The 288,358-nt window shown below is 33.0% G+C and overlaps 2 protein-coding genes and 1 long non-coding RNA gene across 7 annotated transcripts; 2 read left to right on the top strand and 1 right to left on the bottom strand.

Moving 5' to 3' along the window:
• Positions 1-56,435: 56,435 nt before the first annotated feature.
• Positions 56,436-62,658, top strand: LOC118201186 (uncharacterized). Its single transcript, XR_015041909.1, has 5 exons — positions 56,436-56,627; positions 56,726-56,804; positions 59,275-59,352; positions 59,599-59,664; positions 62,452-62,658. It is a non-coding gene; the product is annotated as an uncharacterized LOC118201186 (long non-coding RNA).
• An 8,334-nt stretch (positions 62,659-70,992) lies between these two features.
• LOC118201187 (rRNA N(6)-adenosine-methyltransferase ZCCHC4) lies at positions 70,993-137,416 on the bottom strand. 4 transcript variants are annotated; one of them, XM_035373236.2, is made up of 10 exons: positions 137,173-137,416; positions 132,322-132,523; positions 124,443-124,620; positions 102,969-103,060; positions 100,087-100,165; positions 95,090-95,407; positions 85,482-85,600; positions 75,658-75,733; positions 72,593-72,819; positions 70,993-71,245 (listed from the first exon to the last, which is right to left on the bottom strand). In XM_035373236.2, the coding sequence occupies exons 1-10, from the start codon at positions 137,219-137,221 to the stop codon at positions 71,128-71,130; spliced, it is 1,458 nt and encodes a 485-aa protein (XP_035229127.1). In that variant the 5' UTR covers positions 137,222-137,416; the 3' UTR covers positions 70,993-71,127. The 4 variants fall into 4 exon arrangements, 3 of the variants coding, with proteins under 3 accessions (XP_035229127.1, XP_035229129.1, XP_035229128.1); XM_035373238.2 differs by having other exon boundaries at positions 70,993-71,076; XM_035373237.2 differs by having other exon boundaries at positions 102,969-103,057.
• A 17,553-nt stretch (positions 137,417-154,969) lies between these two features.
• Positions 154,970-245,792, top strand: LOC118179338 (uncharacterized). Of its 2 annotated transcripts, XM_085820834.1 has the most exons (15): positions 154,970-155,126; positions 160,691-160,966; positions 172,117-172,232; positions 173,819-173,924; positions 175,539-175,790; positions 186,012-186,126; positions 191,960-192,075; positions 194,470-194,540; positions 211,390-211,520; positions 228,063-228,172; positions 228,836-228,955; positions 232,552-232,657; positions 232,788-232,876; positions 235,704-235,799; positions 245,333-245,792. In XM_085820834.1, the coding sequence occupies exons 2-15, from the start codon at positions 160,700-160,702 to the stop codon at positions 245,408-245,410; spliced, it is 1,773 nt and encodes a 590-aa protein (XP_085676960.1). In that variant the 5' UTR covers positions 154,970-155,126; positions 160,691-160,699; the 3' UTR covers positions 245,411-245,792. The 2 variants fall into 2 exon arrangements, with proteins under 2 accessions (XP_085676960.1, XP_085676961.1); XM_085820835.1 differs by lacking the exon at positions 160,691-160,966 and having other exon boundaries at positions 154,987-155,126.
• Positions 245,793-288,358: the final 42,566 nt, after the last annotated feature.

Raw genomic sequence — 288,358 nt, 5'->3', positions numbered from 1 at the left:
ATATGTTCTTCTATGATTTGCTCTTTCTGTTTATCATAGCGGTAAGATTTAGTCCTACAGGGTTTGTCGGCAGTTAACTGTATCTCATGACAGTTAACTAACTCTATTTGACAACTACCAGGCCGTTCTCAAAACAAGTTTGAAAAAGTACTCACCACTTGCTGGATGGCTTGGCTTTCATGGTCATTTAAATGGCTAAGGCGACTTGCGGTTGTTCCACTGGTTCCACCACCCTCCGATCCATCTCCAGCACGATAGAACTTTCCTGAAAATTCAGTTTGGCCTTCGCGGCTTTTAACCAGTTCGCCGTTAGGAAAATCGTAAACATTTCGTGCCATTTTTCGCATCCAAAGGTAAACTTTTTGTGTCTAAAACTGGGTTCAGAATATTTCTTTCCCCCTTTCACCACCTGTGAAAGCCTATTTAGAAGTTCTGTTCAAATCAGATTGAACAGCGTACCTGTCACACTGAAGGATGGTGAATAACGACCCCCTAAGGAGCAACATATAACACAAAGACTGGTGTAATCCTTAGAGCAGATATTTTTCCCTTTGCACCCACCCCACTTCCATTTCCTGCACCTAACCCCAAATCTATTGCAATGTAAATGTAATTTTTAATTGTCAAGAAAAAGCTTTATATAACGTAAAAATAAGGGCATTAGCTAGTATTTGAAATATCCTTGAATTTTGTTTTATTATTTTCTTGATGGCCTGTAACAAAAGAGAAGAATTGAATCGTTAAGAATTGAAAGGATAGCATTCAAATCCCTTTGTCCGTTAATAGAAAAGGAGAAAGCTGTTGTGGATCCCATAACATATGTTGAGGGGGTAGCTAGTCGAAGAAAGTGTCCCCATCCTTTACTTTCCTGAAACAGCCCCGCTGTGATCCTAATGCAACACCGCTGAGAAGATAAGTAACCCATCAATCACCCCTTTTGATTTTCGACTCATTCTGTGGGGGTTGGAAAAACGTCGCTGCGTCGTATGTGTCTCGGGGGTTACGGTTCAGACCAAATTTCACCCCGACGAGAGTCTGCCGACGCTAACGGATGACGATGCCTTTTCTGTGAACGTATTTCTCTCGGGGCAAACGGTGAACTGGTTAAAAACTCGATACCTAAAATAAGTGGACTTTGCAAATTTTTTACTACAAAAATTAATACTTTATCAGGTTCAATGTTCCGTCTTACTTTCTTCGGGAACATGCAAGGACCTGACTCGGAACAGAGAGCTTACTAAAGCTATGTTCAATAACTGTGGGAAGTAGACAGGATACACAAGAAGGGTATACAAAACCCTTTATTTTTCTCTATTTACAATAACTTCCGTACTTCGGAATACAAAGACCCACTACTTGTGGTCTAAACGTAAAAATATAAAAATAAAACTAAACTCTAATTTAACTTTAAAATAATAAACGTGGAAGATTGGCCTTATATTAACAGGAAGCCGTATGTAGTACAGAGAACTGTGAACTCTACAATACGTTTAAAATTATCAAGAGGATTAAAACCTCTGGCCTGGAAGGCAACCAGCAACTGAGTAAAACTTCTGAGTTAAACGGCCTGCTTCGACTAACTGCTTCCTCTCTCTCGCTTGGCAAAAAGCCACAACTTAAATACTTGGCGTTCGCCAGACAAACTTTGCATAAATGCGTTAACGCTTATAATTCTGGCCGGAAGTAGAAAATAAGAAGTGATAGTAAAGATTTAAAATAAAATAAACGTTAGTAAAACTTAAGATCCTTACAACTTTAAGGCTTTCGTTTTGAACCTGTATCTTTAAAGGGAGTTTTCCGATACATTAACAAGTTTGTACTTGCGCTGCTATGATTTCTGTGTTTTTATTTTTAAATAATCGTAACCTATTAAAGTTCTTCTTAAAAAAAAATATCACTCATAAAATTACCTTCTGCTCCTGTATCGATGAGGGCTTCTACTGGTACATCGCCAACCAGGACTTGTATAATTGGTAACTGTGAGTTCTTTACGATGACCGTATTTAGTCTTCTTGAGGGTTGTTTCAAAACTTCCGGGACCTGGACCCTCGCTTTCACAGGCCCCTCTACTCGTTTAAAGCTTTCCTTTCAACTTCTGCCTTCTGGGTACGCGGACGGTTGTTTTCAAATTTCCATTTTGGGCCTTCACCTTCGAGCTTCGATGAGTTAGATTGATAGCTCTTTCCCCCATAAGAGCGGTTTGCATTTCTGGTCTGCTCATTTGAAGATTGCCTTCGGATACTTTGAGAATACGATGTCCCTCTAGCTTTTTCCGCTATTCTGCGATTTTGGAACTTGACCGCCAATTCGAAGAGCTCCTGCAATGTGCTTGGGTTTCTAATTTCTAAGTAATCTTGAACCGCAGGTAGCAATCTTGGTAAGATTATTTCAATAATCTTCGCCTCGGGTTTCTTCCCATACAGCATATCCGTCAGCTTAATTTTTCGCAGAATAAAGTCTGTCAACTCTTCTATATCCCGTTTATAAAAACTATATAGTTCGGCTTCTAGCCTTGCTCGATCTTTCACTATGGGGAAGGCCTTTAATAACGATTTTTTGAAATTTTCAAATGTATATGTCTGGCCTCCGAATTCCCCTAATAAAAATTTGCCTATATTCTTCCACCGTAGCGAGGCCTGTCCTCTTAGTGCAAATGTGGCGATGGCAACTTTTTCTCTTTCAGGCACAGGTTAGAGCTGGAAGTGAATTCAAGGCCTTCTAGAAATATCGCCACCGAATTTTTTCCGTCGAAATTGACGTTTGGCTTGATTGACGCTCTCATCATCTTACCAGGTATCCAAATTCTTCCAATTGGTTTGCCATTTCTTGTTGTTGTCCAGCAGCTTCCATCCAATTTTCGGCCATTTCAGTTCGACAAGTGTTCGGGCGCCAATGTAATGTTGCGCGCTTCCAACCTGCACGCAACAATAGTGGTGACTGCTGAGAACTGGAAAGTAGACAAAGTCTTGAGAAGGGCTTAAATCCCTTTTTATTCAACTTTAGAAATTACAAATGCGTGCTCTTGACGCTCACAAACTACGCCGACTCGGCGGTAAAATAAAAATAAGAAACTAAAAAGAGAATAATAACAAGTGACTAACTACGAGGCTATCTACAAGTAACTAACCTAACCGCGTTCTGAGATAACGCTGACAATTCAGCAAACTTCTGAATATTACGTTGAAAGATTCAATAATCTGCCGAGGCAAGCACACAGGCCGAAACGTGTGGTTCTTCAATTTCTAACTAGCCACCTCCACGCTCGTGAAGCAAGAAAGCACACTTTTGAACTCGTTCCCCTTCTATTTAACTCAGAATACTTCCGCTGACAATTTGAATCCTTGCGCGTTCTACTAAAATTTACAGACTCTGGCACTGGCAATTCCAGGGGGAAGTAAGGCTTGACAGGAAAGATAGTTTAAACTTAAAATAAATATAAACCCTACAGAATAAAGACGTTTTTGAGGATTTGTCGGATTGATGATAACATTACAGATTTTGAGTTTTAAGTGAGTCTGCATTTAAAGATAAAATGGATGTTGATATGTTGAAGAAAAGCGTGCAACGGCACGCAAGCTAAGGACGGCTAAGATTCTAAAAACCGAACTTTGTAAAGATGTTCAAGCGGATAGAGATGTATTGAAAGACAAAATTTTGAAGTTGCAGATGATAATTGCTGAGTTGAGATCTTGCGATTCAGAAATACTAGATTCAATGATTAAGGGAAAGCCGCTGAAGATGATCTGGAAACAGAGGTCATAGGCTGCGAAGAATATTCAGATGAGTTTATCACGCTTAATCGTCGGGTGAAAGAGAATATAGATAATGCGGTTGACCGTAGCGTTAATACGAGTTCTAACACGGATAATAGCATAAGTGCTTCTAATGAAAAACGGTACAAGTTGCCGAAAATTCAAATTAAAAAATTCGATGGACAGTTATTAAGTTACCTTACATTTTGGGGTCAATTTAAAAAGATCCATGAGAATAAGGAGCTTAATGACATTGACAAATTCCATATTTAGCTCAATCAATGTTACCCGAAACTCGGGCTAGTGAGTTGATAGATAGTTATCCTTTAACGGCTGAAAATTACCCGAAAGCCATTTCTGCGTTTCAGGAGCATTTTGGAAACAAGGAAATTTTAACTGAGATATATGTGAGGGAATTGTTAAAATTAATTTTTCAAAATGTACGCTCACAAGGGAAGGATCGGTTGCCGCTAGTGTCACTGTTTGACAAAATTGAATCCCATCTCAGATCTCTAGAGTCTTTAGGCTTAGCCCTGGATACTAATCTTTCCTGGTTATATCCCATGGTCGAGTCTTGTCTGTCTGCTGAGATGCTTCGAGTATGGCAGAGAAGCGTTTTGTTCAGTAAAGAAGGATCACGTCTCACAAATCTCCTGGAATTTTTGCGTAAAGAGGTCGAAGGAGAGCAGAGAGTTAAACTAGCCAGGTCTGGATTTGAAATTTCTTCTACTTCGCGCAATGAACATTCTAAAGATGTAAAAGTTAAGATCAAAAAACCAATCGCTAGCGCAGCAAGTCTAGTTGCTGCCAAAGACCAAAAATGTGTTTTTTTTTTTTTTTTTTTGCGGAAAATCTCACGAAAGGAAAGAATGTTTTACAGCTCGATCGATGAGCTTAAAAGAAAGATTAGACAAATTAAGAGAATTAAAATGCTGCCTCCGCTGTCTTAAACCAGGGCATTTTGCGAAGAAGTGTCCAAAGTTTATTCAATGCTATTTGTGTAGGCGATCTCACCCTATAATTTTATGCCCTGAGGTATCAAAAAACAATGCTGACAATAAGGAAAAACGAAACGAGTCAGTAATGGTACAAAGTACAATGTCCTCTCCTTTATGTATGAATGAAGTCACTCTTATGACTTTAATGGTTGAAATAGTTGTAGGCACTGTAAAGAAGGTGGTCAGGTGCCTCTTGGATTGTGAATCCCAACGATCTTACGTTTTACAATCCACAGTTGAAGCTTTAAATCTGAAAAGCACTTCCTCTGAGACTTTAACTCACGCGTTATTTGGCGGAACAAGGACTAAGTCAAAATTTCACAAGAGATATTCTATAGGTCTAAGCCCGGTTGGGAAAAACAAAGTGTACCAATTTAGTTTTATGGATCAAAATACCATTTGTGGAGGCATACCACGCATACCTAAAGGACCGTTATTGAAGGAATTAAAAAGACACAGAATTTGGATTTCAGATGTCGGTGAGGGTCACCCGGAAATAGAAATCCTCATAGGGAGTGATATTTATGGTCAAATACTTACTGGTGAAGTAATTCAGCTTGAGGGTGGTTTGACAGCCATAAATACTAAACTGGGATGGACGCTGTGCGGGGAATCGAAAAGAATGATTATCCAAAATTTTGAGGGTACCCTATCTATGTTAGTAACTAATCTTCTTATTCAAGACATGGAACCTTCCTTTATGTGGAAGTTAGAAACTATCGGCATTGCAGATAATGCGCAAAGCATTTCCAGGGTCGCAGAAGATCAAGCAGCGAAAGAGCAGTTTCTTAGGGGCCTTCGCAGAAACGGAGATGGTAGATATTGCGTGAGTTTAGCTTGGGCTCTAAAATTCCCTCCTGATATTCCCTCTAACTGGCATATTGCAGAAAAGAGGCTCTTTGCTACTACGAGAAAATTGAGAAAATTAAATAAATTTGATGAGTATAGTACAGTATTTAACGAATGGCTAGCGGAAGATGTCATAGAAATTGTCCCAAAATCAGTAAAGAATGACGGAGGGCATTATTTACCACACCATCCAATAATAAAATTAGGTAGCCTCACTGCCAAGATTAGGCCTGTATTCGATGCGTCGAGCAAAGTCGTTGGTTCGCTTTCGCTAAATGATTGCTTGATAAAAGGTCCAAACCTTGTAGAAGAAATCTCAGCCATTCTAATGCGGTTTAGGGAAAAGGCAATTGGTGTAACATCCGATATCAGGCGGGCCTTTTTACAGATTGACGTAGAGCGTGAGGATCAAAATTACTTAAAGTTTTTGTGGTGGGTAAATAATAGTATTGAAGTGTTTCGTCACAAGAGGGTTGTTTTTGGGTTAACTAGTAGCCCCTATTTATTGGCAGCTGTGATTTCATTTCATTTGTCCCACGTTTTACCTGAATTCAAAGCTGTTGCGAAAAAACTTGCCAAATCATTTTATGTTGACAATTGTGTCACGTCAGTCGATGATAACGAAGAGCTAAAGGTTTTTATGAGCCAGTCGATTACTATTATGGCAGAAGCCAAAATGGATCTTCGAATGTGGACTTTTAATCAATATGGTGATCAAGAGCTAGCAGCTGAAGATAGTGATCCAGTCTCCGCATTTCTAGGCTTGCAGTGGGACCGACGAGATGACAGCCTTACAATATTCGTCCAAAGAGAAATCGTTAAAAGAGACTTATCAAAAAGGAGACTATTGTCTGTAATCCATGCTGTTTTCGACCCGCTAGGTTTCTTTGTGCCCGTCATATTACCTGCGAAATTAATTCTTCAAGAGGCTTGAGCAACAAAATCGACCTGGGATAAGCCATTACCAGATGAACTTCAAACAAGATTTGAGAGATGGTACGAAAGGTTGCCTAGTCTTTCCAACCTTAAATTACCTCGTCGCATGGGTCATGGAATTAAGGATTCATGGACTCTACACGTCTTTTGCGATGCCAGTCAAGTCGCTTATGCAACTGTCATTTACTTGCGAAGTAAGGAAGAAGACAAAGTTTTCGTGAAATTCGTCATAGCAAAATCACGCGTATCGCCCTTAAAGAAAATAACAATTCCGCGTTTGGAGTTGCTAGCCTGTGTTCTAGGTGCACGCTTGGCAAGGTATACTGTTGAAACCCTGTCCTTAGTCGATGTCCCGATATATTACTGAACAGATGCTACTGTGGCTCTTATCTGAATAATACAGTAAAGGAGATTCGGAAACTCTCGAAGCAGGAATGTTGGAGACATATCCCTGGGAAATTGAATCCGTCAGATGTGGCATCTCGTGGCTGTATGCCTGAACGTTTTCAGCAATGAAATTGGTGAGGGCCCCGAATTTCTGAAAAGCTCTCCGAAAGAATGGCCAGACTTTGAGTTTACTCCAGACGAAAATTCTGTTGCAGCAGAAATTAAGAAGTGAGTTATTGTCAATTTGAGTATAAATTTAGAAGATTCTGAGTGGTACAAACGTTTTTCGAGTTTTTTTTAAATAGTTCGAATATTCTGCTGGGTTCTACGCTTTAATAATAAACTCCTAAAGAAGCCATCGTATTCTTCGGATACCTTAACAGTAGAAGAAAAAACTAACGCCGAAACATTTTTGTGGAGTTTAGAGCAAAGGAAGCACTTTCAAGAGAAAGGAGATTCCGTACATGGATTGTTGGTAGTGAGAGACAACGACGGAGTCCTCAGAGTTAAAACTAAAATTATTGAACGTGATGATGAATTCTGCTACCTTTATCCCCTGTTGCTTCCGTCCAAGCATTATTTAACTGAATGCCTCGTAAGAGAGTATCATGAAAAGAACTGTCGTGCGATAGTGCAGATATTAGCTGCTAAGTTAAGAGAGCGATACTGGATCATTTCGTTGACACGTAATATTAGATCTTGCGTAAGTCGATGTGTAGTATGTAGGAGATTTACCGCTAAGGCTTTATCTACCCCTCCGATCCAGTTACCCCTTGACAGAATAAGAGATTCGACAGTCTTTGAAACAACTGAAGTCGATCTTTGTGGATACTTCTGAGACCAAAGAGTAAAGCTTGGATCGTCTTGTTCACCTGCGCCGTATACCGGGCAATTCACCTGGAGCCTATCATTTCTCTGAGTACCGAAACGTTTCTACAGGCTCTGAGACGGTTTATTGCCAGACGAGGCCGTCCTGCGACAGTGTATTCAGATAACGGAACCAATTTTACCGGAGCAGACAATGCTCTGAGATGCCTGGATTGGAGAAAAATCAAAGAAAACGAGTGCTTTCTAATAAAATGGAAATTCACCCCCCTACGGCTACGTGGTGGGGGGATGGTGGGAGCGCTTAGTTCGTTCGTTCCACCAAGACTCTTCTCGTGCGAATTCTAGGGAGATCGTCGGTGAATTTCGAGGAGATACTGACCGTCCTGTGTGATGTTGAATGCACATTAAACAACCGTCCTTTAACGTACATCTATGATGATTCGGAAGAGCTCGTACCTCTGACACCTTCACTGTTTTTGCAAGACATAAAACAAGTGGGGGTACCAGATCTGGATTACATCGATTCTCAGAAACTGAATGTGCGTGTAAATTACTGCAATACGTTTAGACATGAACTGAGAAGTCGCTTCCGCAAGGAATATCTGGCTCAACTGGTGCAGAAGGCAAGCGTTTCATGTCAAAACCTAAAGGTGGGGGACGTAGTCCTCATAGAACTAGACAATAAAAAACGTGTAATGTGGCCAATGGGCAAAATTGTAAAAATATTCAGTAGTAGAGATGGGGCTACCAGAGTGGTACAGGTAAAAACAAGCACTGGATATTTGGTAAGACCAATCAAAAAACTGTATCCACTAGAAGTTTCAACTACCAGTGATCCTGTGCTAACTCCGGCAACTGAAAACAGATCTAGATACGGTAGACTCTTAAGACCAAGGACATGCTCTTAGACATAATGTACAATATAGAAGTTTTGGACTTATATCTTCTTTTCTTTAGCAATAACTTTAATTAGAAGTTTATTCTTTATTGATCTCATTTTAGTATGATCTGTCATATATATTGTATGTTAACCGAGTTTCTTTTATGTGTTTTCTAAACTAATACGTAGTACTGTTTTGTTTTATTCGTAATGTTAGAAAATTTTGTGCAGTGTCTGATTTTGAGAAAATCAGGATGGGAGGATGGATGTTGTACCTCTCACATACGGCGAGGATAAGTCTGGCAACAGCTGCAGGAAGAAAAAACTTGGTAGTGCTGGAATGGCAACAGCGAATGATATTCTATAGATTTTTAATATTTTGATTTTGAGTCGATGTTTTTTGCGTCTTTTGCGATACTATTGCGTTATAACATTTGAGTTTTGGGTGAATGAAATGGAATCCGCTGTCCTGCTGCGGATATTAGTAAAATATATTTAGAAAATTAGCTGCGTTGGAAAGGATGAAACCTTGTGTTTGAATTTGCGGTATTTTTCCTCCTAAATTTGCGTCGAGTTCAGAATATTATGCCAGGCTTATTCACGCTGGTGCAGATACGTTCAAATTTTGTTATTGTGTTTATACTGTATAACTTGCAAATATATGAATAGAATTCTATTAAATAAACATTTAAAATTCTGGAATGGTGTTTAAATTTTTAGATGTAGAGTATTCACATTGCTATGTCGGAGCCAGTGGCAGTCAGGTGTAAAGTAAAATTGTTTTTGCTCCTAGACATAACAATAGGTGTTATGTTATTGTTACAATAATTGATATTTGTTCGCTTAAATTGATTCATCAGCGATATAATTGTTGTAGTCGTTGTCAGCTGTATTTTTAAGTCGGTCACGTAGATTTGTTCTTAAGATTTTAGAAAGATGAAATAATTTCAACAAGTCCGTCATGTCTTTTCTCTTTTTTTTCTTGTTACACCAAGTCCATCATGTCTTATGAGCTATTATGAGCTCACAAGACATGTCTCCTTATGAGCTCACAAGACATGTCCATCATGTCATCGGACCTAGTGGTCTACTTCTACATTCTAGAAATTTTCTTATAATTTTATCCATTGTAATTAAACCATTTTTCTAACCATGTAAGTACTACTTTCCAGTTTATGAGAGAAATTTTGGGTTTTCTTCCGCAGCGGATCCGTTGGCGCCGATGCGTATTTACTCGCCAAGGTCACCAACGGCTAATTGGCCATGATTTTAGCGGTGTATGGTCAAAGAATATGTATTGTTAGAGACATTCTTTGGTATAGTTAAGTTGCAAGAAAATAATCATATGGAAGCCATGATTTTAGCTGTGTACAAGTCAAGTTATAAGATATTTAGCATATAGAAGTAAAATGAATAGGTTGATAATGACATTTAGCGGTATATAGTTAACCCGGAAGGACGCAAGATGTATTATTTAACACGAAAACGCGCGTCGCAATTAAATGACATACAAATGAAACATATTATTACAATTCGGTAAAATAATGCATTCTATATTAGTTGCAACATTTATTATATAAAATAACTTAAAAATAATGTTATTTTTAAAATTAACATTATATAAAATAACTTAAAAATAATGTTAATTTAAAATTAATAACAAATAAAAGTTCTTACATTTTCTTCAGATGACTAAGGAATCATTGATTTCTATGAGAAATTTGTGTTTTTTATTTTTGAATGCAATTATAATCCAAATTATGCAGAATTATTACATGGATAATGAGTTATATAATTAATTTTCAAATCAATTAGGCTCAAGAAAAATTAGATATTTTGTAGTTTATACATGAAGCTTCTATTTCACAGTGTTCTTGACATATTTTTTTTTTACGCTTCACACATACAGTTTTTGATTTTCTGTCTTTTTTTCTTGAGCACATGTAACATCTCCGGTAACATAATTTTCTTTTCTTTGTTTGCGAATCTTCAAGAGAATCTTCCAATATATTCCTACTGTTTCTGTTAAGATTTCAAATGAGGATCTAAACGTGCAAAGGCCAAATCAGACGTACCTCCTATTCCTGAAATTCTCTGGTGGAGTTTTAGTAGATGAAAGCAAGATCCTTGATTTTATGCCGGCAATATTTAATAGCGAAAATAATATGCCTATCAGTTTGATATTCTGATCACAGAATAAGTGCCACCCATTTCGTCGACTATATCAACTGCTCCTTTTGTCATGTTATAAAACGTAATTACTTCTTCAAATCTCCCGTGCTTTCATCAATATGGTCATCATTGTGCATAGTTGACAAAAGGTTAACACATTTGTTCTTTTCAGCCATATAAGAAAGTAGCATTATATCCTTTTGAAACCCCAAGGGAGTTGAATGCTGTTCTCTATTCTTATTCGACACAAATTCAGGTGGGATAATCTTATCCTTGCATATTGTTCCCATGTTCAAAGTATAGAAGGATCTAAAATCAACCACAATAAATATCTTTATACTATATCTTGCAGGTTTCTTAGGTATATACTGCCAAAAGGAGCATCGTCCTCGAAAAGGCTCTAGCTTTTCGTCCAAAGTCATGTATTCCCCTACATGATATAATTTCTGACAATTCTTGACAAAATTTTCAAACAAATCTCTTATTGGATCTAATTTATCACTCTTTCTTCTGTCATTTTGTGTTCCGACATTATCGAATCGTAAGGCACGAAGAATGAAAAGAAAATATATAGTTCATTTGTTTTATGAAAAATATCCAATCTTGTTCCATTAGTCGCCCATAATTCTCTAGCATTTACATGGGAGGATTTGTGCAATCCCTCTATGTATGATTCCTAAAAAAGCAAGAAACTCTTCTTTCTCCATAGGTTTTGCGTCTCTTTTAAAATTTCCCGAAATATTTTTTTACATAAATATTAGAGCATCTCGCAATCATTTCAATGATTGTGTCATCAATATTAGCTTCCATGCATCGATGGGTGAAGCCCATATCTTTAGATATATGTGTATTGCCAGGCAATTTTTTTATGATATTATGGGAATCTTTGAATTTGAAAGTGTTCTTTCTTCCATTTTGTTGTTTTATCTTTTCCTACAAAATAGTCGGTTTAATCACAAGGAATGTCTTCTATAGAGTCGCATTCTTTTTCTGATTCAGACTGATAATCACTAAATATATTGTAAAGTATTTTGCAGTAATTGACAAAATAACAGATGATCTTCTTAATAAAACATAAATTTTATTTTTAGTTTAGGGAGATAGATAATTTGAATAAAATTCTTTAGTGGCAAAATTTTCATACAACTACTAGCTGATAAAACTTCAGAATTCTCATTTTAAACAATTTCTTACGTTGCTGAGCAATGGTTACATCATACAAATATGGAATTGCCACTTCAATAATAAATATATATTTGTTAAATAACAAAATATTACATCTTCATTATCTGAATCTTGTAAGAAGGTCCACACCTCTGAAAAGATGTTTGGAAACTTATAAGAAATGATGTTCTGCAAATTTATCTTAAAATAGACCTAATTCAATGCTATATACATTAGTGCAATTTAGAATATCCAAAGTGAGAATGGTAAAAGCAATATTCTCATTTCCATTTATGAAATAACCAATGCTGTTGACAAATTAATATGTACCCTATGATAATTCCAGTTCCAGGATATCATTGAAATTATTTCTGCTTATAACAGATGAGGGAAAACCCCTGATGAAATTAAACATGACAACATCATTTTCTTCTGAATGATGCAGCCATATGTATGAAAAAGGCAGATGAAACACTTCTTAAAATGTTCTATCTGAAATGAGTCGTAAATGCTTTGCGTGAAAAGTTCATGAATTGTTGCCAGACGTTGACAAACCTATTTTTATTCTAAGAAAGATATTTTTAAATTTCTGTTATAGTGAGAGTCTTTGGAGAGACTGCAGCTGATATAGTATTAGTTTTGACAAAGTGGGTAACATGGTGAAGTGAGATTGTTATTATGCCAAGCAGTAATAACTTTAGGGGGCATGACAGTGTGATGGCCCAAGATACTGAATACTGAAGATTCAAACTTGTGTCAAACTACCAGTATTCAGCAATTTTATTGCTCAACTGCTTGTGAACTTGAACAAAAGTATGAATATCTTGTTAGTGAAACCCATGACTTAAGAAAATCGGGAAAATTTATAAAGTTTTCAAGATTAAAACGTGGTCGATTTCGTTATGAATCCCACGATTTTGACATGTTTTAAATGCACTCCTGCTACACGGATAGAGGCGGATAGATCACTGTCCTGCTTACAACAGATACATCATGTTAATGTAGAATCTAAAGGAAAGTTTAGGTTATTCGAATATGGCAAAGAATATCGGCTATGGACCTGAAGAAAGATGCCGTTTTGAACAACTTTCTAAGGAAAACTGGCTTGTATTTGCATTACATATGAGTTAAACTAGAAAAATCAACCATGCAGCCAGCCTTTTAACCATGATATGAAACCAGATCAAACTACCAGTATTCAATATCAGTTGTAGGAAAAATCTGAAGAAAATGCTTGCAATATCATGTAATCAGAAATTAACTATGTGTTGCATAGCAGGATTACTTTTGCAAGTTTCGAGGTAGAGAATACTACTTTTTTTTTATATAGGTATTTGGCCATCGCATTCATTATATATATTCTCTGTCATTCATACGGAATACTAATATTTTTAGTAAAAAGGGTCTTTTTCATTAAGTGCTTTGCTTGTTGATATTCCCAAAATTATGTTTAATAATTAGTGCTACTGTACACTGCTTTAAAAAAAAAAAAAAAAAAAAAAAGGGACAGTTCTATATCTCCCGTTCTACTGGGCCGATTGACAAAATTCAAATTGCGTTCTTCATGTCTCGAAAGCGCGACTTAGGATATATATTAGATTTATATATAGCACTATTCTAACATAGGTATTTTGACACAAAATCGGACTTTTTCTGAAATAACATACCAATGTTTTTACATATTTCCATTCTACAACTCAAATTACGCCTAAATACGAAATTTTGTAAAATTTGGAGCGAAATTTACGGAGAAATTCACAAATTTATGTTGGCACTTTTGTTTTCATTTTGCGCCAAGAATAGTTCACTTGGCGAACTTCTTAATATATGGCAACCTAGTTTCCTTTCCCGTGAGAGGGAAAAAAGTCACCATCGTTCCTTTTTTCCAAATAATATTCTTTATATTATATTTTTAATTGTAACTTATTATTTTAAGTAATTTTTTCTTTTTCGAATTTCATTTTGATTGTTTAAGTTGGAAGTTTTTTTTTTTTTTTTTCGAATAACTGTTTTAAAAATTTCTACTTACCTATTCGAACTGCGTAAATAAAGGTGCAGCGTTTATTTTTATTTCAAATAGTTTTCTTTATATATATTTTTGTCATAATTATTATTTTAGGTAACTTTTAAATTTTTAGACTTTTATTTTAATTGTTTGTGTTGCATTGTCTCTTCAGATAATTGTTTTAAAATTTTCTATTTATTCCTTCGAACTGAGCATTTTAAATATATTTATTAATATATATTTTCCCAAATTTGATTTTATTTATTTGAATTGCGTTTCTTTCGGAAGAATACTTTGTAACCCAGACTACGATGCGTTTGAAAACTGCGTATATTAAAAGATAAAATACAGTAAAGCACAGTTAAGACGCCTTTCAGTTTCAGACGTTCAGAAAAGATATATATATAAAAAAGAGAGATGTATAACCGACATTTTAACTTAGGATGACTTGCATACACTGCTTTAAACAGTTTTATCATTGTGCCCATTGCTTTACACAATTTTATCCTACATTTGGTTTCTTAAAATGTTATTCATATTTTAGTCAAATATTTTATTTTTGAAATCGCAAGAATCAAATATCATAAGATTAAAAGGTTTTAAATTAAAAAAAAAAAAATACTAATACTAAATTTTACGCAAAAATTTATTTTTCTTCTCTTTTTCTTTAGGCATCCTACTTTATTCTTGCTCTTTTTCTTTAGGCATTCTGCAAGTATATTAAAAAGCATCCAACTTTTCGAAATATCTTGATATTTCTGACAATCATTTTAAATAAAGTTATCGCTTTCCATTTCATAAAAGCCCACAAACGGCCGAGCAGTAAAGTCGCTGAACACTGGTAGTTCACTCCGGGGTTCGAATCCCGGTAAACGGGCTGGTTGCATGGGCGTTTTCGTGGATTTTCTCATGTGTACCGTGTATGACAGCTGGTTTCCCTTATACAGTTCTTCGCGAAGTATTTCGTCAGAGCCTTTATCGGTCTTTAGATGTTAAACATTTTGAAGGTTATGAGATGAAAGGAAAGACTGGTTTCATCAAGAGGTTTTGGTTTATTTAATTATGACAAAGCACACTAGGGCTCTCTGCCTAAGGGGAGGGATACCTTCGTGGAGGACTTTCTAAGGGAAACTGGCTCGCATACACGTTACACATGGGGAAAACCACGAAAACGCCCATGCAGCCAGCCCGTTCGCGGGATTCGAACCTCGGACCGAACTACCAGTCTTAGCGACTTTACCGCTCGGCCGCTGTTTCATCAGGAGGGAAAAAAAACGCCTTTAGGTGACATTCACATACAATACTGAATAAACTCCTGAATCTTCAAATAATTCGATTGAGAAAATCATGGGATTCTCCATTTATGATACGATATGATGTTCTATAACGTAATTTAAATTTATACAACCATATAGTCTAAACCCGGTCGCTCTTCACTTTAATCTGCAATGATATCATTTTTGTCTTTTCTGCTAACAAAAGCTCTATTGGTGGTATTTGCTGGTGTACACGTCCAAATGTTTTCTCTTTGAACGCCTAAATTCTTTGAAGTATCCTGAAAGTATATTCAAAAGCGTCCAACCTTTTGAAACATCTTGGTATGTCTGACAGACAAATTTCCCTCCAAATGTTTGCTTACCCTAATTTTCTCCTTTCCTTCTACAGTTATTTTCAGTGCTCACACAAGAAAATTAAGATTTTTCGATTGCTAGACTTCCATAAATTTTGCATTCTTGTCAATTTTTTAAAATATCAGTTACATGAATTGCGTTTCAGCTGAAGACAGCTTTTCATTTTCTAGTCATTTTAACTATAAATAAAGTTTAAAGCGAAGTCCAAAGAATAAATATCTTAATTAAAAGATTTTTGCTAAATAACTGTTGGTTGTGCATTAGCACTGAAGGCGTAATGAGTACGTTTCCTCAAGCACAGAATTAAAGAATCATAAGTCAAAAGATTAACTACGAAATCTTTATTTTAATAAAATAGGACAATTCTGCTTAACTTAAGCATAACAAAAAGTAATAATGTTCAAGGACATGAAAATTGAAGCATTCAAAAGAATAACTTACATAGAATCCTCATCAGTACTAAATATCATCAGACTTACCTATATTAGGCAATAAGAAAAATAAACAGGAATATACTTTGCCATCGTACCTGAAAGAGAAGAAAGTACTACTGGATTAGACCTTTGGCCAGGTACAAGTAGCTAGGGTGAAAATCAAATATACTGCATTGCACACGAGCTTTACTTTCTCTCGCCAATATATACCTTGGCGCACGTTCGTTTCGTATGCCTTTCGAGTTTCATTATGCAAAATAACTAAATTTATGCTAACATTGCCCCTGTTTTGCTAATGAAACTCATACCAATTGTAATTCATTCCTGCAAAACTGAAATTTAGCTTTAGGAATTGGTTTAGTCATAATATCAGCAACCATTTCCTCTGTTGAAAGATAAGCAAGTTTTACTATTCCTTTGTTATTCAAGTCGCGTATATGATGAACTTTTGCATCAATATGTTTTGTGCGTGAACTGAATTTTTCAGATTCTACAAGTCTTATAGTAGACTGATTATCTTCAAATACCTTTATCGGTAGAGTTTGGGGTAGATTGAAATCTTCTGTTAATTTTAATAGCCATAATAGTTCTTGCGTAGCTTGCGATAGTGCAACATATTCAGCTTCTGCTGAGGGTAAAGAAACACAAGTTTGTTTTCTTGAAAACCATGAAATACAGTTCCTTCGTAATAAAATAACACTTCCTGATGTAGATTTTCTATCTTCAATATCTTGTCCCCAATCAGCATCTGAATAAACTGTAATATTAGGTTCTTCACTCGACGAAATTTGTAAGGATAGGTTCTTTGTCGTGTTTAAGTATCTAATGATTCTTTTAACAGCATTCCAGTCCTTTTGACGTGGATTATTACACCTTCTGCTGAGTATGTGAGTTGAAGCTGTGATATCTGGTCTTGTAATAGACGATATATACAAAAGACTTCCAATAGCTTGGCGAAATTTATCATTTGAAGTTAGGAGATTTTCTTCCTTGTTTAGGTTATAATAGTTCGTTTCCATTGATGTGCGCCCACCAGCGGCCGAGCGGTAAAGACGCTGAACACTGGTAGTTCGGTCTGAGGTTCGAATCCCGCGAACGGGCTGGCTGCATGGGCGTTTTCGTGGTTTTCCCCATGTGTAACGTGTATACGAGCCAGTTTCCCTTAGAAAGTCCTCCACGAAAGGCATCCCTCCCTTTAGGCAGATAGCCCTCGTGTGCTTTGCCATAATTAAATACACCATACACCAACACCATTGATGTGCTAGCAGGTTTCGCTTATTCAAGTTGAAATTGCTTCACAAGTTGATTTATTTTATTTTTCTGTGATAAGAGATAACTTCCATCTTCCTTGCGATTTATTTCCATGCCTAAGAAATATTTAGCTTCACCAAGATGCGTTATTTGGTAACGTTTCTTTAAATCATTAATTGTTTGAAGAATTAGTCCTTCTTCTGTAGAACTTATTAGGATGTCATCAACATACACTATTAAATTAATTCTTTTATCACGAACCACTTTTGTGAAAAGACACGGATCTGCTTTGCTTTGATTGAACGCAAGATTCTTCAATGTATTTTCAATTTCTGCATTCCAGCACCTAGCTGCTTGTTTGAGACCATAAATCGACTTCTGTAATGTACAAACTTTATGTCTTTCTTTCGGAACCACGAATCCTTCTGGTTGTTCCATATATATTTCTTCATTTAAGTTGCCGTACAAAAAAGCTGTTTTAACATCTAGTTGATGTACCTTGGCATTATTATACGCTGCCCATGCTAAGAAAACTCTTATCGTAGTGTGTTTCACTACTGGTGAAAATGTTTCATCATAATCACTGCCGTATTTTTGAGTAAATCCTTTAGCTACTAAGCGTGCTTTGTATTTTATATTTTTACCAGTTTCATCATATTTTGTCTTAAACACCCATTTGCTGCCTACTGCATGTTTTCCTGGTGGTAATTCTGTAAGTTTATAGGTTTCATTTTCTTTTAGAGAATGTATTTCTTCTTGCATAGCCTTGATCCAAGCTTCTTGTTCACGTTTTGGTAAGTTTAGAATTTCTTCAAAGCTTTCTGGATCTTTAATTCTATGTAAGATTGATTCTTCGTCTTCTGCTTTATAAGAGAATCTTTCCGGTGGGACCCCTTTGGTTGATCTGCTAGAAACCCTTCTTTCTACATTTTCTTCACATTTAATTAACTCTTCGGAACTTTTTGAGTCTTCTGTAAAATCATCGCCAAGAGATGTTTCTTCATTATTTTCTTCATCATCTTGCGAGTTATTGAAGTGAATTAATTCTAAATCTTCAGCATTATTTTCTGCAAGTTTGTCAGGTAAAGACGAGTTTTCTGAAAATTTAACAGTTCTACTTACTATTATATTCCTTCCACCTACATAAATCCTGTATCCCTTACTTCATAAATCGTATCCTACGAATATTCCTTCTTCGGCTCTGTTGTCGAATTTACGCCGTTTTTGTTTGCTCACGTAATAAAATGTGTGTGTGTGTGTGTGTGTGTGTGTGATTATGGCAAAGCCTCGAGGGCTATCTGCCTAAGAGGAGGGATGCCTTCGTGGAGGACTTTCTAAGGGAAACTGGCTCGTATACACGTTACACATGGGGAAAACCACGAAAACACCCATGCAGCCAGCCCGTTCGCGGGATTCGAACCTCGTACCGAACTACCAGTGTTCAGCGACTTTACCGCTCGGCCGCTGGTGGGCTCGTAATAAAATGCTGTACAGCCAAATACTCGTAAGTGACTTAAGTTTGATTTTCTACCATTCCACAATTCATATGGTGTTCTATCTGTGGCTTTAGTTGGTAACCTATTTTGAAGATATGCAGCAGTAGCTGCTGCTTCAGCCCAGAATCCTTTCGGTAATTTAGAGTTTATTAGCATAGCTTTTGTCATTTCTATTAAAGAGCGAGTTTTCCTATCTGCGAAGCCGTTCTGTGCCGGACAATAAGGAACCGAAGTTTGGTGAAAAATGCCGAGTTTCTTTAAATAATTTTCAGTACTTTCGTTACAGTATTCTGTACCGTTGTCGGATCTGAGAACCTTTATTTTCTTTCTAAATTTATTTGTTGTCGATGCAACATACTGTTTAAGTTTGTCGAATACTTCATCTTTTGAAGTAATAAAATAAATTTGAGTATAACGCGAATAGTCATCAATGAAAGTTACGAAATATCTTTTCCCTCCTAAGCTGTTGACTTCAATTGACCCACACACATCTGTGTGCACTAAATCCAGTGGATTTTTAGATCTAAAACTAGTTTTGGGATAAGGTGTTTCAGTTAGTTTCGCTTTTACACAAGTAGAACATTCCATACTATGAGTGCATTTGCCAAGTTTAATGCCGTCTGCCAAATCATTTTTCTCAAGTGTTTTTATGGCATCTATATTTCTGTGGCCTAATCTTTGATGCCATTTTAGTATACAGTTCGTATTTGAACATGAAACATTATTAGCTAAGTATGCTTTCTCATCAATTGGGTTTACGATCAATTTATATAAACCTTGCTGAGCGTTGCCGTCGGCTACGAGTATATTGTTACGCTTTATTATTACTTATTACTTATTCACTTATTACTATTACTATCAAATGTAACAATGTATCAAATGTTCACTTATTACTATCAAATGTAACAATGCAACCTTTATTGGTAACAGATTGAACAGAAAGTAAATTACTATCTAAACCTGGTACATACAATACATTTTCCAATTTTATTTGTGTAACCTGACCCTTTAAGTTTTGAACTTTAAAATAACCTTCACCAATACCATAAGAATTTAATTTAGCACCATTGGCTACAGTTACTATTTGTTTATTAGAGTCATTTAACGGAGAGAAAAATTTTTTATCACTCATCATATGAGTTGAGGCTCCCGAGTCGATAACCCATTCTTGCGTTTGAGTGTTTTCATGTTTATTTTCCACTTTTTAGAACTTGATTAAACTGAATCTGTGTATTTTCAGTTTCAATACTTTTAAAATACTTATTTTCTTTAAGTTTTGTTATGTTTTCTACACTTTGCGTATTTGCTATTTGGCATGCATTACTTTTATAATTTTGAGAATAATTTCTTACTTTACTATTATTTACATCTGTTTTCGGGGAAGTTCTAGCGTTGCGTTTTAAATGAAAAGTCATTTATCGTATGGTTATTTCTCTTACAATAAGTGCAAAATTGTGTAACATACTTTGGTTTATTTTCGCTTTTACTTTTTAAAGCAAATGAATCGTACTTTTGAACTTTCTTAGTTTCCACACGTCTACAATACTCATCTATTAGTTTGGTTTTAACATATTCCAGCGACAATTCAGCTTCCGATTTACTTTCTATTGCAGTTATTAAGGAGTTGTATGAATTTGGTAAAGAACATAGTAGTATTGCTATTAAGTTATTTTCTTTAATTTCTTCACCTATACTACGCAGCTTTTCAGCCAACTCTAGTACTCCTTTGATATGTTCCTGCATTTTAGAACTTTCATTATATCTAATGGAATATAGTTTTCTAAGAAGAAATAACTTATTTGTTAAATTTACACGTTCATGGACACATTTTAACTTCTGCCAAACTTCTTTTGCAGATTTACTATGTAAAACATGGATAATTTGCGAATCCGAAATGTTTAGACATATTAAAGCTTTAGCTTTACGATCATTCTTTAACCAAATATCAGTATCAGTTTCCGGTTTTTCTTCGAATACAACATCATCTAAACCTTCTTTTATTAGAATTTGTTCTATTTTAAATTTCCACACTGAATAATTTTCATCTGTTAATTTTTCTATACAAATTGATTCTTTTAGAATAGACATTATTACTTGTTACAATTATTCTTATAAACTTTGTAACTAGTTTTTTTTTTTTTTTTTTTTTTTTTTTTTTTCAACAAAGAGTTTTAACACTTTATGCCCCTGGAATCTTACAACACTACAAAATTTCAATTTCTTAGTCTCATAATCTTTTGTTGGTTGTGCATTAGCACTGAAGGCGTAATGAGTACGTTTCCTCAAGCACAGAATTAAAGAATCATAAGTCAAAAGATTAACTACGAAATCTTTATTTTAATAAAATAGGATAATTCTGCTTAACTTAAGCATAACAAAAAGTAATAATGTTCAAGGACATGAAAATTGAAGCATTCAAAAGAATAACTTACATAGAATCCTCATCAGTACTAAATATCATCAGGCTTACCTATATTAGGCAATAAGAAAAATAAACAGGAATTACTTTGCCATCGTACCTGAAAGAGAAGAAAGTACTGCTGGATTGGACCTTTGGCCAGGTACAAGTAGCTAGGGTGAAAATCAAATATACTGCATTGCACACGAGCTTTACTTTCTCTCGCCAATATATACCTTGGCGCACGTTCGTTTCGTATGCCTTTCGAGTTTCATTATGCAAAATAACTAAATTTATGCTAACAATAACAAAGAAATGAAACAGTCCAGCAGGGTTTATTCTGTACCACCGAGTGACCCGATTCTTATATCGGCTGAAACAACCTAAATCATACTAAAGATGATGTTTTTTTTTTTATATACAATCTATAACGCGAGAGAAAAATTAGCTTCTTAAAACATTCTTTCTAAGAGGATTAATATAAAAGCGTTATTATATATTTTTAAAGCTGGGACTTGAACCAAACTGTCAAACTTTTAAAGTTTAATTTACATGGTGGTTATAATTAAAGTTTCAATTTGAAATGGTCATAAAAGAAAAACTACCGGACCAAATGTTATCAAACTTGGGAATCGTGTAAAGGAAGTTATGGGAATTTATTTTCCGCGAAAAAAAACAGTTCAAAAACTCACCACCAGGGGGAAAATGGCGCTGTATACAATATTGTTAAATGAAATAAGACACGAAAACATCTGTTTAAAATGTGTTTAATATTTTCCGAAACGTGTTACAAAGCATGTTCAATGTAGCGTCCAGCATTTTCCGAAAGCAAGTTAAATCCTGATACTGCATTCTCAACAGCAGGTCTTAGCATATCAGGAGGAATGTTACGGACATGTCAGTGTATCACATTTTTCATTTTTGCCAAATTGTTTAGATTATCACCATAAACAGTACTTTTGAGATAACTCCATAGCCAAAAGTCACGGAGGTTGAGGTCTGGTGGGAAGAGGGGAAGTGTTGGCCTATAAGATGTTCATTCGTGAAATGTTGCCTAAGTAATTGTGCGACACACGTCAGGTGGGGGCCAGCCCTGCATAAAAATCTTAGTATCTAAAATGCCACGTTACTGCAGTTCATGTATCACGAAACATTTTAACATTGACTCTAAGTGAGCTGCAATCACAGTGGTCCAGCTGTCGTCTGCTCTTCAGAGAAAAATGGTTCAGTTATAAAACTAGCTGTCATTCAATACTAAACGGTGTGGAATGACTGCTATGCAATCGAATGCAGTAGAAGAATGCAATGGAACTAGATAGATAACATGAGGCATTTCTTTGCCCAAATCGATTAAAAGCGTTTTGAATCAGTATCTTCATGTTTTAGTGCCGAATTCAGGCTTTAAAAATTACAAATTAGCGATCTGTAAGAAAACGATTTCCAGATTGTACGCACTTGTGCGAGTGATTTGCGATCTCACATTTTCTAATCGCTAATTCGTGGTTTTCACGGACGAATTTCTCCCTTACACGGATGGCACACTCGACTTTTTATCGAATTTAACGCCTTTTAATTTGCTTATTTCAGTTTCTTTAGGGTATACAACATAATAAACTCATGTAACAAAAGATTAAGTTAGATTCCGACCCATATTTTGTTTAACAATACTGCATACAGCCCCATTTCCGCCCTGGTGGTGAGGTTTCGAACTTTCTTTTTTTCGCGGAAAATAAATTCCCATGATCTCCTTTACACAGTTACCAAGCTTGATAACATTTGAACCAGTAGTTTTCCTTTTATCACCGTTTCAAAGTGGAACTTTATCTATAATTACCCTGTATATTATTAAATTTTAATTTGAAGCTATGCGTTATATGTATACCATGCGTAAGATTTTCGCTTTTATGCAAAAATAAAGACTCGAAGCAAATATACTTAGGATAATGGACCAAAACTGAAAAAACTTCCCCTCCCTCCGAAAATAAAATATTGAAACTTCCACCTTGAATTTATTGGATTATTGAAATATTTAATTTGACTTATCTTCTAAGTCCTAGTTCCGACAACAATTCCGTCAGAAATTCCGAATTACTTAAGCTGAAGTAAAAGATTTAGTATATATTCATTGTATGTTAATAAAGTAATCAGAGTAATAAAAATAGATTATAAAATGTACGCTGATGCAACTTTTTGTCTGACTGCACAACATGTAATGGAAGAGAAGGCTTGTAGAGATCTGTTTTTGACATGACTCTAAAAGTAGATGTCATACTCCTTTTGTCTCTTCAATGTAAAAAAAAACATTCCTTTGAGAGGCTACTTTAGTTTTTGGGAAAGAAAAAAAAATCACAAGAAGACAAATTTGAAGAACATGCAGGACGACTGAGTACACATACTTCTTTTCGGAACACAAGCAGTTCTCCGACTGGTTACTGAATAATGAAAAGATTCATTATCATGCAATACAAAACATTTGGAATACGTTTTCTGACTGAAAACATAAGATTAAAAGTCATCTGCTTAATTCACAGCCATTTACAAGTCAACTACTCGGGCAATTGCAGAATTGTTTTGATCCTGAGCTTGTAAGACAAACCTAATATCACTGGATTTAAAAACTTCTTTAATCTTCCGAGAACATTCCTTAGCTCATATTCCAAGAATATTAAGTGAATACAATTATTGCAAATGAAATTGAATATTCATTTACACTATGGCTTGGTAGTTTACTAACGAGTTAACAAAACTTAAATTCTGCTTTTTGTGTCTTAGAATACAACAATATTTTAAATATTTACAAATAAAATATTAAATTGGAGCCTCACAAGTTGCCTAGCATTTGAAGATTGTTAAATACTAATTGTTTGTTGTGAAGTCTAACCCAGGCTGCATGGTTGGTTTTCGTAGTTTTCTAGGTTCTCTATGAAAGCATCTTAACCAAATAGCTGCCATGTTCTTTTAATGTTCAAATAGCCAACTAACCTAGTTTAAGCGCGATTTCCAAGTGAAGTTACTAGCAAAACCCGAATACTCATTAAAAATCATGTAGCTTGCCAATCGGGAGTAACATGACAGATACGGCGCCAATAATTGAATTGCTGTTACGGTACGCTGTTTCTAAACTTAGATGGTCATTCCTTAATTAAATAGCCCACCAGCGGCCGAGCGGCAAAGACGCTGAACACTGGTAGTTCGATCCGAGGTTCGAATCCCGCGAACAGGCTGGTCGCATGGGTGTTTTAGTGGTTTTCCACATGTGTAACATGTATACGAGCCAGTTTCCCTTAGAAAGTCCTCCACGAAGGCATCCCTCCCTTTAGGGAGATAGCCCTCGCGTGCTTTGCCATAATTAAATAATCCAATCCAATCCTTAATTAAATATAATTTATTTGTAACTTCTACTAGAACTGACGGTAAGTGCAAATAAATAATATCGTGTGCAATCTTGATTAATATAAAATTTAAAATATTTGCATTCAGACAGAAAGTTTTTTGAAATATTTGCAATTACTTTATAAGAAGGATTTATTAATAACCGTAATAATTACTTATGATATTACTGATGATTAGGATTCAGTTCTTGACAATTACATTCTAAATTAGAATTTTAAGAATATAATGAAAATACGCTACGAACAAAAATACATTTTAGAATAAAAAATGAGTTGATTTTTATGTTTTAAAACTTCTTAAATTCACTTAATAAACATCGTATCCTCGTTGTTAATTGAATCCAGAATGTTGATTGTCGTTTATATAATTATTCTTACTTGTCCACAGAATCTGCTGACTTTACCAGCCATTAAGTAGCTGCAGATCATTTCTACATAACCATTGAACTTCCATTAATTCAGTCTCTAGAAGGTTATATATTTATATCATAATTTGACTTTTATAAAAATGATTATTCTAAATCTTATATTTCTATAAAAATATACTATGCTTTAAAAATATGGATGATAGTATCAGCTGCTCTTTCAGCCACTTCAAAAACAACAGTTTGTTTAGAAATAAATTACGCAGTTAATGTCATAAAATTCAAATAAACATCAAACGAAAATTCTCAGTTTTAGACAATTTGATTTAAGCGAAGTAAAGAAGCAGACGATAAAACGCCGAAGGTAAAAATTTACTCTTATTAAAAAAAAAAAAAAAAAAAAAAAAAAAGAAGATAGAGAGAAATTTAAAAAAAAAAGTTAAAAATTTGAATAATATCATCTATAATTTAAAAAAATAGCTTTTCATATAGTATTAATAAATATTTATTACGCATCATTGAGGGAAAATATGTCATATAATTAATTCTCCGTAAAACTTTACTTGAAATTTAAGGTTAAAAATAGCTGTGGGAATTCACTGTAACAAAAATCCATAGACCACATTTGGCGTTATTATCGCTCAAAAAAAAAAAAAAAAAAAAGATGCCAAATTTCAAAACGCAAAAATATGTAAATTCGTCTATATCTTAGAAAATTTTGAATAAAAAAGTCTAATTTTTTGCAGATATGCTTAAAAATACACCTACTTTAAGATGATGGTAAAAATTTTATAGGTTATAGTTCAAAATGTTTTTCGAAAAATTTATAAAAATTATTTAAAAATAGAAATTTACAAAATAAAACACAAAAAATAGGTAAATTTTATTTGGAATGAATCTAAATTTCAAAATGTGAGAGAAAAAATCAAAAAGTTTAATAAAAAAAGATATATTAATAAATATTTGCATTAATTCAATTAACATTGAGGAGCTAAAATTTTGAAAGCTAATATTTTAAAATCTACTCGTACGAATTTTACAAAACTTGGCATTCTAGCATAATTTGAGTCGTAGAATCGAAATATGTAAAAAAATTGGTATGTTATTTCAGAAAAAGTCCGATTTTGTGTCAAAATATCTATGTTAGAATAGTGCTATATATAAATCTAATATATATCCTAAGTCGCGCTTTCGAAACATGGAAAACCCAGTTTGAATTTTGTCAATGGGCTCAGTAGAACGGGAGATATAGCACTGTCCCATTTTTTATTTTTATTTTATTTTATTTTATTTTTTTATTTTTTTTTTTTTGAAGCAGTGTACATTTAATAGATTCATTACTAAATAATACATTTAAAACATTCATTTTACACTTTTTCAAAGTTGTTTTTTGAATTCACTTGCTGATAGCTTAAAATATATTTTATTTTGAAACAACTGTCTTTTTCATAATAAATTTGACAATGCCAAGTGTCTTCAATAATATTCAAATCCTTTAAAGTAGATTGTAAATAAAACTAGAATAAACATTATACACCTTGTTATCTTTCAAGATTCCTTCAAACTTTGATTAATTTCTCAAAAGCAGTGGTTTACTAACTTTGATGACCCTGGAAAGACATAAAAGTATTTTGTCATCTCAGAGAACCAATAATATTTTTTTTTTTTTTCATTCTAATCATCTATTGTATATAAACACCTAGAATCCTCTGAAAAGTAATTTGGTAAAAGTTTACAATTGGGTGCCCCTTGTTTATTGGCGATTCTTTTTTGACGTCAAGATCGGCGCCAGGTAGACACAATTTCAAGATGGCCGCTACACAAAACCAAAATAAGAAGTCAAAGAATTGCACAAGATCTGTGTCCATGTACACATCGATCTGTTTTTACTTAAAAAAAAATCTTAGAATTGCACAAATTAGGCTTTGTGCACTGCCTTAAATATGTCCATGTACACATTATTTTTATTTAAATAAAATCGGGAAGCTAAAAAAAAGTTAAAACTAACGTGGTAACCAGAAGTGAGGTTTCATTGCAGAATTTTAAAACAATTGTCGCCAATTGAAGGGGCACCCAATTCTACACTAGAACCAGTAATTTTTAAAAATGCATTAAAAATATATCAAATTTTTAAGCATAAAAACTGATTTAATTCTTATTATTTTAGGTAAAAATAACAGTAATAAAAATAAAAACTTAATTATTTAAAACGTGTATATTATTGCGGCTCACGTTAATCATAATATTTTAGGAGCCGCGTGTTTAAAGTCTGTTAAAATTACCTAAAAACACTGTCATACTTTTCTAAAAAGCCGTGTTATATTCACCCCCCCCCCCACCAATTTTCACCACCTCACCCGGTAGTGACGCACCGCTAGCCAGCGGCAAAACGGAGCTCCGAACAGACGAGAAATATTCTCTATAAGAGCGAATCGGATTGCTACCTCCGACAAACCAATTCGCCGGGTTACCAACTTTGAACTTTTATCGCCATTTTTGGCGATATTTACATTTAACGGATCCTTTGCGGAAGTGCTTCTGAAATTTTTAAACGTTTTATACCGAAAAAATCCAGATGAGTCCAGATACATTAAATAGTGCTTTCGTTTTTCTGATTTTGATTACATTGTATCAATCATCTGGTGAAAAAAAAATGAAATTTTTTCCGCATGAGCTTTGATAATGGCACAGTGTGCATCGTAACTATATCCACTTATCAAAAATTTCACTTCAACTTGTAAGGATTATGTTAATTTTATTAACAGTTAAATTTTGAGTTAAACTTCTTTCCTGACAAGTTCTTAACTTCAACTTACTGCTTCCGGTCAGAACGTAGTTTTAGATTCAAGTCAGAATATACATAAATACAAAAAGAAACATAATAACAGGCCAAAATTAAAAGCAAATCTTTATACCTGTCTTGCGCTATAGCTGCAGGATTGATGTTAAATAGACTTGAAGATTCTAAAGTCAAAAGCAGGTTATTCTAAAGTAGAAGTGCCGGAGCCCTATGGAACACTGTCAGGAAAGAGTAACAAGAGTAAATAAATAAATAAAATGACTATTAAAATTATTAACAATTAAAAAAATAAATAGTCAATGAGTATCAAACTAATTAATAGTTATTTAATTGGTATTAAAAATCAATATTTATTAATTATTATTTAGTTCATAATTATTATTTAATTAATGCATGCCTAATTTATTATTACTTATTAAAATTATTAAACTATTAAAATTAAGTAAAATGTAAAAATATAAATAAAAATTTAATAAGCGGCTTTTTATATAATTTTATTGCTAAAAGTAAAATTTTTTAGATCAAATTTCTACTGAAATGTTCAGTTACATAAAAAAAGTGCCGGGCCTTCTAATTTAGAGCTCCGACTATAATTAGAATATGTCCCAAACACTAAGAAGTACGGAGTCGCGCGCCGGTGGGCTCCGGCGCAATTTAAGCTCTGAATTAGAGGTCTCTGAAGTTAAAAAAGATACATTTATTTCGACTGAGATTAGAGTTTCTACGAGTATATTGGTAACATTCATAGCGCCTGGTTAGAGAAAGTTGGTTGAGCTTTGTAGATCTTGCATTCTTCTGTGTTCCGTATTTAAAATCAGTATGTCGAGAAAAATAAATCTATTGAGATGGGAGCTGATGTAAGTACGCTTTTCGGTGTGACTTTTATTTAAAATCGGTACTTTTGTTTTGCGTTGCAGAATAGCGGCTCCGAAAAGTGAATACACACAAACCTGTTTTTGTGCGACTTTTTTTTTTTTTTTTTTTTTGATGCGACTTTAAAAAAAAAAAATTATTTATATTTTTATTTTATTTGCGCGTGAAAATTTCAATCAAATTAGAGCATAATTATACGATTATATGACAGCAGATAAAATCTATGCAGGACTCCAACTTTGCCATAAATTAGAATGTCATTTTCTTGCAATCGATGCCAATTCTGAAAGAACTTCAAAATTCCAAAAGAAGTTTCAATCTTGTATATCTGGCTACCGAGACATATACGAGCGTCTAGTAAAACAACAATCGTCGCCAAAACTGATCATCGACTACATGGTAACTGAAAAACTCTAAACGAATGCGACGTTACAGGGCTTAATTTCTAAGATTAGAAGTGCCGGAGCCCTATGGAAGACCGTCAGAAAAGAGGAACAAGAGTAAATAAATAAATAAAATGACTATTAAACTCATTAATAATTTTTAAATTAAATAGTTAATTATTAAATTAATTAATAGCTATTTAATTAATGTTTATAGACTGTTATTTAATCAATAATTATTGTATAATTAATTAATTATAATTTAATTGATAATTAATTATTCTTTATTGAAATAATTAAAGATTGAAGTAATTAAATAATTAAAATTAACTAAAATGTACATAGGTAAATTGAAATTTAATAAGCGATTTTCAATATAATTTTATTGTTAAAATAAAATTTTCGAGATAACATTTCTGCTGAAATTGTTATTCAATTACATAAGTGCCACAGCCTTCTTATTCAAGGCTCCAGTGCGTTCCGGCTAGAATTATGATTTATTACAAAAACTAAGAAGCACCGGAGCCGAGATCCGGTGGGCGCTAGCCCAATTTAAGCTCTGATCTTAGCGGGAAAATAGTTCTCTTATCATCACAAAAATTAAGTATAGCTGATGAAAATTCCAGGGCGAAACAGAATGAGTGTATGAGTGGGTGGAAACAAAAAATAAGAGAAATCTTGGTGAGAGAGAACGTTCTCTTTGACTGCGGCTTTCTGCTCATATAATTATAGCCACCAAGCAGGTGTGTGTCAGGGGTAAAATGAGTCCTGAATCAAACTCCTAAGGATGAATGCAAAGTTGTTGGTTACGCTCTCCTCCCCATTAGTGGGAACTGTGGGAAGACGATGTATAGGACGTTCTTGAGCAGTTTATCTCAGTGTTTCACTCTTATTGTATAGCATGGCGAGAAATTTACGTGTTCCTAAACAAACTCCCCCAAATTCATTGCCCTTCTTAAAAGCAAAGGTTTCCGCATGTGAGTGAGGGGACTTTACTTGAACGTCTCATGTTCTCATGAGTTCGTATTTCTAGGGAAATAGAGTATTGCAAGGTTTGCTTATTGTTAAACTTAAACGTTAGGCATTCTAATTTTTCCCCTTTAAATTGTGGTTCAGTTTTATAAAAAGAAGTACCAGAGCTCATCTTATTTAGGGCTCCGGTGCGCTCCGGCTAAAATTGTAATTTCTCTTAAAAATTGAGAAGTATCGGAGCCAGGCTCCGGCGCAATTTAAGCACTGGTTAAACGTAAATTGGAGTTAAAGCAAGGTTATTCTTCAACAATAATAATATTAACAATCGTGTATAACAGTTTAACACAAAATCCGAACATATCAAAATTAAAAAAAGAATACATAGTAGTACAAACTCTAAAAATAAAAATGCAAAAGGGAAGAAATATGTTCTTTTTACACAATGTACGGTTTTGTGGTCCTATTTGAGTAGTCAATTTAGCCCAATGTTATGTTTTAATTCGTTTTACCAAGTGCTTCGAAGGCGTGTAGGGAAAATCCTGGTACATTTGAGATTCGGGTATTCGATTTTATATGAATTTTAGAGTCTTAAATGAAAATTTAATAGATTCTTTTTTTCGGTTTTTGATCTCAAATGAACCAGGAGAACGAAACACGTTTTCGAAACATATTGATTGACTTTTGTGATGCTTTAATTCAATTTCCCCTGATGAGTTCTGGAGTTTCAGTAAAAGGAGTTAATTATTATTGTTACGGATTTTATTTTTAGTAGAATTTGTAATTAAAATTGTTTTATATTCCTGTGCGATGTAGCACGTGACTTATTTGAAGAGAAATCTACGCCGGAAAAATTGTAATACAGGAGCACGCGCATTTAACATTTTAATAAATAGATATCTCGTAATTGTACTCTTTTGCTATCCAGAGAAAACCAGAATGTTCTCCTGCACATTTAAAAAGCTGGAGGAAAACATCTCAATTCAGTTGTTTACATATTGTCGTTATTTACTGTAGCGAATTCGCGGTGAGATCGGATTAGCTTTCTCTGTTTTTTTTTTTTTTTTTTTTTTTTTTTTTTTTTTTTTTTTTATTGAGTTCTATTAAACGTTTTAGTAGTTTAAAATATAACTACATTGAGATATTCAATATTGTACGATATTCAATATTGTATCTCTCAGGAAATTTAAACATTTTGTTTTATTTGTTGTGAAGAGAATTAATTTTATTTAATTTTCATCGGATTTTGGATTCAATTTATTACGAACCTGTACGCACGCACCATTATTTTCCTATTTTTATTTTCTAGTATCCTTTTTTCTCTTTTGCATTTTCATTTTTTATTTTTAAGAGTTTGTACTACTATGAATTCTTATTTTAATTTTGATATGTTTTGATTTTGTGTTAAACTTCTTGCTTATATTGATTGCTAATATTTATATAGTTGAGGTATAACCTTGCTTTGACTCCAATTTACTTTTAACTTTAGAATCCTTACGTCTATAAAATATACATATATATAATTTTTTTACATTTTCCCTTTCGCATTTACATTTTTTCGAGTTTGTTCTACTATGAATTCTTATTTTAATTTTGTTTTGTTTAGATATCGTATTATACCTCTTATACACGGTTGCAATTATTAATATTGTTGAGGAATTTCTTTACTCTGTTTCCAATTTAATATTAACTTTAGATACTTTATATATAATATATATTAGATAAGTTTATATATAGTATATATATATATACACGTACAGACACACACATCTCTCTCTATGTATATATATATACACGTACAGACACACACATCTCTCTCTCTCTCTATGTAATATATAGTATATACACATATAAGGTAACTTTTAATGCGTTAAACGTTTTCCTGCAATATCCCTTTTCGGTATTCAGTTTCGAGGGCCATAAAAAATCGCCAAACTATTGTTGATGCCAATGCTGCCAAAAATAATTGCGGCAACCCTAATAATTGCGGTAAGAAAGGAAGTATAATAGTAAATAACTATTTAAGATTGATGTGTTAATTTAGATGAAAGGTTAATTTCATATAATACTTTTTTAATATTATAATTTATATGAAAAAGGCTAAACATGACTGAATGGAAGCATAAGAGTAAATAACTATTTCAGATCATTATTATAATTTATATAAAAATTGCTAAACATAACTGAATGGATGCCTGCATCGCTATTTCGCTACCGACTTATCGCTAAAGCATAATTTCCTCTCGTTGGTTGTTCAAACGTAATTTTCTATAATGAATGAAGCCTTTTCTTTGAAAATATTCTCGGTCAAGTGCAGAATCGCTCACTTATTTGTTTGCCGCTTTTTACAATGGTAGGTAAGTAGGTAGGTAGGTAGGTTACGGAGGACTGGAACGCCTGGTGTCTAACAGATTTTTACAAGGGTAAAAACAATTGGATTTTTGTCAATTTTCTTTTACTTTTTAAGTGAAAATAGGTCGATGTGTACATAGATAAAGTCAAGGGTGTGCGCAGTGCCATTTTTGGGCAATTCTAGGATTTTTTTTTTTTTTTAAAGTGAAAATAGATCGATGTGCACATGGATACCGAGTATGTGTAATTCTTAAAAACGCGTCAAGCAGTAGGTGATTCTGCACTTTACCCAAAATTCGATTGCCGACTTTTCGTCATGGACAATTCCGAAATTGTTAAATCCATAGGATATCAAAAAAGGATTTAAAAATTAAACTAGTATTTTAATGGCGTCTTAAGAAATATAGAACTAACGCAATCTGAAATCAGTGCGTAAGCTAGATTTGGCGCGCTGTTATATGACGCGCTTGCTAGATTTGGCGCTTTTGTGCGTACATTTTCGCTGCAATTTTTTTACGGCCCTCGAAACCGAATAGTACCCCCTTTTCTTACAGCTGATAATTCATATGAAATTTTTAAATAAATTGCTTATTTTATATTTTTGATTTTCAGTTATATAATTCATCAGGTACATCAAAGTTGATTGGAAGATGAGATTCACATTTTAATAAACAAATATTTTTAGACGTAAGCTAGATCAGAGCTTAAATTGCTCCTGAGACCAGTGGAGCTCAGTTCCGGTACTTCTCGAATTTGAGATAAATCCAAGTTTAGCCGGAGCGCACCACAGTCCTAAATGCAAGGGTGCCAGCACTTGCTTTATGTAAGTTAACCATAATTTCAGGAAAAAATAAATAAATATACCTTAAATATCGATTCTAACTTCTAAATGCAGGCCTGTCTTTCCCTCGGACAGAGGTTGACGCTTTTGAGGAAAGAAAAGTCCCCACCAACATGCCAAAGACTTATTTTCTCGGAAGTGCAACGCATTTATGAGAGCAGGTGAATTTTTTGTTCCTGAAAGGGTTAAAAGGTCCCTGGTCATGCACGTGCCATGCTAGCAATTTCCTACTGCAGACCGAGCCCACCAGCGGCCGAGCGGTAAAGTCGCTGAACACTGGTAGTTCGGTCCGAGGTTCGAATCCCGCGAACGGGCTGGCTGCATGGGCGTTTTCGTGGTTTTCCCCATGTGTAACTTGTATACGAGCCAGTTTCCCTTAGAAAGTCCTCCACGAAGGCATCCCTCCCCTTAAGGCAGATAGCCCTCGTGTGCTTTGCCATAATTAAATACACCTACTGCAGACCTCCCGTAAACGTTTTGAACAATATAACCAAACGCGAGGAATCACTACTGTTACTTGTATAGAGGAGTCTTAGGCATGGGCGTAGCCAGGATACGAGTTAGGGAGATGCAAACGATCTTAGACCGAGAAAACGAAATTATGACATGACACGAATTCATCAGTAGTAGAGTAGATAAAATTGCTGAGCGCAGATTTGAAAGCAAATTAATTGGTTAACAGCATGAGTGTTTTTTTCTTTTTCTCATGTATTATAAATTGAATAAGAACGAGTTTACCTCAGAAAACTCTCCTCTAAGACAGCCTTCCTTCAGGATAGCACTCACATGCTTTGCTACAGTCGAACAAACGAGCAAATAAGTAACGGAAATGGAATACATAAGTTTAAATAGATCGTTGAAATATGGAAAGGGGGTAGGAATAAAGAGACTTCTGAGCATTTTTTACTTGGTCTTTAATTTATATTACAATTTTTCTACTATCTGAACTAAAATTGTTCTAAAAGTTCTTTTTCTATTTCTATTCTTGTTTCTTGAAGAAACTTTCGATGCACACGTAACATACACAATCCATTTAAACGATCCCCTGTTACTGTAGAGTGCAATAAAGTTTTTATACTGCGCAAGGTATTAAATGAGCGCTCATTAGTACACGTAGTACATGGTTGAGACAAAGATACAAGAAGAGCACGTTTCGTTTCTGGGAAAAATATTGTGGCTTCTTTTACCAAAACTTTCATAGTTTACTCCTTCATGTTGTCGATCCCTAGTTTCTGCGTTTCCCAGAAATTATACTAGAGTTCTCTCTCGCTGTCAAAATTTTTCAAATTATAAAAGTTGCAAAAGCGCTCCGCTTTTTCGGTAAATTCTTCCATTGGCATCTTTAGCAAAGCCACAGGACATAAAAACAACAAAGAAAGTGCTGGAAAATCTTTCTTCCAGTGATAGTATTCAGGAATTTAAGTAAGAGATAATAAGAGACCTTTTCCAGAATTCATAGATTGTAGATGCTGGAGGATTTGAGCGATGTTTTTGCAGTTTTACAATTCTCGTTGCTTGCAATTCAGTGCCAATACTTTCAGCTATATGTATGATCACATAACTTACGATATATATTTCGAATCTAACATTTTCAAAATCAAAGGAAGGGAAGCACTGAGATAAGAAGATACAGATTCATTGTAATATTTCCAATTTTCTCAGCTCAATAAAAAAATTGTACATTTGAATTCTTTTAATTCACAACTCCTAGTAAATGCATAATATTCGAGGCTAATTCTATATTGAGTTATTTTCTCGATTAAAGAGCGTTAATATACCACGAACATTAATTCGAATATAAGTGCGTGATAAGTTTCATAAAAGTGAAAAACTGACGATTAAATAAACTTAAAAAATGAAAGCACAACAAGATTTTCCACTAACATTTTAGCAGCATTTATATGCCGTACGTACATAACTGCGAAACAAATGCAAAATAAAACGTAAACGACAACATGCGCTCATATTCACAGTTTCAATGTTTCAGCATCACAAAAGCAACAGAAGCCCATTTTTGAAACCCCTTCCTCAGTGGAGATACTGATATGCACTTGTGAATTATGCTTCCCGACACTAGGTGGTTCTTATTTGTATGACCGCTGTGAAAAGTTTCAAGTCGTTCGGCTAAGAGATTCTGCAGAAGGGACCTTAAAGAATAAATATAAGAAACAAAGAAAACTTTTCGTTAACTTGCTAGTTGAAATAATAATAATAAATAAAAAAAAAAAAAGAGTTTCATTCATTTAGCGCAGTGTTTCTCAAACTTATTTCTTCTACCACCCCCTTTGAAAATCAATTATTTTTCATCGCCCCCCCCCATTTTTTATACACTCTTAAAACTTAAAAACCACAATTTCATTACTTTAATTAATTTAGTTATAGTGTGCTATATTAGTCGGTTCTGGTGTTTAAACTTACATTCTAAACTAGAAATTTTTACCAGTGAGAGCAATTAAAACGCAACTTTATAATATTAATAATATATTTTAATCAAATTAAAAGAAACAATATAGATAGGTAATCAATTTTAGTTTTTAAACTAATCTAATTAATCTAATGGGATGGATGAATTTGATGATTTTTAACAAGTTTGTTGATATCAGTTTCGATTTTACTCAAAAACAGTCTAAGTCGCCGCGTTTGGTAACTTGCAAACCATTTCTCTTTTTAGTAAGCAGCGTTGTCACAGCGCTAAATCCACGTTCACACAAATATGACGATGGGACTGATATCAAAAATTGTTGAACGATCGACTACAATCCAGTGTACAACTGCGGAATTGACTTTTGTAGACAAAATTGTTAGTAGCTATTTTTAAATTTGCTTTTTATTTCCTCGTTCGTTGTCAGTTCTATAAGTTCTTCTTCCAGCTGGGGTGATATTGCTATGTTGACTTTTGAAAAAGGATCTAACACCCAGTCTGGTATTTCCAATTTTAAAATGTCCTGGAATCTTTCAATGAAATCACTGTGAAGATTTTCCAAATGTTGGCAGTAGACGAGCAAGTCGTCGTTGTTGCAGGATACTGATAAATTGGGAAAATTATGGAACTCACGTCTGCTGATATTCTTCTTGTGTAAGAGCAGCTTGGCTACGAAAGCAGCGACGATATTTTTTGTTTTTATTAAGTTCAAGTCATCGCCTTGAAGGTGGAGATTCATATCATTAAACAATGTATAAAGGTCTGTCAGGTATGGGATATCATTCTTTGATGTGATGAGGTTTTTCGTGCAATGCTGTGTCTTTGTTTTCCAAGAACTCTATGACAGAGTCAAACAGATTGTAAAAACGAGTCAGACAATTTCTTTTTGATAGCCAACGCACTTCTGTGTGAAAGATCAATCTGTTGACATCTTCATCATTAGTAACACAAAGCTGATTAAATAATCTGTCATTTAAAGAGTTGTTTCGGATTTTATTGACTGCTCTGATGACATGTTGCAATGATTGAAACAGTCGTTCACTTAAATTTCTAGCCTAAATGCTGTCGATGTATAACGCAATGTACAGCAATCACATCAGGAATTTTGTTTTTTAAGTAAGACGTGAAGCCTGTCATAGCTGGAGCACCATCTGTAGCAGCTGATATAATATTCTTCAAGGAATTCCTTTTTCATCACAAAACTTTTCCAGTGTTTTAAATATGGTTTCTCCTTTTGTGTCTGTCTCTAAATTTCTAGCAAATAAAAGTTCTTGACATATTTTTTCATCTTTAATGAATCTCACGTAAGACAACAACAATGCTTCATTAGTTGGTAAAGTGGACTCATCCAAATGAATTGAAAATTGACTAGTCTTCAGATGATTGCACAATGACTCTTCAGTGTTTTCAGCCGTTTCATCAATTCGTCTTTGCACAGAATTATTGCTCAAAGGAATTTTTCGAATTATATCTGCCGCCGGTTTATGGAGCACAGTAGTTATAACTTCATTTATCGCCGGCAAAATTAACGTTTCTCCGATGGTGTGTGGTTTACCTGTTTGAGCAATTAACAGAGAGATATTGTATGAAGCTTGAAGTCCGTCATCGTCTTGCTTAGCAGCCATCGAAAAAAGTTTCGATACACTTGGCTGAGCATTATGCTTCTTTTCCAAGATCTTGAAAATAGGCTACATTTTTGTCCTTCTTATCTGGATGCATTTTATTTAAATGATCTTGAAGTCTTGAAGGCTTCGTTTGAAAATGTTTTTGAACAAAGAAAGCACAAAGGCAAAGATGGGTTTGTCGAATTTTCTATTAATCCATATTTAATATATTCTGCACTGTATTGCCGTTTCTTCTTTTTTGCTTGCGACATGGCCTTTTTTTTTTTTTTTTTTTTTTTTTTTTTTAAATATGTAAATAAAGTGTTGAACTTAAATACTCGTTTAAAGATAGCGCGCGAAACCACTAATGAAAATATAAGAAAAATTACGAGCTTTTATATAGGATTTAAATACAGCAAGCACCGACAGGAATAAGACAAACACGCACAAACTCGTTTATTTCTTTCGACGCTCAATCGTACTGTGCAAGTTAGGAGAAGTATCTATGAACCAGCCTGTAGTGTCACTTCAGTTCCGTTACATTTCTAATTAAATTTAGTTAAAGCGGAATGGCAACACCTTCTAGTCTCCGCGAAGAACGAAGTAAACAAACTCCGAGTTTTTGTCACGCGATGCTACGTGCATGTAAAATGTAAATAAATCTTATGAATAAGAATCTATAACATCGTATGGAATAAAATATTGGTTCCATAGGAGTCAGAGAAGTGTTATTTTTCTATATTTGTACACCAGACACTTCACTGGTGTATCCCGGCGTGATCGAATTCTACAATGGCTGACGAAGACGAAACCGAAATTAAAGCAACAACTGCATCTGTCGCCAAGGTAAGCGTTAAAGTTCCTCCTTTTTGGAAGCCAGATCCTAAAATATGGTTTATTCAACTAGAAGCACAATTTAGAAATGCAAAAATTAGTGCAGATCAAACAAAATATGATTATGTTATAAGTTCCATTGAACCTGATATTTTGTCACAGGTATCTGATATTCTGCTAAGTCCACCACAAGATAATAAATATGAGGCAATTAAAAATAGACTAATTTCATTATATGCTGATTCAGAGACTCAAAAAACCCAAAAATTACTGAGTGAGTTAGAACTGGGTGACAAAAAGCCATCTCAATTACTGTGTGAGATGCGTAATTTGGCTGGCGATAAAGTAACAGATACTTTCCTAAAAACATTGTGGCTACAACGTTTTCCCGTTAATATGCGTAGCATTATATCTGTTAGTAGTGAAGATTTGTCAAAAGTGGCTACAATGGCCGATAAGATTTGGGAATTAAACCCTGTTACTCCCCAAATAGCTGCTGCATCATCCATAACGGTAAAAACGGAAGTGATTGAAAGTTTACAAAAACAGGTTAGTGAACTTAGCTTACAAGTTTCTGCTTTAAGCAAGCAACGTCATAGTCGTCCCTATTGTCGTAACCGTTCCAAATCAAGAGATAGGAGTTACAGTGGTAACAGATCTAGTGATATTTGTTACTATCATAAAAAATTCGGTGATAAGTCATTTAAGTGTAAACAACCCTGCAACTACTCATCAACATCACAGACAAATAGTCCGGAAAACCAGCTCCCCGTCTCTCATTGACGACGGAGGGACAAGGGGTGCAGCTGAGTCGTCTTTTCATCAGCGACAAAGAATCGGCTACCCAATTTTTAATAGATACTGGGGCAGAAATTTCTGTCATTCCTCCCTTGCCTGCAGATAAAAAAAACATCTCAAAATTAGAACTCTTTGCTGCAAATGGTACGAAAATTAAAACATATGGCCAAAAATTACACAAGCTTGATCTTGGACTCAGACGATCATTCACATGGCCTTTTGTAATTGCGGACGTAAACAAACCGATAATAGGCATGGATTTTCTTGCAAATTTTAACCTTTTGGTAGATTCTAAAAATCGCAAGTTGATTGATGGTACTACATTCTTAACAACCAATGGAACTCCTTGTTTTCAAAATAACAATAATAATATTCCGATTTTAAATGCCGTAAATGATCCATATAAACGTATCATTAACGATTTTCCGGATTTGTTAAAACTCAATGTAGTTAATAATAAAGTTAAAAATCATAACATCGAACATTATATCGAAACCAGAGGTCCACCAGTTTTCGCTAAAGCCAGGAGACTATCAGCTGAGAAACTTAAAGCGGCTAAAAAGGAGTTTGAGTTTATGCTCCAAATGGGTTTATGCAGGCCATCCAAAAGTAACTGGTCGAGCCCACTACATCTGGCTATGAAGAAATCAGGTGATTGGAGACCTTGTGGAGACTATCGAGCGTTAAACAACGTCACGATTCCTGATAGATACCCTCTACCATTTTTAACAGATTGCAGTTCCATTTTAGCTGGAAAAAGAGTTTTCTCATCCATAGACCTCATTAGAGCGTACCAACAAATTCCTGTTCGCGAAGAAGATATACCGAAAACGGCCATTCTCACTCCCTTTGGCTTATTCGAGTTCCCATTCATGACGTTCGGCCTACGAAATGCGGCCCAAACGTTCCAACGTTTCATGAACAGTGTGTTGAATGGACTAGAATTCGTGTTTTGCTATTTGGATGACATTCTAATAGCCTCCCCAGATGAAGAAACTCACCAAAAACATCTACGAGCAGTCCTTGAGAGACTAAACGAATATGGCCTGTGTATTAATGCGGCAAAGTGTAAATTTGGTCAAGCAAAACTTGCATTCCTGGGATACGAAGTGTCAGCTGAAGGACTTAAACCTCTCTCAACGAAAGTTGATGCCATCAAAAATTTCCCAGAACCAAAGTCATTTACTAGTTTAAGACGATTTTTAGGTATGGTGAATTTTTATCACAGATTCATACCAAATTGTGCGAAATTGCAACAACCTTTAACAACATTGCTCAGTGGTATTAAAAAGAACTGCAGAAAAGAAATAACCTGGACGGCAGAAACAAGAAACGCCTTCCAGATCTTAAAAGATGCACTTATTCATGCCACAAACTTAACTCACCCATCCGAAAAGGCTGAAATATCGCTAACAACTGATGCTTCCGATACTGCCATTGGAGCCGTTTTACATCAGATTGTGAATAATGAAAAACAACCTTTAAGTTTCTTTTCCCGAAATTTGACATCAGCACAACAAAAATATAGTGCCTACGACAGAGAACTCTTAGCCATCTATACAGCAGTAAAACATTTCAAATACATCTTAGAAGGGCGAACGTTTGCAATATACACGGATCACAAACCACTAACATTTGCCTTCCAACAAAATTTGGAAAAAGCTTCCCCACGACAAGCTCGACAACTGTCATATATTGGCCAGTTCTCAACCGATATCCGATTCATACAAGGGCATGAAAATACCGTCGCTGACGCTCTCTCTCGCATAGACACCATTTCTGTACCATCTGCAATAGACTTACAAACTATAGTAGACTGTCAAGAAGATGACGACTTGGAGATACTTAAAAACAACCCAAACTTAAAAATCCTACAGATCCCTATACCGGACAGCGACAAGAAAATTTACTGTGATACTTCTACAAATTATAATCGACCATACATCCCTGCAAAGTTTCGGCAGAAAATATTTTCTTCAATCCATAATTTATCTCATCCTGGAATAAGATCCACGATAAAATTGATAACACGACGTTTCATATGGCCCAATATGAATAAAGACTGCCAACTATGGACTAGAGCATGTTTATCTTGCCAAAGATCTAAAGTTCACAGACATACACATTCATCTTTGGGAGAATTCAAAGTACCTCCACACAGATTCCAGCATTTAAACGTAGATCTGGTGGGTCCGCTACCTCCTTGCAAAGGATTCAAATACCTTCTAACCATCATCGATCGTTATACACGATGGATCGAAGCGGTACCGTTAGAAGATCAATCAGCAGAATCTATTGCTAAAGCTTTGATTTATACTTGGTTTTCACGCTTTGGAATTCCGAATCGCATAACATCTGACCAAGGTCGGCAATTTGATAGCCAACTTTTTCAAGCTTTAGGAAAATATCTTGGTTTTCATACAAACACTACAACTGCGTACCATCCACAGGCAAATGGCCTGATCGAAAGACAACACCGAACTTTAAAAGCAAGTCTCAAATGTCATCTACTCGAATCAAAATCATGGCTGGAAGCATTGCCTTTCGTTCTATTAGGCATAAGATCTGCCATCAAGGAAGACTTAGGTTGCTCATCCGCAGAACTTGTATACGGAACTCCTTTAGCATTACCTGGTGAATTCTTTTCAACAGTACCTCATATGAAACAGTCTGAATTTTCTCAAAACCTTCAGAAAATAATAAGAGCTATGAAGCCAAGTTCTACCACCACCCATGGAAATAGAACAGTCTTTGTTTCTAAACATCTTTCCAACTGTTCTCACGTATTCCTATACAACAACATTAATAATTCGTCGCTACAGCCTGTCTATCTTGGACCGTATCCTGTAAGAGCAAGAAAGGATAAGTACTTCGATATTGAAATCCAAGGAAAAGTTAAAAGAGTTTCAATAGACAGACTAAAGCCATGTTTCCTAGTGCAAGATTCTGATATTCCTTTCCAAAACTCCCATTCCAAGAAAGCGGAACTTTGGGAAACACCTTCACTCAAGAACACTGAAGGAACTTCAGAAAATCATCATGAAACTAAGACTACTAGAACCGGCAGACATGTGAAGTTCCCCAGTCACTTTAAAGACTATTTTCCATAATCGCTGTCACTAGGAAGGGGGTGTGTAGTGTCGCTTCAGTTCCGTTACATTTCTAATTAAATTTAGTTAAAGCGGAATGGCAACACCTTCTAGTCTCCGCGAAGAACGAAGTAAACAAACTCCGAGTTTTTGTCACGCGATGCTACGTGCATGTAAAATGTAAATAAATCTTATGAATAAGAATCTATAACATCGTATGGAATAAAATATTGGTTCCATAGGAGTCAGAGAAGTGTTATTTTTCTATATTTGTACACCAGACACTTCACAGCCGATTGCTACCACGTACAGTCCGTTTTCCTATTGCAAAACCGCCACCTGTCGACGATTCTATTCTGAAAAGGGGCGATACGCTGAGATGGACTTTTTTCGTTTTTCAGAAGCACGGAAGCACGCATGTTAAGTAAACATTTCTCTTTTGTCTCAACCCTATTTTGATGAACTCGAAGCAGACCTGATGCATGCGTAAAAGCGCTGAAGGTTTCTCCAAACGAAAACGGACAGTACGTCTACGGAGCACAACATCATAAGTGCACCGGCTCCCGCAGTTAGTCTTTTCCCCCGGAATGTTTGCCACATTTGGCGATTCATGCATTTACACAGCTGTATGCTTTTCGTCATTTTACAACTTACGCGCATACGGCATGCGGGCTATCCTACGAAATCTATGTTAAGTATTTTAAGTTTTTATACCATCATACAGGGTAGAAATACAAACTAAGTATTCGTTATTGTGTAGTAGGTAGGTTTTAATTCTAGTGAAATTTAAAATATAAAGTAAATCAAATTACAAATCTACCATCCACCCCCTAACCCACGTCAACGCCCCCTCTAAGTCTCAAACGCCCACAAGGGGGCGTTATCGCCCACTTTGGGAAAGACTGATTTAGGGGGATGCAAGGGCACCTTCCTGGCTACGTCCATGGTCTTAGGTTTATTCTCACATTGTTATCGGATCGTATTCAGGGAACATGTCTGCTTGACGGTTTAGAATTATATTGAAAGAGCATAATGAGAAAGTCTTGGACTCTTTATTTTCAAAGCTTAACTTTTCCATTACAATTTCGTTCCATATTCTGATACTGTTTCTAGAATTCTCATTATTCTCCTTTAATCGTTTTATCATTTTTAAAATCTTGGACCACTTCGGCTGAGGTACTTCTTAGCTTTTGAGCGGAATTTTAATTTCAATCAGAGCCTAAAATAAAATGAGGACCGATAATTTATTTAAGTATTTATAATTAATTTAATAAATTTCTATTTGTCTCTTTACATTTCCGTTAATTTTTTATTGCTTCCTTCCCTTGTGACAATCTTCCATAGGGCCCCGGCGTGTCTAATTTTAGAAACTGAGCCCTGAGCTAAGTAAGTAATATCTGTTCTTCATGGGATATGCTTTAGATACATATAAATACATTCAAACTGATTTTCAGGGTTCGTACACATTTCTGCACACGGAAATTAAGTACTTTTAAGGACCTATGAGCAAACAGGAACTGAATAAATTCAATTAAAAATGTTATCTATGCCTGAACTTCACTCTTTATTACCATCCCAAAAATAAATAGATCCATAAGTAGGATGCATTATTATTAAACATAACTTAATTAACATAATTATTAATAAGTGTGAGGATAAAATAAACTTTTTGAAATTTATGAAGTAACATTAAATATTTTATACTTATGATAGTTGGACATATTTGAAAGAAGATTGAGTTAGAATGAATTTTTACATTTTTGTGTTTTATCTCATGACCATGGTAAGGATTAATGACCGGCAATAACTCACTTTTATATGCAGAGATAATTTTTAAGGGTAGGCAATAAATAATTAAATTATTCAGTTAGATAACCTTAGTCATTATGGATTTACATGGCCACTATTCAATTTTATTTATTTTTTAACAATATTTGTTAAAAAAAAAAAAAAGACCGATTAAAAATGAGAATCTAATAGAATTTCACAGTTTAAAATACATGCAATTTATGACATTGATTCTTAAATGACGTTAGGATAATTACACATTAAAAGGTACCAAAAAATTGTGTTTGGAACAACACTCAACAAAATATTTAAGAGCCTTTTTAATGTGAAGCCTCCCAGATATTTTGGCTAATTTATATCGATTTCCTTCTCTTTAGGCATATTTTCTAACAATTAGAAATTTGTCTCAATATGCAAACGAATGTTCTCACTAGTTTCTGCGTGCTTTATCTCCTAACTGTTCAACCTTTCCACAATGCACCTATAAGGGTTTACTTGATCTGGTAAAAGTTAAATAGCCCCCCTCCCCCCCAAAAAAAAACAGTCGTGAAGCAAATTATATGTCTGAAAGTAACTACAAAGTCAGACAAAGGTTTAAATAAGTCTCTTATTTAAAAAGGACTTAGAACATAAAGGCATGTTCTTATGCTAACAAAGTCAACAGCTCATGGTGATGTACTTAAACAAGAAGAGTCAAATTCAAACTAAAAATGTGGACTAGTGGTCAAATACTATACAATTTAATTTTAATTTAAGTTGGCTCAGTAACTCTATCATATGAGGAAATAGAAATGGGAAATTATAGTAAAGGCTGAAATCATAAACAATTGGGTAATTTAGATAATAATAACTGCACATTTTCTTTGTTTTTATTATTTTCTTTCTTCAACACGTTTCCTTTTCATTTTAGAATTTTTGGATTTAATTAAAGATTTCCGTTATTCTAAAAAACATGAAATGCATTTAGAATGTATAGAAAATGGCTAATTTTATTTCTTTAGTAATATGAACATTCAGAAGAAATATATATGGTAAAGGCCGGTTACAGAGCCGTTGCGGCAGAATTTTTAGAATTTAGCGACGTACCGAACAACAAAATCTAGATAATAAATTCAAATGTCGGCAGCAATAATACAGAGACGAATAATTACAAATTATCCAGCAAGGAAGTGAAGGTCAGAAACACACTCCATCTAACATTCCAAAAACCTCAGTTTCGAAACTGTCTAAGTGATTAGCATTCTGGTGAGAAAACAGAAATGGGAAATTTTAGTAAAGGCTGAAATTATAAAGAACTGGGAAATTTACTTAACAACATATATAAGATATGTACAGTTATGTACATATCTTTGAGGAATAATTTTCTTTCTGTTTATGTATTCAGTTTCTTCAACATGTTTCCTTTTCATTTTAGAATTTTTGGATTTAATTAAAGATTTCTGTTATTATTAAAAAAAAAAAAAAAAGAATTTAGAATGTACAGAAAAAGCTGCTAATTTTATTTCTTTAATATGAACATTCAGAAGAAATATGATATATATATATATATATGGTACGGGCCAGTTACAGAGCTAGTGTGGTAGAATTTTTACAATTTAGTGACCGCCCAAGCAACAAAATCTAAAAATGGCAAAACTTTTAGAATTTAGGATCCACAGAGATTACGTCAAGTGAGAAAACACCTAGCACCAGCCCTGTATATGAAGCATTAAGACATATTAGATGAACATTTTAAATGGTCAATTTTCAATTTCTTTATAAATAAAAAAATCCTTTCTTTAATGCCTATTCGTGTGATAAGATTAGAAGCATTTTTGATATTTTCCCTGCTTGTGTCTAGCACAAAGTAGAGAAAATAATGGGAAGATAAACAAGTTAAGAAAAAAGATTCTAGTATCAGAAGTAAAACATTCAGATAATACGGTTTCATTATTCTTCCAGATGTTCTCCAAAAAGTAAGAAATTCATCACAAACTTTCTGCAAAATACATTCATTATGTGTTAATATCATGAAGACATTTTTCATTTCGTCAAGTTTTTTTTGGAATCTTCTAGAATCGCGGGTCTATAAATCTTGCCTTCAAATCCTTCTAAACTCTCCAAGCTGCAATGTCTAAAATCCTAAAGAAAAATTACCCCTACCAATTCTGTAAAAGCAAAAAGGCAGAAATATTTTGGGAAAAAAAAAAAAAAGAGGCATTAAGTGTGAAATTAATTTTATAGAGAAAACTGATGCATATTCTGAGACAATTGCATGGCAAAAACTCTTAACATCAAAAAATTTAAAAAAAATTTCGATTAATTACATAGCTATTTTGCTTTTGCTAAAAACTGTTTCATAAATTGTGCTTTATAACATTATACCTTGTTTATTTTTCAGATTCAAAATATTGTATAATAAGTGGCCAAAATGGAACTTTATAATATGACAGCGAAAATTTAAAATGTTTTATTTTTATGTTATTTTTTAAATATAACTTTACATATTGCCATTATTTTAATGAAGTTTAGCAATGTTACAATGTTTTAAATAAAATCGTCGATACATTCCCAGAAATCTCGGAATTAAAAATTTTCTATAGAAACTGATCTTAAAATCGCCAAAATGTTAATAAACCGCAGAATTTAGAACCGTTTAATAAAAGAATTCAAATCCTCAAAAGGGAAAAGCTGTTTACCAGCTCTTCATTAGAAAAAATGAAATAATTTTGAAATGCTTTATGTTTACTGTTTCATTATTCTTCCAGATGTTCTCCAAAAAGTAAGAAATTCATCACAAACTTTCTGCAAAATACATTCATTACGTGTTAATATAATGAAGACATTTTTCATTTTGTCAAGTTTTTTTGGAATCTTCTAGAATCGTGGGTCTATAAATCTTGCCTTCAAATCCTTCTAAACTCTCCAAGCTGCAATGTCTAAAATCCTAAAGAAAAATTACCCCTACCAATTCTGTAAATGCAAAAAGGCAGAAATATTTTGAAAAAAAAAAAAAAAAAAAAGAGGCATTAAGTGTGAAATTAATTTTATAGAGAAAACTGATGCATATTCTGAGACAATTACATGGCAAAAACTCTTACCATCAAAAAATTTTTAAAAAATTTCGATTAATTACATAGCTATTTTGCTTTTGCTAAAAACTGTTTCGTAAATTGTGCTTTATAACATTATACCTTGTTTATTTTTCAGATTCAAAATATTGTATAATAAGTGGCCAAAATGGAACTTTAAATATGACAGCGAAAATTTAAAATGTTTTATCTTAATGTTATTTTTTAAATATAACTTTACATATTACCATTATTTTAATGAAGTTTATCAATGATACATTGTTTTAAATAAAATCATCGAAACATTCCCAGAAATCTCAGAATTAAAAATTTTCTATAGATACTAATCTTAAAATCGCCAAAACGTTAATAAGTCGCCGGATTTAGAACCATTTAATAAAAGAATTCTCATCCTCAAAAGGAAAAAGCTGTTTACTAGCTCTTCATTAGAAAAAAATGAAATAATTTTGAAACGCTTTATGTTTCACTTCTTTCACTATGAAACTCTAGTATCCCACCATTTATATAAGAAATAGGAACTAATTATAACTCATGAACCCATTCAAAATATAATCATATTTGCCAGTGAATCGTCAAAAATATTCCTCCAAAATGCTAATTCACACTCGAAATGGCAGTTGTGAAAACAGGCAGAAATTTCAGATGATTAAAATTAAGGACCTTCTGCCGATATTGGCCGAAATTAAGGACTTTTAAAGACTAAAAATTAATTCAAGAAAACATAAGGACTTTTAACTACTTTTGAGGACCATACAATTCCTGATTTTTTCTTTGTAATACTGCTAGAGGATAGTAATAAATTTAGTCCAAATATTTTAATGGCATACTGATGCTCGAAATATTATTGTTTTGCATATTACTGATATCAACAGCTAATGTAAAAATTAAAACTAAAAATTAGTGTGCTTTTCCTCCATGGAATAAAAACAATGTTTTTTAAATAAATTATTATATGTAATTTCCCTTTTAATAATAATTAAAAAGTAAAGTTGAATACTTCCCCCATATTTTGTATGTGCCTCAGACAAATTCCATTGTCCATACATTTGTGGCAACTCATTTTATCTGATACCTTAGAAACTTTACCCAGCTCTTGCAAGAAACATTGCAAATGTCGTGAAGGAGTACAAAGACACAAATCACTGAAAGATCTCTGAGTGAATATATCCCCTCTACAATCATTATTCCACTTACATGCACATGTACACTTATGTATTCACCTCTGAATATTTGCATAATTCTTTGGTGACATAACTGGTACCTTCAGTTCAATACTTTTTGTAAAAAAGAGGAACAATTTGCAAATTCTCTTAATTTTTCACAAAAGTTCGTTTCCTAAATTAAACGTATGTATGTACTAATCACTTTTTTTATATAGGTATCCAAGCATTTTTTTCTGGTTTCAAATTTTTATTTTTGATTATAATTTTCAATTGATATTAATAAAAATATATTCAAAAGGAAAAAAGATACAGTGGTTTTTACACTAATCTAAAAACCTTTTCAATGGAGTAAAAAATAATGCAGTATTTTTTTTTTATGAGGGGACAGTGATTTTAATTTTCCTTTAACACATCTGCATTCCTCTGGAAAGAATAAAATGAGTGAAATTGACTAAATGTGCATTCTGGAGACATTCTAATTTGACATCTGAAAATTATTTTAAAATAAAATTAATATATCTCCCGATCTAACCGACCGATTTTTTTCAAATTTTGAATTTTCCACTTCCCGGATGCTCAAATGAATGTTAGCGTTGATTGTAAACTGTTTTGCTAATTAGGAGCCTAATTAGAAGGTTCATTAAAAAAGCGCTACTACCTTTATCTCCCTTTCCTAACTCTTCGTTGACGGCCTTCGACTCGGAAAGCGACGGGTGTCCGGGGGGAGAGATTGTATCCGTTTGACTGTTGGAATCGTCAAGGCCATTCGCCAGGGTTGAAATTAGCGTAGTGGCGCTTTTTTATTCATTATGCTAATTAATCATCTAATTTGCCAATCCATCTAGAACAAAGAGCATCCTTCATCTGACCATCCATCGGTTGTAAATTTCTAAATTTGGAGCCGATCGCATGATTGGTTCCGGAGATACGAATATTTAGTGCATTTTTCTTAATTAGTGTTATGTTACGTAAGGCGTTGCGTTCGAACAATGGCTAGCTCAGAAGGGATTCGTAAGTCATCTACCCGATGAATTAACAGCTATCTCGTCATAAATGGAGTACTTCATTTAAACTTAAGCAAAAAGATTTATTTACACATAAAGACAAGTTAAAAGAATATAAAATATTTATCTAGCTACAATATCTACCTAGCCACATCATGCAAACATCGTTCTTAGCTAACTAAACCGGAACTGTTCGTTTTCCTCTGGCGTCCCATGACGTCAGTCTCTACCTGGCTTTTGATTCGTTGGCTTAGTGATGCCATTCCCAACATCCTCCCCCCTTTGAGTTGCTGGATAGCTACTCAAAACATTTAAGTCTATCAAGTTCAGTCTTAGTGGCATCTTAACAGTTCTACCAGCTCGTGTCTTTATAGTCTTAGAACTGTCACATACATCGGAAACATCAGTGGGGTCCGGAGATCGGGGTGACCCAGAAATTTCTGAATGATGAGAGGTACTCATGTCGTCTCCACAATGAGAATCTGAAGACTTTACAGCAGACTGATGTTTTTGAGGATCACTTGGATGACATGAACCTGACAAATCATCATCTTGGATTTCTAGGGGAAACACTCGTTGTATCGGACGTACTAAATTGTTAGTTTGCGTTCTTAATCTAACTGTTCTCACTTTACCGTCCTTTCCTGGAATCAGTTCCGTAACCCTGGCTAAAGGCCAATTCAATCTCTTTTTGATATCATCTCCTATCAACACAACGTCATTCACTCGAATATTTGGAAAGTGTGAATTTTGCTGTCGTTTCTGAATAAGTAGTCCTAAATATTCCTTTCGAAAACGTACTCGGAGATCTTCCATTAATTTTGCACGAAATCTGATTCTTTTCCTGAGATGATTGGTGTCTACTGTGTCTATATCAGTTACATCTAAATTGGATCTATCGGTCAGAAACATGGCAGATGTAAGTGGAACTAAGTCTTCTGTATCTTCGGATACATACGTCAGGGGTCGCGAATTTACTACCCTTTCACATTCGCACATAACTGTTTCCAGTTCTTCATAGGTAAGAACAGCTCTTCCCAATGTTCTCCTAAGGAGTTCTTTGACTACTCGAACAAGTCTTTCCCACCAACCGCCCCACCAGGCAGCAGTGGGGGGAATGAATTTCCATTCGATCTTCTGTATTTCTGTTTGTCGAGTTATTTTACTCCAATCAATTTCTAAAAAATTATTATAAGGTCCCCTAAAGTTTGTACCGTTGTCTGTATAAACCACTCTAGGTCTTCCTCTTCTAGCAACAAAACGTCTAAATGATAACAAAAAAGCATCAGTGGAAAGCGACGTTATTAACTCTAAATGAATTGCTCTATAAAGAGCACACGTGTAGAGAACCATCCATACTTTGTCCCCACGTTTTACAAATAGGGGACCTGCTAAGTCAATACCAACTACTTCGAAAGCTGCCGCATTTTCCACTCTATCGGCAGGTAAGGAAACTGGTTCAGTAATGAGAGATTTAGTTTTGTATCGTCGACATTTAATACAGTCCTTCAGAACACTACGTATCGCTCTTCTTCCTCTTGTAATCCAGTACTTTTCACGCAATATGCTTAATAATATCTGGGTTCCAGCATGACAGTTTTCTCGGTGAAAATATTCAATCAGTCTTTGAGTAAAGATACATTTATCAGGAAGAAGAATAGGTGAAATGAAGAAAGGCTTATCTATGCGTTCAGTAATTCGAGTTTTAACTCTGATAATTCCGTTCACATCTTTGAAAACACACAAGTTCCGAAAAGAGGTTTCATTAGGAAAAAATTGAGCTTGCACATTACGAATAAGCAGAATTTCAGCATTTTCAATCTCCTGCGTTAGAAGTTCTCCCCCCCCCGTCTAGTATCATGATGCGATCTTACATTACTGATAAATCTCAATATCCATGCAACCATTCTAACTATTGAATGGAAATTTGAGAATTTAATGGCATACCACGGGACTCTCTCTTCTGACAAATTAATATTACATAACCTAACCTTTCTCCTTTCAAGTGTTATTTCGGGTGTTTCCGTTATCAATATTTCGGTGTCAGGCCAGTTGTCTCTTGCTTGCAACAACCATGCCGGGCCTTTCCACCAGCAGGATTCTAACAATTTCTTAGGGGAACACCCTCGCGAAATCAGATCAGCGGGATTCATTTTCCCTGGCACATGTCGCCATTCAGTATTAGGAAACAGATTATTTATTTCTTTTACTCTGTTCGAGACAAAAACTGTCCAATCACCACGCTCTTTTAACCAGTATAAAGCTACCCTAGAGTCGCTCCAAAATATTGTTTTAATCTCATGGGCATTTAAAGCTTGCTTCACTGAATATGCCAACCTGGCACCAATGCAGCAAGCCATTAACTCTAACCTAGGGATCGTTACTTTCTTCAAAGGTGCAACTCTAGTTTTTGCTCTAACAAAGTAAATTTTTACCCCTTGAGAGGTTCTCGTTCTAAAAAAAATACAGGTGGCATATGCCTCTTTGCACGCGTCTACGAAAACATGCATCTCAGTGGAATCATTTATTTCAATATAACGTGAGATTTCGATATCTCTTAATGCATCTATTTCTCTAAACCATCTTTTAAAAGACATTTGAATACTATCTGGTAAGGGAGTATCCCACTTTAGATTTAAATTCCACGTTTCCTGCAGTAAAAGCTTAGGTGGTAAGATTGCAGGACTCAACAGACCTATTGGATCATATATTTTGTGAACTGTAGCTAAAATGATTCTCTTAGTAAAATTTTGATCTTCACTTACAAGATTAAAGTTTAAATTACACTTAAGAGTGTCCTTATCAAGATCCCACAAAATTCCCAATATTTTCGTGACACCAGTACTATTAGAAACATACTTACATTTTACATTACTCTCCCAGTTTCTTAAGTTAAAGCAACCCCGTGACAAAATATCTTTTGCATTTACAATAAAATCTTCCTGCTCCTCAATATTTACAACACCACAAACACAATTATCTACGTAAAAAGAATGTTTCAGTTTTTGTGCTATAGCATCAAATTCAGATGGTACATTATCTAATAAATGTGTAATTGAGGCTGCCAATAAAAATGGACTCGACTTTAACCCAAATACTACTCTGCGATGTTGGTAAACAATCTGTTCACTCTCGGACGGATAAAAAAACCGCAAGAAATCTCTATGTTGAGGGGTTATACTTAACATCAGAAATGCTTTCTCAATATCTGAAGATAATCCTATTGGATGAATTCGAAACCTATCAAGTATCTCTGGAATTATTTCTAGTAAGTTCGGACCCTTATACAAAAGGTCATTCAAAGAGCATTTACCGCTTTCTCGGGCTGACGCGTCAAAGACAGGTCTGATTTTTGTAGTGGTACTGTCCTTAATTACTGGCCGATGAGGTAAAAAATGTCCCGTCTCAATATTATCAGTTACCTTTTCAATTATATTCAATTTTTCCCATTCCCGGAAAATCGTAGTATATTCTTCTAAAAATGCTTTATCTTGTGCTCGCTGGCACATCCTTTTATGCCACTTCCAAGTTAAATCTTTATTTGTCGGCAAATCGGCCACATCAGATTTAAAAGGTAAACAAAGTTCATATCTACCGTCTGAAAGAATTTTCACATTATTTTTAAACTCTTCCAAAACTCTAGAATGTTCTAAATTCTTTCTATTATTTTCAATGGGATCTGAAATACCTATGGATTCTAAAGACCACAAATCTTTTATCGAATAATTACTAACATACAACGAAATTGCATTCAAAACAGTATCATCATTGCTATCTCCAAATGACTCATGCTTCCCAGTTAACACATGTCCCAAACAAGTGTCAATCAAAAATGACTCCAACCGAACAGATTTATTAGTAAATAAACTGCCCACAATATCTGCTCCCAAAAGCAGACCGATCTCACGATCAGAAGAACCCAAATCAGACAAACTGACGCCTCTATCTTTCAGTTCATTAAGAATTTTACTATCGTTCACTTTTGGCACTGTGCCACAAATTTTGCTCTCGGAAAGTGCTTCGATTTGAAAGGAGAAAGTTTCATCTAATGCCGAAATCAACAAATTATAAACATCGTGAATCTGCGTTCGCGTTTCTCTTCCACCGAATAACGAATGCTTCAATTTAATTTGCCTTAATGGTTTTAAATTTAAATTCTCTACTAATTTTTTACTGACATACGAATGCTGAGAACCTGTATCCAGTAATGTGCGTACTTTAAGCTCAACATTCTTAAATTTAACTATTAGAGTCATTAAATAAACATTTTCTATTTTACAGTTATTAGTTAATGTACTGGTTTCAGTTACGTCCCTTTTAGACTTTTCATTTGCTCTTTTTTCTTGGCGATTGGGACACATTAAAGAATGGTGATTTTTATTACAGTACATGCAAGAATTTTTTACTCGACATGTTTTAAAAGTGTGTCCAAATCTGAAACATCCAAAACAGGCCCCTCTTTTAATTAATATATTTTTCTTAGCTTCTAATGTCATATTTCTAGCAGAAAAACATTCTTTAGTTGGGTGCCGTTTTTCACAAAAGAGACAGTTAAAATTGCGCTTACCTGGGCTCTCAGAATTTGATGTACTTACTAACGCAGCTGCGGTGGCGAAATCTAAATTTTTATTTAGTGTATCCTTTTTCTTAGAAATATGATTAGAACCAAACCCAGTGCGGGCTAACACGACCATCTCTTCTCCTTTCACTTCTTGTTTCAGAAAATTCATCAAATTTTCAAGGCATCGGTCATCAGGCTGAGGTGCTTCTTTTAAATTTCTGTTTCTCTCCCAAGCAATTAATACTTCTTCGGGCAGGCAGGATTCAACTAAAGGCGTTAAGAAATCACCATACTTCTCTTGCGTTCTTCCAAGACTTTCTAAAGCTCTAATCTTGGTTTCTAAATCATCGTAGAGAGTGGGAAGATCCGTCTTCACACGTCCACTGCTTGCATTACGCATAACCATGCTTAGAAGATCTCTGACGTATATCTGCACAAGTAAGTCTTCTCTTCCAAACCTCTCTCGAAGCTGAGCGATTGCTTTCGGATAATTCGAGGCCGTTGCCGGAAAGCTCTCCACTACCCGTGCGGCTTTGGACTGAGGAACAACTGCTTGCAGGAGGTACTGGAATTTATCTTCATCTGGAATCGTCGGATCTTCGAAAACTGGCTCCAAAACGTCAAAAATTCTTTTGCTTCGCCGTTGAATTTCTTTAGTTCGATCTTCGGCAGTTTAAATTTCCGCTTCTCTGGTAATTCAGTAGCTAAAGGATTCTTCGACAGCTTTTCGATTTGAGAACACAGTTCAAAATATTTATCTCTATAAGGCTCAGACGAAATAAAATCTTCTTCATATAGCTTTTCAGCTTCTTTAGATTGTAGAATTAGCGACGTTACTTCCTTTTGGCAAATTTCAAGTCGATTAAACTTGTCTCTAAGCTGTTGTTCCAGAATCGAAAGTAGCTTCAAATCAGGATTTCAGTTCTGCATCAATTTTGTTTGCACATGTGGTAAAGGAAGTTCTTAGACATTTTCTTTCAGTTTTCAGCTGTGTAAGCTCCATTTTCAATTTATTTTAGCTGTTATCGCGCCCCACGTCTTGGCGCCACAATGTTATGTTACGTAAGGCGTTGCGTTCGAACAATGGCTAGCTCAGAAGGGATTCGTAAGTCATCTACCCGATGAATTAACAGCTATCTCGTCATAAATGGAGTACTTCATTTAAACTTAAGCAAAAAGATTTATTTACACATAAAGACAAGTTAAAAGAATATAAAATATTTATCTAGCTACAATATCTACCTAGCCACATCATGCAAACATCGTTCTTAGCTAACTAAACCGGAACTGTTCGTTTTCCTCTGGCGTCCCATGACGTCAGTCTCTACCTGGCTTTTGATTCGTTGGCTTAGTGATGCCATTCCCAACAATTAGAGAAATTGAGCCGGAAAAATGCACAAAAATACGTATCTCCTGATCTTACCAACCGATTTCGTTCAAATTTTGAATTTTGCTTTTCCCGGATGCTCAAATGAACGTTAGCGTTGATTGTAAACTGTTTTGCTAATTAGGAGCCTAATTAGCAGGTTCATTAAAAAAGCGCTACTACCTCATCTCCCCTTCCTAACTCTTCGTTGATGGCCTTCGACTCGGAAAGCGACGGGTGTCGGAGGGGGGAAATGGTATCCGCTCGACTGTTGGAATCGTCAAGGCCATTCGCCGGGGTTGAAATTAGCGTAGTGGCGCTTTTTTATTCATTATGCTAATTAATCATCTAATTTGCCAATCCATTTAGAACAAAGAGCATCCTTCATCTGACCATCCATCGGTTGTAAATTTCTAAATTTGGAGCCGATCACATGATTAGTTCCCGAGATACGAAGGTTTAGTGCATTTTTCTTAATTAGAGAAATTGAGCCGGAAAAATGCACAAAAATACGTAACTTTTGAAAGAATTAACCGATATCATTCAAATTTTGAATTTTGCACTTCCCGGATGATCAAATAAAGGTTAGCGTTCATTGTAAACTGTTTTGCTAATTAGGAGCCTAATTAGCAGGTTCATTAAAAAAGCGCTACTACCTTTATCTCCTCTTCGTAACTCTTGGTTGACGGCCTTTGATTCGAAAGCGACGGGTGTCGGGGAGGGGAAGATGTTTTCCGCACGACTTTTGGAAACGTCAGGCCATTCCACAGGGATGAAATTAAAGTAGTGGACGATTTTTATTCATTATGCTAATTAATCTTCTAATTTGCCAATCTGTCTGGAACAAAGACCAAACCTCTTTTCAAAATCTGGCAATTATAAGATTGTCGAGCCGGTCAGACTGTTAGTTGCCGAGATACGTTTTTTTTGTGCATTTTTCGAACAATTCGTGATTTTTGAATCTGAATAAGAAAAGCAACTCCGAATAATACAAATTAATATTTCTAAAAGCTTAAATCAGCGTGCTCATTTGTGTTCCTGAGCTACGTAATCATCCACTGCTTTTGTTATTATATATAAGTTCATTAATATATATATATACTGTCGTATTTTTGGTAACAAAGATTTCTGTTCGCTTAAGGTGGTCTACTACAGCAGCATTACAATACTAAAAATTTGTTTACACGCAGAATCGCTAATTAAGAAACTATGTTGCGTGAAATTTGGCAGAAATATAAAGCAATAGGTCAATTTTGGAATCAAAATGTTACAATCAGGTTTGGAATGAAATTTACTTAAATATTATATTTAAAAAAAATTAGTTTGAAATACGTAATTTTAATGTGTAGTTTGGAAAGCCATCAATAGATGGCGCTACGAGTTAAAATTTAGCATTGTAATCTTATTTCTGCAAAAATTCACGAAGTAATTGATTTTGATATCAGTTATAAACCATGTTTTTTTCTAAATAATATTTAGAAGCGTTTCATATACTCCTTTATACACAGTTTTCACTAAACAGTGTCAGCTGTCAGCGGAATGACGTTTACGGCAACCCTATTGCATTGCTATTCCGCACTCGGTTTGTTTACATTTATTTGTACTGTGGTCAGTTAGCAAAAAATATGCGAAAATATCAAGGACGACCGAAAAAACATCCTGGTGTTAATAAAAGATCCAGAATTCAGCGAAAGCGTCAAGCTCAAGAAAAAAATATGAAATTAAATTCCCGAGATGTGGAAGATTCCGAACAAGCGGATGTTTTCGAAAGGTGAGAAATATTTTATTCTTTATATCGACTACCTCGTGTTTATGATTTCGTAGTAAGTTAATTCCGAAGTAAAATATGCGTATTTTTTTTTATTGAAGGTCAGAAATTATTGATACAACTGCATCTGTGTCATGTGTCAAAGAAGAATCATTGCCCGGATGATTTTTTTTTTACAAAGTAAGTTTTTTTTTTTTTTTTTTTTTTTTGTATGTGTGTGTATGAGGGGATGCTAATAATTGTTCAATTCTGTTATAACAATTTATTCCTCCATTCACACTTTGTTGGGAAATATTGAAAGGGTAAATTCCAATTCACAAGGAATTGCTGAAATAATTGAATCTTTTCAAAAGTATGAGCATGTTCTTGCGATCTAAATTGAATTCACCATCATTACATTCTATTATTGGAAATTTTATAGTCATATGTTTGCTACGAAATGCTTTGTCAGTTACCTATGGTATATTTTTACAGGTGTATGCACATTTCATTCATGTGCTCGCTGTTCAACTTGCTTTTTTTTATTATGTCATTTGCTTGGATGTTAAAACTTTCTTTTAGCGTTGGAACACTTTATAATCATTTAGTAAAATTTATATATAAATATATATTATTGCTTGTTTATTTATGGTTCTGTGTATTTGTCATGTATGCATGTTGTGAAGTGTAGTTTTTGAAAAATATGTCACAAATGGTAAATTCCACCAAAAGCTGAATTGAATTGATATTGGGATGCAGGTAATTAGAAAATATCTGCCGTGTATTTTGAGCGTAAACCATACTAGTGCCAAGAATGGAACCAATACGCTCAAGCTTGCTTAGCCTTTTTGCCATTGTCCAAATTGAATTATCTCTAGTAGAAAAGGAGTGAATGCTTTCTCTGTATAACAATAAAATATCTGTCTGATAAAAAATCTACCAATAAGAAACTTTTCATATGTTATGTGACAGACTTTCTGCAAACAGAAGTCCTTAGCTCTGTTCTTGTACATGTTTTTTAATTGTGGTTCAGATGTGTACTTCTCAAAGGAATTCTTCTCATAGGAAGATTGTCTGAACATTTAAAAACTATATTCTGCTTTTAGGGGCCTAATATTTTAGGCCCCTAAAATTAATATTGAAATTTCTAAAATGTTGAAAAATATGTCATCTGGATTTCGTGCAAAAAATATAATCCCTTTTTCATTTCTGCATTTGCAATTCCTGCATTTTCTTTATTCCCTTTTTTTAATTGGAAGGAATTTCATTCGCAGAGCCCTCTAATTTATTCTTACAAATCATGTAGTAATGTACCATTTTAGATAGATATAAATACAGTCAAAAGTCGTTAATCCGGACTCGTCTGGACTTCGGCGATTCCGGATTATCGATTTTTCCGGATTATAGATCATCAGTTTAAATCTCGTAAGATCGCATGCAGAAATACTAAAATTAAAAATATGAAACCGTAATTTATGAAATAAAGAACAATTATGATCTAAAGGGTATCAAAATTTACAAAAAGAAAAAACTTAATATTTATTTGTTTACTTTATTAAACATTTCCTTCAATGTAAGTTGCTTCATTTCATGTGATAATACTTTCTCTTTAATTCTATTAAACAGACATAATTTCTTGTTTAGTTACAAAGTTCCGCTGTTCAAGTTCTATAATTGCTGTGTTGAGAATACCGACTAATTTGTCAATCGAAATGTTTTCGTTTTCAATAACCTCTGGGTCACTTTCTTCACTATCGGAAGCGAATTATAATGACGAGGAACTTGATTTAAATCATATCAAAGACGGAGTACATCGAGATGAAATACTAAACTTAGTACGGAATTATAATCCAGATAAAATAAAAACATCTGCTCTGAAGATAAGGATAGTGTTGACAGATCAACTTCCAATCCACGGCGTGAAATTGATAAACAGATTTCGGATTTCAAAACATACTTTCGCTTTGTAAATACAAATTACATATTAGTAAATATATATTGGAAATTCTATTTGACATAATCTTTCTAATCTATCATAATCTAATAATGACGTTTCTGCCCCCCCCCCTCTGCCGCAGAGCAGCGTGAAATTGATAAACAGATTTCGGATTTCAAAACATACTTTCGCTTTGTAGTAAATATATATCGGAAATTCTATTTGACATAATCGAAAGTTCAAGCTTACTTTTATAAAATTGCTCTAACAGTCTGCAAAAAATAATAAGCCGGATCCAATTCGAAGATTAAGGAACAACGCAATCTGCAACATTAACTGAATTAGATAACTTTAGCTTAGCGTATAACTCCGTTACACATTAAACGCGCATGCGCACAAACATATTCGCAGCCGTAAGGGTCTTACGCGCTCTCGTAAACGCCTGTGCGCATGCGTAGAAAGTTTGTAGCTTTGAGGTCCGGATTATGGGTGTCCGAATTAACGACTTTTGACTGTAACACATTTTGTAATTTTTCTAAACTGTGGTTATACAACATGATATAATAGCTACACAAGGTATGGCGAAACAGTATACAGCAATATCTGTCGCGCTGTCTGAGATGGATGGTAGTCATACATAGCTTAATGCTTAAATTTGTTATGTGTTATTTATTTATTCATGTTTTTTTTTTTTTTTTTAATTATGTTATAGCAGTTTATTTCTTTCATTCTTAGGTCTGGAAGTGAAAAATTTGACTTTTCTACGCCAGAAGTTACAGCTAATGTTCCTAAGACAAACCAGGCTTTCTTGAGGTAAGTTGATTTATTTCAAAAATAGATATTAGCTGTGCATGATATTGGAACTCTTACAGTTACTTAATTATGGTTAACTAATTATGTATTAATTTAGAAGTCAAGCAACCAAAATCAGCGTTATATTTTCAAATAGTGAATATTTCGAAATATGATGCTGATTTTTGTTGCTTGACTTCTAAATTAATACTTGGTTGGCATGTTATTGTAGCTTAATTAAACTAATTATGGTTCTTTTCTTCTCAGTTCTGATCTGGACATTTCAGTTATTGACTCTGACGTAGAAGGTAGAAATACAAGCTCTCTTTTGGGGTAAATATGTATTTCTCTATGCCAAAATTAAAATGTCATCATTTATGTTTTTCTTTTATGGTGTTACATTATGTTGTTTACATACTGATAGCTATTAAAACTGTTAAATATAATATTGTAGCTATCAAAAAGAGGGGGATGAATTTGATTTGTACCAAATTTGGACGTTTTGCATGAAAGAACTTGAAAATAAAAGAGTTTTTTAAAAATATATTCATTGAAATCAGTGAAATTTTTAGACGGAACACTGAAGCAAATAAAAATATTTTGGGGTTCGATTCTTTTGATGGAAGCCTCATCAATAAGCCTACTATCTTTTTTAAATATTGCTTCTTTTTCATTGTTTTCATGATGTTTTATGTTCCCTTCATGAAAGAGATTTTTAATAATTTAAATTTTGTTAATAAAATATAACAAAATGAAATCTGTGATTATGTGGCTATTATTTTTTCCATATATATTTATTTGAGGAAAGCCAAAAATGTTATTATTTTACAGAATTTTTAAGAAAAATATAAGGATAAAATTTTTTAAATAATTCTGATTACTACCTTTGCTTTCCTCTCGTAATGTGCCTCAAGTTAGAGCAATTAGACAACAAATTTAAGTCATGTGATCTTTTTTTCCCCAAGTTTTTTTTTTAGGCTTAGGAGTATAAATTGCTTATCCCCACAAGACATTGCATCTTCTTAGTATGCCATCCTAAGGCTCTGTTCAGATGATGGTATAAATGTCATAGATGCATAATCATAAGGCATAAAATGTGGGAGTTCCATTCACACCTGCGAGAGAGGCTCTAAGCCATAGCCAATTAGAGAAGCTAAATTTGTGCATGCATGTATGTGTCTACAGCTTTCTCTCTCAATAAGTTTCATGTATATGCTCTGATTGGCCGACTCTTATATCAAGTCGGCACAAAGTTGAAAACTTCAAGCTTAATGCCCAAACTAGTTTTTGTGACATAGCAAGGTCTGACTACGAAGCGTTGTTAGTTGGGAATTATGACATTTATACAACGGCACAAATGCATATGTGCAGTCGTAAAGGTCTTGAGCGCACGCGTGAACGCCTATGCGCATGCGTCAACGCGGTGCATGCGCAGAAAGATTTTAGCTTTGAGGTCTGGATTATAGATCATTCCGGATTATGGGTGTCCGAATTAACAACTTTTGACTGTATTTATCTTTTATAAGTCTCTTGTTTATTTTTTTGTTTACTGCATTTCTTCTGAATAACAATTGTATATTTGAGTTTTCTGGGTGTGAATAAGTATTTTTGTTTAGCTTTATTGTATCAGTACAAATATTGTATTTTGAAATCTCTGTATTTGAATTTGTAGAATTTTTGTTATAAACTACATATATTTTGTAAATATTGTTTAATAATAAAGAGTTTGGTGAGGTGAATAAACATATGAAGGCAGAATTATTCCAAATTAATCTGGCCAACATTAATTATTGAAAATTCTAACTTGAATTTGCCGTTTAGCCATTTGGCTTCTCAGTGACATCTCTGAAGACCTTTCTTTCCATTTATTGCTGTAAACTGCGCTTGCAGTGAAGTATTGTGGTTTTACTCCTATGTAACATGAATGCCAGCCATTTCTATGAGGAAGATCTCAAAATCATTACTTCTGTTGAAAGACTGGAGTATAAAGGGTCTAACTTATTCTTATGTTGTGGTACTATGGTATAAATCAAGTGTGATGTGTATATTAGTTTTCTCTTAGGATATCCTCTGTGAAGATACTGCTTCTGCAGAAAAGGTAATTCTACTAACCTTTTCAATTATCCATCTGCTGTTTCAGATTGAAACCAATTTCCTGCATCTGATTGATGTTTTTTGATTTATTTCTCATGCAATTCTGATCTGACATCATCTTCTCAATATTAGTAGATATATATCTGCATTAGTGATAATCAGCTGTGAGCACATAGTGCACCATCTGCGACTCATTTGGGTATAAACTATGCTAGTGATTATAATGTCCTTGCTTTTTCCCATATGCCATATGTTGCATGAAATTTTGTTATATGAATCTAGCTTCCCCTGAGGAATTTCTGTGATCTTTCTAGTATGTATGGTCAAGAATTAGGCTTGTGATATACTGTCATGATTTTTCCCACATGTTCCCTGAATATACTACCATTTCCTTAGGAAGACTTCCAAGAAGAATACTGTTGTGGGTTCTAAGCCTAACTATGGTTTGGAACTATGTTTATAATGAATTATTGGGATTCTGCTCATGTAATGTGGATGCAATTCTATTTCCATTTAGAAGATTTTCTGCAAAGGCAATGCTTTAGCTGTGAGATAATTCTGTTTTGGAAATAAAACTGATATTTATTTAGATCTGTGGTATTTATAAGGCAGTTTATCAATAGCAGGTAGCATCTTGCCTCTTTGCTTTGATCAGGGCCTGTGCAACCAGTGGTAGTCAAAATTTTTAGAATTTAGATAATAGTGCATAGCAAAATTTTATAATTTAACAGAGGGCACTGATCAGCAGAATTTAGAGGCAAAAAAATGTTCAGAACTTACGAAGACATCAGCCAGCAGAATTTAGGATATGCAGAGATTGCACTGAGTGGCAATAGTGCCATATGTTACATTTGCTATTTGTGAAACAATTTCAGCTGTTTGAAAATGCATTTTTCTGTTAGAAATTTGTATTTCTTGTAATTTCTTTTTTTTTGGGGGGGGGGTATGTGATGTACTCTGTTGTCGAGAATATGGTGTTAAAAATATTTGATCATATTTTTTTTTTTTTTTTTTTTTTTTTTTCAGGTGTAAATTTTGTGCATGATTTCGCTTTTATTGAGACGTCTCTGGGTAAGGAGTTACTAAGGAAGAGAAACTTACATGCAGGTTGAAGCATGCAGTGTCAAATGTATAAGGAATATAAAAGATGCTGTATATTAGTATAAGTTTGAATAATCATAATAAAAAAATTTCTTGAAAATTGTATTTTTTCTGCGAGTTATTAAAATTGGAAATAATTAATTACAATATTTATGAAAATTTTTGAAAATAAAAATACAAGTAGTATTTAAAAAGTACTGCAAAACTCATTTTTAAGTAGAAAAATTATTCTCAGGTGAAATCCTTTCTATTATGCGAAGGGACTATTTTAGTATTTGAAAGGTTCATTTGAACTCAACAACAGAAACTAACGTATCCCCAGTTCATTGATACCAACCATTTTGTTGGTATCAATGAACCCACTACTTTCTAAAAGCATTTCTGTCAATTACTAAGGGCTAATGAACAGGTGTTGAATTCTCAAGATGAATGTTGCCGAAACAGAAAAAAGTTTACTTCAGAACATTTTGCAGTAGCTCAAACAAAGTCACGGACCTGATCTATACTATAGTCAGGGAGAAATTATTTCCCTTCCTTTTCTTTCAAAAGCTGAGTTTCCACAACGCACAACGGGAGGCCGTTGCTAAAAGCTGTGGAACCAGTTTTATAGCTATTTTTAGCAACTTGTGAGCTGTTTTTCAGATAACACAGTAAATCTCGGGGAGGGGGGATTTGAAATCATGATCACTGCCGGTACGGCAGAATTGTAAAATTCAGCGAAGCATCAAGCAATAAAATTTTAGAATTTTGGGGGAAGGGCACTTGACAACAGAATTTATTGCATACAAAGTCAGCAAAATGCATAGCGCCGTACCTGATTCATGATACAGCAGTATTCATTACCAATAGCAAACTTGTTTGAGGATAAGTTCGAAAAAATGTTTTCTAGTTGTTACCTAAAATCGGTAAACAATAATCTTTGAAAGATTATTCGATTATATCGCTACTAATACGGATAAATTTGAATAGCAATCAGAAGCCGTATCTCTATGGTCTTCACATCACGATTTATTTTTATTTGTTCGAATATAATAGTTAGATCTCTCTTCCTACAAGTATGTATCTTCGTACGTATAAAGTATCAAAAATAATAAAAGTAATTAATAAATTTTCTCTAGTTGCCCTGAAAACTACACCTGAATATAAAGATAAGAAAGACATCAGTAAATTGCTGTTATTTGCTGATCATAATGGTAATCAACCGAACGTGATCACATATACCGTCTTCAAAACTTTGATTTTTATCAAGCTTCATGTAAATACTAGGTTTTTGTTAGTCACGTAACTAGGCATCTTAAATTTAAGATGACAGATGAAATAACACTAGTTCTGAATTAGCTCACTCCAGGAAGTAAAATTTTCTCCTTCCCGTCAATATAGCGTATTTATAGCTCCCAATTATGGCGATCACTAACTAAATATGTTATGGATTAGAAGCCTATTGCACTCCATAAGTTTTTTTTTATTTGCTTTATGTGCATGCATGCTTGGTTGAGGAAGAAATTAAAAAGCCTTTTTTTTTTTTTACTTAGATTATTCGAATGTATACGCCAGACATTTATTTGTTGAGCTGTAATTATAATTTGGAACGTGGTGCTAGAGCCGTTGGAGCCGAACCGAACCGAACGCCAGTTTGTTTAGAATTATAGAGTTTGATTACGCCAAAGCAGGTGAATTTGGAAAACACCAAAATCGGTCATGCATCCAACTCGTTCATCGAGGCTTGAACTCCGGATGAACTACCAGTGTTCGGCGGCTTGCTTGCTAGAATTTAGGGAGGAACTGATTGTTAGAATTGCGTTAGGCTCTTTGAATGTAGCAAAGCCACGAGGGTTACCTTCTTAAGATGGCAGGCTTTCGTGGAGGAATTTTCTGAAGGCTTAGATTAGGTTATTATGGCAAAGCACAGTAGGATGCCTTCATGTTGAACTTTCTTAGAGAAATTGGCTTCCCATACACGTTACACATGGAGAAAATTATGAAAACGTCTATGCAGCCGGCCCGTTAACCTTGATTCGAATCCAGGTCGGAACTACCAGTGTTCAGCGATTTAATTCCTCTACCGTGGGAGGGCCTAATTGTTGAAGGGAACTGGCTTGTATTCATGTTACACACGGTGAAAACAAACAATGCAACCAGCTGATTCGTCTGGCATCGAACACAAACCAGTTCGAACTTCCAGTATTCAGTAGTCTTAACCACTCGGCCACTGGTGGCATGTGGTAGGAACCACAGATAATGTAGTGAGTAGCAAAAATCCCTAATAGTGGCCCTGGTTAGTAGTAGGATTGTAAGTATATTGGTAATCATGCAATCTACAGCAAGTAAATTTCGGAGCTTAATTGCAAAGTCAAATGCGACACTCCGATAAACGTCGTACCGATGTAGAGATGGAAAAATTTATTATTTAAAATACTTGTATTTATTAGTAAACATTTTATAAAATTTATTCTTAATTTAGCGTTTAAGAATTCTAAGAGAGTTATCTGAGTATTTTTTCTTCCTCTGGTAATCCAATAAAATTGAGTAAATTTATGTTCTGTAATATCTTTGCATGTTATATACATAGTTTTTTTTTTTTTTTTTTTTTGTTCAAAGTTAGACAAGTTTACACAAACAATACAGGTCGAAAAGGGAGCTGCTCTGCGCCCGGTGAGCCTGTCGCCAGCGTCGCAAAGCGTAATTTGACTAATGAAAAGATAATGCTTTGGATCTGGTGAGATTGCCGTGGTATTATCCATAAAAATGGTTGGTGTTGGTGTATTTAATTATGGCAAAGCACACTAGGGCTATCTGCCTAAGGGGAGGGATGCCTTCGTGGAGGACTTTCTAAGGGAAACTGGCTCGTATACACGTTACTCAAGGGGAAACCACTAAAACGCCCATGCAGCCAGCCCGTTCGCGGGATTCGAACCTCGGACCGAACTACCAGTGTTCAGCGACTTTACCGCTCGGCCGCTGGTGGGCCCCATAAAAATGAAACTCTCCATTAGTCGCACTATGCATCACATAAAAGTCAGCTGTGCGCCGCATGAGCTGACTCAAGCAGATAAGGTCAGACGTGTTCGAGCCTGTACTATTCTTCTCGAATATCAACGCAAAATTAAAGTTCTGGACCAGATAGTCACTTGTGTTGAAAAATAAATTTATTTTAACAACATAGGCCAAAAATTTAGTTGATCTACGCCCGTGAGTCCGTCGGCAGCATCGTAAAGCGTAATTTGACTAACAAAAAGATCAATCTTTTGTATTTGGTGGGATTGCCATGGTATTAATCACAAATAGTATATGGAAAAAGGTAAAACCCTTGACAGTAAAGGATACAACGAGATGCTAGTGCATGTTGACGCTGCTATCAAGGAAAAGAGTCGAATTGAGTTCCGGCGCAGAAAGGTAACGTTCCATCAAGATAATACCATACGTGTCTGCATTCACCGGCTGGCATCTGTACGGACTCGAAAGGGATCTTTCACCACACCCACCATATAACCCCGACATCGCACGTTCGGACTTCTACCTTTTTTTCACACTTGCAGCTACATCTTGCTGGTCCTATCTTCACTTCTGCACAAGACGTCGAAATGAGGTTGACCTGTGTTTGGACTCGGGCCACCAAGTTTCCGGGCCGAAGGTTTTGAAAAACTACCAAAACATTGGCAGAAAAGCATAGATTTTTGGTAGTGATTACTACCCGCACTAAAGGTACTGACTGCTTTTTTTTTTTTTTTTTTTCATAACTTTATGAAGAACGTTCGTGCTTAAAATTTTCGTTACAACTATTAAATTCTGTAATTTATGAATTCCTTCCCACTTATGTATTTATCAGCTGTACTTTATGAACCTGATATTCCTACAATTATCAGCTGTACTTTATAAATCTGATATGTAGAAACGCAATTTGATTTTATGCATTTCAGTATCAAGTGAAATCTTTAAACTAATCGTTCATTATAACACTTTATGTTGTTTTCATTCAAAGCTGAACTCAGATAATGTGCCGAGGTTGAACTACCAGTAATAGGCGACTTTAGCGCTCGCCCGCTAGAATTTAGAGAGGAACTGAGTGCTAGAATTGGGTTAGGCTCTTTGAATATAGCAAAGCCACGAGGTGGCAGATAGCAGATGCCTTCGTGGAGGAAGTTTCTGAAGGCTTAGTTTAGTTTATAGCAAAGCTGCCCATACACGTTACACACGGGGAAGATTATGAAAACGCCCATGTAGCCAACCCGTTCGCCTTGATTCGAACCCAGGTCGGAACTACCAGTGTTCAGCAATTTAACCGCTTGGGCGCGGGTGAGCCTAATTGCTGAAGGAAACTGGCTCGTATTGATGTTGCACAACAGGAAAACAAACCATGCAGCCAGCTGGTTCGCCTGGGATCGAACCGAAACCAGGTCTAACTTCCAGTAATCAATATTCTTAACCACTCAGCCACTGGCGGCGCGTGGCAGAAGTAAGAGCCACAGATATTGTAGTGAGCAGCAAAAACCTCTAATACTGGCTCTGGTTACTAGTAGGATTATATATTGGTAATCATCCAATCTACAGCAATGAAATTTCGGAGCATAATTGTGAAGTTAAATACGACACTCCGATAAACGTGATAAAGATGGAAAAATTTTAAAAATAGGAAACTTACTATGCAAATACATGTATTCATTAGCAAACATTTTATAAAATTTATTCTTAATTTAGCGTTTATGAATTCTCAGAGAATTATCTCATCGGATTATTTTTTTCTCCTCTGGTAATCCAATATAATTGAGTAAATTTATGTGCTGTTAATATCTTTGCCTGTTATGTACATAGTTTTTTTTTTTTTTCGTTCAATGTTAGATAAAACTGAACGTACGTTACACTGAAATTACTTTGTCTAGAAAGTAAGCCGCTTGGATAGAAACAGATGTGGGGTTTCATTTTTAGAAGACATGAGATCACTTTCTGTAAAGTAATGTTATAAAATTTTGAATTTGAAATAATCGTACTTTGTTTTTAGTAGCGCAGAATGATAAAGATTTAATGAGAATATAGCAAAGCATCTTTTTAGAAACGCTGTTATAATTTTGCTATTTTATTTTTTTATGGTAGGTCAAGGAAAAAGGCAGGTTGCTAAATACGGTAACAGCACATTGCTCTGTTTCATATATAGCGAATCCGCTCTGAAATGGAAATGAGGCACGAAGCAGTAAAGTAGCTGAACACCAGTAGCTCGGTCCGACTGGCAGCGCTTTCGTGGTTTTACCCTGTGTAACGTGTATAGGAGACAATTCCCCTCAGAAAGTCTTCCATGAAGGCATCCTTTTCCTTAGGCAGATAGATCGTACCAGTGTTTATGTTATCAACAGTACTGGTTATTTTCAAAAATGATCATCCTAGAAAGGTGATTGCTAAAAAGTATTCACTTCGCTTATTTATACGTTATGCATGAATATACTCTTTTTAGTCAATCTAACGTATATAAATTACTAATGCTTAAAACAAATTCAATTTTCAATATTCTGTTTCCTATTTGTTCCTGTTCAATGAAACAAATTCATTCACAGCAAATCCAAATGCGTCGCTACAGGAAGATGATAAACCAGCTCAGTACGTAATTACAGTTGCATCCGGAAAATAGTACATATACATATAAATATATAATATATACGATATACAATATATATATATATGATATACAATATATATATATACGATATACAATATATATATATATACGATATACAATATATATATATAAATATTATCGTTTTTTAGGATGTATCTATAATATGTATCATTTTACTTTAGTAAAATATAATATTCAATTTTGTAATTTAGGAATTTCTTTCCCCTTATCATGTATTATCAGCTTGTACTTTTACCCCTTCAATTATCAGCTGTATTTTATAAACCTGAAACATAGAAACGCAATTTGATTTTATGCATTTCAGTATCAAGTGAAATCTTGAAACTGATTGTTCATTATAACACTTTATGTAGTTTTCATTCAAAGCGGATCTCAGATAATGTGCCGTGTACTAGAAAAATTTGATAATGATTTATCCACTTTTGAAATAAAAAAATAATAGTTAGGAGTGTTATACAATTTTATAATACAAGTAAAAAATATATATAAAGCTTTGGAAAGTGCTAACACATATTTATGGAATATTATGGATGGATAAGTAAATGGAATATTATGTGCATGCTATATATGTATACACATATCATCAAATATAAATTCATTTATATATAATTTTTATGTCGCGATGAAATTACCGAAATACTTAAAAATCTAGTTATTTTTAAAAACTGTTTTCTTCCGCAGAATAACGGCAAATTATGAAACATTACGCAACATTGAAAAGCGTGATGAACAAATTTTGCGAAAAGAAATAGCGACTGCTGCACGTATCTCATAGATATCTTTCATTCAACACAAAAGTGGAAAAGTTCTATTCCTGTTCAAAACATACCCCGCAGTCTGAGTCACAGACGGAAGAAATGACAGCAGGTCCTTTTGTTCAACTGAGGGGATGTGTTTAAGTGTTTTATGGCTTACTCACTTTCCCGCCAAATGAGTACAAAGAAAGGGAAGCGTCGTTGCCATAGTAACCGGGCTGTAGGTTGTCTTACAGATTTGAGTCTTTAGCGCTCAACGTTCGTAGCGCCATCTGTTATTAAAAATCGACATGAGAAAGGGGTATTAAACGCTCTTAAAGCTAATATTATATTTTATTTTAAATAAGAAATTTTAATTGCAAAAAAATAAATATAAATATAAATAAACTATTTATTTAAATTCTGATTAATTATTTTTCGTTCAGGGTTTTAAATTGAATTTCTGTTGCTTGAACATGGTATATGGAAAGTTTTCTTAATATAAATAATTATGGTTGATTAATTACATTAATATATATATTGATGCACTTTTGTGTGTGATTACGTTGAAGTTTATCAAAAGGAGTTTTAATAACGAATCTACTGTTTGAATATTATACCCGAAAAGTTTTGCGGTTACACTTGGCAAAAAGCCTGAGCAATAAAATCGGTGAACACTGGTACTTCAGTCCAAATTTCGAATCCCGGCAAACGGATTGGCTCCATCAGTGTTTTCGTAATTTTGAGTATGAGTAACGTGTATGCAGTATATTGTGAATGCATATGTAAATAAAGTGGGCGCAGCCCGCACAAACCGCTAAACACTGGTAGTTTGGTCCAGCTTTCGAATAAAGGCGATCGGGCTGGCATCATGGGTATTTTCGTGATTTTAGGTATGTTTATCGTGTATGCAGTATTTTCTGGACTTATACGCGAATAAAGCGGGCGCAGTCTGCGCTGAACACTGGTAGTTAGGTCCATCCTTCGAATTCCAGCGAGCGGGCTGGCTGCATGAATGTTTTCTTAATTTTCCGCAAGTGTATCGTGTATGCAGTATCTTCTAGATGCATAAAGTAGGCGTAGCCCGTGCAAAACCGCTGAACATTGGTAGTTCAGTCCAACTTTCGAATACCCGTTAAAGAGCTGTCTGTAAGGGTATTTTCGTGATTTTACGCATGTGTATCATGTGAGCAGTATCTTCTGGATGCATACGAGAATAGAGCGGACGAAGCCCGCGCAAATCTGCTGATCAATGGTAGTTCGATGCAACTTCCGAATCCCGGCTAGCGGACTGCCTCCATGTATGTTTTCATGATTTTCCGCATGTGTAACGTGTATGCAGTATCTTTTGGATGCATACGCGAATAAAACGGGCGCAGCCCCGGTAAAATCGCTGAGCACTGGTAGTTCGGACGAACTTTCGAATAAAGGCCAACGGGCTGGCTCTATGGGTATTTTCGTGATTTTCCGCATGTGTATCGTGTGTACAGTGTCTTCTGGATGCATACGTGAATAAAGCGGGGGGAGCTCGCGCAAAGTCACTGACAACTGGTAGTTCGTTCCAACTTTCGAATACTGGCAAAATTCAACATGAGAACTCATGAACATTAAACAATGAAAAGCGGGCTTCAGCCCGCTCAGCTGGCGGGCTTGCCCGCTAGTAGTTAATAATTTGTTGATTTTGCTGGAATATAAATAACGTTTCTTCATTGATGTTTTATAGGATTTTGTAAAATTTTGATTTTGAGATTTTTTGAGAGGCTATTTTGTCTGTAAAGCTTTGGATATTAGAATCTTTTAAATTTGCTCCCAATTCTAAATCTATATATGAACAGAGTTATTGTTATTCTTATAGTATTTTTCAAGCCCTCTGACAACAGAAAGGATACTTGTAAGTATATGTTTGTTGCAGGATATGAAATTTATATTTATTTTGAAAAGTTCCTAGAGAATATTGGGGAAAAAAATATGAGCTTTCTTTTCCTTCTAATAATGCCACAAACTTTAGACAAGCTTTAAACAAGAATCTGATAGACTAATCTGATAATATACAAATGTATGCTTAAAATTTATGTTCCTGTTGAAGATAAACTTTTGACAAAGACAAAACAGTAAACATATATTTTAATTATATAACATAAATATCACAACATTGCTCATAAATTTTTGTTTTGTTTCTTCTTGGTTTGCCTAAACATAAAAATGATAAAGAATTAATTTTTCTTCATAGAATATAATATTTTATATTAAAAAATATGCAAAATATATGTAGGACAAATATAACATATAAAAGATCATAATATATTCAGTTACCAAAATGTTATTAGTTACATCTACAGGAATTTCAATTTTCACAAAACTAAGAAAGAGAAATGAATAAAAGATTACTATGTGAAGTCTTTGGCTATAAGTATGTTATCATTATAAGGTCAATGAAGTCAATAGCTTTATTTTTTAGAGTTTACGCAAACAGTAGAACACTGCTTTAGACTGTAAATTAAGTTAAAAAAAATTTCATGTAAGATGATTTTATTAACTAAACAACTTTATGGGATGAAAATAACTAATTAGTTACATCCATAAAATTTCATAAGTCAGCCATCAGCAATGTCAATGTTCATTACATCTTAGAATGCATGTTACACATAACTGCAACCATGTGCATATTGTTTATTGAAGACAAGCCATTAGAGTAATTTCATGGATGTGTAAATAACAGTTAAGACATTATAGAAGTGATAAGCTGTCCAACTGGTATAGCGGTTAGCACTGCTGACTGCTGTATTGAAGGGCCTGGGTTCGAATCCCGGAGAAGGCATGAATGTTTGTAAATGTGTAGTGGCATGGTGGCACTCTAAATATGCAGTGAGCCAAAAGTCTTCTTGTGTGGTTTGGTGGAAGGGGAGAGGAGTGGGAGACCTTTGGACTCATTCCCCTGAGGTGCTCTCCACCAAAATTGGGGGTGGAACTGGGCTAAATCGTACTGTCACTTGTAAAATGCTCAAGGCTGTTGCCAATGGCAGGCATAAAAATTGCACTCCTTGCCATGAGGAATTTCATAGGCTTGAGCTAATGTTACTGTCAGACAAATAAGCACAAGTAACAACAACAACAGAAGTAATAAACGAAGCTGTCATATCAGAATTTCTACAGCAAAGAAACACCAGTTTTGTTTTTTTTAAATATGCAAATTGACAACCAAGACTCTGCAAATGATCCGATAAGTACATGGACGTGAAGGGCAAATGCAGTGTTTATATGGCACAAACATTTTACAGAAGGTAGGGATAATATAAATGACGATGCACATACTTACATGCTAATCACTGTTTAGCACCATCTTTATTGTAAATTTTAAATTTATTCGTTAAATTTTCATGCAAATTTCTGGTATCAAAACATCCTGCATCAAAATTTTCCTCAAACTTTATATAAAGGTGTTAATTGCCAGACTACAAACTATTTTTATTGTATATATATTAAATATAACTATTTTTACTGACAAATAAAACTAAATTGTAATATTTCATAAAAAAGCTCAAATTTTGCAGCACTAGTAAAATTGGCCATACATACTATAATACACGACTATATTTCAAAAGCATGCAAGCAGTAATTTTACCACAGAATGGACAAAGAACTCAAAAGTTTTGAATATGAGAAAATTTCATAAAGTTATATATGAAGCTTTAATATATATATTTACCTTTTTAGAGCAAAAGGGCAACTTCGTTTGCGATGCCCAATACCAAAACATTTATGACATGTATTAGAGGTCTTTTTATCTTTTTCACTATGTCTGCATTTGCAATGACAGCTTGAAATTTCAGGACATGTGCAAAAAAGACTGCATTGGTTACACAGATCACAGTGATTATGTGTACTTTTCACACATCTACAGCACAAATTACAATGCTTGTAAGTTGGACCATACTGTAAAATTAAAATAAAGTCTTAGTATGCAATTTAATTTATGTAATACAAAACTTGTTCTATGAAAAAATTCTAAATTTTATACTTTGCAACTATAATACTAACTTAAGTATAAAATATTATTAACAGTTACCACCCAGCAATCTATTTATAGATCTCCTATTTTTAGAACGACCATTGAGAACAATACCTTTTAATCACTTCTTTTTGTCACTGGCTGATTTCCTTACACATGTGGCCATACCCCCAAAGGCATTTTGAAACACTCTTTTCTAGAACAGTCAGGCAGAATTAGCCAAGTGATACTTCATAGCACAGCTTTCGATTTTGTATCCAATGGGCAAAATAAAAGTAAATTATACTTTTCTTATGTGTTCTATATTTTCGATACCTCTTTAATTGTTCTGAGTTATTTAGATTAGAAAAATAACTGTTCTTAGTATTAAATTTTTAAATTAAACATGCTGATCTATAAATAGATCGCTGAGCGTTAACGGTAACTAATACTGTTTTTTTTTCCCTTTTCATTTTTTTTCAGAATGTTTAGGCATAAAGTGTTTAACATCTACAAAGAAGCATTAGAATATACGTTTTCTAAGGAGATTGAGTCAGATATAATTGCTTTACCGGCTGATGTGGACAAGGTAACTGATGAAGTGTGCTTTGATGATGATGAAATGATTGCTCCATCAGTAAAAACATAAATGATTTTGGACCTAACATTACAGAGCAACTGCCATCTACATCTAGTACCAATAATGAAAATGAAAAAAAAAAAAAAAAAAAAAAAAAAAAAAGAGTTAGTTCGAAATTATCAAAAAAATGCAGTCAAAAGCAAATTGGACAATAAATAACCCTACTTATGCTTTTAAAAAAGAAGGTAATTTATCCGATGAAAATCTTGAGAGTATTTCAAATATTTCAGAAAATATGAATCCACTTGAAATTTTTGAAGAATTTATGAATGTGTAATAAATAAAACAGAAAGATATGTGAAAGTGTGGAACAATAAGCAAGAGTTTTCAGTAACAATTGATGAGTTGAAGAGTTTTATTGGTTTTTGATTTTCTCTGGGTACCATACTTTAATTAACATGATTACTGGTCAGAGGAAGAAGATCTCATGGTACCAATAGTAAAAAATGCAGTGTCTCTAAACAAATATTCAGAAATTAAATCTGTAATCCATTTTGCCAATAATAATTATGCAACAATGCAAAAATCAGACCGGGCATTCAAAATAAGAAAATTAACCATGTATATTCATCCTAGTTTAAAAAAATTTGGAAGTTTTTACTAAATTTCTGTTTGTTGATGAAATGATGATTAGATATTACGGTCATCATTTTTTAAACAATCTTTTAAAGGAAAACCTATACAGTTTTGCTATAATTATGGGCCATGTGTGGAGTAAAGAGCTACTGTTAGAATTTTGACAATACCCCTGAAACTTTGAATGAACCGCTTGGAACACGAGTGGCAAAAAAAGTATAAAAGACATCTGAAGACATGTTGTGGTTGCATACCTCAAACTGGGAACAAATTCTGAAAAAAAGCATTGGAAGATACTAGGTAATGTCATTGAGACCAAAGTGATAGGCTCTATACGTTTAGATAGAAAAGACCATGTTATAGGTAAAAGACAAAGAAGACGTCGTTTCAAAAATGTAAGGAAAGTCCTTTTATGTTTTGTATAAAATGAGATGTAACATTTTGTGTGAAATGTTTTCCACTATCTCACATTTAAATATTGCAAATTTGCTCAATAAAAATATAACTAAGGAAGTTTAGATCAGTAAGATAAGATTTTTTTAACTAAATTCATAATTTAATAAACATAAGTTCAGAGGACAGTTACTTTTTCATTTATTACCAGAAATGCTCCGTGATCTATTTATAGATCATCTATTATCTGTACTTCTAATTACCGTAATTGAATAAAACTTCATAATTACTTTATTTATGATATATGAAATGTAATTTAAAAATATTTTTCAAAAATTCTCATTTTAAAATAATTTGGGTGTTAATGGGTTAATGTACATCATTACGTAGTATATTTTTGACATACATTAATACATTATTTTGAATGTATTACTAAATACACATTTTGAGGGAAGGGAAGAGTTGAGAATTTTTGATACACAAATTTGATGCCCAAGTAATTCATTAGGATCGAATGTATAAATAATAAAAATAATTCAATATAATGATTGCATAGTAGCCCACCATAATGCAATGCAAAAGGTTTATTAATGAAAGTAGAGTTCAAAAACAGTAGCAACAAAAAGTTGCAATTGTATGAATTCCTGTGAATTGAACAGAAAACCTGATATCAGATGGATGGGCACCGGAAGGGTTTGCCAACACATGATATCTGCCTTTATTGCGAAATATCAAAGTCTTTTACACTGAGAGTGACTGTATGATAGGCCAATTCTTAAGATTAACAACATCTCTGATAATTTTTATCATCTAAATTTGTGTTAAAATAATTTAGTTTTAAGAATAATGAAGCACTTGAATTTATATTTAAGCACATGAAAAGTTTAGTATGCACAAGTTTTATAACTATTTCTTATTTCTAAGTTAATGTCCACTAGTAATAATTTTGATAACACTAATAAATTATATTCCTCTCATTACAAATTTTCTACCCTTACAGGGTTGGGGAATGGATGAAGATTAAAAACCTAAAACAATTTCCATATAATTATTTTAACTATAATAATTTGATTTCAGTATAACAATAAATACACCATTTCATTTTAAATATTCCCAGGTAATAACTGTGATCAAGAAGTAGATTTTTGTGTTTTTTTTTATGGGATTAACTTACTTTAGTTGGACATTTACCACACTTCAAACAATGCAGATTTTCTTTAGATACATATCTTTGGCATTTATCACAAAACCTGAAATAACAAGGAAAAATTAATGAACATCTTAAACTTTTTTTAACATATGTTATAACAGAAATTAAATTAGAACAAATATTTTCTGAATATATGTGAGAGATGACGTTAGAAAAATTTCAGTTCACTACTAATCTTCCATTTCAGAAAAGGAAGGCATAAAACCAAAACAGTGACAAAAATTTTAAAACCTATGCAAACTTTCTATCAAAAATATAGCTAATTGTCTCTATATACATAAAACATAAATGAAGTATATTTTTCAATTTATATTTTCAAAGATTAAGATAAATTTAATAAAGAACATAAAATAATTCTTTTGCTTAAATTAATTAATCAACTACTAACAAATACTGAACTCTAGCCTATAGATGACACTGATACTTTATAAATGCTTTAGTTTTAGTTAATGTTTTAGTGTACCTAAGATATGTCGTTTATCACCAAGAGTGTAAAGTGTATGCTGTCCTTCACTATATTGTGCCAATAAAGGCTTAATGTCCAAAAGTATCTTGAATTACTGTCTGAGAAGCTCATCAGATCAAGAACTAGGCAAGAATTTCGAATTTCTATTTTATATGAGTTGATTGTCGACTGAACTCTTTTTTTTTTTTTTTTTTTAAATGGTGATGAAACCAAGAGTTAATTGTAACTGAAAATGGCATAACCTAGTGAATCAGAGATGTAAAAGAAAAACTATTTGAACTTCTGTAACTGAAATTGTGAATAAAATAAGTGATATATTAAAGGGGCGACAATATTGATGGTGACAATCTGGATAATTTAAAATGCCAGTTAGAAGAGAAAGTTAATCCGAAAGCACTGTAAGTGATTTGAAATGCTTGAAGCTGATGTTCTGAAAAGTGAGGAATATCGGGGGGGGGGGGGAATTAGAAATTCAAAGTTGACACTACAAAGGTGAGCATAAATATCAAAATGAAAGCAAAATTGATGCCCACAGTGACTCCTCTAGAATTTTTGAAGATGGGATAAGTACTAATTATCCTAATATCAAATTGGCAAAAGTAAAAACAGAAGCTTTTGACAGCAAATATGAAAACTGGCTGAGATTTTGGGGACAATTTAAAGGTGCAAATCATGAGAATAAACAATTATCAAAAATCGATAAATTTAACTATTTAAAATTGTTCTTAAAGGATTACACATTAAAATGTGTACACAGATTAATATTAACGGAAAGTAATTATCATTTACCTGTTGAACTATTCCCCCCCCCCAATTGGTGGCCATTTAGCTGATTTAGGGCTGGAAACCACTAAAGCCTGAAGTGGTAGACATTTTATTTTAGAAGCACCTAATAGATGAAGAAGCACCATTACCTCCCATAAAGGGACAGACAATTGCAACCATGCCTTCTCTGGGATTCGAACTCAGGCTCTTTGATACTGCAGTAGGTTTAACCACTACACTGTCTGGACAACCTATTGAACTATTAAAAGAGTGATTTGGTAAAACTGAAATTATTATATGTTCACATGTATACAAACTTTTAGGCTTGATTCCTGTGAAATTATGTTTTAACTTAAAGGAACTGAGACAGTTACATGGCACAATTACTATTCACATTCGAAGTCTCAAAACAGTTATGGTGCAATTCTTTTTGCGATTTTAGTAAAATTAATTCCTGAAGATATCATAGTGGAATATAGTTGTTCTGCTACAAAGAAAAATCAATGAATCGTTCAAAACTATTTCAGTTTCTTAAAAGGAAAATCAAAACATATGAAAAAATACTTTTTATTTTTCAAGCTAAAAGAAGCTGATAAAATGAAAATTTTGCAGTACAGGAAATATCAGACTTCTAAACATTAATAACAGCAGCTGCATTAAATACTACAATTAAAGATGCACCTATATTTCTTTCTACCAATGAACAAAGATTGATTAATGTCTTTTACGTACAAGTGAATGGAAAGCTAGTTTACTATGTCTTGGATATTGTGTTTATTTTTTAAAAAATCTTATGTTTCCAGATTTTGTTGCAACTGCATAAGGTACAAGAAATGTGATTAAAAAACATAATCCTTACATTTACAAGGAAGGAACAGCAACAAAAATCTTATCGAGGAACAAAATAAAAACAGATGATGGTGATGTAATTCATAAATCAAATTATTCTATTTCAAGTTTAGTGGGTTGCAACATATATTTATACTGCTGACTCAGTGAGAAGAGTGGAAAAAAGAATAAAAACTTTCTGAAAATAAAAGACATCTCGCTAAATTAAAGTTGGAAGTGATATGTTAGGAACGTTTCAGTATTTTTATTTTTTATTCAAGAGCACAAAAACTATAACGAGTAATTTCATGAAGGTAAAACTGAGAACCATTTATAATTCTAATGAAGTAATAACTTTAGAAGCTATTGAAACTCAGTGTATTTCAGAAATGATAGTTAAAGACTTTGGTAGATAAATTAGTTATTTATTATAAACAGATGAAAATACAAATGGTCTATGAATCATATTCTGAAAAAAGGAATGTCATTCTTAAATGTTTTAGATAATTTTTAGAATATCATTAATGGGAAAATAAAATGAGTGGGAATGGAAACAAAACTTGGGGTCTGTGTTCCAATGGATTTGATGCCTCAATCAGACTGCATTCTAGGGAGGTTAAAGCAATGAAGATTATTATTTGAAATGAAAACGCACAAGAAACAGAGATTTTAAAGAAAATATTTGACTTAAAAAGGTTGAGAATCCCATGCAACCACAATTTAAAAAATCATGAGGTTTTAAGGGAATTTAAAAGTTTGATAAAAATGGTTGATGGTCTTATGAAGTCAATTTTCCATGGAATGAAAATGCTCAATCTTTGTCTGACAGTTATGCCAGTGCTGAAGGAAGTTATAATGGTCAGTTGCACAAACTCAGTGTATTTCAGAAATGATAGTTAAAGCAAAATGAGAACTGAATTTGCAGCGGAAAAACATAAAAGAGGAAGAAATGCAAAATTTATTTAGGAAATTACCTATCAAATGGCAATTTATCAGCGAAAGGACTGCCTAGTGAGATGTTTTTTGGGAATGCTTAGTGAGGTCAGTTAAAATGTCTTTGAGGAGAATCTTAGGAAGAACATCAGTTTCATTTCAAGAATTGGAAGATATATTGATATCAACTCCATGCCTTATATTTTCAGTGATTCAAATTTACCAGAACCACTAACACCAGGACATCTCTTGACTGGATGACTATTATTGACTCTTCTTCAAGCAAGTAATTCCGATTTTATCCTCTGAATCCCAATTTTTGAAAATGAGAAGATACCAATAAGATTTATTTAATCAAATTTGGAAAAGATTGAAATCCTCTTATCTTCTTGAGCTTATCAATAATAACCAGTTTACTGCCCCACAGAACTTACTGCCCTTACTGCCACAGAACTTACTGCCCCACAGAAAAAACACTGTGGTTTTAATAAGTGATGATGACATGCCTACACTCTTTTTATGGCAAATGATATTATGACAGAATTCTATTCTGGATGTGATGACTGTATCCATGACTGCATCATGAGACTTTCAAGTGATACTCTAATCAGAAGGCCTGTGCAACTATTATGTCCTCAAATAACACTTCAGAAACTTTTTGTTCCCTGATGAATTTTCAGCCTTGGAGGATGTTGTGAAGCTTATGGATGGCGCTGATATGTTATAACTATTTTTCATTTTAGTTAATGTTTTAGTGTAGCTAAGATGTGTTTTGTATTGTCAAGAATATAAGTTGTATATTGGGCCAATAAAGGATTAATGTCTAAAATAGATTCAGGTACTGTTTGTGAAGCTCATCAAATCAAAAACCAGGTAGGAATTTTCTATTTTATTTGAATTGATTGTTGAATGAATTCTTTTATTTTAAATATTCCATTAATAAAGTACTTAACTTTAGTAGATGCTAAAAATTCTGATCTTTAGAGGCATCTACAAATATTATACAAGAAGTATTTGCAAAATCATTAAAAAGATTACATTAAATAAGCTTATTGCTGTCATATAATTTTATCTCATATAATCTGCTATAAATAATATTATTCACACCTCTACAAAGAGGTTGCAATACCATGAAAAGATTTTTCAAATGAGGCAAAACCTCACAAAAATAGAGAAGCATTTCTCAAAATTTTAACTGTAAATAGTCACATGCACACACAGACTGAAGATACAATGTTTGGTAAGCAATATGAACACTATTTTGAGTAATAAAATTTTAACTAAACATGATATTGATTCAGTGAAAGTTCCCCCAGAAGCCAAGCAGATAAAATGCCCAATTATTTGCAGTAAAAACTAGGTTCAAATTCCAGCAAATGGGCTACCTGTATGGGCACTTTCATGGTTTTCCTATATGATGTGAATTTGAGCCAGTTCTCCCAGAAAATCCTCCACAAAGGCATGCCTCCTCTCTGATAGATATTTTTAGTGCATCTGATATTTTTTAAAGCAAAAATATTATTGTGTACATGGGGAGAATAACACTACAGAAAAGAGGGATTTCTCGAAAAAAGTGTTATATTTGCTTATTGCTTAAGTTTTATTGATCGACTGTTCGTGCATGGAAATCTTAATGGACTGCCATTTTGAGAATGGCTATTGCCTTTTGCATATTAGTTTGGTAAAAGGTTAATCACTAACAAGCTTACAAATGCTCTCCAAAATTAGCAAAAGGATTGCAACCCATTAAACAAAAAGTGGAATTGCTGGGGGGGGGATGGATTAGGTATATTTGTCTCAAAATTATGTGAGGTGCACAGCATTGGAAAGTCGACTGTATATGACATAAGAAAAAGGAACTTTATCAATTTTCGTGGATTCTGACACCCCATTTGTAAAGAATAACAGAAAAATTATTTGCTATGCTAAAAGTGATGATCCAATGCTAATGGCTCAAGCCAAAATATTTCATGAAGAAATTATCTTAAAAACTGAGTGAACATGTTTAACAGATTGGTTAACCAAATTTTAAAATTGCTGTGGTATAACGCAATTAAAAATTTTAGGTGAAAAAGCTTCAGCTGATACTGAAGCTACTGAAATATTTGAAGATGAATTCATTGAACTCATTAATAGTGAAACTTTATCTCCAGGATGAATTTACAACACTGATGAAACTGCACTTTTCTGGCAATATGTATCGGACATACCTTAGCAACCTCTACAGAAATGGCTCCAACTGGTGTCAAAGATTCCAAAGCTAGACTAACAATTTTATCATGCTCAAATGACTGCAGGAATGCACAAGTGTAAACTTTTCATAATAAGAAAAATACGTGACTTCGAGCATTTCAAGGAGTAAAGATTATCCCATCATATATCATGTAAATAAAAGACGACAGATGACATGAAGCGTTAATGTATGATTGGTTTGAAAATTATTTCATACCCTAGGCTTGGTAAAATTTGAATTCGGTTGGCTTACCTGATGACGCAAAAATCGTCATGATTGTAGATAACTGTTTGGCTAATATTTCACTTAAAAGTTTTGATGAATGATAATGTATCTGTGTTATTCTTTCCTCTAGACTGTACGTCCATCATTCAGCCTATGGATATTGGAATAGTATGCATGCTGAAATGCAAATATTATGTAGCATTTTTAAATTCCATGTTAAATTTCTGGATAATGGCAAGACTATTCAAGAATTTGAAAAATCAAAATCGTAAAAAACAACCTTATATTTAGCGTAGGTATAATGAAACACTCAATCGATTTCGAGGGCAGCTAAAGGTCCCTCCTCATCAGGAGAAAGAAATACATAGAAAGAAGAAAATAGAAATCACAGAAACACGTGGTGCTTATCAGCACTGCACGTGGTTATAACTAGATTTTTAATCACAGCTGCACTGGCCGCCTACTTTTACTGAGCCAGGCTGTCTGATCAAGCATAAAGAAATATTAGCGAAGTTAAAATAGGGAGCGAGGGGCAAATGCACATTACGCTCAAAATCTGAACTTCAAATAATGCAAAGCAACCACTGAACGGATTTTTATACCCTCTGGTAGTACCAAGTGCGAGGAGGTAACGCCATCTATCGGCAAAAATAATTGAATTAAGACAGTAGAATTTTAAAGGCATTAGGAAGGACTGGATTGGACTTCAAATCATTAACTAAACTTTCTAAATCTTTGTGAATGTGAAAAGCCTCAAGAAAATCCAATTCGCCTATGGAAGAAGCCTTTTGGATGATTTTTGCAGACCCAAATTCAAAATTATGGTTAAAAGTCCAGCTATGATACGCTATTGAAGACTTGTTAATTTCCCCTTTTTTGACATAAGATTCATGTTCCTTGATACGAAACTTCAACGCTCTTTTTGTTTGGCCAATATATCTTAAACCACACTGACATGATATACTATAAATTCCCCAAGAATTCAAGACAGAAACGCAATCTTTTAGAATCGAAGGGTGAATTTTATTAATAGGGGAGAAACCGACTTGAAAATTGAATTTCTGGAGAATCCGTGCAATTTTATAGCTAACAGAAGGATAAAATGGAAGCACGACAAGGTCACTGATATTATTTCTAACAGTGGAATGTCTTCTTTGATGGGAATCTGAAAATTTTTTGACGGCTTTAGATCATAAATGCTTCACTATTTCATAAATCGCGATATTATATTTTTAATTTTATAATGTTTACATGCCTTCTTACTAGATTTAAACCGATGATCTAAAACTCTAAACTAAACTAAGTGGCGTAAGAGCCCTAGTGGGCCACGGCCGGCAGTGCCCGAAATCTGCTTTCTTGACTGTGGGTCCCTGGGTGTGTGAGCATATATCCTGAACAAGTGATAAGCTTGTCACAGGACCCCCGTTGTTTAGTCACCAAGCAAACTTGGTACTCATTTTATCGACCCAATTAAGGGATGAAAGGCTGAGTCAACCTTGCCCAACCTGAGGATTGAACCCTGGACCACTGGTGCTGCTGCGTGATGCGATAGCAACTGCGCCACTGGGCTTAAAACTGATAATCTAATATGGAATTGCAAATATTCCATAATTCAATAAATTCCAAATATGGAATTGCTGAGGTCCCGATGAGTCTGGATCTTGGACTTTGCACTGTATTTCATTATTTCACAGTAGTATATATTTCAATCATTATTAATACTAAAGACATAATTTAATAATTTATTCATATAATTACAAATAAAATCTAATTATCTTCAATTTAATTAATGTTTAAAATTGATAAAACAAACACATTCAACTCATTTTCTTGATTTACAGTATTAGCAGCTAAAAATCTACATATTTGCATTTTCAGATATTTCAACCCCATAATTCAGTCAAACTGAAATATATGAAGACAGCATTGCATGAAGAAAACTCTCATTTTTGTTAAATTCTATTCAATAGAACTTCATGTTTAACACAGGGGGGAGGGACTGACTTTCTACATATAAGAATGTAAGAAAATTTACAATTTTCATAATGACAATTAATATTTAAGATTTTTAGCCTTTTCATTTCTTGAGAAACGAAATTTTACTTGATATTTCTTTTCAGATAAATTGAAAATAATATGTAGTAAATATAATTGAGTTTTATTGCAAATTGATATTTAAGTAATCAAGCATCAGTTTCTTCTTATTGCAAAATGTACAGAAGATATACATAAAATATTAACACAATAAAAAATCTAGAAATAAAGACTCAACCTGTTCAGGACCAGCATCCTGTATATGTGACGCAATGATTCCATTCCTACCAGCCCAGTGTCCCGTAAACGTGGCACAATGATTCTACTCCTACCAGTCCAACGTTGTGTATACGTAACTTTAAAACAGAAAGATTTATTTGAATTCTTAAAACCTAGTAAATGGAGCTAAATGGTAACTGTCTTCACATGAATTGATTCATACGGCATTTTTTGGCCTTCACGTACTGGCATTAGTTTCTGTTCCGTGCTTCTGGTTTTGATAGATTTATTGGTATAAACAAACTGGGAATCACAGCTCTTTATAGTAAGTACGCCTGTGAATTAAAGGGACAGAGGTGTTTTTGTTTATTTTGTTAGGAATTTCTTTCCTTTTCTTTTCTTTTTCTTTGTTTTTTTCATTATTAGAATGTGGGTAAGTGTGCATCCAGCTCTTTGTTTTCATTTATGTTATATGCGTTTTTTGTTACGAAAGTGCATTCAGCTGACTATAGCAGGTGTAACATCTCCAAACATTTGTGATGGAAAGACTCGACCAGTTGTCCTTTTTTTCATTTATTTTGAAATTTAATATAAGCTTTCTTGGTTAATTGAAAAGTAACATTACAACATTATTACGGAAAGAGAAGGACCATCAGCTTTCGCGACGCGTAATGCGTCTTACTCGTTCGCATTTCTCAGGAAAGAGCCAGCGTTTCTGTTTTTCTTACTTGATTTAATAGGTCATTATATATAATGACCCAGGCATTGTGTATTTACTTTACATATAATGTAATTATATATAATGTATATATTGATGTGATCAGTAACTGATATCTCGCCAATTGGGGGGGGGGTCTTTCCTTGATCATTTTCTGGTCATTGTGGCAGACACTGTTTTGATTTAGAAAAACAGGAAGTTTTCTAATGTAAACTTGATGTTACACAGGGTTTGAGGATGAAATATTTCTGGGTGTCTTTTGAAGAAGTTTTGAGATGTGTTGGGGTTGTATTCAGTTTCATTCCGTTAGCCATGGCTAAGAGAACTTGATTAAAAAATTAAAAATTTGTCCAAAATCACCACACACTCCAACTTTCTGTCTAACTCAAAGACATTTTTCTGAAAATTTAAGTGGACGGAAAAGGTAATAAAGGTAGCACAAGATGCATTGTGCATGCTTAAAGGAAAAGCAAAAGCAAACAATGTATTTTGAGTGCAAAATATGCAATGCACGACTGTGTGTCGATCCTTGTTTTGAATTATTCCCCACACAGCAGAATTTTTAAAGTGGAATTTAATTACCTACAGGTAATGCTTGTTTCATTTTTTTTTTTTTTTTAAATTTTGTATTTGTAATTTTTTTCATGTTTATAGTATTTATTTCCGTGTGTATAGTTATGATTTTAGTATTTTGCCTGTTTAATTTATTTCTATTAATGTGATATTCTTTATATTAATACACATTAAAAACAAGTACATTAAATATGCAACTTTAAAAACTGAAGTCATAATACCCAAATGCTGATTTCATACTATTTTTCTTTGTACAATTAGGCTTAACTGCTGAAAATGCACAGGCCAGTGGTGACGATCCATTTCAGTGGATCCGGTCCCATGACTGTGCTTCATTCTCCATTTGCTGGTCCTTAAGGGGTTAAAGAGTACTGAAATCAGAGGATACTGTCTCTGCAACCTCTAATTATCTTAGAAACTTACAATATAAAATATCACTAATCTGGTTTTCCTGGGCTACATTAACTCGCTACAAATCCTTTCTTGTGAGAAAAAAGCAATTTATGCTTTCAGATACATAATACTTTGTGAATTCTTCATGATATGAGGTATTGAATTTATTGAAAGTAGTGTTATAAGTTTTCCTTCTTGTTAATTTTGGGGTTATTTTGAAAAATGTTCTCAGTTTCCAATGGAATAACATTAGCACTATGGTGATGCAATTCTACTATGCAAATAATTAACTGACAGCATATTGTCAATTCCTTCAGTTTAAGCTTCTAAACTTGCATATAATTCATACGTCTAGAATAATTTGACGTTTACATCAATCAATATTAGAAAATAAAGTTTACCTATATCCTTCATTTTCTGGCAAAATAAATGATGATGGTTTTATATTTGTGAATATTCGAACTGGTGAGCCTTTGGAAGTTAGATTCATACCATACTTTTTATGATTTTCATATTCTACCTATACAAAAAGAAATAATTTCAATTTAAAAATTAAATAATATTTTTAGAACATACGTATTTCATGCAAATTTTAGAATAAATTTTCATAACTCAATTATGAACCTGAGAAAAATATACTTTCTATTTTAATTATTTCCAACTATTTGTCTTTAAATGTACTTGTACTTTTTGATTATCCATAACCCCATCAAAGTCTTGAAAAAGTATTCACGAGGGAAAGGATTATGTTGCCAAAATATATGACAATCCATGATGTCGTCAAAACTTACTTATGGGGCAACCCAGGTGATGCATAATGCCAAAGATGTGCAATCTTCTGATATTTTTTTAACCAAAAACAAATCACAGTGTAAACAAGAACAACAACAAAGCAAAAAAAAAAAAAAAAAGCAAGTATGCACACACCATACGTCTGTTTCTACAATGCACAGTGCCAAAGTTGTATGATGCAAAGTTTGTGCAATTCTCCGATGTTTTTAAAACAAAAATTTAAAATAGTTATTTTATCTACTATCATTTAGAAATATCATACATTTGGCAATCTAAGATGATGAGGCTATGGGAGGATAGAATCCAGTCAACCTATTAAACTGTTTGATCTATTCTTCATAGCTTCATTATTCTGTGGTTTAATGTTGCCAGAGTAATGGAATAATAAGTATAAATGTAAGTTGCCATTCAATTACAGTAATTTAAATTATTAAACATGTAATATTATTATGTAATGCATATTTAATGGTCAAATACATAAATAGCAGCACATGCAATCCAGTCTAATATGCTTGTAGCTTAAGAAAGACTGGTACTGATTATTAAAATAAGATTGTCTGTATTTCATTTTTATGGAACTACTAGTTTTTATTATCTCACAAGCACAGAAACATCTGACTACAGTGGCGATGACAGCAAATCATTTGGAAATACAGATAAATTAAGTAATATGCTTTTCAATGAAAAACAGCTAATACAGCTCGGTAAGAAAATACACTCATGTCCAAAATTATGTTTACATGCATAAATTCACGGATTTCTCAGAGACTATGACTTATAATTTAATGAATTTTCGTGGAATCATACATAACATGATGACACATAAATGCAAAAGAAAAAATTGAAGATCACCTCATATGATATAAAATTGTAGCATGAAACAATAAAAATCGTAATAAAGTGTGACAAAGAGAGTTAAGAAAAAAAGGAATGATTCAGAAAAAGAATTAAGTCTTACGAATTTAATATGGAATATGATCTCCCCTGACTTTTACACACATATCACAACGTGTTTTAAGGCTGGAAATAACGTTGTTAACCACAGTTTGGGGAATTAATCTCCACTCTTCTAGCAATGCCGTCTTCAGAGCATTTACATCTCTAGGAGGAGGATGTATACGTGCAATTGCTCTTCCAAGGTAGTCCCATAAGTTCTCTATCGGGTTAAGGTCAGGAGAGTTTGGTGGCTAAGGTACTCGCTTAATGTCTTCACTTTCAAGGAATTCATCAAAGAGGTTTGCTCGATGTGGACGGGCATTATCATCCATAAATAAAACGTCAGGTCCATATGCACCCCTGAAAAGTCTTACATAAGGATCTAAGACCTCATCCCGATATATCTGGCCTGTCACAGATCCACTGCTGAACACGTGTAGGGGCGTACGTCCATCGATCATTATTCCACCTCATACCATCACACCTCCACTACCGAAACGGTCACGTTCCACAATGTTCGAGGGATCATTTCGTGTTCCTGACTCCCTCCAGATGTAAACACGCTTAGAATCACCAGTTAAACTAAACCACGACTCATCAGTAAAGAGAACATGGGACCATTGATGTTCAGTCCAGTTTTGATGTTCTTTACACCAATTAAAGCGATCCCTCTTTTACTGTAAAGACAGTAAAACACATACCCTTTGCTTTCTGGCATAAAGGCCTTTTTCATTAAGCCTTCTGTATATTGTTTGCCATGATGCAACAGTTCCAGTGGCGGCTGCAAGCTCTGAACTTAACTGGCGAGCAGTAGCCTTTCTGTTACGACGGGCAGTTAATGCTAGATACCGATCTTTAGAAGCAGTTGTCATTCGTTTCCGACCTTGTCCAGGCCTCCTTACAACACTTCCATCATTTTGAAACTGTTTCCATAGCTTAGAGACTGTCTGTCTTGAAATATTCAGACATGTGGCTGTTTCCATGATTGACTGCCCTGCTTCTAAACGGCCGATAATTCGCCACTTTACAGATTCTTCCAAATGATACTTCGAAGCCATAACAAACCGCTTTGAGTCCCTACACACTGAAATCAAACGCTATGTTTCAGAAATTCACTCAAATATTCAGTTTGCGCAAAGCGCTTTATTCACCCTTGGATGACGTAACGCCTAGATTTGTATATCACAAACCGTTTGATTACTTTTGATTGGATAATGCTAATTAGGCTTGGTTTTCACACATTCCCCGCAAATACGGATCACATTGATTCGATATTTCATTGAATATCATCATTTTTGGGTACGTAAAGATAATTTTGGACATGAGTGTATAACAGCCAAATGATTTTTGAATGGGCAGAAGCTAAAGTTCTTCTAATGTAATCCCTGATCCACATATTTTGTTGCTGCAGTAGGTCCAGTTGTTATTTTTATAGATTAAAATGACTGTTTATACAGGGTGCGGCAGCGTTCATAGCGTAATTTGACTTGAGTAGTACAATGACGTACTGCATGAATGCGCGCCAGCTCATTCTGCATTTGTGTACTAATGAGCTGCCATTTCGAGTGTGACAGTGATATGGATCGGTGGAGTGCACAGCATCGTGCCTTTGCTGTTGAAAGTTATTTCAAGAACTACTCTGTTATTGCTACCCAGCGTCTATCTCAGCAACATTTAAACTTGGGACATTATGGTAAAGTTCCAGATGGACAGACCATTGTGACAGAGATTTCCAGGTAGAGTAATTTCCCATTTTGGTGACATTTCCTGGGCTGCCTCACGTTACGCCAAGTTATGGCAAGCTTCCAATGCCGCATAGATGAATGTGTTGTGCAGAGGGGGTATCATATTCAAAAATTAATCCACGCAATGGACAATGACTTACACATTGACTTACGAAAAGGCAGAAACATTAAAATTGATGCACAGTGCTTATTTAGATACTATAACTGATGATAAAGAATTCGAAACAGAATTTGAAATAACAGAGGATTATCGAGAAAAGGCTGTTAGGATACAGTTAAAATCAAAACGATTTCTCGATAATATTAAGAGTAAATTAAACGAAATCCAAAATACATCGTCAGAGAGTAATCAGAAATTAGTTACTGATGAAAATACATGTAAAACTTTGTGCCAACACCTACCGAAAGTAGAACTTTATAAGTTCGCAGGTGATTTAAAAAATTGGTTCTGGAATCAGTTTAAAAATATACATGAAAATAATAACTTAACGAATGCAGACAGATTCCATTATTTGATACAGTCAACAAAAATTAAATCAGAAGCTAGAGATATTGTAGAATCTTTTCCTGTGACGAACGAAAATTATCCTTTGGCTATAGAAAGTCTTACTGAGAGATATGGCCGTAGAGAACTTTTAATTGATTTTTATGTTCAAGAGTTAATAAAACTTGCTTTGGATAACGCAGCGAAAAAGAAGCAGGATTCTTTGAGTAGTTTGTATAACAAACTTTCAACACAACTTAGAGCCCTGAGCAGTCTCGGTGTGACGACTGATCAGCATGGAACAATTTTATACCCTCTTGTAGAAAGTACTATTCCTATTCATGTATTGCGATCATTTGAAAGACAACGAAAATTTACTGAATCTGAACAAAACATTTCAAGTCTTGATGCAATAATTGAATTTCTGAAAAGCGAAGTTCAGTCAAAGGAAAAAATAAAATTAAGCAGAGCGGATAATTTTTCTGTGTCTGATCGTAAGCACTTGGCAACTAGTCAATATATTCCTTCCGCGTCGGATTTGATGAATCATGAAGCAATACCTTCTTGTTTGTTTTGTTTAAAAGATCATGAAATGTGTAACTGTAAAAAGGCGTTTTATATTCCGTTAGATGAAAAAATGTCTGCGGTAAAAAAGAAAGGTTTATGCAGAATATGCTTGGTTAAAGGTCACCTCAGTAATCAGTGTCGATCAAGTATTAAGTGTCAGATCTGTTCCAAAAGGCATTTGAAATATTTTTGTTCTAGTCTTGAATGTAACAAGTCTAGTGAAATGCATAACCAGGAAAATGATGAGAAAAAAGAGAAAACAACCAATTCTTTGCATTCGCGTGCTACGAATGAAGTTTTCCTTCAGAGCCTGGTCGTAAACATAGAGGGTAAGAATAAGAAGCATAAAGTTAGATTAATGATTGATACGGGAAGCTCAAAAAGTTATGTTTTAAAGTCTACCGCAGAAGAAATGGGTTTTGACTTGCAGTGGGAGGAAGAATTTAGTCACTCTTTATTTGGTGGAACAAAAACTGAAATTTGCAAACATAAATGTTACAAGATTTATTTGAGTAGCCTTGATGGTAATTATTCATGTAAATTAGATGCTGTGGACCATGATGTTATTTGTAATGATATTTCAAGCATAAGATACAGTTCTTGGATTCGTGAATTAGGAAACAAAAGAATACGCTTAATTGATACCCAAGGGAATCCAGGCCCTATTGAAGTACTGTTAGGGGTAGACGTTGCAGGGAAGTTATTTACTGGCAAACGAGAAGAACTAAGAACAGGTTTAGTGGCTATAGAAACAAAATTGGGTTGGACTTTGATGGGTAAAGTACCTCAATCCAAACATCAGCACAATGTAAATATGACTGTAGTTTCTATGTTATCTCAAGAAGACCTGCCTATTTCATCACTATGGGACTTAGAATTATTGGGTATCTGAGATCCTGTTGAACAAAAAACTAAAGAAGAGTCAAGAAGAGCTATTATGGTTCATTTCCAAGAAACAATTCGTGAATTAGAAAATGGTAGATACGAGGTTGATATGCCTTGGAAGATTGAGCATGCAGTCTTACCTGACAATTATGACCTATCTTTGAAAAGACTCGAATATACTATGAAGAAGTTGGAAAAAATCGGATATTGTGAAAAGTATCATGAAGTCTTTAATCAATGGTTGCAGGAAGGAGTGATTGAAGAAGTTCCCCAAAAGGAGTTGTCTTTACCTGTTGCTCATTACCTCCCACATCATCCAGTCATTAAGGAAACGTCCTCACTATCTTCCATGAAAATTTGTGCCGTGTTTGATGCTTCGGCAAAGCTTCCTAATTAGCCCTCTCTAAATGATTGCTTAGAGACTGGAATTAATTTGATTGAAACTATTCCCTCTATTCTAGCAAGATTTCGCTTACATGAAATTGGTGTGATTTCAGACATCAGAAGAGCTTTTTTACAGATATCTCTAAATGAAAGAGATTGAGATTTTTTAAGATTTCTTTCGTACGATGATGATGGTAGAATGAAGACATTTCGTCACACCCGTGTGGCATTTGGCATTACTTGTAGTCCATTTTTGCTAATGGCGGTTATTGGCCATCATTTATCTAAAGAATCGTAGAAAGAAAAATATTCTGAAGAATTCCTTAAAAAATTACAAGATAGTTTTTGTGTCGATAATTGCGTAACTAGTGTACAAAATAATGCCAAACTAGAAATATTCATCGAATCAGCAACTAATGTGATGAAAGAAGGAATGTTTGATCTCAGAGGATGGGAAAGTTCTGGCATTCCTGCATTTTCAGAAAGTACAACAACACCGGTATTAGGACTGATTTGGGACAAAGATTTAGATCCTTAGAAAGAGACACCGAATTTTTTTAATTTGACTAAAGAGAAAAGGTAACCAAAAGGAAAATACTTTCACTAGTTAGTCGAGTATTTGATCCCATAGGTTTCCTTGCACTTGTTATGATTCAGACTAAGATTTTGCTGCAGGCCACTTGGAAGAGCAAAGAATCATGGAATGATGAAGTAAATGATGAAATAAAGAAGATATTTTTAAAATGGGGAAAACAACTGAAATACTTCAAAAATATAAAAATTCCAAGATGGTTAGGTGTGATGAAGGAATCCAATTTAAGTATCCATACTTTTGTCGATGCAAGCAAGACAGCTTATGAGGCATGCATTTTCTTAAGAAGTGAATCCAGTATGGGTTCAGTTACTTCAAGCCAAATCACGAATAACTCCAATGAAGATTATTACTATATCACGTCTTGAATTAATGGCCGCTACCATAGGTGCTAGGCTGTTTAGTTCTGCGAAGCAAGCTCTGAAACTTCCCAACATCAAGACTTACTTTTGGACAGATTCTTCCACAGTTCTTGTGTGGATAACTTGTTGAGAACAGTGGTCGGTATTCGTTACAACAGTATAAGTGAAATTAGAAAATTGACAACTTTGGAAGATTGGTTCCATATTTCAACTGACCAGAATCCAGCAGACATTTTATCAAGAGATTGTGGACCTAGGCAACTTCAGAAACGCAAGTGGTGGCAAGGTCCAGCATGGTTGAAGAATTCGAAGGAGCAGCGGCCAAAGTCAGCTGTAAATATTAACGAGAAAGAAGTAGAGATAGAGAAACGAAAGTCAGTCATCTCTGCTAGTAACACAGAGCTACAGTCAATTCCATTACAGTTAGCCAGGAGATTCTCTAGATTTTCAAAGATGATTAGGGTTGTGGCTTGGATACTGCGTTTTCAAAAAAAGGCCAAGGTCTTAAGAAAATGTAAGGAACTTCAAAATGAAGAATTGTTAAATGCACAAAGGATTATTTTCCGTGTAATACGAAAAGAATGTTACTCTAATGAAGAAACACGAAAAAATTTTAAAGGTCTTCCAAGGTTTGAAGACGAAGAAGGAATTTTACGATTGAAGTCCAGATTGATAAATGAGGAAGAATCGAAAGATTTTATTTCTCCAATAATTCCACCATCGAAACACCTGGCAGTGAGAAGATTTATAGCCCAAGAACATATTGCTAACAAGCATGCTGGGACATTAACTCTACTGACTATTTTACGTGAAAGATTTTGGATAGTGAAAGGGAAAAGAACTGTCCGGAGTGTTATCAAAGAATGTTTAACATGTAAAAGGCAAAAGGTAAAACATCTTGAGGTGCCTTTTCCGCCTCTTCCAAAAGACCGAACAGAAGTAGCAGCTGTTTTTCAAGTATTGGGTGTAGATATAGCTGGACCTCTGTTGACTAAATCTAAACAAAAGGTGTGGATAGTACTTTTTACTTGTGCTGTATTTAGAGCTGTCCATCTTGAGCTAATACCTTTACTGAGTACCAATGACTTCATCCAAGCTATGCGTAGGTTTATAGCCAGAAGAGGAAGAATTTCTGTGATGTATTCAGACAATGGTACTAATTTTACAGGACTAAACAACGCTCTGAAACAATTAGATTGGACTACAATTGAAAGTGAATTTAGAGTCAACGAAATTCGTTGGAAGTTTAATCCACCCTCCTCTCCATGGTGGGGAGGCTTCTGGGAACGCTTGATTGGGATTTTGAAAGATCTTTTAAGAAAAAATCTTGGACGCTTCTGTTTGTCTTACGAGGAATTGCAGACTCTCGTGTGTGAATGCGAATCTGTCATGAATAGAAGACCATTAACTTACATATCCGAGGAACAAGAGCTGAAAACCTTGACCACCTCAATGTTTCTTCAGGACATTCCATTAAATGATGTTCCTGATTTGAATCAAATTGAAAAGACTAATATTGTTTTAAGATGGAGACATATTCAAAAGGTTCGTGAAAGTCTAAAACGAAGGTTTAAAAGGGAGCATCTGGGTTTCCTTCGTTCTTCAGTTAACAAAAGAGAAGATAAAATAAATGTAGGTGACATAGTGTTAATTGGTACAGATGATAAAAAAGGCTGCATTGGCTGCTAGGGAGAGTACTGGAACTCTTTCCAGGAAAAGATGGAATCATAAGACTTGTGAAACTACAAACTGAAAAGGGAAACATATTAAGACCAATACCAACGACTGTACCCTTTGGAATTGACACCAAATTACGAGCAAGTCATATTGGAACGTCAGAAGGTTCCAGAAGTGATAGCTGAAAATCCTGAGCTTAATACTTACTCTAACGAAACTTTTCGCGTGTCTCGCTCAGGAAGAAAAATAAAACCAGTTAAAAGACTGGATTTATAAACTTCTAAACAAACTTATGAACTTTCTGTGTTGGAACTCTAAAATATTGATTTCAATTTGCATTCTAATATTTTGAAATATTTCTATTATTATTTGTACATTATTGTTATCTGAAATTGTATGTATGTATTATCATGATGTTGAGATTGTATCCCCAAAGTCAAGGTGAGGAGAATGTCGCGCCATGATCAAACTGCATGAGAGGTAAGTTTCTCTGTTACGGAATGGCAACGAGAGAGAGATTGTTGTTCAAAAAGATGGATGATCGAACTGCGTTGTAACGATCATTTTTGTGGATGTTGCGTATTGTAAAATGAACCTATTACACTGTGCTAAATAGTATTAAAATGCTATATATTAAAAGATTTTTCATCTGATCTAAATTTTAACAAACTGCTCATTATTTTCTCTTAAACTCACGACACATGTGCCAGTTTGTTGCTATTTGGTGAAGCTTAAGATTTAAAATATTCTTTAACATTTAATTTGCTTGTTATTGACAAATTAAGTGATTTAAAAGCAATAAATGCAATTCTTTACCTATTTTATTAATTACCAGCTGGACTCATGACATTACACTAGCTGGATTAGTTAAATCTTTTTTACTGTAAATATTTTCTTTTTTTTATTGAAACTACTGAAACTATTTTATTGAAACTATTGAAATTTTTTGGATGCTAAATAACTTAGCTGCTTGTCGTGCCAATGGTTAATTATTTAAAAAGTAAAATGGACAAGAGATGCAATTCATCACAAAATTGAAGTTTAAGAATAATAGCCTTTTTGAGCTAGAAAATGTATGGTAACACTTTGAGCTGCATTGGGAATTCTAAAGACACAATGTTTTTAAAAATTTTGTGATTTTGCTGTTGAATATTACGTGGCACAAGTGTGAAGAAAATTATGTTTAAAAATAAAGTTAAAAATAAATAAAAAAAAAAATGTTGGCAAAAGAGTCTGACAGCAGCTAGCTAAATTTAGAGCTCAACGAGAGCATAAAAAAACTCTAACAAACCCTCTAGTGCAACATTAAAATCTGAATCCTTTTAATTTCCTTTCTTTTTTTAATACACATCAGGCACACAAGCACTGTACACCACTGAAAATTTTAATAAAAATTGCCAAATTTGTTCTTAATTTTAAGTCTTACTGTTTGAGTGAATATATATGCAAGCTATTATTTACCTTTTTTCTATTATAATTAATTCAGTTTTCTTGAAACTACTGATAATGTTTACAAAACTCAAAAACATTATAATAAAAGAACTTTCTTCATAATTCATATATATACTATATATATATTAATTACCTTATAATCCATCATAATCAACTCAGGTATGTTCTGTAAAATCCTTTCTTCAAAGAAATAAGGAAAAAACCAAAGCAGTGGAACCATTTCTTCAGTTGTTTTCTGGTTAATTTCTTGCCACAGCTTATTCATTTTTTTCAAAGTATGAGATATAGCATCTATTAATCCACCAAAAGGTGGGTCTAATAAAATAACAGTCTTTTCTTCACTTCCCTCAGTTAAAAATTTAAAAAATTTCTTTTTGGAGGATTCACCACCAAAAAAATGATTGTTAAAGAGATTATAGTGAGCAAACTGCTTTTGGTCATAAAATTGCATCTAGAGGGGAGAAAATGCAAATTATTTAGAAAAATATCAAAAAACCAATATACATAGATTTTGCATACAATGGAATGTCATATTACTATAGTGTAAAATTTAACAGACATTTGTATGTAACAGTTAGCTCTACTTGAACTACAGTGACTTTTGAGTGTCTGGGTGTGGATTATCTGATTTGTGGATAATCTGCGCATCACGGTGCCAGGTTAGAATTCTAACCTCTTGGTGCCCATGCATGCACACTCAAAGGTATATGCAAGGGTGTAAAAAAACAAACATGCACAAGTTGGGCATGCTCTAAGAACCACTGGATTGCATCTTTAGGTTTAGTTACAATGATTACCCCATACAATTCGTACAAGGCATTATTTTGGCTGATCCCTAGGATTTTTTTTTTTTTCATATGCATTTTTATGCATATTTTATTCTTATTTTAAAATTTCAGAATAAAAATAACACTAGATATATTAAATACAAGAAAACTGTTTTAATATTAAAAGAAAAACTTATATTACTCAAATGATTTAAACGTGGCAAATCGATAACACAGCTTGCTGAAGAATATGGAATTGGTGTGCAAACTGTTTGTGTACTGTTAAACGAAAAAAAAAGTTAGAGGCTTTCACAAAATACTGTGAAACTGTGCCAGGTCTATTTAACCAAAACAGCATGAAATCTCAGCTCTCAGCTATGTTGACCTAGTTTAACCAGAAATGAGTAGAAAGAATACCAGTCAACGGTCAAACATGCATGGTGAAATCTACAATTGTATGTATGTATTATCATATATATAATGAAAAGTTGCAATTAGAAGGCAATATTACAGTCTCATAAGGCTAGCTTACAAGATTTTAAGCAACAATATGATATTTGAGAACTCACCATACAAGAAGCACTAATAAATTCTGCATGACTCTTTAGGAAAATTTGCAACCTAATCAAATCTATAATGCAGATGCGACAGGCCAATATTAGAAGTGTTTGCCTATGAAAATGCTTCGTCAAAAAATAAGTCCATTCCTGGGTATAAATCATCAGAAGAGCTCATTACAGTCAGTGTTGTACAAATGTATCAGAAACACATAAAATGAAACTTTTGGTGCTTGGTAAAGAAAAGATGCCTAGATCATTTAGGACCAAAATGAAAATTCTCCCTGTAAATTATTACAATCAAAAAGGGACATGGATGAATAGAGAGATATTCAAAGATTGTTTTGGAACTATATGGGTTCTAGAAGTGAAGGATTTTTTAAAATGTACATGGTTACAGGAAAAGCAGCTTTGTTATTAGATAATGCTCCTTCTCATCCAAATGAGGATAATTTAAAAACAATGAGCAGTCTAATGATGGCAAAATTTTTATTGCCAAATGTTGCAAGTTTAATGGTGTAAACAGTTTGTTGTATGGAATGCTTTATATGGTGTAGTAAAACAAATAATACTGATTCAATCATGGAGAAAGGTTCTTCCTAATGCAGAGTTGCCTAATTGTGAAGAAGTCAAGGTAATAACTGAAGTTGTATGCCAAAAAAGCTAAAAATGTAAAATTCTTGAAAAATGTCGACTGGGAAAACAGAGGAATGGTTTAATGGCTATTTGAATTAGGTGGTGTTTCAATGCTTGGGTGATGCTGATATTGTTTCAAATGTCACAAGAACAGAAGAGGCAGAGAGTGATACTGAAAATACAAGTGAAGTAGAAACTCAAAATTACAATACTCCCGAGACAACAAAGACTGCTGCTGAAATTCTATTTTGCTGACCAAAAAAAAAATAATTTTTTATTTATTTATTTATTTATTTTTTTTTTTTTAAATAAATACATACAATATGCAAGGAAATTGATGGTTTCCATTATATGAGTTTTTCAACTATCTGTGACCTGCTATCTCAGCATTAACACAGATAATTGAGCACACACTGTATATAAGAACCCAAATCCATTCACTACTATGATTGTCATTAGTAATAACACCGAGATTTTAATCTATGCCTTCTTTGTCAATGGTGATGATCATTTGAATTTATTAATGTATCTCACACAAAACGTTCCTTTTGTAAAATTTGCTTAACTTCCATTAAAACATATTTTCAATTAAAATCACACTTCAGTAAAATTGCTGTAGCAAGAAAAACACTATATTTTGGCACAAAATTTTAATACATAACAGTTTACAATGTAAGATATTTTTAATTTAATGGCTTTATTTTTTTTAAATTCAAATAACATTTACTGTAATTTAGAAATAAAAATAATCAATGAATTTATTGATCAAACAAGCAGTTATATTCTGTACTGCCTAGAAATTAATAATATTCACAAAATATTACAATTGTATTTCATAAAAAGCACATAAAAAACATATTTTGTGACTGGTGATTAGGTTTTGATTATCTGAATCTAGCAATGCACCTGAAGGTTAATTGCCTGAAGGAAAGAATGCCTTTGTGGAGGACTTTATAAGGGAAACTGGCTCCTATTCATATTACACACGGGGAAAAAGCCCAAACACCAACTGTGCAGCCAGAATATTCCCCTGGGACCAAACTCAGGTCAAATTCTCAATATTCTGTCGTTTTAACCACTCAACTAAAGATTGGTGATTAAATAATAAATACAGTCAAAAGTCGTTAATTCGGACACCCATAATCCGGACCTCAAAGCTACAAACTTTCTGCGCATGCGTCGCGTTGCGCAAAATACGTTTACGAATGCACATTTAATGTATAACGGACGGGATAAGCTAAGCTAAAATTATCTAATTATCTATTTCAGTTAATGTTGCAGATTGCGTTGTTCCTTAATCTTCAAATTGGATCCGGATTATAATTTTTTGCAGACTGTTAGAGCAATTTTATAAAAGTAAGCTTGAACTTTCGATTATGTCAAATAGAATTTCCAATATATATTTACTAATATGTAAAGGATATACAAAGCGAAAGTATCTTTCGGAGTTCATTAAACAAAAAGTGGAATTGCTGCAAAAAATGGATAAACGCATATCCTTTGTTTATCTTTAACGCCATGGTGGCGTGCAATGAATTGGAAGTTGATCTGTCAGCACTATCCTCATCTTAAGGGCAGATGTTTTATTTTATTTGGCTTATAATTGCTTACTCAATGTAGTATTTCATCTCGATGTACTCCGTCTTCGATATGATTTAAATCAAATGCCTCGTCATTATAATTCTCTTCCTATAGCGAAGAAAGTGACAGAGGTTATTGAAAACGAAAAAATTTCGATTGACAAATTAGTCGGTATTCTCGACACAGCAATTATAGGACTTGAACAGTGGAACTTTGTAACTGAACAAGAAATTATGTCTGTTTATAGAATTAAAGAGAATGTATTATCACATAAAACGAAGCAACTTAAACAACTTACATTGAAAGAAATGTTTAATAAAGTAAACAAATAAATATTAAGCTTTTTTTTGTAAATTTTGATACCCTTTAGATCATAATTGTTCTTTATTTCGTAAATTACGGTTTCATATTTTTAATTTTATAATTTCTGCATGCCATTTTACCAGATTTAAACTGATGATCTATAATCCGGAAAAATCGATAATCCGGAATCGCCGAAGTCCCGACGAGTCCGGATTAACAACTTTTGACTGTAGAAAAGATATACTCTCACGTGATAATCAGTTAAATGATAAAATAGGAAAGTTGCACTTTTACAGGGTATACAAAAATTTCTTTGCATTCTTTTTGATGCATTAAAATTATTTGGATGTCAGCAAATTGTATAATTGCTGACTACTGCACATGTAAATTTTTTACAATCTAAAATAATTCATGGGGAATTATTACATGATATAAGTAATTAAATACAAAACTATCCTTTTCTCAAAAATAATGAAGCTTAAAATTAGGCAAAACACAGCCTTATATCTGGCACAGATTTTAATTGAATTTAATTAAAATATATGCCAAAGACAAGGTTATTGTTTTGCCTAATTTTAAGTCTCATTTTGGTACTTTTCTCTTCTGTCTTAATAAGAAAAGTTATTGAAACATTTATCTCCATTTAATTTATTTTTCTTCAACTGAAGTTCTACTGTTATTTTACTAAGCAGAACTTATAACATACCCCCCCCCCCCCGCTGATCTTTCTTATTAGCAAAATAGAAATACATTAATTTTTTTTATTTTATACAGTTTCATACCTAAATATTTTACCTTATAAAATACATTAATTTCATATAATGATAATTTCTTTCCACATAAGAAAGATTATGCAATCCACATTTCTAATTTACGATAGACTCTATACCAACATACTCTTATATATAAAAAAAATTCTTATATTGATTGAAATATATGATGACTTTACACATAAGAAAGTCCTGCATTTTAAGAAATGGTTCACAAGGGAAAAGGAAAAAGAGAAGATGCATATAAAATGGTTTCTCATGCATTATAAACTTAATATCTTAGAGTACTATCATAATTTGATGTAAAATTATAATTATTATTTTTTAAATATAAGATTTAGGACTAACTAATGAATTATTTTGAAATATTTTCAATTTTTTGCTTCTGATGGGTAAGTCTAATTATTTCTGCCACAATACTATGAATGGCGGTTGAGAGCTGCCAACTGATTACAAAGGCTAAAATATCATTCTACTCATACAAGATAATACCTAAAATAGATATTTTATACATACATATCGGTAATCAACATCCATCAGAAAAGAAGAAAGGCCTGGAATATCAGAACTCTTCTTTGCCAAAAATTCATGAACCCTAAAAAAATATTAGAAAATCGACTTTTGTGTTAAACTTTTTACATACAGAAGACTTTTTGCTACAGGGATGATGATAGTTTGGACAATAAATTTATATATTTAAAAAATGACCATCAGTATTCTCAACCAGGGGTAAGTGAGGTAAGCCTTTTATTTACCTGTTAAGTATTTAGTTTTAATTTATGAATATATATATATATATATATATATATAAACTAATAGATTATTTAGTATATTATCTCCTTTGACAAAAGTAGTTAGAATTCTATTGAAATGAAGTAACTCATCAGCATATTTAAAAATTGAATCTTTAATAAATTTAAGATGGAAACTTTAAAAAGGTATAATTAAAAGTGAAAATGTAATCAATAAACCAAGTAATTATCATCACTGACCATATTAAAAAATAAATTTAAATAAATGCATATGTGTTTTTCAAGTTTTGGAAAGGGGAGATGATTGTCTAGCAATAGTGAAAGGAGTGTGTGGGGCAAAAAAGGTACAGAAACACTGATGTATATCTTTGAAATTCTTTGTTTATTTTAACTAATAAGAAATTTATTTTCCAGCAGTATTAATTATTTAATTATACCATTAAATTATATTTATCAGCAAAATAATAAGAGAAAAAATATACAGTCAAACACCATTTTAACCCTAGAACACTAACCAGCATAAATTTACTCGCACAATAACGAAACGTGCGAGCAACTTCTAAACCATGCACACTAGCACCAATATCACTCAGACATGCTATCTATATTCTTTAGTCTTTATGACTTAATGTTGACCACATTAAGTTTTTATTACTCAATATGGGATATTTTCAGTCTTTCAGGAAATTTAATTCTACTTTTATATGGTGAGTAAAATTTACTCATAGTTAGTTTTAAGAGAACGTTTTTTTCGGTCACCAATCAGTGATCACAGATGATATGGTGGCTTCAGTTGAAGCAAAAATTCTTGAGAACACATGCATCACCATAAGCACTCTAAATGAATTTCCTGAAGTGTCCTGAAAGTTAAAGTTTAAGAAAGTGTGTCCCTATTGGGTCCCTAAACACCTAATGGAGAGTAACAAAAAACAAAAGATTTAAGTGCTCACTGAATTTTTTTATTTGTTATAATGAAGAAGGTGATGCCATGTTGAGTCGAATCGTAACGGGAGATGAAACATGGGTTTCACATGTCACAGCATGATGGAAGCAACAGAGCATAGTGTGGAGACATACACACTCCAACTGTAAGGGTCCAGGCTAAACAAACTCTGTCCCAGTGTAAGTTCATGGCATCCATGTTTTGAGATAGGCATGGTGTTTTGTTGGTTGACTTCATACAACGCGGAACCACCATAAATGTGGTAGCTTATGGCTAAACCCTGCAAAAGCTAAACAGAGCAATTCAAAACAAAAGACGTGTCATGCTGACAGAGGGAATTTTGCTAGACAATGCAAGGCCTCACACCGCAGCTCAGACCTGAGCTTTACTGGACTCTTTTGGCTCAGAAAGTTTGGACCCCCTACAGCCCTGACCTTGCGCCAAGCGATTTTCATCTTTTCCACTATCTGAAACATCATTTCAGCAGCAACCATTACAATGATGATGAAGAGATGAAAACAGCCATGACCTCTTGGTTATCAGAGCAGGCAGCAAGTTTCTATGAAGAGGGTATTTAAAATTTAGTGCTAAGGTATAATAAGTTTTTAAACAAACTTGGCAACTATGTTGAAAAATAGAGAAATGTATGTAGAATCTGAAAATAAATTTGGGCTTTGAAAATTTTCTTTTCTTTTCTTTTTTTTAATTTTCGAATGACCTTACTTAAAAAACACCCTTTGTAAATACGTACTTAAAAAAGGTACTTCCTGATTATTATAATCTCCACCTAAAAGTCATGAAAAAGTATTCATAAGGCAAAACAGTATGTCGCTAAAATGATGTGGCAAACCATAGTTGTAGTCGAAAAGTATATATGTGGGAACACAGGTAACGCGTGTACCACTCATCTGCTTCCACCACTGGCCAATGTGGAAACTGTACAGAGACAAGTTTGTTCATTTGTCTGATTTTTTAAAGCGAAAACAGACTGCTGAGTACAAAGAGAAAACAGCAGTGTAAGAAAAGAAAAAATTCTTGAAAATGGTAATTTACTTGAAAAAGGTAAGTATTTTATTATCATTGCTTCTTGTTTTTCTAATTTTACTGATTGATTGTATTTGCATTATCATTCGAAAATAATTGTTGCCTTTTGCACATAAGCTTGATGAGAAATTAGTCACAAATTAATTCGCAAATGTTCTCCAAAGTCGGCAATGAGTTTGTGACTTTTTGGTGGGTAGTGCAAATAGTTAGAATACATACATATAAAATAAAAAAATCGTTTTTTTAAAGTTGCCATAAATTGACAATAGGGGCTTACTGCTCTGATTTCTGAAAAAGAGATCCAGTTGCTGATGAAATGGTATTCCATTTTCTATCAATTTTTTACTTTGCATCTCCATATGGCTTCTGCAGTAGTATATAAATTTCCTTTATGTTTGTTTTCACAAATTTTAGTAAAGGGTAAACTACCCTTCCTTGAGAAACTATAATAGCTTCAATTTTAATTGACAGCAAATTTAATTGTCATCATTTTGAATCCGAAAGATAAAATTTAAAAAAAATCTTACGAATGGAAAAAATGATTTAACAATTCTTATTACTTGGTTTTGGGTTTGCTAAATGTTTGATAATAAAACACATCTATTCACAAAACTGACAAGCACCAGTGAAGATAAAAGATAATATTGAACCTTTCTTACTTTGGAGTTCCAATTAAAACTAGTTTTGTAAAACCAAGGTCCTTTAATAAGGTTACAATGAAGGTAACAGTTTTCTCTGAGAAAAAGTACTGCTGTAAGAAAAAAGAATAAAAATTCTATAAAGATCATACAGAAATTCTGAAAATAACTGCAGTGCATTAAAAGAAGCGCTTATAACTGAAATTTGATTGGGAACTAGAGAGATCAGAAAAACACTTAATGCAGAACATTTGACTTTTTCAATATTTATGAAATTTGCATAATATAAAGGTGAATACTAACAGTAAATGCATGTTTATAAGGATTAAAAATATACTTATCCAACTCTTACTTTCGAAAATTTTTATACATTCTATTATAATTCAAAGTGTTACATGTTACTCATTCTTAACACAATAATTTGAAAAACCTGTAATGTTTAAGGCCACATACTTGCCAACCTATGACACTCAAAAATCAGGAGATTTTTTTAAGAAATCAGATTTTTCACAATGTTAAAAAGACTTTTTAAATGATAAAAATATAGTTTTTAATAATGAATTAACTTTAAATAGTATCTAATTCTTAAATGCAAGCAACACACAAATACCTTACACATAAAAAACATTTTTATTTCTTGCATCGTTTAAGAAAAAAAAAAAAAAAAGACACTTCAATTAGCTTTTATACAAATGTTATAAACAGTGGCAGATTTTGCTTTCTTTAAGAAAGAAACTTCATAATTTTGTTCACAGCAATTGCCACATAGGCCTGTTTTCGCTAATAAAAGTTTTTCGAATGTGTCATCACTAATATTAGATATAAATATAGTCCTAGTTTTCGCAACAACACTGAGAATCCTCTCACACTCTGCATTACTATGGGGAACTGTCAAGATGGCAACACAATTCTAGACAGTTCACTATATTTTACAATTCCATTAGCACCTTTCACTTTTCCAATTAAACTCCACTGGGTGTCAATCCTAGCTGATTTTATAACTTCATCCAAGTTTTCTAATTGTAAACTGCTGTTATGCAGCTGTTACAATTAGAAAACTTGAATGAAGACTTGGATGGATTGTTTCAATTTTCCCTTCCTTTTAGAACTCCTTTCAAGATAATAATAAATATCAACAATGTGTTCATCCACATTTATTGGTAAAGAAGCTGCCCCTGCTTAAATGCTAATTGCTTACGCTTATATTAGCCCAGTTGGGCTTTAATAAGCTATATTGATCTAATCCAAGGACAATCAGAATGTCAACTATCAGCTAGTTCCCAGCCGAGAAATCGGAGCGGGTAAGGAAAAGAGGGCCCATCGGCCATAGTGACAAAGTCCAATCATCAAAGTAACTTAACTCTTACCCCAGAGACAAGAGTATTAATCACGTGTATGGAGCTATGAAGATGCAAAAGAAATGAAAATACATGAAATGTGCATAGGATACAGTGTTGAACATGTAATAAACAAATGAAAGTGAAGTAATGTACGCATAAAAATGTGTTATTTACATATTTAAAAACGAGTGGGCTAAGTGACAAAATTGTGATCCCTCATTCTGTGAGCCGTGAAAAGCCTGATATTGTAGTCCTCAGGAATGCAGACATAGTTCAGTACAGCATTAAAGTTTCCTTTACTGCAATTCAAACCTTTGTCAAAAAACTTGCTGTTAAGTTTTTGCAGATATTTGTCAATATATTCAACTTGTAAATCATCGTGCAGGAGTTTGTTACGGATGTAAAAATGTGCTCCTGTAATGGTGCGTAAGATTGTGTTTTGAGTCACCTGCAATTTGTTGATATCTGAGCTCGTAGCAGTCGCCCAGACAGGGGACGCATAACACATAATTGGTCTTAGAATGGAAATATAAATCTGTCTTTTCCTTCTCAGATCTAACTGCGAGCTGTGTCCTAGCAGTACTTGTAATTGTTGAGCAATTCCTCTGGTCTTGTTTGCAATGTAATTGACATGCGTACTTCACGTGAGTCTTCGATTCAAGTAAATACCTAAATACTTGGCCTTGTTTACCATCGGGACACGTTGGCCGAATAGGTAAAGTGGCTGAACTGTGACCAGTATTTTCTTCCTTCTAACAAGAAGTAGCTGTGATTTAGTCGCACTGATGGAAATCTTCCACCTGGAGCACCACTTCTCAATGTCCATAATTATATCCTACATAACAGAAATTGCCCTGTTAGGCTGAATAGATCTGACCGCTACAGCGGTGTCATCCGCATAGCAGGCCAGCAATGTATTTCTGTTGAGTTTATCCTGCGGGAAATCAGCCGCATAGAAAAGATAGAGTACTGGGCTAAGACAGGACCCCTGGGGGACGCCTGCAGCGATAGTTTTGTATCCAGAATGACTTTGCTTGCAGCTAACAGTAAAGTAACGATTTGCAATATAAGATCTGGTGAGTAAGATCAGTTCTCTAGGCAAATTCATCATTATCAATTTATATATTAGGCCCTCATGCCAGACACGGTCAAATGCTTTGGCCACGTCTAGCACAAGCACTGCAGTACAACTCTTATGATGCAAAGCAGAGCCGATAAATTCCACAAGCCTAATCAGTTGTTTAGATGTGCAAAGTTCGCTCCTAAATCCGTACTGATCTTCCGGAAGTACCTGTAAATAAGGCTGGAATTTCCTAAAAATTATTCGTTCAAAGATCTTGCCTATATTAGAGAGCAAGCTTATGGGCCTGTGATTCTCTGCCTTAGTAATGTCTTTTGCAGGCTTCGGTAGTAGGAAAACTTTTGCATACTTCCAGCAGTCCGGGAAGTAGCAAAACGTAATGCATATATTAAAAATGCTGGAAAGTCTTGTGATTCCACCGTGCGGGAGGTTCCTGATCATTAAATTTGTAACTCCATCAATACCTGGGGCTTTCTTGGGGTTCAATTTGGAGATAATATCCATAACTTCTCTTGGATTAGTTAAACCATTGGCATTTAGAACCGTGGGAGCACCTAGCCATTCTTTTACTTTCATTCTGACTTGGGTCTCAAAGTGAAAATTACGAGGTGTCTGATTGGGAGAAAACTGCTTTTCAAGATGTGAAGCGAAAATCTGACATTTGTCAGTATCTGAATAAGCAGTCACGCCGTTGGCAATAATTGGCCTATCACACTGATGTGTCCTCTTTAACATTTTTGTAAACTGCCAGAAGGCATCACTGTCTAAGTTTAACTCCTCCATTTTATCATTCCAAGCCTCATACTTTAATTTATGCATTTCAAACTTAATATGCTTACTGATCCTATTTAACTCTGTTTTAATAATTGGGTCCCAGGTGATATTATACCTCCTTCGCAGCCTGTTTCTTTCGGCTATGAGAGATTTGATGTACCTTGGAATTTTAGCGATTTTACAAGACCTTTGAGTAACCTTGGTGGCCTCATAGTAAGAGTCATTAAGACATGTAGTAAACTTATCAATCTCCTTGTCAATATCAGAAGGGCTTTTCATAGCACCTAATTTAGGGAGCCTAACTTTCACAACATTATGGTACATTCTCCAGTTGGTATGGGTCTTAACATTAGTATAATTAATACTGGTGACCCCTAGTGTAGCAATCACAGGAGTATGATCAGAGCTTAAGTCGTCTCGAACCTCCAGCACCATATTAATTCCTGTATTAGACAAAATGATATCTAGAATATCAGGAGTGTACCTGATGTTGCTGGGCCTGAATGTCGGCACGTCAGGCGCAAATATACCAACTGGGTGGTTACTGATATACTCTCTCAGTATTTTACCATTGTGATTGGTGCTGCGGCAGCCCTAATCTTTATGCTTACTATTAAGGTCACCACCAACAATCATTATTGAAGAATCCGGAATAATATTTTGTAACATTTCCTCAGTTAGCCTATTAGTAGGGGGGGGTTGTAGATTGCCGTAAATAAGGTATCTCCAATCTTAGGCAAGCTAATAGAGGCAATCACAATTTCATAGCCCTTGTCTCTTTCAGTCGAAATTAAACAAGATGAATATTTACAATGAACGTAGATGAGTGCTCCACCTCCTCTGTGATGTAACCTATCACATCGGTAGGTTCTATAATTTTTGATGCTAACTCTGTCTCCTGGGGTGATGTGCGTCTCGGAGATCAGGTAAATATCAATGTCGTTCTCATACATAAAGTCCTCCAACTCATCTTTCTTTCCTCTCATGTTGTTAGTGTTCCACACAAACATCTTGATTGGCCTAAAATTATTATCTTTCCTATCCATGATTGGGTTCATTATTGACCACGTTGAAACTACTAGCATTTGCGCTAGGAGCTAAATTTACTTGTAGAATGCCGGAAGCCTTAATAGCCTCAACAATGCTTTTAAGCCCTTCAAAAATACTTCTAGCTTCATCTAGAGTATTCACTGTTTGCCCGCCAACAGCGGCGGCATAAGATTTATTGATAATTACTCTATCACTGAAATTCTTCAAAGGCGGATTTTGAGTATTTATTTTGGGAAAATTCAGGCAACCCCTGTAGTGTCTTGTATGATCTAATTGGCAATTTATACACTTAGGTTTATCTTCTCTTCGCTTGGGGCAGTCTTTTGAATAATGATCGCCAGCGCATTTCATGCATTTCGGGTCATGCATACATCCTGCCTGGGCATGATAAAATGCTTGACACCGAAAGCATTGTACCGGCCCTTTCCTTCCTTTGTAAGCTTCTACTTTAACATTCAGCAAACATAATTTAGTTATATTATGTATCCCTCTCGCTTTTTCATTCCTCTTCAAAATAACTAGAAACAGGGGCAGATTAAATTTTTCTCCATTTCTGCGTCTTACTAATTGCGAGACTCATTCAACTGGGAAACCTCTATCTATCAGTTCATCAGCTATCTCTGAGGTTGGCGTGTCAATTGGTAAGCTGCGTATAACAACTTTAACCTTCTTGTTTTCAGGTAAAATAAATGAGTGATATTTCATTCCTTTGGCATTAAGTAATGCAGTTAAACTCTTATGAGTTTCTATACTGTCAACTTTTAGCTCATAGTGGTCTTGAGCTTTCATTATACCTGATTTTAGCTTAATTCCTGCATCTTTAAACATTTCCTTATATTTTGACCAGGAGTATTTACCATCCTGTATAATAATCGGGGAGCTTTATTGCTCACTTTATTTGGATGTATTAATTTATCCACATCCTGCTCATTATTTTCGGCAGAATTGGTACCAGTTTCATGATCATGAGCATCACCTATTAGCCCAGCCGGGCACGTGACCTCATCCGCAGCACCGATAGGCCGCACCATGCTTTCCGTCTGAGACGTACTCGCCACCGGCTTCTTGGGGATCTCACTAGATGGTGCCACATTAGCATGGGCTGTACCCATATTATCAGAAGTTGTTTCCATGGTCGGCTCAGCTGTCGAAACTTCTGACAAAACAGAGGAATCTGTCAGAGTAGGCTTTCGAGAGGATTTTCTTAGTCTTCTAGTAATATCTCCTTTAGGACCTGAGTCCGTGTCAGAGCTGTCTTCATCCAGTGCTTTATATTTTTTCGAGTGCTCTTCATCTGAGCGCGCAGGGCTGCTGGCTCGTCTGATATTAGTTTTGTTGATTCCAGTTATTGAAGAATTACTGTCATTAACCTTAGGAGCAGGAATGTTTGGTTTGGGAAGAGAAGTAGAAGAACGATCAGCGTTCAATTCTCTGTCGATGAAAAGTTTGAGGCGTCGAAGGAATTTAAGGTCTCGTGCGTCCTTAGATGAGAGAGATCCATCAGCTTCTTTGATGCTGTGGAAATTATTTTGATTAATAGATAGATGGCGCTAGCGTCGCGTGTTAACGCGACGCGACGTGCCTTCTGAATTTCTAGAGACTCTCCACTAGCAGCTCGATAGATGGATGTCTGATGGTTCGCACACTATTTGATTAGGAACACCTCGGTTCCTATTTGATTTCGATTTTCGATTATGAAAGCATAGATTTATTTGTCAACTGAACCACCATGTTTGATCTATGATCTGTAAATATTGTACATATTAAAAGTTACATTTTAAAAGTGATTGATGTCGATTTATAGATCTTAGAATATTTTGAAACAGCTGGTGCATTGGCCGGGAAGAATTGGATTTAGCACGTAGCAAGTGTGCGAAGTCAGCAAAGGTAAGACTAAATTTTCTAATTTGTAGAGTAACAATGGCAGAAGAGTCTGTCGTTAAATTAAAATCGAAACGCAAAGTTATCAGGACCACCGTGTCCAAGATTCTAAAAAAAAAATTGAATCGGAGTTGAATAAAGAAGAAATTGATACAAGTACATTAGCAGAAAATTTAGACCAACTAATCATAAAATCGAAAACTCTGAGTGAATTAGATGCTCAGATAGAGCGTGACTTGAAATCAGAGGCCGAAGAGTTTGAAACAGAAATTCTATCTTGTATCGAATACGAAGAGAAAATTTAGTTATGGCAATTCAGAGCAAATAAAAAATTGAAAGAATTAAATAAAGTAACAAATTCGGATAATGAAAACTCTCTTAACGAAACTAATTCTAAAATCGAAAGCAATAAATGTACGCGTCTGCCAAAGTTAACCATCGCTAAATTCTATGGAGATTATACCCAGTGGACAAGTTTTTGGAACTCTTTCAAGGTAGCAATCCATGATAATGAATCTTTAACAAAGATCGAAAAATTTAATTATTTAAATTCGTACTTATGCGGCAATGCTGCAAACGCGATAGAAGGTTTTTGCATTTCGGAACAAAATTACAATGAAGTTGTCGAAATACTTAAAAACAGGTTTGGCAGGAAAGATATAATTATAAACTCACACATGCAAAAACTACTGAATCTTATCCCAGTAACCAAATCCAGTGACGCTGTAAAACTTCGCAAACTTTGTGACACTATAGAAACTCAAATACGCAGCTTGAAATCATTAGAAGTCACACCGGATAAATACAGTTATATGTAGATTCCAGCCATAATGAACACTCTGCCGTCTGATATAACCTTAGAATTCAATCGTAAAACAGATTCGTCATCCTTTTTTAATGTTGACGAATTATTGCAGTTTATTCGTTTAGAATTGGAAAGTCGCGAGAGAAGCCATCTTTTGCTCTCCACTCATAAATCAGAAAGCACTTCCTGTGTTTATAAAGAGAAGGGAGGGAAGGGGAGTATCGTCCATTCCACTCAGCAGCTGCTGGCGCCGGTTAAAGAAAATAAACTACTAATTGTTGTCTGTTTTGTAATACATCCAAACATGTTACTGAAGACTGTGAATCACTGACAGTTGATGAGAAGAGAAATTTATTACGTAAACATTCCCAATGTTACCTTTGCCTGAAATTAAACCACCGCCTAAAGCAGTGTCGAAGCGATCTCGTCTGCTCCAAGTGCAAAGGTCGACATAACCGTTCAATATGCTTTTGCGCTGAGAAAGAACGAAATGAAAAAAACAAAAGTATAGAAGATTCACATGTTCTTTCAGCATTCTCACGCAGCAAAATTAAAACTATTTTGCTTCAAACGTGTTGCGTAACACTTCGAACGAATACGCAGTCGGTTTTAATTCGAGCTCTACTGGATTCAGGTAGTATGCGTTCCTTCCTGAGCAAAGAAATTGCGGATAAATTGAAGCTTTCTGTTATTCGAACAGAGACTCTTTCGGTATTTACATTTGGAAATAAAACACCCATCAGAAAAACATTTGACATTGTTAAGATAAAATTACAGAACAAAGAAACACCGAATTTGAAAATCGAAATTGAAGCTCTCGTGACTGAACAAATTTCAAGTTCTGATTTACCACCTCTTAATCTTGTTGACACATTTTAGGCAAACAGTTAGATGGTTTACAACTAGACTCTTGGGACTGCAAAGAAAAAATTACTCTTTTGATAGGAGCTGATCATTATTATGATGTAGTAACTGGGAAACTTAAGCGTTTAGACAAACATTTAGTAGCTGCTGAAACGTTATTCGGTTGGTCTCTGCTAGGTTACACCAAAGGTACAATAATTCCACAGCCTTTAATATCGTAGTTGAGGAAGATATAATATCTGATCAGATGAAGAAATTTTGGGAGCTTGAAAGTTTAGGAATTAAACTTGAAAATGAATCATCCGACCCATTAGACAATACCATAATAGAAAAATTCGAATCGGAAATTTTATACAGAAATTCTCATTACAAGGTTAAGCTGCCATGGAAGTCTGATAGAAAATATGAGTTACATGACAATAAAGCGATTGCGCTGAAACGATTTGAGAAACTTGTAAAGCGATTTCAGAATAACCCTGAACTCTTTTATTCGTATCGAACAGTTCTACAAGATTATTTACAACAAAACATCATTGAACCAGTTCCAGACACTGTTGATAGTGAATCTCAAATCACATTTTATTTGCCTCACAGAGAAATCGTTCATAGTGATTGAACTACTAGTAAACTACGTATTGTATTCGACGCATCTTCACATGGACCTGGTGAAATCTCGTTAAATGACTGCTTGCATATTGGTCCAAATTTGTATCCTGACATTCTTGAACTTCTGTTGGCCTTCAGGCTTCATCCTGTAGCATTTACAAGTGACATAAAGCAGGCTTTTCTTCAGATAGAAGTAGATGAGAAGGACAGAGATGTAACGCGTTTTCTGTTTACTAAAAACCCATTCGATGATCCACAAAATTTTATAACTTATCGGTTCACACATGTGTTATTTGGCGTAAATAGCAGTCCATTTTTACTGGCTGCAACCATTAAACACCATTTGAAACAATATGAGAAAACTTACCCTGCCACTTGCGAATTTCTAAATGATCACATTTATGTAGTATCATTGGAGGACACCAAAATGTTGAACTTGCTTTCAATACCAGTTTAGAATGCGTTAACATTTTTAGAGATGCTAGTATGATTCTACATAAATGGCACACCAATTCTCAAGAACTGTGCGAATTATGGATTAAAGAAGGTATTGAATCCGAGGAATCTAGTCATGTTTCGGAAGCTAGAAATCCTCCATTGAAAGTGTTAGGAGTCGCTTGGGACAATCAAAGTGACATAATTTACTTTGATGTAAAAAATTTTATAACATTTCTATCAAAACAAGTTAATACTAAATGTTTTCTCCTACAAGCAATAGGATGAATTTTTGATCCTATAGGTCTATTATCACTGTTTGTACTTAGCAAAGTCAAAATCTTATTGCAGCAAATTTGGACACTTGCTTTAGATTGGGATGATGAACTACTAGAAAATTTACGTTCTGTATGGAAAACATGGTGCAAAGAAGTTTCCAATTTGGATGAAATCGGTATTCCACGATATTATTTTTCTGCAATCGGTAACAGTGATGTGGAAAGGATTGAACTACACTGTTTTTCTGATGCTATCAAAAGGGCATATGGTACAGTAGCGTATAAGCGTATAATTTCTAGCAATGAACAAATATTTACAGTTTTTGTTGCTTAAAAGACTAGAGTAGCGCCTTTAAAACCGCTCACCTTACCTAGGTTGGAACTCATGGGAGCTCTTTTATCAGCCAAAGTAGGCACTAGCATCACTAAAATTTTGAAGTTACAACTTTCTTGTTTTTTCTGGACTGATTTTAAAATCACACTTTTCTGGATAAAGGACCGTGCAAAGAAATTTAAGCTTTTTGTTAAAAATCATATTCAGGAAATACAAGATTTAACATCCCCAGAAAATTGGCATTATTGCCCCGGTAAATGTAATCCCGCTGATTTGGCTTCGAGAGGAGCTAAACTTCATGATTTGAAAAACAATCCTATCTGGTTTCAAGGACTAGAATGGCTTAGAATGTCGTCTGAGTTGTGGCTTCGACAGAATGAAGAGAAACCTGTCACTGAAGAAGAATTAGAATACCGTAAGAACATTAATGGTATTTATGAATTTGTGTGCACAGCAGTTGAAGAAAGGCTTATAGACATCTCAAAATATAGTAATTTAATAAACTTGTTGAGAATAACTGGTTGGATGAAGCGATTCATTGGCAAAATTAGGAAAACAAACCATTTGACAGGTCCATTAATGACTGAAGAAATAGTAGATGCCGAAAATTATTGGATTCGATCTGAACAAGAACGTTCTTATCCCGAAGAAATTGAGTCTCTGAAGAAAGCGAATAAAGTCGAAAAGAAATCATCCTTATATCTTTTTAACCCATTTTTAGACCAGAACGGGATACTTAGAGCGGGTGGAAGAATAGAACATTCTAGTTTGTCACATGATTGAAAACATCCAGCAATTCTTTCAAGAGACTCCTGGCTAACGAATTTGATAGTAGAAAGTGCACATGTTAAAATGATGCATGGAGGAGTAGCAACAACCTTAGCTTAAATTCGAAGTCACTTTTGGATCCCAAAAGGACGTCAATTTATCAAGAAAATAATACACAGGTGTCTTATTTGCAAAAGATATTCATTGAAGTCTGCTGAACAGACCACTTCTCAACTTCCAGAAGACAGAATCAATGAGACACCACCATTCTACGTGTCTGGCATCGATTTTGCTGGGCCAATTTACGTAAAAAACATCGAAGGAAGTCAAAAAGCCTATGTAACATTATTTACATGCGCTATCACTAGAGCCATACATCTGGAACTTGTACCGAATCTCTCTACAGATTCTTTCTTGATGGCATTCAAAAGATTCACATCTAGGAGAGGCAATTGTCGAGTAATTTATTCGGACAATGCAAAAACTTTTAAAAAGGGAAAAAAGGAACTCGAACATTTCTCTAAATTATTGTCGATTGAGAAATTCCAAGATTTTCTGTCGAATGAAAGAATCAGTTGGAAGTTTATAATAGAACAAGGGGCTTGGTGGAGAGGCTTCTACAAGAGATTAGTAAAATCAGTGAAAGAGTGCTTACGAAAAATTCTCGGTAAAGCTTTACTAACGATTGAAGAATTGTCAACAGTTTTAGCACAAGTGGAAGCTGTTTTGAATTCTCGTCCTTTGACATACATGTACAATGACCACAAGGAACCGTTGCCTCTGAAGCCAGTCAATTTTTTGATTTTTGGAAACAAAGATTCTACATTACCTATCAACTTTAATTCCATTGTTAAAGATGGCTCTACCAAGTCCTCTCTGACCAAAAGAAAGATTTATCAAGATTTACTGGTTAGGCAATTGTGGACTAAATGGAAAAAACAATATTTAATGGATCTTCGGACAGCTCATCAATTAAAAAATCCTAACGTTTATGATGATCTAAAAGTTGATGATCTTGTATTAATTGAAGGTAACAATAAGTGCAAACTTTTGTGGAACTGTGGCAGAGCGATAAACGTTTTTCGTGGTCGTGATAATAAAGTTCGTTCTTGAGAACTAAAAACTGCTGATGAAACAATAATAAAATGACCAGTTCAATTATTATATCCTTTAGAACTTTAAAAATTTTTTTATTGTTTAATAATATGAATATGTTTTATGCAATTGTTTATTTTGATAATTTAGTTTCATATGATTAGATTAAGAATCATTTAAATTTACTGAGTGTCAAATTATATTAGATGATAACATACCTTTTTTAGAATTTAGTATAGTGATTATAATTTGAATATATTTTCTATTCATTTAATATACTTAACAATTGTTTTAAAATTATATGTTAAAATACTTATTGATATAAATTTGATTGTGGTTAGATTGATGAGAACTCTTGACAGAGTTCAGGTGGGGAGTGTGTGGAAACTATTTTGATTAATGGATAGATGGCGCTAGCGTTGCGTGTTAACGTGATGCGACGTGCCTTCTGAATTTCTAGAGACTCTCCACCAGCAGCTCGATAGATGGATGTCTGATGGTTCGCACACTATTTGATTAGGAACACTTCGGTTCCTATTTGATTTCGATTTTCAATTATGAAAGCATATAGATTTATTTGTCAACTGAACCACCATGTTTGATCTATGATCTGTAAATATTATACATATTAAAAGTGATTGATGTCTATTTATAGATCTTAGAATATTTTGAAACAGATGCATTCTAAGTTGGTAATCTCAGAGGCAATAAAATCAATCATTCGATCCATGGTGGAGCAGATGGCAGAAAATGAAGCAGCAGAGAAAGCAACCAGATTCTATTGCAATGCCAGCCTACTGTTACAGCGGCATGCACTCTGATCAGGTATAATAAAAGAAGAGTTCCAATATCACAAAGTCAGGAGCGAGCAGATGTACGTCTTACATATACGACAGTCAGAACTCAAAATCTCTGAGCACGTGGCCACGCAAGCGTGGCGATTAGGCCTAGGACAGGATGATGAAACCGAAGAACCGGATCTGGTGGAATGAGCACTCGCAAGCGACGTGTTACTCACACGAGGGATACGACGAACTGAAAAATCCTCTGCAAACTGTAGTCGCTACTCCCTTATTACGTGGGTGTCGGCCTTTTTTCAGCTGCTAAATTTAAGAGGTGACAGGTGCACCTCATAATATGAATTTTCCTTTCTTAAGATGGGGCCCACCAGCAGCCGAGCGGTAAAGTCGCTGAACGCTGGTAGTTCGGTCCGAGGTTCGAATCCCACGAACGGGCTGGCTGCATGGGTGTTTTCGTGGTTTTCCCCATGTGTAACGTGTATACGAGCCAGTTTCCCTTAGAAAGTCCTCCACGAAAGGCATCCCTCCCCTTTGGCAGATAGCCCTAGTGTGCTTTGCCGTAATTAAATACACCACACCACACCACCTTTCTTAAGATGCCTGCAACACCAGGCTTCCAAGCCTACCAATACTGGTGCATTATAGGCACCAAGTGCTAAGCAATTATCCAGAGGGCCTGCATTTTCTTTTAAAGTTTTAATAATTAGCTGTGCTATATTAAAGCCTGTCAAATGTCCTTCTAAAGTAGGAACATAAAGTAAACTGCACTCAATTTCTGAAGACTCTGGATCAAAAAACGAAACAACAATTGGATACAGTTTTGAATCGGTATTATTACTTCCATCCATAGAGAGGCAGAACAGAGCTGTTTTAATGCAATCAATAACTGAAGATTTATTTTTCAAACCCATTTCTTTAACAATTGATCCTGTTTTGATTCTTGCACCTTGAGTATTTTTAGCGATTTCACTATCGGGAAACATTTTTCTAAATAAAGCTGCAGTGTGATCCGATGCATTCAGTGGCAGGTTGTGCTCCAGTAAAAAGGCAGAGAACAGACATTCTGCATTAATAACTTTTTGGTCCTTTGTTTCCGAAGAAAAATTTAATTTTTCGTTTTTTAAAAACAACTCATGTTATCCTTGTGTTTTTGTGTACGTACATGTTTGAGAACATCCGCCCTTCCACCATGCGAAATCGAAAAATTGCAACGACAGGTGGTACACATCGCAAATTTATTACATCTCTTTGAGGAAATAATGGAAGGAAAGTCAACTGTGTACGATTTTTGAAACGTACACGAGTATTTCACTTTCTCGCAGACGTAACAAAAGATGACGTAACAAAAGATGATTTCTAAAACTATTTCTCTAAGGTACGTGTACTCACACAACTCTGGACAAAATGAACGAAATAACTAAAGCACGTCCAAATAACAACTTGCTTTGTCCTCATTGGCTAATATATGACAGCTGACACACAGTGGAGCTCGAAGCCCATTGGAGAACTGGAGAACGACGTTTCTGGATATGTATAATGCTCTCACTCACAAAGCAGAAGCTATCTGATTAGCAAGGTTTTGTTTTATATATAATGTAGAATAATTCAATTGCTTTCAGACGTCCAAAAGCACTTTTTTTTATTCATATCACAAAGTATTAAGCCAAGTTGCATAAAAGTCGTTAGAAATTTTAAGAATAAGAAAAAGTCGAGAGAAATATATTGTAAATCGGGTTGGCGGGAGAGCGGTCGAAAATCGGGAGTCTCCCGCTTAAATCGGGAGAGTTGGCAACTCTGAGGCCACAATAAAGATAACACTTGTATTATCAACACAAATCTCATAATTTAGATACATCTGTTTCCCCTCCCCAAAAAAAATTAAGAAGAAAAATCTCTCCTAATTACTCAATCAAGTCATTTAACAAACAACAATTTAAAATTTCATGCTCTACAACCAGAAACTAAAGAAAGTACGAAGTTTTTGCAGAAATTCTACAAGAAGTCATGAATGTTATAGACAACACCTATAAAAAGTTACTAAATATAAAACTTTTTTCATCAAAATTTATCCATAAAAGTGCTAGAAATATTTGTATTAGAGTGTCAACCTATTATAATATAACAATAGGTCCTAAAGAATAAAGAATTAGGATGTACTTTCAATAATGTTGCAAGGACCAACAATGACAATCAAATAACTGGCAACAATTTTTCAAAATCAAGATTCAGTGATAAGAAGTTTTCTAAACAAGATATAACCAGGATTTCCTTTTTTGCTTAGTATGTGCTAAATTTCTCAGTAACAACAAAGTTCTCCTAGCTTAAATTTTTTTTAGAAACGTTATATGAATGTTTCAATCAAATTATAAAAAGATACCATTTTAAAATTTCTCTCATAAGATTAGGATACCTATAAACATGAAAGGTGTGTCAATTTAGAAATTTGTGAACAAAATAAACTCATTTAGTAAATTTACTAATTATATGCGCTACTGTTTTAGAAACTTCTAACACATTATGTAATTATTAAATGAAACAGTATTTTAAACTTAAAAAACTTTCAAGAATTTTGAATAGAAACATCATTATGGGCACATAAAAATAAAAATTAAAAATTATGAACCAACACAGAAGTGAATCTATCCAAGCATTTGGGCATATTCGCTAACTCACATACATGTGAACTTTCATCAACAGACATTTCCCATTAATGGATAGTTTATGCTTTAAAAAAACCATAGAAGTAACAAACAAGTGCATTCCTGTTTAGTAGACATTTCTTGCTAATAGACAAAAGTCTTACTCCCATACGTATTAGCCAATGTAAGTCTAAACCAAATATTCTGATTATGGAATAGCATATCAAATACCATTTGTTTAACACTAGAATTACGAGAACGGGTGTTTTAACCATATCTCCATTTTAATTGGACATAATGTTTTTAATTCCTTATTTATAACTTTGATATTTTTTTACTTTTCCTAAAAACTTATAAAATATTAAATATTTATTTTGTTCATTTTGAGTAATTATATTCGACAATATTTTTGCTTATACCTATAATTACGGCTATTGGTCATTTTGATTGTATCCAGAAAATTATAGATTTCTCAATACTTTTACGACTTTTTTAGCTATATCCGGTTAGCTGATAGATAAACAAGTGTATTATTTGTAAGGAAGATTGCATATTTCACAGATGTGAGTGGGGAAGGGAGGAGGGTAAATAAAAACACCTGTTTGGAACCTTTGTGCACCACATTGTTTATGTATTTCGCTTTGTTAGAAAGTTTTTATTTTTCATTATACATAAATGTACTTTACTTCATTTGGACAGTTTTGTTGTTCTGACCTGATGATCATGTCACATAGAAGAACTGGTAGGAAATTCTACTTCAAAAACTGAACCCGATGAAGAATTTCATTCTGCAACTACATCCAGTTTATCCAATGAGGACTGGATTGTTCTTACTGAAACAAGTGAATGCGATTTGTCTGACGGAGAACCTGTTCATGAAACAAGAAAAAAAAAAAAAAAAATTAGATCAAGATCCCAAAGACTGTAAACTGATCCATTTGCATTTATTTCGGATATCTGGAATGCTTTTATAAAAAACGGCTTGAAATGTTATCAACTGGGTGAAAATATAAACAGTGAATGAACAATTATTTCCCATGAAGACCCGATGTCGATTTATTCAGTATATGACTAAAAGGCTGGACAAATTTGGTATTAAATTTTTGTGCAGTCAAAATATTTAGTGAACTATAGTCTAGTAGTTTATAGACTATAGTTTAGTTTATTTAATGGTAAAAGATAAAACAAGACTAGCTGGAGAAACAATTGGTAAACATGTAGCTTTTCACTTGATGGAACCGATGAAATTAGTAAAAGAAATGAGGAATTCAAGGATAAGCTGCATTGGCACGATTTATTTTTCAAATAGAGAAGTATCTTATTCTTTCAAAAATACGAGGGATGAGCTCTGTTTTAGTAAGATTGCAAAGAATGACAATATAATGCTTACATCTTATCAAGGAGGGAGGGGAACAAGACATGCTGCCCTTGAGTACCATGTGCCCAACATTGGAAATAACATCCGATGAAAAAATACACTGGAAATTGTGAACTTTTTTTCTATTCGACGAAATATAGAGTTGATGTTTTGGACCCGATGGCCAGAAAATACTCAGTGAAGTCCTCATCCAGCTGTTGGCCAGTTCAAAGTTCTTTTAATATTCTTGATTTGGCTTTGATAAATGCATGGTTAATTTACAAGGAAACAACTGAATATAAGAATATCAGCCATCATGAATTCCTTTTGAATACGGCTAAGGAGCTTCGAAAGATGTACATTTCATCCAATATTCACAAACTTTCTGCATCTAAATGAAAAGAGAATTGGAACTTGCATCAACCTTTCCTGTAAGCGTAAATAATACCAAATGAATGCATGCAGAGGCAACAAAATTTTGAATACGTGTGAATACTGTAAAAAATATGTTTGTAGAACCTGTACAGGTAATGTTAAAAAATTAGTAATCTGTATGCACTGCAAAACCAAGTAATGTAAGTACTAATATGTGTAATTTTAACCGCTTGCCTGATTATCCCGAGTTATCTTGGGTTCGTATATATTGCAGTTAATTTTTATCCCGTGAAAACTCGGGCGAAGCATAATTTGTTAGTACAATTTGTGTTATCACGATTTACTCGACCTGGAGGAAATGAAAGGAAATATTCAGCTTTGATTGGCAGTTTGCCAAATTTTGTTGGTCGTGCAGTTCTCTTGGAGGGACTGGTCACGTGTTTCCTTATTGCATAGTATACGTCGGCTTGTGGATTAGTAATATATAAAGAAGGATATGTGCATTGGAAAAAAAATAATGGCAATGATGCAAGATAGCGAAAGCAATGATTTTTCAGATAGTGATTATGAAGAGGTGGAATAAAAATAAAATTTAAAAAAAAAATCAAATCCAACAATCAGTGTACTCTGTGCTCCTGTGAAAGAGATTTCAGTGGTAAGCAAGTAAGAAAACAGACCAGATACCAGTGTAGAATGTCAGATATCACTTTGTGTTGTCCTTTGTTTCAAAAACTATCATACTAAGACTAATACTTAACTTTTTTTGTTTGTACGAGATAACTCGGGATAGTAAACTAATATTAAAATTAAAACACCTTCAAAAAATTAAAAATTCAACTTAAAGCCTAAATATTTTGATTTGTTTTGTTTCGTTGTATTTAATAATAAAATTAAAAAAAAAAAATGTGATGATTTTTTGCAATTTTTTTTCAAAAAATTTATAAGGGAAGCAGTTAAACATATTTCATATTGAAAATTCTTATGAGGCAATTTATTAAATAATAAATTTAAAAATATCTCCAGTGAATTTTTTTTTCCCTTTTGGCTCTTTGTATACTAAATTATCCTTCGATTCATATATTTACTCATTTTGCTCTTTCCTACACTAAATTAGCCTTTGGCTGCCTGTATTTACTCAATTTACTCATTAAACAAGCAAAATGTATCATTATAAGCATTAACTAAAAAGTGAGCCTTTTCTTCTATTCAGAACAAGCGATCAAAATGACCACTAATCATAGTTATAGGTATACGGAAAATATCGTAATCCTAGTACTAAAAGCCATCTTAAAAACAACTCAACTAAAAAACAAATTGTTAACTGTTATGAAAACATAAAATTTTTCTGCATACATACAGTCTATCATTAATACAAAAAAAAAAGATTATCACATTAATTATTATCATTGTTATTATTTTTTAAAATTTCTGAGGCGAAAACATATTTTGTTAAGATTAATAAACATTTTTCAATCTTTTGCCAATTCTAATGCATAATTTAATACTTATTTTTATAAAATGCTCAATATTTGATGATAAATCTTAAACAAAAAATAACAATTTTATACTTTTCATAAAATCTCATTTTTAGAAATACAGTCAAAAGTCTTTAATCCGGATGTCCATAATACCTCAAAGCTACAAACTTTCCGGGCACGCACATAATACCTTTATGCATGCACATATGCGTTTACACATGCGCATAATATGTTTACACATGCGTGTTTAATGTATAACGGACGGTATAAGCTAAGCTAAAATTATCTATTTCAGTTAATGTTGCAGATTGCGTTGTTCCTTAAACTTCGACCTAGATCCGGCTTATTATTTTTTGCAGACTGTTAGAGCAATTTTATAAAAGTAAGCTTGAACTTTCGATTATGTCAAAAAGAATTCCCGATTCTGGAGCTGCCAAAGGATCTACAAAGCGAAAGCATGTTTCGATGTCCATCAAACAAAAAGTGGAATTGCTGCAAAAAATGGATAAAGGCATATCCTTTGTTTCTCTAACCATTCCGAAATCTGTTTATCAATTTCACGCTGCTCTGCGGGTAGGTGGGGGGAATGCTGATGTGGAAAATCAAATTCCTCGTCGTTATAAATATCATGAATACACATCAAATAGTTTCCTGGTTGAAATTTTCTAATTTCGACTATGCGTAATGTATGCTTTATGCATTTGCACGCTGAAAAAAATGTTTAATAAAGTAAACAAATAAATATTATGCTTTTTTTTTTTTTTGCAAATTTTGATACCCTTTAGATCATAAATTACGGTTTCATATTTTTAATTTTATAATTTCTGCATGCCATCTTACCAGATTTAAATTGATGATCTATAATCCGGAAAAATCGATAATCCAGAATTGCCGAAGTCCCGACAAGTCCGGATTAAAGACTTTTGACTGTATAGTACAAAGTCCGAAATCTGGACATCCATTATCCAGAATGATCTAAAATCCGGACCTCAAAGCAACAAACTTTTTTTTTTGGGTATGCTTTACGCATGCGCATTTGATTTTTCCTTCCATAATAAAACATGTGGAGATTTTCACTTAAAAATTCTGATTCTTAATTTTCCTTAGGCGCTAAATAAAATACCTCATTATGAAAAAACAATCATGTAAGCATAAATTTGTCAGAGTAATAATTTAGCTCCATAGCTGAGTATCTGCTTGGCATACATCTCAAACCGAAACATTCACCTATTTTTTATATCCCTGACACTACCTGGCGAGTTGTCATTTATTATGTTTTGCTTTCATCACTGCGTGTTTATCAATACATGACAGCTTCAGTAATAACTCATGCAGTGATGTCTAAACTTTTTTTATATTAGTTATTGAATAACATGAGTATGGCAACCTTTTATGCTAACGTTACGCTTGGCAATGCTTATAGATTTTTAAGATCTTTTCATATGCTAAAAATAGATTTTGTTAATGAAACTCAAAGCCCAAAAGATTAAATTTAGTGCTATTTTAACTCAGAATAACTGATAATTCATCATAAACCCAGAAGCAGTGGCAGAATATGTTGGTACCGTACGGCAGAATTTAGGGAAGACAAAACTTTTGGAATTTGGGGAAGCACCGAGTGGCAAAATTAAGGGATGAGAAGTTTTTTATAATGCAAACTTTTCGTAATCGGAAAACATGCATGACCTCGAGCATTTAAAGTAGTAAAGATTTTCCCCGTTATATATCATGCAAATAAAAGAGCATGGATGACACAAGCGTTAACGAATGATTGGTTTGAAAATTATTTTAAACCGAGGATCGGCAACATTTGAATTCAGTTGGTTTACCTGATGACTCAAAAATAGTACTGATTGCAGACAACTGTTTGGTTCATACTTCACTTAAAGTTTTAGTGAAAGATACTGTATCCGTATTATTCTTTCCTCCAAATTCTACGTCTGTCATTTAGCCTATAGATATCGGAATAGTGCACACGTTGAAATGCAAATATAAAGTAGCATTTTTAAAATCCATGTTAAATTTCTTGAACAGTGGCAAGACTGTTCAAGAATTTTTGAAATATTTTAGCATTAAATCTGCTGTGTGGAGCATCGCTAGATCGTGGAAGGATGTGTCTCCAGATACGTTAAAAAATGCTTTACATAATTTATGGCCAGCTACCATATCTTATGGTGAGGACGATGAAGATGATAGCCGCGAATTTGAAGGTTTTTTGGAAATCGCAAACTAAAAGTGAAATTTTCCAGTTATTGGATTTTGTAAAGAAATGTGGAGAAGCGGTAATAAATAAAGATGATATAACAGAAGTTTTTCATTGCGATGAAAATGCCCCAATCATCAATCAATTGACAGCGAAATCTGTAGTATGGTTCTAGATCCAGAAAATACTGCTACCAATAGTGACAGAGAGGTTATTGAAAATGAAAAAATTCCGATTGACAAGTTAGTTGGTATCCTCGACACAGCAATTACACGACTTGAACAGTGGAACTTTGTAATTGAACAAGAAATTATGTCTGTTTATAGAATTAAAGAGAAAGTATTAGCACAAAAAAACAAGGCAACTTAAACAACTTACATTGAAAGAAATGTTTAATGAAGTAAACAAATAAATATTAAGCTTTTTTTGTAAAAGTTGATACCCTTAAGACCATAATTGCTCTTTATTTCATAAATTACAGTTTTATATTTTTAATTGTATAATTTCTGCATGCCATCTTACCAGATTTAAAATGATGATCAATAAACCGGAAAAATCCCAAATCTGGAGTCGCCGAAGTCCCGACGATTCTGGATTTCGGACTTTGTACTGTATATATTAACAATGTTGCAAAAGAAAGAGGGGAAGAAAGTTCAGATGTCCATTTTTTCACTTATTAAGTCACATTGAATTAATTTTACTTCTCAATTATTTTTCCAATTGCTTTTATGTTTCCAAATTAAAAAAAAAGAGCTGTAATAAAATATAGATAAATTAAGAAACAAATCAGTTATAATTTCTGAGATCTGAATCTCGGACTATTTGTAGAAAATGGCTGCATCCTAAAACATGTTTGTTTCATCAACTAAATGGACCTTGAATAATCCATAAATTACTCAGAATATTTTTTTGAAAGGACAATCTACTTTGGGTTAATATGCTATTTTTAAAGTTCCTCATAACTGTGTGAAATTAGGCAGCATTGTCGATGTCAAAATTATATACACCTTCTGCCCCCTCCAAAAAAATAGCAGCAGTTTATCTTTTCCCATAATATTATTTAATGAAAATAAATTTAATTTTTCTTTCTCAGAATTAGGAATAATAATTCAAAAATACTGTTACAAATAAATAAATTTTAGTTCACTAATGTGTACTAAAAATGCATCACATCATGAATACAACCATTATATATTCATACATATTTACATAAAATTCTAAAAATTGTTTTAGGTATTTTCCAAGAAATCTGGGTTTGTTGCGTAGATTTAAAATTTTCACCATTTCCATAGAGGAAAAAGGAGACCAAATAATTAATTAAAATTACTTAACTGCTTCTGCTTTTTTATTTTGTAATGTATTCAATAAAATAGTTGGCTGCAAGCATTCTTCTTTGATAACATCGATTATTTCATGCTTTACATGGCTTTCCTCAGGTAAAATTAAGAGAGAACAGGTTTTGCAATATCTTCTTTCGGTCAGTGGAAGATTATTAAAAACTTTCAGTCTCCTGAAAAGAATATTATATTAAACAATTTAACAGATGTTATTATAAAGTAGAAGTCCAGAAAACCGCAAAGCTTGGTACCAGAGGAGATTTGTGCGGATTTTAGGATTTTGCGGATTTCAGGACAGAAAAGATAAAGCATAATATTTGGACTAAAAGTGCCAAATAAATAAGGCGTATTAGATACATTTAATTAAATTATTATATACATTATTGCAATAATTTATTATATTCATTAAATTATTGTTACATATATAAATTGATTATATTATTCATTGTATTATATGTGCACAGCATCGATGTTTGCCGATTTCGCCTCATGCAAAGATTTCCGGTTTCGGATTCCGGTGTTAGAATCACTGTTGCTGTAAAATTTCAACAGCTTTTGTTTATTTTTCTATATATCATACACAATCGTGTCGCGTGCTATAAATCGAGGAGTAGCACCTGCCACCATCTGTTTATACTTCCAATGCATCTGATTTTGATTGAAGTTTTTCTGTAGTTTGAATATTGGGTACTTTTCCGTTTCGCCGGCGCAAATCTCGCCAAGCAGACTTTGTTGGCGACAGCATACAGTATACGCATAAAAAATGTTAACAAATGTTAGTTCTAAGAATTTTTTATTTTGAAGGCATAAACATTTTAATATGGTTTAAAATTTTGTAAAAAGCCAATAAATTTGTAAAAAGACATTAATTTAAAAATTTACTATGCTTTCATGGTTCAATATCCTGACTCGCGTGTTCTTATCATGTGACCCCAAGTGATTTCATCTCACGTAAACTACGCTACAAAAATGTAATTCTCTGAGTAATTATCTACATTAATTTCAAGTTAAATCTTAATTTGGAATACAAGTTTAAATGCAAAAATTATTTCAATTCGTACAAATAGCTTACTCAGAAATTATGTAAAACCGCAGTGCTTTAGTGCATTCTCATTAGAATGAATGAATTTAACCCTTGCTTTTTGCCTTTTCTATATTTTCGCCTTCCGGTGAGCGGTGTGATTGCATCCTAATTGCCTTAATGACCACGAATGGTCTTAGGGCATAAAATTGAACTATCTTGTAAAAATCCTATGCAATTGTATACTAGTACTGAAATAAACAATCAATCTGATAAGAAATGGCTGCGACTTGTTTTGAAAAAAAGCGTAAAAGTTTACCAGTGAAGATATTCCGTCTGGCATCAATTGTGTACCATTACTGGCGACTTTATCATTTGCGCCGGCAAAACGGAAAAGTACCGAATATTGTTCTTGGAGATTGATAAAACTAGTGCTGTGAGTTTTTCTGCATTGTTGTGATGAAATAGTAATGTTGTAACTAGGTAGCCTAGGTTGTTGTTGAATTGCTGTAGTGAATTGCGTTGTATAGTTGTATTGCATTGAGTTGTATAGTTGTATTGAATTGTGTTGTATTTAGTAGTATTGATTGAGGTTGTGTTGTTGTATTTGAATTTGTCATTTGAACCATTGCTGTAGATTATCTTTCTTATATTATTGTAATTGATTTGCATTGTCTTGGGTCCTTCTTGAAAGCTCTGATCGCTCGTCACATTATGCAAATTTGTCTGATTGGATTGTCTTGCTCCTTTTAATACTTCTCTTCTTCCCCTTTTTTCCGTTTTCTCATCTGAGATTTTCTCCATGTCTGGATTTCTTTATGTCAAGTGCCCTTGGGCTTTAATTCTGGAACCAGCAACGTTGCTCTTCACAATAGCTTGGTCAATTATAGAGTCTAAGTCTACCTACATCTTTTGCAGAATTTGCATTACCGTCAATGCAACGTGTTTACGTTTTTCAACGTTCCAAGCAGTAAAATCATGAGTGCGTTTCTTATCTGTCATTGTAATAAAAAGGGCTGAAATTTAAAATATTCTTAATTTATCCACAAAATATCCGAAAAAAAAAAAAAAAGGGCAGCACTAAACAATCTTGTGAAATAACAAAGCTCAGAAAATACAACGACATGAATCGTGAACTTAAACGATGAGTTGAGTGAATTGTTTGCTTTTTTACCTCGATGCAGATTAGAAAAAACTTTTATTTATTTTATCTTAGTTTTTTTTTTATGTCAATAATTTGGTATGACTCATTATTATTCAGTAATTATGACGTCATTATTCGTTAAGTATTTTTCCTTCGATATTTCGTACTCAATTTTGCGGTTTCTGGAACCTATAAACTGAATGTTTATATTTTGAGAGGCAATGAAGATTTCAGGTTGGTGGATTTTTGGTATTTGACTGTATTTAATTATTTAGCAAAACCGGTTCCAAAATTTAGAATTTAAAAATTCCAAAATTATTCTAAAATACTTCATAAAACTAATATGGAAGCATAAAAATAACTCTAAAGCACACTTCACACTTTTTATGACATTTACTATTATATTAACACAGTGCTTTTTATTCTAAAACTTTTTAGGGTGATTCTCACTTTGACTCAAAAAATTCTTTTAATATTCCCTCAGGGAAAAAATATAGATACTTTGGTATTATCGCAACCACCTTGAAGCAATTTGGTAATTTTTTGAAGAAGAAAAAGAATGGTAATTCCAAACCATTGGTGAAAGTTACTTTCACCAATTTACTTAAAATGTGTACCTAATAACATGTCTCCATTTCATACATGTTATTAGGTACACATTTTAATTTTAGTTTGATATTTATCACAAAACAATTTATAAACCTATTTACAAAAGTTACCTTCTGCATGTAATTATTCCAGTCTACCACAGTCTTAATGTCCATTTCTAATTCTTCATGCAAAATTTAACATTTGTTAATTCTTTACATCAGTACATAAATCTGACTCCTGTAGTAAATAGCAGACTATTATTCTTGAACAAATTAGCATTTTAAATGTCAATGTGTTCATTATACTTTTTCCCACTGCATTTCCAAAAAGGTTTGTTTTCCAAAACAAAACATTATCAAATGGGACCTTTGTGGCAAAATATTACATTGCTACAAAAATTTCACAGGACTTTCTTCGTTTACAGGCAATCCCAAAAGCACATATAACAAAATTCAGCTGATGGCAAAAAATTAAAACTTCTAATAAAACCAAAAAACAGCATGTATAAAAATGGCAACATTGCTTATTCAAACTCATAGATATCAATTTGATTACCTACAGAATTGTTATGTGCATGGTTACCACAGTTTGGCAACTTCTACCAATGTGGTTATGACAATACCAAAGTACCAAAAAAATAAACGCAGTCTCTGGATAATGTTTTTAAAAACTAAAAACATGCATTAACCCTCAAATTGCACAGTTTAATATTTTGCAAATTGGCCTAAGATTACATTCATAGTACTCATGTATTAAAACAACCACCTTCGTTAAATTTGGCTGTCATTTAAGAGAAGGAGAGGTAAAAATTACTTGTACAAGCTGCTCATTTTCCCAACTTAAAAAATAAATAAATAAATAAATAAATAAATAATAATAGTAATAAATAAATAATAGCAATGGTTCTCAAACTATTGATATTTATAATTATTCAGCAAACATTATCAATATATCAAAAGCATTTTAAATATTAAATTGAGTTCAATGCAAAAAGTATCTCAATTTGTCTATAAAAACCATTAGAATTTGAAATACAACAAAAAGAACACAGCCAAAAATGGCTGTTACTTCGCTGAAGGATTGTTATGAGCATGGTTACCTAAAGAATCTGCATGTGCATGGCTGCCAGAGTTTGGTGATTTCTACTTAGATTGCTGTGATAATATATAAGTACTGTATAGACTAACATCTTCCAAATTCCTCTGTTTGATTTTAGTGTCTCTCACCAGATCTTTCAAAATATTACGGCATTACACAAACTAAAGACTTAAATTTCCTTAAAGGAGGGCTTATGAATTTTATAAACATTAAGTTTGCTACAATGCATAAAGTTCTTGTTGGAGTCATTATTAAATTCAACTGCGAGAAGCCAAGTTCCCACTCACTTACTGAAACTGGAGTGTTTTCAGTTAGATTTAAAAGAAGCACCTTTGGTTTTTATTCTAACATGCAGCATACTCTTTTTGCCCAGATATCTTAACTAAATAAAGAAAGGCCTAAACACAACAAACCCATTCAAATAGAATCATACATTATCAATTTTTATATAACAGTGAATTATCAATTATAATTAAGGTAAAGCGAATCAAAAGCAAGTACAATCCAAAATTATATGAAATACCAGTTTCCTTGTATTTTGTAAATTGATTTAAGCTGTAATTATAACTATTTCACAGCTATGGCATACATTATATATCTGATAAATACGACTTGGTAAAAATATATTTTAGGGTGACCCTTCGCAAAAATTGGCGATTGGCTAGCAAGGCACAATTTCAAGATGACTGCTACACAAAACCAAAATAACAAGACAAAGAATTACACAAACTCAGTGTTCATGTACACATCGATTTAGTTTCACTTAAAAAAAAAATCACAGAATTGCACAAACTCGGCACTGCGCACTCCCTTCACTTTGTTTATGCATACATTGATCTAGTTTCACTTAAAAAAAAAAAAAAAAATGAATACAATGATGACATCATATAATGTTAAAACAAAATTACTCATCACCAAAATTGAACAAAATTTGTAGCCAATCGAAGCTCAATAAACTGCATGGTTAGTCTATATTTTAAGGTGCCCCTTGGATTATCGCCAAGTTGTTGTTTCATTTATGGTAACCTGAGAAGTTGAATATTATGGAAACCCTATTATGATGTGATTGCAGTGAATTTCTGTGATGGAAAAATATTTTTAAGGGCTTATTTTTGTGTTGGATGTCAGTTAGGATGTAGGTTGCTTATTTTGCACTGTACACTATAAAATGGCTGTGTATGATAAGATTAATGTGAAGTTTCTGTACAATTTGGAATGAAAGGGGGGGAAAGCATTAGTTGACTGGTGTGTAAATGAAGGTTTACTTAGTAGTCATGATAAGTGTCCTGTTTGTATAAAGGAAATGCATATGGTCGAACATAAAGATCATTCAGATGGCTCTGAATGGGTTTGTCGCAAGAAAGGTTTCTGCAGAAATGCCACCGACAGTCTGGCACTATGGACGATATTTTTTACTCTTATTTTTGTGAATTTATGTGGTGACAGCAGTATGCATATTCTAGTTCAGATAATTTTAAGTTTTTAGAAGCTGGTAAGGAATTTTGTGTATCACAGACTGAAGACACAGAAATTTCTAAATGTGGTAAGTTGATATTTCCTTTTTGTAGTGCGTATGTGATAAGATTATTTCCTTTTTTATGCTATTTCATTGTGTGATTTAAAATGCAGTTTATTGAGCTTTGATGAGCTACAAATTTTGCTCAATTTTAGGGATGAGTAACTTTGTTTTAACATCATATGACATCATCATTCTACTGATTTTTTTTAAAGTGAAAATATATCGATGTGTAGATGGATAAAGTCAAGGGAGTGTGCAAATCTCTGAATTTTTTTTTTTAAGTGAAAATAAATCGATATGTCCATGGACACCAAGTTTGTGCAATTCTTTGACTTGTTATTTTGGTTTTGTGTAACAGCCATCTTAAAACTGCGCCTTGCATCAATCATCAACTTTCGCCAAGGGGCATCCTTACATATATTTTTACCAAGTGCATTTTAAATCACACAATGAAATAACATAAAAATGGAAATACATGCTATCACATAAATGCACTACAAAAAGGAGATATCGACTTATCATATTTAAAAATTTCTGTGTCTTCAGTCTGTGGCACACAAAATTCCTAAACTTCCATTTCTGGATCCTTGAATGTCATTGCATGATTTATTGAAAAGTAAATGAAGCCATTATCAAAAAGACAATCATACAACTTCCAGCAGTTGGATATGATCATTGTTCCAGGTAAAATATTCTGCTGAATTACATCCATCAAAGTTTCTTTTCTTCTTCTTCAAACACTTTAATAATAACAACTACAAAAAAAAAAAAAAAAAAAAAAAAAAAAAAAAAAAAAACCTTCCTCTTCCTCATTCTATACCCTCAAACAACCACTGTCAGCCATTTTAAAATGCAAAGTATGCAACATACTTCTTACCTGACATTCAACGCAAAAAGCCCTTACAAATATTTTGCCAACAGTCAGATTCACTGCAATCAGACAACCAATCATGTCATAATAGGGTTTCCATAACATTCAACTACTCAGGTTACCATAAATGAAACAATAATTTGGCGATAATCCATGGGGCACCTTAAAATATAGACTAACCATACTGCTTTAGTAGGTCTTCTCTGCCATAATGTTGCAATTTGAATGGCTAGCAGCATATTTATTTTAGTAGTAAGCATTAGCATATAAAATTAAACTTTAAGTTCCTTTTACATTTGATTTTCCACCTAATAAAAAACAAAAACATAGTTAAATAATTTCAGTTGAATAGGAATTTGCAACAGTAGATAATTTCTGTTTGACCCAAAGTATAAAAATATACAGTATAAAGTTCAAGATTGGGAATCAACTGCACTTCAGCAATTCTGCATTTTGGCAATTTCCAAATTTTAGATTATGTTTAAATCTAGCAAGCCGAAATGTGACACAGCAACATTTGGAACCTCATTTATTAGTTAGGTCAGATAGAAAAATGCCATAACTTCCATAGCCACTCAAGGACTGAAAGTGTGATCTTGGCCAACATCAATACATCTTCATCCAATGTACTGTCATTGGCCCCAGAGACTGAAATGCAGGAATCTCAGTTAGACAGGAAAAAAATCCCATTTATGGTACACCTGATTCCTTTTACTGAGCATTATATTAATCCTCTGGCTGCTCATCCTGCAATTTCAAAGGGCAACTCAAATGTAGCAAAATCTGTTCATCCTGTGATTTTCGCAGGCATGTGTTTTCTTCCTTTATTGAGGAGCACATCCCTTTTTCCCCATTTAACCACTGAAATAAATTATATACAGTATTGGACATTTAGTTTACATTTTGGCCAACAGATATCATTAGCTGTGCACTAAATTGTCGCATTTGAAGGCACGTGGTATTACCACTCAAACTCAACTTTTTGTACTTTTTTCTTACAGAAATGGCTACTATAAAATATTCAGCAATTATCTTAATTATTTAATGAAATTATTGAATTATCAATTAGATTTATTGGTTATATTAATAATTAGATTTATTGATTCTGGTGCAAAGACTGTGAAGTTGGACTTGAATCCTGTTTTGAACTCTATCATACTAAACTGCATTTCTAAGATATTTTTTCCTCAGCACTTTATATTTTCTTAAATTTTATATATTTTACTTTTTATATTATGCAATAAACAGAAATTAACTGTAATTTGACTGAAATTTATTAAAAAAATATTTTTGGGGATGATAACATCTGAAATTGGTTTTTCTGGCAACTTAGTTTCTCATGATAAAAATCTATATAAAAAAAATATTTTCTAGAAAGAAAAAATGCATTTATCAATTCTCCAATATATATTGATTAAAAATATGAAAAAAAAAATTGCACAATTTTTGAAGCGATTTCGGTCCATAAATTGAGCAGTCAGAGGGTTAACAATTTCTAGATTTTTCAAGCGACGACAGAGTTTATTTACTTTTGGACTAGCTTTCCAAATATTGGATGTCTGGATTTTGGACTTCACAACAGTACATACATTTCTGGATATTAAATTCAAATTTATGTTCTTTTACTCACTTTATATATTCTTTATGGGCAAAAGGTGGTTTTTTCTTTTCAATTTTATCTCTTCGAAACTTTTCAATTTCAGCAGAAGGCTTATCTTCCACCCATTGGAAAAAGTCACATAGTGATCTGTGTCTGTATGCTGAACATGCAAAAAATTTTTTGCCTGTTTTTATCCCAGCTGTATTATATCTTTCAAACATAAGGCATGGACCTTTAATAAAAAAAATTATAATTCAACATCTGCAATTAAAAGATATTCATATTTAAGAATTTTCTTTAATAGTAAATATAAATAATTTTTATGTTTGCTTACTTCACCTTCCAAAAAAATTGGCATTTATATATATTATTCTGTCAACTCTGAAACTGCTTTCAAGCAGCATGATTTTCTGCTATTATGAATAAGCATGATGTTGCAACACAATGTGCTTTTCTCTGATGTAAACCGATTAATTCTCCTCAAGCCACTTTTTGCTTTAATGAACAAGGACATAAATTAACCATTATTGCTACATTTTTTTTCGCAGTTTGGAAAAATGATTAAACTTTGAGACTTATTTTCTACAAAACAGCAAGCAGTGTATCATTTTAAAAGTTACGGGATCCTACGATAAAAAAGTGGATTAATGGACATGATATGGTCAGCTGAATATGGCCAACAAAACAGTAACAGATTGGTACAATCACCTGCAAAAGTTTGTACTCATAGTTTCTAAACAGAACTTTACCTAAAATTAGAGGGTTAAACAAAATAGTAGAAAGGACAAAAGCCTTTTTAAGAAATGGGTCAAATATTGATTGTTTATTAAATAAAGAGGTGTTAGTTCTTTCAGAATTTCATAAGAATGATTGATGCAATCTCTGCTGACTTTCATAGTAAATGGGATAATATGCCAAGTACCCAAAAATTTTACATAAATCTTTCAGCACCAATGTTTTGTAACCTTGCTTACATCAATTTTTACTTCTTTCCATATAGAAAAAAAAAGTCATATTATATGTATTAATAACCTATTATATGTATTAATAAAATTAATTAAAACTAAGATTTATGAATCAAGATATTTAAGGTCAATATCATAGGTTATATAATTGATGAATTACAGTTTTTTTTTTTTTTTACTTTAAATAGTCACATATGCAATCAATATTATGAATCCTTATTCTGTGAATGGATTCAGTGGCATATAAAGTAGCACGTTGATACATGTAAATTACTTCAATATTAGTTTAAGTAATAAAAATGAACAGTATTTTAATAAAAGGAAAAATGGAAACTTATTTTACATGATTTCCAGTTAAAAAAAAAAAAAAAAAAAAAGGATTTGCTGGAAGTTTAACAAAGTTCTTTAAATTAAAAAAATTAACATGCCAGTTTACAAAAAGAACATGAAAAACTTATGTCTTATGATCTATCTCACTATATCCAAATGTTTTATTGCTTTTAAATGCTATTTTTGTATATAAATTTCTTTTTCCAGTCCGTAAAATTAAGGTCCACTATACAGGCTGCATTTTCTTGCTTATAGTGTAAGCATGTCACACTGGCAGCCAATCTTTTTTTGCATCCCCCAAAAAATACAAAAAGCATGAATTATATATAACGATTCTCTAAGAGTAGGGATGCACAACTTGTGGCTCACCGAGACCTCTTCAAAATTTTTTTGCGATTTGACATATCAATTGTCTCTAGAAGGGGTTGCGAGCAGAAAAAATTTCACTGTTACCCACTTCATTACTCGTTCTACTCTCTCCTCTCGAAGTGAGATTTGGCACCGAGCCAAAATCCTGGCGTCAACCAAAGCAAGTTTTACTGCTTGATCGTGAAAACTGCTCCTAACCTGTACAGTGCACATACTGAGGAAGGGTCTGTGGTATGACATGGCATGAATGTGCACTAATAAAAGGGAAGAGAAAAATATTTGTTTGGATCAGAAGTGCTGCATTTATTTTCTTTGTATTGTTGCACTTTTGGCTTCGTGACTATACATTGTTTTACCCCTTGTGTGTTTATTTTTCTTTTCGAGAAGTTTCTTGTTTTGAATATTTCACTTATTTTTAACATTATTTTGAAAGAAGAAATAACGTAAAATTTTTGTTCCTCGTGATTTTGATAGTTATTTGCCATGATGAATGTATCGATAACAAAAAGAAAGGTAGGAGTTGATAACAGGAAATTTTCGGAGGCCTGTGAAATACTTTTTTGTGGAATAAGATAATAGAATTACATGCTTGATGTTTAATTTTACACTTAAGTGTTTACAAGAAATATAATATTAAGTGACACTACAAGACAAGACACTAAAGCTTGAAGAACCGGATTGAAATCCTAAAATTACATCTTTTCACTGTTCTTTCGTTGCACAAAGGAATGTATTTACAAAGGCATTTTCCCAATTAGATAGCTGCATTGAAGTTAGTTTGGAAATCATAGCCTAAATGCTAAAAGTGGTCGCACATTTACTGATGGCAATTTTGCAAATGAGTGTATATTGTTTGTATCCAAGAAAGTATGCTCTGAAGCCAAAGCCTAAATTGAGCCGGAAATCACAGGAGCACGGCTCTGGTACTTCTTAGTTTTTGGGATAAATCTTAATTCTAGTCAGAGTGCAACAGAGCCCTAAATCAGAAGGCTCCGGTGCTTTATTAACTATTTAAATTAATGATTTTAATAGCATTTTATTTATTTATTTACTTTTGTTCCTCTTTGGTGACAGTCTACCATAGGGCTCTTGCACTTCTAATTTTAGAAATTAAGCTCTGCCTGAAGCTCCGAAGAAATTTAAAAATATGAGTCTCAGCAGAATGACAATTCAAGCAAGAATTGAAAATTTATCTGATGATGTTAATGAACAAATACAGATTGTTGCCGCCAAATTTAAGTACTTTTTCTACCACCTGATGGGACAACAGAAATTACTTCAACAGCTCAGCTGCTTTTTTTTTGTTAGAGATATTTCTGAAAATTTTGAAGAAACTGAAGAATTTTTTGAATGAGTTCAAGTAAGAGGCGAATAACTGGAGTTGATATTTTGTTCTCCATTTTAAATTTCTGTTCTGCACATAATTTCAATACTAACACACTTGTTAGTATCACCACTGATAGAGCTCCAACCACGACTGGTATTCAAAATGGCACGATAAGTCTACTAAGAAACCATTTGGGTGATAGAGGCAAAGATTTGCTTGGGTATTACTGTATCATATACCAAGAACAGCTGTGTGTGAAAGAACTAACATTTGATTGCCTAATGAAGGTAGTGAGCGATATAATAAATTTTATTCGCTCACATAGTTTAAACCACAGGCAATTTAAGGAAATCCTAGGACAAACAGATGCACCACATAGTGCTTTCATATATTAATCTGAAGTATGGTAGTTAAGCCATGTAGAGGTTTTGAAAAGGTTTGCTGATTTGATTGTGATGAAATAATACTATTCCTTAAAGAAAAAGGCAAGCCAAGTAGGATGTTAATAGAACTATCTTTCAAGTGTCTCTCAGCACTTTTAGTTGATGTGGCAGCCCATCTGAATGACCTAAACAAACTAACAAACAAAAACAAAAAAAAAAAAAAAAAAAACTGATGGGAAAAAAACCAATTCATCAGTCAACTGGCCACTGCAGTATCTGCTTTCAAACTAAAACTCCAGCTGTTTCCAAAGTAGCTTGGCTGTCAAAATTTTGTCACTTTCCTTACCTGAAGAAACTCAAGGAAAATTTTCCTGATAAATAATTCGATTATTCAGATCAAATAAAGCTGCAGCTTAACTTCATTTGAAAAGCAATTTACAGGTTTTGAGTCACATAAGGTTAAGTTTAAACTGTTTGGTGATCCATTTTCTATTGTAGTCAAAGAAGCTCCAGAAGATGTTCACATGGAACTTATTGATTTATAAACTTATGCAAATCCAGATTCTGTGATTCAGACATTTTTCACTTTTATGAAAGTCTACCTGCCAAATTTTTGCACTTAAAAAAAATTCAAGCAGATGTGCTACCATGTCTGGTAGAACTTATATGTGAACAAACATTTTCTCTTATGAATCTAAATTAGTCAAAATTAAGAAACAAATTGACAGATCAACATTTGAAATCTGTCTTAAGAATATCGACAACTAGCTTTCAACCATTTACATTAAAAATTGTTGATAAAATTCAGTTTTAACCATCCCACTAATGTATTTTACTATGGCTAACTTTTAAATATATTTATTAAACTATTTATATATTAAATTATCATGTACAAATATACACTATTTTTTTTCCAAGCTGAACTAGGTGTATTAGCCCAAGTACCACATGCAAGGGAAAAGAGAAATATGAAAATAACAGAAAGGCTATTTGAAATCATATTATCTATATGATTTAAAATAGCATTTTGTGGGAATGCTTATGTTGTGATGTAAATAGCAGAAAGGCTAAGTAAATCTTACAGAGATATGGAAAACAGAATATAATTCATGTCTCAACTACATTCAAGAATCAATTCATATGGCTTTAAAAAAAAAAAAAAAAAAAAAAAGATCTTTAATAATTACAACACCTTACAATAAGAAAAAATGTTAAAAATTTCGGCTAAAGTGCAGAATCGCCCACTTGTTTGTTTGGCGCTTTCTACAAAAGTAAGAAGAATTTTATTTTTGTCAATTTGTTTTGACTAGTGAAAAATAGGTCGATGTGTACATGGATAAAGTCAAGGGAGTGCACAATGCCATTTTTGTGCAATTCTGGGATGTTTTTTAAGTGAAAATATGTCGATGTGTACATGGATACCGAGTAACCGAGTATGTGCAATTCTTAAAAACGTGCCAAGCAGTGGGTGATTCTGCACTTTCCCCAAAATTTCTATACGTCTCACCATGTGGACAAGAAGGATGTTGTTTTGTGTTATCGAAAATAACCTCCATTTCGAATTTTACAATTTTGGATAATATACAGTTCAACTTGAAAACAAATGTAATGATAACGTAAACTCAGTTTTCAAAATAACGACAAAACACAATAGAATTAAGGCTACAGTATTAGAATTTACAAAACATAAAGTTTTCAAATATTGCATATTGCCATATTGATTTCCAAACTCGGACATAAAAATAAGAAGGCAATACTTATAGCACATCTTCACACACACTAGAGCTGGAGCAAACCGCATGTATTCGTTACTGAGTAACGGGTACATCGGTTGACTCGAAGTACCGATTCGGTACTCACAAATTCATTTCGTTACTCGCATCTGTCGTACGATGCGGTTTGTTCGAGTACGAACGATGCGGTTGCTATACGAATACGAATGATGCGATTTCTATGCGAATACGAATGATGCGGTTTCTATGCGAATGCGAATGATGCGGTTGCGTTACAATGTGCTCATATTTTTCATAGATAATTTTGAATTTTTTTGGGCATCGGGCAAATTCTTGTTTACATTATGTGTTTTAGTTGAAATACTATTTAGTTTAGTTGTTGATATTTAAGAAGATGAGCAATTTTGATAGCGGGAAGCGTTATTCTGTATTTGCTTTTTACTATTGCTATTTATGTTTGTAATTTGAAAATTTAGATGATTATTTATTTATATATTTTCTTGAACGTGCCATAGTGAGATTTTATTGATTTGAAATATTTATATACTGCACTTAGGTATTGTTTATATAAGAATATGTAGGTTAATATAGGTTCTTTACTTCCTTGTATCAAATAAAATGGTAGTAATTATTATTGTAATCGAGAAAACTTTGGATATCATATTTTAACGGAAATATCCGTTTTTGACGATTACAGAATCCATGTGAATTATTTTTTGGTGTGAAGTCTGTACGTACGAACACAATGAAGGACTCTCTCTCTCTTTTTTTTTTTTTTTTTTTTTTTTCAAAAAAAAAATGGAAAATTCAAAATGGGAAGCCATTTTGGGACCCTCTATTCTTGGGGAGGGAGAAAAACTGAAGTCTGCATTTCGCTGTCTCTGAATACGGAAAGCCCTTTTGGGAAAAAGAAGGTCTCAAAATGACACCCCCCCATTTTCAAAGAGAGATGGTGTAGAGCGTTCATTTCCGTTTTTTTCCAAAGTTAGGGAGTTTTCAAATGGCTACCCATTTCAGAGAAAGAGAGAGAGAGAGAAGGTGTAGAGCGTTCATTTCAGTTTTCCAACATTAGAAGGTCCCAAAATACCTTCTGAATTCAAAGAGAGATCGTGTAGAGCGTTCATTTCCAGTTCTCCAAGATCCTACAACATTTGCAGATAAATGCATTCAAACCAATCCCTTTATAGTAACCCTTTTGATTGGAGAACCCGTGCATTAGCCTCGAAAAATAAAATGAGATTCTAGACTGTTTCTATGACCAGAATGTTAAGCCAATAGATAGGTCTACCTCAGAATTTTTCTTTTAAAAGAAAATAAATAAATAATCCAAAGATTATTCGTAAATATAAATGGTAAAGTCTTGAGTCGGCTGAAAAAAAATTTTCAGAGCTGAGAAAAATTCTACAACTCAAAAAAAAAAAAACTTTTTGTTAATTTTTGTCATGTCTTAGACATGATAAAAAATTAACGACCCCCTTCCCTTTTCGTCTGGGAATGTTGTCTCACTCTTTTGAAAAACAAATCGTGATTCATTCATGGAATAATTGCCATTAGAGAAAGGATGGGTCATGGTCTATTTTTAGAAAGGGTGAGACATCCTTCCCAGACAAAAAGGGAGGGTCATTAATTTTTATCATGTCTAAAGACATGATAAAAATTAACCAAAATTTTTTTTTTTCAGCTCTCAGAAATTTTTTTTCTCCCAGCCGATTCGAGACTTTACCATTTTTTTTTAAGAATGATTTCTCTCTGATCTATTATTTCAAAATTCCAAGTTTCGCTTCAGAACCATCTATGCTGTTGAAGAAGTAACGTGATATATGTATTTTTTTTTAATGAGTTCTGTCAAGATTGAATTGTGCAGGATCGACCTTGCGAATTTCTTCTCTGTGTCTTTAAATAATAATGATACCGAACTGCTTTTTGTAGAGCGCAATGGAAAAAACCTTTTGTATGGTTAGGACAATTCATGTGTTCGATCCCATTGTATTTGAGAATCTCTTGCGTCGATCCTGAAATGTAATAAATGGATCTTTGCAACCATTTCTCTAAAAACCGCCTTTTCATTTCTCCTCGCACCCAAATCATGGAAAAAGGTTCCGTCAACATCGTTAACACCCATGGAAAATAACTGTACGGAATTTCTCCTTCGTACCACGACAAGCCGTGATAATAATCACTTGCCCACACAGCGGTTCGTTTTTCTTTCTCGGTGAGCATTTGCCATGGAAACGGGGGTTTAAAAACAAATACCCCTCGAGAAGTACCGTCCAATGTGACGTAAGCCAATTCTTTCACAATAAAGGCTCCTTGAGAATCGTAGAAACCTTCAAAGTCGAGCACGAGTTCCATGTTTTTTATTTCTTTTTCTTTCCAAGGTGACCTTTATTGTTATGGTGATGGATGTGTATTGAGATACGCACGATATTATTCAAAAAACAAATATATATACGAATGTGACCTTTCCCAGAATTCATACGACCTGTCACGTGCAACTTTCTCTCTCTATATATATAAAAGAGGAGACGGCGAGAGAACGCTATCCATTTTTTCCTTCAGGACACACAGCGAGAGAGAGAGAGAATTTTGTTTTCTTTTTTTCCTCAATTGAAGAAGATGGACATTTTGAGTACCAAACCTCTCAAAGATTCCTACATTGTTCTGGACATGGAATACTTTCACTGTTATGATCCAAAGACGGGAGATATATGTTTCATCTTGAAAGAACTGGGCTACATCACTTGCGATTTAACCTTATGCGGAACCATGATTTTTCTCCCTCCTGTCCATTACGATGACTTATCGTCCCGCAATCAAGCTGTGGTCAACCAGACTACAAATAATCGACACGGCCTGCAATGGACCGAGGGTCGCCTTTCCTACGAGCTTCTTCCTACGATCCTGAAAATGCTGACCGAAAATGTGGAGGTGATCAACGTCAATGGATACGATAAAGCCGAATTTTTCAGCAAGCTCTGCCAGCGATCCGTTTACGAGTTTTACATCCCAGGGAAAACCGAGTGGCGGAACAAGTCGAAATGCACGCGACACCAATATTTCCAAAAGATGATTCATTGTGCTGAGAACAAGGTGAGAAATTTTCGATACCATTTGATGGAGGGTAGTTACGTTTTCCGGAAATTACATTGTTACCCCTCCGAAAGCAAAGCTGTCGAAGACGAAGAGGAGGCGGAAGAATCTCCCCAGGAGAACTCGTGCGACGATGAGGAGGAGGAGGAGGAGGAGGAGGATGAACTTTCTAATAATAATAATAATAAATGTCTAAGTTGGGATGCTTTAGAGACCCAAGAATATTGGTCTCAACCCTTATCTCACCTAGACCTGAAAGAGGATCCTCAAGTGTACTCTTTGTGGTCCTCTTCTAAAATTTGGTCTTGGAGAGAACCCTTGAATGTTCATGAATGAAATGGTATGTAAATCCCTAGAGAAAAAAAAATAGAAAAAAAAGTTCTTTTTTATTGTAATATGTTGATTTCTTTCCAATCCCATTTCTTTTCCATAACTCCAGCCCAATCGACGAGAAGAAGAAGAATTTTCCAAGTTACACAAGACGAATCTTCCAAGTTACACAAGACGTAGAAAGATTTCACAAGGATTTATAAATCACACGCTCCCACATGATATATGTATAGAGAGAAAAAGACCCTCTGTTCTCTAGCCAATACGTCAAGACTTCCCTAAACTAAGAGAGACCATGAGTACCGAGGAAACCCATCAAGAAGAAGAGCCCATCAAGTGGAAAGGCGGATGCTCATCCGGATGTTCCATCACTTGGAAACAGGACAGATTATCCCATTTCTGGATGAGGTTATCGTACGCTTTTGGGGACGGATCCTTCTCTAACTGATCGTAGGCCTTATCAAAAGCTTGCAGAGGATTGTCTGCTTCCTCCTGAATCCTGTCCTCTTTCTCCGTTCCGTCTGGATAGACGTGATTGATATGAAAATCTCCTTCCGTAATATGCCATCGATAGTTGCGCACTTTGTTTTCGGCACAATGGAAATATTTCATCCTTTGATGATGTCGGGCACATTTTCCCCGATATTTCCAAATGATTCCATCTGGCACATAAATTTCCGTCACGGGTTTTTGATAATCCAAGGCTTTAGCAAAGAATTTAGCTTTCTGACATCCCACCACATAAATCGTGGAGAAGCTGTGAGTGAGCGATTGGAGAATGCGTCCTAAATGGTTGTAGGGAATATGACCCTCGTTCCAACGAAGTCCGTGCCGGTTTCTCGTCAGCCAGGCATTCGTCTTTTGGTTTTTTTCATTCAGTTGGTGGAAGGGGTGAGGAGGAGCAAACGTCAACGATCCCACGGTCAAAAAATCTTTTGTCGCATAGCCCAATTCTTTTAAAACGTAGGTAAATTCACCCTTCTTGTGGTTGTAGGACTGGAAACCCTCTAGATCGAGCACGATAAAGTTTTCTGAACACGCCATGGCGATGAATACGGTGATGTCTTCCACAAACAGGAGCAAAAAAAAAGAATCGAAAAGGTATATATGTATAACAGGGAAGATCTAGAAAGGGAAAAAAAAACAATAAAACGTTTTAGAGTCGTCGTCTTGAAAGAGACATTTTTCTTTTCAAAGGGTTAAGAAGAGAGTTCTTTTTAAATGAAGTTATGATTATTATGATTATTAAAAAAAGAAACAAAGAATCAAATCGAGTTTATAGATAACCATATTCATAGGACCAAAGGGACTTACCAGCTCAGTTCACGTCTTCTTCTGTTCTCTGAAGAAATCTCGTGGAGGACACACACTTTTATACTCGCGCGACATCTGTCGGGATCGCGACCCCATCTAAATGTCAGGGTCATTCCAACCTCTTAAAAGGATCGGAATGAAAGAAACACTTTGATAAAAAATATATTTATGAAAAGATATCTGAGGGTCGTGAGAATATTTTCTCTCCCCACCCCCCGCCTATTTCAAAAAAAAATAAAAAGTCTTTCTTGGATCGCGTCAAGATTACAAAACAACTCACAGGACTTGTTTATCTCGATCTCGTCAGGGTCACCGTTTCACATAAGAAGATGGATGGACCCTGAACTTTAGACATGATAAAAATTAACTCTACCCGCCTTTTGTCTGGGAATAGGGTCTCACCGTTTCTAAAAATAGACCAGATCCCATTCTTGGAATTCTATTTTTTAGGAAAGGAGGAGTGATGGTCTATTTTTAGAAAGTGTGAGACAACATTCCCAGACAAAAGGGGGTAGAGTTAATTTTTATCATGTCTAAGACATGATAAAAATTAACAAAAAGTTTTTTTTTTTAAGGCTGAAAAATTTTTCTGAGAGAGCTGAGAAAGATTTTTCCTCCCAATCTCTTTCGACGATGAAAAGGGAAAAACTACTGATCCGATCTCCCTACGCTTTAGGGAAAAAAAACAAAAAAATACTTATGAAATATTCATGTGTTGAAATTGACTATTCAAATAAGTGACATTTTGTTTCTCATTGGAACTGTTCAACGGCGAGTCCATTCGTCTCATTCTTTGGGGTAGAGGATGAAAGTACAGCGGTTTGTTGAAATCGATGATAGTTTCCTCTTTATTCGTCGGAACTGTAAATCTATCCCGTCTTAACTCTTCTAATCTCTTTGAAAGTCTTTCCACTCACTCTGCTAAGGTTTCCTCGGTACTCATGGTCTCTCTTAGTTTAGGGAAGTCTTGACGTATTGGCTAGAGAACAGAGGGTCTTTTTCTCTCTATACATATATCATGTGGGAGCGTGTGATTTATAAATCCTTGTGAAATCTTTCTACGTCTTGTGTAACTTGGAAGATTCGTCTTGTGTAACTTGGAAAATTCTTCTTCTTCTCGTCGATTGGGCTGGAGTTATGGAAAAGAAATGGGATTGGAAAGAAATCAACATATTACAAAAAAAAGAACTTTTTTTTTCTATTTTTTTTTCTCTAGGGATTTACATACCATTTCATTCATGAACATTCAAGGGTTCTCTCCAAGACCAAATTTTAGAAGAGGACCACAAAGAGTACACTTGAGGATCCTCTTTCAGGTCTAGGTGAGATAAGGTTTGAGACCAATATTCTTGGGTCTCTAAAGCATCCCAACTTAGACATTTATTATTATTATTATTAAAAAGTTCATCCTCCTCCTCCTCCTCCTCATCGTCGCACGAGTTCTCCTGGGGAGATTCTTCCACCTCCTCTTCGTCTTCGACAGCTTTGCTTTCGGAGGGGTAACAATGTAATTTCCGGAAAACGTAACTACCCTCAATCGAATGGTATCGAAAATTTCTCACCTTGTTCTCGGCACAATGAATCATCTTTTGGAAATATTGGTGTCGCGTGCATTTCGACTTGTTTCGCCACTCGGTTTTCCCTGGGATGTAAAACTCGTAAACGGATCGCTGGCAGAGCTTGCTGAAAAATTCGGCTTTATCGTATCCATTGACGTAGATCACCTCCACATTTTCGGTCAGCATTTTCAGGATCGTAGGAAGATGCTCGTAGGAAAGACGACCCTCGGTCCATTGCAGGCCGTGTCGATTATTTGTAGTCTGGTTGACCACAGCTTGATTGCGGGACGATAAGTCATCGTAATGGACAGGAGGGAGAAAAATCATGGATCCGCATAAGGTTAATTCGCAAGTGATGTAGCCCAGTTCTTTCAAGATGAAACATATATCTCCCGTCTTTGGATCATAACAGTGAAAGTATTCCATGTCCAGAACAATGTAGGAATCTTTGAGAGGTTTGGTACTCAAAATGTCCATCTTCTTCAATTGAGGAAAAAAAGAAAACAAAATTCTCTCTCTCTCTCGCTGTGTGTCCTGAAGGAAAAAATGGATAGCGTTCTCTCGCCGTCTCCTCTTTTATATATATAGAGAGAGAGAAGGTTGCACGTGACAGGTCGTATGAATTCTGGGAAAGGTCACATTCGTATATATATTTGTTTTTCGAATAATATCGTGCGTATCTCAATACACATCCATCATCATAATAATAAAGGTCACCTTGGAAAGAAAAAGAAATAAAAAACATGGAACTCGTGCTCGACTTTGAAGGTTTCTACGATTCTCAAGGAGCCTTTATTGTGAAAGAATTGGCTTACGTCACATTGGACGGTACTTCTCGAGGGGTATTTGTTTTTAAACCCCCGTTCCCATGGCAAATGCTCACCGAGAAAGATAAACGAACCGCTGTGTGGGCAAGTGATTATTATCACGGCTTGTCGTGGTACGAAGGAGAAATTCCGTACAGTTATTTTCCATGGGTGTTAACGATGTTGACGGAACCTTTTTCCATGATTTGCGTGCGAGGAGAAATGAAACGGCGGTTTTTAGAGAAATGGTTGCAAAGATCCATTTATTACATTTCAGGATCGACGCAAGAGATTCTCAAATACAATGGGATCGAACACATGAATTGTCCTAACCATACAAAAGGTTTTTTCCATTGCGCTCTACAAAAAGCAGTTCGGTATCATTATTATTTAAAGACACAGAGAAGAAATTCGCAAGGTCGATCCTGCACAATTCAATCTTGACAGAACTCATTAAAAAAAATACATATATCACGTTACTTCTTCAACAGCATAGATGATTCTGAAGCGAAACTTGGAATTTTGAAATAATAGATCAGAGAGAAATCATTCTTAAAAAAAATGGTAAAGTCTCGAATCGGCTGGGAGAAAAAAAATTTCTCAGAGCTGGGAAAAAAAAAAAGAAAAAAAAAAACGTTTGGTTAATTTTTATCATGTCTTTAGACATGATAAAAATTAATGACCCTCCCTTTTTGTCTGGGAAGGATGTCTCACCCTTTCTAAAAATAGACCATGACTCATCCTTTCTCTAATGGCAATCATTCCATGAATGAATCACGATTTGTTTTTCAAAAGAGTGAGACAACATTCCCAGACGAAAAGGGAAGGGGGTCGTTAATTTTTATCATGTCTAAGACATGATAAAAATTAACAAAAAGTTTTTTTTTTTTTTTTTGAGTTGTAGAATTTTTCTCAGCTCTGAAAATTTTTTTCCAGCCGACTCAAGACTTTACCATTTATATTTACGAATAATCTTTGGATTATTTATTTATTTTCTTTTAAAAGAAAAACTCTGAGCTAGACCTATCTATTGGCTTAACATTCTGGTCATAGAAACAGTCTAGAATCTCATTTTATTTTTCGAGGCTAATGCACGGGTTCTCCAATCAAAAGGGTTACTATAAAGGGATTGGTTTGAATGCATTTATCTGCAAATGTTGTAGGATTCTGTTGTTGAGAAGGGGGTATATTATTATTATTATTATTATTATTATTATTATGATTGTGGCAGATTCGTTTTCTACATGGAAGTCTAATCTCCTCCGAAGACCTTTTCTGGGGATCGTCGATAGATGGTTTTTCAATAGGAATCGTTTCCCTCGGATCCTCAAGAGATAGAGGGGGGTCCTGTCTTGAGACATGAAGCGGTCTCTCCTCCTCCTCCTCCTCGAGAAGTCTTGAGAAAGGGAGAGGATTTTCGGTTCCCTTATTCTCGAGGGGTCTTGACAAATTGAGAGGTCCCTCCTCTTCGAAAGAGAGAGAAGTTTTGGTTCCCTTATCCTCGAGGGGTTTTGACAAATCGAGAGGTCCCTCATTTTCGAGGGGTCTTGATAAATGGAGAGGTTTTTCATCATCGATGGGTCTTGAGAAAGGGAGAGGTTTTTCATCTTCGAGGAGGTTTGACAATGGGAGAGATCTCTCCTTCTCGAGGGGTCTCTCTTCCTCAAGGGGTTTTGAGGAAGGGAGAGGTTTTTCATCCTCGACGGGTTTTGACAAACTGAGAGGAATCTGAACAGGCTTCTCCTCATCCCCATCATTATCGAGGAGGATGAGGATAGGCTTTTGGAAAGGTTTTTTCTTTTTCTTCTGAACAGGCTCCTCTTGATGCTCGGGGAGAGGGATGGGGTAGTTGTTCCACCATTCTATTTTTCTTGCTCGAGGATTTTTTCAAAAGTCGTGGCCTCTCTATGATGAGACGAAGGAGGAGAGTCCTCGAGAAGAATATAATAGGTATTCTTCCCAGTCTTCTCGATCGAGAGAGGTTCGTGCAAACATTTGTGCAACCATTCACTAAAATGAACGAGAATCCCTTTTGTCTTCTCAAGACGATCCATAATCCTATTCATTTGCGAGACGGTTAGAAAGTGGGACGTGTAAAAATATTTGGCTCGTTTCATTAACAAAATTTGTGCATCCAAAGGTGGAATGTCACGAGCCATCAACACGTTTTCGTCGGACAAAAATTCGTCCCGCATCTTTTGATAACTCCCCACGGTATAATAACCCGCACATTTTGAAAAATCGGAGGCTTTCAGGTAAACGACTCCTTGGATGATATAAAAGGAAAGATCAACATATTTATATTTGAAAGGAATACACGTAGTGAGCTGGGGATGCCTCCTCATGATCCACTTGGACAAAAATACGACTTTGGGGCTCTCCCCTTTTATTTATAGAGAGAAAGAGAGTGTGACCTTCCCTTCCCTCCTCCTCCTCTCTCTCTGCTTCCTCTATCTCTGGACGTCCTTGGATTGGAAAGGTTGACTTTGAAAAAAAAAGAAGGTCATGGTTGGATAATTTTTTGTTTATTAAATTATTACTTTCACTTCCTCATTCCCACACACATTCATCTTTTTAAGAAAAGAAAAAGAGGTCATGGAGATAAGATTTCTTGGAAAGAAGAGAGAGAGAAACAAAAAAAAACAAATAAAACGGACGTCATAGAGCCTCTATGTGTGTCTGTGTGTGTCTATATAGATATATAAAAAGACGAGAGTACTGGGCGAGATCATTTCTTTTCCATTGGGAGCCATGTCGCTATTAGACGTTTTTCCAACTCAACGGATTTCGAACGGAGAGGATTTGAAGACGCTAAAGCAAATCTCCAACTTGAAAATTTTTTTGGCGTGTCATTGTGCGACATTTATTCCGCATTTACCACCTCATCAAGCGATCGTTTCTTTCAACCAAGATGTCGAATCCTCCAACCTGCTCGTTCAGAATATATACAGAAATTTATTCGAATCGCAACAAACGAAAGAGGAATCTCCCTTCTCTTCGAATTGGATGGATCGAGCTTTGAGACGGCCCATTCAAACAGACCGGCGATATACAGATCCGCGCACGAGTTTTCGGTGGAAGAATATTTTTCTCACGAAACGATATTTTACGTTTGGAGTGAGAACGACGGCTGAGGACGAAGTTCATATTGTTCAAACCACAGCCGCTCCTCTCGCCTATTACGAATCATCGTCCCCCAATCTGAAGGAAAGAAGTTTTAAAGTCAGCGACAGGATGAAATATAAGAAATATATTCTAAGACCTTTTCAAAACTATGTCGTTCCCCCGAAAACGCAATATCTCATCGTCACAACCCAGAAGAGTCTCTTTCTCGTCGATCGGTGCTCGTACTCGCTTTGGAAACAATTGAAAGAGGAGATTTCTTTCCAATCGCCGATGATGTTTCAAGAAAAAGAAGAAGAAAACCCTCCGCCACCTTTACCCATCCCTTCCTTAGATGATAAGAGGAGCTGGACCAAACCGTTATTTCCCGAAACAAAATCGACCCGGCAACGGAATGAAATTGAAGTCATCACAATTGAAGATGAGGAGGAAGAAAAAAATTACCTCTTAAAGAACGGTCGACTTACCGGAACCTACCTGGCGTGCAAGATCCGCTTCAGAATCCAGAAGCTTCTTCTTCTTCTTCCCCGACTTGTTCAAACAGGCAACCTCTTTTGGACTCCTCACAGACAGAACCTCTTCCAGTATCCTCTTCTTCTTCTTCTTCTCCTCCAACCTGTCCCGACATCGTAGAGGTAGAATGTCAGACGGGTCCACAAGCTTCAAAAAGTCCCGACATCGTAGAGGTAGAATGTCAGCCGGGTCCACAAGTTCCAACAGGTCCAGAAATCATGGAGGCAGAATCACAGCCGGGTTCACAAGTTCCAACGGGTCCAGAAATCATGGAGGTAGAATTTCAGCCGGGTAAACAAGTTCCAACGGGTCCAGAAATCATGGAGGTAGAATCGCAGCCGGGTCCAGACATTCTAGATCCCTCCACTCATCCAAGTGTTTCAAGACAGCCTTGTGAGGATCCAGCCCTTCCCGTATGGAATGATTATATGGACTTACAAAATTTGGTGCAACAGGAAGGAGAAGAAAATAATCATACAGATGGGTGGGTCAAAGACTGTTTAGATCATTTAACCTCGAATGAAATTGAACTGTTATGGAATTGCATTTCTGAAATCACATCGGAAATGGGATAAAAACCAAAACAAAAAAAAAATTTTTTAATAACAAATGGGAGGAGGGTCATGATGTCAATTAAAAAAAATATTATATAGAGTCCAATCTTGGTGGTTCACTTCAGTTTTCCAGCATGAGGTGATCCACGTTTCCCGAAATATGGATCCCATTCCAAGAGAGATTGTGTAGAGCCTTCACTTCAGTTCTTTTTTTTTTCTACCAAAAGGAGAGGGTCTCCAAAGGGCTACCCATGTCCAAAGAGAGAAAGTGTAGAGCGTTCATTTCAGTTTTTTTTCCAAGTTTAGGGGAGGGAGGTCTCAAAATGACACCCCCCCCATTTTCAAAGAGAGATGGTGTAGAGCGTTCATTTCTGTTTTTTTCCAAAGTTAGGGAGTTTTCAAATGGCTACCCATTTCAGAGAAAGAGAGAGAGAGAAGGTGTAGAGCGTTCATTTCAGTTTTTCAACATTAGAAGGTCCCAAAATACCTTCTGTATTCAAAGAGAGATCGTGTAGAGCGTTCATTTCTAGTTCTCCAAGATCAAAAGAAGAGGGTCCGCTTTTCCCAAAAGGGCTTTCCGTATTCAGAGACAGCGAAATGCAGACTTCAGTTTTTCTCCCTCCCCAAGAATAGAGGGTCCCAAAATGGCTTCCCATTTCAAAGAGAGAGGGAGAGGCGTTCATTTCCATTCTCCAAGATAGGGTCGTCTGCTTTTTCCCAAAATGGCTCCCCAATTCAAAGAGAGAGAGAGAGTAAAAGGGTGTGTAGAGCGGTCATGTTCATTCTCCAAGATAGGGTCGTCAGCTTTTTCTCAAAATGGCATCTCCCCATTCAAAAAGAGATCGTGACCAATTTTTTCCAGTTTTTTCCAAGTTGGGGGGAGAAGAAAACCTAGGATGGAATAACACGACACACAGAGAGAAAGAAAAAAAAACGCCATCTTGTCATTTTCTGATAGGGTACCGGTGTTCGAATACTTTTGTGACCGACTGTACATATATATATGTCCTTATAATTAAATTTAAAGTACACACACACACAAACAAACATATATATATATAATAAAAGCTTTGGCTTTTATTATATATATATATAACAAAAGCTTTGGCTTTTATTTTATTTAATTATCACTAAATAAGTTACTTGACTTTTATTTTCGCAATCATTGGTTGTAGTCAGGACTTAATTTTTAAAATTAGAAGTGCTGGAGCTCTATGGAAGGCCATCAGGAAAGAGGAATAAATAAATAAATAAATAAAATAACTATTACAATAATAAAATAATTAGCAACTAGAATATTAAATGATTATTATTATAATTCAATAAAAATTTAAAGACAAATGAAAATTTAGTTAATTCTTAAATTAATGATGAATAACTAAATAATGAAATAAAATACCAGACATCGTCTTGTTTGGGGGCTGCGGCTAAAATTGCAATTTAAGAACTAAGCCGAGCATTAGCTAAATTTAGGCTTTTGATGAGAAAATAATGTACTGTTTACCAGAGTATAGATAGAAATTTGGTTATGTAGCCCATTCTTCTAAAACGACGTTTCGTCGCTGCCTTCCACCACCAATTCTCTCTTTTTTTTTTTTTTTTTTTTTTTTTTTTTTTCTGTTTCGGTTTATTCGGTTACAGCAAAGCACACTAGGGCTATTGCCCCCACGGGGAGGGAGGCCTTCGTGGAGGATTTTTTAAAGGGAACTGACTCATATGCAAGTTACACACGGGAAAACCATGAAAACGTCCGTGCAGCTAGCCGTTAGCCGGGAATTGAACCCCGGACCGAACTGTTAGTGCTCAGCGACTTTACCGCTCGAGCTCTGGTGGGCTCTTTTTTTCTTTTCATTCGCTGTTTGAAAAACGGGTGTTCACTTTACGATAAAGTAAGCACCTGTTTACTTCAATTAAAATGTGTGAGACGATATGACTCTTCCTACTTTAATCTCACTTAGCTTTTGATTTCTAATATTGATTCAATGTTTTCTGTATACAAAGTATTCTGATTAGAATAATGGATATCAAACATGTTCAAAAGGTGTGTATCTGAATATAATTAGGTTTTTATAACATAGGGCCCATTTTATTAGTTTCACATAGTTCTAAAGTAATTGACCACAGTATCGCTGTTTTGAAAGAAAGTAAAAATGTGAGAAATGTATAATGAACATTAATATACAAGCTTTATTAAAAGTAGGCAGCCTTTTAAAACGTGACCGTCTATGCTTTTAGATGATTTTTGGAACTCTGTGCATTTGCTCTGGCATCTTAAAAAAGTGATGTTCAATATCAACGTATGTTTATGTTCTCAAAAATACAGGTTTCTTTCAGAAAGCGACCTCTTAGAAGTCGTCAATAAATGATTCAGTATAGTTATTTTCTAATAGACCATAGAATAAATTTATTTTAACGTCAATTTTAAAATGGCTGCTTGTACTAAGAGTTAAGAGCAATAAGACTCTAATTTTTCTTTCGCAATTAGCTGTCATGCCAGCTGAATTGTTTTCTGCAGAATCTTATTGTGTATAATTGAAATATTTAGCTATGCATTCAACAAATATACAACAAATGGAAGACGAATCATTAAAAAAATTAAAATTTGGAACATTAATAATAATTATTTTGTTATACATAAAATATTATTAATGAATGATGCATTTATATCATATTATATATAAATCAAAATTTAACTCCTATACCTTTATAATAAATTGGAGAAAAGCTATAAAGTGAATTAATTTTTAAAAACAAAACGAAAATTAAAAAAAAAAAATTTGTCATATACCTAGAATCTAAAATTGACGAATACTGAATTTTACGCCTCATGTGTGTATGCGTGTGTTTAATTATGGCAAAGCACACTATGGCTATCTGCCTAAGGGATGGATGCTTTCGTGGAGGACTTTCTAAGGGAAACTGGCTTGTATACACGTTACACATGGGGAAAACCACGAAAACCACGAAAACACCCACGTAGCCGGATCGTTCGCGGGATTTGAACCTCGGACCGAACTACCAGTGTTCAGCAACTTTACCGCTCGGCCGCTGGTGGGCCGTTTTACGACTCATATAATAATAAATGCATATTCATATTGTAACAGAAATTTTGTTAGAAGTCTAGCATATGTATAGTCATTTGTGATCTTTTAAAACTGTCGTAACATGATGCATATTTATCATTATTGTGAACCAAAACAGTATGCTTTACATCTTTACAAATATACGTGATAGATTTTAATATTTATTTCTGCATATACTTACGTTTCCCAAAGACACGAAAGCAAGTCAAGCAGATTAAGCAGACTTAAGTTCTCTGTTAGCTAGTGTAACATAATTTCGGATTCTATGAGCCTTCCAGAATTATTAGCAAAATAGTGGAAATGTCTTTACAAAGTGTTTTTATAAGCAAACAGCAGATGTACACTGAGCAGTGATCAACTGATATATTTCTTAAATGATTTGTTTTAGTTGATTATGACAAAACACACTGGGGCTATATGCCTAAGAGGAAAAATGCCTTCGTAGAGCACTTTCTTAGGAAAGCTGGCTCGTATGGTACGTGGTATGCTGGCTCGTATGGTACGTGGTAAGCTGGCTCGTATGGTACGTGGTAAGCTGGCTTGTAAGCTGGTACGGGAAAAAAACCACAAAAGGCTTATGAAGCCAGCCCGTTTGCCTGAGATCGAACTCAGGTCGGAACTACCAGTGTTCAGCGATTTTACCGCTCGACCGCTGATGAGCCATTTCTTAAATGAATAAAGGTATACTCATAGCATTATGAAATAACATTGATTGAAATATTTAGTGCTTCACTATTATCTCTAATAAAGTAACATAAAAATGTCCTTACCTTTTATAGATTTCTAAATTTCTTTTAAGTTCTTTCTTAATTCGTACTTAACCTATGCATGTGCGAATGTTTTTATCGATTATATTGTTAAGTGTAAAAAGCAAGTTGACATTTATAACATAGCATTCCTTGTCTCAACAAATAACAGTCTCAACTAGGAGTTTTTGGAAAGGGGATGAATCGGGGAAATTTCACCCTTTCGCCATTAGCGGTTCTGATGAAGGGAATGGGGGAAGCGGCAAACGAAATAACGAATAACGGACAAATAACGAAAGCTAATCTTTAATGCGGTCTCCCAGTTTCTGTATTTTTATTTGGGAAAGTTTTATGGTCATTATGAAAAAGTGAAAATTTGATATGGATTCCGCATGACTTCCTTCTACGACTATTTAAATTATGCTTATTTTTGCTGCACTTCATTTAAACTTATTTCCTCGAATTATTATAACTCAATTAAGCGATACCCGAAGGCAAGTTACAAATGGCACCAAACATTGCAAATTTTGAAACTAAATTTCCCGGTCAATCTTTGTCCTACGGGACTCAAACTTCTTGCATTTTTATTTTTTCATAACAAGTATAAAACTTTGCCAGATATAAATATAGAAACTAGAAGACGACATTAAAAGTTAGATTTCATAATTTGTCCAAAATTAATTCTTTTTTAAATTTGATATTGACAAAATATGAATATTTTCGTCATTTAAAATACTTCTGTATTTTTGTTGCACCGTATTTAAACTTGCTTCCTCGAGTTATTGACATTAAATTACATTAATTCCATTATCTATTGGAAAATAATTATCATCTATTTACAACATCTCTGAAAGGTCACCTTTTAAGAGATCTCTATTTTGGGGAACATAAACAAACATTGGTAGTGAACATCATCTTTTTAAGACCACCACATGTAAAATCCTCTAAAAGCATGAATGGTTGCATTTAATGAAGACCCATTACTTTTAATAAGGAATGTAACATTAATCTTAATTATACATGTTTTTGATGTGTGTGCCAAAAAGTGATACCGTACTTCCGTTGCTTTAGAAATGTGTGAAATTAAAAAAATGGATACTATACAACATAAATGTTATTATATTCAGATACACACCTTTTGAACACGTCTGAAATTCATTATTCTGCTCAACATAATTTGTCTGCATAAAATATTAAATATTATTAAAAAATCAAAAGCTAAGTCGAAGTAGAAACAGTCATCTCCAAGGGTAAATAAGTCCTGAAGTCTTCTAAGTCCTGAGTCATCTCTTCTAAACCATTTTAATTGAAGTAAACAGACGTTCGCCTTATCGTAAAGTAAACACTTATTTTTCAAACAGCGGATGAAACGGGAAAGAGGGAATTGGTGGGGGAAGGCAGCGAACGAAATAACACTTTTTCGAGCTGGGGATGAAATGAGAAAGGACGAAACGATACTAAGCCAATAAGACAAGATCTGGTATTTTACTTTATTATTTAATTAATCATCATAAACTTAAAAATTATTTTAATTTTTATTTGTTTTTACATTTTTATTAAATTTTACTTATAAGTATTTTATACTTCAGTTGCTAATTATTATGTTACTTTAATTATTCATTATTTTAATCACTATTTTTTATTATTTTAATTATTAAGTTTTTTAATAAGTAATTTTTTGTTATTTTAATTATTAATTAATGTCATTATTGTAATATTTATTTCCTTTCTTTCTTTATATTTTCCTATTTTCCTGACGGCCTTCCGTAGGCGCTTCTGACTTTAGAAACTAAGCCCTGACAGCAATAGAAAATTTAATAATGAATCATATCCAGTGCACCAAAAAATAATAGCCAAAATAAAGTGAATTATTTCTACTCAAAAATGCGACGCAAAACTCCCTATCGCAGCACTACCCAGTTCCCGCGGGGTAGAAAAGCTCACGTGATTCAATGCGATGCGACGTTTCAAGGCCCTTTTTAGGGCCGTAGACCGATAAAATAGGCTCAGGATACGGATACCGATGGATTTTACCGAAAGTAACGAGTAACGATACGATAGTAACGAGTACTGGTTCACCGAGTAACGAATACATACGGGTACACAATTTCTCGTTACTTCTACAGCACTAACACACACACACACACACACACACACAAAAAAAAAAAAAGCTTCAAGAACATTAATCTAGTAAAAATTATTAACAGCGGAATAACACTTATTTAGTAAAAAAAAATTCAAAAATGGCTTAATGCCTTAAAAATGCTACACTAAAAACTGGCATTTTATTTTAAGAAACTTATCTGTTTTTTTTTTTGACGCAAATATTGTCTCATCCTTTTATAAATTAAAGACCTTTTCCAAAGTCATAAATAAATTTTATCATAATATGCTTCATATTTTTAGACTTTTTGCATTTTTTAAAATTTTGAGTAGTATTTAGTGAATAAAGTTGGCAATCCAATTAACTGTTGCTGTTTGAAAATTTTGTGGAAGTATGATCGTAAATATTAAATCGGTTACTGTGTTTAAAGAAATTTAAAACATATTGTATATATTGAATTTAATTATTTGGACTGCTTAAGTTTTGTCTTTTGCTGGGAATTAAAGGTAATTTTTTTTTTAATTTCAGTTTTGAAGCGTGTTTATATGCATATAATGTGTAAAGATTTTAATATAATTCTACGTTTGCTTTCTTATTAATGTTGTTTAAAATTTGTAGTTTTTTATGTGTTTTTTGAATTTCTAGAAAAGAAGAATTAGATGAAGAAATATTTTCATTGTGTTTTTGTTTTCTACCCCCCCCTTTTTTTCCCTTGTTGACTTTTATGACTTCTCAAAACATTTTTCTTAGTATTCCTTTTCCTGTTATTTAATGAAAACGTAAATGTCACATGAATACAAAAATTTTAATCCAAAGCCTCTGCTACCAGTAATGTAATTTTTTTTCAAAACTTCTTGAAAAAGTAAATTAAATCACATTTTGGTTATTTCAAATTATCAAAACCCCAGTGTTAAATTTTGTGCCTCATATTTTTTTCATTGTATATTCTAATACAAAACTTAACTTTTATAATAAATGCAAGAAAAATTAGGCAGCTTGATATATGAGTTTCTGTCAAATTTTTAATTTTATAGCATCTGTTTCAATCTGTGCAAACTATAGTTCCTCTTTCCTCTGTTTTGTGTTTTTCATGTTGCCCAGAGTAGATAGTGGTTAGTGTTGCTACTGACGTACCGAAATGTCCAGGGTCGAATCCTGGAGAAGGCATGGATGTTTGTAAACGTATAGTGTCAGAGCAGCAAGAGTGAACTCAAAATGCATGTGAGCTGAAAATTCTTTTGACTAAAGTGCAGAATCGGCCACTTATTTGATTGGCGTTTGTTTGGTGCTTTTTACAAGAGTAAGAAGAATTGGATTTTTCTCAATTTCCTTTGACTTTTTAAGTGAAAATAAGTCGATGTGTACATGGATATCGAGTATGTGCAATTCTTAAAAATGTGCCAAGAAGTGGGTGATTCTGCACTTTCCCCATTCTTTCGACAAGTTGCTGTAGGGAAAGAGGGGTGGGAGGTCCTTGGACCAAGCTTTGGGGTGTTCTCCCTCAAAATTGGGACGGGAACTTAATAGTTAGCTATGCTCAGCAGTATCTCAATCAACTGCTGTATTTATGGAGGTGCTGGCCTGGCTTGTACCTGTACCTGATGCTGTGTGATATGCAAATCTGTAAATGCATTACTTGGAACAAATGTGCTAGACATGCTGCATTGAGAAAGTTATTGCTGACAATTTTCAGTTTCTCATTAACTATTTTTTTTTTTTTTTTTTAATTTTTATTTTAATGTGTTTATACATATTTGGAGCATAAAAAGTGTGCAATAGTTTGTTAGTGACTAACAGAGTTTTTCTTATCAATTTTTAGTTTCTACTAATTGCTCATTATGACAATTATGTTAATGATTTTTAACACATTATTATTGTCTAATACATTTATTTCATGTGAAAATAAGTCACATTATTAAAATTTGTTCACAATCATATAAAATTTCATTTGAAAACCAATAATGTTCTAAATTTGATCTAAATTTAATATACTTACTTTTATTGCATTTAAGAATATCTCATAATCAGGCTGTATTGGCTGACTTGAATAATTGTTATTTGATGTAGATACTGTTGCTTTTTTCATCCTCTTTTTGCCGAAATTCATTTCTCCCACTGGCATAAACTGTGGGAATAATGGCTTTTTTTAAAATTTAAACCATGAAACTTTTAGCATTTTTTATAATAAAAAAATAATGCCAAATGATCTCAATTTATGCTAATATATTTATGACTCGAAAGCTCTCGGGTGTACTTGATAAAATATAAGTTATCAGATAACTTTAATATTTATCACAATAAAACAGAAGTTATCAGGGAATAATTATTCATTTTTAAAAATATCAACTTACTCGTTTTTCTGTATTATTCCATAAACATAAAACACAAGTACTGGAAGGGTTATTTAATCCTTCCTTAATTACAGCTTCTACACTTAATAAAAGAGCAGATACATATGAGCAGAGTTCACCCAATCTATAATTAGAGAGAGGGAGAATAACTTATTATTATGAATAAAAATTTAATGTGATTTTTCACAACTGAAATCTGTTGAAGGGTATGGAAATCCATCATCTTCAAAATACATACAAAAGGTATTAGTGGATTATATGTGTTTTGAGGTAAGAGTCGAAACACGAGGTATGCGATGAATTTAAAATAAGGATGTATATAATAAGGATTTTGCCGCCAGACATGCCCAGCAAAATTTTCTAAAATTTTTTCTATATATAGAATTAATGTATATTCCGTTTAGTATATGAATTCAGTGTTATAACACTCCACTTTATATGTGTAATAATGTGTTATATCGAGATTTAGTTATGTCCAATATAAGCATTTTATTTTTGTTTTATAAATCTGGTTCGTTTATTAGCATTATGTTTATTAAATGCGATTTAACAGATTTTCAAATCTATCAGACCCAACCAATGGCCTTCCTGGCTAAGACCGCTGATTACTACTAGTTCCACTCGCACTGAAAGCCAAACGAGCAAATTGGCTGCATGGTTGGGTTTCATAGTTTTCCCATTTGTAACATGGATATGAGTGAGTTTTACTTAGAAAGCCCACCACGGCGACTTGTCTATCCTTAGACAGACAGATCTTGTTTGCTTTGCCATGTTCAAATAATCGGACACAATTTGACAACAAAGACTAATAATAAATGCATATACTGAAATAAAATAAAATAAATCCATATTGCAAAACTACAATAAATGCATGTACCGTAAGAAATGAGATCACAATAAAATTTTAATTATTTTTTAATACACTAATTCCTAAATTGCATTATTTTCAAATTTTAAATCATTTTTATATATGTATTAATGTATATTTTATATGTGTGAAAGTGCACTTGTTTAGCATATCCATATACATTAAATAAATTTGATTTGAAAATACGTGCATTTAGGTGAGATTTTCGTAACTTGAAAAAAATTACTCCCAAAATAATCTCCGAGAAAATATATATATTAAGAAAATAAAATTTTATTTCCCTACTTGGTTCTGTGTAAAACAATTTAAAAAATAGCTTGTTGCTTTTTCTTCTACATTGAAAACTCAATTTTTTAAAAATCTTGTTGTCAGACCAAAAATATTTAGAAGTATAAAATTGTTTTTTTTTTTTTAACACGTTTCTGTGTTATTTCCTTACGGATGTAGATCAACAAGATAAGAGGCCAACCTTTGAAATAGACATTGACTGATTTCACCACTAAAAGACCTTACCTCTAACATAGCGGGCACCACGTGTATCTTTGGATTCTGCTTTGTAATGTAGTATAACTAAACCCCTTGGCCCTGTTTGCCTGAATAGTTTTTGAAAACCGTTCGCATTTGAATGCGTCGAAGTTTGAGTGACTGAAAAACTTCTTGTTCCCAAAGCACTCTGTCTCACACCAATAAAATTTGTTGTCATTATTTCTATTCTCTCTGTGAGTTCTTCAAATACAGGAAAGGGTAATCCGTGCATTTGGGTGCATGTGAGGGGGGGGGAAAAAATTCTATGCTGTTTTTTTTGTATTACTTTTATAGTGGAGCATATCAAAAAACATCTTTATATGCAAAAATTTTCTCTGATGAATGAACTCAGCTGAAAACTCGTTTCTATCTTCTGTACATTAAAAAGAAAAGAGTGAATTAAATTCTTATTGTGCTCTTATTACATTTTTCTAAATTTTTCTGTTCCTCTTTTCTTATAACACACAAGCAATTTTTTATGAAATGAGTGAACCCTGAGCGCTAAGTTCGGTAAGGTCGCTAAAGACCGGTAATTTGAAAGAGTTCAAATCTAGGCAAATGGGTTAATTGCAGGGGAGATTTCATGGTTCCGTCATGTGAACGTAATACGAATTCTTTCTCTTTAAACATCCTTTACGAAATGCAACTCTTTTTAGTCATATAATCTTTAAGAGCTGTGAGCAGTTGTAATCTAAATTTTTATGACATAGAATTTCGTATAAATTTATTCTAGATGCTCCTTTTTTGTACATTATATTTATGAATACAAACCTGTGATTAATATTGAGAATACTATGAATTGATAAATGATGTTATGATTAATACTTGAAATAATATTTAAGCTAAAAATCAATTTGAAACCTTTTTTAAAATAAGGTAACATGCGGCAAACAGTTCTGAATAGAAAGAAACAAACGAGGATGCTAACTCCATACCTCGAACAGAAAATTTATTATCGTCAACTCATTTCAGCTAGAATAAAAGATTTTTAAGCTTACAATTTTGGATTATGGTAAAGCACACAGGGGTTACTTGCCTAAAAGAAAATTCAATTTTGAGTGAAAAGCAATTTCTACAGTAAAATTGATATTCCTCGAGTAATTGGTCCCCCGACACACTCGTGTTTATGCATTTTAGTTCATAACTATTTGTAAAAATTAAACATTAGAAATTGTCATTATGTAATAGAATTCAAAGTAGTTGAAATAAACATTAGAAAATTACAAAATATAAGAAAAATAATGCAATCTTTGTAAAAACAAATCAAAGAATAAAAATTAAAAAAAATATATATATATATAATAAGAAAAGTGAATGTACATGAAGATATAAAGGCCAGAAAAAGCATTAATTAACTTACGTTCTTTCTAGTGGGGAGTGGGCGAAGTGTTTTCTTTGCGTCTGACTCAGAAGGGTTGTGTTTCAGAAATTCTTTATCGGCAGTGGGGGCTTTGAATTATATCAGTCGGTAAGACTTGTGTGAAGTAATTTATGGTAGTGGGAGGGACATATGTTGTGGAGCTCTTATTTGAGTGAAACGGTCTGTTAAATTTTTTTGAAAACATTAGTGAATGGAAATTTATTAATTTCTGGCTAATTGTCATGTCGTAACGATTAAGAAAAGGAAAAAAGGAATTTTCACTGTGAAAGAGCTATTTGACAGACTAAAGATTATGAAATAGGCCCATTTGTTTAGTAACAGCATAAGTCTGAAGACTTTTACATTGGTCTGAAGACTTTTACATCTGAGCTTTTTATATTGGTGAGAGGCATGAATATATATTAAAGAGTTTTATGTATACAAGCTACATCTATCAATATATTTTTTCCCCCTAATGGTCGGCCCTATCCGTTTATAGACATTGGCCACTAAGGCCGGAAGTGGCGGTCACTTTATTATGGAGGCATTAATAGGTGAGACACTGTTGCTTTCAATGAAGGGACAAACAATTTACGTCCGTGCCTTTTTCGGGATTCGTACCCAGGGCTTTCGGTATGGCAGACAGTCACTAACCACTTTCCCATCTGGACATAATGCTTTCAGTATTACCTTTCCTTTCTAAATGCATGTGATGTAAAATTTGAGTATATTTGGATTAGGTTTTTTTTTTTTTTTTTTTTTTTTTTTTTTTTTGTAAGGTCTTATATAGGCTATTTGTTGTATGTTGATTTTTGTAATTTCATTGAATGATTTTGCACATTCAAATAACTAAACTTGTCCACAGTTAATTTAAAATGTTTCATTTGTTACATTAAATAATTTTTTCCTGTGATTCATAATTTTTCTTAATTTTGTTAAGTAAAAATTTCTGGCATTTTTTTATAGGACATAACTATGGAAGATGACTATCACAAATTTGTTAAATATAAACTGAATAATGAAATTCTGAGCTTGAAAGTGAAGCGTAAAATTATCAACAATAAAGTACAAAAGATTACAATTGACAGTTTAAGTTCACGAATTTATGTAGGAAATGAAAATGCAAAGATTTTTCCTGCCGACTGTAAAAAATGCCAAACTGAGCCTTCCACAAGGCTTACACAGCAGAACCAATCATTGCAAATAAATGCTGGAGATGAAGTTGTACCTCAAGATAATTTGGTAAGGATTTTATGTCTTCATAAAATTTTATTTTATTGCTATTGGTTAGAGGAAGTAGTAGGACAAAAAATGAAGCAATAACCGATTTTTCTCTATCATGGAAGAAATTTGCCATTTTTGCTGAAAGTATATCATTTAATACATTAAATCATGATTTCTGAAATTTTATGGGGACTGCGTAATGCAGTTGAGATCAAGCCTTATCAGGATTAGAGCAGATTTTCTCCTCTTTTGAACATATCAGTTCCAAGTTAGGAAAAAAAGATTATTGCATGCAGTAGCAAAAGAGTGTTATGTTTTTGACAATGTTTTTACGATGCTGTTGATTCCATTTTGTAATTATCTGTTTCTTTCTTTTCTTTTTTTAAAATTTAATTTGTTATCTTCACTTTCTAAATAACAGTGTTATTTTGCTATATCTATGTTTTTGATGTGAACTGAAGTTAGCTCCAGAAATCTAAATTCGCAAATGTGAAAGCGTGTGTGTAAAAATACATACTTATATCTTTAGATTACCAAAAAAAAAAAAAAAAAGTTACTTTAAGCAAGTGAAGCTAAGCAGATTATATAGAAAATGAAAATATTTAAACTCGCAATATAACAGGTCTAACATATGAATAAAATATAGCTATGATACATATAGCTATAAATAAATTCAAAAATTAGTTTATTTTATTTTTCCACATTAATGGAGGAAACCTGTTTCCTGTCAGTTTTTCTGTGATTTTGTCCATGCTTTTTACCACTATGGAAGAAATTGCCAACCCTGCTTTAAATATATAATTTTTAATTTGATAATTTGTATATCTTTAAAAATAAGACTTCATTCTATTGTTGTGATTTTTATTATTAAAGCACATGCAGTAAGTAATGAATAAATATTAATGAAATACTTAAACAAATTAGTTTCAATGGATTCTTAATTTAAAATGCTAAAACATAGTAATTATATGAATTTTCATGTTAATTAACCAAGTTATCTTATTATTTTACTTTTACTTGCACTTCTGTTTTCATCACTTCCCAGTAGAATGCAAATAAGGGGTAAGTAATCTTTCAAATACTTTGGGCCTTGTAATGTCACTTTGGTCAAATTGATTTATTATGTCATCATAAAGTTTTTTAATTAATTTAAATTAAAGAGGAGTGGCAACATTAAGCCATCATAAAAACCAAGAATCAATGGCCAATTTTCTGTTTGGGAGATTCAATATGAATAAATATTAATCTTATCAGAATGAGAGCAGTGTCATTAGCACATCCCTACATACTAAATGCTTCATTGTTTTACCCGAACATGATCCAGTTCTACTTATAAAGTGTAAGATGCAAGAAGGACATGTGTATTTCTGTAAAATGATGAGATGGCATTGATATTATATGCATGCTGTAAATAGTTCATCCATTATTAAATGTGTATTATGGATAGTGTTGTGAGTAGTTATTTGCTTGTGGTAAAGTCCCATAATTTTTGAGAGCTCGACATTGGATTGAATAATAGTTGGGGAAAACAGCAGTTTCAAATTTGCAGTGCTTCTGTGTTTTCATAGATTGCATTAAGAACTGATGGTTTGATTATTTTTATTCATCTGAAAAGTACAAAATTCCATCTACGTGAAACTGACATCTGAAATGGGTAAGTCAATTTTAAAACTAAATTATGTTTAAAGTTTAAAAAAATTTGTTTAAAGTCCGATCTTTAACTAGAAAAGTAAAAATTATTCATTGAAAGTGAAACGAAAGTAAATTCGTTTAATGCACTTTGGTATTTACTATTAAATGAATGTGGTATTCAATCAATTCTGTTCAGTTAAACGAATTATTATAAAAATGTAAAATGCAAGAAAAAGAAATTATGTAAATAATTTCTGGTAATTAAAAATCTGTGTTCTAAATATAATATCGATAATGCTGTTTTACCAGAATATGTTATTAATGGTATAAATAATATTGCACAAAATACCATGGATAGGCTGTGTGGAGGCAGATCTCAGGACTCTAAAAATCAATTGTTGGTGGACCATAGCGACTGATTGGATCCGTTGGAGGAAACTTGTCAAGATGTCCATGACCTGTGTATGATTAAATCAGTAACATCTGTAGCAGAATTTCAGGAAAAAACTAACATATATTTATTTATTTAAAAAAAAAAAACTGGATAACGGTAACGTTCAATCTGTTAAGCCGAATTCTACTGTGTCTGATAATAATGGAAGTAAAGAAACTGAAGCTAATGCAACAACTCTTGCTGTTGCCAGAGTAAGTGCCAAAGTTCCTTATTTTTGAAACCAGGTAAAAAAGTATGGTTCTTTCTACTAGAAGCAGAATTTTGACATGCAAAAATAACTGTAGAGCAGGCAAATTATAATAATTATGTGAAAAATTACGTCGAACCTGATATTTTGCTTAGTCCACTACAAGATGGCAAATATCAGGCAATTAAGAACAGATTAATTTCATTATATGCAGACTCGGAGACTCAAAAAACCCAAAAAATTACTGAGTGATTAAAAAACCAGCTCAGCTGCTATTATTAATTTAGCAAATATTGATTTGGCAGGTGACAAAATAGCAAATACTTTCCTAAAAGACATTGAGGCTCCAGTGTGTACCTGTTAAATATATGTGGCATTATATCTGCTAATGGCAAAGATGGCTGATAAGATTTCAACTTAAATCCTATTACCACCCCCCACAAAAAAACAGCCAGTACTTCATCCATAACCGTAAACACAAGACTGATTGAAAACTTACAAAAACAGGTTTGTGAGTTTAGCTTACAGGTTTCTACTTTATCCAGACAACTGCCAGTTGTCCCTATAATTGTTAATGATCCAAACCAAGAGATAATTACAGTGGTAACAGGTTCAGTGATATCTGTTACTGTCACTAAAAATTTGGTGACAAGTCATTTAAGTGTAAACAACTATGTAAGTTTTCATCAGGATCACAGACAAACAGCTTAGAAAACCAGGTGCCGTCTCTCATTGATGACAGGGGATGGAGATGAATCATCTTTTCATCAGTGGCAAATAATTGGCTTGCCAGTTTTTAATAGATGCAGGGGCAGAGCTATCTGTTATTTCTTCATTAACTTCAGATAAGAAAATCATCTCAAAATTAGATCTGTTTTCTACAAATGGTATGAAAATCAAAACATATGGCTCAGAAGTACTCAAGCTTGATCCTGGACTCAGAGGATCGTTCAGTTGGTCCTTTGTAATTGCAGTCCTTTGGATTTGCTTACAAACTTGAACCTTTTGATAAATTCCAAAACTCCCAAGGTGATTGATGGTACATTATTAAGAATTAATGGAACTCCTTGTTTTCAAAATAATAATAATATTCCAATTTTGAATGCTGTACATTATCAGTATTAAAATAATATTAACTACTATTTTCCAGATGTACTAAATTTGAACATTGTTAACAATAAAGCTAAAAATCATTACATTGAAATGAGAGGCCCACCCATTTTCACTGAAGCTAGGAGGTTATTGGCCGAAAAACTCAAAGCAGCTAAAAAGAAGTTTGAATTTTTGCTCTAAATGGGTTTATTCAGACCATTCAAGAGAAACTGGTCGAGCATCTGATTTCTTCATAGCAAGATGTAGTATGGCCTACTACACCATATAGACACCATTTCTGTACCATCTACAGTAGACTTGCAAACTTTCAAAACGATGAAGATTTGGAGATACTGAGAAGAAACCCAAACTTAAAAGTCTTGCGAGGGCTAAGATGAAAAATTCTCGGCCTGACAATGAAAGACTTCAACCTTCAGTTAAAAAATGGTTTTACTTTTCTACATAATCCCCTTGACTTCAACACACTTAGTCCAGCATTTCTCCAACATTGGTATTCCTTCCCGGAAGTAGGATTATGGAAGGTTGTGAAAATATTCATCTACAACCCTCTCAACTTCTTCATTGGATGCGGTGTGCTTCCCAGAAACAAATTTCTTCAAGTTTAGGAACAGATGGAAGTTTGAGGGTGCCAAATCAGGAGAATAGGGAGGGGGATGGCCGAGCAAATCGTACCCAAATCCCGCAGTTTTCCCATCGCCAATGCACTCTTGTGCATAGATGCATTGTCCTGGGGAAAGATGAATTTTTCTTCTTCAAGCCAGGCCTTTTTTCGTGAATATTTCTCTCGTGAACCCGGGGAAAAGTTAAAAGTAAAACCATTGGCAATGTAAAACCATTTTTTCTAAGAAAGAAACGAATATTCCTTTCCAAGAATCACCACAGAACACCTGAACTCAATGTTACTGAAGAAAATTCAGACTCAGCATGAACCAAGACTTCAAGAAGTGGCAGACATGTGAAATTCCTGTGTAGCTTAAAAAATTATCTTTCATAAAGTGCTATTACTAGGAAGGGCGTGTGTAATGTTGCTTTGGTCACATTGATTTATTGTGTCATGTTATTAGCATAGCCCTACATACTAGACTCTTCAGGCTGAGCCAAAATTTAGTAGGACAGGTTGGTTTTGTATTTCAAATTCACTATAGTTAGAATGTGCTTTCTGATTTCTTCAAGTAACTGTGCTCTGTGTCTATTGAACTTTTGAGTTTGTGTAAATATGAGGTTGGCATGTTAATAAATAGCTTTCATTGTTAACTTTGGTACTTACCTATTATCCCGTCGATTGTGAAAATTGGCTGCTATCCAACCATGAAATTTGGTGGAGGTCCTTAGTTGCAGCAGTTGTTTCTGCTGAATTTTGAAAGAACTGGCACCTTTAATAAATAATTGATAGTTGACTGGCTTCACGAAAAGGCTTTCATCAATTTCTACTATTTTGTTAAGCCCTTCACTTTTGCCAGAAACTGTTTAGAACACTAAGAATATAAAATTCCCGCAGATAATTTTTCTGTCAATGACTGTTTTATCAACCTTATTCAGCTGATTGTAACATATCCATTTGTATAGACTTTTTTTGACAGTAAAATTGCATAACTTAAAAAATAATTCATTGCTTGCTGTTCTGTAGAAGAAACGTGTTCCAAATTTGTATCATTTCCTCCCCCTCCCAAATACAAGGAAAAATACAAAATAGGAGTTAATTTATAGCCTTGTTTATAAAAATAAAACAGGGCTTGTTGAGAATCAATCAGGGTTACATCAAACAAAAGCCCAGATTGTTATGGTTAACTTGTAGCATTGGCTACTAATGTTTAAAATTAATTTATGACTAGGAACAGCTTGAATTATAAACAAATAGCTAAGTTATTGCATTTTTATTTTCCAGCTATCGAAATGCGACGCTACGAGCAATGTTTTGAAACCAAAACCTAGCAATCATGAATCAGAACTAGAACTAGTTGCCATTCAGCATAAAGAAATTTAAATATAAATATGAACTACTTATTGCCATTCAGCATAAAAGAAATATAAATATGAATATTAACAAAATATTAAAGTTAATTTTATAAAATAATTAAGCACATGAACAAATATATGAAATAAAAAATAATTATTTCTCATGCAATAACTGGGCCACTACACTACTCCCCCACCAGTAACTAAGTTACATTACGAAGATGTAGAAATAGGTAGTAACTAGTATTGCAGTGTTAACCACTATCAAAATAATTTAGTCAGTCCTTGAATCTAACAGGTAAACGTATAGTTCTGCCTATGCGAGAATGTTGTTGATTCACATCCGAATTTGAGTCCGGTCTCTGCAAATTAGTGTAGTCAGGTTGTATCAACTGAGAATTTTCCTCAGCTAAAATATATGCTGGTTTCAAGCGATCCAGGGATACATCAACATGTTTTCCTTTTATGCTAATAGTAAAATATTTGTCCTTGCGATCAATAACAGGAAATTGTCCTTCATAAGGAGGTTCCAGAGGTTTTTTTACCCGATCTATTCGCTGAAACACATGAGAACGAGTTTTTAAGTCTATGTACAAATATCTGTTCAGATGAATTTTTACAAATTAGTCTTGGTCCAACAATTTCCATCTGTTTCTGGAGTTTATTAGCAAAAGTCTCCGATGCTGTCTGGATACTTGGTTCGCTGAAAAACTCTCCAGGAAGTCTGAGACTCTGGCCATAAACTACTTGCACAATAGAATGATTGGTATCTTCTTGAATAGCAGTACGCAAGCCCAAAAGTACTGTTGGTAATGTGTCCGTCCAAGATATGTTGTTGTGGGCTTTTAATGCTGTTTTTAATGTTCTATGAAGACGCTCAACTTTGCCATTACACGAGGGGTGGTAGGCAGTAGAGTGTTGTAAATTGATGCTCCATATTTTGGACAAAGCTCGTAATGTATCACTTTTACATTGGGATCCATGATCACTAATGAGTTTACTTGGCGTTCCGAAACGCGCAATCCAGTTGCTATAAAAGGCTCTTGCGACGTTCTCAGCGGAAATATTTTCTAAAGGAATTGCTTCCATCCAATTCAAAAATCTATCTATGCAAGTAAGACAATAAATATTCCCTTTAAATGGTGAAAGTGGTTCTATGAGATCGATATGAATGACAGAAAATCTTCCTGGTGGTACTTCAAACTCACCTAATTTTGTTTTGGTATGCCGACTGATTTAGCTTTTTGGCAAGGAATGCAGGTTCTTGTCCACAACTGTACATCTTTTTTTATGTTAGGCCAAATGAATTTTGATGTCATTAATTTCATAGTCGATTTTATTCCTGGATGTGATAAACCATGAATTCGTTGAAAGACGTGTTTTCTGAAAGCCTGAGGAATATACGGCCGAATATGTTTATTTGATGTATCACACCACAAATATTTCCCCGAAGGTAGAGAACATTGCTTGATATTCAAGGAAGTAGTGGTTTGCAAACTCTTCAGTTCTTCATCTTGAGTTTGTTCATCAGCTATTTTATCATAATCTATCAATGAAATTTCATTAACTCTAGATAATGTATCCGCCACAATATTATTCTCACCTTTTACATATTTGATATCAGTCGAAAACTGGGAGATGTATTGAAGTTGCCGAGCCTGTCTAGGTGCTGCTTTGTCAAGTTTTTGACGAAAGGCGAATATTAAGGGCTTGTGATCTGTATAAATTGTAAATACTCTTCCTTCTAGATAATGCTTAAAGTGTCTAACTGAAAGATATATGCTTAATAGCTCTCTATCATAGGTGCTATATTGTTGCTGAGTATCACTTAATTTTTTAGAAAAAAATGCTATTGGCTTCCACGAGGAGTTTTCATATTGTTGCAACACTGAGCCAATCGCCGTATCTGAAGCATCTGTAAATAACGCCAGAGGTAGTTCAGAATTGGGAAAAGACAACAGTGCCGTGTTCACCAGGTCATTCTTGCACGTTTCAAACTGTTTTTCAGCTTCTTCAGTCCATTCGATTTTACGTTTGTCCCTCTTTTTAGCTCCCTTGGATACGCATGTAACAATGCTTGATTCTTCGCTGCATCCTTTATATAACGACGATAAAAATTAAGTATTCCAAGAAAAGTTCTAAGTTCATGAATTGTTTCTGGTCGTTTGTAGTTAGTAATAGCTTGAACTCTTTCTGGCAAAGGACGGGAACCCTTAGGTGTAATTAGGTAGCCTAGAAACTCAATTTAGGGAACAGCAAAGACAGATTTTGAAACATTAATTCTTAACCCAAATGTATGTAATCTTTCGAAAACTAATTTAAGGTGATTTTCGTGTTCTTCATGGGTACTGGATGCAATGAGTATATCATCTAAATAGGGAAATACGAATTCTAATCCTCTAAAGACTTCATGAATAAATCTTTGGAACGTTGCAGGAGCATTTTTTAAACCGAAACTCATTACATTAAATTCGTATAAACCAAAAGGAGTGATGATAGCCGTTTTACATTTGTCTTCTTCGGCAATGGGAATATGAAAATAAGCTTTGAATAAATCAATTTTAGAAAAAATATTTGTACCTCTTAAAATATGATGAAAATCTTCAGTGCGAGGAATTGGGTATCGATCAGGTATCGTCTGCGCATTCAATCGTCGGTAGTCTCCGCAAGGACATTATGAACCATCCTTTTTCGTAACAAGGTGCAAGGGGCTTGACCACTGGGAGTTTGATGGACGAATTATTCCATTGTCAAGCATAAATTTAAATTCCTCTTTAGCTATAGCTAAGCGTTTTGGATCGAGCTGTCGTGCCTTTGAATAAACGGGTTGACCATCAGTCGTAATAAAATGTGTAACACCATGTTTAATTTGTGTAGGAAAAAGGTTAGGTTTAGAAATTTCGGGATATTTCGACAGTAAATCGAAATTTTTTATCGATTTATTTAATGTGGTTACTGAGTTAATCACTGGAAATAGCAGCGACATCACACTGGACACAAAGCTGTGTTACGCCATCAATTAATTTTTTCTTATTTATATCGATAAGCAATTTATATTTGTGAAGAAAGTCAGCTCCTAAAATACCTTTTGTGACATCAGCAATTATGAATGGAAACTGAAAATCACGACATAATCCCAAATCAAGAGTTAGCGTTTTTATGCCATAACTGGAAATATCTGTGCCATTAGCTGCATACAGTTTATATTCAGTTTTGTATTTATTCTGTGAAGTAGCATGAATTATGCTTACGTCAGCTTCGCTATCAATAAGAAAGTGCAAATTTGATCTTCGGTCACGAACGAATAAACGAAATTTGTGACAATCCTTCATATTTTCTGCAGCAGCGTTTGCCACTGAACCTACTGCAGATTCGAGTTTTCCTGGTTTTTGGAATCGTTTTTTACCCAAGCATACGGAGGCTGGCATTTCTCTGGAATACATTTTGCTCCAAATCGAAAGTGATAGAAACAAAATTTGCCAGTAGGGTCATATCGTTTACGAGATCGACTTCGAGATCGTGAACGTGAGTTACGTAAATCCGAGTCCCTGCGACTTGAGCGAATGGTTATTTGATCAATTTTTTGTTCAAGAAAGGTAATTCTTTGCAACAAATCATTTGCGGGAACTGAAGGAGCATTAGCACTAAATACTTCTGGTTTCCGATTCATATCACTAATTTTATCTGCCATAGACGCTAACTTGGTTACATCTTCATCACTAACTAATAATATATTTTTTATTGAGTCAGGTAGCTTCTCCAGCCATAAAGTTTTGATTAGATTTTCAGACACATCTGTAGTAGCAACTGATCTCAACTTCTGCAAAAGTTGGCTTGGTTTCATATCTCCAAGTTTGATACCAGTAATCAAACGTTTAATCCGTACATTTTCACTTTCTTTGAATAAATGTAATAACCTAATTTTAGCATCCGAATATTTTGTGGCACTATCGTTCGTTACAATGTCCCAAATATTTTCGATGAACTTAGGTTCAAACTGTGAAACTAAATAATTAAATTTCGTTTCTTCTGAAACGATATTACTAATTTTGAACTGAGCTTCAACTTGAAAAACCCATATTTCTGGTTTATCAGTTCAAAAAGGAGGTATTTTTACACTCACCTTATGAAGCTCTGGTGACTGCATCCTATCTTTCATAGCAGTTTCAGAAGAGTCATTTGTTGACATTTCGAAAATTAATCAGGGTCACCACGATGTAGCCTTGGCTACTAATATTTAAAATTAATTTATGACTAGGAACAGCATGAATTATAAACAAATAGCTAAGTTATTGCATTTTTATTTTCCAGCTATCGAAATGCGACGCTACGAGCAACGTTTTGAAACCAAAACCTAGCAATCATGAATCAGAACTAGAACTAGTTGCCATTCAGCATAAAGAAATTTAAATATAAATATGAACTACTTATTGCCATTCAGCATAAAAGAAATATAAATATGAATATTAACAAAATATTAAAGTTAATTTTATAAAATAATTAAACACATGAACAAATATATGAAATGAAAAATAATTATTTCTCATGCAATAACTGGGCCACTACAAACTTATCCACAATTGCCACTAAATCAAACTACTTTAATGACAGTTTCATGGTCAACTGGATAATATATAAGCACTTAAACTTATAGTTGTAATACTTTTAATTAGAAGGCAGGAAGATGATAGTTATCTGATAGTCTTTTTAGTTATTTAAAGTAATTTGCTAATATAAAGTAATCATTGAAGAACAGGATCTTCTCAGGAATCTTAGATACTTTTGGTTTATACTGTATATATATGTAATAATTTTGATGCGTAATCATGCTGGCAGAGTGTCAAGAAGAGACAAAGGTTACGGAATTAGATTCTGACAAATAACCAATCTTTATTTTCACACATATCCAATTAATTTGGCTGACACTTATTCACTCTTAATTAAATACAATAAATTTCTATTTTCATTGATTTTTTAAAGAAACAACGTAGGCATTCAGGAGGGAGAAGCAAAGCAGTGTAGATGTTATTGTGGAAGAAGCTAAGGAAAAGAATGAAAGAATGACATGGTTTTTTTGTGCTAAGAGCATTTATGTTAAGTATATGCAGAAAGCACTGTAAGCTATGATTGGTTAATTTTAGGTTGTTCTAATCACGGAAAGATCTTGAATTTGGGAAAACAGATGAATTTAGGGTGGAAGCACCAAATCTAGAATTGTTAATTTTGAGGTTGGCAATTATCTTTAAAGCAGCTATTGTTTTTTCTCATATCTTACACACACACAATTATATGTATTGTGGATGACTAAAGCATGAGACGAAAGTATAAACCACACTGCTTTAGTGACTAAACTACTGTGATGATATGAAAGCAGTACTACGAAGTTACATAATGGCTAGGCTACCCCATGTAAGATAGCAAAGTCCAAATATAATCCACAGGATAATGAACAGTTCACACAGTCTTGGCACCTGATTTTATCTAGAATTAAGCTCCAACATTTACATGATTGCTCAACATCACTATTGACCTTTTTGCACGATTACCATTCCTTGAAGGCTCCAGGGAGATCCAACCATGCCAGGATCCGTCTTGTGGTCAGATAAGCTCATCAGCTTTGCTCCTGGGAGGGTATGTCTACTGTCCACGGCCACGATTCACCTGCCTCTCTTCATTGCGCTTGCAGCAAACTGGAGTGATGACAGCCGCTGGGCATGCTTCTCTCACACACAAATATATATATATTTAAAAAAAGTCAAAATTTCATTTTAAAAATATTTCATTGTATTTACATTAAGTAATTATTGATAATTTTTGTATTTACAGGTTGCTTCAATTCAGTTAGTACCAGTTGCTTTCAAAATGCCCGACCACTCATTAAAACTAAAGCACTTGTATTCAGGTTTAAACAAAAAGAATATACTTGACAAAAGATGTTGGAGGTAAGGCATTTTTTTTAAATTGATTGGTTATTTTATTTATTTTATTACAAAATTACACATTTCTCACATGTGATCAATTCCATTGTGAAATAAATAACAATTTTTCTGAAATAAAGGCTTCCTTTGCATGCTCCAGTTTTATAAAAGATATCCTCTGTTTCACATTACACAGAAAGTTAATTAGATGTTTGTTTCCTAAAAGAAAAAGGGGTGGCTTGATTGTATTATTTTCTGAACCTTTCAGGGGTTTGTCCTGGATTATCTTGTTTAATATGCAGGCTATATGCAGTATGAATATATGCCATATGCAGGTTATATGCTTCATATGCAGGCTATATGCAGTATGAAGTATGCAGGCTTCTTAATAGGGAAATTGTTGTTCTAAGTTTACCCTCAAATAGAGGCCGATCAGTGCATTTGTTACAATGAAAACGTATGACAAGTCCACATTTTTGTCCCCAAATGCCTAAGGGAACAAGAGTCCACGCAACCCTAACGACAATAGGTAATGATTCTCATTAGTGTATGAAGAAATCTACTGTAAATACCCGCGTATAAGTTGAAAATTTTGAGAAAAAATCAAAGTTCGAAGTAGGGGGCCAAGGAAGGTAAGATCCACCATCGGCAAATTTAATCATTAAATATATTGTTCATACAGAAAAAACACAGAACAGAAAATTTTTTATCTCCATCGTGCAAGACTGTGTATCAGAAAATTTAAAGATATGCTCTTTTAAATATTTTGTGATATTGCTGTTGAATTAAATTTTGTGGTTCAAGTTTAATAAATAGAGGTAGCACAAAAAAATGCGTAATATAAAATCTGAAAGCTTTTGGATTTTTTTAATTAGTTTTTTTTATTAAATTTGTGTCGATTTTATTTTCTGTTTATTTGAAAAGTCTCCCCACCTCCAATTTCATTTAATTATCTGATTACTATTTTATTATCTGATTACTATTTATCTTCCCAAGCAATGATTTACTCCACTCTCCAAAAAAACGTGAACGATCGTTACAGAGTTGCTTTAGTGATCATACGTGCTGTAACACCCTGCCATACTGGATGCTACAAAATATTTATGTAGAGGTATGACTAGATTTTTGTATGATCAACTAGACCCCTGAAGCAATAGCTTAATTAAAATTATATTCAATGCAAATGGATTTAATTAATGGCTTTGGATTATGACAAAGCACAACAGTGCTATATGCCCATGAGGAAAGAAGTTATTGTGAGGGATTTTTGAGGGAAACTAGCTCATATTCACATCGCTCATAGAGAAAGCCAAGAAAACTTCTATGGAACGAGCTCGTTTGCCACAATTTGAGCGTATGTTGAATTATCACTTTTTCATGATTTTAGTGCTCATCTGCTGGAAAGGGGGGGAGTAGACTGATTTAAAATCTTATTTAGAAATCTTTCATCTTGATTTAGTGTGAATCAATTTTCAATTGGCTACGAAAGGTAAAGAATTTTAACTATGGAAATTATCTTTGTTTTGCAGCAAATAAGCAAATATTTTTTAAAAATATAATTTGTAGGAGATTTTTTAAAATTATTAATAATTTTTTATCATGTGTTTTAGTGCCCTCAACTTGGCTTTATTATGTATTTCTGAAGAACCCTGCCAAATCCAATTTTCAAATTGCTCAAGTTCCATCTCTTTACTTTCTGACAGTTATAATTCTAAAGTAAGTTTTTATTGCTTATTTTAGTTTATTTTTAGTGCTATTAATGATATGGTACTTACATCTTATCCCATTGACAATAAAACTATTTGGAGCAGCATGATTTATTATTAATTAATGGATAAGCCTGACATAACAACACACTTATAACATCTGTGCTTTCATTTGACATAACTTGATTGATTGTCAATAAGCCACCTTTGTTGTTACGAACTCAGATATACACAGCCGCTGGTATTTAATGCGTAGGATTACTGATAGAAGTGTAAGGATGTTATAAAACAAAACAAAACAAAAAAATTACAGACATATTTTATTTTTATTATATTTATCCTATGTAAAATTAATCGATGATATGAGAAATAAGATTCATAATTTCTTATTTCTTTCAGTTGTATTCCTAGTAAATGTTAAATCTATAATGATATATATGCCAAGTGTACTTGGATATTACTTGGTGCCATATTGAGATTAAAATGATGTTTCATAAAATCAAATGCCTTTTTATTTTGTTTGATGTCTACATTGAAATTTTCCGTCATAATAATATGCCCATCTGTATTTGCAGTAACCTCTTCATTGATCAATAAAGTAGCCTCAGAATACTTCATCAAAAACATCTTCAAATCAGCTGAGTTAACAGTTGGATGAATATATGTATAATTAGTTATTATAAATCTTGACGGTCCGTTAAGAATTGCATCAACCATACAAATATCATGTGCTTCTGAATCCTGTATTCTTTTATGCTGGTTAACAGGTTAACAGTAAATTTTGCTGGTACACAATCTGTTACATTTCTTTCTATAAATCACAACATCACTAGCTTGGCCAAGTAAACTAAAATACAGCAAAAACGACTCAAACATACTGACTGCACATGTGACTGTGTACCAGACGACCTTATCACTCACATGCGATCGTGCATGGGCACGGAAGTTTGACTTTGCTTCTAAAATTCTTTGCTTTTGTCATGTTAATATGTGTATACCCTTTGTCCAGTGTTATTTATTTATTTGTTTGTGTGTGTGTTTGCTAATGTGCTCTCTCTCCTATCTTGATTTATTTAGATTGATTTTAACATTTGTAGTTTTATAACATTTGTAGATTGTAACATTTTAAATATAAGCATTTACATATACAACAAACAGTATCTTAATTTCCCTTCAGAATGTAATGCTACATTAAAAAAAGGGAGGAAGAAGAAGTATATATTAATGAACGTAATGTGGTCAGCTGAATACACCCTACAAAGCGGTAATAAATTGGAAAATTACCTGCAGAAAGTCTGTACTCATAATGTTGTAAACAAAACTTCTGGTAAAACAAGGACCTAAAAAAGGAAACTGACAAAAGCCTTTTTTTATGAAACACAAAAATGAAGTGGGTCAAATACTGATTGTTTATTAAGTAAACAGGCATTAGTTCCTTCAGAATTATATAGGAATTATTGATGAAACTTTTACAGAATTTCTGCAAACTTTAATGGTTTGATGGTAACCCATATTCATTGTCGATAGGATAATACATAAGTATCAGTAATACAGTAGAATTCCTTTAACATTAAATGATCAATTTTAATTTGAATATTGCATTTGTAATTATTTTTTGTTTCAGGAACTTGCACTTTGTCATGCTTTGCTTTTGTGTGCTATGGCTAAAATGTCTCTGTCTTCAAATGAGATACAGCAGCTTGAGAAATCTGTAATTTGTCTAGTTGATTCATTGATAACTGCATGTAATATATCAGGAAACAGATCCATCATAGATAGTTCACTTGATTCATTAAATTCCAGGAATCATGCATCAGCTTATAAATTATGCAAGAAGCTTTTCGTGGGAACAGGTTTGGATTTGGATACTGTAAATGTAAGTTAAACTGTTTTTAAATATATTAGCACTAATAACATTTATTGTGATTTTATTTTGAGTGAATTTTTTTATTTATTATGTAGCAAAGTTTTAAACATATGAGATTTTATGTTGATTAAACTTTTAACCAGTATAACCAAAACAATGCACTTTCACAATACTGTAGTCTGAGAAACTATTAATATAAATTAGAAAAAAACTGAGTTGTTGCTATCACTTAACCTGTGCTATAAAATTCTAATAGTGAAAATATGCAAGTTATGCATTAAAGTGGAAGGTGATAAATTCCTTCATCGATGTAAAATTTCTAAATATAATGAAAATTTTGCTGTTCAGGGTTGTCTTTCTGCTGGCAGAAAATAGTTTTTTCCATGCCAGAAGCAGAAGCTAGTTCTGAACTGGTTAGCACTAATTATAGTGGTTACTTAACACTAGCTGTAACTGTTTAACACTGTAACTGGCAAAAGTGGCAACAATTGAGAACCTCTCCAAATCATGTGAAATAACACATAAAGTTAAAATAGCATGGAGTGAACTTTTTCTTTTCAAAATTTAAGAAACTGAGTAAATTAGAAGTATAAGAACTCCTATAATGATAGTGGCAGAAACTAATAAAAATATTTAAAATGTACTTAATAGGTTTTAAATGCTTTGTTTGAAATGAGTACTACATTATTAATTCATGTTCAGAACTTTATTAAATTACTTTTAATAAGTAAAAGTTTGTCTATATTTTAATTTATATATATGTATTAAAAATAGGAAGTAATTTACTTTAATCAGTATGCAATTCAAGAAAAGGCATGAGACCCAGGCAACTTAATCCATGTGAGTTATCGAATACAACGTTTTACTTTGTATTCATTGTAAATACTTAAGGTTTCTCAGAGCAGGAAATATAAAACTGAGTTAAGTTTTGCCCGTGATTCAAACAACGAATCTTGTAACTGCTAGCCGGATTGCTGGTTGCAACCACCAATATTACTACAGCACCCAAGATGGAATTTGATAATTCACCATAACTAAAATCGGTTTATGTGGTCCTTAGAAGACCTTAGGTTTTTTAGAATCAATATTAGGTCCTTAAAAGTGCTTAATTTCGGCCAAAATTGGCAGAAGGCCCTTAATTTTAATCATCTGAAATTTCTATGGTTATTTTTTGAATGGATGATAAGTTCAAGGGTTATAATTTGTTCCTATTTCTAATATAAAAATGGTGGGATACTTGAATTTCTGAGCAAGAATTGAAACATAAGCATTTCAAAATTATCTCATTTTTTCTAATGAAGAGCTCTTAAACAATGTGTTGCTTTTGGGGATGTGAATTCTTTTATTAAATGGCTCTAAATTTGGAAATTTATCAACATTTTGGCGATTTTAAGATCAGTTCCTGTAGAAAATTTTTATTCCAAGATCTAGGAATTATATGACTGTTTTTTTTTTAAACATTGTAACATTGATAAAAAAACAAGGTATAATGCTATAAGGCACAATTTATGAAACAGTTCTTAGCAAAAGCAAAAATAGCTATGTAATTAATTAAAAATGTCTTTTCAATTTTTTCATGATAAAAGGCTTTTCATGTAATTGTCTCATAATGTGCATCAGTTTTCTGTATAAAATTAATTTTACACTTTTTGCTCCCCCTTTTTTTTTTCAAAAGAGAGAAGTTTTTCTTGAAGAAGTTGAAGAGTTTTTCTGTAATATGCTTTTTGCTATTATAGAATTGGTAAGGGTAATTTTTTTTAGGATTTTAGACATAGCACTTTGGAAAGTTTAGAAGGATTTGAAGGCAAGATTTATAGACCTACATTTCTAGAACATTCCAGAAAAATGTCTCATGGTATTAACACGTAATAGATGTATTTTACTGAAAGTTTACGATCAATTTCATACTTTTTGGAGAACGTCTAGAAGAACAATGAAAACATAATATTTGAATGCCTTACTTCTGATACTAGATTATTTTTCTTAACATTCTTATCTTCCCTTTATTTTCCTTACTTTTCCCTAGACACAAGCATAGAAAATATCAAAAATGCTTCTAATCTTATCACATGGGCAGACATTATAGAAGTGGATTTTTTAATTAATAAAGAAACTGAAAACTGATAATTTAAATAATTCTTCTAATGTGTCTTAATGCATCATACACAGGGCTAGTGCTAGGCATTTTCTCATCTGATGCTATTTCTGTGGATCTTAAATTCTATTGCCTAGTGTCTTTCTAAATTCTGCTTCGAATGCCTGTTCTAAATTTTGGAAGTTTTGCAATTCCTAGATTTTGTTGCTTGGTGTGTCACTAAATTCTAAAAATTCTGCCATGCTGGCTTTGTAACTCGCCCTTGCCATATACATTTCATATTTTTTCTGAATGTTAATATTACCAAAAAAATAAAATTAGCAGCTTTTTCTATACATTCTAAATCATTTAAATTTTTTAGTATAACAGAAATCTTTAATGAAATCCAAAAATTCTAAAATGAAAAGGGAAGGTGTTGAAGAAAGAAACTGAATACGTAACGAGAAAGAAAACTATCCTTCAAAGATATGTACAGTTTTTATTATATAAATTATCCAGTTGTTTATAATTTCAGCCTTTACTGTAATTTCCCATTTCTGTTTCCTCACAGAATGAAAATCACTTAGACAGTTTTTAAACTGATGTTTTTGGAATGTGTTTCTCACCTCCTCTTGTTCGCTGCATTAGTTCCTGCCATCGTTGATAATTTGTAATTATTCGCCTGTGCATTATCACTGCCGGCATTTGAATTCGTAATGATGATAGAGTTAATACTTACATTAAAATTAAGTTGTACAATCTTTGAGCACTAGTTCACATTTTTAGTTTGAATTTGACTCTTCTTAATTACATCACCACAAGCTGTAATTAACTTTTTTAGCATAAGAACATACCTTTATGTTCTAAGTTCTTTTTAAATAAGAGGCATTTTTCAAACCTTTGTCTGACTTTGCAGTAGCTTTCAGACATAGCGATAATTTGTTTCACATCTGTGGGGGGGTTTTCGTCGGACTTTTTAATTTTCACCAGATCAAGTAAACCCTCATAGTTACACTGTGAAGAGCTTGACAATTTAGTAGATAAAGTACCCAGAAACTATTGAGAACATTGGTTTGTGTATTGATACAAATTTCTAATTGTTAGAAAAGATGCTGAAAGAGAAGGAAATTGATATAAATTAGCCAATATGTCAGGGAAGGCTTCAAAATAAAAACATATATAAATATTTTGTTGAATATTATTGCTAATTGTCCTAATATTGTTTAAAAATCAATGTAATATATTACATGTATTTTAAACTTTAAAATTTTATTAGATTTTGATTTTAATGGCATTTTTTAACAAATATTGTTAAAAAATGAATAAAATTTAATAGTGGACATGTAAATTCATAATGACTAAAGTTATCTAACTATGTAACTTAAATATTTATAACTAACTGCTTACCTTTAAAAATTGTCTTTGCATATTAAAGCGAGTTATTTGCCTTTCATAAATGCTTACTGTTGTCCCAATATAAAATGTAAACATTCTGTAAAAATTCTTATAAAACTTACTTTTCGCATCTAGTGAGACTTAATACAAGACAACTTATCACCTCTGGTGCATTAGTAGCTTATAGAAACCTTAAAGTAAATTAAGTGGTTTCAACCCCTGGAACTCTACATAAAGCTACGACACTAACTGCATCATACAGAGTCCAATTAACTTTCAAAACTTGTCAACCATGCTTACATCAAGATTTCAGGTTTGTTCTGATCAGTAGGCAAGCAGCAGTGGTGACGACAGCCAGTCTTTTGTTATGAGTCGTGCTGTTTATATGATTTTACTTCTCATTTTCACCTATGCCTATTGACATAAAATCTACCTGCTATTTACTAAACTTCTAGACTGAGCAAGTATGTGACAAAATGAGACATAATAATAATAATAATAATAATTTAAAAAACATAAAGCTAACTGTTAGTAAAATGTAAATAAAATATCATTTATTTTATTTCAAATATGTCCAACCATTATAAGTGTAAGATATTTAATGCAACTTGATAAATTTCATGGAGGTTTTTTTTTATTATTATTTTCAAACTCCTTAATAATTATGTTATTTAAGTTATGTTTAATACTAATGCATCTTGCTTATGGATCTATAGTAGAACTCATTATCCGAATGAATTGAGACTGGAGCCCATTCGGACAATGGATTTTTTCCGAAGAAAGGGTCTATGTACACTTTTGTTAATTACTGTATGTACTGCATGTTGAAAATGAGAGGAAAAAAAAAGAAAAACAGGTTTTTAATTATTTAAAAGGCAACACTTTTACATACATGTTAGATAACGTATTGTACAGTACTTACAAGTGCTAAAAGTCATTGCATGCTAAACATCTCGGTCAAAGTAAGCTGCTTGATGGACACCGTGCCTGTACTTAAAATTTCTTAGCCAGCCGTTATATGCTTTAAAGGATGACCAGCCAAGCTTCTGAGCTAAGATCCTATCTTTTTCACAAAGAATCGGACCTGAAATTGGGTTTCCCATAGAACGTTGCTTCAAAACCACTTGAAAACGACGTCTTCTACATTTTTGTTTGTTGCTGCCTTCATTGATTTTCTTGAAGAATTTCCATCTTCATTTTCAAGCGGTGACACAAAGTTTAAAATTGTAGGTTTGCTCCTTTTAATGTTTGAAATCATTGATTGCCAACACTACGTTTTCATCTTAATTTTTTCCTTAAATTCTGAAAGCGATTCGGATAGTCGGTGTTTGGATAATTGATTGGAGTTTTACTGTATTTTATTTTTAGGATGGTATTACAAAAGTGAAATTCACAGAGGTAATATTTTTAATTGAATTTATTCAGTTCCCATTCCTCATAGGTCCTTAATTTTTTCATTAATGGTCCTTAAAAGGACTTAAATTTCAAATAAAATGCTTTGAAAAAAGATTTTGGAAAAGTTTGGAAGTCAAATATTAATGAAACAAGTCTACATGCACCAAGGAAAGAAATACAAGATTTGAAACTAATGCAACAAGTAGTTCTTGCTATTCATTAGCTGGGAGGTCATTTTTTACTTATCCATCCCTCTAAGGGGAAGTGGACATACTGCCAAGGCAGTGGCCCATACTTGAGTATTTTAAAAAAGGAAAGTTTTTTTTTTTTTTTTTTTTTTTTTTTTTTTTTTGAAGGAGTGAGTTAGCTAACACCTCATCCATTTTCAAAGCATTTCATTCACAGGTTAAGATCTAGAGATACTTTTAGGGTTAATATAATAGGGTTCGTATGGTCCTTAAGAGTCCTTAAAAGTCCTTAAGTTTTTTGGAATCGATTTTTGGTCCTTAAAAGTCCTTAATTTTGGCCAAAATTGCCAGAAGGTCCTTAATTGCAATCATCTGAAATTTCTGTCTTTTTTTTACGACTACCATTTTGAGTGTGAATTAGCATTTTGCAGGAATATTTTTGGCAATTCACTGACAAATATGGCAATTTTTTGAATGGGTTCATGAGTTATAATTTGTTCCTATTCGTAATATAAATAAGAGTGGGATACTCGAGTTTCTGAGCAAGAAGTGAAACATAAGCATTTCAAAATTATTTCATTTTTTGTAATGAAGAGCTCTCAAACAAATTTCCGCTTTGGGGTATGTGAATTCTTTTATTAAATGGTTCTAAACTTGGTGATTATCAACATTTTAGCGATTTTAAGTTCGGTTTCTATTGAAAATTTTTAATTCCGAGATCTGGGAATTTTTTGACAATTTTTTAGAACATTCTAACATTGATAAATTTCATTAAAATAATAGTAATATATTGAAATTATATTTAAGGAATAACATTAAAATAAAGAATTTTTTTTCACTGTCATATTATAAAGTTCCATTTTGGCCACATATTATACAATTTTTTGAATCTGAAAAATAAGCAAGGAATAATACTACAAAGCACAGTTTACAAAATAATTTTTAGCAAAAGCAAAATAGCATTGTAATTAATGAAAAATGTCTTTTTAATTTTTTCATGGTAAGAATTTTTCCCATTTTTCAAAATGATCAGAATTCTCAGAATATGCATCAGTTTCCTCTATAAAATTAATTTCACACTTTTTTTCCTCTGATTTTTTTCTAAAAACATTTATGGATTTTTGCTGTTACAGAACTCGTAGGGGTAATTTTTCTTTAGGATTTTAGACATTGAAGCTTGGAAAGTTGAGAAAGATTTCAAGGCAAATTTATAGACCCACGATTCTGAAAGATTCTAGAAAAATGTGATAAAATGAAAAATGTCTCCATGGTAGTAACACGCAGTTTCTTACATTTTAGGGAACATCTGGAAGAACAATGAAAACATAATACAGTCAAAAGTCGTTAATTCGAACACCCATAATCCGGAATGATCTATAATCCGGACCTCAAAGCTAAAAACTTTCTGCGCATGCGCCGCGTTGGCACATACGCACAGGCGTTTTACGCGTGCGCGTAAGACCTTGACTACGGTGCATATGCGTGTGCGCAAGTGCAGAATACGTTTTCGCCTGCGAGTTTAATGTATAACGGACGGTGTAAGCTAAAATTATCTAATTATCTATTTCAGTTAATGTTAATGATTGCATTGTTCCTTAATCTTCGAATTGGATCCCGCTTATTATTTTTTGCAGACTGTAAGAACAATTTTATAAAAGTAAACTTGAACTTTCGATTATGTCAAATAGAATTTCCGATGCTGGAACTTCCAAAGGATCTACAAAACGAAAGTATGTTTCGATGTCCAACAAACAAAAAGTGGAATTGCTGCAAAAAATGGATAAAAACATGAAGAATGTGACAGAGAGGTTAGTGAAAACGAAAAAATTTCGATTGACAAGTTAGTCGTTATTCTCGGCACAGCAATTAACGGGACTTGAACAGCGGAACTTTGTAACTGAACGAGAAATTATGTCTGTTTATAGAATTAAAGAGAAAGTATTATCACATAAAACGAAGCAACTTAAACAACTTACATTGAAAGAAATGTTTAATAAAGTAAACAAATAAATATTAAGCTTTTTTTTTTTTTTTTTTTTTTTTTTTTTTTTTTTTTTTTTTTTTTTGGTAAATTTTGATACCCTTTAGATCATAATTGTTCTTTATTTCATAAATTATGGTTTCATATTTTTAATTTTATAATTTCTGCATGCCATCTTACGAGATTTAAACTGATGATCTATAATCCGGAAAAATCAATAATCCGGAATCGCCGAAGTCCCAACGAGTCCGGATTAACGACTTTTGACTGTAGTTGAATGTTTTGTTTCTGATTCTAGAATCGCTTTCTTAACATTTTTATCTTCCCTTTATTTTCTCTACTTTTTACTAGATACAAACATGGAAAATATCAAAAGTACTTCTAATCTTATCATATGGACAGGCATTATAGAAAGGAATTTTTTTATTAATAAAGAAACTGAAAATTGACAATTCAAAAAATTCATCTAATATGTCTCAATGCATCATACACAGAGCTGGTGCTAGGCATTTTGCCACCTGATGCAGTCTCTGTGGATCCTAAATTCTGATGCCTGGTGCCTTTCTAAATTCTGCTTTCAATGCCTGCTCTAAATTCTAAAAGTTTTGCCATTTCTAGAATTTTTTGCTCAGTGTCTCTCTAAATTCTAAAAATTATGCCACACCAGCTCTGTGACCAGACCTTACCATATGTATTTCATATTTCTTCTGAATGTTTGTATTACTAAAGAAATAAAATTAGCAGCTTTTTCCGTACATTCTAAATGTATTTAGTCTTTTAGAATAACAGAAGTCTTTAATTAAATACAAAAAATTCAAAGTGAAAAGGAAACGTGTTGAAAAAAGAAACTAAATATATAAAGAGAAAGAAAATTATTCTTTAAAGATATGTACAGTTATTATTATGTAAATTAACCAGTTGTTTACAGTTTCAGCCTTTACTATAATTTTCCATTTCTATTTCCTCATTAGAATGCAAATCACTTAGACAGTTTTTAAACTGAGTTTTTCGAGTGTAAGATGAGTGTTTCTGCACTCCACTTGCTCCCTGCATTAGTTCCTGTCTAGCTCTGATGAGTTGTAATTATTAGTCTTTCCATTACTGCTGCTGACATTTGAGTTTATTATGACAATAAAGTTACTGAACCAGATTAAATTGAATTTAAATTGTATAGTTTTTGACCACTAGTCCATATTTTTAGTTTGAATTTCAGTCTTCTTGTTTAATTATATCACCACAAACTGTATTTTATTTTGTTAGCATAAGAACATGGCTATATGTTCCAAATTCTTTAAGTTCTTTTTGAATAAGAAGCTTATTTAAACCTTTATTTAAATTTATTATGTGATGTATACTTACTTTCAGACATAGTGATAATTTGCTTCACGTCTGTCGGGGGGGTCAGACTATTTAACTTTTACCAGATCAAGTAAACCCTCATAGGTAGTACATTGTGGAGAGGTTGGCAGTTAGGAGATAAAACACTCAGAAACTAATGAGAACATTGTTTTGCATATTGAGACAAATTTCTAATTCTTAGAAAACATGCTTAAGGAGAAGGAAATCGATATAAATTAGCCAAAATGTCTGGGCAGGCCTTCAAATTAAAAAGATGCATAATTATTTTGTTGAGTTTTATGTTTTGTAGCTTTTAATGTGTAATTATCCTAATATTGTTTAAAAATCAATGTCATAAATTGCATGTATTTTAAACTGTGAAATTTTATGAGATTGTGATATTAATATGTTTTTTTAACAAATATTATTAAAAAATAAATTTAATAGTGGCCATGTAAATGTATAATGACTAAGATTATCTAATACCTAATTTAATTATAACCTAATGCATTCCCTTAAAAATTATCACTCTATATTAAAGCAAGTTATTGCCTTTCGTTAACACGCTGAGCCCGGCACTGGAATTTTCGTTTGGCTGGCGTCGGTCCACGGGACCGACAGTATTAAGGTTAAAAAATAAGTATAGTCTTAAATGAAATGTGATTAAATATAGTTTTAATGAAATTTATTGAAATATTCTAAACAAAAATACGGCTTAGCTTTACACATATTACAATACGAAACAACTATTTTTGTAACATTTTTGTCTATCTTGCATCCAAATAGTTTTGAATTGTCATCATAACATTTTGAACAATACTTTCAGACTTTATGTGTGTCTCCTTCCTTTTTGTATAATTTATGAATAATTTAAGTCGGCAGTATTGCACCACTTGATCTCTCGCTGCCGGCTGAATGAAAAGGACAGCAAATTCAGCGCCGGGCTCAATGTGTTAAGCTTTACCATGGTCACAAGGTAAAACACAAGAATATAAAAATTCATGTGAAACTTATTCTTTGCATCTAATGAGACTTAATGCAAAACAACTTATCACTGTTAATATTTTAGTGGCTTGACCTTAAAGTGTATTAACTGAGTTACAATCCCTGGAACTCTACACTAAGCTGCGTCACTAACAGCGTCAGACAGAGGTCAGCTAACTTTCAAAACTTGTTTAACTGTGCCTACATCAGGCCTTTCAGATTTGTTCTGATCAGCAGGTTTCTCTATAGGCAAGCAGGAGCGGTGACAACAGCCAAACTTTTGTTATGAATCATGCTGATTATGACATTTAAAAAAGACATTAAAAAAAAGCTAACTGTTAGTAAAACGTAACTAAAATGTCACTTATCTTCTTTCAAATATGTCCAGTTATTATAAATGTAAAATATTTGATACTACTTGATAAATTTCATAAAATTAATTTTATTCTCAAATGTATTAATAATTATGTTAATTAAGTTATGTTTAATAATAATGCATCCTACTCATGTTCAGGCATAGATATAATATTTTTAATTGAATTTACTCAGTTTCCATTTGCTCTTAGGTCCTTAATTTTTTTCATTAATGGTCCTTAAAAGTACTTAATTTCTGTGTGCAGAAATGTGTACGAACCCTGTATAAACAGCTTTTTCACATTTCTCTCCCCATTTTTGAAGAATTTTTTTTTTTAAACTGTTTATTGTGATTTCATAGAATTATAACTTTTCATTATGTTTATTCATCGATGCGATTATGTTTATTGATCATTAATATCTTTGATATTTGATTAAGATGTTTTCTATTTTATCTCACTGTGTGAAACAATCTCCATTTGTATTTTTATATGTATACATAAATATATTATGACTTTCAGATATCTACAATTTGTTGCTCATCACTAAAGTACTTAACAGATCTAAAGCTTAATAGTGAAGCTGGTTTGAAACATATCTATGGAGAGAATACTCTCAAATATGTTCTGGGATTAAGTAAGCAATTTGGTTTTTAGTGAAACTGCATGTAACTATTAAATCATTTTTGTCAAAATGTATGTTTTTCAACTCGGAATATTATCATTTATTGTTGAAGGTTATTCATTTTGTTTTGAATTTATTAGCTGCTCTTTTCTTTAGCTATAGCTCTTTTATATGGCCACTCCTCTGAAAATGATATATTTTAATTTTTACTTCTTGTTACATAAACTTTTTTAAGGGCAGGTTCAGTTTGCCAAAAGTTTTACGATATTTTTGTCATGTTAATTTTAGATAACTGTACAACAAAATCTGCCCAACATTCAAAGCACGAGTAATTTTAAGACATTTTTTTTATCACATTTTCTTCGCCACAAGAATACCAGTTTATTCTTGGATGTGAATTCCAACTCCTTCATTTTTGTTCCCACCTTCTTCATGTTGTTGAAATGCCATCTGGCAAAGAAGTGTATCATGAACTAGTACTTTTAAAACTTTATGAGTGCAAAGTCTGGGCTATAAATTCATAAAGCACCAGTTTGATTGCCATAACTTCATGAAGTAATGTAAATAATATGAAATTTGGTGTTTTGCTGAAGGGGATAGTACTTTCTTTGTTTACCAATCTGGGTACCTCTGTTTCAAAATGGCATATTTTTATTGCAGTAGTTCAGAATGCTGTAATATTTTTGATTAATAAATAGTATTATTATTTGCGAGACTCGTAGTGAATTATCAAAATCGCAATAACAACCTTGTATTTAGCGTATCTATATTAAAACACTCAATCGATTTCGAGGGCAGCTAAAGGTCCCTCCTCATCAGGAAAACGAAATTACTAGAAAGGAGGAAAAAGAAGAAAAATAAAGCATCGGCAAAGGAGTCTCAGAAACACGTGGTCATTATCAGCACTGCACGCGGTCGTAACTGAATTTTGAATCAGAGTTACACTGGCTGCCTACATTTACTGAGCCAGGCTATCTGATCAAACATGTAATACATAGACTAAAACGCAAAAAAAAAATCAGAAGTAAAAAAATAGGGGGCGAGCATAATTTAGGTTTAAGGTGATTCGAGGTTCAGACTTGGTGCGTGAAGGTTGTTAAGGTTGATTTTTTTCCTTCGCTGATTTTTTTTCGTTTTAGTCTATGTGTTATATGTTTGATCAGATAGCCTGGCTCAGTAAAAGTAGGTAGCCAGTGTAACTCTGATTCAATATTCGGTTATGACCACGTGCAGTGCTGATAACGACTATGTTTTTCTGAGACTCCTTTGCCGATGCATTTCTCTTCAATTCCACTCATAGTGAACTATTCGTTTAAAATTACACCATACACAAACTATTGCCTTGTGTTTGATGAACACTGCTAAAAAAAAAAAAAAAAAAAAATTTGGGACAGTGCTATATCTCTTGTTGTACTGGACCGATTGACAAAATTCAAACTGCGTTTTTCATGTCTCGAAAGCATGACTTAGGATATATATTAGATTTATATATAGCACTATTCTAACGTAGGTATTTTGACATGAAATCGGACTTTTTCTGAAATAACATACCAATTTTTTTACATATTTTGATTCTACGACTCAAATTATGCCAGAATGCCATGTTTTGTAAAAAATCATACGAGTAGTTTTTAAAATATTAGCTCTCAAAATTTTAGCTCCTCAATGTTAATTGAATTTGGCAAATATTTATTAATATCTTTTTTTATGAAACTTTTTTGATTTTTTCTCTCACATTTCAAAATTTAGATTCATTCCAAATAAAATTTACCTATTTTTTGTGTTTTATTTTTTAAATTTCTATTTTTAAATAATTTTTATAAATTTTTTGAAAAAAATTTTGAATTATAACCTATAAAATTTTTATGATTATCTTAAAGGGGGTGTATTTCTATGTATACTTGCAAAAAATTAGATGTTTTTATTCAAAATTTTCTAAGATACACACGCATTTACATATTTTCGCGTTTTGAAATTTGGCATCTTTTTTTTGAGCGATAATAACACCAAATGTGGTTTATGGATTTTTGTTACAGTGAATTGCCTCAGCTATTTTTAACCTTAAATTTCAAGTAAAATTTTACGGAGAATTAATTATATGAAATTTTTTCCCTCAATGATGCGTAATAAATATTTATTAATACTATATGAAAAGCTATTTTTTTAAATTATAGATGATATTATTCAAATTTTTAACTATTTTTTTAATTTCTCTCTTTCTTCCTTTTAAAAAAATATTTGCATAAAAAAATATTATCTTCGTTTTATTGTCTGCTACTTTAATTTGTTTAAATCGACTTGTCTAAAACTGAGAACTTTCGTTTGATGTTTATTTAAATTTTACGAAAATATTTTATGACATTAACTGCATAATTTATTTCTAAACAAGCTGTTGCTTATGAAGTGGCTGAAAGAGCAGCTGATACTATCATCCATATTTTTAAAGCACAGTATATTTTTATAGAAACATAAGATTTAGATTAATCATTTTTATGAAAGTCAAATTATGATATAAACATACAACCATCTAGAGAACGAATTAGTGGAAGTTTAGTGGTTATGTAGAAATGATCTGCAGCTACTTAATGGCTGGATAAGTCAGCAGGTTCTGTGGACAAGTAAGAATAATTATATTAATAACACTCAACATTCTGGATTCAATTAACAACGAGGGTACGATGTTTATTAAATGAATTTAAGAAGTTTTTAAACATAAAAAATCAACTCATTTTTTATCCTAAAATGTATTTTTATGTGTAGCGTATTTTCATTATATCCGTAAAATTCTAATTTAGAATGTAATTGTCAAGAAGTGAATTCTAATCATCAGTAATATAATAAGTAATTATTTATGGTTATTAATACATCCTTCTTATAAAGTAATTCCAAATATTTCAAAAAAAACTTTCTGTCTGAATGCAAATATTTTTCTATGCAAATGTTTCTAATTTTATATTAATTAAGATTGCACACGATATTATTTATTTGCACTTCACTTCTTACCATCAGCTCTAGTAGAAGTTACAAATGAATTATATTTAATTAAGGAATGGCCATCTAAATTTAGAAACAGCGTACCGTAACAGCAATTCAATTATTGGCGCCATATCTTTCATGTTACTCCCGATTGGCAAGCTACATGATTTCTAATGAGTATTCGGGTTTTGCTAGTAACTTCACTTGAAAATCGGGCTTAAACTAGGTTAGTTGGTTATTTGAACATAGAAAGAACATGGGAGCTATTTGTTTAAGATGCTTTCATAGAGAACCTTTGTAAAGATAACCTAGAAAACTATGAAAACCAACCATGCAGCCTGGGTTAGACTTCGCAACAAACAATTAGTATTTAACAATCTTCAAATGCTAGGCAACTGGTGAGGCTCCAATTAACCCTCCGAGCATTACAATTTTGCCCTGAAATTTCAAAGTTCCTTAAAATGTCATGAATAAGTGGTATTTTCTTGATTTTAATTAAAGAATGAATCTCTCATTTTGTACCTTGATTCCTTTTCTTCCAATATACATCCAAACTGAAATCAAATACTAGCAGAAATTTTCATTTGTAATGAGTATAGAAGGCAGCCTTCTATATGGAATTTTTCGGCCGTAACGCTTATCAACTATTTAAATGTTTTTTAAGTATGGTTAAGCCTAATTTTTGTTTACCATGGCAGCCATGTTTGTTTACATTTGAAACTTAGCAGAATACTGGATTTGTTGCTAGTCTAGGCAAAGTAAGCTTCGCAACAATAAAGTGACATCTTTTGTTATTGCAAATTAAATTATGTTTAATTCATTCTGGAATTATCATTTAAGTTATTAGCTTGTTTTTGCATAGAATGTGTAATTTTAATTGTAAAAATGATTTTTTTAATTGTTTTAACTGTACTTGGTGTTTTATGTTTTTCTATATCGTTCAATTTTTAATGAAACTATTTTGAATTTTTATGTGTTTTTGCTTTGCCGCAAAGTGAGAACTGAATTAATTAGTAGCGCATGTGCATTAGGTAAGCAGCGCTGAATCATCTGTGTAAAATGTCTTTTTTATTTGTTTAATTTCTTTTATACATCGTTTTAGATTTATTGTAGTATTTGAATAGAACTTATGGTAATTCTTCAGGTGATATAATTTTTGGGCACTCTGAGTTATAAAATGAATGCGATGTAATGCTGTTAAGTGAACCTAGCACCAAAGCATAGTTATGGTAAATAAATATAGTGAACTTTAAAGAGTTCATTTATTCTATTGTGATTTATGTGCTATTGACGAAGAAGATTTAATTCAAAATTCACTAACTGTTAATTCAATATGTTTAAATGAAATGCAAGAAAATTGCATATAATTTAATATTCCATATAAGGAAGTTTCAGTTTTTTGGTAACTGAAAAGATCTTGACTTGTCTTCATAATTAATAAATTGTTAACAAAATCGATATTTCATTTCACTTCATTATCCCAAATTTATATACTTCACATGACCTATTAATTAAATATTTAATTTCTAGAGTTTCGTTTTTATTGGTAAATAACATCTGCACATTAAAAAGTTGCTTAATTTTTCAGTAAATAAAAAAAGGATTTCTCTTTTCCAATTTAACATACTGTTTTTGATATATTAATGCAATTTGGTTTTGAAAATAATTTTTGGTGACAGATTGAAGGATTAGTCATGGGGAGTCATCTCAGTTCTTTGTTTGCTGATATTTACAACTGTTTATTAGGAATAAAATATAGCATTTTCTAAATTGGTTTATTTATGCTGATGACAGATTTTCTGTATTTAGGGATAATATGGGAAACTTAACTGTAGTTTTTTCAGTCATTGGTTCATTAGCTCTTGCTATTTAGTGTCACTCATGAATTCAGTAAATTCTGCTACTCATTTTTGAACTTGAGACACCCAATTCTCTTCTGTTCTAAAGCCTAAGTGTTCTTACCTGAAGCATAACTCATTGTTTAATTGTTTTTCAAAATTTTTATATTTGGATGATCATAACAGCTGACTGTGGAGTGTTGAGACTAACATAAAATGATGGTTGAAGGAGATGATGATGGCAATTATGATATAAAATATGAAATTTATATTCAAATTGTTCCTCATTTTATTAATGCAGCATCATTTTTAGAAACATTGAGACACCATCTTTGAACTGTTATGTGTAACATTAAGGGCAATATTGTACTTCAAAGATTTAGAAAATGGAAATTTTTTTTTCATGTGCTTTAAAACAAAAAGCAGTTTCATATTATCCCCCTTCAAGAACATGTAACTAGCATCTCGTGTAAAATATACATATCTTATAAATGAAAATATAATATGAATAATTTTAATTTAAAACAATATTTATATCTAATAAAATTATGGTTAATAATTTTTAACTAAACCTAAATTTTAGTATTATAAGACTTACAATGTATGTGGATGCAAAATATTTCAGAATTATGAGCATTGTTCACCTATACCACTTACTCTACCTTCCCTTTTTACATCAGTCATTTCAACACTGTATAAGCAACAGGTGATAGTGTTTTGGTAAAAATGGTAATAAATGCAAAATTTAAATGAATTTTGTAATCATGTAAAAGCACTTAACCCATTTAAAGGGTTAGACATATTCCATATTGATTTGTTGCCGTAAAACTAATCTAAGTGATGTGTTTTATTGCAACTTGTAAATTATGTACTTGGTGTTTTGATGTAAATATATGTTAACTTTTTCTCCTATGCTGTTATTGTTTTTTGACTAATTTTCAATGAATTGGAATTTGAAAATGTCACATGAACAAAAAAAAATTTTTTTTTTCATTTGAATTCATATTAAAATTTGTTTTTATTTTTTTTAGCTGGAAAATGCACACAAGAAATAGTCTCAAGTAATTCTGATACCTTGCCTGAAGATTATGGTCTCATTAATGGTACTTCTCATACAATAAATCAGTGTCTTCAAATCTTAGAACATGTAAGCATCTTATGAGCAATTTTTACTTACAAGTTTCATATGAATATAGGACAGTAGGCAAAATTAATAGAATTAAAACCTAATAAATAGTCTGTAGGTTTTAATACTAATTAGAATTTGGCCAACATCAAAATTGCCGTACGCTAAGTAGCATATTTTTCTCTTCAGAAACATTTCTCATAGCATGCATGACATTTATAATTATATAGTGCTACATTTGCATGGCATTTTTCTTGAATGACTGAAACTGTAGAGACTGATATGCAAATGTTAGTTCTTCTTTGGTATAAATTTAAAATATTTGGTATGTATATGTTAAAAACTTAAGGGGGGCAACATTTTTGCATGTAATAGGAAACTGTTTATGGATGGAGATAAATATAAAAGGCTATTTCTCGATGCTGAATATAAGATAATAAGCCTATTGAAAATAACAAATTAAAACTATAATAGTATCCTTTGCAATAAAGTTATATATAGGAATTGGATGTAAATGGAGGATGGATAAAATGTCCTGGAAATTTAACTTTTCTGTAAGGAATATGGGGATCATGAATTGTAATGCAACAACCTCAGTACCATAGGCGTATATAAGAGATTTAGGAATTCTGGGAGATGTGTTAGCATACCTGTCTGAGAGCATGGATCAGGCTTTCTCTATTTTCCGTGAAGAGAGATTGTGAGTTGCAGTTTATCACCTCATTATATCCCATACATGGTCAGTGGGGATTGAATTCAAGAGCATGTTTGCTAGTCAGTTTAATAAGTAGCTTTCCTTTCCTAGATATTCTTTAATGTTCCACTTAGAGAAGAGTGCCATATTATCGATAAAAAAAAATGCTGTGCTATTGGTGTGGAACAAGCTAACATGGGAGATTAGTAACCTCTTTGTACTAGTTCTTCCCCATCATTGTGTCATTATCCTGCACCTGTAGCTCATCACTTATGATAACTCATCTCATCTCACCATCACCATAAGAGCATCTTTGATGTATACTTTGCCACTGGTAAGCCCTATCCCTTCCAATCCATTTGAACTAATGTTTGGAATGCTCAATAAATTACATTCAGTGGAAAGCAAAACATTCCATTCATTACTTTAAAGGAATCTGTCAGCATTAGCATATGATGAATTCAGGATCAGAAAGAATCGTCTTAATGAATGCCTTCAAAATGTGCACTTCCCTTGAATGCATGGAAAGCAGAAAATAAAGTTTTAAGTTTTGTGTATGTGGGCATTAGTATATCTATTTTACAGTCCATACCTATTTACCTATATTACCTGAAGGGCAATAAATCTCAGGAATTCATAGCAAGTGATTGAAAGCAATTATTTAAATGGATATGTAATATTGCATTATATCATTATATATTTAGCTAATAGTTTTTAGTTTATTAGGTAATGCAAATACAGTTCTTAGTTGATACAAGTTAGTTCTTAAAGTTTATTATTGATATTTATTATTTGATTGGAAAAAATGTTTCATATATGAGTTCATCTGTCATAGCTGTGATTTTTATCAGTAAAGCTTTGAATTAGCTGTAATTATACTAATGACCAATTAAAAAAATTCACTTTCCTCTCTCTCTTTTTTATGGTGTTAATAATTTTCTGATCAAGTTAGCGAATAAATTGTAAATATAGATTCCTTCCCACCTTGTGAAGGATTTACATTCCAGGATGAACAACACCTTTTGTATCATGAATTTGTAAAATATTACTAATATTATTAAGTTTATTATAATAATATTTGTTAGATAAGAGTTATAAATACCATCAAATAAAAAACTACAAATGCTAAATCAAACAAATACTACATTTTGGGTTTTAAATACAGTACATTACAAATAAACAATTGTAGATTATTAAAGAATTACTTTATTATACATTATGTACCTTAGATTGTTTCTTTGATGAACTTGTAGATGGGATGAGAGCATAAGGCTAGCAAATCTTTTACATGTGTGGGATTGAGTCAATGTCTGACTCGCCCTCTGATCAACAAGTCATTCAGATTCATCGACAAGTAAAGGGAACATTCAAAATGAAGCAGCTTTATGAGACATAGAAACAGTTGGTATATTGGATGGATCAACAACACTGATTTCTGAAATGTCCTAAGAAAATAAGTGTTTAAACTTGTCTGAACAGGTTTTCTTTTTCTGTCTTTGTCAAAAACATGATAACATCATGCACAGCCATTTGTTTATTTTGTTTTTTGACTCTGAATAAATGTAGCTCTTAGAGCACATGTTTGTTTGTATAAGCAAAAGTTTGTATAATGTCATTCTGTAATTTTTTAAGATATTAAAAAAAATTACTATAATGACTTAACTAGTTTGTATTTCAGTCTTTGGAAATATATGCCTAGGATTATTTTTCTTTATTTTTAGACTCTGTCTGTGGATATGAACAATTCTTCTTTGGAACATGAAGACTTTTCTATACATCATTGTCTAACAAGGTATGTATCTTATGTGAATATTTCTATGCATACTGATGAGTCATAATAACTACCGGTATTTTAAGGTACTATCACCTAACGCAAAAATATAGGCTATGATAGTTAACACGAAGAAAAATATTCCTTTTTTTACTTATCTTACAAGTGCTGAATGTTTAGATGCTTTGAAATACAGCAAATATCTGTCCTTTAGTGCAATTTGACTCATTCTTCCTTCAGCTGTACTTGATGCACAAAAATGATAATAGCATTAAATCTTGGGATGGGCTGGCAAAATTATCTGGTTTTTAATAATACTTTAGGGGGAAAAATTCAAATGGCATTCTTTGATGCAGATAGGCAGGATGTGGTGTGTCAACAGTAGCTGTAAAGTTAACCCCTCTGTTGGATAAATTTTCATCAAGACTGCATTTCATTCATTTTATTGGTCTAACATACCAAAATATTGTTGAACATCAAATTGCATGAATAAGAGAAAAACAAGACATTATTATGGCTGCAATTTAGTTGCATTGAGTAATAAGAGTTAGTGCATAGTGAACTGGATTACTGGTTAGTCATAATACATAGTATAAAGATAAATCTCTTTAATGTAAAACTTTGCTATTAAGTGCTTATAAACAGATGATTTATTTTGCAATCGGGAGGAAAATTTGAGTGCTAACATCTAAAATATGCTGTTACAATACAATGTTTGCAATCTGCACGTCCAATATCGGGAATGATCTGAAATCCAGACCACCACCAACTTTTTTTTTTTTTTTTTTTTTTTTTTTAAATCCTTTAGATATGCACAATTAATATTTTTTCAGAATAAAACATGTAGAGCATCTTGATTCTAAATTTCACTCTGGCACTAAATACGATATCTCAGTTGAAGGAACAATCATTCAGTAGCATAAATCTGCATGATCAATAATACTGTTGGTAGCTGCCTTTTTTTTATTTTATTTTATTTTATTTATTTACATCTCAAGCCAGAATATTCTAAATTAAAACATCATTGATTATATATCTACTGGATAATTTATATTCTTGACATTAGTCTGGGAAATCATTATTTATTATATTTTGCTTTCATCACCGTACGGCTATCAACACATGTCAGCCTGAGAAATGACTCATGCAATGATTTTTAAACAATTCTTTCTTTAAATATTAGTAACTAAGTACCAAAGACCATGATAACCTTTTATACTGACATTATGCTTGGTGTGATTGCAGACTTTAACTGAGTGTGTTGATCAGGAGAATTTTAAGAGAAGTTTTTTTCCATATGCAAAAAATAAATTTTGTAAATGATACTCATAGGTCAAAATATTACATTTAGTACTGTTTGAATCAAGACTAACTGATTTGTACTTTAGATAAGCCCAGGACCAGTGCCAAATTAATTGAGGCAGAAATTAGGGAAGGTACAATTTTTAGAATTTAGAAAAGCACAGAGTAAAAAAATTAAAGACTAGTAAAATCTTTAGAATTTCAGGAGGTGCTTAGTAGCAGAATTTAGGATTCACAGAGACTATACCAATCCTGGATAAGCCTTAACAGGACCAGCGTCCCGTATACCCGTATACGCCACGCGATGTTTCCATCCCTATCAGCCTAGCGTCCCGTATACGTGACACAGTGATTCTACTCCTTCCAGCCCAGCGTCATGTATATGTAACTTTAAAACGGAACGATTTATTTGAATTTTTAAAAGCCAGTAGATGGAGCTAAAAGGTAACTGTTTTCACATGTTTCATATGGCATTTGACCTTCATGTACTGGAATTAGTTTCTGTTTTATGCTTCTAGTTTTGATAGATTTATTGGTATAAACAAATTGAGAATCATGGCTCTTTATAAGTGCGTCTGTGAATTAAAGGAGCACAGGTGTTTTTGTTTATTTTGTTAGGAATTTCTTCCCCCCCCCCGGTCTCTCTCTCTTTTTTTCTTTTGTTCTTTGCTTTTTTCGTTATTAGAATGTGTGGGTAAGTGCATCCAGCTCCTTGCTTTCGTTTATGTTATTTGCTTTTTTTGTTAGAAAAGTGCATTCAGCTGACTATAGCAGGTGTAATCTCGCCAAACATCCCTGATGGAAAGACTCAAGACCAGTAGTCCTTTTTTCCATTTATTTTGAAATTTAACATAAGCTTTCTTGGTTAATTAAAACGTAACATTACAACATTATTATGGAAGGGGAAAGACCATCAGCTTTCTCGACGCATAATATGTCTTACTTGCTCGCATTTCTGAGGAAAGAGCCAGTGTTTTTGTTTTTCTTACTCGATTTAATAGGTCATTATATATAATGCCTTGAATGATCATTATATATAATGACCCAGTCATTATGTATTTACTTTATATATAATGTATATATTGACATGATCAGTAACGGATATCCCGCCAATGGGGGGGGGGTCTTTCCTTGATCACTTTCCGATCATCATGGCGGACACTGTTTTTCGATTTAGAAAAGTTTCTAATATAAACCTGATGTAACACAGGGTTTGATTATGAAATATTTCTGTGTGTCTTTTGAAGAAGTTTTGGGACATGTGTTGGGGTTGTATTTAGTTCTGTTAGCCGTGACTAAGAGACCTTATTTAAAAACTTAAAAGGTTGTCCAAAATCATTGGGTACTCCACCTTTCTGTCTAACTGGAAGAGATTTTCAAAAAATTTATGTTGACGAAAAAAGTAATAAAGATAGGAAAAGATGTGTTGTGTGCACTAAAACCAAGGAAAGTTTGTGTCCGGTCCAGTGACTGCACTTTGTTCTCCGCACTCTGGTCCTCAAGGGGTTAAGTATATGTGGGAATTTTCTGGGATTCAGTTAAACCTATGTGGGAAATAGGATTAAGTGCAAGATATAACGATATAATTTGGGCCTAACTTCGTCAGTGAGACAGAAGCAAGCTAAGATTTAGTGGAACAACATTTCTTTATTTGTCAATCTCAGGGTACTTTCTCAATAGTGCATAGGACACACTAGTTAAGTCTTATGATGATAGATGATGTATGATGTATGCATGATATGTATATGATAGTAGCCTTATGATGAATCTAAAGGTTTTCAGATTTTGCAAACAAAAAGCAATATTCTCAATTATGGAATTTGTGAAGAAATGTGCAAAAGTGGTAATAAATGAAGATGATAGAGCAGAAGTTTTTCATTGCAGTGACAATGCCACAATTATCAATCAACTAATAGCTAATGAAATCTGTAGTGTGGTTTTAAATCCAGAAAATATCGCTACCGATAGCAAAGAAAGTTGTAGAAAACAAAAAAAATTTTGATTGACAATTTAATGGAAGTTCTTGACACAGCAGGTACAGGACTTAATCAATGTAATTTTGTTACTGGATAAGAAGTCAGGTCTGTCTATAGATTCTAAGAGAGAGTATTAACACATACACACACACACACAAAAAAAAAAAAAAAAAAGAAGCAGCTTAAAAACTTACATTGAAAGAAATGTTTAATAAAGCAAACAAATAAACTGTGAGCTCTTGTTTTGCAATCCCTTTAGGTCATAAATGCTTTATTATTTTATAAACCACTATTTTTTCAATTTCTAATTTTATAATTTCTGCATGTAATCTGACTAGATTTAAACTGATGATGTAAAATATCCAGAAAAATCCCAAATTTTGAATCGCCTAAGTCCCAATGAGTCCAGATCATGGACTTTATTCTATAATAACATACTTTCTCGAATTTTTGGTTTTCCCATAACCTTTTTTTTAGCTTATTTTATTGTATGGAATGCAAAATAAATATAATTGATTATTATTTCAACAGTAAGCTGTTAGTAGATCAGATTTAAGAGTTGAATGTTAGCAAGATTTTCAGATGCAGAGAAGCTGACATTTTAATGCCCTAATGTTGTTTAATGGTCAGCAGTACATCTATTTTATATGAATTTAATATTGATTCATAATATACAGGCTGAGGTGTATATTCAGCAGTTTACTCTCTGTTAAAGTAAGTTTGTAAATTGCAAGAAAAAATTCATTTAAGCTCAAGTAAGTGATCTATACAAGGGCTTCTTAAACTTTTTTTAGTCACGACCCCTTTTTATCACTAAGATTTTTTTTTTTTCATGACCCCAGGACCTCATAATATTTACAAAACTTTTTTGTGGGACCTCATTAGCATTCCGTAAATCCGACACACCATGAGCGAAACTGTCAGTTTTTTTCCACTTGTACTGTAATTATTGCAGTTTTAGATCATTAACTTTAATTTCTAATTTTAAGACATAGAACAGTGTGAAAATTTTAAATGACAAAAACAGATGAAATGACAGCGTTACGTGAAATGAACATTTATATTATAAAATGAATGCTTCGAAATGCTTTTGTTTTTTTCTTTGTCTGTATTGTCTTATCTTTATCTATTTTCAGGTACAGTGTGTAAAAATATTTGATTATTGTAAAATTATTATAATAAGTAAAAGAAATATCAAAATTGCTAAAATTTTTGGCGACCCACAGTTTCAGAAACTCTGATCTTTACTATTCAAATCTATGTAAACTGCGGGGGTGGGTGGGAAGGACAGTTCTGTTTCTCCTGTTCTACTGGGCCGATAAACAAAATTCAAGTTGCGTTTTTCATGTCTCGAAAGCGCGACTTAGGGTATATATTAGATTTATATATAGCATCATTCTAACATAGGTATTTTGACACAAAATCGGACTTTTTTCGAAATAACATGTCATTTTTTTTCCGTATTTCGGCTCTATGACTCAAATTATGGCAAACTACCAAGTTTTGTAAAAATCGCACTAGTAGTTTTTACAAAATTAGCTCTCAAACTTCTCAATGTTAATTGAATTTGTTATATATTTATTAATATCTCATTTTTAATTAAACTTTTTTGATTTTTCCTTTCACATTTCAAAATTTAAGTTCATTCCAAATAAAATTGACCCATTTTTTTATGATTTATTTTTTAAATTTGTATTTTAAAATAGTTTTTATAAATTTTTCGAAAAAAATTTTGAATTATAATCTATAAAATTTTTACCATAATCTTAAAGTAGGTGTATTTCTAAGCATACTTGCAAAAAATTAGACGTTTTTATTCAAAATTTTGTAAGACATATACGAATTTACATATTTGCGTGGTATGAAATTTGGCATCTTTTTTTTTAGCGATAATAACCCCAAATGTGGTTTATGAATTTTGTTACAGTGAATTGCCACAGCTATTATAAACCTAAATTTCAAATACATTTTTATGGAGAATTAATTATATGATATTTTTTCTCTCAACGATGCGTAATAAATATTTATTAATACTATATGAAAAGCTACTTTATTAAAATTACAGATATTATTCAAATTTTTATTATTTTTTTAGAATTTCTTTCCTCCTTTTTTTTTAAAAAAAATATTTGTAAGAGTAAATTTTTAACTTCGCCATGCTGATCATCTGATCTTTTTTAGCTGCATTAAAATTGAATTGTCTAAAACTGAAAACGTTTGTTTGATGTTTATTTTCACAATTGTTTTAAGCAAACCGAACTTTGACAGTTTGGGTCTTGTCCCAGCTTTGAAAAATATATATATAAATATAAATTTTTATGTTAATCATCTTAGAAAGAATGTTTTAAGTAGTGTTGTGTAGCAAATTAATGTAATTAATCTAATTACAGCTATCAAAATTTAATGTATTAATTATTCTAAATTTTATGCTTTACAACACGTATTTGTTCAATTAATTATTGGTATTGTTTGGTCAATTATTTATCTGAACTAGCACGAAAATTTTTTAGCTAGCGTCATTCATCCTTGCTTGTATTCGTGATTACTCACACAATGGATCTTGGTAAATTTTCACGTAATAAACTAGGATTTTCATGACTTAAGTTAAACCCTTAGAATTTAATATCAATAGATGCAGAAAAATTAGCACTTTAATTTGAGACTACTTTCATAATCCTAGCTTTAACCAATTTTAAGTTATAGCCATTTAATTAATGAAAACTTCCTAAGTATTACAATGGGGGAGGAATTCACTTTCAGTGACAAAATATTGTGTTTTTGGACTTGGATAAAGCTACTTCCTGTGAGGGAGGTTTATGGTTGCCATATTTTTACAAGTGCAGGTGTTTAGGTGTGGCCTTTGCTTGGCGCTTATTTGGCGAGAATTGAGTTTCGCCTTTAGTTCAACGTTGCAGAAAAAGTAGAAATTTTGCGTGGCTTAAGGTGGGAGTTTTCAGCAACTGGTTTTTTCACCTTTTTGGGCGGGGGTTTAGCCAAGATGGCTGTCCTCTCATATCTAAAAGGGGTTGTTTTCGTGGGAGTTCGTTCTTCTTGACCCTCGCTCCTGTAAGTGACTTCCACTTTTGGAAGAGGTTTTTTTTTTTTTTTTTTTTTTTTTTTTTTTTTTTTTTTTTGATTGGCCTCTGTTCACTGAGGTTCACAATATGAATGATGAAGATGCAGATTCTCGTGGCCTTGGCCCAAGATCTTGCTATGTTGCCAAACTGCAGTAATTTCTTCAAAATGATATTCTAATTCATATTCAATGTTTTCTTTCCTAGCCAGCATCTGTTTGATTTGTTAAAAATGTATCATCGGATTCAGTTTTCGTATCCAGCAAAGTTCAGTCACGTATCAGTGTTTCGTATCAGTCACCTCATCGACTTTGCCAGCCACTCAATGATTAATGGGAAAAAAAATTAAGTTTTTCTCCTGATGGTTGCATGACCTGCCTTCCCGAAAGATGTGTTCCTGAGAACTTTTGGCTCCGTTCGTCGTATCTCGGCACGAGTTCTTCTGGGTGATGTCTTGGTGTTAGCTTCTCATACCCCATCTTTGAGTGCTTTAGTCATCGAACATTTCTACATCCTCTTATATATGGGTCCGTCTCTGATGCCAAGTTCCTGTTCGTCACCTGCCTGAACCGTAGGTTCTACATGAAGGATATCCTGGTAACCAGTTGATATTAATCCTGTGTGACTGCAACAACGTTCCTCATTTATTCAAAAAGTCATAATACACTATTACACTTCTTAGTTTTGTTCAACCCTGTTAAGTTAAATAATTTATTTTTTTAGGTAATTGAGGGAATAATAATTAACTATGCTAAGCTTACCAGAAATACCTTCTTAGAAATAAAAAGAAAACTTTTTTAATAGATAATTAAGTTAATGGACTTTGGTTAAGTGTAATTAATTTTGTTAATTAAAAGATTAGTTAAATTTGTTAAGATTAATTCATTTTGTTAATACAGACTGCTTGTTGCCAAGAGTGAAACATGGCGGGGTTTCTGTTATGGTTTGGGCAGCCATATCGTGATTCTCTGCTAGCCCCATGATAACTGTGTCAGGGCACATGACTGCCAAGACTTATGTGAACATTTTGGCCTATCAAGTTCATCCCATGGTACAAACTTTGTTCCCCGATGGTGATGGTGTCTTCCAGGACGACAAAGCCCCTGTTCACACAGCTCACATTGTCCAGGACTGGTGTTCTGAGCACGAGGATGAGTTGTTCCATCTCCCCTGGCCACCACAGTCACCAGACCTGAATATTATCGAACCTTTGTGGTCTACATTGGAACGGAAAGTGCGTTCTCGTTATCCACCGCCAACGTCGTTATCTGAACTTGCCACCGTTTTCCAGGAAGAATGGTATAATATTCCCTTGGCAAACATACAGGAATTATATTTATTCATTCCGAGAAGACTGCAAGCTGTTTTGGATGCCAACGAGTTTCCTACACCATATTAAGCAAAGAAACATGTTTTTTTAAAGGTGTTTCCATATTTTTGTCCAAACCCTGTAGGTGTTTAAAAGAAAACACGTGGACGTATACACCAGCAAATAACAGCAACTGAGTTTGTGCTAACGGAAAAGACAAAAACGATATCATTGCAGATTAAAGTGAAGAGCAACTGATTTTCGACGATATGGTTGTATAAATTTAAATTACTTCATAGAATATCATATTGTATCATAAATGGAGCATCCTATGATTTCTCAGTCGAATTATTTAAAGATTCTGGAATTTATCCAGTGACATATATGAATATCAGCTAAAGACCTTTTCCCTCTTAATGAAACCAGTCTTTCCTTTCATCTCATGCCTTCAAAATGCTTAGCCTGTAAAGACTCTAAAGCCTGTAAAGGCTCTGACCAAATACTGATGAAATGGATTGATTTGGATTATTAAGCCAGGTTATCTGCTTCAAAGAAAGGATGCCTTCGTGAAGAACTTTCTAAGTGAAATCAGCTTGTTACACATGAGAGAAACCACAAAAACGCCCATGCAACCATCCCGTTCGCCGGGATTCAAACCGTGAAGCGAACTACCAGTATTCAGCAACTTTACCACTCTGACATTTGAGGGCCCTTTTGAAATTGAAAGCGATAAATTTATTTAAAATTATTGTCAGAAACACCAAGATGTTTCGAAAATTTGGGTGCTTTTTAATATACTTGCACAATGCCTTAAAAAAAAAGGCCATTAAGAAGAAAAATAAATGTTTGCATAAAATTTAGTATTTTTTTTAATTTAATTTTTTAACCTTGTATGATATTTGATTCTTGCAATTTCAAAATAAAATATTTGTCTAAAATATGAATAACATTTTAAGAAATTAAATATAGGATGATAAAATTGTGTAAAGCAATGGGCGCAATGATAAAACTATTTAAAGCAATGCATCCACGTCATTGTCAAATATATATCTCTCTTATTTATATCTCTTTTCTGAACGGAACATTGAAAGGCATGTTAACTGTATTTTCCTTTAATATATGCAGTTTTCAAACACATCGTAGTCTGGGTCACAAAGTATTCTTCCAAAAAAAAGGCAATTCAAATAAAAAAATCAAATTCTGGAAACTTTATATTAATAAATATATTTAAAATGCACAGTTCAAGTGAATAAATAGAAAATTTTAAAACAATTGTCTGAACAGACAATGCAACACATAAAATTAAAATAAAAAGTCTAAAAATTCAAAAATTACGTAAAATAATAACTAGGACTAAAAAGTATAGTATAAAGAAAACTATTTGAAAAAAAAATAATAAACTATGCACCTTTTATTTAAAGTATGCAGTTTGAATGAGTAAATAGAAATTTTTAAGAAAGAAACCATGCAACATAAACAATTAAAATGAAACTCTAAAAAGAAAAAAATATTTAAAATAATAACAAATATATAATATAAAGAACATCATTTGAAAGAAAGAACAATGTGCCCTTTTTTCCTCTCACGAACAATGTGAAAAGGGAAAGGAAAATAGGTTGCCATATATTAAGAAGTTCGCCAAGTGAACTATTCTTGGCAAAAACTGAAAAAAAGTGCAATTTATTATTTTTGAATTTCTCCTTAAATTTCACAACAAATTTTACAAAATTTAATATTTAGGAATAATTTGAGTCGTAGAATCGAAATATGTAAAAAAATATATCTTATTTCAGAAAATGTCCGATTTCGTGTCAAAATACCTATGTTAGAATAGTGCTATACTATATAAATCTAATATATATCCTAAGTTGCACTTTCGAGACAAGAAAAATGCAATTTGAATTTTGTAAATCGGCCCAGTAGAACTGGAGATATAGAACTGTCCCCCCCCTTTTTTTTTGTGCAGTGTACATCTGTCTTTGTGGCATCATCTCCTCCGAAACAGTTTGAAACAGTTTGAGTTGAGTTTTGAAAGATGTACCCCCGAATTCCAAAAGTTTGTGAGAAGCCATTGAAACCATTCTTATCTTTGCACGACTGTAATTAGCTGAAGTATTAATTAAAAACTCTGAAAATGCTAATTTTTATCCTCATTTTTCCAAATGGCAAGTCTCGCATGCTGGAGATAAAAATCTGGTTTATTTCAAAAAGTGTTGCCACTGCTCGCTTTTAAAGAGAGAGTAGAGTTTGCTAGTAAAAACTTTGTAAGTTTTACAAAATATGAAAGAAAATAATACTTACTGCCAAGCATTAAATATATTATTATTGTATCAGGTCATATTCTGACATTGAAGAAAGCACTCAATCGCATGTGACGTCGTATATTGAAAATGTTTCGTTAATGTCAGTATTTTAAATAAATGGCTACTGTTGGCAAATTTTTTGTTTCAAGTTAAGATACTTCACACGGTATGTTATTATCATGTTAATTCCTTTATTGATATTATTACTTATTTTGTATTTAGTTGGCTATTTTCAATAGAATTGTAATTAAAATTGTTTTATTTCCTGTGCAATGCAGCATGGGATGAATTTTAAGAGAAAGCTACGCCAGAAAAGTAAAAATACTAGAGCACATGCATTTAACATTAAGAAAAAATTTATATCCGTAATTGATATTTAATTTGAATAAATGTAATAAACTATAATGTTAACTGTAACTCTACACTTTTTGCTTTCCAGAAACTGCTAGAACTCTCTCGTGTGGCCGTTTTTAAAAAAAACTATAATAGCCAGACAGAGAACATCTTAGCTAAGTGGTTGTTTAGATAACTGTTGTTGTTTATTGTAGCGAATTCGCGGTGAGATCGGATTATCTTTCTCTACCAGGGTTCGTAGTGGTCCTTATAAGTGCTTATAAGTCCTTATATTTGTAAATAAAATATAAAGGCTTTTATAGGTGCTTACTTTTTCTTTAAAGTCTTTTTTTTTTTTTTTTTTTAGTGCTTATTTTTTGCTTTTAGTGCTTTTTTTTTAATGAACGCGCTATTTTTCCCCGTTTCAAAGCCGAAACTAAATAAACAACTTTTCTTCCTAATATGGAATGTCAGATGGTGAGCTTTTCCCCCTTTCTCTGCATTAACATAACCTTTGGTGTGCACGAAAAGTACAGACAGGTGCCCGTCGTTCTATTGGTCAAAGAATTGCGAAAGTAGTAGAAAATTCCGCTACATTCGGCATTCTTTTCTTCCCACCCAAATACTACACACGTTTGAATTTCTATCAAGATCTTAAAAATTTGCATTCTTGTTCTGCTTGGTCAGTTCATATTCGTGTTTATTATGATCGTTATGTTTATATTATGAGCATATGTATGAATGTTTATAATAACATAGTTGCAGTAACTGCTGAAGTATAGTAAACTTCCAAAAATGGTTGTGTTTTAACACAGATTAGCTTTATAAGAAATAATATTCGGAATGGCTTAAATAAAGGGAAAGTAATCGAATAGTCAAAATAATTTCATTTTTTTCGCCAATATATTATACAGTACGAAGGTTGGGAGGTCTCCCCTTTCTCCGCAAAATCTTGAATATTGAAACTGTTACAGTTCACTGCAAAACAAGCAACGGACTTTTTTTTTTTTTTTTTTGGTTACTTTCCAATAGTATAGGACTAAAAGTTCTGCGGTCTACCAACCCAAGCGAAGAATGATTCTATTCCGGAAATTTAACACCGTCTGTTGAAAATTAGAATGAAAAACACCCCAGTTATTTAGTTCTTTATTCTCCCAATACCGGCAGTTGTTGATTCCGATTGCATAATATCACGTAGGGAAGAATTACGGCGCACATATTGCGCAATAACGTTTGCGATATTTTGCAGAGATAATTAATTTTGATGTTTCAATCATAAACAAATCTCAGTCCGAGATTTGTTTATGAACACTTACTTACTAACTGAAAGAGTTTTACTGTCCTTGCTAAGCAGAATATTTTTTAGTTCCGTTGGTTTATTTTTATATGATGCACATATTGAAATGTCAAAAGCATTTATTGACGGAAAAATCTAAAGAGCGGCTACAGTCTACCCCCCCCCTCCTTCAAGTTACGCTCGACTGTCCGAATATTTGCCAATTCCAAGTATGCGGGTTAGTTAAGCATTTACTGTTAAAGATGGCTGCATGAAGCAAATTTCTGTCTTCTGATTTCAGAAATGTTCCTTGTTTTTACTTAAATTACTTTGCTCACAATTTCTGTTAAGAGAAAACTGATATACAATGAAAATTTAGAAAATGTTCAGAATTTAGATTTAAATTATTTAAATATCAATATGAGTGGAAAAATAAATTGTATTTATTATTAGGTTCCAAACGAATACAATAAATATGCCTTATTATTATTTATTTTCTCTATTTTGAACTGAAATTTCATCATTAAATCTTGTAATATAGTTTAGTTCTTCATAGTTTTTTTTTCTCTCATTGTAAACTAGTTCTGTAAATTGAACTATTATTTAAAATTAAAAAAAAAGTAATTATTTTCCATGGTTGAGGTAATACTTATTCTCTCTTAATAAGTACTTCATTTCTCATATTTTAAATTACAATTCTAATTTTTAAGGTTATGCAGTTGTGTATGATGTAATTAGACAGGTGCTTAATTTTTTTTCTTAAAATGTGCTTGAAAAGTGCTTATAGGTGCTTATTTTTGTAACTAAAATGTGGCTATGAACCCTGTCTACGCTTTGGATTGCGTTCTATTTAATGCTTTAGTAGTTTAAAATATAGCTACTGACTCTATTGCATGATATTGTGATATTATATGAATATCTTTGAGGGAAAATCCAGTGTTTTGTTATATTTCTTGTGATAAGAATAAATTTATAAACTCTTTATTGGACTTGTGCATTCAATCTGAATCCGTATGCATGCAACACTTTTTGGTGTCAAAAGTGGGAGGTAATGATACAGCACTGGATTTCCAGGTTCAGAGTGCCTCTTCAGTTACTTTCTGATCAGGAAAGGAATTTTACTTCGGCTGTAATTAAAGAACTCTGCAAGCTACTCAGCATTGAAAAAACCCAAACGACACCTTTACATCCTCAGTTAGACGGCATGGTAGAGAGGTTTAATTGAACCATCCTTAATAACCTCTCATTGGTAGTTTCCAGAAACCAGCAGGACTGGGACAAGAAGTTACCACTGTTTTTACTGGCTTACCGCAGTGCTGTTAACAAGATTACTGGCTATTCCTCATCTCAGATGCTCTTTGGTCGTGACTATCGTCTGCCTTGTGATCTCTTGTTTTGTCACTTTCCAGATGCGCTTTCATTGCTTAAGGGGAATACATCCAAGATCTCCAGGTCCAGTATGAAGTGATGCATAATTTTGCATGTGCACAAGTCAGCTCGCACTTGAAACTACTAAAACGTTAAATAGAATGGATTGCGTTCTGTTTAATGTTTTATTAGTTTAAAATGTAGCTACTGATTATATTGCGATATTGTACGAATATCTTTGAGGAAAAATCCAGCGTTTTGTTACATTTCTTGCGATCATTCAATTTATTACGAACCCTTATGCACGCAACAGTATTGAAAAAAGTTGTTATATTACATTAAGTTTAAATCATGACGTCATATGTATTAAGAATTTTTGTTTCCTGGTTTGGCAACAAAATATTTATTTACGAATTGGTTGTTGCTTGGAAAGAATGAGCTGATTTCATCGAACCTGAATTTTTTTAATACATTTTCTTTTTGGATGTACATAGAACTTATGAACTTTGCTTTGACCGCATCCCGCTCAACTGGGGGCTTGCCCACTAGTAATATGTATATCTTTGATATTATATAATGTAGAGTTGAATTATGCTGCTAGTATAAAAGAGTATGAAGTATTTTGTCATGTAAACTTATCCTGAAGTTTTAAATGCATAATTACCGTATTTGACGGCATATAAGATGCACTTTTTTCCTAAATTTAGTCTAAAAAAAAGTTACCTGCGTCTTCTACGTGAAGGACACAGATTAACTTTCAATACTGAATGCTATTTTTAGCCCGGATTAAGGTCTAGACACACATAACGTTTTCTACATCTACATGTGTGTGGCCTTCTAAATAAGGGTGCATCTTATATGCCGTCAGATACGATATTTCTGTATAATTTCAAAATAGCCCTTTAGGCTTGGGAGGCTGAATTTTGTAGGCATGTATTAATGCTATAGAATTCGGAAGTCTGCTATGGAGGCGGGGAGACATTTCTGTTACCTCTAATATTATATTACCTACAACAGCTTATTGTGCGAAAATACTAGGCATGATTATATTATTTTTTTTTATAATTGTTTTGTAATTATATATATATATTCAAATTAAGTAATTAAAAGTAAATTAAAAAGCCTATGACTTGCGCTAAGCTGCAAAGTAATAAATCAGTAATTCATAATAATTTACAATAAGTAAACTTTCCATATACCATCTCCAAGGGAGGTAAATTCAATTTAAAATCATGATTTTTTTTTTTTAAAGGTTAGAATTTAAATAAGTAATAGTAATTTCAATCTCGTTGTTTAAAAACATGAAAATCTGCTAAGAAAAATCTTTAATCATAAAAATGCCAAAAAGAAAATAAAAAATTTTAAGTGTTGAGAAAGTAGCTGTAGTCATTGATTGCAGATTAATCAACCTATCAAGGGGATAAACCAATCTACCATCAATAAAATGAATAGAGAGCATTTCATCTTACTTCCAAATAAACATCAAATTATTTGCTAGATCCAAACCATAAGTCATAATTAATACTCAAACCAAATATAGACATTAATAATTTAAGCCAAAAGAATCCTGTTAACACTTTGACGCGTGCGATATTATTTTTATAATTTTTTAACTAAAAACTCTAGAAATTGAATATTATGATAGTAGAGACAAATAATATATGAATTAAAAAAAATCTACTCATGCCCATTGTTCTGTAGGTGATGGTCGCACTGTGAAACCACCGCGCGTCTAGGAACTTTGAAACTTACTGAGGTAGTAGGGAAAAAAGACTTGCCATTATCCGTGCATATTTCCAATAAATGACGAAATTTTACGAATTTTTAAAAATGTATGTAAGAATTGCATTATATATAATTTTTTTACATTATTTTACAAAGTAAATCGTCAGAAAAAATTAAGAAATAAACATTTATGTAATTTTTCTTTGGCAGTGAAAATATAAATGCCTACATAATAAGGACGTTCAGCTAAATGGATTAAAAAAACTCAGTAAAATAAGGATAAAAAAAAAAAGACTCAGTGATCCCCCCCCCCAAATTTCAAAGATTTTTTTTTTTTTTTTTTTTTTTTAAATACTGTTTAAAGCAAGTTTTGTTTTTTTGGTACATGCATAGTCCCACATTGCACATTTCGCACATGTATCTTCTATGAGGTTTCTTCCTTGTGCTACAAAATGTACACTGCCTGGATCTAAATTTCACTGGTATATGTCCAGCATTATTTAGTTTCTTTTCATCTGGCACATGAAATATGTTTTTTTTTTTTTTTTTTTTTTTTTTTTTTTTTGTTAATGGGGGGTGAGGGGCTTGGTATTTTTGACTTTGGTATGGATCATTCGTTTCCCATTCATACTTATTTGTATTTCGTCCCAAAATATTCAGAAAATATTTTTAATTTAAATAAAACTTTAAGCAAATTCTATTTTTAATTGTAGCAAAGTATATTTACATTAAATTTAAACTACAGGAAGTAATTTATAAAATCGCAATACTAGCTTGGGGAGCAAGTGTGTTGAGGTCAAAGAAAAGTCTTTGGAAAAGAAAGACCTTTTTTACTGGGCAGGTGCATGTATTGTTTAGTAATAAAATAACTCTGTAGTTTCAAAACCCCTTATCTATATCTGGGTAAAAATAAACATTCCTATTTGAGAAGCAAGCAAACGCCATTGTAAAGAGCAGTGGTTTCAAGGTGCGATCACCAAGCCTGTAGAGCATTGTGATACAGTGTTCTAGTGGGGCAGTGGTTAGGCCTTGAAACCGCAAAGCAAATGCCATCATATAGAAGTTTTTTTTTTTTTAATATATATATATGCAGTTTAATTATTGCTATTTTTTATTGTTTATGATAAAAATCATGATGTGCGATGAATAACTTTTGAAATTTAAAGTTGTTTATATTAATAAAAGTTATTTTGTCTCATTGAAAGCGAATTTTAAAAGGCATCCGATTTGAAGTACTAAGACCTAAAACATGTATGATTCTGAAGTCATTTTGTGTTATTTAGAGGTAAAAAAATCACTAATCGATCGATGTTCTCTTAAAAATTTCGGAAAGAAGAGGAGAAAAAAAATTCGAAAACTGGCAGTTTCAGGGTGCGTACACCACGCATCAAAGGGTTAAACAAGATAGCAAATAATAATAAAATTAAAGTTTCTTTTTAAAAACACAATTAATCTGAACGAGATGCTTACTTTAGAAGACCCCTACACTCTCATTTTAAAACTTAAAAACAGAAGTAAACATATTAGAACATTAAAAATTAATTCAAAATCAAAAGAAGATAAAAAAAATGATACAATTAAAATTAAAGTTTAAAACAAGTAGTTAATTAAAAATTTAAAGATCAAACTAGTTAGTTAAAATTAACAAACTTGCCTTGAAAATTTTAAAACTAAATGGCTGGAAATGCAAGTATTAAGTGATGGAGGTAAAAGGGTTGTCGTAAAGTGCAGTTTTCTATTTAAGAAAATTTAGCCTAAATTGGTGAGAAAAATTGGAATTCTTTAAAATCCCGGAGCATGCATCTTCATAGGAGGCAAAGGCGGCAGATCTAGGACTTTTCGCCGTCGCCATTTCACCGTGGCTGTTTCGTCGTCAGAACGTTTCACAGTCAAGATATATTTTTCTTTATATACCTGTATTATAGAAGAGAGAAATATAGAAAGAATTTTAAGGAAGATTTTAAAAGGAACTATTCAAATCTAAAAGAATATGCAGATACAATAATGAATAATATATTGGTATATTTATTTCCAATTTAATTTGGTCAGTTGATATATATTATAAATCATGAATGTTAAGATGTTTGTTCCATTAGAAATTAAGATTTTGTTTGTTTTGAGTTGTTTTTTCATATTGTCAAAATTATATCCTTATTGTTTATGATTAGAATTATTTTAAACATTTTAAATGTTCTTTTTGTTAGATTATTAGGCTGGAGTATTATTTCACTATTTAAGGAGACCAGTGCTGGAAAACAAAATTCTAATAAGGAATTTCATCGGTCTACTTTAGTTTCTAATCTGAAAGTTTTATCGGTGTTATCTTTTGATCCACGTAAGTTGAATTTATTGTTAGTTTTTCTCTTTCATTTTATGATTATTATTTTTCTTTCTCTGAAATTAATTTAAATAGTATTTAGTGATTATAAAATGAAGGTTATATTAAATTTGATAATTGAAAAATAAAAATGAGATTATTTTTTAACCGCTTAAGAACCAGCATGCAGAGAACAAAGCACAGTCACAGGACCGGACACGCTGAAATGGATCGTCGCCACCGGCCTGCACATTTTCAGCAGTTAAGCCTAATTTCACACACACAAAGAAAAATCTTATAAAATTAGTATTTTGATATAATGACTTCAATTTTTGAAGTTGCGTATTTAATGTACTTACTTTTAATGTGTATTAATATGAAGAATATCACATTAATAGAACAAAATTAAACAAGCAAATTACTAAAATCATAACTATACACACAGAAATAAATATTATAAACATCAAACCAAAATTACAAATAAGGAATTAAAAAAAATATATGTGAAGAATTACTTGTAGGTAATTAAATTCCAATTTAAAAATTCAGCTGTGTGTGAAATAATTCAAAACAAGGATTGACACACAGTCCTACATTGCATATTTTGAACTCAAAATGCATTGTTTGCTTTCGCTTTTCCTTGGTTTTAGTGCTGTTGGTTGTGCATTAGCACTGAAGGCGTAATGAATACGTTTCCTCAAGCACAGCTTTCATTAAACAATCATAAGTCAAAAGGTTAACTACGAAATCTTTATTTAATAAAATAGGATAATTCTGCTTAACTTAAGCATAACAAAAGTAATAATCTTCACGGACATTAAAACACTGAAGTATTGAAAAGAATAACTTACAGAGAATCATCAGTCCTAAATCATCAGGCTTACCTATTTTAGGCAATAAGAAAAAAGAAACAACAGGAACATACTTTAACACCGTACCTGAAAAAAGAAAGTACTACTGGATTAGACCTTTGGCCAGGTACAAGTAGCTAGGGTGAAAATCAAATATACTGCATTGTACACGAACTTTACTTTCTCTCGCCAATATATATCTTGGCGCACGTTCGTTTCGTATGCCTTTCGAGTTTCATTATGCAAAATACCTAAATTTATGCTAACAAGCGCACGTAGCGCATTTTTTCCTACCTTTATTACCTTTTCCATCAACATAAATTTTCAGAGAATGTCTTCCAGATAGACAAAAATGTGGAGTGCCCTGTGATTTTGAACAAATCTTTAAGTTTTTAAGTAAAATTTCTTAGCCATGGCTAATGGAATGAAACTGAATATAACCCTAACACATGTCCCAAAACTTCTTCAAAAGACATCCAGAAATATTTCACCCTCAAACCTTGTCTGACATCAGGTTTATGAAAGCTTCCTGTTTTTCTAGATCGAAAAACAGTGTCCACCACATGACTGGAAAGTGATCAAGAAAAGACCCCCATTGGCAGGATATCCGTTATTGATCACGTCAATATATGCATTATATATAATTACATTATATGTAAAGTAAATACATTATACACCAAAATATAATGCCTGGGTCATTATATATAATCACCATTCAAGGCATTGTATATAATGACCTAGTAAATTGAGTAAGAAAAACAAAAACGAGAGAACTTTCCTGAGAAATCTGAGCGAGTAAGACACATTATGCGTCGAGAAAGCAGATGGTTTTTCCCCTTCTGTAATAATGTTGTAATGTTGCTTTTTAATTAATCAAGAAAGCTTATGTTAAGTTTCAAAATAAATGGGTTGAGTTTTTCCATCATGGAAGTTCGATGATGTTACATCTGCTATAGTCAGCTGAATGCACTTTCCTAACAAAAAAGGCAAATACATAAACGAAAACAAGGAGCTGGATGCACTTACCCACATTCTAATAATGAAGAAAGCAAAGAACAAAAGTGAAAAAAAATTCCTAACGAAATAAACAAAAACGCCTATGCCCCTTTAATTCAGAGATTAAACTTATAATAAAAGAGAACTTATAAAGAGCCATAATTCCCATTTTGTTTATACCAATAAATCTATCAAAACCAGAAACACAGAACAGAAACTAATGCCAGTACCTGAAGGTCAAATGCCATATGAATTAATCCATGTGAAAACAGCTCCATCTAATGCCTTTTAAAAATTCAAATAAATCATTCCATTTTCAAGTTACGTATACACGGCGCTGGGCTCCAGAAATCGATCGCAGCTCTTTGCGTATGTGTGACATTGGGAGGAGTGGAATCATTGCATCGCACATATGCGGCACTGTTCTTGAACAGGTCAAAAGTATGCATTGTAAAAAGTCATTTATCATCTATCTGGCTAAGCAAATTATTTTTAGTGCTGCATTTTACACTATTTCATCTGAAATTATTATACCAATTGCCAGGAGCATAACAGTCCAACTGTGTACGTATTGGTACTCATGCAATAATTTGTGACCCAAAGAAAAAACTCTGCCACTGATGAAATCTAAAAAAGTGTGATGTGTACTCTTTGCAACCACACTAGTGTAGGATCGGTACTTACTGTTTAGGAATATGATGTCTGTAAACTTACTTCCGATGTGGCTGTCTAGGGGTTTGAAATGACTAATCCGACTTATGAATAACTCGAATATGTAATGAAACATGAATAGTTGCTACAAACTACAAAATGATTACATGTATACAAGGAAATAGATGAGATTATTTACAGATGAAGAGAATTAATCGCATCATCGTCTAAATGGCTGAATCGTCTGACTTCTAGCATTGGGCAAGTAAAAGATCTATTTTCACAGCTTCTTGCATTATCCGATTATAATGAACGGTGCCATCTTACAACTGCTTGTCCATCCTGATGGAATGCGGCCTTGCATTCTGGTAGTAAGACCATCAACATCTGGGGATCTGAAAAATAAAATTAAAAAAAAAAGAGAAGAATTTTAGTTTGTATTGCGTGAAAAGTCATCTTAAATGGTTTGTTTCAGCCATCTGCTGTCATCATCTTAACATATTCAGAAATAACGACTTTATCTCTTCTCCAATGCACTTTCAGTGTTCGTTCATCTTTAATCTATCTGAATACATGCATTTCACAAAGATGTCTTCTTCGATGTTGTAGGGTACAATCTGTCTGGATTCGTCTTCTGAAACATCGTCTGAATACATCTTTAGAATGTGTCTTCGATATCTTCAAGATCCATCATTTGAATGCATCTTCTCAAAATTGTCTTCTTTAAGCCATCTTTTTTCATACATTTCATCCTTAGACATCATCTTCGGGCTTCTTAAATTAGTTTACGTCTTTAAAATAATAGTCCATTAGTCAAATTGAGAAAAGTCTATAATCAGGAATCATCAAAATTGGTATTGCATTATCAAAGATCGTCTGTCCATGGTTTCAGGTATTCAGCACAAGTACGAGGGGTGATCCAAAAAAAAAGTTTACAAGGCAAATGAAAACGTATTTATTAACAATAGAAACCAGATACAAATGGGAATCAAGAGAAACATCTGGCCTTCACTTTTCCACATAGTCGCGAAACCTGTTTAGGCATTTATCAGAACGTTCGACCAACTTGTGTATCCCGCCTTGGCAGTAAACAGGGCCCTGCTCATTGAGCCATTTCTCGGCAGCTGTTTTCACTGCATCGTCTGAGGTGAACCATTAAGTAACGCTTCAATGCTGGAAAAATGAAATAGTCACTTGGAGCCAAATCGAGGCTGTATGGGGGTGATTCCAGACCTCCCACTTGAACCTTTGCAGCAATTCGTGAGTCTGGCGAGCTGTATGGGGCCTGGCATTGTCATCCAGAAGAATGACGCCTTTGCTCAGTAATCCAGGCCATTTGCGTCGGATGGCTTTACGCAATTTCGTTAAGGTGGCACAATAACGATCGGCCTTAATGGTATGGCCACGCTCCAAATACTCGATTTGGATAACACCAGTTGTATCCCAGAAAACAATTGCCATCTCTTTACCGGCAGAGGATGTGACCTAAAACTTATTCCTCGTTGGTGATCCAGCGTGTTTCCACTCCATTGTGGCTCTTTTGTTTGGAAGTGGGGGTGAAGTGATGAAGCCATGTTTCATCACCAGTAACGATGCGATCAATGAAGTGTTGGCTGTTTGAATGGTATCGCTGAAGAAATGTGAGGCTGCACATCATTCGAGTGGCCTTATGCTCCACGGAAAACGCACGTGGAACCCAGCGGGCACAAACTTTGGAATATCGCAACTCATCGGTTATGATACGCTGAACGTTACCATAACTCAGGTCCAACTCTGAGGCAATCTCACGCACGGTTACTCGTCGATCCCTTTGGATGATTTCTTCAACACGTGCCGTGTTGATATCTGCCCTTGAAGAACTTGGACGGCCACTCGCTTCCATACTGCGGTTTTCCACATGCTCCCTGCCCACTTGATAAGAACGATACCATTTTGCTACCTGTTGTCTACTCATTGATTTGTTCCCGTATACCTCAACAATTTATCTGTGAATTTCGGATGCTGCAACATTCTTGGCCCATAAGAATCGAATTACGGCTCACACCTCTATGCGAGACCACTTTTCTAGACGTCGTGCCATTACTGTCACTCTTAAGTGTCTGGTTACTGACGCTACTTACTCGTAGAACCGCTGTAGGACAACTAGCGCCATCTATCAACCACCCTGGGTGGAAATATTCGCTCCACAATTATTACATTTCAAATGCTTCTGCTTGTAAACGTTTTTTTTTTGAATCAACCTATGTACTAGTCTTTAAAGGTCCTTCAGTAAATTCAACCTTCTCCACGTCGTATGTGTCATTAGCAGTGTTGCCAACTCTCCCAATTTAGGCGGGAGACTCCCGATTTTCGACCGCTCTCCCGCCAACCCGATTTACAATATATTTCTCCCGACTTTTTCTTATTCTTAAAATTTCTCACGATTTTTATGGAATTTTGCTTAATACTTCATTATATGAACAAACAAAAAAAAAAAAAAAAAAAAAGTGATTTTGGACGTCTGAAAGCAATTAAATTTTCTCTAGATTATATCTAAAACAAAACCTTGCAAATCAGAGGAGAATTTCTGCTTTGTGAGTAAGAGCATACGTATCCAGAAACGTCGTTCTCCAGTTCTCCAATGGGCATTGAGCTCCACTGTGTGTCATCTGGCATACATTAGCCAATGAGCATAAAGCAAGCTCAAGGCTGTTATTTGGATGTTCTTTAGTTATTTCGTTCATCTTGTCCTGAGTAGTGTGAGTATATGTGCCTTTGGGAAATAGTTTTAGAATTTATCATCTTTTGCTATGTCTGTGAGAAAGGTGAAATACTCGTGTACTTTTCAAAAGTCATACACAGTTGACTTTCCTTCCATTATTTCCTCAAGGAAATGTAATAAATTTGCGATGTGTACCGTCTGTCGTTACGATTTTTCGATTTCGCAGGGTGGAAGGGCGGATGTTCTCAAACATGTGTGTACCCAAAAACACAAGAATAACATGAGTTGTTTTTTAAAAAAAAAACGAAAAATTTAATTTTTCTTCGGAAACAAAGGACCAAAAAGTTATTAATGCGAAATGTCTGTTCTCTGCCTTTTTACTGGAGCACAACCTGCCACTGAATGTATCGGATCACTCTGCAGCTTTATTTAGAAAAATGTTTCCCGATAGTGAAATTGCTAAGAAATACTCAAGTGCAAGGATCAAAACAGGTGCATTACAACACAATTGTTAAAGAAATGGGTTTGAAAAATAAATCTTCAGTTATTGATTGCATTAAAACAGCTCTGTTCTGCCTCTCTATGGATGTAAGCAATAATACCGATTCAAAACTGTATCCAACTGTTGTTTCTTTTTTTGATCCAGAGTCTTCAGAAATTGAGTGCAGTTTACTTTCTGTCCCCATTTTAGAAGGACATTCGACAGGCTTTAATATAGCGCAGCTAATTCTTAAAACTTTAAAAGAAAATGCAGTCCTCTGGATAATTGCTTAGCACTTGGTGCCGATAATGCACCAGTAATGGTAGGCTTGAAGACTGGTGTTGCACGCATCTTAAGAAAGGAAAATTCAGATTTGCAAATTATGAGGTAGGTGCACTTGTCACCTCTTAAATTTAGCAGCTGAAAAAAGGACAGCTTCTTTTACCAATAAATGTGGATGAACACATTGTTGATATTTATTGTTATCTTGAAAATCCTAAAAGGAAGGGAAAATTGAAATAGTTCCAAAAGCTGCATAATACTGAAATGAGAGAAATTTTGGAACACGTGTGTACAACAGTTGTACACGCTGGCTGTCTTTAAAGAAATGTTTTAAAGACTGCAAAAGTAGTGGAAGAACTTTCAGAAGAAGACAAAAATAAGTTAGAAATAGACAGAAATAAGTTAGAAGTTACTTCTGTCGAGTATGCGATTACATACTACATAAATTTCCAGTCAACGATGAAGTGATTTTGCATGCTAAAGTTGCTGATGTTTCTGCTGTAGCAAATGAATCTTTTTCTCATATAAGGTACTTTTTGGAAAGATTTCCTGTGTTACTTCATTTAGTCATGAAAGATGATGATATTGATGTTGCCACTGATAAATATTGCAATTGCAATTTTGCAGTTTACAATTATAAAACTTGGATGAAGTTATAAAATCAGCTAGGATTGACACCCAGTGGAGTTTAATTGGAAAACTGAAAGGTGCTGATGGAATTTAAAATATAGTGAACTGTCTAGAATTATGTTGGATATCTTGAAAGTTCCCTATAATAATGCAGAATGTGAGAAGATTTTCAGTGTTGTTGCGAAAACGATGACTAAATCTAGATCTAATATTAGTGATGACACATTAGAAAAACTTTTATTAGCAAAAGCAGGCCTACATGGCGATTACTATGAACAAAATTGTGAAGTTCCTTTCTTAATGAAAGCAAAATCTGCCACTGTTCATAACATTTGTATGAAAACTGATTAAAGTGTCTCTTTTTTTTTTCTTTCTTAAACGATGCAAGTAATAAAAATGCTTTTTATTTTATGTGTAAGGTATTTTTGTGCTGCTTGCATTTAAATATTAGTAACTATTTAAAGTTAATTCATTATTAAAAACTATATTTTTATCATTTAAAAAGTCTTTTCAACATTTTGAAAAAATCTCCCGATTTCTTAAAAAAAAATCTCCTGATTTTTGAGTGACCTAGGTTGGCAAGTATGCATTAGGTTTCACCTTGGTGATTTTGTACGGACTTAAAAACTTGGATTTTCGCTTCATACCTGGCCCTAGTTGAGTGCGTTTAATAGCTACCATATCATTGATCTTGTATTTACGAGTGAATTTTCAATTTCGATTGTCAGTCTTTCGATTCTCTTCCTGGATCATCTGAATCTGCTTTTTCGCCTCTTTATGTAGATTTTCTCTAGATTCGATAAAGGTCCTTCTGGATTTCAGCTTCCATCAATTCTTTGATCTTCCTGTCTTTATTCGTCTTTATCTTCATACCAAACAAAACCTCAAAAGGTGTTGAATTGATACTCCTCTGAAAAGTCGAATTAATAATTTGTTGGACGTTATTCACGGGTTTGTACCATTTCGTAGGGTCATTTATAGCCAATTTAGAAATGACCGATATGATAGTGGAATTCAAACGCTCTAATTGTCCATTAGCTCTTGGTCATTCTGTTGTGATTAAGGATAGATGCATATTTTCTTCAGTACAGTAGTCAGCAAATTCTTGAGAAGTAAATGCAATACCTCTGTCAGCTACTATATTGCGGGGATTTCAAAACTATGATTTTTGAATTTCAAGTTTAGCTATTACTTCTTTATTAGAGGTGGTTTTAGTTAGATATAACCAAACAAACTTTGTAAATGAATCAATAACCCCGAAAATGTATTTATAATTCTTGTTAGAACTTTCTGAAGGTCTTAAATGGTCTATGTGGTAAGTGTTTTTCTTTAGGTAAAGGATGTAATAATCCTTCCTTCTTTCCAGATTTCCAGTTGGCCAGTATACAGGTAATACAATTCGCAATACTTTTTCAATTTAGGGATATAAAAATGTTGTTTCACACGTTCTTCAGTACATTTGGCAGCAAAATGACCTCGTTCATGTGCATCTTTAATTACTTCAATTTGCATAATCTCAGGTACTACTAGTGCTTCAATTCCATTCACCATTTTGTATAGCACGTCATTCCACAAACAATAATCTTCATATGGCTTAGACTTCAAAACTTCTTTCTTAACTTTTATATTTTCATTAATTTCTTGAGCTTGAATTATCTTAAATGTTATACAATCTTGAATTACGATACATACAGGATTTCGACTAAGAGCATCTACATGTCTCATACGGGTACCAGATCTGTGTTAGATTGTGTAATAATAATCTTGTAACATTAATGCCCATCTAGATATTTAAGTACAAATGTCTTTCTTGCTCATAGTTTGTTTGAATGCGTTACAATCTGTCACGATTTTAAACGGTTTGCCTAGTATGTACACTCTGAATTTTTTAAGAGCTTCTACGACTGCTTTAACCTCTAATTCATAGCTCAAATACAGTCAAAAGTTATTAATCGGGACTTCGGCGATTCCGGATTATCGATTTTTCTGGATTATAGATCATCAGTTTAAATCTGGTAAGATGGCATGCAGAAATTATAAAATTAAAAATATGAAACCGTAATTTATGAAATAAAGAACAATTATGATCTAAGGGGTATCAAAATTTACAAAAAAAAAAAAGCTTAATATTTATTTGTTTACTTTATTAAACATTTTTTTCAATGTAAGTTGTTTAAGTTGCTTCGTTTTTTATGTGATAATACATTCTCTTTAATTCTATAAACAGACATAATTTCTTGTTCAGTTACAAAGTACCGCTGTTCAAGTCCTATAATTGCTGTGTCGAGAATACCGACTAATTTGTCAATCGAAATTTTTTTGTTTTCAATAACCTCTGTCACTTTCTTCGCTATCGGAATATCGGAAGTGAATTATAATGACGAGGAATTTGTTTTAAATCATATCAAAGCCGGAGTACATCGAGATAAAATACTACATTTAGTACGGAATTATAAGCCAAATAAAATAAAAAATCTGCCCTGAAGATAAGGATAGTGCTGACAGATCAACTTCCAATTCATTGCGCTCCGCAGATTAAAGATAAACAAAGTTTAGCTAAACAAAAGTTAAAGTTTAGATAAACAAAGGATATGCCTTTATCCATTTTTTCCAGCAATTCCACTTTTTGTTTGATGGACTTCGAAACATACTTTCGCTTTGTAGATCCTTTACATATTAGTAAATATGTATCAGAAATTCTATTTGACATAATCGAAAGTTCAAGCTTACTTTTATAAAATTGCTCTAACAGTCTGCAAAAAATAATAAGCCGAATCCAATTCGAAAATTAAGGAACAACGCAATCTGCAACATTAACTGAATTAGATAATTTTAGCTTAGCTTATACCATCCCTTATACATTAAATGATCATGCGTAAAGGTATTATGTGCATGCATAAATGCATATGCGCATGTGTAAATGCATTATGCGTTTACCCTGTGCAGAAAGTTTGTAGCTTTGAGGTCCGGATTATAGATCATTCCGGATTATGGACGTCCAGATTAAAGACTTTTGATTATATAACAATTTATAACAAATATTAATGTGAAATCTGCATCTGTTTTTTTAAACATATATATTGAATTTGAATTCTTATTTTTGATATACATACATGGATTTCATCTTCCACAGAAAGGAGATGATTTCTATCCTTTCTCTTAATACTTGTTAAACAAGAAAAAGATTGTTTACACACGTATAATGTTGAAAACTTCATCAATATATTGATTGCTTTCCTATGAATTACTGGATACACATTTTCTACTGGATACACATTTTCAACAGAAATCCTGAATTTTTCTAAAATCATGTCATTAAATCTCATTTTCAATGAACTATCCAATTGTAACTCAAAAAGTTCTTTAAAAATTAGGTTCTGAGGATGAAAGAAAGTACAAGATAATGGATTTCTCACTCAATCGTATGTTTCTTTTGACAGGGATGAAAAATAATGATCAATTTCCTAGGACAGATCCTCTAGGTGGGATACAATAAAGCTTGAAATTTGTTGGTATCCATCTTCGTTTTTTAGTCCTATTAATGATTCAAACATATCAAAATTCCCTTTTACAACATGACCTTTTTTCCATAAGTATTATTTTCTTTTAAATACAAGAATATGACTTGAACACAGTTTATTTTCTCTGCCCACTTGCAGCAACTTATTCATTTGATTCAAGTGATGTAAAATATCTGTTAAATAAGTCAGCATCTGCACCAACATTTGATCCTCAAAGCATTTAGTAAAATCTGGTTTGTCATATTGTTGAAAATGCCTATGCATTTCGTCCTTAATCTCAGAAACCTTACTAAAAACTCTGCCTCTACTTAATCTCCAGATTTCAGTATATCACAACAGATTTGTATGCTCTTTATGTTTTTACAGAACTTTCTAAAAATTCTGGAGTGAAGTGGCTTTCGTTTAACGAAGTTTATCATTTTTATCACATTATCAAACACTTTTGATACTTCACTAACAAGATATTTTGACATCAATGCTTCTTTATAAATAAACACTGTGTAGAAACAACATTGGCATTTTTTTTTTTTTTTTTTTTTTTTTTTTTACAAAAAACAACAAGCCTTTAACAAAGCCTTTTATGGAGCCAACTATAAAAGCAGCACCATCCGTACAAGTGCCAATACAATTCTTCCAGGAAAGAATTTTTTCCGGTTATGTAGATAAAATATCAAATATATCTATTCTCGTGATTGTTTATAGTAATTCTTTACAGCAGAGGAAATTTTCTTGAATTTCTTCCTCATTAACTAATCTTACAAAGCTTAGAACTAGTGATGAGTCGGTACTACCAAACCGGGTATTTTGTAACGGGTACTGAAGATCGGTACATCCAAGTACCCGTCACTTCAGTACCGAAATCGGTACTTTTCGGTATTCGTTACTTCTGTACCGAAACGGGTACTTTTCGGTATTCGTTACTTCTGTACCGAAACCGGCACTTTTTCGGTATTCGTTACTTCTGTACCGAAACGGGTACTTTTCGGTATTTGTTACTTCTGCACTGAAACGGGTACTTTTCGGTATTCACTACTTTGTAACGAAAATATGCGTCTCTTCTCGGTATTTCGGTATTCGTTACTGGAGGATCGATGACGGTTCAGCTCACTTCGGTTTTGGTACGAGGACAGTAGTGTCTGGTTGTATTTGCGAAATGGTGATATCCGCTCCTTGTGTCCATGAATGAACTTGAAATAGGGCATGGAATGGCAAACGTGAAAGGGGGAAACTAGACATCACGGAGACTAGAGTTTGAGGTAGTATAATTAATTGCCTTTGTGTGCGCAGGAGGATGAGTGTGAAATAGTGGAAATTTTTCGAAAGGCCGTTCATTGTGTGTGAGGGGGGGAATAGTAGCAGTTGGAGTCACTGTCGCCGGCATTGCTCACTTGTGATTGGAGTCGGTATAGTCAGGAGGGAAAGGGAGGGGAGCGCTAGATGATTTGCAATCCGAATTGTGCATGTTTCAATTTTTCATCATTTGTAGAAGAAAAACTGCGTGGATCTGAAATGATTGATTTGGTAAGTTGCTGTTGTTGGATTGGTGAATGGAATCAACTATCAACTAGATTACTTCCTTTTCCTCAACATATTTTTAGCATAAATCATGAAAAATATTTTTCGTTTGCTTGCTTAATAGGGCAATGTAAATCATATGATACTTTTTAAATAAATATGATCCTTTTTTTTATCACGCTGTACCTACTTCAGAAAAAGTCACAGCATCTAGTGAATCACTAAGCCAATCAACATAAAATACAGACGCAATTTTAAACTTTTCTAATGAAAGAACAAAGATAACTGACCCACTTATGATAATTCTTCCCCCTTCTAAAAACAGATTTTCATCTCACCAAAAACTAAACCCAGGTCACGTGCCTAACGCAGGATTGTCAACGCCTGCTTTACCCCCCAGGACGTGACCACACTTCTCCGATAGGAAGAGAGGTGAACTTTGACCTGGCAGTCCGAATCTTCTTCTTTTCTTTAACTCCCTCTGGAGCTTATTTGAGGAGGGAAAAACTATCGAATGGAACACCGGAAATTATCCGGACATGTTTATGTAAACATACATGTCCCTCCCTTTTTTTCCTTTGCATTTTTTGCTCTTTCATGCCTGATTAATAGAATCATTAGGCGATATTGCATTTAGTTCCTCCAGTGCACAAAGTCGTTTGCTGCGTATTTCGGTACTCCAAATCGTTACTAGGGCACTTCAATACTCCAAATTGTTACTAGGGTACTCCGGTACAGCAAACCGTTACTCCGGTATTTCGTTACTTCGGTACTCCAAATCGTTACTTGGGTACTCGGTACTTGAAATCGGTTTTCGGTACTTTTCAAAGTAAAGGTTACTTGAGTAACGGGTATTTTTCTGTAGAAAGTACCGAAGTTGCCCATCACTACTTAGAACATAACGTTTGTTGGTTAAGTCTGTTGACTGGTTCTCTTAATTAAAAAAAAAAAAAAAAAAAAGTCATTTTCTTGTCTATCACACAAAACCTGTTCAACATTACATGACATATCACTAAATTTGACTCATTGACTTACTGTATTGTTCGAAAGTGGAATATTTTCAGTTTTCCTTACTGCATCTGCTCCCAACATTTTACCTACTATAATTTTACATATGGGCGTTATCAAATTCACATTGACTGTGTGGCTTTACCTTTTCTGGGCAATAAGCTCTCCTAGCAAATAACTTGCTTTCTGAGCCTTTTGACTAGCTATGAATGTGTTTATAAAAGCTGTACTGTGTTTATTTTGAGATTTTTAACATAGGTTTAAAGTAATCAACAGTTTTATTTTTCATATTATTATGATTTATTGTGAAATTTTAGTTGTGTTGGAGCCGTTGCTATATTTTAAAGTTTTTTTTTTTTTTACTATAAATGAGACGCAATGAATGAAAGAGAACATTCTGGATAACCAGTCCATGTAAAGTCCAACGATGAACCTTTTTTGAACTTCTTTCTTTAGCTGCCTTTTGAAATTTCATATTAGATTCTAAATCTTCATCACTAGTCTCTTCAGAATAATATGGATTGTTTGTCTTCAAATATCGGTACATTTTAACTGTTAAAATCCATAGAAGAATTATAAAAGGAGAAACAAAACTTAATAAAACACTAATAATATAGTACTAAATAATAATAAAATAAACTAAAAAAGTAAAAAATATGAATTGGCATTCTGTTTAACGAACTAGATATAATCCTACACTTCTTGCATCACTAATGCATACACAGGTGTGCTAGATTCAAGTCTATGACTATTGAAAAGGTGCCTTTAAAGCTCTTCGGCTGTTCTCGGTTAGGCTCGAACTGTATGCCTAGCCTCAAATTACCAATGTACAGTTTGATGAAACTTGCGAAAGAATACATTAATATCCTTCCTTTTGAAAAAAAATTACCTTTTTTTTAATGCAAATAATGTATGCATTTTTTGTATGCAAAGAAACATAACATTTTTGTATGGGATTTGTTAATGTAAATAACAAAAAAATTCATACCATTGTTCATGATGTCTGTCAGTCTAACAAAAAACAGCTGAACAGCCAAAGGCAGCTTTTCAATCTTGTTGCCATCACACCCACTTCCCTCACCGAAGTTACTCAAGTGCAGTACCAAATCATGAAAAAAACTGTTTTCTCTTTTAATGTGCATGTTATTTCCCTGGGGGGGCATTGCGGCACACAATGAACTGGAAGTTGATCTGTCAGCACTATCCTTATCTTCAGGGCAGATGTTTTTATTTTATTTGGCTTATAATTCCTTACTAAATGTAGTATTTCATCTCGATGTACTTCGTCTTTGATATGATTTAAATCAAATTCCTTGTCATTATAAATATCACGAATACAAATCAAATAGTTTTCTGGTTGCAATTTTCTAATTTCAACTATGCGTAATGTACGCTTTACACATGTGCGTTGAAAGAAATGTTTAATAAAGTAAAACAAATAAATATTAAGCTTTTTTTTTTTTTAATTTTGATACCCTTTAGATCATAATTGCTCTTTATTTCATAAATTACAGTTTCATATTTTTAATTTTATAATTTCTGCATGCCAGATTACCAGATTTAAACTGATGATCTATAATCCGGAATCGCCGAAGTCCGGATTAAAGACTTTTGACTGTATTTTTAATTTCTCTTTGAATTCAGAAATAGTTTTGCACCCATACAAAATAATTTTGTTGCTACTCTGATCGGGTATCCCATTGATTACATAATCAAGAATAGATGAATCATCAACACCGCGACTGGCTATTTCACACATGGCAATTAAATATTCGGAAAGGGATTCACCGGGTTTTAAGTGTCGTTTCTGTAATAAAATTTGAAGTTGTGCACTGTTTATTTTGGAACCAAATTCAGATAAAAAAATTTTCTTTTAATTTGTCCCATGACACTATACCTTTCAAAGACCGAATAAATACTTTAGCAGAACTAGTAAGCAATTTTTTAGCAAACACAATCTTTTGTAATTCAGATAACTTAAATAATTTAAAGGATTCTAAATCGCAAATGAAGGATTCACTCGGATATGTATCAGTACCATTAAATTCAGAAACATTTAATGAAATATTACTAGGCATCATAATGTTTTAATCTACTGAATTATTTATGGGAGGTGATTCTGACCAAACAGAATTATCATTATCATTTTTATCAGAATAATAAACACTTTCGTTTTCAGATAACTTATCATCGTCGTCACTTTCAGATTTCAGAAGCTTAAAATCACAAAGTCTATTCAATATTAAATCACAGTTTTTATCAGGGCTTGACTCATAATTAATATGAAACAAATTACACACAGAAATAAAATCATTTGCAGTGAAAGTTTGAAGTAATTTTTGTTTGTTCCCTCAATATTGAAATCAGATGGAAAACCACAAAAGTTACACAATCTCGCTCTATTTTTTCTATCACTTAAAGTTCCAAACACAATTTGATGTAACAGTTTAATGGATTTTGTAGGCCCAGTTCTTAAAGAATTAGAAATTCTAGGTATCGAATTTAAAGTAGCCATCTTGGTTCAAAATGCAGTAGAACACTATTCTTAGAAGTAACAATTTGAAAATAGTCGAAAAAAACTTACTTCTTTTCTTTTGTAATATTCATCATAATTCTTCCTAGGCTCATCATGGCGCCCAAATCTGTTGGATCGCTGTGTAGGAATATGATGTCTGTAAACTTACTTTTGATGTGGCTGTCTAGGGGCTTGAAATGACTAATCCGACTTATGAATAACTCGAATATTTAATGAAACATGAATAGTTGCTGAAAACTACAAAATGATTACATGTGTAGAAGGAAATAGATGAGATTATTTACAGATGAAGAGAATTGACCGTCTTTTGCATGCAGACATCATTCAATTGCATCATCGTCTTAATGGCAGAATCGTCTGACTTCTAGCATCGGGCAAGTAAAAGATTTATTTTCACAGCTTGTCGCGTCATCTGATTATAATGGACGATGCCATCCTACACTAGTGCAAGTCTCTCCATTTGTTACATGAACGAGCTGTTCCTTGAATTTATTCCAGAGTATTACTGTTTTTCATGTAATGCAAAAAGCTCCCTGGCTGAAAAGTTGCACCAAAAGAATCGTCTGACTTCTAGCATCGGGCAAGTAAAAGATTTATTTTCACAGCTTGTCGCGTCATCCGATTATAATGGACAATGCCATCCTACATTAGTGCAAGTCTTTCCATTTGTTACATGAATGAGCTGTTCCTTGAATTTATTCCAGAGTATTACTGTTTTTCATGTAATGCCAAAAGCTCCCTGGCTGAAAAGTTGCACCGAAAGCTCTATTATTTTTCTTCTCTCTCTCACTCCCCCTCTCTCTCTCTTTTTTTTATTATCATTTTCCAAGATTCACTTGATGTTTTCAAATATTTTATTACTGTTCTCAAATTGCATCAAATTACCTAAATTCATTTCTATGCTTGAACACTCTTTCATAACTTTGAAACTGCACTACTGAATCAAGTGATGTTTTGAAAAGTTTACATAGACCATAATTGATCTTCAAATTTTAAAATTATATGTAAAACTGTTTTGAATTAAAATTACAAATTTTCAGTTTCTTCTTTTTATGAGAAAAATAAAACTTTGATTTTATAGTAATTGCGAGACTTTGTGAAACTTCCATAATATGACCACACATAAAGTTTTTATTTCGATATTCTGTGCAAGAAGTCATTTAAGAAAATGTGATTATTGATGATTTTCAGGACCATTATTTAATAAAAATCTCAGAAATACCAATCGTCAAGTGTAGTTATTGTTAGGAATTTGACTATATTTACCATTAATTTACTTATTCTGTTCTTTTATGTAGTTTTATGTATTTCTTATGCTTATAATTAATACTGCCATAGTTTTCTTTTCATGCAGTACAGTATATGTAGTTTTTTTTATTTTCTTTTAGATCAGTATGATACATTTACTAATGTGAAAGGACTGATGGAAAAAATTATGATTTGTATTTTAAAGACATATTTTGAATCAGATGAAAAATATTTTGATATTCTTGTACTTGTAAGTTTTTAATTTCTCTATAGTTTCACAGTATTTATTGCTATATCAATTCAGCAATAGCATCCAAAAATTATGATGTTGATTCTTATAGTTACTACTAGATATTTTATTTTTAAAGTCTGAATTTTAGAAAATAAATATTCCACTCAAGCTTTCTTTAAATCTTTATTATTGTTACATACAATGGTGTAAAAAATGTTCATGAGCTGAATAAGTGACTGCCATTACTTTCTTAGAGAAATCTTAAATGCTAAACAAATTTTATTTAGTAAAGCTGTGCTGAATATTCAGTACCATATTTGACAAATTCTTATCTAGTTGTATTGGTTGAATATTTTTAATTTCCATACTTTTTAAAATGGTTTAAAGTTATATATTTTTTAATGCAGTTGTTTATTTTTGAGACACATTTCTGGCCATTCATCCATGTAATGATTTTATATCAGTGTATAGATGATGTCTTTTTATCTTCTCAAAAAGCATATGGTAGCTATTCTTAAAATATTTGACATTTTTATCAACTTACCTTGTACTGTTTATTTACCTGAAGATCTCGGACCTAAAAAACGAAAATGAAATTTATAATGCTTGTATTTAAAAAATTATACTTTATATTTAAAGCTTAACATTTGTGTTAATTAGTTTCTGTGTTTTTTATTATAGTGCCTGGAATTAATAATAAATTTTTACTTGAAGAATAAACGAACCTTTGTTCAGTTATGCCTTAAAACATTTAAAGTTGACAGTAATGTAGAAATTCGGGCTGTTGAAGCTTTGATAAAGGTAATTTTTTTATTTATGAATTATTGTAAGTAATACTTAAGTTTATTAAATATTTATTATTCTAAATTAAAATTTTTAGAATCAATGTAACTTAACTTGCCTGAAAGGAAAAAAAACCTGGATTTTTTTAGAGATATGCTAGTTGTTTGTATCAGTTTCAGTTCTTGGTAGATAAGTAGGTTCGCCGCATCAATTTTTGTATTTTGCTCTATGTTAAAACTGTATACAGTACAAAGTTCGAGATCCGAACTTGTCAGGACTTTGGCAATTCCGGATTTGGGATTTTTCCAGATATTAGATTATCAATTTAAATCTAGTAAGATGGCATGCAGAAATTATACAGTTAAAAATATGAAATCGTAATTAACGAAATAATAAAGAATTTATGATGTAAAGGGTATAAAAAAACTAATATTTATTTGTTTACTTTATTAAACAATTCTTTCAATGTAAGTTGTTTAAGTTGCTTCATTTTTTGTGCTACTGCTTTCTCTTTAATTCTATTAACAGACATAATTTCTTGTTCAATTACAAAGTTCCAGTGTTCAAGTCCTGTAATTGCTGTGTCGAGAACACCTGCTAACTTGTCAACTGAAATTTTTTTGTTTTCAATAACCTGTCTGTAACTTTCTTCACTATCGGTAGCAGTATTTTCTGGATCTAGAACCATACTACAGATTTTGTTGTCAATTAATTGATTTATGATTGGGGCAATGTCATCGCAATGAAGAATTTCTGTTATATCATCTTCATTTATTACCATTTCTCCAAATTTCTTTACAAAATCCATTAGCTGGAAAATTTCATCTTTAGTTTGCAATGTCCGGAAACCTTCAAATTCGTGGCTATCATTTTTGTTGTCCTCACTGTGAAATATGATAGCTGGCTATAAATTATGCCAAGCACTTTTTAACGTATCTGGAGATACATCCTCCTATGATCTTGCGATGCTCCACACAGCAGATTTTATGCTAAAGTATTTCCAAAATTCGTGAATGGTCTTGCTATTGTTCAAGAAACTTAACATGGGTTTAAAAAATTTTACTTTATATTTGCATTTCAGCGTGCGCTCTATTCCGATATCCATAGGCTGAATGGCGGACGTACAATTTGGAGGGAAGAATAAAACGGATATGTTATCTTAGCATCTGCTATACATTATTGGCTATGTATCATAAGATTGGCAATGAAAGACAAGTTGTTCCACTAAATTTTGTCTTGCTCCTATTGCATACTGAACTAAGCCTGAATTTTATTGGTTTAGCTATTTACCATACCTATGTCTATTTCTTATGCATGCTTAAGTATAATCTGAGTCCTGTATAAACTCCCACATATATTTAAGGCTTTATATAGGGCCGGGGCAAGATACCACCTGTTGCAGTCTCTGCGGGTCCTAAATTCTGCTACAATATGCCTTCCTAAGTTCTAAATTTTTGCCACCCCTAAACTCAGTGATTTTTTCTAAATTATAAAAAATTTCTCATCCCTTAATTTTGCCGCTCGATGCATCCTCAAATTCCGAAAATTTTGTCTTTCCTAATTCTGCCGTCAGGTGCGGCCATATTTTGCCACTGCTTCTGAGTTTATGTGAATAACATATCAGTTATTCTTAATTAAAGTAGCACTAAATGTAATCTTTTGGCCTATGAGTTTCATTAACAAAATCTATTTTTGAGCATACAAAATTAAATTTTTCCTCCTCAACATTTCTTAGCACATTGAACTTTAATTTATAATCACCGCCAAGCATAATGTTAGCGTAAAAAGTTGCCATACTCTTGTTATTCAATTACTAATATTAAAAAAAAATTTTTTTTTAATGTTTAGACATCACTGCATGAGTCATTACTGAAGCTGTCATGTATTGATAAACATGTGGAGATGAAAGCAAAATATAATAAATAATGACAGGTCGTTGTCAGGGGTATAAAGTACTAGTAGGTGAATGTTTCGGTTTGAGATGTATGCCAAGGAGATACTTGACTACAGAGCCAAATTATTAATTTCACAAATTTATGCTTAAATGATTGTTTCTTCATAACGAGGTATTTTATTTAGTGCCTAAGTGTAATCAAGAATTGGAATTTTCTAGTGAAAAACCTCCATATGTTGTAGAAGGAAAAATCAAATGCACATGTGTAAAACATAAAAAAATGGCTTATGGCTTTGAGGTATGGATTTTAGATCATTCCAGATATTGGATGTCCGGATCTGGGACTTAGTGTACAAACCATTCATAAAATATTTCATGAAAATATTCTTCATTCATCTAAGGGAAGATAGTCTATGAGTGTCTTGCTATAATAAATTTTATATAACTCTCATAAAAACATTATTAATTAAGTTATCTAGTCTATATGCATTATTTATTTGCAGAATCTGCCATAAGAGCAGTTGATCTCAGTATTATATGATAGTACTGTAAGTTACTGTGCTTTCATTTTTATTAAAAAACAATGAGTGAATTAGATCAAAAATAGAAATGAAGATTCATTGAAATAGATATTTCAGTTGTTTCTTTTGATTTTGACTTAATAAATTGCTTCAAATTTTTTGGTTTGTGATAGCTTCTGTAGGAACTAATAACACATTTTAAATATCTACTGCTTTCTAGAGATGAGCAAAATTGTTCTTTTATGAGTCAGATCAGAAATGTTCACTTGTTGAACTGAATTGATTCTTTTTTATGACTCAGTGTCCAACAAAAGCTCTGAATGCTTGCTGTAAAGAGGCTGTTGCTTCATTTTGTCGAATCACACTGCTCATTCACTCATTAAAATGAATTGGTTCTTTGAATTAGTTTGTAGGTGAAAGATCCATCTCTATTGTTTTCAGGTGAAAAAAATCAAAATTTTTGCTACTAATGTATCTGAAGTTCAATTCTTAGGGGTTGAGCAGGTTAACTGTACTGGTTTTTGTGTTTATGTTTCATGTTTTTATATGTATAAAAAATTAATTATTCTGTAGATTTACATTAAAATATAATGCCGATATTAAATAAGCTGGTGTGAAATGCATTGTTTATATATTTTAATTTTTTAACAATTTTAAATCAAAAGTAAATAACGATCTAGAATTTTGAAAAGAAATATTTTGACAAGTTTCTTCTATTAAATTACTGTATAAATGCCAGTTCAAAATCATTAGGATGCACACATAATATCAAAAAAAATCAAGTATAAAGAAATATCAGTGGTAATTCAGAAACCATTCACTGAAGTTTTCGTTCAAGTCTTTTTTTTTCTTGGGAGGGATGAGTAGTAAACTAGATTTTATCTTAGAGAAAGTGTTTGTTTATTCTACTACAGAAAATGTAAAAATGACCTCTAATAGTTCGAAAGGTAAATTTGAAAACATTTTTGATTATATTATGTGTAATTTATATTGCAGACTTTTTCACAGGCAGACATTTTATTAATAATTGTGAATTGTTTTTCTAAATAATATATTGTACTAAATTGTGACTGAATTTCTTACTGAATGGATTTGTAGATAAAAACAAATGTTCTGAATTTAGTTCTTATTTATTGCTTTTTCAAAGCCCCCCCCCCCCAAATAAAAAACTTCAAAGTCAAATAAAAATTTTTTTGCAGATGCTGTTAAACTGTGTAAATAAAATTAAGGAAGTGAAAAATATTGCACTTCAATCTGAGAAAGCAAATACAGCTTCTAACCATGAGGAACCTGAAATCCAATTAGGTTCGTTAATATTTTTCTTAGTTAAAATTATATTCCCATATTTCTTTTGGTTTCAAATAATCTTTGTTAAATGTATTTTCAGCACCATCTTATTTAACAGCATTTGATGTATGTAATTTTCTTGTTGCAGTTTTAAAGGCTGCTGATAAAGATATGGAGCTTAGCACTATTGTTTCATTCATATCTGTTCTGCTTGTGTTTTTTATGGATGCTAAACAGGTTTGAATATATTTTATATATATAATAATGATATGGTAAATATTTAAGGTACCGGAAGAAACGCCGCGGCGTTTACGTGTTTAAAACTTAAATTTTCAGCGGGTGCGGCGTTTAGGTGCACTAAAAGTAAAATATTTCCTATAATGGTCATTTTACGTAGTTTGGATGGCCTTGTCATTGTGCATAGACTTATGCTGTTCCCACATAAAAGACCACTCAGTTGTTTTTTGCGAACGTTATTTTGTTTACATTCTTTCCCTTGAACGGACCTACATGTTTTATTCACCCTAAACAAGATCTCAGAACAATAACATTCTTCCCCCTTTCAAATCAACATTCTCATTAGTTCGAATAGTCTCTCTCCTCAGCCATTCGATGAATCTTCCAGGACCCATCCTCTCCCCACCCCTGCCTTTTCTGCAATTTTTTTCAAAGGCGGACACGACTCCACCTGCCTCGCAATAACGAACTCTGACGTATTTCCCCTTCAGCATGAATGGATTTTTCTTGGCATTCTGCCAGATACAGATCCCATCAGTTTGGGTACAAGTACTTGTTGGATAGTTTTTAAGACTAGCGTCTACATCTCAAAACGGCAGCCTATGAGAGAGACGATTCTATTATTTTCATCGGGGAGTAGGGGAGTTAGAATGGTTTTCTGAGGAATGCAACGGCAGTGGACTATATGTTCGCTTACATTTGGAAGATAAAAAAATTGCTAAGGTGGATTGCCTTAGTTTCTACGGTTACTTACAGGAAAATATTAGGCAGTTTTTCGGTTTATATTAAATAGATAAACGCGGATTATAAAGGCAAATCAATTTACCTTTATAATCCGCATTTATCTATTTAAACTTCAGAAGATTTAAGATGAAGAGAATATATTTAACACAACAGAACGCAAGCTTAAGACTTGTAAATCTTTTAAAAAACAATACATCGATAATTAAAAATATTATTTATAGTTCATTATTAAAAACTTTACTGGTATGTCATATATCAGGACTTAGGTTGAGTTTTTGCATCTATACGGCCCACGACGATGTCACACGCAATTTAATCTATTGCGGCGTTTCTGTGTAATTTTAATTTTTTTCCCGCCATTTTTATCGAGTGCGGCGTTTACGCTGATGCAGCCTTTCTTCCGGAAATTACGGTACTTGTAATTTAGCTTTTGTATTTTTGTACTTTTATGTAATTTTTATTTATTTACTAATTTAAAGCATTTTATGTCATATTTTATGTTTTATTGCATATTTTTGTGTAACCAAATCTCTAGTCACTTACTAAGTTTTTGTTTCCTGCATTATGCCATAGATCTTTTAATTCTGAATTGATTGATGCTGGAATTGTAAAAACAGTTTAAATAGAACTAGGGTATGAGTAGACACATTCCTACCAACTCTTAGCAACAGAAATTGATGTCAGCTTTACGACATTCTGAAAGTTTCTGTAAAACTGTTTTGAATTCTAGGATGGATTTTTCTTGAAATTTTCAGAAGTGTTTATCCTTTTTCCTTTAGTAATATTACTAATAGGAGCTGAGTGGCTGGATTATTTTTCTGTTAAAAACATATCACTTTTGTTTGTTTGGACAAATTTAATTTCCTCAATGGTTTGGCTATTTCCAGTTTGGTTTGGCTTCTTTCCAGCAGTTGTCTTTATAAGCATAGCTTATGCACCCACATTTTTCATTCAGTTGTTGTTATCTTTTTACTGCAATGGATTTTGTGATTTGCCACAACAGAGGAAAATGTAAACGGAACTATTATATATCTTCTGATTGCTGGAAGGGCTATATATCATTTGATATGAATATTTCACAGTAAATCATTGTTATCATTTTGGTGATCTAAACTCTTAGTGTCATGTCCAGTCTGTTGAGAGTTTTTGGGTAGTGCAAAATGGGGCAATAAATGCCAAAAAGGGGCTGTCTGCAACATTTAGACTTAGACTAATTGAATTCATGTGCCATAGTATGCATTCCTAAGCTTCTTTGCTAAGCTAAATGCTATTTTTAACTTAATATCTCTTGTTTAATCTTATATGATTTTTAGTGCAATTTTTATTTATTACTATTATTTAATTTTAATGATGCATATTTTATTTAGTTATTTAAGATGCAATAAAGTTACCATTTTTCTGTACTTGTTTTTATTTCATGGTTTCCCTTTTTCTAGAAGGGGGTTTTAGAGATGAAACCCAACAGAAATTTAGTAAAGTGGGTAAACAATTTAGACAAAAAAATATCTAATATCAAATCAAAACTGTGGGGAAAAGAAATGAGCCAATGTGGCATTGGAAAATGTAGTATAATTTTAATGGAAAATTACTGAATGACTGTGAGTTGGTCAGGTCAGCTAGTGTTCGAAGACATTTAATGTGATCATATTGTGGCGCTTAAATTCAATGATTACTGTTTTGAACTTTTGTTCTGTGAATAACTCTTGTCGTCTGCAATGTTTCTCTCATCTTAGGGGAATTTTTGTTTTTCACCTTGGAGTATACACAGCTATTTATATTGTTATATTGGTTGTTTTTTTATTTCAATGAAGTTTTAATTTCTTCTTGTTTGCCTGCAATCATTGAGGAGACATTTGTGTAACCACAACATGCAATAATATGTAGCAACAGTTTTATATGCACACTTTTAAACTCTTACACAATATTTTGCTTATTTAAAATTTTGTTCAAAATGGATATCAAATATTCTTAAAATTAAGTGTTTTATTTATAAGGGATCCATTATAATTCGTATATATATATATATATATTTATTTTTTTTATTTTTATGGGTGTTATAATAATAATGAACATTTTTATTTAGAGTTTTAAAGAATTTGTACAAGAAAGGATACCATCTGAAATGTTTCCTGAAATAATATCCGTCTCTAAGAGATTTCTTCAATTTGCGTCCCTTACAGTAAGTAAAATTAAGCAATTTTTATGCTTAATTTATTTTAATTTTTAATCAATTGTTTAATTTGCAACTGATCAGAATTTCTGTTAGGATTTGGATGCCAGAAATTTATATAGCTTACAAAATGGTACAGTAGGTATAACTTAATTTGATATTTTCTGTCTCTGGCTATTTTGATAACTTAACTGAATGATAACATTAAACTTTCAGAAACAGCAGTGGAATTTAATTTAATACAAATGTAATTGGAAACATGTAACTAGGTATTTTCACAGCATTTTAATTTAAAAATACAAAGCTTGTTTATGACCTGTTCATAGTGTCTTTAATGCAAAAGTTCATTATGAATTGCTCATAACATTTCTTTAAATTATTTGATGGTTATTGTAACCTTGATCTTAATACTTGGAGAGTATCCCTCACTAGAAGAGAACTTGCTAATGTAAAATTTAAACTTAGACAGAAAAGCAACCTCAATTTTGTATAGATGTTTTCAGGCAGGGAAAGCGAATCCACAGAAATTTTATTTTCTTAAGGAGAAGGGCCTGTGTCAGATCCCCTCAAAATTGGCTGAGTTATTGAAAATTTATACAATACAAGGTGTGACACACACACACACACACACACACACACACACAAAAAAAAAAATTGAGACTGGGCCAATGGTTATACGTAAAGAATCAGTTCTCCGTTACATTATCACCTTCAAAGTAGTCCCCTTCAGCATTCACACACTTCTGCATTCGGTGCTGCCATTGCTGGTAACAGTTCTGGAACGAGGTTTTTGGAAGGCCCTTTAGTAGATTCACCGTTTTTTCCTGAACTTCTTCAACTGAGGTAAAATGGCTTCTTTTTAAGCAAGATTTAACTTTAGGAAATAAAAAAAAAAGTCTCATGGAACCAAAAAAATTATAAGGAGGATGCCCCATCACAGTAATGTTTTTGCTGGTCAGAAACACTGCTTGATAGATAGGGCCATGTGAGTGAGTGCCCTGTCCTGGTGCAACAGCCATCCATCATGCCACAAGTGTGGCCTTTTTTCTATAATTTTTTTCACGAAGTCAGTACTTCAGTGTAGTAGTGTTGATTAACAGTTTGACCACTGGGAACCCACTCAATCATTACAATTTCATTAATGTCGAAGAAGACAATTAACATTGCTTTGAATTTTAATTTGACATGCATGCTTTGTCCCTTCCCCCTGAAAACCATCTGAAATTTTTCCATGGCTGATTTCTAAAGTTTCACAAGAAATTTGATTTTGATTAGCTGTTCAGTTTTTACATTAGAAATTTTTTTCCAGCAGAATGCAGTTGCACGTGTTCACTCAATGTCACAGTACTCCTAACTGGTGTGTAAGTCGAAACTGGCCACATGGATAGAGGAGGTGTGTAGGATGACATCACCAAAACAATTGTTGCCAACTCCACTCTTTTTTCGAGCTACACACTTAGTCTCGTTTTTTTGTGTCACACCTTGTAAACTAACGTTGTTTTTTGCCTAGTTTTAATTGATTGACTGAAATCAAAACCAAGATGTTTAGAAGCATGTCTCTGTTAACTGGCAATTTTTATAATAAATTTTGAACTTATTTTGCAACTTTACTTCAGTTTAAAAAATTTATTCTATAATATTTTGATCATATTAACTGAACTGTTGATAACAGTAAGTGATATATATTTTCCATGTTTTAGTATACCAATGGCTGGGAATTCGGCAATTGAATAAAAATATCTGAATGCTAACATTAATTGCAATCATATTAAGCATTTACTGTAATGAAATACAGTAGACGCTTAGTACGATTGCAATTGATGTTAGCATCTACTGTAATGAAACAATTATTAGCGTCTGCTGTAATGAAACAAATGTGATTCTCCATTTGGATCAAATCAAAAGCAATAAAATTCTTTCAATGTCTTTCACCTCAAAAGCAGTTAAAAAACAGCCTTCAGTCTGCACATTTCTCTAAATGTTGTTGGACCAATTAAAACTTGAATGAATCTCAAAAGATCTAAACTTCAGTAAGTAAATTACAGTTTGCAGGAAATAAGTTTCACAAAATATATAAACCTGAACAAATTTATGCATTTTAGTCTAATAAACTTGTTTAATTAAAAAAAAACTTGTGAACTTTCATTAAGGTTGTAATCAAGATGTAAAATTTTCACTCTAATGTGCAAAAATTTGCTTTGGCATTCAATGATCTAAATATAATTTTTATTGTATTAAAATGGCAAATGATCATTCAAAATAAATTTTACAGAATCTTTGGTTGTCATGCACCATCTGATAGAAACCAACCTTATTTATAAGTGACAGGAATGAAAAGAAAATAATATTCAGGCCTATTTCAGTAGCTAAGAACTATTTTACCGCACCAGTATGACAACTAAAATTTCATTCTGTACATTTTAGTTGTCATACTGGCATTTGAAGCATTGTTAAAGCTACTGTCAGTTTGAAGTAATATTAAAAAACCTGGAAATACAGCAGGCTTTTACAATGCTTCAAACTCTTTCTTTCTTTTTCTTTTTTTTTCTCTTCCCCGTCAGTCAGTTAAGGTTGTGGTGTGACCATCTAACATGATTTTGGCCAATGGATTGTCTTTCCTGGATGCTGAGATATTTTCTCTGTTTGTTGAAACTATTTCCATAATTATGTTTGGGCATACTAAACACTTAGGATACACTTCTGATTTTGTCCGTATTCTGCTTTTTTATCATGTGCCATTTTTATGAACATTCCAGTGTTTTCATTTATCATACCCAAACAAACAGCAATTAAAGTACCATTTCTAAATAAAAACTTAATTACAGTAATGTTTGTTTGACAAATTTATAATAGTGTGTGTTAATCTCTCCTTCTTCTGTTAATGTACTCAATAATGCAGTCGTAACTGTATATATATATATATTTTTTTTTTGCACCACACATTCATGCCTGGATATTTTTTGTCAGAGGCAAACGTCATCCATATATGCATTCAGGTTAATTACAGTGAACTCTGTCATAAAGATTGCTGTATGAAAGGATCCTTTCTAAAAGTAACCAATATTTCTAATTTTGTTTAAAACGGTATCTAGGTAGACAAACTGAAATAATAAGTTGTTATATTTAGTTCAAATTATGTTTACAAATGATTTTGCAGTTAAGAATGCATTTACAGAGGAAAAATACATTTTGCATACGTATATCAATAAAATATTTGTCCTTGATTTTAAGATTTGGAATTTGGTACGAATTAATTTAGTGGTATAGATGTGTAATAAAGCAGAAAGATCTTCGAAGTCATTTTTAAATATACCCTAACAGAAATCTAATACCATATACTAAGAGAATAAAGAACAAAAATTTACATGCTTTCAGCAAGTATGTATTCCATGTAATAATAATAATAATAATAATAATAATAATAATAATGACAGTAAGTTTTCATAACCTTCCCCAGACTTCAAGTTCTTTGACAATGCATCTTTGAAAAGATTCATAAGTAAAAATTTAATGAATTGAATGAAATTTAATGAATAAGAATACATATTAAAATATGCTTCTGTGATTAATTAATATCTCTCATAGAGAAAATTTCACTCATTAGGTTAAATGTGCAGCATGGAAAAAATGCAAAAAATTAATAAAGCTATGCAAGACTTTTCTTAAATGGTGATTGGTAGAAGTTTGTAATTTTTATAAGTACCAGCTGAGTAGAACTGTGCTAAGTCATGTTAAACATATAACTTTGATATTTTGACTTTAAAAGAAAAATCCTTATATTTTAAAATTTATTTATTAAGGTATTGCAGTGGTACATTGTCATCCATCATTATTCTGTTTCATAAAATTGGGGAGGAATTGGGCAAAATCGTACTGTCACCCATATGGGTGTCCAAGGCTCCTGCCAATGACAGGTGTAATTTTGTACTCTTTGCCACGATGAATTTCATGGGCTTGTCCTGATGAGGTCAGATGACAGATCAGTCACAACAACAACTATCTGTTTTGTTTTGTTTTCGTGTGATCATCATGTTGATGTTGAACATATACCAAATGAATTTTTCCAGTAAAAAATAAAGGGAAAATAATTAATCTGTTCGCATAAAATATGACACCACAGTTCTTTTTATGTCTATTAAATTGTGCACATTTTTTGCTGCACATCTTTTAAACTCATTTCTTCAAATTATTCTGACTTAACCAATTCCCTAAGATAAGTTGAAAATTACATAAAAAATTCCAAATTTTGAAATTAAATATCACTGTCAATTTTTAACTTACAGTAGTCAAACTTAATGAGTATAAACTTTCCTATATATAAGTATAAAAACTGGAAGACTGCATTAAAAGTTAGATTTTGTTATTTTCAATTTTTTTTTTTTTTTTTTTTTTTAACTTAAAGTTACCAAGGCATGAATATTTTCACCATTTAAAACACTTTTGTAACTGGAAGTAAATGTTTTCAATGATCACAAAAATAAAGGCTGGGTAAAGACTTTTAAGGTGAGTAAGGAGCTGAATATATATGTATATATCAGAAGTTCCCAACCTTTTCTAAACCACTGCCCACTTCGCAAAAAGAAAAAAAATTCCAATTCCCGCTTTTCCGTAATAGTTAATTTAATTAGATATTAAAATATTGTTGCACATTATCTATATCTATTGTGTCTGTCTATCTGTGTATTAAGAGTCACAAAGTAAGAATTAAAATGACCATCAAATGTAATAAAAATTGTTTATTAAAGTAAACACAAAATCAGTTAGAAATTAAAAAAAAAAAAAATTATGATATGATGGAGGCTGGTAGAGTTTTAAGAATTTGTTTATGTTGTGTTTCAATTTTATCAACATCAGTTGCAAATTGCCGCATTCACTGATGTGCAATGTGTTCCTTTTCTTAGACAGTAAATTAGCTACTGCACTGAACCTATGCTTAGCCAAATATGAAGAAGGTAAAGCAGTTAAAAATATCTGTACTCCTCCATACAATTCAGAATAGGAAGCTGGTACTGATTTTGAAGCCAAAACTTTTGGTATCTATTTCTGAATTTTACTTTTAGTTCATTTATTGTGAATTCTGCGAGTTTCTGTTCTAAATTAATAGTAGTTCTGTGTCTGCATTTGCAAAAGGGTCTAAAATCTAAACTCGGTATATGTTTAAACTATCTTGGAATAGCTCTGTAAAATCAGCATGAAGAATGTTCAAGTGTTGACAGTAAGTTAGTAGATCTTCCTGTTTTACAGAGATTGCTGATAATATAGGAAAGTAACTGTATTCATCTCTACCTAGATTTCATTGGAACAGAAGAAATTTCAACTCATTATCTTGCAATTGTAAATTGATTTTATTAAATATTTTAAACAGGTTTGTTAATGCTCTGATTGCTCAATTTGTGGACCAAAATTGCTTTTAATTGTGTAATTTTTTCTCCCATATTTAAAATCTATATATATTGGAGAATTGAAACATGCATTTTTCCTTTCTAGAAAATATTTTTCTATATAGATTTTTATCATGAGAAACTAAAGTTGCCAGAGAAACCAATTTCAGATGTTATCATAGAGAAATTTTTTTTTAAATAAATTTCAGTCGAGTTACAGTTAATTTCTATTTGTTGCATAATATAAAAAGGTAAAATGTATAAAATTTAAGAAAATATAAAGCGCTGAGGGAAAAATAACCTTAATGCAGTTTAGTATGATAGAGTTCAAAACAGGGTTCAAGGCAAAGTCCAACTTCACAGTCTTTGCACCAGATTCAATAAATCTAATTATTAATATAATCAATAAATCTAATTAATAATTTAATTAAATAATCAAGATAATCCCTGAATGTTTTCTAGCAGCCATTTCTGTAAGGAAAAAGCGGCAAAATGTGGAGTTTGAGCGGTAATACTGTGCCTTCAAACACTGCAATTTAGGGAACAATTAATGATATCTATTAGTCAAAGCATAAACTAAACATCTAATACTGTATATAATTTACTTCAGTGGTTAAACGAGCGAAAAAACGGGATGCGCTCCTCAATAGAGAAAGAAAAACACGTGCCCGCGGAAATTGCAGGATGAGCAGATTTTGCTACGTTTGGGTTGCCCGTGGAAATCGCAGGATGAGCAGCCAAAGAGCAAGTGATGCCATTTTTGGATGTAATCAGACTTTCATGCAGTTTTTCATCTGTGTTTACATGAAAGTCCAGTGTTGAATTAAACAGATTGAAAAAACAAGCCAATGACCTGAGTGCAGCAGCAAGCACTTATAATCTTCATCATTTTCTCTACACAGTTGACTAAATATACAATACAATGAATTGCTTCACATCTTATTTACTGCTGTAATAATATAATGAAGCAATGTGTGCAGGTTTTCTTTCGGATTTTTTGCAATGAAATGCTCATGATGGTCAATATAATGTATAGTAAATATTTGGTACTGTGGGTTTCAAATGTGTTATGAAACACTTATGGTGCCCCGTCACTGCTGGAAAACCATTAGTATCAGCTGACAAAATATTACGAATATGAGTTTATTTATTTTGAAAAAACTTGTTTATGATATTAAATATTGGTTCTTCTTTTGTATAGGTATCCAAATTTTTGCCAGATGACAAAAATGCTTGGCAATTGGCTTGCTCTTGGCAATTTATTTCTTCATTTATGAATTGAATGTATGATAAGAATAGTGCTCTATTATTTGTTAAAGTTGATTCAATGAGCTGAATGGAAAATTTGCAAATAATTGTGTAATGCTATTTCAGTGTCTTTAGCCCTATCATATATTCTTCTATGTACCGAATTATTACTTGGGGGAATTTTTCTGATGATATTTGATGGTGTCTAATGAAGAACAGTTTTTATTACCTCTTTAACTGCAGGCAAGATTAATTCCTTGCCATTTTTGTGTGCGTTTTTTTCTCGCTCTTGGGATTGATAGTGAAATATTACATATGAGGATCATAGTCCATCATCTTCTTTAAAAGATGATGCCAAAATTTTTTTTTGTATTTGACATAAAAGTAGTGTTTTAAATATTTCTTTTCCAGGCCTTAAAAACAGAATAAATCTTTTCCTTTATATCAGCATGCATTTTATTCAAATGCTCTTGTAGCCTAGAAAGCTTCATGGTTTCATTTAAAAACATTTTGGCAAACTTAACATATAGATAATGATTGATTTTTAGGAGCATACGTAAATTCCTATTTTAAATATTGAAAACTGTACTGCTGGTATTTCTTCTCGTATTCAAGTATTTTGAAATACAAAACTTGCCATGGTTTAAATGAATTAACATTTCAATAGATTTATTGATAGTTATAAAAATAATGATTATAACGACTTCTGTTACTTTCACTCATGAATATAGATTATTGCTGAAGCACTAAAAAATAATGAGACTACAGATATCGATACAGAATTCCTGTTCAAAGCGCAGTTTTACTATCTCTCGTAAGATACTGCTGCAATGCGCACATGACATGAATTATTCTTGTATGAAGTTTCCACAGGAGCGGATGCAGTCATGGAACAAGGAAGTCAATAAATGTTTTTTTGTGTGAACTGTCTTTGTTCTTTGGTTTGTGGGGAATTGTCATGGATATACCATTAAACTGCTGTTAAGGTAATGTATTCTAGATGTAAACAAAAGTGCCATACCTCCTTAGACTCAAAGCTTGGCAGTATTGCATCAGTCGTGGTAGAAGGAAGGCACATTTTTCTATTACTTCCTCTGTGGATGCAGTGGAGGGGAGAAATTACAAGGGATAGCTGTTTTTCATTTTTGTCGAGGCTCTGTTGAGTTCTTATCCATTGAATTGTGTGCTATCTTAAAGGGGCAGATGTTATTTGTTAGGCATGATGATCTGAGGTGGTCACATGTTCTACTGGGCCAATCTGGATATTTGCAAAAGCTAGCTCACTGGCAGAGTTTGATCTGGGATGTTCTGGAATTCTTTCTGGCTGGCTGAACGGCATAGGTAAGACATTTCTAGAGCTACCCCTGCCTTTTTATAGATATGATTTCATGCACATGTCAACTTGCATGCCTTTGCTTGTTTGTGATGGTGGTGTTCTTGCTCTGTAAAGAAGTCATTACAAGCTCCCATATTTTTGATGAAATATGTTTCATTGTTTCTTTGCATACCAGTCTGCAAAGATTTGTCACTGACAATACTAAATGGAATTAGTTATACGTATATTTAATGCTAATTAAAAATTTTTAAGGCTTATTTTTGTTATAACAATAATGCAAAACATTTTACTTAGATAAAATTTTATTCATGAAAAAAATAGGTATTTTTAAGTATCTTATATTAATTTCCTAAATAGGTAGGTTTCATCACTCTTGATCATCTTATCGTCTTCCATTTGCTTTTGGATCGCTACAGACACCATGGGAGGTTCCAGCACCCATGGGGGGGTACTGCCTTCCATTTGGGATCTACAAACATACTTCTGGTATTGCTGATTGCAATTAAAAAAAAGAGTTGCACAACTAGATACGCCACATACAAAATTTAAACATTCTGCGACTAATTTTTTAGCATTGTGACATACTTATGTATATACAGACATCTAAAAAAATCTATTTTTAATCCATTTTACAATCTGTTTTGAAATAAAGAATCCTTTATTCTGTCCATATGTACAGAAGTCACGCATAAAAGTAGTCAAAATGGATATGGGGATGGTCAAAATGGGTATTTCTATTCATATCTGATAACTGAAATTGTTCACAATAAAAATACTTCCTTTACTTCGTACAAGGAAGTAAAAATTCTATTGTTATTATTATAACACTGTTTAATACAAATACTGTTAAAAATACAAATACTGTGAGTGAAACACATGCATAAGTATTTTTTTGCTATCTAGAATCGAAAGCAATTTTCCAACATGTTCTAATGTATCTGGTAATTGATTTCACCATCTTCTCAATGCTACTTTATCTAATAGTGTCTTTATTTTCACAATAAAAGATACCATCATTCTGGGCATATGGTATGTAATAGCTAAGAACAAGATATGCATGTCATCATACTTTTAAGCAATCTCTTTTTTTCTACATCCATGGTAATTCTAACAATTTTCCTTGTTGCTGGAATCTCCTCATTAACTTTCTTAAAATTCTTTGTTAATGAATTCAGAAAAACATTGTGCCCACCCCCCAAAATTTATAATAATCATATAAAAACTGAGTTTTAACACGGATGGTTTATTGATTTACTAGCAATGGGCATATTGACAATCATGGACAGTTGTAGTGTTTTCTTGAAAAAGGTTTGTACAGTCATGATTCATCAATTTCAAATTGTATTCCAAACAAATATTGTATAACAAATAAAAACTTTGGCATCCAAACAGGACATATACCTACTTGGGCATATTTCAAAGTGGATGTAGACTAAAGTACCACTGTATTTCTTTCAGTCAAGTTTCATTTCATATCATTTTACTTGATTTGAGCTTAATGCACATGATTTTTAATAATTTGTAAACAGATTTAAAATGGAAATTTATATTCTTATTCTAATCTTTTTACTTTTTAGGGTGGTATGCCTGTTACTGGAATTATGATTTTGACACATTCCATAAAAAGGCTCGAGATTTTAAATTCATCTTCCTAAACTTTTAATGATAAGAATTATTCACTGAAGAAAATATTGTATTTTGAAGCATCCTATACGGATATTTTTTGTGCAGTATCCTGTATGTATGGAAAACTTTTACTTTGTACCAAGCAGAAAATTTTATACAAAAAGACTGAGGTATTTTAAACTTTTTTTCTTTTTTCAAAACACTCATTAAAAGATTTTTTTTTTTTTAATTTGAAATTTGCAATGCTGCTTTGAGTGAAAACTGCAATTTCTGCTATAGTATTGCATAATCAAAATAATTTAATTCATGTTTTAAAATTTAAGAGAAGATAAACATCATATGTATATGTCATTTTTTGAATTTCTGTTTAAATGTTTTAACTTTTTACTAATAAAATAATATTTTAAAGAATTGATGTTGCTTTTAATTCATTTTTGGTTCACTGTAAATAATGGAAATAGCCAAACTTGAGACAATTTTCAGATATAACTATTGTTTAGATCAACGATTCCCAAACTTTTTGACTTACAAAGTCCTTTTTAAAAAAAATTTCTGTGATGGAGCCACTTAGACCTACTCTATGTTTTACAAGTTAATATTTTCTTTGAAGTAGTGTTAGGTAGAGGAAGGTGGGATTGATAGTAATGGAATGCAAGATCAGGAGATATCTAAACAGAGGCACAATACATTCACAATGAAATTATTTTGCAAACTTTGAAAGTTACCATAATATCTCAGTTTATTCTCAACTACCACTGAAATATGATCTCAGTCACATTTTCATTTCAAATAATTTTTCTTTTCAGTATTTTGCAAAACCCATCCTTGTTTCTATAAAGTATATAATTTTAAATAAGCAGTAAAAATAATAAATAATTTAGTCCATACCTGTATATGTTTTAGGACTTTAAGTAAAAGGATTTATCGAAAAAATTGCAAAAGGTTTCTCAGTTTGCATTTGCAGTTTAAAGAATACAAACTGTCTAAACAGACATTTAATCATTTCAAATCTTTAAAATTTTATTACTGAATTTCAATACACACACACACACACACATATATATATATAAAATCAAACCTAGTGCTATTTATTCAACTGGTAAATATAAACATAAATTACAAACCTTTTTTTAAAACATTATGTGGCCAGAAAAATTGGAAAAAATCATAAAACGCAAGCAGAATTTTTCTTTATCTGTTTTTGTTTTGTAAAACACGTTCAAAACAATTTTAATACTGATAATATTGTTGCGTGCATACGGCTTTGTAATAGACTGATAATATTTCATAAATGATTGTTATTGCACTCAAATCCGATGATAGCTCAATTAAATTTATTTTATCAACAGAAACACTTCAAAAGTTCTGGAATTTTCCACAGAAATACTCGTACAAGTGTTTAGAATATCACTAAGTATAATCAGTAGTTATGCTTCAATCTAATAAGAACGTTAAACACAACGGAATGCAAAATGCATCTTAAGAGAAAGTTAACTCGGAAATATCTCCAGTCTCATGCAGAACTAACAACTGGCAACAATATCAACTTATGTATTATAAATAATGTGATAAAAATAGTGTGGTATAATGAGATTGAAATCAATGTTTTGAATTGATGTCCAAGAAGAACCAATATTTCCCATTCTGCTTCAATGCATATCTTTCAAAAAAGTAAAAAAAAATCATCCAATTAATTTCCTTTATCATTTTTTTTTTTAATGCGAAAAGTTTGTTTTATAAGCTGTGAAAATGTCGGAAGTTTGTAGCCAATATATTTTTAGATATGAAATTTTAAAATTAATGGGCATCAAAAAGTCTAAAAATATGAAGGATTTTCAAAAATTCTCCAAAATATTTTTTAAAAATTTACGCTAAAAATGTTATTAATTTTTTTTTCCTCCACAGTGTGTTATGGTGCAAACTATAAATATTCTGAGATTCTCAGTGTATTTGTTAATATTTGCAAAAAAACGTTTTAACTTTAAATTTGAAAAAAAGTCTAATCCTCTAAAAATCAAAAGCGTGACACCACATGCACAAGCAGTGTATGTACAAAGTTTGAGTTCTATATCTTATCGGGAAGCAGTTTAAAAATCCATGACCATCTTTTAACCATCGCGACAAGCACCGAGAGTGAACTAAATAACAGCTTATAAAATAATACTTAAAAAGCATATATTTTTCAGGAACCATTACGAAAGTTCAGGTATCAGTTGCGAAAGTACAGATTACAAAATTAACAACAATAAACAATGTTAAAAATGTGTAAACAGTATTAGAAATCTGCCAATTCGGAGACGTGATTGTTCACAGAAGCTTAGGTGTAAAGGGAAGGAAGATGGTGGCCTTCTGAATGGGTCCTAAACACAAAACTCTTTCATGTCTCCTTTTTCTCCTCCCGCTAACGGCAGTTGTGCGAAGGAGCGTTGCATGTGAACGGGGCTTTATGGCGCTATTTTCAGATAGAGAGAATTCCTTAAATTAAATAAAAAATAAAAGAGGTTATAGCCGATTAAAATTAGAAATTTGCTTTTATAATTTTTATTATACACATTCTCCCCCCTTCAAAAAGAAAAAGGAAGGTGATAGAGAGGCTTTTTTGAGAAAAAAATGCATTTGAGCAACAAAATATGAGAAGTATAATTTGGAAAATAAAAAACATAATATTAAATTTTGAACAATTAAAAAATTATAAGTCATAAAATTTTGAATTTAATAATAATTTTAAGCACTATATTCTTTTTAAATAATTGCACATTTAACTCTTATTAAGATTTGAGTCCAATCTGTAAAAAGTTCTTGTTTCTGGAACATTCACACCACAATTTTGATACCTCGGGGAAGGATTTCCAAAAATTTTTGCACACAGTATCACAATTATAAAATTTTTATGCTCCTATTAATTATTACAAATAATCATAAATCTTAAAATTTTACATCATACTAATTTTCATATTTATAAGTAATATTTTATCATTTGTAATAGCATTATTGAAATTATGGTTTCTACTTTTATTATTATATTTTACACAAACTGAAAGATGCCACAGCTTTCTCCTAGTATACACTATTTGGGCATATCCACTTTAACGAACTCATGTATTAAATTTTCATGAGTGGTTGTGAACTGCATTACAACATTCCATTATATTGAAAAAAAAATTACACTTCATTATGAAAAAATAAAAAAATAAATTGGGAGCCTTCAAAGTTTATATTTTCTTGTGTGGAGGAGGGTAAAAGAAACAAAAACCAGAGCTAAAACAGGCTCTTTCTGAGCCAGTACTCCCTCAACATACTTCATATTTAACCCTTAGCGCTCCGTTGGCTCTGCTACAGGGCCTCTGGCATTTGTTCTGCAGCTCTGTAGGCTTCACTGCAGAGCCAAATGTTTTTAGCTGCATTGGCTCCACTATGAGATCATCCATCATTTGTTCCGCAGCTCCGTAGGCTCTGCTGCGGAGCCAAATGTTTTTAGCATGATTACGCTTAAGATATCATGGTATCATCGCTGTTGGCAATTGTTATCTGTAGTTTAAACATGCTCAATCTCTGTACTGTTATGATTAAACTATTTTTTAACCTTTTTTGTGCAACATGGAGAAAATGATTATTATGATGAGAATTTAGAGTTGAGTGGTTGTGAAGATATGCTTGATTTTCAAGTGTTAAAAGATATTGACAGTTATAAGACAATGTTGATTATAATTCTGACACTTCAAGTAGTGGTTCCGAAATCATACTACCAAAGAAACAACGAATGAGAATTATTGAAAGTGAAGATGAAGATTCGCAGGAAGACTTTGATGTGACATTTGCCTAAGTAAACCCAGGATGCACATGGGAGATTGTTTCCAAAGATATCACACCATGGTGAATTACAAAATTTAAAATTTATCTTTCATTTGCTAGAGGAAAGTGCATATGTATGTATAAAATAAATAAAATTAAAAACATTCACAAGCACATGTAATTCTTCTCACTTAAAATAAGACTGTTTCACTCGTTCCGCTGCGAAAATGTGCTGGAGTTGCTGGTAGGCAGTGGTACAAAAATTGTGGAGTACTAAGGGTTAATATACAATTATTGATAATTATAACATTCATTTACCATTAATTCCAAACAAGTTGTAATACATTTTATTCTTAATAAAATTCTCATATAAATTTTATTACGATTATTCAATTTCTTAAATCTTTGGTTTCCTGTGTTAATTTTAACAATATTTAATATTTTCCCATTTAATGATTATTTCATTCATATTTCATATACACATCATTCTCAAAATAATTAGAAAATTCAGATTTTTAAACAATAATCTTATTTATAAAACAATTCTAAAATTCTTATTCTGTCAACAAAATAATTCCAAAATTTTTAACATTAATTCAAAATTTTTAGCAAAACTTATAGTACTTAATAATAACAATAAAATTTAATAAGTGTAATAATCTTCCCTGCATAAAATCATAGAATATTTTTACATTTTAATTTGTTATTTTCATAAATTAGTGCTACATTATGTTTTCAAATTTCAAAATATAACCAATTATTGAGTGAGTAATTTATAATGATGGAGCTGGAGAGAAACTAAAAAAAAAAAAAACTTTTCCATCATGTAACATTAAAACACATTTGGACATTAAATTTGGAACCGAAGAAATTAATCACATTTCAGTAGCTATTTTGATAACTCCCTTAAATCGCTTTCATACTTGTTGAAAAACACACTGCCTATATGCTGTTAAAAATAAATTTTCGCAAACCATAGTTGGACGTTATAGTGATCTTTGCCTAATTCAGATTTCAAGTAGTGATAAACACTTTATTTTATCCACTATATTTGTTAAAGAAATTCTGCACTGGGAGTTCCACGCACTTTAGACATGCCTGTCAGTTAGAAAATTGGCGGCGCCAATTTTTTAAATAAAACTGCGGTTCGATGACACGACATGAATGATTTGATTATGAATGCAGCAAAAACTTGCATTAAAATTTTCGGTGAAACAGGACTTTTCCCAGGATTCACTGTGAACATAGAATAACAAAGCCTTGTAGGTTTCTTCATAATTAGAACTGGTCGAATAAATTTTTCCAGATATGAATGATGAACTTAAAGATACTTTTTACAGACATCCAACTGTGGAATAAATGTTCCATTGAGGTTAATAGCACGTAATCTAATCCTGTATGACTAAAAATGTAATAAAAATACTATTTTGGAAGCGCTGATGTAAGAACACCAAGTTGTAGATGCACAGAAATACTTATGGTGTGGATACTTGATGCTTAAATTGTTGACTCATTTTGAAGAAGAAGCAATCGAGCTGGATTAAATTCCATATTTATTTAAATTCACATTTGTGGCCACAATTAACTTAGCAATCCAATCGTGCCTATTTCTAGAACAATTTTGATACTATAGGGATAGAAGCGAACATAGATGATTGCAGCAGTGTCTTAACAGGATGCATAAGCGAGAAGAGAGAAAGTGTGCCACAGCAGTAATGCAGAGGAAGAAGGGAGGGAGGCAAACAGTTTTGGTTTAAAATTATTTTGATTGGGCGAGAGGTATCTGCATTAAACATAAAGTAGTACTTGCTCAAAGTTGAGGAAAAGGAAAAGTGTATTTAAAAAGATAAAAGTCTTCAAGTAATCAGGGTACAAAACGTCTTTGAAACCTAAAAGCTCCATTTTTTTTAGTGAAAGCAAGAAAATTCGCCGGTAATAAATTAATAAAATATTAATAGCTGAAAGGGAAAAGAAACAAAATCTGTATATATTTACATTAAATTTCTTATCGTAGCCATCCAACTATTACCTCTGATTAAGGTTTAAGTAATAATTATCATATAACTATAGATGAGAAATTAAAAAAAAAAGTAGTTAATGCCAGCTTTCTTCAGAGTTACAGAAATTTGAATAGAGATGTTTTATTCTCTAAGAGAATTTTGACTAAATAGTTGCTTTCTTCTTGTAAGTGTTTTAGTTCCAAGATTCATTAATTGCTTTAAAGTTCTATCTTTAATAATTTCTAAATTACCTGTAATAATATTTTGGTGATGTTGATCTACATAAAGGCTGTATTCTGGGAGTTTGCAATTTCAGGTATCTAGAACTTCATCGATCTCATGGTGGTTAATAATTAAGTTACCTAGCGTTCTTTCATATTGTTAGCTTGGTATTGCCTGTACTTTGTCAGGAAACAGATGTTGGTGTACAATAGTTGAAGTGGATAGTATAGAAATGTTTATTTACAAAAGATTTGTTGCCAGGTAGTATGTATTTACAAAATTTCATTATATTGTCTTCAAGTATTTGGAGGCCTTCATATTAATATTGAAAATGGTATAGCAGTTGCTTAAGGATTTTGTGTTTGAAGGTGTGGAGCAAATTGATAATATTTTTGGTGAAGAAATGTTGTTGAAAAAAATTAAGAAATTTTGTAATCAAGTTTTCAAAATCTAAAGTAAAAAAAAAAATTCTTTTATTTCTATCCTCTCCTCTTGTTCCCTCCCTTGTTCTATAGCTGCAGAATGTTTTTGTATAGAATCTTCCAAATTGACTATAAACTGAATTATCTCTATCTCGTAAATTATTCTGTAAGTAAGAATTCAGTCCGTAAGGGTAAAGTGTTTTATTTTGTAATATGTAGATAGATTCTTTATAAAGTCTAATTTTGGTGTTGGGAATAACATCCAAAATAGAAATACTTATTTGCTCGAAATCGTGCTGTTGAAAATGTGCAAGAATCGCATTATTATTATCGGTATCTAGCCTTTGCTTATGAGGCAGACTTTTAATTTTTTTTTTTTAATGTGAGCTTGGTGGTTATTGATTCTAATGTTCATTTTGTATTTGGTTTGTCCAATACAACTTAAGTTACATTTATTACAAGTGATCTTGTAAAAACAATTAAATGTTTTTCAAAGTGTTGTTGTTTAGTGAGTTTTAATCACTTCTTCTCCACTCACTAAATTTTTCAGAGCGAATTTTTACATTCGATTATTTCAATTGACTAACTGAGCTCATCTATAAAGGTAAAGAGGATGCTAACGTACTTTACAGTTAGTCTTTTTGGAAAGGAAAACTAAACACCTAAATTTGATCAATATTAAAGGGGAAAAAGCATAACAAATTTACCAATCAAACCGAAAGAAAACCTTAAAAGGAAAAGTAAACAAAAACGCTGAAAGCTGTTAGTGGTAGTAAGTACATAAATACATACACAAGAAACTTAATAAGAGGCAAAAATAAAAAGCAAATTTTTAAACTCGTCCTGCGCTATAGCTGCAGAATAAAAAAACTTAAAGCATCTAAAGTTAAAAGTAAATTGGAGTCAAAGCAAGGCAATTTATATATATATATATACACAAAGGACAGCAACATATATATTCTCAATCTTTAAACAAATGATTTTTATGTTCAATAAACTTGTTTTCATCACCTTAAACGCATCCCACTGATAGCCAAGTCATTTAGACCACCTACTATGAGGTATTTATCTTGGGTTGCATGTGGTTGAACGGAACGGCTAGCCCTGTCGACTTTGCATGGTTAGTCATATGTAGTACGAATGTGGGCTAGATCTCTTTAGAAAGTTTTCCATGAAAGCATTTCCAATAAGATAGATGGCCCTCAAGTAATTTCGTGTAATAAATAATCTAATATAACAATCTTAAACTTATTAGACACTTTCTAGAATTTTTTTTTTTTTTTTTTTTTTTAGGAGAAATTGCAGAATAGAGAGTATTAAATAGAATTGGTGTACAACATTTTCGTATGAGTGTTGCCTGCGTTGTTGAGAGGTATTTTATGAAATTATAAAACTATTTTTGGGTTATCTTTTATAGAAATTATTCAATAATAATTGTTGACTGAGATGAATATTTTAGCATCAAGATGGTGATTTTAAAGAATATGAATTTTTTGATATCAACTGCATTAACCTGATGTTTAAAATCCAAGAACAAGCGCTTCCTCTAAAAGCTACTACACTGACTACCAATAAGTATTTGGACACCTGTGATAGAAAAGAAAAACTAACTTTATTCAAAATCAATAGTTGGTAGAGCCTCCACGAGAGGTAATCACAGCGTGGACCCTCTGGGGCATACTTTCCACAAGTCTTTGTGTGACAGCTAGTGGTATTTTCTTCCACTCGGCTTGGAGAAGACATAGAAGTTCCTTCACCGTTTTTGCACGGGTAGTGCACCCCTGAATTCGGCGATGCAGCTCGTCCCAGAGGTTCTCGATAGGGTTCAGGTCTAGACTCTGGGCAGGCCAGTCCATTCGATGAACTCCATTGGCACCATACCAAGCCTTGGTTAACGTCGAAACATGACAACTGGCATTGTCGTCCTGAAAGTAACAGGGGTCCAACCCGTAAAACTGCCATAACGTAGGAAGCATATTGTCATCCAAAATAGTGCAGTAGGCATCGGAGTTGAGCTTACCAAGAATGGAGACCAAGGGTCCCTGCCCATACCAGGAGAAACACCCCCAGACCATAATTCCACCTCCGCCGAACTTGACTGTTAGCACAATGCATTCTGGCAGGAGACGTTCTCCAGGTAGACGCCAGACCCAGACCCTGCCATCCGAACGGTAAAGGGTGAACCTTGATTCGTCACTCCAAAGAACCCGTTTCCACTGATCTACGGTCCAATTTCGATGTGCTTTGCACCACATTAACCGAGCAGCACGGTTGGACTTTGTGATCAAAGTCTTATGGGCAGCAGCACGACCATGAAAACCAAGCAGATGTGCTTCCTTACGGATGGTATTCATTTAAACAATACTCCCAGATGCCTGTTGAAACTCCTCGCGGATGAGGGCCATCGGTTGGGTGCGGTTCTTCCGAATTTCTCTGGACAGCACTCGTCGGTCTCTATCTCCCAGTTTCGCTTGTCTGCCGACTCGGGGCACATTCCGACAATCAACTTCCACTTCTTAATCACATAGGCCACTGTCGATTTTGAGTACTTCAGATCGCTAGATATGTCTCTTAAGGATCGGCCCCATTTGTGATACTCGATAATTATACCTTTTTCGAAATCAGAGAGCTCCGAACTGCGAGGCATTTTGCATGCGACTAAAGCCGATGCTGTTTCCTACACGATATATAACGGCGGAGTCCGTGACGTACCTTAGGACCGCAGATATCGTCACTTGCATAAGTGTCCAAATACTTATTGGTAGTCAGCGTATCACAAAACCAGACGATAAAGTTAGGGACTATTCACTAACTGGGAACCTAACTGTATAGAGTTGTTGCACAAATTTCGAATCGTTTGCAAAAAGATCGCGTGGTATAATTTTGACGAATAAAATTGAGAAGAAGAAGCAGTAAGAGCATTAATCTGAAAGGAAATCTTCAAATTTAACATTCTTACCGCAGAAAGAAGGCGTGAAAAATGGAATAAAGTTACATAAGTGAAATGGTTCATAAAACTTCTTAAGTTTACAGTTCCGTTGTTTGAATTAGTTCTTTTTATATGTGTATGCATATAATTTCGTGAATATTATATAACTGTATTAGAAAAGTCGATTTGCTTAATATTTATTATTTCTTTGTTAAAAAAAATTACCAATCTGAATAATACATAATTTATTTTAATTCCTTTGTATTAATTATGGTATTAAATTACATATGCATGCAATTGTGCCAATGATGTTTATAAAAGCTTAATATAATATTATTAGCATTATAGAAGGAATTACAATATTTTAACATCTAATCATTGGGATGGTAACAGTATCTCAGTATCGTGATTAATATTTTTTGGAGGGGGGATCAGATGTTGATATATAATATTAAAAACTTTTTCCTTTAAATATGAAGGATATTATTGAGAGGTATTATTTGGAAGAGATATGTAAGGTGAATGCTGTTCTACATGTAATAGTATGCGTTCAAGCTGTTGGGCAAAATTATGTTTAATATTGTTATTGATATAATAAAATTATTGCCAGTGCTTCTTTCCTATTGAAATCTAATTCTTTAATGATGAATTTCATTAAGCATCAAAGAATTTAACACTACTTTGATGCCTAATGCTTTCTGGATACATGCGGCCCTCGACGTTTGAACATAATTGGTTCCTGGAAATGTATACGAATATTTAATTTTCAAGAGTTGAAGGATTTAAAAAATGATTAAAAATTATATTCTGAGATATTTAGTTATCAATGTGCATTATTAAGTTAACGAGGCGTGCGTTTTCAGGTGTTTTCTTTATAAACTTATAAAAAGTTAGTTGAATACCAGTCATCAGCTTCTTTCTCGCTTTCTTTGTGTGTTTCATTTAACTCTTATTGCTTAATTAAACATTCATTTGACAGAAGTGAGATTCATAAAACTCATTAATATTTTCGTTGTTGACATCCAAGTTTAGTTCATTCATTAGGCTAACTACACTCTTAGACAAAAAAAAAAAAAAAAAGAAAAGAAAGAAAAAAAGGCGCACCAAGAAGGAGTTATCCGAATGGGACGAAAATCGGTAGAAGTGATGTACATGTACAGAAAAACTTACAGTTTGAAAAAAGTTGGATGATTTATTGAAGTGATAGAGCTTCACAAAGTGAAAAAGTCAGTAACGCGTTTGTCCATCTCTGGTCCTTATGCAAGCAGTTATTCGGCTTGGCATCGATTGATAGAGGTTGCGCATGTCCTCCTGAGGTATATCGTGCTAACTTCTGTCCAACTGCACGTTAGATCGTCAACATCCCGAGCTGGTTGGAGGGTCCTGCCCATAATGCTCCAAACGTGCTCAATAGGAGAGAGATCCGGTGACCTTACTAGCCAAGGTAATGTTCGGCAAGCAGGAGAAACATGTGCAGTGTGGGGGAGGGCATCATCTGGCTGAAATGTAAGTCCAGGGTGGCGTGACATGAAGGGCAACACAACGGGCCTTAGAACTTCGTCGACGTACCGCGGTGCTATAAGGTTGCGACGGATGACAATCAAAGAGGTCCTACTATGAAATGAAATGGGACCCCAGACCATCACTCCTGGTTGTCGGCCTGTCTGCCGGAAGATAGTCAGGTTGGTATCACACCGCTGTCCGAGGCGTCTCCAGACCTACCTTCGCTGGTCATCGGGGCTCAATTTAAAGCGGGACTCATCACTGAAGACTATTCTACTCCAGTCAGTGACATTCCAGTGCGAATGAGCCCTACGCCACTGCAAACGAGCTTGACGTTGTACAGAGGTCAATGGTAGTCGGCGCAAGGGGCGCCGTAACCTCAGCCCCCTTTCTGTGAGCCGTCTATGAATGGTCCTTGCGGTCACTGAAGCACTAGTTGCACGTACAATGGATGATAGTGATGCATCTGGGGCTGTGAGTGCCGCTCTGACGATTGCTCGGTCTTCACGTTCTGTCGTTTCTCTAGGCCTACCGATTCCTTTTTGATGCTGTGTGCGGCCATGGTTCACCCATTCCTGCCAACATTGTCTAATAGCGGCATCGCTCCTGCTCAAATGTCGAGCTATTCGCCTATAAGACCAATCGGCTTTCTTGAGGCCACTTATAAGACTCTCAAATTTTGACATCTGCGCATATCATTCGCGCACCTGTATGCGAGGCATAGTTACTGTCGACCAGAGTACAAGGAATGAAATTCGTGAAGAATTTATGACCTGGAATCATAATTTCTCCCTTTAAATATCCTGCTAGTTGCGCAGATCAGATGCGCTGTAGCCACAACTGTTCATTCATTGGGAGCCAAAATGTAAAATTTTGCATTTTCCGTCGAAACCTGTATGCATATCAATTTGTGTCCAATTTGCTTTCTATCTTCTCGGTGCGTCGTGGCGCGTCTTTTTTTTTTTTTTTTTTTTTTTTTTTTGTGTGTGTGTGTGTGTGTGTGTGTGTGTGTGTGTGTGTGTGTGTGTGTGTTTGTGTGTGTGTCTAAGAGTGTGTTTCATCTGTGAAACGGAGTTTCTTTAGAATTTATAAAATCACTCATCATTTACGGGCATAAATGTTTCCAAGAACCTTTCATCGTTGATTCGTTTATTTCAGCCCAGAATCTTCAATATTGCTAATTGCATGTATCGTAAACTTCCAAAATAATTGCATATATTGTAAACTTCCCAAAATCTCTTAATGTAGGTCCACTTCCCTACCAGTTCCCTTGGTGGTGATTTATTATTGTCCTCATATAATATTGTTTAGATTATTAGACTGTTTGATCCATGGGATGTATGAGGCAGGTAGTATTGGGATGAAGAAGCGAAACATTCCTGGTATTCATTCCGCAGAGACTTTGGGAGCATTGTGTAAGATTAATAATGATTTAAATTGTGAACTTTTATCTTTACAGTATTGCTTAACTGCCTGTACGAAATGAAAAGTGTATTAATCTTTAAATATTAACACAGTAATCAGCTCGACAGCTTGCCTTTTTACTTTCTGGAGGCCGTAAAGAAAATGCTTGCGCTATTACGTTTTAAATTTCATACAAATATGCGTCATTAATATATTCATTAGTATTTATTGCTGATGTACTTTCACGAACTATTTCTCGATGGAGATTGGGTCTCGAACCTTAGAGCTCCGGTAATGCACCACTTTTATCAACGTAAGTGGGAGCAAGGGCATGGAAAAGAACAAATTTTGCAATATCGACAAAAATCTTTAAAAAATTGAATTTTAAAAAATGTGCGAAAGTAGAATGTGAAAAAATTGAGGGCCAGCTGTAATTCAAATGCTGACAAGGGAATTCTTTCAAAATTATTGATTAAGATGATTTCGTATGGGTAATTATTACTAGAAACCTGGAAGAAAGCTACAAGTATTGATGCAACCAGTCATTTTGGAATAGCTCATAATACACAATATTCATGCTGTTGTCAGTTTTTTAGACTCACGGAATGTGTTCCAGATGCGTGTACCTTTATTCAGAACCATAAACAACTCTCACATTTTGCTAGTATTGTATTTGTTGAAATGGTATAAGAGAATCATAGACAAACGTAACTATCTTGATTTGTTGAGAATCGATTTAATCTGCAGTTTCTAAATGTCAGTTGACTGGCGTCATGGTCGACAACGCACTGCTTTATGTTTTGGGATTAGTGCGACGATACTCTGTGGAAATAGATCACATTTCCTGGATGGTAAGCTTCCCGCTATCGAGCATGTATGGGATGCACCGAAAGAGATATAAGGCTGTTGAATTCTCTTCTCGAAAATAAGCGTAACCTTATATATACTCTGGTGGTTGAGTGGACTAGGATGACCCAGAAATCGTGCATTATTTAGCGTGAACATCATATTACTGCTTGGGAGAATGATATTACAATTCAGGTTGAAAATATTCCCTAAAGATATGCTTCCATTCCTAGTTATTAGTAAGCAGCATTTATCCAATGTATAAAAATATAACTTATTCATAATTTATAAGATTATCTGGAACAGCGTTTCCCAAATTGTGATCCATGGATCACCGGTGTACCGCAAACAGTTACTAAGTATTCCGCGAAACATTTTTATTACAAGGTTGAACCATTTCTATTTTTAATGTAGAGGATATAGTTGCCTTTTTGAAATGAAAGTTGCTATTCCAGATTTCTTCAATAGAAGAGGATAAAACTGATCGTTTTCCTACTTAAGATGACTACTTAAACGAAGAAAGTTAAAAAATAGACAGCAAAATTTATAATGAAATATTGCAGTATTTGTATGGCTTGCAGTTAACCCTTGATCTACATGTTCTACATGTCAGAAAAACAATTCTTGGATTCGAAATTCTTTCATAATGATAGCTAAGATAGGTATGAGCGCAGCTGATTTCGAAAAATTAACTGTTTTAATAATCGATTCTGGCATAAAAATTTTATTTAAAGAACTACCGTTGAACGAACTTTGGATAAGTTTATCAGAAGAATACCCGAACTTATCAAAACGAACTAGTCATATTTGACTTCCTTTTACGACAAAGTATTTGTGCGTGGCAGGTTTTTCTCATTAAGCTGGAACAAAATACAACTATGGAATTTGCATCTGGTATAAGAATTTAAATTTTTAATATTGTGCCTGACATTAAAAGAATTTGTAATTCAAAGAATCAAACACATTGAAATCGTTGAAAACTGAAAAATTTTAAATTTTTTATATTGTTTCATTTAATTAGTTTTACGTGCCTTTCTTATGAAATTAAAAATTTAAAAAGTTTATTTTATATGTATGACAAAAATTCGAATAAATGTTTGTCTTGTTTATCTGATATATCTCTGTTATCATTTATTATAATTAGAAACCAAAATTTACTTTAGTGCTTCTTAAATGTTTTGAAACTTAAAGTTTTCTGCAATCAGAAATATTTGGAAAACTAGATCTAGAACGGTAGCTAGCAAAAAACATTATTCTCAAATCTGGTAACAACTATAAAATGCTTGCCATCTGCAAGTAAAAATATACTACATTCTTAGGTTTTTTTTATATTAATGTAAATAAAAGAAATGTATTCTAATGTTTTTTCGAAGATATCATCTCTGTGAGGATTGTATATTAGCTGTACGATAATATATACTATATATATATATATATATATGTTGTATGAACTTATATATACTATGTGTCTATATGCATTATTTGATCAATTATTCTTAAAAGAGGCATTTTCATATAAGACTGTACTACAGAGTAGTATTACAATAGATAAATTATATTTACTAATCTGTAATTCAAGAGCAAGATTCAATATCATAAAAGTTTCTGTTCTGCCTGTTTGAAAAATTAGGTGCTTTTCTTTATTCAACAATGTTATTTATTTTTTTAATGCCCTTATTGATGCACCTTTCGCAGGGAAATTAGGTTAGAGGAATTCTTCGAAATTTGAAATACATTTGTTTTACCACTGTGTGCTTGTAAAAGTATTAATTTTTGGCGAGCGGACAAAAGATCGTAGAGTGTAAACCAAATCATTATGAATCTTCAGCGTCTATAAATGAGACTCTTTCTTTTATTCAAATAATACTGGAAAAGAACGGCTATTTTCATTGTGATATTAAGCAATATTTTTATTTATACAAAGTTCGAATTTTATTTAAATGCCAAGTATAATTTAGTTTGAAAAACTGTAAATACTTATGGTTCTGCAATATACGAGTATCTTTTAATTAAGACATGTTACTCGTATTTACAAGTGACACATGTTGTATGTAATAAATAAATTGAAAATCCGACTTGCAGATAAACCTGGGATAAGGGAATGAATACGTGTGCTGAAAAAATTCAACTTAAGGGGGGGGGAGGGGAAAGAGCCTAAAATAGCATAATAAGCTTTCATTCGCTTACGAAAAGAACAACATGAATGCTATAAAAGAACTTGCAAAGGCTAACGACATAGGCTGTAAAAAATGCTGCTCTTACTACCGCAGCCTCAGCAGAAAAGTGAGAACAAGTTTTTCTTTTAATCTTTTTCCTTTTGTTTTTAATGCGTAAGACGAAAATTTCATCCATTAATCTCGGGAGAAGGGGTGTTTTACGAGACTACCCTAAAAATGGCAGTTTTAAAAGTTCCCATAATGTATGATAGTCGTTACAATAAGTACATTCATTTGATACAAATAGGCGGGAGAGTTGCCAGGTTTCGTAGTCATTCTTCTGCGTCTCGCGGGTTGCTAGCACTCGTACCTCAAAGCCATTAAAGCCCCTTTCCGACCCATTCATTCCAAACGTTGCAAAGTCGGGGACGTCTTGCAAATTGCATTCAGCGATCCAAATGAATGGAGCAGTAGTGGTGAAATGCTGAAATACATTTTTTGGGGTATGCGTGTTCAGGTAATTAGTGAATAATATATGCTAATAAACTCCGAGATTCATTTGATGATATTATTGCATTGTTTGTAATTTTCTAAAACGCTGGACGTCATCAGAACTTTTTCTCTCTAATTTGATAGTCAGGCGTGATAGTAATGGGATAAAGAAATTGTGTTATATAGCAATTAATATACACATCACAAGTAACGATAGTCATAGAATAAGCTGTTTATCTTCTTTTGTGGCAGAAAAAAAAATCTATTGTGTTCAGTTGTGGTATCATCTTGATTCTGATATGTCTATTTTCTCTACCATGTTCTCCAAAGCTGCGATATTCCCTTTTCTGACTTTTGGACTCAAGTCAGGAAAATTCTTCATACTAGTGACCTCGGTCTTCATCTCGTCAGCATTCTCGTACATTTATGTATGATTCATACACATATCATTATTGAATTCTTAGCCAACGCTGAAATTGCATCTGATTTGCTACTTCTCTTTACAAAAACTCACGTTTCACTGCTCTTGCCTGGAGTACTGTTACAAGGGCACAGCCATATTTTTGCACTGTTTCCAGTGCTCCTATGCGTGCCGAAAGTATGCTGGCAACATTTATTCAGCGGTGTAACTGAAGGGGGGTGGTCAGCCACGAGCCGAACATTTTTGGGGGCGGCATTTTGCACATGAAATGTATTAGAGGGGTTAGTCATATGGTTCGGAATAGAAAGATTACAGCAAAGTTTATTGCGGTTGTCTGTACGGTATGTCTTACTAGAAGCTTAAAATTCTTCGCAAAGGGCTTAAGAAATGGGAATGAAATGAGGAGAGAAATGTGTTTACACTTTGACAGAATATTCAAAGAGATTGCAAACAGACTCACATGGCTTCGCTTTCTTGGTTTGCTTTTCATACTACCTCAAAACTTTTGAATGGAAACTATGAAGGACAATTAAATTCTGAACTCAGTGACAAAAATAAAGAAGAAATCCTTACTAAGACAGAACTACTTCAGAGTTTTATCGATGTTACCGCTTTGGATGGGAGAATAGTCGCTTTTAGACTCTCTCTAATCTCCAAAATTCCAATACTGTAATTCTGATTCGAATTTTCCTCACACTTGCTATAAGTATTACTTGCTGTCAGCGGAGTTTGTCTAGATAGATATCGATTAACAAGCATGTAAGATCTACAAAATATCTTGTTTTTAATGACACTGTATTGTGTATATAAGATCCACTAGAATGATGAAGCAAATTTCTGAGACACTTTAAAATGCTAAAAATTAAAGTTTTTTTTTTTATTCAAAAATTTACGTAGGGCTTTTATTTATTCCTCAGTATGTAGTTTTAACATTTTATATATTTGACCTTTTGGTGTGCATTGAGGAGGTGCGTCAAAAACTCCAACTACGCCACTGCATTTATTGGTTGCTTGAGGTCACTGTCTAATATTTCCATCACAAAAAGGATATCGGTTGTACGCGCGAATTTTTGTTAAAGTCAATTTTAACTTAAATTTACTATTTTTTGATAGTCCATCTCCGAATGCGGCTGGCAAAGATATGATTTTATATAAAAGGAAAGGGGAAGTGGTAATCTAAATGCTTTATCTTTTATGTTTTTGGAAACGAATGAATTTTTTACTTACCGTTTCAGAAGCATTAGATTAATCTTCAAAATTTTCAACAATGCGTTTGAAAAATGATGTTTAAACTTCCCTTTTTTTAATTTAGTGATTGATTAATTTTGATTATTTCATTGGAATTTAACATTCTGCGCACTCATTAAAATAATTTTTTATTTCAGATTGAAGAATAAAATGTTCTTTTACTTTTAAAAAAAGCGACAGCAAGTATGAGTAATTACTCATAATAAATTTTAATTGATTCAAACGTTTGCTTTCTTTTTTCGTCTCTCATAGTTTTTTTTATTTGCATGTTTACAAAACCGAAACACATTGCGTTATCAGTTTGTTTGGCCATTTCTTTTCAACAATAACGAGATGTCTCTAGAATTTTGGACTACACAATTCTACACCTATCTCTAGCAGCTGATGCGTATTGTTATGTTTGTTATGATTTCTTAAGAAAATAACTTCAGTTTCGGTTGATGATAAAGCTGTGCAGTTTTGCGTTTTACAACAACATAATATAGGACAATCATTCAACATAATTACATACTCAGAAATAGCTTTCTTATTAGGATTTGCCCCCATCCCGATCTACATACACAGACAAATAAGAAATTCTATCATATTTTGAATGCAGCAGTTTCAGTTTAGACGTTCCCTTAAAATAACATAGTATTTTTTAAATTCACAGCAATTGGAGACTATTCGTTTTTTCTTGGAACTGATTTTAACAATTAACTGCAAATAAAATATCTGATCGAGTCGTATAAGCTACAACGTGTGCTTGATAAGGTCTTTTATAAACAGATACTTTCTCGAAATCAGCTGATTTAGGCTGAATTTGCAATCCCAGCATGTTGAACTTACTCAATAATCCCAAAATGTAAAAACTGTTGATCTAAAAATAATTCATTTTGCGTGTATTCAAATTCCTAGAAATTCAAACCAACTACCAAATTTTGATATCTTAAATTCTTTTGTTATCAATTCGATAATCATATTAAATTTATGAGTATTTGAACAAGCAATTAGCAGGTCATCCGCATAAAGAGCAAAATTACCTTTGGAACGTTCTTTTGGCGAATAAAAGTGCAAGGCTCACTCTTTAGTGGTTTGAAATCTATTTTTACTATGAGATTGAGAAATACCACATCATGGTGCCTGTTTTTAAATCCATAGAAACTTCTTAGGTCTACCTTATTTCCAATTACTTTTCTCATCATATCCATTTGGCTGATCCGTGTAAATAATTTCTTTTTAATTATCATTTAAGAAAGCAGTTTTGATGTCTAAGACAAAGATGTTAAATTTTTTTTTAAGTATAATTAAAAGGAGAATAACATGAGAACAGATATTGCTATAGTTTGATACTTTCCTTTTGTACAAAGCCTCGAGCTCCACGACAAGCATTATAATTACCAACTTGTTTTTGTTATAAAATCTCTTTACGTGGAACTGATCCTTTTCGTGGTAAATCTTCTATATTCCAAACATCATTTGTCCATGGCCTTCTTTCACAGGTTTTGTTCGCCATCTGTTAATGTGGATATATCTTTATCCATATTATCCACGATAAGTGACAACATTTCTTGATTAACGAACATGACTGGGTATATATCGGGCACATTAATACCTAATTTACAGATTTCTTTCTTTTGCTCGGAGAAGGCATGGTTGTAACTGTCAGTCACTTCATAGAAGTAACGGTGGCCGCCTGTTAGGTGCCTCCACAATCAATGGCCGCTACTTTCGGCCTTAGGAGTGGCCAGTGTCGAAAAAAAGACAAAATAGTGCCCACTGTTTGAAAAACAAAATGTTTGCGTGGCGAGAGCAGGGGACAAAGTGATGTGTATTAAGCAGCTAGAGTTATTTATAAGCTCCTTTCCATTGTTTTAATTCTGAACAGTGATTGGGCAAGAGTTTGCAGCAATGCGGATTTCGAATTTAATAATCACAAAACTCAGCTATTTTAAAGAAGGGTGCTACCGAAATAACATATTTTTATTTTCCATTTGAATGAAATATTTTTAAATTCTACGCATCAACGTGTTGTCATTCAACAAAGCATAAGCTATTTAATTTTGCTTTCAAATTCAATCTGTTTGCTAGTGAATAACAAAATAATTATTTGAAAGTAATAACCGCATTTTTGAATTTAAATAGTAATAAGCGCAAATTTTAAAGCAATAAATACAGTTTTTTTATCTCTATTATTTTAACTAGACCGTGAAATTATGCTAGCTGGACTAATTAAAATCATCATATATATTTTTTTCTTTTTTATAATAACTCTGTTAAGCGTCTGGTATATATATAATTAAATTATTTTTGATGAACAAAGAATATGTTAACGATGAAAGTTGATTCATGCAAAAGTGGATCCGATAGTGGCCGATTTGCATTTCTTTTATTGTAGACAAATATTTTTGTAGGAAACATTTCTAAATGGGCGCAGAAAACGCGCCTGTTCTTGAATAGTAACATTGGTGCATTTTATACTTTTATAGTGTACTTGAAGAAACAAGGAGAAGCAATGGAGAGCAAGCTAGCAAGAGATAGAAGCAGAGGGAAATGCGAAGTTTCCAGTATTCCTATTGGTTCAGAATGATTCAGTTTTAGTTCTATTTTATCCCTTTTCATAAGTAAAGCTTTAGTTCTCAAGCTTTAATGAACAAAATAAAGTATGCTACATATTTTAATATTGATAGTTCCGTTAATAAATCAGTCAAGTTCTAATGATATGATAAAAGGTGATACATGAGTTCATTTAAGAGGCAAGCGATTTGATATGTTTCATCCAACGCAAAAATTTTTTGGGAAATGTACAGTGGTATCTCCGTATCATTAATCCGTTCCAGATCTTTGGACATACAGCAAATAAATTTTTCCAATAAGAAATAAAGGAAAGATAATATAATTCCGTTCTTACAAAAAAAAAGTTATTGTTATAATAATAACAATCTTTAACACTAAAATACAAATGCAGCGGATGAAATACTTTATGAATATACTTTATGGATATATACTTCATTTATGAAGCTCTGCACATGACATTGTAGATAGATGTTTTTCTGTTATACAGATAAAAAGCAATTTTTCGACATGCTCTAACGTCTTAGATTTTTATTTGGCAATCGATTTCATCCGTTTTGCAGTGTTACCCAATTTAATAGCATCTTTGTTTTTCACAGCCGTAGACACCATCGTACTCGGCATACGGTGTGCAATACCAAGTCTCCGATACGCATGCTGTTTTCGTACTTTTCAACAATCTCTTCCCCCTCTCCATAATGATCCTAACAATTTTCTTCGTTGCTTGATTCTTGTCTTTAACTGTACAAAAAGTTATTGTGAATAAATTTACAGAAAAAAGAAACAAAAAAAAACAACAACAAAAAAAAAAAAAAAAAACCACAAATAACTTGCAAGTTTAGAGTTAACAGTAAACAGTCTAAAATTAAGCTAAAGTTCAGTAAACAATCTGCTCTAGCAGACTCTTTACTGAATTTTAGCAACAGTCGCACTGATACTGATGAGCAGTCGTAGCATTGCCTCGAAAGATGTAAACGAATGTAGTGCATGCCGTCAGGATTCATTGAACTTGATTTGTATTTCAAACAAATAATCGTATATCAAACAAAAAGTTCCGCGTCTCAAGAAGACGTATTTCAAAGGGAACGTATACAGACGTACTACTACTTACGTAAAACATACGTTGCTCATATTCCTTTTAACCAAGATATGCTGGTGAACACATTCATACAGGTAGAGAGAATATAATGATCCGAGCAATGTTTTTGTGAAGTACTTGGAACCATTATCCTCTCAAAAATCGTCCTAACTCTTATATTTCACACCTGTCTGAACACTGTGGTTGACCGAGAATATGCCTTTATGGCGACTGTATTCCCCAGCGAAGACGTGTCATCTTTCATCGGGATAGTAGTTGATATCCGACAGTGAAGAAGTCTTAACACGTTGACTGAGACAACGACACTTTTTATTCTACGTATTTTCGAATGGCGATTTGGCTAAGAAAAATATTTCGCAGCACGAGCTGCATTTGTGAATATTGTTCGATTTAAAAATATTTTTAATACAAGAATCTATGGAACAAAGAAACTAATTTTATTGTAAAAAATATAGTACACAGTTATTTAGATTTATGTTTTGTGTTTTCATCTACTTTTAGATTAGACGTAAATTTTACAAATTATTTAAAATAATTCAAAGATTAAAAAATTGTTTAGTTAGAAATAGGGTAGATCAGCGTTTCTTTAACTTTTTGCAAGTAGGGACCACTTTTATAAATTAAAATGTTCTACGGACCAGTTAACTCTTGACCCCTTCGAAAGCAGTTTTTAAGGATATATTACTACCACTATATTTATATTTTAAAAATACATATAATTTTATGATGATATTCAGTCATTAAATTTATAGAAGAAAATTTATAATTCGTTTGGATATTCCTTATCCAAACGAAAAGATTATCCAAACGCTAAAAGATTATTTATTAGCTGTTTGCATAATCTTTATCTTATTAACTAAAAATTAAATAAATGTTGTTATTTGCATAAATGAGATGGCTAAGTCTGCTTTAAATTTGAATGTTTGGTTTTATGCTGGAAAATAGCACCACAGGCATAGTGATTAATCTCTCTTCCGCTGCTAAGAAGCTAAGACTAGAATGGAAAGTCCATGTAATCGGTAATAAATTTCATAAAATGTCAATCTTGGGAAAAAAGGTGTTAGAAGACTACCTGTGTAATTTCCAAATTCTTAAATTTACAGCTATAGTCTGGTAGTGCACACAGTTAATTTGAATTTTACTTTTTGTTTGTTTTGGAAGCCTATGAGGTTCACAAGATCTTGCTTTGAGGACCACAGACTGAAAAACTCTGATTTAAGTTATTTTTAATAAAGTAAAGCATCTGCCTAAGATTAGGGATGTCTTCGTGAAGGATCTGTCTTTTCTGAAGTCAACCGTCTTTTACTCACGTTACATATTGGAAAAATCACAGAAACAAATTATTCAGATAAAACGTTTACTAAAGTATTCAGCGGTCTAAAGCACTTGGGCTTAGTTAAAAGTAATGCGAAACTACCAAGCATAAATTAATCAGTAGTTATTTCAATAAAAATTATATTACGCATTTTAACTGAGTAAAATTTCAATTAAGTCTAAATAAAAATTAATTAATAAATATAAGTTAGAAAATCTGTAGTTTGCGAAACAGTACTAAGAATTCGTAAGAAATCCATTTCAACGAATACGTTGTTAATGTATACGATTAAAAGCTGTAAAGCTCTAAGCCTTCTCTTTCATGCTTGGATTGTCTTAATCTCAGTGGAGGAGAAAAGTATGCTGCTGAATTCACTTCATTTTATGTTGTTTTTAAATTTATTTTTTTAATTATTTTTTTATAGATAACATTTAACCATACTTTTCGCTCATCAAATTACCTCGATATTTTAAGAATTTAATAGTTTCTTTACTCTATTTGACTACCATCAGATTTTATTTCATAGTCGTTGTAAGTTGAACATTATACGTTATTTGACTGTAAAGCCAAATTAATTTCATAATCTGTTATGTTATTTTAGCCTTTGGTTTAACAACAATGTGATTATAAACACGGACAAGATTTCCAGTCTTATGATTCATCGATCTGTTGTTATATCAACCTGCTTTGATCGATAAGGAAGCAAACAACTTACTATAATCTGTTACTTTAAAACAGGCACTTCAAGGTCGTTGCTAGCCGCCTCCCATTTGCGATCATAAGTCGTGTCGTCACTAACGCACGTTATTATTTTCTCCACAAATTTTTTTTTAAATCGTTTAAAGCTGTAATCATGTCAAGCCTTCTTTGTTAGAGTCAGCCTTCATTCGCGTGGCTTTCATCAAACAAAACATGCTGAACTGAAATGACATGGAGAAAAATATGAAGCAAATCGACCTTTTCCCCGCAGCTGTTGTTTCCATGTTTATGAGTCAAATTGAGTCGCGAAAAATAGCCTTGATGTTCGTATTTTGAAATAACATACTATAGTGACGACTAGTTCTTACCAGGCGGTGTAAGCCATACAGCTAAACTCACCATTTAGAGTTACGTATAAGTGATAAGTGATAAGTGACGGGTGACGTGGGCACTGTCCCTTTACCTTAGTGATTAATTAGTACAGCACCACGCCCACCATTACTTAGAGAACAGCATTAACATATGTAACTAGTATTACAAATAAAGCATGGTACGATGTACATAGCAGGAGTAATTGCATCTAGAAGAATAGGATATAAACTATGTAACATATGTAATATTTACAGATCGTTTTGGGTCCACACTACCTTCACAAGTGATGCTATACTAGAGGTACATATACATACGCATACTAAAAATGCGTGCACATATTATGTGACATATAAGATAAAAATAGTACACTAGTTCAATATAGAAATGCGGATGTAATACATAGAGCAAAGCGCAGTAATGGAATGTACAGTTATACGTATAAGACATGCGATACAGTCAACTGCTAATAAATAACTTGCAAATTAACTACAATGCAATACTATATGAGAAGAGCTTGCACCTACTATATGAGAAGAGAGTGCAATGTTACAGTTGAAAAATTAATACAACATGTACATATTTATATAGTGTTACTATTGTGGCATGAAACGATGTACATAGCAGTAGTAATTACATCTCGGGGGGGGGGAGATATAAACTAATAGAGTTGCGTATAATACTAATAGAGTTACGTATAAAGTATAAAGGATAACATAGAAGATGAAGCATAGAACAATCAGGTGAAGCCGTGACCAAATATACTTTTACCTGAGGCAAAGAGGTAAACACGCGTTTCTATATACAATCGAATATAATGTATGTCTATACATTTCTATGCAGCAAAGTTTAAACTATAATAAATCATACTACAACTCTTATAATATTTATAACCACGACTTTATGTACGGAGAAAATTAATACGTGTAGTAATTTAAAATTTTAAATGAAAATTTCATAAAGTGCCATTTAGATAAAGAGATAACACTGAAATAATATAAAAAGTATTGTATTGCTTAATATGTAAGTCTCTTTTGTAATTTAATATTATTGCTTTAAAGAAAATGAAATCGACACTGTTTTCGAAATCTACTTAGATATTTATTTTCTGCAGAAAAAATATTAATATTTGGAAATTTCTTTTTTTATTATTTTAATTGCATTTTCTTTTATGCTAACAATAGTAACTGGCAAAGTAAAAAATATTTTGCTTAACACCATTTCCGAATTCAAGTATGATTGAACTAAACTATATTTCTGAATGATCTGTAAAACACCTGATTTTTCTTCAGTGACCAGAATTGTTGAAACAACTTTGTTATTAAAACCAGGTATTTCTGATGGAATATCTGGAGCATTTATATCATTTGGATATTTAATAAGCATTCCTTCCCTTTGTCAGATAGCTATCATATGCTTTACAGGCTCAGCCTAACCTAACCCTCAAAATAACTGAATTCCTTCAAAATACATACTTTGTTTCATGATAAAAGCGCGGGACGCCCTTGTTAATAAGACTCCAATAATTACTTATTACAAATATATTTCAGAATTTATGTATTGTTGCCACGGTTTTATTATTCGTGATATAAAACTGAAAATTAATTTTGTAAAGAGAATTCTTTAATCTTCTAGTTCATAAAATTACATGATAAATTATTTTTCTGTTTTGAGCTCATTAATTTTAACATCTATTTTAAATAAAAGATTATTTTATATAAAAAATAAGTCTTCTTTAATTGTATATTCTTTTATGCTTTTAATCTTTAATTAAATTTACTTTGTTTCGAGAAAGCGTGTTATACATTGACACGTCATCTTCAACTTCTTTTTTATGAAGATATAGAAAGTGTTTTCATATTTTTAGAACGACTTCGATAATGAATTTAAAAAAAGTAAACGTGTTAGATTAAATTACTGGCAACAGTTAATTACTTGAAATGAGAAGCATCACTTGCTGCTTTGAGATTTATTCTTCTTTCAAAATGTCGCATGCTAACAAGCTGTGGATCGAAAGATATTTTGTCCTTTTCGAAGAGAAATATTCCTATTCCATAAATAAAAAGCATTATAAAATACATGATATTAAAATTTCTAATTGCAAAATAAGAAACATAATTAATCGGAAAGGGAGAAAACGTTAACCATTACTTATACGCTGAAACAAGATCTCAAACAAATACTCGGAAAAGATACGTACTGGTTCTAATGTTTCTGAAGTTAAATCATTGGTAACAATAGAATATCTGTCGACGGAGAGATCATCTGAGTTTATAAGTTTTTAAATATATCTGTAGAAACAATTAATAAAATTATAAACCGAGAGTTACGACTTAAAACAAATAAAAGGCGTAATGTTCACCAGCTTTTGCCGAGGCTCATCGGAGAAAAATTTGTAGAGCGCTGTATGAGGACTATTTAGCAGGAGATAAATGGAAATTTTGACCCTTGATGAAACATGGGTTTCCCTAAATGACTCAACAAAGCATCAATTTATCATCGGAAACTAAGAGAAAAAATGTGCAAACCTGGGTCCGTCTGTTCGAAGAAAGTTTCAGCAAGACATCTATGATTGTCGCACGATTTTCTTGCAATGGGAAATTAGAAATAGAAAGAGTGGAAAAAATTTTAAAGTCCAACTTAATGTACTGTCAAGAGAAATTTACAGAAGAAATTTTATTTCTTTATCGCAGTAACATTCAAAGAGTGAAACTTCATTGTCTTGGCAAAGCAACAAGTCATGTTTCGAAAACTACCATTGCATTCCTTGAAAAAATGAAGACTGATTTTGCATAAATATCATAATCTGATATTGCATAAATATCATAATCTAGTAGTTTAAGAAGACTAGACCAGTATTAAGGCAAATTCAAATTAACTTATAACCTATATCAACAAGATTAAATATTTTGCGAGTAACTCATAAAAACACCAAAAGTATTTCATAAGATTTATGTAATATTTTCTGCAGGCTGCCTATTGGCATTCTAATTACGAACAAGACTTTTAATTATATCTTGAAATTCAGAAATTCAGTAGGAACACTACGTAACATACTACCAGTGTCTGTTTCTTTGAAATAGACCCTTCTCCTCTACTAGTGTGTGTTACTTTAAAATAGGCATTTCAAGATCATTTCCAGCCCCTCTCCCTTCTGTTACTCATATTCGCACTCCTCCATCGTAGCTCGTATCGTCATCACTAAACAACTTTTATTTCCTCCGCGTCATTTGAGACTGTTAGTTCAAGTCAGCCTTCGTTTGCATGCTTTTCATGAAACGAAACACACTGAACGAAATGAAGTGGAGGAAAAAATCAAGCAAGTCAACTTTTTTGGCCAGTTGTTGTTGTTATATGGTTACGATTCAAATCGGAAGATGGTAAATAACTTTGAAATTCCTATTTTAAAATTGGCTATTCGGTAATATCTTTTAAATGCCGTTGTGTGTTGTCCGTTCAGACGGCAATCCAAAGCTGAATATTTAAACTGTCATGCATAAGAACCAAAATACATAAGTACCACAACGGGGTGACTGCATACTACCTCGACTTCGAGAAGGCCTTTCATAGAGTCTGGCATGCAGGCCTCCTGCATAAATTGAATAATTTTATGCTTCCAAACAGTTTCGTAAAATTCATTACTTCCTATCTGAAAAACAGGACTTTTCAAGTTCGCTGCGGTGACGCCTTATTTGTCAGAAAAACAATTCATAGCGGGTTCCCGCAAGGGTCCGTTCTTTTCCCCCGGCTCTATAATGTTTATATCAATGATTTCCCGCACCCATTCAACACGAAAATACTCAAATGCGCTGACGACACTGTAGTACTGACTGAATCCAGAAATCCCCAGCTCGCTGTAAGTAATTTACAAATACATCTCAATATAATCAATCACTGGTGCAAGACTTGGAAAATTAAGCTCAACGCCTCTAAATGTTGTATTATGCTCTATCGGAGATACAAAACATGATTAAGAGTCAACACTGATATCTACTTAGATCGAACTCTAATCCCTGTAGCTAATTCCTATAAATATTTAGGTGCATACATAGATAAGTCTCTCAACTTCAAAGGTCACATTTCTTACATCTTAAACAAAGCAAATGCAGCCTACTTGGCAATTTATCCTATTATCGGCAAAAAATCAAAGCTCAGTCTAAAAATAAAGAAAATGATTTACATATCTCTAATTCGACCGATCGCCAATACGCCTGGGCAATCGCCAATACGCCTGAGTACAAAAAAACTGGATATACTTCAAAATAAAATTCTACGTAGCATTGTGAATGCACCTTGCTACGTGAGAAACTCTATAATTCATAACGATCTGGGTGTTCCATCTGTACATAACTTTATACTCATGACAGCTCACAACCTCTTCGAGAAGATGAAGCATAGTCAGTATAACACAATTAAACAAATGTTGGAATATGATCCAACCACTGAATACACTGTCAAAAGCCCAAGGACAATTCATCACGGTGGTAACTTGTAAATAATGTAAATATTTTAATTTTAAAATTTACTTGAACTCTGAATGTTTTTCGCACCCACCACAGGTCATGAATTTTGCTTAATTTTCTGTCCCATTATTTGTGTTGCATCTTATGTTAATCAAGAACCTTATTTATTCAAGATTTTTATGTTACTTTTTCATTTTTTAATTATTTTGTATGAATTTCTACTTTATGATTCTACGAACTTTTGAACTTTTTACCTCTCACGTGATTACGAAGAAAGAATCGCGTTACTACCTTCCACCCTACCACGGATTGGACTCCAAGGGTCATTCATGTAAGACCCTTTCCTCTCCCGCGTCAGTCAGAGGCTCGACGTCGGCTTAGCAGGACGTGATGAAAGCGCAGCTCATTTTACTTCAACGAAGAATGCCATTTAGCCCCAAAGGGTTATTAGTTTCAAAACGCGATTTTGCGTCAAATCACACTACAAATCCGTCGTTTCACTTTCATTCGAGTCTGTTGCCATTCCGGAAAATGTAAGCTATTTATCATCAAATTCAATCTGTCTGTACGGATTAACAAACTAAGCTATCTGAAAGCAATATATGCAGTTCTTAAGAATAATTGCTTCTTACTTTTGAATTGAATTGATTTAAATTATAAAAATGTATTCAATTCACGATCTATTTAATTAAAAATATTCACTATTTTCAGAATGGCGTTACATTCTTTTATTATTTATTTCATATTCTGTAAACTATTAATGAATTTTTTATAATCAGACTCAACGGTTTGAAAGCGAGCAGTGGCAACACTGTACAGAATAAATTATTTTTATCTCTAGCATGCTATACTGGCTATCAGAAATTCTAAAGCTATGCTATTTTTAAATATTTTGCTGTTGAACTGAAATTTATGTGGCGAAAGTGCGAAGAGCGTGATATTTAATAAATAAAGTTAACACAAAAAACATTAATAATAAAAAGACAAAAAAGTTTTTAAGCCATCTTTCTAACGAAATTGAACATTGATACTATGAAATGAGAAAAGATTGAAAAAATAGAAAAGTGTTATGCCAACACTTAACACTGTTTCCAGAATTCCAAACAGTGTTAACACAGTGCTACGTTGCTTTTAAAATTTTTGTGATTTTGCTTTTGAGTTGTAAGTGCGAAAAAAACAATGGGACAACCGTTAAAAATCTGAGAACTTTCAGTTTTTTTTAAACACTTAATTAACTCTCGAACAGCGCCCTAACTAAAATGAAGGGACGATATTTCTTCGTAAGATTGATTTTGCTAACTAAGTGTTGCATTCTTTCCTAGTTACTGTTTAGGTAGGAGAAAATGTGAGGAATTAAATATATTTCTTTTATATCTTTTTCTCAAAGTGATCAGTCTAATAAGATAAGGTAAGTAAACTGTCTAATAAGATAAGGGAGGTTCACTTTTCACTTCTTACTAAAAAAAAGTAATAGCTGAACAATGTACTCTTCCATCATGCGTACTTTGCACTATTTCATTTAAACATTCGGATTTATGTGAAATTAATGCATCTAATTCGGCACAGTGATAAATTCGCTAAATTGTGTAAAACAGCGGTTTCCAAACTGTGCTGCTGCCTATTCATAGGCTTGTCGCGAAATTTTGTAAAAGCTCATTATTAATTGAACCAAGGCATTTGGTCTAACTAAATGAAAAACAAAGTAAGAAGATGAAATATATAAATTTTTTTATGCGGTTTGTTTTTACTTGACCCTTTATAAAAATAAAGTCGTCGGCGTAGAATAGTCTTGCCAACGCGAGCCGGCAACACTGCGCCTTCTCGATTGCGCCTTTTGAGCGCGCTATACCCCACGATAGAATTCTCTCTAACTTGAGAACACGTAGAAGGCTAGAACGATCTTTTTACTATTCATTCCGCAAAAAGAAATCGTTAGCTTCTCTTCGTATTGTTGCTATTAGCTTATCATGTTGTTTGATTCAGGTTTGCATGTATCGAATTTTATAGGTCGTTTTTTTCCCGGAGTCAAAAATCCACCACGTCCTTTCAAGTTGGATTTTATGTGATTAAGGCTTGTCACAGAAACGCCAGTCAAATCAGCAACAAAAGTAACTATAATTTCGTTACCGGATTTACACTCATGTCTATACATTAAGGATAATTCAGAATCACACGGAAATCGAACTCTAAAGTAAAAATTTCACCTGTAGAATTATCGCGCATATCTTCAAGAATAATATGCAAATTACAGGAAGCCATCAAATGACACCGATAGTACGTCACAATGACGAGAGTGTAAGAGAAGCGCATATAAGGAATAGTAGCTAAGAAGTAAAGATGTTCGCAAGCGTTCTGTAAGCTTCTCAGTGCCACAACCGAATAGTTATGACACAGAGGATGCATGTGGATGACGTTTTACGTGATAGAATTATCGGCCTCTTGGAATGTGGGCATACTCAGATTGAAGTATCCGAGAAACTTGGAATAGCCCAAAGTGCTATTCTCTAGGCTTTGGCAACCATTCTAAAATGATGGAAATGACAGTAGACGTTACAGAAAGGTCGTCTCCAATTTACAACGTCTAATGAAGAGCGGTATTTGGCAGTAACTGCCAAAAGAAGCAGACAGAAGACAGCATCAGACCTGCCTCGTCAGCTATCTTTAGGCACGGGTGCGAAAGCTTCAAGGCAAACCGTTTACAGGCGTTTGGGACAGATTGTCCCCTATGCTGCAGGCCTGTCAGATGTGTTCCGCTCACGTCAGCTCACTGTCGCCAACGTTTAGCCTCGAGTAGAGAACATGCAATGCGAACATCGTCGCAGAGAATTTGTGTGATGTTTTCCGACGAGTCCAGGTTTAGCTTGCAGGGCTCCAGAACAGATTTGCATATACAGATCGGAACCATGATATGGTACTTTTATCGGGTCATCATTCTGGAGCAATATGTACGTTTGTTTAGGGGTACCATGGGCGCAGAATTTGTGCTTATGTATGTCTACGACAGTCCTCACCGTAGAGCCATTGTAAAGGAATGTCTTCAATATGAGGATATCACCCGTATAGAATGGCCAGCATTCTCAGCTGACTTGAACTTGAATCGGATACAGCATGTGTGGGCCATGCTTGGCCGACGAATTACATCCCATCAAGCACCTCCTACATGTGTACCAGAACGTCGGAGAGCATTGCTTCCTGAGTGAAGTAGTCTTCTCCAAGATCAGCTCGATAATTTATTACTCAGCATGCCTAGGCGTTGTACGGATTGTATTTCATCGCTGGGAGACCTAGAATGTATTAACCATCATAGGAATCATGTAATGTTAAGTCTTTTATAAGGGAAATATTTTTTGTAACTGCTCCCGGGAGCAAAAATCGTAAATTTTATGAATGGTATCATACATACATCATCTTTTTTGCTCTTTATTTTTTGTTTAATAAATGGGCTTTATGAATAGGTTACGTTTGTATTGTTTCTGAATCTTTATTTGCCGAAGATGGCATTATCCTTAATTTGTAGCCATGAGTCTATTAGGAAAATATTAGACAAAAACTATAATGATAACCTTAACGGAATTGCTCAACGATTTTCCAGCCTTATGAAGTTTTGAAATTGTCCACGTATGTCGAAGATGAAGCAGACGAAGTAATAGTTGCTTTCTTCTCCTCCCACCACTTAGTGAGAGAATGAATGAATGCTTTAATTGCATTTCTCATCGAGAGTGGCGTGACATCGTGTTACTGAAATTTTGTTTCGCCCATAATGCCAAAAAAAAATGATATGTTTCCCATTGGTCATCGAATGATTGGCATGATATTAACAAATTAAAAAAAAATAGATGCAAAGCGTGCCGGAAAAATAAGAATATAATGGAAAGGTCTATTTAACATTCAGTAAATCGCTATCTCGCTAAATTGGCAGAATATCGCCAAAATGGAGACTAATTTTGTCGCCAAATTTAGCGAGAAAATGTCAAAGGTCTCCAAACTTGGCTACCATTTGGCGATATTTTAGTTCAGTGCTGTATAATTCTGCTGGCTATTGTAACTGAATAACTGTAATTGATCCTCTGTGTAACTGTAACTGTATCCAGCCTCATATGCCGTTCAGTAATTTCGAGAAATAGTAGAGATTTCTCGTCGGCCGGGGTAAAGACTATATAAGACCGAAGAGAGAGTCAGTTTCTCAGTAGTTTTCTAGTTCAGCGTAAGTATTGAGATATCTCCGTATCAAAACGTCGCTCATATTCGCATAACTTTAGCTGCGCTTTGCATTGCGTTGTCTTTAACGTTCTTAGCAGTTTGAATTGTAACTACTGAGTGTACTCTGTGATACTGTCAAGAACTGTACTAGTATTTTTGTGGAAAGTTAAAGAACTGGCGAAATGTTTCTTTTGGTAATATAAATTTTATCAAGCTATCATCAATTCTCTGTGTATTCAATTTATTACGAACCCGTACACATGCAACAGTATATTTAGAAAATTCCTCTACGTATATATTGATAAGATGTATTACTACCATATCAGATCAACATTTCTGTACTGTGTTCTTCACGCATTTCATCAATTAATTTTCAATGAAACTTCTGTTGCATTAAATTCATTCTAATTATGAAATAATGAAAAACAAGTTCGAAATTCAGGCACTAAAGTTCCCATATTCAGGTGGAGGATTATGTGTATTAAATATTTGGTGGCTCTAAGTGCCTTTGTTTTTCCCCAGGGCGAGGAATACACATACATACATACAGATTCTTTATTAGTAATATTATTTATTAAAAAATGCATCGCAGTAACATTTAGTGGCAAAAATTTTGAAAAGGGATTCGGAAACAAAAGTGATACGAACAAAAAGTGAGTTTCGAGGCTAATTTACTTATTAGCAGAAGCGTTAATAACTCAATTTTAAAATTGCAGTTTCTAACTAGGAATACGGTATAAAAGTAAAAATATAAATACAGTTTCTCTGCTTTAAAACGTGTTACTGTGTAAAAAAATCTTTATAAAACGTTAAAGTCTTCGAAACTTGGCGTCGAGGAACGTAAAGTCCGATGGCGCCGTAGCGCCCACCGCCATATTCCAGTGCGTCTGCGCTAAATTATTCTGCTTTGTGTGCAGTTTCGCAGTTTTTGACTTATGTTTATATAATACATATTAAGATTATATACTTTTATATTTATGCGTCAAACAGTTCGCGGGCTTTAACCATAACCTGTCTGACGCAGTCGCCAGTACACGAGGGCAGAAAGGCTTAGCGGTACAAAACAAGACATCTGTCTATTTTGTCTGTCTGTGTGTGACAATTTTGATTAATTCGTAAACATACTCGGAATTTCCGACTTTTAGACAGGCAGTGAAATCAATAATTACAAGGTATGAAGTGTGTATATACTTTATCCTTGCTTTCTCATTAGATTCGTTTGCATATTCTCTAATCGTCCAGAATGTTTCCTTACAAAGATTTGCTTACAAACTGATAATTGTAACAACCCACGATGAATAAAGCTAATTGAGCACGCCAGTGCTTAAATTGCGTCTGAGCCCACTGATGACCGGCTCCGGTACTTCTCAATTTTTAAGATAAATTGCAATTCTAGCCGGAGCGCACCGGAGCCCTAAATAAGATGAGCTCCGGTATTTCTTTCTATAAAGCTGAGCCACAATTTCACGAAAACAAAATTTAGAATTCCTAACGTTTTAGTTCAACAATAAGCAGATCTTGCAATACTCTATTTCCCTAGAAATACGAATTCATGAAAATATGAGACGTTCAAGTAAACTCCCGTCACTCGCACGCGGAAACCTTTCCCTTGAAGGGCAATAAATTTGGGGGAGTTTGTTTAAGAACGCGTAAATTTCTCGCCATGCCATCGTATCTACTGTATTGCTATCGACGGTTACAGGTAGTTATCCTCGCAGGAAGGAAAATTTGTGCTCTTAAGTGGGGGTTAAGTGACAGCGATTACAATAAGAGTGAAATACTGAGATAAACTGCTCAAGCACGTCTTATACATCGTCTTGTATAAGACGTGCTTGACACGTCTTATACAGTATCCACTAATGTAACCAAATACGGGAGGGGGGCGAAAAGCGTAACCAGCAACTTTACATTCATCCTTAAGAGTCAGATTCAGGACTCATTTTACTCCTGACATACATCCGCTTGATGGCTATAATTATATCAGCAAAGATCCGTGGTCAAAGAGAACGTTCTCTCTCACCAAGATTTACCTCAGTTTTTGTTTCCACCCACTCATACCCTCACGCCCTCATTCTCTTTGCCCTCTTTTTAGTATTATCTGAATTTTCATCAGCTATATTTTAAGTATATTTAATTTTTGTAATGATAAAAGAACTTTTTCCCGCTTAAATTGCGCCGGAGCTCACCGGCTCCAACGCTTCTTAGTTTTTGTAATAAATCATAATTCTAGCCGAAGCGCACCGGAGCCTTAAATAAGAAGGTTGCGGCACTTCTTTTATGTAATTGAATAACAATTTCATTAGAAATTTTATCTCGAAAATTGTATTTTTAGCAATAAAATTATATTAAAAATCGCTTATTAAATTTTAATTTATCTCTTTACATTTAATTTTAATTATTTAATTATATAATAATTATTGATTAAATAACAATTTATTACCGTTAGTTAAATAGCTATTAATTAAGTTGATTGTAATTAACTATTTAATTTTAAAATTATTAATGAGTTTAATAGTCATTTTGTTTATTTATTTACTCTTGTTCCTCTTTGCTGACTTCTTCTATAGGGCTACGGCACTTCTAATTTTAGAAATTAAGCCAAGGAGCACGCAGTTATAATATTAATGAAGAATGAGAGCGCCAGTTTTGCTTTATAAATTATAAAGAATTAATAAATTATATGTGTTTATTATGCAACAAAAATGTAGCAATTTCAAAGAAAAGTAAACTTGAGGGACACTTTAAAACGTTGCATCCGAAGTTTGACTCAGAGTATCCTGAACTTTTTGAACTTCGAAGAAATAAAAAATATTATCATTAAAGCCATCGATTTTGAAGCAACAACCTACTTTTACCAAACCATTGGAAACATCAAAGGCAGCAACAGTCGCACCGATTAAAGTTTCGCATATACTTAAAAAAAAAAAAAAAAAAAAAAAAAAGGGAAAAAAAGAGGAGGCTATATAACGGATGGAGCAATAATAATAATAATAATAATAATAATAATAATAATAATAATAATAATAATAAAAAAAAAAAAAAAAAGAAAGAAAAATTCCAGCAATAATAAAAAAAAACAATGTTGGAATCTGAAGACGTACTTTCTGCAGATTTTAAAATTGAATAAGAAATCTTTTCGGCCTAAAATGCTGTGCAATTGTCAGCTAGGACTGTTACAATGAGAATTGAAACAATCGCAGGCCACTTAGAAGTGGACTTAGTAAAAGATATGAACGAATGTGCATTTTACCCCTTATAACTGGATGAACCGAAATATATTACAGATACGGCACAATGGCAATAAGTGTCAAGATGACCTTTCAAGATTTTACCGTAAAAGAAAATCTTCTAAAAATCCTACTGCTTAAAGTCGGTGGTCAGTTCCCTGAGGCTGGTACTGTGGTGAGTCCATTGGAGCAATGCTCTTAGTATGAAGATTTGCAGCCACCAAAATACTACCACAATTGAGGAGGTCAAGCAATGCCATTCATAGGTAAGATATCATCTACAATACCACTAAGCAATTTTGCTAGAACTTTATTTGCGTCCTTTACAAGGTTACATGGTATCTCTGATAAATATGTGGAAACGTTGATTGGGACAAACGTTTATCGTGATGTCTTTCCATTTAGTACATTGCTTTATGGAAATTGCATCTTTCATAGATTTGCGAGAAAAGTGTTGTGCACTCCAAGATCTCTCCAAATGCAACTAAATTCAGAATCACCAGTTACATTGAATCTGGACTCATACATGAAAAGTAATATTGCCCATTCATCTTGGCTGCACATAGGATGAGGATGACATAGTGTTAAATGTTTTTGTTTTGGAAGATACGGAAAGCGAGACGCAAAACAATTGCCTTTTCACATTAACACTATGCGCATGAAGCTTTCAGTAAGCAGTAGGTGTACTTATTCAAGCACTAGAGACTACAAAGAGGTCTCCTCCCAAACCATCTTGTAAACGGTAAAGGTTCCGTCGAGCCAGCAATGATAAATAATGGTCTTCAGAAACTGCATCTTGGACCAAATAATTATTTTCAATTACTCGTGAATGTTATCGATCAAAAGATGCTTATTAAAAAGTGGTTACTGACTAGTCAGATCATAATTTGGGTTCAGCACTCCAGAGATGTTTAGCTGTGTTTTGAGGGAATCTACTGCCTACTCGTCACTTCTGGCCTACATTTAAATGATGCCTTCCTAACAGGATTAACAAATGTTATTTTACTACAGATTAATGACTAATTTTAAGCTTATAATTTTACGTTTAACTAAAACATTTAAACGATGTCAAATTCATTTTCTTTTATGATTTATTTACGTTCACCTTATCTGCATATTCTGCGCGCAAATACCTGCACAGCAATAAATTTTTTTGTGTTCAGTAACATTTAATTATAATAAGTATTTACACTCAGTAGAATTTTTAATTATCCTTTATGCAGTTAGCATCAATTTAAAATTCTTTAATTTTGAACACTAGTGTAAATACGTTTTTAAATTGTCTTCTATCAGTTTTATATAAAGTGCTTCTTCAATGGGTAAATTAGAATTTATTTTTACTTCTCTTTGTCTGTTAAAATCTGCCTACGACTCAGATTCCAATCTTCATTATACAACTGTTGTTAAAGAATTAAAAAAAATTCTGTAATTTGATCTTTGCCTGTCAATAGACAATGTTGTATATCACCTTTCAAATCCTGCTTCTTTGGATTTCTCCTTCATTATTAAAGAACAAAGATCACTATTATTTATGAAATGTATCTACTTTTCTTTTAAATGCAAATAATTATTCATTTGCCGTGCCTATGTCTGCAATTTATAATTGCTTTATTTTGTCATCTCATTTACTTTTATTTATTTATTTTTTTTGAATGATATATGACAACTTTTATGTTCTCTGAATGAAATAAGTATCATATAAATAAGCAGAAAAGATAACCACTATTTAGCCTCGAGTTTCGAGAAAATTTAAGTTGATTAATTAAATAAAAGGACCACAAGTGCCATACTTCTACTTTTTAATGAAATCGAGAATTGACTCATATAACTGTGTCTTTTAAATGCCTCAGAATATCTTATGGCAGCGTTTGCTGCCCAACTTAATCTTGTCCCCTTTGAAAGCGATTTTTTAGCATATGTGAAGTCATTAATTATATGTTACTACATACGACATGCTACTATTATTTTGTGGCATATTTTACTAAAAGTACATTTTAATTTGTGAAATACAGTTAATTAAAATTAATTTAATTTTATATTAGTATTAAAAAGTAAAATTAACAGAAAAAACTTATATCTATTTTTAATAATTCAAGGTTATTAGATTATGGATACCCTTAACTAAAAATCAAACAAATGTTGGTATTCATATTAATTAAATGGACTAGCCTGGTGATTCTTGCATAGCTGTTCTATGTTTAGATGCGTGCTGGTAAGAAGCGCCACAGTAAATCACAGTTTTGTAAATCTCTCTTTTGTTACTAAGACTAGATTGGGGAGTTGGGAAAAAAAGCGATAGATGATTGCCATGTGTAATTTCCAAACTCTGAGATTTTCAGCTATTATCGCATAGATACATTTAATTTGAAATTTACTTTTAAATTTTTAGAAATCTAGGAACACTACAAAGGGAGACTTAGAGGACCTCTTGTGGTCCGCTAACCACACATTGAGAAATACTGTAATATAGTATTTCTGTAATACTGAAATCACCTATTTCTCACACTGTTCATTGCTTTGAAGACACAATACTCACTCAGTGCAATCAACAATTAATTTATCACTTTCTGTTTCAAGAAATATGTTCATTGCTGTTAATTATATGCTTGTTGAAATAAATGATCTTCTGCTGGGAAATTTCAATAAGAAAATATGTTTTTTTCACTTAAAAATATAAATGATCATTTAATAGGAAGTTTCATTAAAAAATCAGATGTCTAATAGTTAACGCATTTACTGTTAGTTAACAGTTTTATTCGCATTTATTACTAAATCTTACGCATTAATGCAGCATAGTAATTTTAAGCGTTTAACGACTACACAACATCGTTCGAAGTAATGTTAAGCATATAAATTTTAAGAAAATTTAAATCCTGTAAAGAAACAATGGGGGCAAAGGTAATCTTTTCATGATTTGTAGCTGTCCCCTTGTCTCGTCGTCACGCCCGAGCTATATTTTTTCCTCAACAGCGGCGAGACATAAAGAAGACACATCGTCCGATTCGGTGGCAAGCGACACGGACGCTTCTTCAAACGGCTCTGAGCCTTAATTGTTGGAAAGCCTTCTTCCGTTTGATAGATGGCGCTGTTCTCCGGCTGTAAATCGTTTTTATTGCCGACGCTTCTGAATTTATTGTAATTGGACACAATTCCGGCGACTCGTCCATCTAAGTGGCCGCCTATTCGCGAAAATAAACGGGGACAAATAAAATGAGTCGCGAACCATAGCCGCCGCAACAAAGAAACAATTTCTTTTTCTTTTCTCCTCTTACGGCAATCTGGCAACTTAACTGTAGCTTCCGCGAAGAAAGGAAGATGAAGTTATACCGAATTGTAATCGTAATCGCATTTCCACCCTATGAAAAGAGTTATATTTTTTATTTGCTTTCGTCGTATGGTTTGAATTATTGGTTTTGATATCAATATCCTGTTCGATTTATTTTAATCATTTTATTTTGTTAGTACTATCTTCGGAATTCCTATTATTTTTAGATTTAAAGATAGGACTTTACATTCTTTTAGAATAGTTACTGTTTAAGTTGTTAATATCTAAAATCTATCTTAGGGGATAAAAATGAATAAGAAGTTGTACTTTTGATTATAAATTTAAATTTCAACGGTAGTAGGAATGAATTTGATCTTTCGAAATGTTTTTTTTTATTAGATATAATAGTTAACTGCTTGTTTAGTTAATTTTTAAATATTACCCGATCGGTTTTGAACACTGTGAAATAGTGTATTATAATCATTGGATTAGGAAATGAAAATTTAAAAGAAATCGCGAATTAATTGAATTTATTGCGTTCATTTATTAATTAATTATTAAAAGTTTAATTTCATTTGTGAAAGATAAAATTCTGGAAGATGAAAACAGGACGAGATTTAGATCTTTTAAAATAAAGTGTTCCTTTAATTTAAAGAAAAGTTAATATTTAGAAGCACTACATTGATGGATGATAAAATAACAAGTTTTATTTAATGCGGGCAAATCTTAGAAGGATCCAATCAACTTGTGCCTTATGATAACAGCAAACAATTTCTGTATATTCGAAGGCCAGTTTAATTTGTTTCTTCGACCATTGGGCTTTGTAGTATACTATGTTTACTGAATATTTACGTTAGGTTAGATTAGGTTATTTTCATATGACAAAGCATATGGGGTAACAGAAATTTAGACGTATCTCCTTAACAGAAACTCTTTGTGCACCGAGGGTAACTGGCTCGTATTTGCACATGGGAAAAACCACAAAAAACAAGCATGCAGTCAGGCTGTTCGCCTGAGTTCGAGATCGGATCGAACTACAAGTATTCAACAGTCTTAAACACTCAGTCCCTCGTTTGGTACGCAAATATACCGAAATATATCCTATAATAATAAGCACTGATTACTTCAAGTTTCTTATGCATTGATTTCAAATAATCTTTCCGGGAAAGTAAACTTTTGAAGATTAGAAGCGTAAAAAAAATGAAAATTAGGTCAATAACAGTAAATTTTATTAATCTGCCCTCAGGAAAAGTTCCCACGAGCCGCAGACCATTTTATGATCTATGTTTTATGTTAGTCATTAGTTAACAAATAATTGCAGGATTTTCCATTTTATTCCTAAAAGAGAGAACGCAAACTTTTTGAAATGATAATCCAAAAAAACTTTTGAACTTCTTGAAATGACAATCCAAAAAAGGTTTCCTTCTTTTCTTTTTTACTAACAAACTGTATTTTAGGTATAAGTGAAAATATATTTATGTTAAATGAAAAAGCAGTATCCCCTTTAAAAGAAAAACGGATTAAAATTTGAAGTATGTGTATTTGATTACTTTATTAATTTTTTGTTCGACCATATAAGAGTTTTGTCGAGTGTGAATAGTATGCTTTAGCCTGTGTTCAGCCATTTATAAAACAAGGGGTTCTAGAATTGCACGCGAAAGAACCACATTAAGATTAAGATTTTCAGAAAAAATTAAAGAAATGTTTCTTGAAGGAAATTTTATTTAAAATATGTAAAAATAATGAGGATAGCTTTTGGGATATATATTTTAAATTTGAATTGCCAAACCGAACCAAACAAATGATCAATTTAGAAAGAGGATATTACAAAGGACATACCAAATATAACGAATTAATGGAAAAACCATTAAGAAGTGAAATGTTAAAGACTTTCAGCAGAAAAAAATTCTTTTTAGGCTAAAATAATTTTTATTTCATTTAAAATATTTCGTAACAGTGAAACTGGAGATAATTCAGGTAGATATTACTAACTGAGCGACGAAAATAAATTTAAAGTTATGTAGGCAAGTATCTTGCATGAAGCCCATGCATCATGTTTTCACGTTGATATTGTTAACGATCACTTAGTGGTTTGCAGAGAAATTTTTAAAGAATAAAAAGGCAAGCCACAAATATTTAAAAAGATCTACATCTTCTTGTAACTGCTTAAAACTTATGATAGGTTTAGGTATATTTTAGTTTAAGCATAAAGAAAGCCTTTGATAGGAAAAAAAGCTGTCTTTTATTCAATACATAATTAGCCTTTTTGACTGAAAACCGAAATCGTACATTTGTAATAACTGAACATTAATATCAAAATGTTCCTGTGATTACTTAAAAAAACAAAAATGATGTAATTTAATCTTTAAATGATTGGCTTACCTATAAGGTTTTAGATCTCTTGCCAACTGTCATTTATCGTACATTATATAATTTAGGTTTATTGCTATGAAAAGAATAGAATAACCAAAATTTGTTGACTTAATTTCAGTTTTAAACACCGATAATGCTAAAATTTTGTGCTTTAAGTGATAGAAATTAGATATTGAAATTGTCTCATGTGTTAAGTAGCTGAGACAAAAGTTTCTCATCTTTGTCAACTTAATTCTGACAACAACTGAAGTGTAGAGAAGACAAATTTATAAATAATAATTGTAAAAGTAGAAAGGGTATTTAATCGCTTAATTTAAAATAATATGTGATATTATGAAAATATGTGAATAATTGCATTTACAAAATTTGATGAAAATATTCATGTGCATTTATTTTGTATTGCTTTGACTTTATTTACATTATTTTATATTTTTATAAATTCATATACAAATTTTGCTTGTGGTTATTTCATTAAACTCATTTTTACACATAACTAATTGCTTACATTTTCTTAATTATTTTGTTAAACTGAAGATAAATCTTAAAATTTCAGCAAACGCATTAATAATTTAAGAATAATTTAGCTAAAATCCAAAAACAAAACGTAAAAAAATCATAATGATTTTCCATTATTTTAATATCTGTGTCTTAAAGCCAAATTAAAAATAATCAATGACCTCATAAATTTATTACCAATTCTGCAGTATTTTAACAATGCAATGCTAATAAGAGTCTTTACTCCAGTGGCAAAAGAAAGCAACGGCAATAAATTGGTAATAGAGAGAGCCATATGAATTATTTGAAATATTCCGTAAAATTACGTAGGGAATACAGTTATTAAATACGTATTATTTTAAATACGGAAACACATCTTTTAAACAAATTTACTGATTATAACATAAATTTTGTAATATGATAAAGATTAATTAATTAATTTACATTAATGATCTTAATCTCATTAATCATGTCAATGTTTAAATCATCATTAATTGCATCAATCGTCAAATGATCGTTAATATATCAATGCTCTTATTCATGAATTCTTAACTTACATGAATGATTGCATCGATCATCAAATCATCATTAATACATCAATGTTCATATTCATGAATCTTTAATTACATCAATGTTCATATTCATGAATCTTTAATTATATCAATGATTAATTCTTAGTTTAAACCGATGTTCTGCATAAAATGTAATAGTGTCAATGCAAAAATGGAATTAATATTTTTTATCAGTAGATGAATTAAGTATCATTCTTTTTTCTTTCATATACTTTTTGTTTATTACAATTTTTTTATCTTCTAATTATTTGAAAATTAGTATCTGGAAGTAATATAAAAATTTAATCCTCATGTAAAATAAAAACTGATGAATCTGAAAAGTGCTCATCATTGATTTTGCAACTAAAAATAAATAAACTATGTAAATGGCTTCTTTTTTTTTTTTTTTTTTTTTTTTTTTTTTTTTTCCCGCAGCATGTACTGATGCAGTGATGCTAACTTTATTTTGTGCATCTGATTGCACCCAGTGGTATTGAAATATTTTAGCTTTTAAAAATGAAATGAAATATATATTTAAAATATTTTTGTATAAATATAATTCAGTTATCGTATGAAAGCTAAGCTATCAGTTATTAGAGTTAGTTCCTATCCATAAATAAATAATAAGATTCTAATGCTTTTGATTAAAAAGTATAGCAATAATTAGGAAATAAATAAAAATGATGTATGTGATAATAAATAAAGCCTTATAAAATCTTAATAAAGTAATAACTTCAGCATTACTCAGTAATCATAAATACCTAAATATTAATATGAAAAGTAGTCATGCGTTACCAGAATTCCCCAGTAGCATTTTCGAAAAATTTCAATTCATTTTTAGGTATTCCCTTTCACCGAAAATGTCAATTTACTTTTTCAGTAATCCGTTACGTGCGTTGTTAATCGAGAGAAATAGGATTTATGTACCTCTAA

This window comes from Stegodyphus dumicola, chromosome 7 (genome assembly GCF_044657685.1).
Source record: "Stegodyphus dumicola isolate Sdum_Otavi_A_Nest chromosome 7, ASM4465768v1".
Lineage (NCBI taxonomy): Eukaryota > Metazoa > Arthropoda > Arachnida > Araneae > Eresidae > Stegodyphus > Stegodyphus dumicola.
Note: the sequence above shows the minus strand (reverse complement) of the source record. Positions and strands in the feature narration are given on the sequence as shown.

Bases quoted from the DNA above. Each gene is read 5' to 3' on its own strand.
- LOC118201187 (XM_035373236.2), bottom strand. From the start codon at position 137,221: ATGGAGGTTATTTTCGATAACACAAAACAACATCCTTCTTGTCCACAT. The intron at 85,601-95,089 runs GTAATTAATATA...CTTTTTGTATAG, and splicing joins TGATTATGATGGATTATAAG to GTAGAATATGAAAATCATAA. The intron at 71,246-72,592 runs GTAAATATATAT...TCTCTTTCTTAG, and splicing joins TGCCCTTTTGCTCTAAAAAG to TTTTGTGAAAATTGAAATTC.
- LOC118179338 (XM_085820834.1), top strand. From the start codon at position 160,700: ATGGAAGATGACTATCACAAATTTGTTAAATATAAACTGAATAATGAA. The intron at 160,967-172,116 runs GTAAGGATTTTA...TTGTATTTACAG, and splicing joins TTGTACCTCAAGATAATTTG to GTTGCTTCAATTCAGTTAGT. The intron at 186,127-191,959 runs GTAAGCAATTTG...TATTTTTTTTAG, and splicing joins CAAATATGTTCTGGGATTAA to CTGGAAAATGCACACAAGAA.